Below are 247,774 nucleotides of genomic sequence, written 5' to 3'. Positions count from 1 at the left end.
CGACAGCGGGATGATGACGTTTTGCCTCGTTCTGTTTTCCGAGTCAGACGGGAAAACTCGGATCCGGGCTCGGGTAGTGAAGTTCGGTAGGGTTCGGTTCTCAGGGAACCGAACCCGCTCATCTCTAGTTACAATACCAACGTCGGGATCCAGCCTTGCTTACCATACTGCCGCCGGTGTACTGGCGGGGTAGGTGATCCCCCCTCTATGGGTGTCCACAACTCCCATAGAGGGAGAGTATAACCTGTGGCGAGCATAGCTTGTCACTGAGCCCGCAGATTTTACACATACCTGCATGTATCTTGCACTTGTGACACCTTGTACCTGATAGGTCGACAGTTAAAAGGTCGACTGTCAACAGGTCAACACTAAGGGACGGCATGCATATGGCTGACATGGTTAAAAGGTCAACAGGTTCAAATGGTCGGCATAACAGTGATCGACACACCAAATGGTTGAAATTAGTTTTTGGGCCGTTTTTTCCCATTTTTTTCAACATTTTCATAGTTTACTATGTATGTGGACTTCGAATGGGAATAGTAACCTGTGCCAAGCGCACAGGTAGGGGAGCGAGGCCCCTTGCCCATAACATGGCAAACGGTACACTAATTTGGGTTCCAGGTGCGGGAAGGAAAAATTGGACATCCAAAAGACCTGAAAAACTCATGTCGATATTTTTATGCGTCGACCATTTGACACAGTCAACCTTTGACAATGTTAACCCTGTGCATGTCGACCATTTGGTGTTGACCCATGCACTATCGACCTTTTGATTGTCGATCTATTGACCCATAACCATGCAGCTCTTGGTACCTGTGTCATTTTCCCATTGACTTCTGCAGCAACGATGAAGAGTCAGGAATTTTGAATGGGTGCAGAGTGGGCGGTGGGGGCCTGCCTGGACCCTGGGGACCATGAGAACCGCACATCATCGCCCTGAACATATCACAATAGCAATAAGGTATTGTCACGATCCAGGTAATTCCTTATTAGTATGTTCCTTCCAAATGCCTCCTGAGACTGTCCCTGTGGCCGCTGTGCGCGTCTGGGCGCATGTGATTCTGCTACTGCGGCCTTCATCGCCATTGTTACACCTTTCCTATAGTAGTTTATTCCCCTTCTGTGTGTGTTCATGGGTGCAGCCATGTTGGACTTCAGTCACATGACATTGTTTCTCCTATCCACGGTGCTGACAAGTGCTGAGCCTAATTGCCCACCAATCCCTGCTAACCTGTGGGCTTAAATAGCCTGTCCCAGCATTGAAGGATGGCAGTGCTTCAATGGTCTTCAGTGTTTCCAGTGAGCAGTTCTCCCATGGACTTTCTCTGCAGTGCAGCCTGACTCCCTGGTGATTACACTCTGCAGTGTAACCCGACTCTCCAGGGATTAACCCTCTACAGTCTACCCTGATTCACCTGTGTCTGAACTTTGGCTTTCCAGCAGCCTTCCTCCATTTACATTCTATGTATTCCTGCGCACTCCAGCTTCATTCCTCAGTTACCTACGAACCTCAGCTTCATCTTCCAGCGAACCCTAGCTTCATTTATTGTTTCCAGAACTTTCCTCCATATTCCAGGTTACTGGTCTTAATCAGTCGTGCACCTAATTGTCATTTGTGACTTTCTATTATACTTTTGCACGTTATTTGACTTCTTATTTAATAAAAGCACTTAAGGTATTTCCAATTGTCGTGGTCACGCCCTCGGGCATTCATTGCTACTGTCATTACGCATGTCCATGAGTCCCATAGCTCCTCCTAAATTCTAGTACCCGTCAGCCCCTACAACTGAGGCTCCCAGTCACGGTCACCAGCCCTCAGTTGTGACAGTAAGCACTGCCCCCAATGGATCTGGCCGGAGACCAGGCCCAAGCGTTTAACCCGATGCAACGACTTGCAGCACGCTTAGAACTCCTGGAGGCTGCACAGGGTCAAGTTATTCGCTGTCTCCAGGGCCTTTCCACCCGGCTGGATGGAATCCAAGTAACCCTTAATGGTTCAGGGGCATCCAGTGTCCTGACTCTCAGTCAACTGTTGGTTCAGTTACAAGACCTTCTTATTTCAAAGTGTCTCTGTGATACTCCTATTATCTCTGCTCCCATCTCCATGAAAGCCTTCCCACAGTTTGCTGAGAACACAGATGCAACAGCTGCCAATCTCTCTATGTCCAAGTCGTTTCCCCTTGCTCCAAGTAAAGATAAGTTCCGGAGTAAGCCACGGCCTAGACTTTCTGAAGAGGAACGCAAGCGTCGCATGCAGTTTCAACTCTGCTTCTACTGTGGGGGTTCTGATCACTTTATTAAAGACTGTTCTCTCCGTAAGCCAAGGAAGTGGGATAGATCTCCACATCACAGCATTCATAGTTACAAACCTTCCTATGTGAAATCTTCAGCTCCTTCTGAGCCGGTCAAGAAAAATATAAAAGTTGATCAAAGAAAAACCCAATTCTACAATTGGGGTCCTGTGTCCAGGAGCCCCATTTCCAATTCCGGGAAACAAAAGAGATTTAATGAGACTTTCTTCACCAAAGGAAAATCTAATTCCGCAGCCCAAGACGGGGCGTCTGTTTCTGCAGCCCAAGACGGGGCGTCTGTTTCTGCAGCCCAAGACGGGGCATCTGTTTCTACAGCTCCAGGAAAGGTATCCAATGTTCAAGCTCTACTAGGGGCATATGAGTCTTCTCAAAAAGGAGTTTCTGATCTGTCAACCCCAGGAGGGGTGCTGGAGAAAACAACCCTGAGAGAGGTGTCTGATTCGTCAACCCCAGGAGGGGTCACCGAAATTTCAGCCCCAAGGGAAGTATCCAGAGCCGAGTTCCCAGATGGAAATTTTGGTGCTACAGATGCAGTTATGAACTCCTGTTTGCCGTTTTCAGAGAGCACCACCCTGTTGGCATCCAGCATGGACCAGGTCCAGGATGGTCTAACTGAACACTTGGATACCACTCATTCCGGTTCCAACCGGATTCTGACTCCTTCGGTTCCAGCCGATTCCAGTATGCCTCCTTCGGTTCCAGCCGATTCCAGTATGCCTCCTTCGGTTCCAGTCGATTCCAGTAAGCCTCCACCGGTTCCAGCCGGTTCAAGCTTTTCCAGACCCAATCCGGTCCCATCCGTCTGTCCGGATCAACCTCCTTCGGTTCCAGCCGATTCCAGCACCTTCGAATCTAATCAAGTCCTATCCGTCAGTCCAAAGACTCCTCTGGTTCCAGCCAGTTCAAGTTCATCAGGATTCAATTCAGATTCCGAAGGTGAATTTGTTGATGACTCAAACTACATTATGGGAGGTCCTGCTCTTTCCTGTTATGCTTTCACGCATGAAGAGGTTCCAGAATTACCAAAAAGCTCTACAGGTCTCTGTATGAAAAGTCCTCGTTATAGAACAAGATTTAATTTAAGCCAAGGAAGGAACCTTCTACAGGTTATTCCTCAGTCCTTTCAGATGAAGAAGATTGGGAGGACTTCTAGCAATCCAGTTGCTTCAGGCTTTCCACGCCAGATTTCCTCTCAAGCCTAAGAAGTGTCCTGGGGCCACTCCTAAAGGGGAGGGTACTGTCACGATCCAGGTAATTCCTTATTAGTATGTTCCTTCCAAATGCCTCCTGAGACTGTCCCTGTGGCCGCTGTGCGCGTCTGGGCGCATGTGATTCTGCTACTGCGGCCTTCATCGCCATTGTTACACCTTTCCTATAGTAGTTTATTCCAGGTCACTGGTCTTAATCAGTCGTGCACCTAATTGTCATTTGTGACTTTTTATTATTCTTTTGCACGTTATTTGTCTTTTTATTTAATAAAAGCACTTAAGGTATTTCCAATTGTCGTGGTCACGCCCTCGGGCATTCATTGCTACTGTCATTACCAGGGCCGGTTCCGGGGCTTCTGGCGCCCCGGGCGGCATTAGGGGGCGTGGCTTCGTACAGGGGGCGTGGTCATTTACGCCCCCTGTACATACTGGAATGAAGAGCGGTGCGCGATAACGTCATCGCGCACCGCACATCAAAGGTCCTCTCCACGAAGGGAAACTACCGCACAGTAAAGGACCTCTCCACGAAGGGAAACTAGACGCGTACGCGTCTAGTTTCCCTTCCCAGCGGCCAGCGGCAGCAGGGGAACAGCGGGGGCCGGGGGGCACACACTGCAGCAGCGGATCTTGCCCTGGTGTGGCGCCCTCCGGAAGGCGGCGCCCCGGGCAAAAGTCCTGCTTGCCCGTGGCAAGATCCGCTACTGGTCATTACGCATGTCCAGGAGTTCCATAGCTCCTCCTAAATTCTAGTACCAGTCAGCCCCTACAACTGAGGCTCCCAGTGACGGTCACCAGCCCTCAGTTGTGACAGGTATGCTTTGCTCCTGACTAGAGTAAATATAATTATGTAAGTTAAAACACATATTATTTATAGCACATTATTTATTTATAGTATTTATATGCAAAGTATTAATTCATGGGATTATTATCAGGGATTCTTATGCACAAATGATAAAGAACACAATGCAATAATACAATGTTCATACCATACCGTCATGATGTGACGCACGTCTTGACATTCCACAATACTGTATGTAATATACACCAGTCACATGTCATAAATACTATCCTGGAATTACCCTGCTGCAGGCTGCTGGATTGTAAGTTTGGTTAGCCGGTCAATGAACTCAAGGTAACACACCGCATCATTAGATTCCCCGTCTCTAAATAGAAATGGACATTTTTACCAATTAGAATATGAGTTTCGGCTGTCCTGTTATCTCCAAGAATTGTTAAATAATTTGACTTAATAATAATATCTTACAAAATACAAGTAAAACTGTTAAGGGCCCCATACACTAGGACGATAATGCCCGATTTCATCCGATTTCGGGCATTTGGCCCAATATATTGGATGAAATCGGGCATTTTGGAGGGGTTTCCGATCCGATCCGATGCGCGTTCCCGTGAGCATCGGATCGGATCCTCCAGACTGAATGTGCTGCACATTCAATCACATCCGACCCCGCAGGCGTGGCTGGGATCGCCCAAGATAGCCCAAGATACATCGTATGCAAAAGGACAGCATACGATGTATCTTGGACGATTCTGCCCCCCCCCCCCCCCCCAGGTGGCTGCCTGGATGATCGCCTGCGACATGTCAGACGGACATGTCACAGAAGTGTATGGGGCCCTTTAGAGTTACACCTTTGTAAAACTGACACAAACTGCCCTTTGAGTCACTAGCATTAAAATAATTGCTGACTTGTTCTAACATTCACGGGCCTAATTCAGTAAGGATTGCAATTGCTCAGGCTTGCCGTTGCAGGCCGGCTTGCGAGGCCAAGGAAACTTTGCATCGTGACTCAGTCCTTGGCCTCGCCACTTTCCGTCTTGGGCAAGGTGCTGAAACCATTTGAAGTAGCCACCTGTGAAGTGAGTTCAGACACTGCCAGTCAGGTGATTCCCCTAATTAGACTTTTGGAAAAGCAGATAAAGTTAAAGCACTATGGGGCCTATTTATCAAGGTGGTTCTTCATAAAATTATCCAGAAGCTACAGTTGAAGCCCATAGTGCTGTACCATGGGGGGGTCATTCCGAGTTGATCGCTAGCAGCCGTTGTTCACTGTGTAGCGATCATTGAAAAAAATGGCTAATCTGCGCATGCGTATGCACCGCAATGCGCACGCAAGTCTTACGGGTACAAAGTCCTTTGTGGTTTTGCACTGGTTCTAGCGACGATTCCAATCGCACAGCCATTCGCAAGGAGATTGTCAGGAAGAGGGGGAAAAAAAACTGCTAGCGAGCGATAAACTTGGAATGACCCCCATGGGGCTTAAATCAGAGTTGATTGCAGCAGATTTGTTAGCAGTTGGACAAAACCATGTGCACTGCAGGGCGGGGCAGATGTAACAAGTGCAGAGAGAGTTAGATGGGTGGGGTGTGTTCAAAGTGAAATTTAAATTGCAGTGCAAAAATAAAGCAGCCAGTATTTACTTTGCACAGAAACAATATAGCCCACCCAAATCTAACTCTCTCTGTACATGTTATATCTGCCCCCCCCACCCCCCCCCCATGCAGTGCACATGGTTTTGCCCAACTGCTAACAAATTTGCTGCTGCGATCAACTCTGAATTGCCCCCATTATCCGTGTATATAATTTATTCCACTAAGGGACACCAAAATCTCTACTCACTAAGAATAAAACCTGTTATTGCAGGTGAAAATCAAAATTTGATTTTGATTTGCAGTAACATGTTTTGCACTATGAATCACTTATACAGCTCACATGGGAAGCTTCACTGGTGAAAACTGGCAAAGGGTTTTCGCCAGCAGCAGCAGCAGGTTATAGGGAAAAATCTTAAAATCAGAAGACTGTGCTTACATGCCGTCCTAAGTTCCTCCACGTCACTTCTGATTGTCTGCCAGTGGGAGCTTCAGCCGAAAAGGAGGCGGAAGTTAAGGGGTGAAGAAGGGACAAGTCATAGGCAAACCCAGGGGGGAGTTTCTGGTTGCCCAGAAATAGTGATCTGCACCGGAAATTTTTCGGGTTTTGGTTTTGGATTCGGTTCCGCGGCCATGTTTTGGATTCGGACGCGTTTTGGCAAAACCTCCCTGAAAATTTTTTGTCGGATTCGGGTGTGTTTTGGATTCGGGATTTTTTTTACAAAAACCCCTCAAAAACAGCTTAAATCATAGAATTTGGGGGTCATTTTGATCCCATAGTATTATTAACCTCAATAACCATAATTTCCACTAATTTCCAGTCTATTCTGAACACCTCACAATATTATTTTTAGTCCTAAAATTTGCACAGAGGTCGCTGGATGTCTAAGCTAAGCGACCCAAGTGGCCGACACAAACACCTGGCCCATCTAGGAGTGGCACTGCAGTGTCAGACAGGATGGCACTTCAAAAAATAGTCCCCAAACAGCACATGATGCAAAGATAAATGAAAGAAAAAAGAGGTGCAAGATGGAAGTGTCCTTGGGCCCTCCCGCTCATCCTTATGTTGTATAAACAGGACATGCACACTTTAACAAAACCATCATTTCAGCGACAGGGTCTGCCACACGACTGTGACTGAAATAACTGGTTGGTTTGGGCCCCCACCATAAAAGAAGCAATCAATCTCTCCTTGCACAAACTGGCTCTACAGAGGCAAGATGTCCACCTCCTCCTCATCCTCCGATTCCTCACCCCTTTCACTGTGTACATCCCCCTCCTCACAGATTATTAATTCGTCCCCACTGGAATGCACCATCTCAGGTCCCTGTGTACTTTCTGGAGGCAATTGCTGGTGAATGTCTCGACGGAGGAATTGATTATAATTCATTTTAATGTACATCATCTTCTGCAAGTAACCTCGTACGCCGATTGCTGACAAGATCAGCGGCTGCACTAAACACTCTTTCGGAGTACACACTGGAGGGGGGCAACTTAGGTAAAATAAAGCCAGTTTCTGCAAGGGCCTCCAAATTGCCTCTTTTTCCTGCCAGTATACGTACGGACTGTCTGAGGTGCCTACTTGGATGCGGTCACTCATATAATCCTCCACCATTCTTTCAATGGTGACAGAATCATATGCAGTGACAGTAGACGACATGTCAGTAATTGTTGGCAGTTCCTTCAGTCCGGACCAGATGTCAGCACTCGCTCCAGACTGCCCTGCATCACCACCAGCGGGTGGGATTGGAATTCTTAGCCTTTTCCTCGCAGCCCCAGTTGTGGGAGAATGTGAAGGAGGAGCTGTTAACGGGTCACGTTCCGCTTGACTTGACAAGTGTCTCACCAGCAGGTCTTTGAACCTCTGCAGACTTGTGTCTGCCGGAAAGAGAGATACAACGTAGGTTTTAAATCTAGGATCGATTACGGTGGCCAAAATGTAGTGCTCTGATTTCAACAAATTGACCAACCGTGAATCCTGGTTAAGCGAACTAAGGGATCCATCCACAAGTCCCACATGCCTAGCCGAATCACTCTGTTTTAGCTCCTCCTTCAATTTCTCCAGCTTCTTCTGCAAAAGCCTGATGAGGGGAATGACCTGACTCAGGCTGGCAGTGTCTGAACTGACTTCACGTGTGGCAAGTTCAAAGGGTTGCAGAACCTTGCACAACGTTGAAATCATTCTCCACTGCGCTTGAGTCAGGTGCATTCCCCCTCCTTTGCCTATATCGTAGGCAGATGTATAGGCTTGAATGGCCTTTTGCTGCTCCTCCATCCTCTGAAGCATATAGAGGGATGAATTCCACCTCGTTACCACCTCTTGCTTCAGATGATGGCAGGACAGGTTCAGGAGTGTTTGCTGGTGCTCCAGTCTTCGGCACGCGGTGGCTGAATGCCGAAAGTGGCCCCGCAATTCTTCGGGCCAACGACAGCATCACTTGCACGCCCCTGTCGTTTTTTAAATAATTCTGCACCACCAAATTCAATGTATGTGCAAAACATGGGACGTGCTGGAATTTGCCCACATGTTATGCACGCACAATATTGGTGACGTTGTCCAATGTCACAAATCCCCAGGAGAGTCCAATTGGGGTAAGCCATTCTGCAATGATGTTCCTCAGTTTCCGTAAGAGGTTGTCAGCTGTGTGCCTCTTATGGAAAGCGGTGATACAAAGCGTAGCCTGCCTAGGAACGAGTTGGCGTTTGCAAGATGCTGCTACTGGTGCCGCCGCTGCTGTTGTTGCTGCGGGAGGCAATACATCTACCCAGTGGGCTGTCACAGTTATATAGTCCTGAGTCTGCCCTGCTCCACTTGTCCACATGTCCGTGGTTAAGTGGACATTGGGTACAACTGCATTTTTTAGGACACTGGTGACTCTTTTTCTGAGGTATGTGTACATTCTCTGTATCTCCTGCCTAGAAAAGTGGAACCTAGATGGTATTTGGTACCGGGGACACACTAACTCAATAAATTCTCTAATTTCCTGTGAATTAACGGTGGATACCGGACACACGTTTAACACCAATAACCAAAGAAATATCAATTACCCAAGGCGCAAACACACTTGTGCAGCCACTTGCGGATGAAAAGGGCCACTTCACCCTTATACAGGAATACAATTACAAAGAAAATCCACAAGTATATAGCGCTCAGTGCTGTCTCACATAGATCAAATTGACAATTTATACTTAATGTCCAAATCAGAGTCAGATCAGTCCCATAAATGAGAAATCCCTTCTTCCAATCCTCTGCTTTCGTTCCAACAAGATAGACTTCTATTTACAGTTGTGGCTCGTGATGATATGAAATAAAGAACAATAAAGGATCATGGTGCAATATATCCCAAACTTCCCTCAGATGATATATGTCAAAGTCAAAAATATTACTTAGAGAGAACATACAAACTACACACATTTAAGTCGCTATTCTTGCAAATACGCGCAGCGAGCACAGCAATATATGGTAACACACGCATTCACATGGACATGCCACAGAGATGGATTCGATACTTATTTCATACAGTACAAAATTATAATAATATCAAGCGCCAGACATCATGATGATTTAGAATTATATATATTGAATTAATGTCATGTATGTGTATTATTTGAATGAAACCAGATACACCGGTCATATTTACAAACAACCAGCTTAATGTGTAGATTAATTTGATACTTGTTATGAAGTTGTGGGACATTGCAGCAAATAGTTATGATTACATGTATAAAAGCTAAAATCGCTCTTATTAGAACAATAGATATTCTTAGAGGTGGAGGACAGGAAACTCGTGCCAGCCCTTTCGATGTCTTCAAGGCTGAACCTGATCAGCATATGCAAAGAAACTGGTGACTCATGAGTCCCCTCCCCCAGAAAATAGATAACATATTGATTACACTGGAGCTCACTTGTTTTTTTGGTCTCAGAGGATGATGGAGGAGTTGCTAGCAGTTAAGTTCCTGTATTTATTTACAGAGAGAGGGAGACCTAAGCTACATTGGAGGGAATGGTAATTGTATCGCTGGCATGTAACTGAAATTGTATGTAATTGTATATAACTATATGTAACTATGTTCTAACTGCTTACTGTGTGAGTTGCAACCATGTAACTATAGGTATACTGTACTTTGTAATATATATTGAATCCATATCCTTTTTAATAACAAATATACATCAATGAGCTTTGGAACTCAGATAATGTGTGGGTGTATTGTTTTCTCTTATGGAATACAGTGTTTTGCGATTTACAGCGCACTTTTATCGTATATGGTAATAAGATGTGCCTGGCGTCTGCAATATATGTTAGAGCGGGCATTTTAAATGTTTGTGAGAAATCAATTTGGCATTCATATATGATATACAGATATAAATCTTCTAAGGGTCCAATGCGTACCCCACTCACAATATATATGGTATCTGTTCGCACATAAAGGTATCTTTAACTGTGATATAGATACAAAATCTCTCGTCAAAAATATGCGTACCGTACTCACTTCTCCACAGGCAATGATCCTCACATCACGGTTTCTTTATCAGATGCTCCGTAACATATCCCTCCTCATATAATGAATAATGGGAATAGGATGTATGTTAAAAAAGTGGAATTTTTATTAAAAATAAAAAGGCAATTACCATACATGGATAACCTCTACTGATTATGATGATAATCACAGGTACAGCCGTCGGCCGATAACAGCAAATCCCTGCCTGATGTTATAACATCAAATTCAGAGGGGAAAAAACAATAATGGATATGCCTAGCACTCTTCCGACGCGTTTCTACCCTCTAGGGGTCTTTGTCAAGGAACCCTTAACATTTAACACCACCCAGGCTGCCAAGGCCTGAGTTATCTTCTTTGCAGCAGGATGACTGCTGTGATATTTCATCTTCCTCGCAAAGGACTGTTGGACAGTCAATTGCTTACTGGAAGTAGTACAAGTGGTCTTCCGACTTCCCCTCTGGGATGACGATCGACTCCCAGCAGCAACAACAGCAGCGCCAGCAGCAGTAGGCGTTACACTCAAGGATGCATCGGAGGAATCCCAGGCAGGAGAGGACTCGTCAGACTTGACAGTGACATGGCCTGCAGGACTATTTGCTTTTCTGTCTAAGGAGGAAATTGACACTGAGGGAGTTGGTGGTGTGGTTTGCATGAGCTTGGTTACAAGAGGAAGGGATTTAGTTGTCAGTGGACTGCTTCCGCTGTCACCCAAAGTTTTTGAACTTGTCAATGACTTCTGATGAATGCGCTCCAGGTGACGTGTAAGGGAGGATGTTCCGAGGTGATTAACGTCCTTACCCCTACCTATTACAGCTTGACAAAGGCAACACACGGCTTGATAAATGTTGTCCGCATTTCTGTTAAAATAATTCCACACCGACGAGGTGATTTTTTTTGTAATTTGACCAGGCATGTCAATGGCCATATTCGTCCCACGGACAACAGGTGTCTCCCCGGGTGCCTGACTTAAACAAACCACCTCACCATCAGAATCCTCCTTGTCAATTTCCTCCTCAGCGCTAGCAACACCCATATCCTCATCCTGGTGTACTTCAACAGTGACATCTTCAATTTGACTATCAGGAACTGGACTGCGGGTGCTCCTTCCAGCACTTGCAGGGGGCGTGCAAATGGTGGAAGGCGCCACCTCTTCCCGTCCAGTGTTGGGAAGGTCAGGCATCGCAACCGACACAATTGGACTCTCCTTGGGGATTTGTGATTTAGAAGAACGCACAGTTCTTTGCTGTGCTTTTGCCAGCTTAAGTCTTTTCATTTTTCTAGCGAGAGGATGAGTGCTTCCATCCTCATGTGAATCTGAACCACTAGCCATGAACATAGGCCAGGGCCTCAGCCGTTCCTTGCCACTCCGTGTCGTAAATGGCATATTGGCAAGTTTACGCTTCTCATCAGACGCTTTTAATTTAGATTTGTGGGTCATTTTACTGAACTTTTGTTTTTTGAATTTGACATGCTCTCTACTATGACATTGGGCATCGGCCTTGGCAGACGACGTTGATGTCATTTCATCGTCTCGGCACTGACCAGTGGCAGCAGCTTCAGCATGAGGTGGAAGTGGATCTTGATTTTTCCCTAGGGTCCTCTCGGTATATTAGGTGTAAGAAGTATTGTCCTTACACGCAGAGACTTTTTGTAATGATTGAGTACGTATGAATGGTGAAATATCATTTCCAGTGATTGGTGGTTTTGATCCTGAGGTATTGCAGGTAGTATGTTTAACCAAAGTCATATAAGACAAGAAGGAAAACATAATAACTGTTTGAACTCGTAGCAACAATAAGTAAGTAAAAAGAGAAAGCAAGTACACCGCCATATGTGGATGTGGAAGCAGTTACAGCCAGTATGAAAACTATAGAAAATAATAAAAATATGAAAATTATGAATGTAACCTATATATGTACTAATGAATGTCAAAGTTTTATTTAGGAGGAGATGGTGACTCGACTCTGGTTTCAGCCATTTCTCATGCACTCAGAGGAGTAATATCCAACCGGTAAAAGAGGAGCCATAGCCTGCAGGGGAAGTGGCTGAGACCAGTGGAACTGGTAAGTATGGAGCCATGTGTAGGAAAAAAACTGTGTTCCCTAATGCACACCGAGTGAATAATATTTCTACATAATAATAGTCAGATAATACGGAGATCTTAGTTGCGTATATCTGCAGATATAGGGTTAAGCCCCCAGGCCAATCGACAAGGCTTCTCCGTCACTGGGGGTCCCTAATACTAGGTATGGGCCGGGGGTGCAGGACCCCACGATGTCGGCACAGGTCGGCCACCCCAGGTCAGCACACAGGTGAGAATTAATAAGGGTTAATAAGAAGCACAGAAGTGCTATGTAAGTGGTGTGATTAAAATAATATATACAAAGTGATAGGAAAAATAATAAGTGTTAATAAAGTGTTAGGGTGTGCCGACCTGAAGCAGCCCAGCCATACCGACACAGGGGCCACCGCACCCCACACCCACCCCATAAATAATTACAAATATATCTGGGTTAAATTCCCAGTGTAAGGCCACATGGTAATGGCACCTACAGCATCTGAGAGCCAGCTTACCTGGGGATACCCCTGGCTTCCCCTATGGCACTTCTGGAGTCAGCAATCCCTCCTAATGCTGACCCATTTATGCCTCTCTATATACAATACACAAAGTGGAAAGCTGCTCAATCAGATTGTAATGTCACTCAGGTGCTAAAAGGGGAGGGGTAATTCTGTGTAGGAAAAAAACTGTGTTCCCTAATGCACACCGAGTGAATAATATTTCTACATAATAATAGTCAGATAATACGGAGATCTTAGTTGCGTATATCTGCAGATATAGGGTTAAGCCCCCAGGCCAATCGACAAGGCTTCTCCGTCACTGGGGGTCCCTAATACTAGGTATGGGCCGGGGGTGCAGGACCCCACGATGTCGGCACAGGTCGGCCACCCCAGGTCAGCACACAGGTGAGAATTAATAAGGGTTAATAAGAAGCACAGAAGTGCTATGTAAGTGGTGTGATTAAAATAATATATACAAAGTGATAGGAAAAATAATAAGTGTTAATAAAGTGTTAGGGTGTGCCGACCTGAAGCAGCCCAGCCATACCGACACAGGGGCCACCGCACCCCACACCCACCCCATAAATAATTACAAATATATCTGGGTTAAATTCCCAGTGTAAGGCCACATGGTAATGGCACCTACAGCATCTGAGAGCCAGCTTACCTGGGGATACCCCTGGCTTCCCCTATGGCACTTCTGGAGTCAGCAATCCCTCCTAATGCTGACCCATTTATGCCTCTCTATATACAATACACAAAGTGGAAAGCTGCTCAATCAGATTGTAATGTCACTCAGGTGCTAAAAGGGGTATGGAGCCATTCAAGTTTATATATAGCCAAAAAAAAAACAACAAGAAAGTAATGTCATAAATGGAGAATATCCTGTCCGCACATTCGTATTTCCCAGTAGGAAAGCGGACAGAGATGGGGTAACCCTAAGGGTACTTCTTATTAACTATCACATAAGAAGTATTTATTTCTAGGAATACCCTTGTCTAGATAAGCTCGGAAATGTTTGTTGGACCATGTACAGAACCTTAATACAGGATGAGAAGGATTGAATGAATACTTCGCATGACCTAGAAGCTTGTTTTTTTATTTTGCAGTACTAGAAAATTCTCCGTCAGGATAAGATTACTGGTAAACACTAATTCGGCAAATGGGAGGAACGAGAGAAGTGCAACATTACCCTTTGACAAAACTTGCTGAAGTTACGATTGTGCCTCTATGATGCTAAACCTTTTTCTTTTCCCCTAGCAGCAGTGGCCCCTGACTAACTAAATCGACAGAGATTTTGTTGTGTAAATTGAAATGTGAAATACATATATTGTACTCCCACTCAGGAAGTACAAGGTATGTTAGATACTCCTCAAAGACTAATGTTGCATTCCACTGTTCTAGATTCATGTCCATCACAGGTAGAGGAAATTATCTCACAGATACCGGGTTCCCTATAAACTTAGGATGGACAGGACACTGGATTGAGGTAGTCCCAGTAGTGATACAGAAAGCACAAGCCTTAAGGGGGGTAGACCAAGTATTTAAGAATCAATTCCCCGTAGTGCCCAATCCAGTTGTCATTTTAATAAAATCCTCTCCAGCTCTACAAACTTTACTGTCACCAACCTCTATTATGTTTTCTTCACAGTTTTCTCTTCATATCTCAGAAAGGGGGTACAATACATGGACCTGATTCTCCCAAGGTTTCAAGTGACAGCCTGAGTATTTTCTCCCAAGCCCTACGTGACTGTTTACAGTCCTTTCAGCCTGAGAATGGTTTGGTGCTGATACAATATGTTGATGACTTGTTGTTGTGCGCTGATTCATTTGAGTCATCCCTGGCAGATACGAAGCAGTTTCTGTTTTGTCTCAGAGCCATCCCATACTCTTCCTGCAGACGGACCTTTTCAAGTAATACAAATCGACTTTGTACAGTTAACACCCTGTAGGAATTTGAAATATGTATTGGTGTGCACTGATGTTTTCTCAAACTGGGTAGAGGCATTTCCCACTGGCACAAATACTGCTGTGTTTACTGCACAGAAAATTGTGCAGAAATTTGTGTGTAGATATGGTATCCTTAGGAGTAGGAGCAAAGTGATGGCTGAAACTGGACTATTGTGGTCATAGACACTTCCACTAGTTTTATGTAGCATCGGAACCACTCCCAGATCCCCACTTAACGAATCACCCTCTTTGAAAAAAAATTTTGTGTTTTTTTATTTTTTTTGGGAAGACAACCTCATTTCATGATCGATCCGCACCATGATCAGAAATACACCAATGAGGTGACAGTACAGTACTTTATCGAGATGAGCCAGCATTTGAGAACTTAACATAAAAACTTGAAACTGTTGATTCCTGATATGCCAACTACTAACTGTCTTGATTGTGAACCAAGTGTCACAACTGAGGGCCTGAGCTGACGGGAGGCAGCCTCAGTTGTAGGGGCTGAGATGTACCGGAACCTGGGAGGTTGTATCAGACCCCTGGACATGTAAGTAACATGAAGAATAACCGCCCGAAGGCGTGACCACGACAACTTGAATAAAAGTCAATGATGTTTATTTATGACAAACTCCATGCATCACAGTAGCAGTAAATGAAACATAAAATCAGCAGAGAAATAATACAGTTCCTGGGTACTACAGGGTGGCAGGGGCCACAGAGCTCTGGTAGTATGAGACAGTTCTTATTATCTGCGAGTTGGAAAGTCCTTACCAGGCCCGACTGTAGCAATGAAGAAAGCCCAGGATCGTACCAGCTGGTGTTCCAGGGAAAGCTGGACTGCTGTAAATAAAATAGCTGCTGTGGGTTCTGGTTGGAACCAGACAGATGTTGGCACGGAGTGGATACTGGCTGGAACCAGTTAAATAATAAATGAAGCTTGAGAGCGATGCAATATGAATGAAATGTAGAGCTTGAGAGCGGAGAAATAATAATACCGGTGGAGAGTGGTAAACTGTAGAAAGGACACCGGCCCTTTAAGAGAAGCTGTACTCTGCTGGAAGCTGGGCTGGAAGCAGGTAATGTTGTGGCTGGAAACAGATGAATCCAAAATGGATCGGAGAGTCAGGCTACACCGCAGGTGGAATGCTGGTGCGGGTCTCTATGGTGGAAGTCTTGAGACAGGAGCTGGAACCTGGAAGACAATCACAGGAGAGAGACAAACAGGAACTAGGTTTGACAATCAAAGCACTGACGCCTTCCTTGCTCAGGCACAGTGTATTTATACCTGCAGCAAGGAAGGGATTGGCTAGGCAATTATGCAGATTAACAATACTGACAACAGATTGGAGGAAATGATCAGCTGACAGAATCCAAGATGGCTGCGCCCATGCAGACACTTGGAGGGAAGTTTGGTTTGTAATCCATGTGGTAATGAAAACAGTAATGGCGGCGCCGGCCACTGGAGACAGGAGACGCCAGGCAGACAAGTGCACATCCAATCACGCGGACACAGCGGAGGCCGCGGCTGACGTAATCCACTCTGACACTCTGCATGCAGAAGCTCAGGGACGGCGGCGGAGGCCGCGGGAGACGCCATGCCAGATGTATTATGGCGTTACTGTGACAGCGTCTCAGAGAGACAGGAGAGGATGCAGGAATGTGAACATTAGGATAACAGATGGGATCCGGTGCTGGAGCGCTGAGCCAGCCTTAGGAGGCATCTGATGGGTAAGAAATGGCGTCCAGATACCCGGATCGTGACACCAAGAGACTGTGTGATTATTCTTACGCTCAGGTTGCCTAATAGACAGGTGGGAAGGACCGTACCAAGTTTTGTTGACAGCATGATTTCAGTGAAAGTAACCGAGAGAGAGACTTGGGTCCACGATTCCCATCGCAGGAAAGTCGGTAGTTCGGAAGGAACTTGTAAAGGGAGTGAAATTGCAGAAATTTCACCCGAGAGTCTGTTCCGTGAAGACTGAGAGGCGGCACTGTTGAACACTACCTGAGTGTACTAAAGGATTACAGAAAGACCAGTCGCTGTAATGGATTTGCTATAAGCAAGATTTGTTTTGTTCTATCTTTCTTTTTTCCCCGTTGACAAACATTTTTTTTCAGGACATTCTATTTTTGTGAGGTTTTCATGAGGAGTTGAGTGTGGGACTAGAACTGGTTCTGGAGAAAGGAGTGATGTCTTTATAGGATCCCAAGATCAGCCTGTCACATTGTTAAAGCCAGAGAAAATCAAAGGTCTAGTAGTTACGGAGTTCTGAGGTAACGTGATAGGCTATTTGTAGTTATTGTGACCCTATAATTGAAGATGAGTGCATCCAGAGATGTCAGTCTAGCAATAAGGCAGCATTTGACAGATATCCCTTGAGTGATTACTACTCACTAGTGGGTACGGTCTTAAAACAAACGAAATGTTGGATGTGCTCACAGGTACCTCTAAGACAAAATAATGCATGATTAATGCCATATCCTTTAGAGATAGTTGAGATACTTGAATGACACGGAAGGGGGGGTGGGGGTGGAATATAATATAACTATACTCCCTAGTCTTAAAATCCACCAGTACCATAGATAATTCCCTGGTATGTTTAAATCTCACCAATTTCAGGAAAACAGGAAATTGGGAGGTAATCAGGAACAATCAGACAAAGGCTTATTCACACATAGCACATAAAGAGCTCATTAATATTTGTGGAAAAAAGGTTTATGAGTGGCTCTCTCCGAACTCCGAAGGTTTATGTTATCTAGGAAGGACACTACCTGAAATAATAACCCTTGTTCAATGATGAAACAGACCTAGCATACAATCCAGGAATGGAAACAAATGTTCAGGGAGTCATAGGAATATATACCATTAAAATTTTATGTCTCTTTCACGATTTGTTTGTGTTTTCTCCCTCTACCAAGCAAAACCTCTATCGAATCCGAACATCATTGTATAAAGATGTAGGTACATGTATGTGTGCAACGTTCATTCAAATCAGACATCGCAGGCCATAGCACTGTCCCAGCATACTCTATAGGTTGAATGTCGTCCCACACCCAACCAGTGGTCCCGTGACTGCCGAGCGCATATAGAGGATGTCCCGTCCTCTTCCCTGTCTTCCCCAAATATAGTCAATGTCTGATTTGTGAAATGAATACATACGTGTGTCTAGGTCACCGATTATTGTTTGAAATTTTTTTTGTAATTACTGTATGTTTAGTGTGACAGTTAAGACCGTTATTGTATACTGTCAAAGGGTGGACTGTCGAAGTCAAAAATATTACATACACACCACATACAAACTCCAAACAGATGTCATTCTGTTTGTGCGTTTTGCGCATATACGGTAGCATACTCATTCACACAGAGAAGCCACAAAGACATATACAACATTTTCATACAACACATAGACAAAACATGTTTAGCATTATTTTGTATTAAATGATATAATAGAGTGTAACATCAGATATATATGTATTATTGGAACAGAACAAGTTAAACATATCATGCTTACTGTCAAAATGATCAGGAGAATGTGTGTGTTAATTTGATAGCTATGGGTAGATTGTAGCACATTGCAACGATTAGTTATGTTTAAATGTATGAATATGAAGCCACATTCTAAAGTGAACAAAGGATTTCCTGAAGACCACATGTGTGCAGCAAAAACCAGTGGCTATCCCCTATAATTGCATCATCAAACTGGACATTGCTTGCATATGAACTGACCAATAACACATCATGATTGAGAGACCTCCATCCCCTGGACCAATAGTAGAAGACAGCCCCAGACACGTACCTCCCCCAATACACAATATACAGGTATTTCCCCTCACCCAGGAAGCTCTGTTAGTTGCTTGCAGAGAGAGAGAGAGATGGAGACGAGTGTGCACTGATCATGGGACAGGGTGAAGTATGCTGGCTATAAATGATTCATATGTAACTATAATTACATCTTGTGTAATTGTAACTCTGTAACTATATATATACAAGGTGCTTCATCGCGCCCTACGGGCGCTCTTCACACCGTCGCAAGGGGCTACGCCCCCTTAACCCTTGCATGCCTTTATGGGGTTCAATATTTGTATTATATGGAGTATTACCTGCATTCCTTTGTTAGTGGTTAAATATTGCACAATGAAAGGGCATGCGATGGTGAAGGAGGCGCAGCCCCTTGCGACGGCGTGAACAGCACTTGCAGGGCACGATGTACAGAATGTAGCGGGTGCGGGGGGGACTGCGGATGGTATCTGTAGATGCTGCAGGTGGAGGGGGGGCGGAAGTGAGGGTTGGGCCCAGATGGGGAAGGGTCGGGAGGTGCTACGGGTGGGGGAGGGGCAGAAGAGTGGGGGATGCAGATGGGGGAGGGGTCCGGAGGCACTGCAGGTGGGGGAGGGGCAGGGGTGCCACGGATGGGAGAGGGGCAGGTGTGGGGATGTTGTGGATGGGTGAAGGGTTCCGGAGGTGCTGTGGGATGGGAAGGGGCGGGAGTGCCGGGGGTGGGGTAGAGGTCCGTAGGCGCCATGGGTAGGGGAGGGGCAGTTACGGGTGGTGCGGCAGATGGGGAAGGAGGTCCGGAGGTGCTGCAGGTGGTGGAGGGGCAGGTGCAGGGGTGCCATTGGTGGGGGAGGGGTGGGTGAGTGGGGGACCGCGGATGGAGGAGGGTGTCTGCAGATGCTGCGGGTGGAGGGGGGCAGGTGTGGGGGGAGACATATAAGGGGGGTGGATGGTGGAGGGGACCTGGAGGTGCTGTGGGTGGTGAAGGGGCGGGGGAGTGGGAGCCGCGGGTGGTGTAGGGGGTCTGGAGGCACAGCGTGTGGGGGAGGGGTGGAGTGCCGCATGTGGTGGAGGGGAAGGTGCGGAGGTGTGGTGCATTGGGGAGAGGTCTGGAGGCGCTGCGGGTACTGTACCTACCAAAAAGGTAGTTGGAGGGTATGCAGTAACAGGGCCAGGACAGGGGTGACAGGGTCAGAACAGGGTTGACGGGGCCAGGACAGGGGTGACGGGGCCAGGACAGGGGTGACGGGGCCAGGACAGAAATGACAGGGACAGGATAGGGGTGACAGGGCCAGGGTAGGGACGGCAGGACCAGGACAGGGGTGACAGGGCAAGCACAGGGGTAACAGGGCCAGGATAGGGGTAACAGGGCCAGGATAAGGGTGAAAGGGCCAGGATAAGGGTGAAAGGGCCAGGATAAGGGTGGCAGGGCAAGGCCAGGGGTGACAGGGACATGACAGAACACAGGGCACGGGAGAGATTGGTATTAGGTACAAAACAGTGGTGACAGATGTGTCTTACCGGAGTCACTGCTGCTGGCTGCTGCTGTTCCACTCCAACCTGTTGGGATCTGCTGCTGGTGGAAACTTGGCATGGCTGACTCTCTTAGGCTGGAGTCCTGCTTCCTCTGCCTGTCAGCATCCCTCCCCCCCTCCTCAGTCACACACCGCAGACCTCGCGCAGCTGCCGGGCACTGTGGTAAGGGGAGACTGGGAGTGACTGGTTAGCCCCCAGGAGACGCTACGGCTGGAGGGAGGAGGGGGTCATAGCATGCACGCGGCACGGACCTCGCGGCTGCTGGGCACTGTGGTAAGGGGAGACTGGGAGTGACTGGTTAGCTCCCAGGAGATGCTGCGGCTGGAGGGAGGAGGGGGTCGGAGCCTGCAAGCAGCTCGGACTTCTGCAGCGCTACCCGCCGGCTAAACTGTGTGAAGGAGCTGGGCGCACCTCACTGCGTGTGGCAGCGCTGCAGCTAGCGGTGGGGTTGCTGGGGCTGGAGATAACAGAGGCAGTACGGAACCTGCACAGCGGCTGGTGCCCCACAAAACTGCAGCTAAGAAGCGTGGAGTGTGCCAGAAAGTGACGCTTCTCCGCGTCAGAGAGCCCCTGCTGAGTATGCTGATGTGGGGGGTCAAGCACACAGTGAGCCGGTGCCCGTCTGTCTGTACGGCATACCCCCTCACACACCCCCATACCTCCCAAATGTCCCGATTTTCGCGGGACAGTCCCATTTTTTTGGGTCTGTCCCGCTGTCCCACCCGTGGATCGCAGTGCCCCGCGGTGGGGGGGGCAGTTAGAAAGCTCCTGTACTTGCTGTTCTGCTTAGCAGAGCAGCGGTGAATAGTGGAGACAGAGAGAGAGGGGGCATCAGGGGGTACGGATTAAGGGGGGTTCCAGCAGCAGAGCCGGAGTAAGGGGGGGGGCAGGGGGTACATACCGTTGGCCCCACAGTTTTAGGGGGACCCCCCGGCTCGAGTAGCTCTGACCCCAGCTCAGAAGCTCCCCCGTCCTGCCAGCAACAACGGCAGCATTGTGCTACAGTCAGCACATGCTGCTGCGTATTGGCAGGTCTGTGGTGTTGCAGGGAGGCAGCAGTCTCCCTGCTTTCTTCTGCCTGTGCGGGTGTGTAGGGGGGAGCAACCACCTCCTCTGGATTTAGCCCTAGCTGAGGGGCCAAAATTCCATGAGAAAAAAAAATATCCAGGAATTTGCATAAGGGGCGTGGCCTCGAGTCCCGCGATTAGGCCACGCCCCCACCCCACACCAGGCACAGCAATGAGATAGGGCTCCCCTGTCTCAAGTGCCCTGGCCCCCCTGACTCATAATCAGCCCCTGGGGGCATGCCAGCAGCTCACTGAGCGCTGGGCAAGCCCCCTCACTGACAAAAACGGGGGCCCTCCCGTGAAGCCACGCCCCCTTTTCGCCGAGTGTGTGTCCCTCCTTCTGCCTGAAGCAAGCTCCTGAAGAAAGCTGGGAGGTATGTACCCCTGCCTGTGCCATGCCCATACTATCTGCTTCTGCTCCTAGTCTCCTATAGATTTGGTCAGATCTGTGACTCATTTGACTAACTCCGCCCAGTGTTGTTACTCCGCCCAGCGTTAGCAAATGAATCACAAAGTCACAGTTCTGGGCTATTATATAGGAGATATATATATATATATATATATATATATATGTATATATGTTATAACTGAATGATATATTGTACACATGTAATTTTGTATGCATACCCTTTTAATATCAAATATATATATCTCTGAGCGTTGTACCTCAGCTTACAATGTGTGCGACTGCTTACTTTCTCTTAAGGGATATAGTGTTGCAACGTTCAGCGCACTTTTATCGTATATGGTTATAAGTTGCGCCTTGCGTCCGCAGTATATATTAACACTGGCATTTGAAATGTTTATTTAGAAATAATTGGAACTTTACACCACCCTGTCACAAGTGTATAAGTCTCCAGCTTCCCCATCACTAGTGTGTATGTCTTCAGACCCCTGTCACTAGTGTGTATGTCTCCAGCTCCCTGTCACCTAGATGGCACCCTGCCCCTGTCACTAGTGTGTATGTCTCCAACCCACCCTTTCACAAGTGTATTAGTGTCCAGCTTCCCCGTCACTAGTGTGTATGTCTCCAGCCTCCTGTCACTAGTGTGTATGTTTCCAGCCTTCTGTCACTAGTGTATAAGTCTCCAGCTCCCCCGTCACTAGTGTGCACACTATATGTTTAGCCCCCTGTCACTAGTGTGTATGTCTCCAGCCCACCTTGTCACAAGTGTATGTCACCAGCTTCCCCGTCACTAGTGTGTATGTCTCCAGCCTCCTGTCACTAGTGTATAAGTCTCCAGCTCCACAGTCACTAGTGTGTACATTATGTCTCCTGCCCCCTGTCACTAGCGTGCATGTCTCCAGACCACCCTGTCACAAGTGTATAAGATTCCAGCTTTCCCGTCACTAGTATGTATGTCTCCAGCACCCTGTCACCAGTGTATAAGTCTCTAGCCTGCTGTCACCAGTGTGTATGTCTCCAGCCTCCCTGTCATCAGTGTATAAGTCTCTAGCCTCCTGTCACCAGTGTGTATGTCTCCAGCCTCCCTGTCACCAGTGTATAAGTCTCCAGCCACCTCTCACTAGTGTGTATGTCTCCAGCCCCCTGTCACTAGAGTGTATATCTACAGCCCCTATCACTAGTGTATAAGTCTCCAGCTCCCCCGTCACTAGTGTGTACAGTATGTCCCCAGCCCCCTGTCAATAGTGTGTATGTCTCCAGCCTCCCTGTCACAAGTGTATGTCTCCAGCCCCCTGTCACTAGTGTGTATGTATCCAGCCCCCTGTCACTAGTGTGTATGTCTCCAGCACCCTGTCACCAGTGTATAAGTTTCCAACTACCCCGTCACTAGTGTGTATGTCTCCATACCCCTGTCACTAGTGTAAATATCTGCAGCCCCCTATCACTAGTGTATGTCTCCAGCTCCCCTGTCACTAGTGTGTACAGTATGTCCCCAGCCCCCTGTCAATAGTGTGTATGTCTCCAGCCTCCCTGTCACAAGTGTATACGTCTCCAGCCCCCTGTCACTAGTGTGTATGTATCCAGCCCCCTGTCACTAGTGTGTATGTATCCAGCACCCTGTCACAAGTGTATAAGTCTCCAGCCCCCTGTCACTAGTGTGTATGTATCCAGCCCCCTGTCACTAGTGTGTATGTCTCCTGCCCCCTGTCACTAGTGTGTATGTCTCCAGCCCCCTGTCACTAGTGTGTATGTATCCAGCCCCCTGTCACTAGTGTGTATGTCTCCAGCACCCTGTCACCAGTGTATAAGTTTCCAACTACCCCGTCACTAGTGTGTATGTCTCCATACCCCTGTCACTAGTGTAAATATCTGCAGCCCCCTATCACTAGTGTATGTCTCCAGCTCCCCTGTCACTAGTGTGTACAGTATGTCCCCAGCCCCCTGTCAATAGTGTGTATGTCTCCAGCCTCCCTGTCACAAGTGTATACGTCTCCAGCCCCCTGTCACTAGTGTGTATGTATCCAGCCCCCTGTCACTAGTGTGTATGTATCCAGCACCCTGTCACAAGTGTATAAGTCTCCAGCCCCCTGTCACTAGTGTGTATGTATCCAGCCCCCTGTCACTAGTGTGTATGTCTCCAGCCCCCTGTCACCACTGTATAAGTTTCCAACTACCCCGTCACTAGTGTGTATGTCTCCAGCCCCCTGTCACTAGTGTATAAGTCTCCAGGCCCCTGTCACTAGTGTGTATGTCTCCAGACCCCTGTCACTAGTGTGTATATCTGCAGCCCTCTATCACTAGTGTGCAAGTCTCCAGCTCCCCCGTCACTAGTGTGTACACTATGTCCCCAGCCCCCTGTCAATAGTGTGTATGTCTCCAGCCTCCCTGTCACAAGTGTATACGTCTCCAGCCCCCTGTCACTAGTGTGTATGTCTCCAGACCCTGTCACTAGTGTGAATGTCTCCTGCCCCCTGTCACTAGTGTGTATGTCTCCAGCTCCCTGTCACTAGTGTGTATGTTTCCAGCCCCCTGTGACTAGTGTGTATGTCTCCTGCCCCCTGTCACTAGTGTATAAGTCTCCAGCTCCCTGTCACTAGGGTGTATGTATCCAGCCCCCTGTCACTAGTGTGTATGTCTCCAGCCCCCTGGCACTAGTGTGTATGTCTCCAGCCGCCTGTCACTAGTGTGTATGTCTCCAGCCCCATGTCACTAGTGTGTATGTCTCCAGCCCCCTGTGACTAGTGTGTATGTCTCCAGCCCCCTGTCACTAGTGTGTATGTCTCCTGCCCCCTGTCACTAGTGTGTATGTCTCCAGCCCCCTGTCACTAGTGTGTATGTCTCCAGCCCCCTGTCACTAGTGTGTATGTCTCCAGCTCCCTGTCACTAGTGTGTATGTCTCCAGCCCCCTGTCACTAGTGTGTATGTCTCCTGCCCCCTGTCACTAGTGTGTATGTCTCCTGCCCCCTGTCACTAGTGTGTATGTCTCCAGCCCCCTGTCACTAGTGTGTATATCTCCAGCCCCCTGTCACTAGTGTGTATGTCTCCAGCCCACCTTGTCACAAGTGTATGTCACCAGCTTCCCCGTCACTAGTGTGTATGTCTCCAGCCTCCTGTCACTAGTGTATAAATCTCCAGCTCCACAGTCACTAGTGTGTACATTATGTCTCCTGCCCCCTGTCACTAGCGTGCATGTCTCCAGACCACCCTGTCACAAGTGTATACGTCTCCAGCCCCCTGTCACTAGTGTGTATGTATCCAGCCCCCTGTCACTAGTGTGTATGTATCCAGCACCCTGTCACAAGTGTATAAGTCTCCAGCCCCCTGTCACTAGTGTGTATGTATCCAGCCCCCTGTCACTAGTGTGTATGTCTCCAGCCCCCTGTCACCACTGTATAAGTTTCCAACTACCCCGTCACTAGTGTATATGTCTCCAGCCCCCTGTCACTAGTGTATAAGTCTCCAGACCCCTGTCACTAGTGTGTATGTCTCCAGCCCCCTGTCACTAGTGTGTATGTCTCCAGACCCCTGTCACAAGTGTGTATATCTGCAGCCCTCTATCACTAGTGTGCAAGTCTCCAGCTCCCCCGTCACTAGTGTGTACACTATGTCCCCAGCCCCCTGTCAATAGTGTGTATGTCTCCAGCCTCCCTGTCACAATTGTATAAGTCTCCAGCCCCCTGTCACTAGTGTGTATGTCTCCTGCCCCCCTGTCACTAGTGTGTATGTCTCCAGCTCCCTGTCACTAGTGTGTGTTTCCAGCCCCCTGTGACTAGTGTGTATGTCTCCTGCCCCCTGTCACTAGTGTATAAGTCTCCAGCTCCCTGTCACTAGTGTGTATGTCTCCAGCCCCCTGTCACTAGTGTGTATGTTTCCAGCCCCCTGTGACTAGTGTGTATGTCTCCTGCCCCCTGTCACTAGTGTATAAGTCTCCAGCTCCCTGTCACTAGTGTGTATGTCTCCAGCCCCCTGTCACTAGTGTGTATGTCTCCAGCCCCCTGGCACTAGTGTGTATGTCTCCAGCCCCCTGTCACTAGTGTGTATGTCTCCAGCCCCCTGTCACTAGTGTGTATGTCTCCAGCCCCCTGTCACTAGTGTGTATGTCTCCAGCCCCCTGTCACTAGTGTGTATGTCTCCAGTCCCCTGTCACTAGTGTGTATGTCTCCAGCCCCCTGTCACTAGTGTGTATGTCTCCAGCCCCCTGTCACTAGTGTGTATGTCTCCAGCCCCCTGTCACTAGTGTGTATGTCTCCAGTCCCCTGTCACTAGTGTGTATGTCTCCAGCCCCCTGTCACTAGTGTGTATGTCTCCAGACCCCTGTCACTAGTGTGCGAATCGCGTCATCTGACCCCCAGACCGCCCACTTTGAACTGCTCTGCCAGGGGATTGCTTGGGGATGCGGGGGGATTGCGGGTGGTGGGCGCTCGGCCAGGAGACTTTCCCATTCTTCCGGGGGGCCGGGAGCGCCACACGATTTTCAGGAGTCTCCCGGCCATTCCGGGAGAGTAGGCAAGTATGACATGCATGTGCATATCAGTGAATGAGATGACACTTGCAGTGCTGCCTGAGCTGCAGCATGATTGTATCTTCAGATGCAGCAGCAGATCAGAGAAGATGGCAAGAGGCATCTACTTACACAAGGTCTCCCTCACAGGCAGTGCAAACTGCCACACATCAGAGGGGGAATGCTCCACAATCATCTCATACACCACCAGTGACTGGTAAAAAAGTGATGCCTTTGCGCCAACTGCAAAACAAACCACATGCTGTCCAAAATGGACTGAAAAGTACATTATCCAAACACTTTAGTAATGATGAGTAGGCATCACACACCTGACCAATCTGATCTGTAGATAAGGCTTGCCTGCACCCTGCACTACATAAAACCCCCTTGTGTCAGTAACAGAATGTTACATCACATGCACAGGTTTAGACAGATTATACTGGTAAAACACATCAGCACACCAAGCAGCCTGCAGTCAAACAGGCCAATTAATCACCGTCCCTGAGCTCTTAATATGCCAACGCACAAGATATAATAATAACACAGCCTAATAATAATGATTTGCTAAACCAAATCGTATTGTAGTCTAGGCCCTGAACCATCATCCTGAAGAGAGGGAAAGAAGATCTCTTTCAACTATTAAATCGGATATTCCATAGCAATCCACAATGGAGGCAAAATGCATCGGTTGGAGCAGAAAAATAATCCTAATACCCGAAGATGTAATAACAGTGAGCTACCAGGCCCTACCGTTCACCAGTCTATGGAATGAAAGCATTAGGCCCCCGATAGATCCAAAAGGACTGAATCGGTTGAATCCATAAACCAACTCCATGTATAAAGTCAATTAAAACGGATGAAAACAACGCTCCAGCAACCGCAATACTTTAATCACTCTGAAATAATTACACAGCCTCCACCCTGTGGTGTCAGCCAAAGATACACGGAAAACATAGCAGGCTTGGCAGAAAAGCAGCAAAGGTCACAATAGTGACAAACAACTTGACGGGTGTAATAAAATAAACAGAAAAAAATCGCCCAAATGTAAGCACTCACATAGTACAGTGCGCAAACTGCATTCCCCCATATCCAAAAGTAAACAAAGTATACAAACAAACAAATGCCTACTTGCCCCAGAACAAAGGCCCCATTAAGCAATCAGAAACAAGCAATTCAACGATTCTGTTTATTTCACTAATGTAACAATTCTCCAATCCCCCAATATGCAGCTATATGTTGCCAATACTTTTCAGTGATTTGCAGATCAATTTCAGCAACTACAGATCTGTCAATCTTGAAAGTCTCATCAATTTACTAGTAATGGTCGACAAATCAGCTGATCGTTAGCATACACTAACAATATACTGCCCTGATTGTTCAGTGAAATCCAACTTGTTGAACAAGCCGATTTACTGAATCTATGGGCTTCATAACTCTCCACAGGTTGGGAAGCCTCAGTCACGACCTCTTGTGTACTCCTAAATAACGTAAAATTACTTTTATGCAGATCGTTTATGTATCCTGATCGTATCACAAGGCAAGAACACATATGGGTTCATTTCCCAGCCATACTATTGATGACCCTGCTAACTCATTAAAAAAAGAAAGAGAGAGAAAAAAAGACACTAATAAAACAATTGCGTACTCCTCCAACTCAAATAACTATAACATGTCCACATGATCAACATTTCCACAATTAGCACCACACTGCTGAAATGTCGACATGAAGGAATGTTGACAAATAGCATCTGGTGGTCTAGTGGTGACTTACCTTGTCCAGTCTTCCGGGTCCTGGCGGTCACATGAGGAGCGGTTCCGGCGGAGACACGGTATAAGCGATATTCCGGTTAGTATTCTCCCCCTATCCCTAATCCCTACCCCTTACCCTCTGTCTAGTGCCTAACCCTAACTTCTACCCCCCCCCCCCATAGCCTAACCTTAACCACCCCCTAGTGCCTAACCCTAAACCTCCTGTCCTGCTGCAGCCTAACTCTAACCCTCCCCCTAGTGCCTGACCCTAACCTCCTGTCCTGCTGCAGCCTAACTCTAACTCTCCCCCTAATGCCTAATACTAACCTCCTGTCCTGCAGCCTAACTCTAACCCTCCCCTAGTGCCTAACCCTAACCCTCCTTTCCTGCTGCAGCCTAACTCTAACTCTCCCCCGAGTGCCTAATCCTAATCTCCTGTCCTGCAGCCTAACTCTAACCCTCCCCTTAGTGCCTAATCCTAACCTCCTGTCCTGCAGCCTAACTCTAACCCTCCCCCTAGTGCCTGACCCTAACCTCCTATCCTGCTGCAGCCTAACTCTAACCCTCCCCCTAGTGCCTGACCCTAACCTCCTGTCCTGCTGCAGCCTAACTCTAACCCTCCCCCTAGTGCCTGACCCTAACCTCCTGTCCTGCTGCAGCCTAACTCTAACTCTCCCCCTAATGCCTAATACTAACCTCCTGTCCTGCAGCCTAACTCTAACCCTCCCCTAGTGCCTAACCCTAACCCTCCTTTCCTGCTGCAGCCTAACTCTAACTCTCCCCCGAGTGCCTAATCCTAACCTCCTGTCCTGCAGCCTAACTCTAACCCTCCCCTAGTGCCTAATCCTAACCTCCTGTGCAGGGCCGGTGCTAGGGTATTCGGCGCCCCCCTGCAAACTATAAATTTGCGCCCTCCCATATTCGCGCCGGGAAAAGGGGTGTGGGCTCACAAGTAAGGGGCATGGCCACACAATAGTACCCCCATTTAAAATTACGCCACAATGTAGCACAATCTTATTCCTCTTATATATAATGCCCCACCCGTAGTAGTAGCGTCATATGTAATGCACCCCAGTAGTAGTAGCATCCTTATACATAATGCCCCCCAGTAGTAGTAGTATCCTTATACATAATGCCCCCCCAGTAGTAGTAGCATCCTTATATGTAGTGCGCCCCCAGTAGTAGACGCGTCCTTATACGTAATGCCCCCCAGTAGTAGTATCGTCCTTTTACGTAATGGCCCCCCCAGTAGTAGTAGCGTCATTACGCGTAATGCCCCCTGTACTAGTAGCGTCCTTATACGTAGTGCACCCCTAGTAGTAGAAGCGTCCTTATACGTAATTCCCCCCTAGTAGTAGTATCGTCCTTATACGTAATGGCCCCCTCAGTAGTAGCGTTGTTTCACAAAATGCCCCCCCAGTAGTAGTAGCGTCATTACATGTAATGCCCCCCCCCCCAGTAATAGCGTCATTATATGTATTGCCCCCCCAGTACTACCATCCATAAAGTGCGCGTACACAGACATACCTCACACACACACACACACACACACACACACACACACACACACACACACACACACACAATTCACACATATATACACACACATACACACCCACCATATACACACACACACACACACACACACACACACACACACACTTCTCTCTCACCCTCTACTTACCTAAGCCAGTCTCCCTCGGTACAGCAGCCTGGTCCGTGTAGCCCCGCCCCCTTCAGCAGACTGGTCCGTGTAGCCCCGCCCCCTTCTGGACCGTTTAGCTCCGCCCCTCCCGTCCCGTTTAGCTCCGCCCCCTTCCGTCCCGTACACAGCCGCTGCCACACAGGTGAGGGGAGGGGAGGGAGGATGCTTTTCACGCTGCAGGCTCCGCTGCCAGTGACTGTCACAGTCATACAGTGACAGACACAGCAGCAGCAGCAGCAGGGGGGCCGGCGCAGCAGGGAAGGAATGCAGAGCAGAGGGAGCGCCTCTCCGTCCCAGCGCCTCCCTGCACTGCATCCCTTCGCTGAGCGGGTAGCGCCGGGCCTGCTCCTGTACTGCAGCCTAACTCGAACCCTCCCCTTAGTGCCTAATCCTAACCTCCTGTCCTGCAGCCTAACTCTAACCCTCCCCTTAGTGCCTAATCCTAACCTCCTGTCCTGCAGCCTAACTCTAACCCTCCCCTTAGTGCCTAATCCTAACCTCCTGTCCTGCAGCCTAACTCTAACCCTCTCCCTAGTGCCTAATCCTAACCTCCTGTCCTGCAGCCTAACTCTAACCCTCCCCTTAGTGCCTAATCCTAACCTCCTGTCCTGCAGCCTAACTCTATCCCTCCCCCTAGTGCCTAAACCTAACCTCCTGTCCTGCAGCCTAACTCTAACCCTCCCCTTAGTGCCTAATCCTAACCCTCCTTTCCTGCTGCAGCCTAACTCTAACTCTCCCCCGAGTGCCTAATCCTAACCTCCTATCCTGCAGCCTAACTCTAACCCTCCCCTAGTGCCTAATCCTAACCTCCTGTCCTGCAGCCTAACTCTAACCCTCCCCTAGTGCCTAATCCTCCTAACCTCCTGTCCTGCAGCCTAACTCTAACCCTCCCCTAGTGCCTAATCCTAACCTCCTGTCCTGCAGCCTAACTCTAACCGTCCCCTTAGTGCCTAATCCTAACCTCCTGTCCTGCAGCCTAACTCTAACCCTCCCTTTAGTGCCTAATCCTAACCTCCTGTCCTGCAGCCTAACTCTAACCCTCCCCTTAGTGCCTAATCCTAACCTCCTGTCCTGCTGCAGCCTAACTCTAACCCTCCCCCTAGTGCCTAATCCTAATCTCCTGTCCGGCAGTCTAATCAGGGCCGAAACTAGGGGGGGGCTAGGGGGGCAGGCGACCTGGGCGCCAGATTGGAGGGGGCGCCGAGACCCCCTAACACCCGCCGCGGCACTTACTTTTAAAAACCCCCTTCTCCCGAGTGCCCAGCTCGGGGGGCGGGGTTTCGCGGAATGACGCGATTGCGTCGTGACGTCACGGCGCAAACGCGTCATTCCACGAAACCCCGCCGGAGGAGGGAGAAGGGGGAGCCCGGAGCCGCGCAGACGAGGAGGGAGAGGCGGCTGAAGAGCGGCGAGAACCGCTTCAAATGTAAGTCAGCCCCTCTCCCTTTCTCTCTCTCTCTCTCTCTCCCTCCACCACCTGCCGCAATGTGTAAAATGGGGACCTGTGCCTGCCGCTATGTGTAAAATGGGGACCTGTGCCTGCCGCTATGTGTAAAATGGGGACACTTGCCAGCGTACTGTGTAAAATGGGGACCTGTGCCTGCCGCAATGTGTAAAATGGGACACTTGCCAGCGTACTGTGTAAAATGGGGACACTTGCCAGCGTACTGTGTAAAATGGGGACCTGTGCCTGCCGCAATGTGTAAAATGGGGACCTGTGCCTGCCGCAATGTGTAAAATGGGGACACTTGCCAGCGTACTGTGTAAAATGGGGACACTTGCCAGCGTACTGTGTAAAATGGGGACCTGTGCCTGCCGCAATGTGTAAAATGGGGACCTGTGCCTGCCGCAATGTGTAAAATGGGGACACTTGCCAGCGTACTGTGTAAAATGGGGACCTGTGCCTGCCGCTATGTGTAAAATGGGGACACTTGCCAGCGTACTGTGTAAAATGGGGACACTTTTTCCTGCCGCAATGTGTAAAATGGGGACACTTTTTCCTGCCGCAATGTGTAAAATGGGGACACCTGTCTGCCGCAATGTGTAAAATGGGGACACTTGCCAGCGTACTGTGTAAAATGGGGACCTGTGCCTGCCGCTATGTGTAAAATGGGGACACTTGCCAGCGTACTGTGTAAAATGGGGACCTGTGCCTGCCGCAATGTGTAAAATGGGGACCTGTGCCTGCCGCAATGTGTAAAATGGGGACACTTGCCAGCGTACTGTGTAAAATGGGGACCTGTGCCTGCCGCTATGTGTAAAATGGGGACACTTGCCAGCGTACTGTGTAAAATGGGGACCTGTGCCTGCCGCAATGTGTAAAATGGGGACACTTTTTCCTGCCGCAATGTGTAAAATGGGGACACTTTTTCCTGCCGCAATGTGTAAAACGGGGACACCTGTCTGCCGCAATGTGTAAAATGGGGAATGGGGACACTTGCCTGTCGTACTGTGTAAAATGGGGACACTTTTTCCTGGATATGAAATTTATGTTAGAAAAGGCAGTTTCTCAGGTAAAAAAGTTCTGAAAGAGAGATATATATATATATATATAAATAATATTTTTATTCATTTATTTTTTATTTTTTCTATTTTATTTTATTATTTTTATTTATTTATTGTAAAATATATATATATTTTTTTTTTTTTGCGGGGGGGGGGGGGGGTGTCAAATGACTACCTTGCCCCGGGTGACAAAAATCCTAGTTTCGGCCCTGGTCTAATCCTAACCTCCTAACCCTCTCCCTAATGCCTGACCCTAACCCTCCTGTCCTGCAGTCTAATCCTAACCCTCCCCCTAGTGCCTAATCCTAACTTCCTGTCCCGTAGCCTAACCCTAATGTTGACAATGTGATAACATCGGGCTTTCACATGTTGACATTGTGAACATGCCGATATTCTGAGGATGTCATCATGATGCCTGTTGATATTTTAAAAAAATTTGTCGACATCATAATTATAAAGAATTATAGGTTAGAAAGGAAATGTAAAAGAAGGGGTAAAAGGTGGCCTGTAGCCCCTTTTTTTATATTTTCTTTATAACAAATAATCCGTTATAATTGTTACAGGCCGAGGCCCCAAAGAGAAGTGGGTGTAGGAAACCCATGCTGAAATCCAGGGCCGTAACTAGGTGTGTGCCAATGGTGCCTTGCCAACAGCGCAAATGCACTGGGGGCGCACCATTTGGCAGCACGGCCGCTAAGGCACACTTACACTTAACTCCCACTGGCCGCTGTGGCTACAAGGGAGCGCTACCGCACCCGCCAGCTTCTGCTTCCCATTGAGGTATGCCGGAGTCGGGTGGGCGCAGCCAGCATGAGAAGGGGAGGGGGGATCCTCTCATCCCTGCCCCTCTCCACCCATGGTTCCTCCTCTCTGAGACCTGCAGCAGCCGCCAGGGACAAGAGATCATGGTGTCTGATCCCCGGCGGCGAGCTGTGACGTCCCTTACAACTCCCCACAAAAACAGGTAGCTGGGCTGGCGGATTGGGGGGTGGGCTCTAACTGCTGACTCTGCTGTCTCCTGTGATTTCTACATCCCTAAAAGTGCCACCTCTGTTTGTTGGTGTGTGTCCCCCGTACTCTACTGCTGTAATGTGTAATAAGGGGACTCTGCTGCCATAATGTATAATAAGGGGACTCTGCTGCTATAATGTGTAATAAAGGGACTTTGCTGCCATAATGTGTAATAAAGGGACTCTGCTGCCGTAATGTGTAAAAAGGGGGACTGCTGCCCTAATGTGTAAAAAGGGGACTCTGTTACTGTAATGTGCAAAAAAGGGGACTCTGCTGCCATAATGTGTAAAAAAAGGGGACTCTGCTGCCCTAATGTGTAAAAATGGGACTCTGCCGCCATAATGTGTAAAAAGAGGGACTGCTGCTGTAATGTGTAAAAAAGGGGACTCTACCTGCCATAATGTATAATAAGGGTACTCTGCTGCCATAATGTATAATAAGGGGACTCTGCTGCCATAATGTATAATAAGGGGACTCTGCTGCCATAATGGGTAATAAAGGGACTTTGCTGCCATAATGTGTAATAAAGGGACTCTGCTGCCGTAATGTGTAAAAAGGGGGACTGCTGCCCTAATGTGTAAAAACGGGACTCTGTTACTGTAATGTGCAAAAAAGGGGACTCTGCTGCCGTAATGTGTAAAAAAAGGGGACTCTGCTGCCCTAATGTGTAAAAATGGGACTCTGCCGCCATAATGTGTAAAAAGAGGGACTGCTGCTGTAATGTGTAAAAAGGGGGACTCTACCTGACATAATGTATAATAAGGGGACTCTGCTGCCATAATGTATAATAAGGCGACTCTGCTGCCATAATGTGTAATAAAGGGACTTTGCTGCCATAATGTGTAATAAAGGGACTCTGCTGCCGTAATGTGTAAAAAGGGGGACTGCTGCCCTAATGTGTAAAAACGGGGCTTTGTTACTGTAATGTGCAAAAAAGGGGACTCTGCTGCCGTAATGTGTAAAAAAAGGGGACTCTGCCGCCATAATGTGTAAAAAGAGGGACTGCTGCTGTAATGTGTAAAAAGGGGGACTCTACCTGCCATATTGTGCAAAAGGGGTCTCTACCTTGCGTAATGTGTGACAGCGGCTCTACCTAGCGTAATGTGTAAAAGAGCCTCTACCTGGTATAATGTGTGTAAGTGGTGCTACACTGCGGCGTAATTTGAATAATGGAGATTACTGTGCTGTGTAATTTGAATCAGTATTATTTTGTGTCCACGTGAAGCCACGTCCCTATATTTTTGAAGCACGCCTACAGCGCACACTGGCCCTATTTTAAGTATAGGGGGGGGCGCCAATGCTGTTTCTTGTCTAGTTACTGCTGAAATCAGTAGGGCAGGGAGGGGTCTGGACAGCTGGAGTAGCCCCATGTTCCCAACAAAGCAAAGTACAGCAACCAGAAACATCTTAAAGTGAAATATGATCTATGAAATCTTCACACTGAAGATTACTTGCGGTTAAGTTAACTAGTGAAAATTCTCTAGTGGCATACATTTAACAGAAAGTTTTTTAACAGTGTAACGAAAGAGTAGCTCAGCAGGAATGACCACCAGGGGGCGCCAGCAATATGTAAGAGTCGCTTCAGTTTAGTTCAGATTTGTCCAGCTTCATCCTTGCTGCGAACGAGTCTCACATGCATATGCAGTGATAGAGTAGGACTTGCACAAAAATAGGGTCCCTTGACAAGGGCTGCAATCTCAATTTAGGAACTAAAACCCCATTATTTATTATGGTGAGTGAGTCTATTATGGTGAGTGCTGAGCTCTGTATATTTTTTATTTCTATTTTTTTTATTTTAATGCCATACAGAATTACAAAAAAAAAACAACCACTGACTGTATTCCCTATTTATGTTATTCAGTTACTCCGTTGACACGTGTGCAGAACGGATCCTGTGTCGTTGCACCCAGTTAATGCCTTTTAACGGGTGTGGTTCGTTTTATCGACAGTGTCTAGGTCGACAATGTTTAGGTCGACCACTATAGGTCGACAGTCACTAAGTCGACATGGATGGAAGGTCGACAGGGTTTCTAGGTCGACATGTGCTAGGTCGACAGGTCTAAAGGTCGACATGAGGATTTTTTTTTTTTTTGTGTCGTTTTCTTCGTAAAGTGACCGGGATCCCAAATTAGTGCACCGCGTCCCCTCGCATGGCTCGCTTCGCTCGCCATGCTTCGGGCATGGTGCCTTCGCTTCGCTCGGCACACTTTACCGTTCCAATCGTAGTCCACATGGATCGTTAAGTATGAAAAAATCCAAAAAAGACCTTTAGACCTGTCGACCTAGCACATGTCGACCTAGAAACCCTGTCGACCTTCCATCCATGTCGACCTAGTGACTGTCGACCTATAGTGGTTGACCTAAACATTGTCGACCTAGACACTGTCGATAAAACCTAGTGACTGTCAACCTATAGTGGTCGACCTAAACATTGTCGACCTAGACACTGTCGATCTTCAGACCGGATCCCCCTTTTAACATCCTTATTTTCGCTTATTTTACTGACATTACTGACTATTTATTACCAGTAATTTATATAGCGCACACATATTCCGCAGCGCTTCACAGAGAATATTTGGACATTCACATCAGTCCCTGCCCCAGTGGAGCTTACAATCTATTTTTCGCTAACACACACACACACACACACACACACACACACACACACACACACACACACACACACACACACACACACACACACACACACACACACACACACACACACACACACACACACACACACACACACTACGGTTAATTTTGTTGGGATCCAATTAACCTACCAGGGCCGAAACTAGGGTTTTCATCACACAGGGCAAGGCAATAATTTGCCCCCCCCCCCCCCCCCCCCAACAAAAAAAACAAAAAACAAACAAACAAGCCCTATCAGCCTAAAATAATCAGATTTTCACAAATTTTTTAAAAAGGGGATGCTACTGGACAATATTCCCCTATGTGCCTCAAATGCCCTATGTGTCACATGCCCCACCAGCGTTTTCAACCACATGCTCCTCTATGTGTCCCCATACATTGCACTATATCACTGCACTATATCATAACACTTCATCACTGCACTACATTCCCCTATCCACTGCACTACATCACTATACTACATCCCCTACACGTTGAACTACATCACTACACTATATGCCCCTATGCACTGCACTACATACCCTATATGCTACACTACATCACTACACTACATCCCCTTATATGCTACACCACATCGGTGCACTACATGCCCCTATATACTGCAATATATTACTACACTACATACCCTATATGGTACACTACACCACTGCACTACAACCCCCCTATAAACTACACCAATCCCCCCATCTGGGAGGCAAAGCGTAAGTTGATATTGCTAACGGGGAGCACAGTGCGCTTCTATAGCTTGTACGGTGCACCGCACGCTAGTCGCAGCACTGCATGGCAAAGAAGAGAGTTTAAGACAGTAGCCAACATAGGAGAGATCCCAGGTACTGGAGCTCACCCACGCAGCGCCGGAGCCAGCTGCGAGCAGACAGGTGTGTCAGATACATTGTCCTAGGAGCTGTCTACTGTCTCATTGGAGCAGCACAGCCGGTTTAAAAAAAAAAATCCCTGCTCCTCTGTAACTCCTTGGCGCCCCCTCAAATTCTGCACCCGGAGTGCATGCCCCCTTAGCCCCCCCTAGTTATGGCCATGAACCTACCAGTATATTTTTGGATTGTGGGAGGAAACCGGAGTACCTGGAGGAAATCCACGCAAGTACAGGGAAAATATACAAACTCCACACAGTTAGGGCCATGGTGGGAATCGAACACATGACCTCAGTACTGTGAGGCAGTAATGCTAACCACTACACCATCCGTGCTGCCTGACTATGGGCCTAATTCAGACCTGGTTGCTCCTCTGCAAATTTGCAGAGGTTTGTGATCAGATAATCGCTGTCCAGAGTGAAAATCCGCCCCGTGCAAGTGTGTGTACGCTGTGTGAAAATCTTTGCAAACTCCAGTCAGCTGCAAATCTGTTTGCAACTCACTCACCATCAAATGTTTTTTCCAGTCTGTGCATAGCCCAGGACTTACTCCTACAATGCATAAGAAACAGGCTGATCGGGGCCGGAGCTGACGTCACACACCTTCCCTGAAAACGCTTGGGCACGCCTGTGTTTATCCTGACACTCCCAGAAAACAGGCAGTTACCACCCCCAAACGCCCGTTTCCTGTTAATCAAACTGCGTTCACCTACCAAAACAGATACTGATTTTTTCACAGTTTGGCCTCGTGCGTGTGCATTACTATCCGTACACATGCGCAGATATAACATGTGCAGAGAGAGTTAGATTTGGTTGGGGTGTGTTCAAACTGAAATCTAAATTGCAGCGTAAAAATAAAGCAGCCAGTAACTATTTACCCTGCACAGAAACAATATAACCCACCCAAATCTAACTCTCTGCACATGTTATATGATATCTGCCCCCCTGCAGTGCACATGGTTTTGCCCATTAGAGAAAAATTTTGCTTTTGCCATCAGGTCTGCATTAGGCCCTATGATAGGTGCATGGTGAGACGAATGTGAAAGGAAATGTACACTGTATTTTTTACTCTGCTCTTGAATGAAATTCAGCAAATGCGAAACTGTCCCAAACTGTTATCTATCCAAATCTTGTTTTAAAACCAGTATGAGTGACACCGGTAACTAAGAAGCTGCAGATGCAGTAATGCAATGATTAACAAAAGGTATTACTTGCTTATTTGTGAAATAAATTAATTGCTTAATATCATATGCACAAAATACAACCTGTAATTAGGTGTACTGCCACAGCTATCAGATTGTGGTAACATGCTATATTTAGAAAGGAGATTAGTCATATTCTCATTGTTTACCCGCTGATAGTCAAACAGGTAATTCCGTATTCTGGTTTATGGGCACAGTACATTATGTTATTATTCACACAATTATATAATGCAGAGAAATAGTGCACTAATCACCTTAGAGAGGACAGTAGTGACTACGGGTGGTCTTCTGTATGCCGACTGACGGGATCCCGGCGCACAGTATACCGGCGCCGGGATCCCGACAGCCGGCATACCGACACTTATTCTCCCTCGTGGGGGTCCACAACCCCCCTGGAGGGAGAATAAAATAGTGTGGCGCGCGTAGCGCGCCACCGTGCCCGTAGCGTGGCGAGCGTAGCGTGGCGAGCGCAGCGAGCCCGCAAGGGGCTCATTTGCGCTCGCCACACTGTCGGTAAGCCGGCGGTCGGGCTCCAGGCGCCGGTATGCTGGTCGCCGGGAGCCCGACCGCCGGCATATCGTAGTGAACCCGTGTGTACAGACCCTCCAATATGACCCGCCCCACTAGGTACAAAATGCTCTGTTCCTGGACTTCCCTCTTAATTTATGATTTCCATCACCTGTGTTGAACTAGTTAAATGATAAGAAAGCTGTTTCTTCACAGCTGATGGCAATAATAAATTAAGAGGGAAGTCCAGAAACAGAGCATTTTGTACCTAGTGGGGCGGGTCATGTTGGAGGGTATGGTAGTGCAAAGGCTAAGGCGTACAAGGAAATTGGGTTTTAGACATTAATATTATTGTCTGCCACTTAATGGGGCAAAGAGAACAATCCGATACTGCATACTATACCTCTTAACATTTGTGTCTCTAAATGTGGGATCCTGCACACACAATGGTGGGGCCTCAATGTAAGGGAAGTAGCCTCACAACACCCTTATTCGTGGCACTGTGGCGGTGTGGCCAGCCCTCTACAAGATATTGGGCTACCCCCAGGCAGTGTCGGACTGGGGAATGTAGGGTCCACCGAGGGAATTCAGTGGTAGGGGGCCATGTTTAGGGGCGTGGCTAGTCCACAGAGGGGGGGGGAGGGGTGGCCTGCCACCTCATTGGTTTGACTAACCATTAGAGAGCGCAATGTCTGGGCCCCTTCATAAATATATACAGTAAATTCAGTTGCTGCATGCATGATAATGTACCAGATTAATAACAGATTAATAACAGCAATGCACTGTAGAAAATACACCATAGTCCAGTATAAGGTAACATATGTATGATGTATAATTCAAGTGCACAGTCTGGAACCTGATCCTTAGAGCAGGAGGTGGGCCCCCAGACAGTGGAGCCCACCGGTGGTTTCCTCTGTACCCCTGTGGGCCAGTTCAAGCCTGCCCCCAGGCATTCCCAGCACTGCCTAACTCCCCCCATCCCTCCCCATCATGGAACACTGCGGCCCGCGGGTGGGCTAACGGGGCTGTCACAGACAAATAGGAACGTCCCGCTAAATGTGAGACAGTTGGGAGGTATGAATAATGTACAGTACAGTATATTTTTCTTAAAGAATAAATATAGTTAAGTTATTAATTGTTGAAATCCACTTTTCTAGTACTAAAAATAGTATATATCGTACTGCCCAACTTTATGTTTCTTCTCTTCAGGAGAAGTCCAGAGAGTAGGTACATCTGTCCCCTTCGGAGGCGAAATCTTCACATCATAAGGCCCTGCCCTCATCACATCAAAATGCAGCAAAACGCTCTACGACACCCACAGAGTGGGAATAGATGCTGTGATGAGCGTAGCAAGCCATCAAGCCCGCAAGGGGGCTCTTATCGCTCGCTCCGCTGACGGCATTCTGGCGGGAGGGATGCCGCTATCGGGATATTGACAGCCGGCATCCCGGCAGCCGGGATTACTTATGTAACCTGTTCCCAGGCCCTGTGCCTCCTACGATATTTATGATTCATTTCAGGAGTCTACCTTATATTACTGTCTGAGATGCTGACAAGATTAGGGCTGTCATTTAAACTTTATAATATCATAATTGCCAACTGTCCCTGTCGCAATTATAGCCTAATAAGGGTTACTAGGAACATATATTAATGAAGTTACTTTTGAGGACTTGGCTTCCAGCACTCTGTGTAAGCAAACGCGGGGTTAATGGACTGTATTTTTATGAAGGGTAAAGATATCTTTCAGGGGCCTGATTTCTGTGTTTCCTTTGATGATTTACTTTGATGCTCTGTTATCAACTCTTTTTTTATTAAACATGTAATAGTCCCAAGACCATAAAAGTTGGCATAAAATTCCCTTGGCTAGAAAGAATCGTATTCGAGTCACTTCACGTTCAGTGTATTCTCCTTAGGGAATCTACCTGATCTATCATCAAGGCAATACTTTCTATACAGTAATTCAGGTTTGAGAAGACCTCTGTATAAACAGGCTTGGACTGGCCCACAGGGGTAAAGGGGAAACCACCGGTGGGCCCCACTGCCTGGGGGCCCACCTCCTGCTCTAAGGATCAGGTTCTAGACTGTGCACTTGAATTATACATTATACATATGTTACCTTTATGCTGGACTATGGTGTATTTTCTACAGTGCATTGCTGTTATTAATCTGGTACATTATCATGCATGCAGCAGCTGAATTTACTGTATATATACAGGTTGAGTATCCCTTATCCAAAATGCTTGGGACCAGAGGTATTTTGGATATCGGATTTTTCCGTATTTTGGAATAATTGCATACCATAATGAGATATCATGGTGATGGGACCTAAATCTAAGCACAGAATCATTTATGTTATATATACATCATATACACACAGCCTGAAGGTCATTTTAGCTAATATTTTTTTATAACTTTGTGCATTAAACAAAGTGTGTGTATATTCACACAATTCATTTATGTTTCATATACACCTTGCACACAAAGTCTGAGGGTCATTTAATACAATATTTTTAATATCTTTGTGTATTAAACAAAGTTTGTGTACATTGAGCCATCAAAAAACAAAAGGTTTCACTATCTCACTCTCACTCAAAAAAGTCCGTATTTCGGAATATTCCGTATTTCGGAATAGTTGGATATGGGATACTCAACCTGTATTTATGAAGGGGCCCAGACGTTGCACTCTATAATGTTTAGTCAAACCAATGAGGTGGCAGGCCACACCGCCTCAGCAGACTGGCCACACCCCTAAACATGGGCCCCTACAACTGCATCCCCCCGGTAGGCCCTACATGCCCCAGTCCGACACTGTGTATAAATGTGGATCTACTGTAGCTAGTCCAAATGGGGGCTATTCATTCACAGAATGGTACATTGTGGCTAGCAACAGTCCAAGTTTTACCATGCAACCCATAGAGGTGCACAGGAAAACTTGCAATATTCAGGGTACCGTATATTGCACAGATTGTATGAGCATAGCCAAACATTGCACATTGCACAGTATCTGTGTATGCACTATATAATGTGCTGCAGACTCCATGTGGTGCCCAGCAAAAGAATAATAATAATATTCTAATAATTATAATCTTGATTATGACGAAACATCCCCCTGAATTGAATTGGCCTCTATGTATCATTTACATATGCATTCCCTATAAGAAATATTTGGCGGTTATTTATCTCTGCAAGATTCAAAATAAAGTAGCCATGTTGCACATGTATATGTAATAAATATCATAAATGTTTAGTGGAATTAATATATATTTGGAACCAATTATTAGAACTATTCTTGGACAGAAGGCCAATACATTTCTTAAGATAAATATTGAGTAGGATTCCTGCTGCACATCTCTTTCAGTAATATTATTAAGGAGGGAGGTATTAGCAAGAAGAACAGTTTAAATATAATTAAATGGTTTAGAAATTGTCTGACAACAGATTATGCAAAACACCGCCTTGCCAGGAGTGAGCACTTTATCCTGGGGTCCAGCAATTCTGCTCTAGGTATTTTGCCATATGGACATTAAGCAGTAAGCAGGAATGAAGAATCACTGGACAGACATGCTAAGTGATATTTTGGATTAATGTTTATTTTCTGGAGTTCCACTCTAAAATTAATTTTCAGTCAGTTTGAAATAGAGATGAGCGGGTTCGGTTCCTCGGAATCCGAACCCGCCCGAACTTCAGTTTTTTTTACACGGGGCCGAGCGACTCGGATCTTCCCGCCTTTCTCGGTTAACCCGAGCGCGCCCGAACGTCATCATCCCGCTGTCGGATTCTCGCGAGGCTCGGATTCTATCGCGAGACTCGGATTCTATATAAGGAGCCGCGCGTCCGCCATTTTCACACGTGCATTGAGATTGATAGGGAGAGGACGTGGCTGGCGTCCTCTCCGTTTAGAGTGACTAGTACTAGAGAGAGACACAAATTTTGGGGAGCATATAGGAGGAGTACTACTTGCTGCTGATAGTGTGACCAGTGACCAGTGCCACCAGTTTAATTAATTCGTTCTCTGCCTGAAAAAAAAACGATACACAGTGTGACACAGTCACACATACCATATCTGTGCTCAGCCCAGTGTGCTGCATCATATACTGTATATCATTATCTGACTGTGCTGAGTGCTCACTGCTCACACAGCTTAATTGTGGGGGAGACTGGGGAGCAGTTATAGCAGGAGTACATATTTTAAGTACAGTGCACACTTTTGCTGCCAGAGTGCCACTGCCAGTGTGACTGACCAGTGACCACTGACCATCAGTATTGTGATTGTCTGCTGACCACCAGTATATTGTGATTGTCTGCCTGAAAAAGTTAAACACTCGTCGTGTGGTGTTTTTATAAACGCATTCTGCAGACAGTGTCCAGCAGGTCCGTCATTACATAATATATACCTGTCCGGCTGCAGTACTAGTGTGATATATATATATATATATTTAAATTTTATCTCATTATCATCCAGTCTATATTAGCAGCAGACACAGTACGGTAGTCCACGGCTGTAGCTACCTCTGTGTCGGCAGTCGCTCGTCCATCCATAATTGTATACCACCTACCCGTGGTTTATTTTTTTTTTCTATCTTCTTGATACTAGTAGCTTACTTTAGGAGTCTGCAGTGCTGAGTCTGACAGACAGTGTCCAGCAGGTCCGTCATTACATAATATATACCTGTCCGGCTGCAGTACTAGTGTGATATATATATATATTTTAATTTTATCTCATTATCATCCAGTCTATATTAGCAGCAGACACAGTACGGTAGTCCACGGCTGTAGATACCTCTGTGTCGGCAGTCGCTCGTCCATCCATAATTGTATACCACCTACCCGTGGTTTATTTTTTTTTTCTATCTTCTTGATACTAGTAGCTTACTTTAGGAGTCTGCAGTGCTGAGTCTGACAGACAGTGTCCAGCAGGTCCGTCATTACATAATATATACCTGTCCGGCTGCAGTACTAGTGTGATATATATAAATATTTTAATTTTATCTCATTATCATCCAGTCTATATTAGCAGCAGACACAGTACGGTAGTCCACGGCTGTAGCTACCTCTGTGTCGGCAGTCGCTCGTCCATCCATAATTGTATACCACCTACCCGTGGTTTATTTTTTTTTTCTATCTTCTTGATACTAGTAGCTTACTTTAGGAGTCTGCAGTGCTGAGTCTGACAGACAGTGTCCAGCAGGTCCGTCATTACATAATATATACCTGTCCGGCTGCAGTACTAGTGTGATATATATATATATATTTTAATTTTATCTCATTATCATCCAGTCTATATTAGCAGCAGACACAGTACGGTAGTCCACGGCTGTAGCTACCTCTGTGTCGGCAGTCGCTCGTCCATCCATAAGTATACTAGTATCCATCCATCTCCATTGTTTACCTGAGGTGCCTTTTAGTTGTGCCTATTAAAATATGGAGAACAAAAATGTTGAGTTTCCAAAATTAGGGAAAGATCAAGATCGACTTCCACCTTGTGCTGAAGCTGCTGCCACTAGTCATGGCCGAGACGATGAAATGCCAGCAACGTCGTCTGCCAAGGCCGATGCCCAATGTCATAGTACAGAGCATGTCAAATCCAAAACACCAAATATCAGTAAAAAAAGGACTCAAAAATCTAAAATAAAATTGTCGGAGGAGAAGCATAAACTTGCCAATATGCCATTTACCACACGGAGTGGCAAGGAACGGCTGAGGCCCTGGCCTATGTTCATGGCTAGTGGTTCAGCTTCACATGAGGATGGAAGCACTCAGCCTCTCGCTAGAAAAATGAAAAGACTCAAGCTGGCAAAAGCACCGCAAAGAACTGTGCGTTCTTCGAAATCCCAAATCCACAAGGAGAGTCCAATTGTGTCGGTTGCGATGCCTGACCTTCCCAACACTGGACGTGAAGAGCATGCGCCTTCCACCATTTGCACGCCCCCTGCAAGTGCTGGAAGGAGCACCCGCAGTCCAGTTCCTGATAGTCAGATTGAAGATGTCAGTGTTGAAGTACACCAGGATGAGGAGGATATGGGTGTTGCTGGCGCTGGGGAGGAAATTGACAAGGAGGATTCTGATGGTGAGGTGGTTTGTTTAAGTCAGGCACCCGGGGAGACACCTGTTGTCCGTGGGAGGAATATGGCCGTTGACATGCCTAGTGAAAATACCAAAAAAATCAGCTCTTCGGTGTGGAAGTATTTCAACAGAAATGCGGACAACATTTGTCAAGCCGTGTGTTGCCTTTGTCAAGCTGTAATAAGTAGGGGTAAGGACGTTAACCACCTCGGAACATCCTCCCTTATACGTCACCTGCAGCGCATTCATCATAAGTCAGTGACAAGTTCAAAAACTTTGGGCGACAGCGGAAGCAGTCCACTGACCAGTAAATCCCTTCCTCTTGTAACCAAGCTCACGCAAACCACCCCACCAACTCCCTCAGTGTCAATTTCCTCCTTCCCCAGGAATGCCAATAGTCCTGCAGGCCATGTCACTGGCAATTATGACGAGTCCTCTCCTGCCTGGGATTTCTCCGATGCATCCTTGCGTGTAACGCCTACTGCTGCTGGCGCTGCTGTTGTTGCTGCTGGGAGTCGATGGTCATCCCAGAGAGGAAGTCGTAAGCCCACTTTTACTACTTCCACCAAGCAATTGACTGTCCAACAGTCCTTTGCGAGGAAGATGAAATATCACAGCAGTCATCCTGTTGCAAAGCGGATAACTGAGGCCTTGACAACTATGTTGGTGTTAGACGTGCGTCCGGTATCCGCCGTTAGTTCACAGGGAACTAGACAATTTCTTGAGGTAGTGTGCCCCCGTTACCAAATACCATCTAGGTTCCACTTCTCTAGGCAGGCGATACCGAGAATGTACACGGACGTCAGAAAAAGACTCACCAGTGTCCTAAAAAATGCAGCTGTACCCAATGTCCACTTAACCACGGACATGTGGACAAGTGGAGCAGGGCAGGGTCAGGACTATATGACTGTGACAGCCCACTGGGTAGATGTATGGACTCCCGCCGCAAGAACAGCAGCGGCGGCACCAGTAGCAGCATCTCGCAAACGCCAACTCTTTCCTAGGCAGGCTACGCTTTGTATCACCGGTTTCCAGAATACGCACACAGCTGAAAACCTCTTACGGCAACTGAGGAAGATCATCGCGGAATGGCTTACCCCAATTGGACTCTCCTGTGGATTTGTGGCATCGGACAACGCCAGCAATATTGTGTGTGCATTAAATATGGGCAAATTCCAGCACGTCCCATGTTTTGCACATACCTTGAATTTGGTGGTGCAGAATTTTTTAAAAAACGACAGGGGCGTGCAAGAGATGCTGTCGGTGGCCAGAAGAATTGCGGGACACTTTCGGCGTACAGGCACCACGTACAGAAGACTGGAGCACCACCAAAAACGCCTGAACCTGCCCTGCCATCATCTGAAGCAAGAAGTGGTAACGAGGTGGAATTCAACCCTATATATGCTTCAGAGGTTGGAGGAGCAGCAAAAGGCCATTCAAGCCTATACAATTGAGCACGATATAGGAGGTGGAATGTACCTGTCTCAAGCGCAGTGGAGAATGATTTAAACATTGTGCAAGGTTCTGCAACCTTTTGAACTTGCACACGTGAAGTCAGTTCAGACACTGTCAGCCTGAGTCAGGTCATTCCCCTCATCAGGCTTTTGCAGAAGAAGCTGGAGGCATTGAAGGAGGAGTTAAAAGGGAGCGATTCCGCTAGGCATGTGGGACTTGTGGATGGAGCCCTTAATTCGCTTAACAAGGATTCACGGGTGGTCAATCTGTTGAAATCAGAGCACTACATTTTGGCCACCGTGCTCGATCCTAGATTTAAAATCTACCTTGGATCTCTCTTTTCGGCAGACACAAGTCTGCTGGGGTTCAAAGAACTGCTGGTGAGAAAATTGTCAAGTCAAGCGGAACGCGACCTGTCAACATCTCCTTCTTCACATTCTCCCGCAACTGGGGGTGCGAGGAAAAGGCTCAGAATTCCGAGCCCACCCGCTGGCGGTGATGCAGGGCAGTCTGGAGCGACTGCTGATGCTGACATCTGGTCCGGACTGAAGGACCTGACAACGATTACGGACATGTCGTCTACTGTCACTGCATATGATTCTCTCCCCATTGAAAGAATGGTGGAGGATTATATGAGTGACCGCATCCAAGTAGGCACGTCAGACAGTCCGTACTTATACTGGCAGGAAAAAGAGGCAATTTGGAGGCCCTTGCACAAACTGGCTTTATTCTACCTAAGTTGCCCTCCCACAAGTGTGTACTCCGAAAGAGTGTTTAGTGCCGCCGCTCACCTTGTCAGCAATCGGCGTACGAGGTTACTTCCAGAAAATGTGGAGAAGATGATGTTCATTAAAATGAATTATAATCAATTCCTCCGTGGAGACATTGACCAGCAGCAATTGCCTCCACAAAGTACACAGGGAGCTGAGATGGTGGATTCCAGTGGGGACAAATTGATAATCTGTGAGGAGCGGGATGTACACGGTGATATATCGGAGGATGATGATGAGGTGGACATCTTGCCTCTGTAGAGCCAGTTTGTGCAAGGAGAGATTAATTGCTTCTTTTTCGGTGGGGGTCCAAACCAACCCGTCATTTCAGTCACAGTCGTGTGGCAGACCCTGTCACTGAAATGATGGGTTGGTTAAAGTGTGCATGTCCTGTTTATACAACATAAGGGTGAGTGGGAGGGCCCAAGGACAATTCCATCTTGCACCTCTTTTTTCTTTCATTTTTCTTTGCGTCATGTGCTGTTTGGGGAGTGTTTTTTGGAAGGGCCATCCTGCGTGACACTGCAGTGCCACTCCTAGATGGGCCAGGTGTTTGTGTCGGCCACTAGGGTCGCTTAGCTTACTCACACAGCTACCTCATTGCGCCTCTTTTTTTCTTCTTTGCGTCATGTGCTGTTTGGGGAGTGTTTTTTGGAAGGGCCATCCTGCGTGACACTGCAGTGCTACTCCTAGATGGGCCAGGTGTTTGTGTCGGCCACTAGGGTCGCTTAGCTTACTCACACAGCTACCTCATTGCGCCTCTTTTTTTCTTCTTTGCGTCATGTGCTGTTTGGGGAGTGTTTTTTGGAAGGGCCATCCTGCGTGACACTGCAGTGCCACTCCTAGATGGGCCAGGTGTTTGTGTCGGCCACTAGGGTCGCTTAGCTTACTCACACAGCTACCTCATTGCGCCTCTTTTTTTCTTCTTTGCGTCATGTGCTGTTTGGGGAGTGTTTTTTGGAAGGGCCATCCTGCGTGACACTGCAGTGCCACTCCTAGATGGGCCAGGTGTTTGTGTCGGCCACTAGGGTCGCTTAGCTTACTCACACAGCTACCTCATTGCGCCTCTTTTTTTCTTCTTTGCGTCATGTGCTGTTTGGGGAGTGTTTTTTGGAAGGGCCATCCTGCGTGACACTGCAGTGCCACTCCTAGATGGGCCAGGTGTTTGTGTCGGCCACTAGGGTCGCTTAGCTTACTCACACAGCTACCTCATTGCGCCTCTTTTTTTCTTCTTTGCGTCATGTGCTGTTTGGGGAGTGTTTTTTGGAAGGGCCATCCTGCGTGACACTGCAGTGGCACTCCTAGATGGGCCAGGTGTTTGTGTCGGCCACTAGGGTCGCTTAGCTTAGTCATCCAGCGACCTCGGTGCAAATTTTAGGACTAAAAATAATATTGTGAGGTGTGAGGTGTTCAGAATAGACTGAAAATGAGTGGAAATTATGGTTATTGAGGTTAATAATACTTTGGGATCAAAATGACCCCCAAATTCTATGATTTAAGCTGTTTTTTTAGGGTTTTTTGAAAAAAACACCCGAATCCAAAACACACCCGAATCCGACAAAAAAAATTCGGTGAGGTTTTGCCAAAACGCGGTCGAACCCAAAACACGGCCGCGGAACCGAACCCAAAACCAAAACACAAAACCCGAAAAATTTCAAGTGCACATCTCTAGTTTGAAATAGCCTTCAAGCAACTTTACTCATAAATTAAATAATGACCAATTGTCATTTGTTAGACATAAAAAACTAGAAAAGTCATTTTGGATAGATGGAGAACTGTGAGTGGGGTTAGGATAGATTGAACAGTTCATCACAATCTTTCTAGATCGAGGGGTATTAAGCCTGGAGAAGTGAAGTGGAAGGTTATCATGAACCAGCCAATCAGCTCATAACTGTCATGTTACAGGCTGGGTTTGAAAAATGACAGGTGGAGCTGATTGGCTGGTGCGTTATCACCTTCTACTTTATCACTTCTCCATGCTTATTACATCTGCCCCTGGGCCAGTGTCTGAGTTTCATACACAATTGGCTGGTGCAACAGACTATAGCATGATTATTCTAGGACCTATTTTATGGGTATTATTTACTAAAGGTCACTTAGGGATTTTTGGTCGTTTATCCGTCACTATTCGAAACTGCCCATTTACTAAAGTCAAAACCAAAAATGACCAAAAATTACTTTAGAACATGAGACCCACAAACCATTTTTTAACACCCAACAAAGTTTTCTCCCAAACTCTCCTGAGGCTGGCAAGTTTGGGAGAATGCTTTATTAGGTGTAAAATCCCCCTGCAAATCCATAACCAGCCCAGACCTTTTAGCCTGGGCTAATAACTGGAAAATATGGGGAAAACGGTGGGGGTTATCCAAATTTTTATTTAACCTGCACCAGGCTGTACCAGTTGAGGGTCTCATGTTATAGCAGGGAGACACAAGTGTGGGGTTCCCCCCGCCATATCGGCTACCAGCCCCAAACTGGTCAGCCCAGTGCTGGATTTTCCCATAAAGTCAGGACCCACCAAAAAGTAGGGTGTTGCCCTCCCAAGGATCAACCAGCCAAAACCGATAGTTAGTAAATTTACCCGAGAGTCAATTTGCATCATCTATATAATAATTGTATTAGGCATGTCCCATCTCCTACATGCTAATGCCCCAAGGAGTACGTCTACCCTTTGGGGCATTAACATATAGGAGAGCTGGCAGAGGTGGAGGAATGCGCTGCCAAAAATGTGGTAAGTATTGGGGCAGGACTGAGGGGTGGCCAGATGGTGAGTGAGGGGGTAGCACGGGACTGAGCGGGGGTGGGTGTTACAGAGTGGCAAATGAGGTGGAACTGATAGGGGTGGGGTCAGAGGAACCTAGGGTGTATGTGTGTGTTTTCGGATATGCGCAGCAGCGCAGCGCAAAACGCCTTGAGTCCTCATTGAGAAAAGCGCTATATAAATGGAACTGACGGTGGAAAACCTTTTATAACTATTTATTTATTATGGATTTATTATTTCAAATTAACATCTTGTCTGACCCTCATTGTACTAGCCAATGGGTGGGTGTTTTCTATCATCAGCTGAATGTGGGGCTCTGTATAGTAATAGGGTGTGGTTCATTAGGTTGACCTGAGTTAGGTCGACATACATTGGATCTACCACGTTTGGTCGAGATGCATTATGTCGACATGGTCACTAGGTCGACATGGTCATTAGGTCGACATGGTCATTAGGTCAATTTAGAAAAAGGTCGACATGAGTTTTTTTTAAACTTTTTTTGGTGTCGTTTTATTTGAAAAGTGACTGGGATCCCCAATTAGTGCACCGTGTCCCCTCACTTCGCTCTCCATGCGTCGGGCACGGTGCCTCGCTCCACTACCGCTGTGCTGGGAGCAGGTTACTATTCCCAATAATAGTCCACGTGGATCGTTAAGCATGAAAAAGGTCAAAAAATGAAAGAAATTGTGAAAAAATCATGTCGACCTTGTGATCATGTCGACATATTGCATGTCGGCCATCCATATTAATGCAACCTTGGTGGGATACAGTAGTCATTTCTGGGTTTTGATAGAAGATGACCATGACCTGTAATGTGGTCAGCAGTGATATTAGAGGCTGATATGAAATAACCTCTGTAATGTGGTCTCCTTTGTCCTGTTTCTAAGTGATCCCCAATGTATGACCCTTGGTGTTGTAATATCCTGCCCCTAAGAGGTTCTGCAGCTGCTGCCGCTGTACTCTTTCCCTTCCCAGGGATGTGGGAAGACTGGGTGTTACAATGTTGGAGGTGTACCTATAACCAGCAGCAGCAGCAGGGTGTGGAGGACTGACGGGAAGGAGAGGCAGGCTCAGCTCACAGAACAGGGAACTGCGGCTGCAGAGTGACTGTGACTGGCTTTTCCTTTGGACCTGCCTGGGCTTGTTTCAAGGGGTCCCGGTGATCCAGGGGCCGCTCTGCCGCACAAGGAGCCCGGACAGCAGCATCAGGCTTCAGGGACAGTGCGCAGGACCTGCCGGAGCTGTTCCCTTCATCATGAACCGCCTGGGGGTCCGGGACTCCGGCTAGGGGCACAGAGACCAGAGACACGATTGCCCCTTGGACCCCATCTGTGACAGCCTCCCTACAGTGCAGACAGACAGGGGGCAGTGTGGCTCCCCCACATTAGCCCGAAAACTGTCACTGGATACTTCTTTTTATGTCCCTGTTTCTTTTTTTTTTCTTTATATTCCATTTCTCAGTTCCGATATTAACCCTCACACCCTTTTGCACCATTACTGGCAGTGCCCCTCCAGCCTGGCTGCTGGTGTATATTGTAGTCTGCTGTAATTACCCTGTCATCCACTTGTAATAAAGACCTCTGGATCTCCTGCCTGATAACTTTGCACCTGTTAGACAAGTGACAATGACACCACTGGCGTTCTGCCCCCTTCTGCTGGTACTGCTCCTACAGCATGGAACTGGCACCCATGGCAGTATCACACTGGAAACCCTCCCTAGTGATGTGAAGCAAGTCACCTGTACAGGGGTGAGTGAGGGGATATGAATGGGGTCATGGGATTGGGTGGGTGCGAGGGGGATGCTCACTGTATAGCCACCATATGAATGGGAAATCAGTGCCTTGCATGGGGATGGTTTGGGCAGCATACACATTGGGGGTGCCCAGGTACACAAGGAGCTGGTTCTTGCGTACGGGGGCAATGTTGGAACATGCGTGTATAGAGTTGTTAAACTGAAAGCCCTGTGCAGGATTCACTGGTAAGAGGAACTGAGTGTCAGTAAATTCCTCTACATTCCTGAGGCATCACTAATGCAGTGATGTGTAGATATGCAACTTTACCGTTTGTGCTAAAATGTGCACCAACCAGTCATGATGGTAAATATTTCCGGACTAATGGGATATTCGGGCTGAGTTATGGGCAAAAAACGTGGAGATGCAGCAAACGCAAGAGACGGGTATTAGCAAGATTTATTTCCGCTGTCCTTGGGATTTCCTGGCCTGCAATTTTTCTATTCCATATAATTTCCGTCTTTAGGACTCTAATACATAGCGCACGTGCGAAAATCAATTGAATTGAATGTCGATATTGTCCCAATCATTGACGAGCGCAATTGTATGCCATGCTCCAGACCCCCATAAACTTCTGCACTTATTATAATATATGTGTATAGGATTTACATTGGGCTGTATACATTTCTATTTATGTGGTTTATATATGCATTTTATAAATAAAATGTATGTATAAAACCACGTAAATAGAAATATATTCAGACTAGCTAAGCCTATGCACACATTTTAATCAATTTATGCATTTTTGGGAGGCTCGCTAAAGCTAGACATACATTTTCAAGATCCTGCAGGGACTGATGTGAAAATTTCTCTCTGTCCTGGCAGAGATGCTGATTTGTAATGATTTTCTTTATATAACGCTATTTTGAAATGGCGTTATATAAAGTAAAGATTTATCTGGAGGTTTTAACGTTTTTATTTTTGCTGAATAGCATAAAACGTTCATCCGCAGTACAGATCAATGGAGTGATCCCTACTGTGTGATATTCAACATGATGGGTTGGAACGGAGAAGATAATTGCGTTATCTTGTCCGTTAACCCTTTGCTGAATAGCGGGGTTGCGTTAAAAATGTTGAAACACTCTTGTCCACATTTTTAACAAGAGGATAAACGTCCTCAATATAGTCCTCGATCTAGATACGAGCATTGTTTAAGTGGAAATTGGAATAAGTTTGATGAAGGGTGGTTGTACATTGATGTAGTGTTGACAGTTTAGTACAGTTTTCCACCTCTCCGCACATATAGACACACTTCTAGGCACCCAAGGCGCCTCCCAAAGGAGTAGATTATGCGTGGACCTTGATAGGTGCAGGGTGCACAACGAAAGTGATTTGCGCAACACTTTGAGGGCACTTCATTAATGACTGTTAGTTATCTGTGGATGACTTCTGCACTGTTTCAGCTTGTATGTATGTTACCTAACCCTCACTGTGAATCACCTCTTCAGATGGTGGACATACTGTGGGTCATTTTACCCACCAGCACAGCATGAACATGTGACATCACTGTAACACGATTCTTCTGTTTTCCCAATATCATACTTTCCAGCATTGCTGAATTTGGAATGGGGACACAATGGTGTGGTCATGCCAGCTTTTGAGGCACAACCGCATCGTAGCGGGTTTGTCAAAACCCAGTGGGTGTGCTCAAGATGAAAAAAATGCCATTCACTGAAGGGACATACCGCCTAACCTCAATTTGTGCCAATCACGTGATTGTGGTACAGTCCCCTCAAATCGGGACAGTCCCTCCAAAATTGAGACATTGGGGTCAATTCTATTCAGTGACAGTTGAATAGCGCCGGGAGTTACCGGCGCTATTCAATTCAGCTCAAGTTAAGTCGGCGAAGGCCTGTTCTCGCCGACTTAACAGGTTGAATTGTCGGGAGAACGGGCATTCTCCGACTTAACTCCCCAGCGTGATGCTGATTCCCAACAGAGTCAGCCTCGCGCCGGCCTCGCGGCAGCACTTTTGTTGGGTTTCTTCTCTCATCCCCGGGGGTGAGAGAAGAATTCCCGACAATTGGTGTCACTTGGCGCTGTATTGCAGAGTGCCATGAGCTAACTCCCGGCGCTATTCAACTGTCGCTGAATAAAATTGACCCCCATTGGTAGGTGTGAAATATGTTTGTTCAGTAAACACAAATAGAAAAACTGAGAATTGCACCAAGCATACAGAACTAAAAAGTTGCACTTGCCCTGTCATATATACAGTATACGAACATATATTGAGAGTCGGATCTAGCATGCTAAATAAGCCAAGTGGTGCTGCACAGTTGATCAAAATTGCAAATCCAGGGAACATGTCTGTGGCCGGACTTAACATAACAAAAACTACGGCAACTAGTTATAGGCCGGCAGCTGAATAACTGCTAAATGTTATTGCAGAATTTTTGTTACTTGCTCTCACTTGATGTCTTAGTTTTATTTTATGTTGGACCGTAACCAGTAATATTTAGTTTACACTACTACAGTGTGCTGCCGTGCTCAGTGAATTCTCTGTAGGCGTTGTGAATCACAGGGAGCTATCAATAACTATCCCCCAAAATGATTTATACCTTTAAAAGGGGAATTCTTGCAATGTTGAACATACAATCGGTCCAAGTAGGACTATTGATTTTATAAATCAACTTCTACGGATTATTAAACCTCTGCTGTCCGTGAGGGGACTTTGGACCTACAGTATAAAGGTGATGTGTCTGCCTTATCATAATTGCTGTTATTGGACTAATCCATGCTGACTTTCTCTGTGTCAGTTGTCAGCCAGGTGCAGTGCAACCAACGAGACAAACTGTACTGAGCATGGACATGTTAATACATTAGCGGCAGTTATAAATGCTCATTGTAAATGTAGCACATTTATACGGCAAAGGACTGTGGCCTCCAATGTGAACGGTGAAGCACCTGTGTACGCACATACTTGAGTGACATGCCTGCGACACTTCCATAAAACGCCCATAAAACAGGCCATTTTTTGCATCTTTACAGCCTCTTCCCAGTCACCGCCCAGGGCTCCCAGCACTTTTTCCAAGACATTCCTGTTTCCATGTGTCTCAATCACAACTGCGCCTTTGTACACGCTGCATAATGCATGCCGCTGTACGAGGTTTAGGGATTTATGCTCACGTGCAGAAGCAAAATTATCACTCAACTATAAATACAGATGTGTCCACTTACATCTAGCCTCCCTGCATGTTAAACAGCCATTATTGTCACACCATACCGTGGCGTGACTCGGTAGCGCTGATAATCTTTTCATGTGATTTTTCCCATTAAAATGCATAATATTGGCAAAATTATGTGAATAGGATGCACAAGTAGTTTTGCTGATTAAAATGATATGCGGCATGCCTATATTCAGTGTGTGGCCTTGGCTGTATCTGCATTCGAAATGCTGCGCTACAGTGATTTCCTAGAAAACAGCCACTGACACTAGCATAGCATTTCGTATGCAGATACAGCTGCGGTTGCACACAGAATATAGACATGCTGCATATCATTTTAATCAGCAGAATCTTGTGTGTCTTATTCACATAGCGAAGCGAATAAGACTAATTTTTAGCAAAAAAGGATGCATGATGCAGTCGGGTTGCACAGGACCTGTCAGCTCACGCCAGGCATCTCCCGCTGCATGGCCTATTGTGGCAAGATGAATGAGGACATATTTGTATCGGAATTGCATGTAGCTCTGAATTGGGCTTTATATATACTACTACTTGCAGCTCCTAGCTCTTTGCTGTTTTGTTCATAGTATAACTCTGTATAGTGTATTCATTTTTCAATTTTGTAACTGTATCATCCTTTTATGCACAACAGTGTGGACACTTTAAGGCGCCTGAATAAATGTATTTGACATCTTTATAATTAAACATGTAGTTACAGTCTGTGTTGAAATGACAGGCTTGGGCCGCACATAGCGTTTTTCGCCGGATCCGTTTTGCAGGACCCCCGCAGAGCAGCACCCGGCCAGTGCCACGATCGGTTTTCAGTTGAACACAGCCGCACTGTGTAAGCAAATACATTGAAATGTATGTGTGCTACTTGAAATCCAGTCGTCCCATCATCCGGCTCAACTGCAGCATGCTGCAGTTGGGTCCGGTGGATGCGGCGCCGCTGCATAATGTGTGTGTGTGCGGCCGGATAGGAGCCCATGTGCTGGCTCCTTCCTGCCGAGCGTGTCTCGCTGAATGGAACCTGATAAAATGCACTGTGTGGCTCCAGCCTAAGGGGTTGGTTGGTACTTTATCTCTCTCCAATGTATCTCACTCCAAGACATTTAGGGTTCTATTTACTAAGCCTTAAGGGCCCCGTACACTACTGCGACATGTCAGACCCTCATGTCGCAGGCGATCACCCTTCAACCGCCCGGCAGCCTCCCGGGCGGCAGGATCGCATAGGATACATCATATGCGGTCCTTTTGCATACAATGTATCTTATGCGATCCCAACCAATCTAGGGGATCCGATCCGATGCTCACGGAACCGCGCTTCGGATCGGCTGTAAAACACATCTGAAATGCCCGATTTCATCAGATATATCGGCCCGAATGGTCGAAATCGGATTTAATCGGGCATTATCGTTCTAGTGTATGGCCCTTTAGATGGAGATAAAGTGGACGAAGATAAAGGACCAGCCAATCAGCTCCTAACTGTCCTTTTTCAAACCCAGCCTGTGACATGGCAGTTAGGAGCTGATTGGCTGATACTTTATCTCCGTCCAAGGCTGAGTACATAGACCCTTTAGTTCAGAGACCCCGAAAGTTTAGGATCACTCCGGCCACCCTCACCTGTGTGGTGCCAGCGTCTTGGCACACGCCCGGATCCTCCAGCCTCCTCCTAGCAACACAGCCAGCTGTCACTGGCACATCTTAAAAATGTATTTGTGGTGCAAAATCTCTCCTTAAGCCATAGCTGTAATTCATATCAATTTCTTTAACCCATCTCAGCATTTCCCGGGATTTAACACTGTCCATCAGAATTGCCAGAGCCTGTATACGCCCTAAGGGCTAAAACACACTACCCGGCTTTTGCCGGCCGGGAAAAAGCCGGACGGCTTTTCCCCGTGCCGGCATTGTAATGAACAGTGTGAGGACTAGTGTCCTTACACACTGCACGGCCTCGGCCCGGCTGCCGGGTTGCAGCCGGGTCTCACCACTGGAAGGTCCGGCTGCCGGGCGGGCGCCGGGCCATCTTTGCAGCCAATAAACCGTGTGTGTGAAGGGGAGCTTTCACACACAACGTTTTTTCCCCAAGCCGTGTCTAATGCTGCGCATGCGCACAGCATCACACACGGCTCAAAGCCGTCCTGTGTGACAGACTCTGACGGTTTCTCCCGGATGGCAAAAAGCCGGACAAAGTTTGTCCGGCTTTTTGCCATCCGGGAGAAACCGGCCAGTGTGTGTCACAGCCCTTAGCAGGTTACAGACATAATAGCAGAAGCTTCTGCCTGCCACATCTCCGCTGTACTGTCTGGTCGGGGGACATTTGCATTATTTTTTTTAAATTTTTTATTATTCATTCATTTTATGGTGACAAATTGTGTCTGTGACTGTTTCCGCGTTTCCCTTAGGGCCTGATGCTGAAATGGCAGCTAAAATACGCACTGTTAAGTGCAATTGCGCGATTGCTGCGAGTCGCACATTGCTTGTGTTACAAGTGACTCAGCACTGCATTTTAGGCGGCAGCATAGATATGCATATGAGGCAGCCATATACTGTAGCGCAGACACCAGACTTCTGAAAGGGGGAATCGGACCGGTAAATAAAAGTGCCTCCCACCTGGTAAAACATGGGCGTGGTATTACAGAGCTACAGAAATTAGATAGACAGTCACTAGGCCGACCCCATATGGTTGACATGTCTGTCTAGACGAGTTTGGGTGCCCGCCATTGCGCCCACAGCGTGGCTAGTTGCGCTCGCCCCCTTTCCCCGCCAGCCATCTCGATGCTGGGAACCCTGTGTCGGAATGCTGACCAAGACCGCTGGTCACGCAAACACAACCACCCGACACTGTCTATCTATACATGGAACCCGTAAACAGTGGCGTCCCAAGGGGGTGCGGCCTACACCCGGGTGACACACCCGCCGAGGGGTGACACCAAAATGCCAGCTCCGGCTCAGCGACAGGAGCCAAGTGATGCACTGTTACATTATATGCAGCATTCGGCTCCTGAAACTGTGTAGGGGCCGTCACTGCAGCCACGGCAGCCCCCCGGGGGGGGCATCACCACCTCCCGAACCCCCGGAGCGACAAAAAACAGGGGTCGGGACTCAAAGCTCCGCCCTTTCCCACGAAGCCTCGTCCCCTTTTTCCCAGCGCCGCGCCGGGTGTACTTATGGTAAGTGACGCCTCTGCCCATAAAACGTAGCCCTGTACTGAGAACACCGGGGCTCCTGCCAACACCTCTAGCTGCTAGGATAGGGGGTAAAATAAAATTTTGGTGCAAGAAAAAAAGAATCTTTTGCATGTAGGACTAATGGTCATAGTAATTCCCGGAAGCCATAATCCAGTTACGTTTGCTGGCGCTTAAAGAACTGTAACCCCGTGATGACACAGAATCCCCAAATCCCACGTTCCCCAATTTATTAATCACTGAAATCCTGAGAATTCTCTTTTAATCCAATCCACTATGATATGGTCACGCCCACAGCCTGCAGCAGTCACCCCCCCCCCCAGTGTACCGCAGTCCTGCCCCCAGCATACCATATCCATGTCCCCAGCATGAGTACAAACTGCCCAATACTGGGAGCTACTGTATGGCTTCTAGGTTACTTTTTTCCAAAATATATTGATTCTCAGTTGCACGCAGGTCGCATCGAATGAGACTTATGCGCCGTAGCGAACATACGCATCTTGCCATTCCTTTCGGCCGATTCTGAGTCAGATTTATTTCAGAAGTTTCTTTTTGCCAACATTCCCGGAAGCTGCGGGAGACTCTCGATTTTTCAGGTAGTCCCCTGCACCTACGGAAGAGTAGCAGGAACTCCCACATCCTGTGCACTTCATAGTGAAGTGGGCAGGATGGGGAAATAGTGCTGGGGATTGCAGGTTCGTAGAGAAGGGGTGGGGCTAAAATGACATGGAGCCAGATAACGCGAGGGACTAACCACGCCCCAAGCGAGGTACGCCTAGCATGGCGTAGGTGTAAGTGCTGATAATAAAGATGGCAGCTGCTCTCGCCTACAGAAAAAGCAGGGTTCCATTTAGGTTCAGAGTGTGGCCTCATTCAAACCTCAGTCCATTATAAGGTTTTGTATTGTGACAAAACTAATCCATTTACTTTATCCATATATCGGGTTATGAGCCCATACTACGCAGTTGATAGTGTTTGCGAATCAGTGGTTCAAGGTCTTCAGTATGGAAGTACATATTCCCATGTCAGCATCTGCTGATAACGGTTGCAGCTGGTAATTCCACTCTATACATGTATATACTGTTAAGAGATTACTGTCATAAAAAAGATAAGGATTTAGATAATCTCTGTTGTCAGATGGCCTAATTCATGTCTGTATGTAAAGCAAAAAAGCAAACCACTGAAAAAAACCATGCTGCACTGCAGGTGGGACACATGTAACATGTGCAGAGAGAGTTAGATTTTGGTGGGATGTGTTCAAACTGAAATCTAAACTGCAGTGTAAAAATACAGTTGTCTAACATTTGTGGGCTACATGCAAAAGCGGCCAGTATTTACCCTGCACAGAAACAATATAAATGTATTTGCTCCTCTTGCGTGGCAGCATGGTTTGTTACGGACACAAAGTTACTTGCTTTTTGTGCTTTACTTACAATAATGAATCAGGCCCTATGGGGGTCATTCCGAGTTGTTCGCTCGCTAGCAGTTTTTAGCAGCCGTGCAAACGCTATGCCGCCTCCCACTGGGAGTGTATTTTAGCTTAGCAGAAGTGCGAATGAAAGGATCGCAGAGCGGCTACAAAGTTTTTTTGTGCAGTTTTAGAGTAGCGTCAGACCTCCTCAGCGCTTGCGATCACTTCAGACTGTTCAGTTCCTGTTTTGACGTCACAAACACGCCCTGCGTTCGGCCAGCCACGCCTGCGATTTTCCGAACACTCCCTGAAAACGGTCAGTTGACACCCAGAAACGCCCTCTTCCTGTCAATCACTCTGCGGCCAGCAGTGCGACTGAAAAGCTACGCTAGACCTTGTGTGAAACTACTTTGTTCGTTGTAATAGTACGACAAGCGTGCGCCGCATACGCATGCGCAGAAGTGCTGATTTTTTTGCCTGATCACTGCGCAGCGAACGAAAGCAGCTAGCGATCAACTCGGAATAACCCCCTATGTGCAGATTCTAGTCATCCTAGGGATGGTCATCGGTGGGTTATCCATCGATGGTACCATTGATGGATAACCTTGATGGTGTGAAACCATCTGCAAGGCAACCATCGATGGTTTTACCCATCAATGGTCCCTCTGCTTTAGTGTGCAATGAGATGTGGGCCGGGCAGAGCTCAGGGGTGGAGCTTCAAGAGTGTAAGGGGCAGAGCTAGGCTCTGTGACCCTGATCAATTTGGTGCCAACATTTTACCTGGTGCCCCTTAAATTGCAGCCAATGTGTGCTTGGCCGTGTGGGGTAATCCCTTTTCTGTGGGAGGAATTGACATTGTCAGTTTTATTGCAGACTCTTTCACAACAGAAGTGACTTATTTCCTAAATTCAATCTCCGATGCAATGTCCTGTCTTATCTGCCCTGCGCCACTCAGTAAATATTGTCTTTAATTAAATGTGTTGATGTTGAGTCTTTGCTTTACTACGATCTACTCACATTAACAAATCTGATATCTAATAAATGTATTAGGGAGAACACAGAAGGAGTTGTCGCAAGCTGGCTGTCCAAACACGACAAAAAATGTGTCTTTCCCTAGCGATTATCATAGGGAGCATTTTATGAATATAGTAATATTACCTGGAAACATTGCAGGCAGAGTTCTAAGCATTGTTCTGTGCTAAATATCATTATCAAATGTCAACATTTATACACTACAAATGGTAAGTATGCATACAGATTGCTTATAGTAAAGAAATACCCATTAATAAAACTATAATAAATTCATAAAATCAATACAAATACGTTGTAAAATCAGGAAAACCATGTTAGAAAGATTCTACAAAATGAGCACTATATATTTATTTATTAAAATGTATTGATGTAGGGCAAGAACATCCGGCTGCATTTTATATTTAGGGACAAACTATAAATAAAAAGAGACAGGGTACTGAAGGACAGGCAGACAGACAGACAGCTCTCTCTGAAGACGTGCACTATGGGGCATATTCAATTCATGTCGGATTGACATTGTCGGAAATGGGGCTAAAACCGGTCGGGTTTGTCCGCATTTCCGACAATACACGTTAAGCCGCCGATCCGCGTGCTTTCCGACAAGTTGGGAATTCCCGACTTGTTGGAAAAAACCAGCCGACATTGAATAGGTCGGAACCCCTTCCGAGCTATTCCTATCGGAAACTGCCATCTTTCCGACAAGACGGCGGTTTCTGACAATAATTGAATACACCCCTATATTGTTAACGGAGCCCACACACTCAGCCACAAGAGGAGAGGGCAGTTAGCAATCGTATGTAGTTAATATCCCGACAAAGGGCCTAACTGAGCATTGAACGCAGGTACGATTGCGTTCGCATGCTAAAGCCCTGTGAAGTATGCGCACGCGCAGAAGCAGCACTATGTGCACTATGTGATTGACAGGCAGCAGCGTTTGTGGGGATGGAGGGGTCATCAACTGGACGTTTAAGGGGCTTTGCGGCGGCCTCGAGGGGGGCGCGGCTCAGACAACGCAGGCATGCATGGACCGTTTGTGGGGCGGGCCCCGGCTGCTGCCTGCGTCACACGCATCCGCTGAGACCCGAAACATGCCGTGTAACCGTCTGCCTTCGCAGCTACTCTGTGTAGGCAGAGGGCTACCTTAAACATGCGGAAGCATCGCCGCCGTGCCATACGTGGCAATGAAAACCAGGATGGGTTTGGGGCAGTTGCTGGATGTCATACTGCTTCGACCCAGAAAATGACCGTCCTGCGCCTGCCTTCGAAGCCTGGCTGCGGAGGCAGGGGGCATCCACAAATCAGCGATGCGATCGCAGTTACATTGCGATTGCATCACTGCCGGATATTTGCATGCTGGGAGGCCTTTCCCGGTGCTGTGCAGCCCCACTGCATTAAACTGCAGCCAGTAGCAGGTTTGATAAAGTAGCAAAACTGCACCTGAAGCTACATGAGGGCCCATAATTCCTACACCAAAGTCCCCACATCCCAAATATCGTCAAAGATACTTTTTTATTAAAACTGTAATCATTGTTTACTGGTCCCTTAAGTGCTTTCTGGCTGATAGGCTGGACTACTTGGGCAATCTGCGGTGTCCCACTATGGCATGCCAAGACAAATAATGTACAACCGCCGGCAATATCTTACAGCCTGTTCTCTTTAATGTATTTCCACAATAGATCTGTGTTGATTTTCCTGCCCTAGACCAGATTACACATTAATGCATTCCATGGTTTCCAGTTCGGAAATATTGTTAATGATGTGTACTGGCCAACAGGGCCGCCAATGGGGAGGGGGGGAGACTGGAACCTCGGGCATGGACAGAGAGGGGGGCCTATCCCTGGATCCTGCCCAAGGGTGTAGTTACAGTGGGTGAAGGGGGTGCAGTTTGTCAGTCCCGGGTCCCACAATTTCTGATGGCAACCCTGGTGATGTCCAGTAATACTCCAATCATTGTTCACCTGTGCATAGGGTCGCACCCTGGCTGCAGTAACAGGCGCCACTTATGGTGGATGTGAGACCTCTTAAGTCTGTGACCAAAACTGAGCATGGATGTTTGGCAGACCTGAACCATGGTTTGCCATCTAACCTAGTTATTATAGCTCTCTATGGGGGAGACGTAGCAAGCTTTGGAGAGGGATTAGGTTAAGAAATTGCCCAAAGCATCCAGTAATCTTCTGTCATTTATCTAGCACAGTATTTGAAATTGTGGGCACCTGTTGGTTGCTTTGGGCAACTTCCCTTTATCTCTCCTCAAAGACTTGACACATCTCCCGTTATGTGAGTTCAGGAAGAGATTGCCCTCACACATTGCATCCCTTATACCTCCCAAGTACCGTGCAGACATTATAAGGGTGACACCCTCTCCCTAGTGCCCCATCTCTGTGTTATTATACTGGTGACCCGTCCTGCTAGTACTAGTCTGGTGACAACCTCAGTTCTGCCACACTGTATTATGCAAACTGTATGTGGGTGACACTCTCCCTGTAATACAATGCACTCCTCATTCTGCAGCATCGCTCCACATGATTCACAGTGGTTTTAGGCCCCGCCCAGCATGCATAAGATGAAGCTTACTCAGGCTGGTCATCGGCTTCCGGAGACCCTGGTTCAGGAACTCTGCGTCTGACAACGCAGACCCTGGATCTATCACACCTTCAAAATGGGCATGTCTTGCATCCGTTTTAAAGAACGGTGACGGGTGCCGCCTCCTCTCTCCACAGCATGTCAAAATGGGTTTTGCGTCTGTGCAGACCCACGGCCAATGTATTTATAGGGAAACTATCGGGTTTACGTACAGATATAAATTAGGCCCACTAACCAATAATTGCTCAGATAAGCCGATCAGTATGAGTCTGAAAACTGATGAAAAACTTAGATCGTTTGGTTTGGTTAACGTTCTGTCCGCCGTTCAGTCGACTCCAGGCCGTGAATTGAGGTGATCCAATTATTGGTCGTTGCTCCTCCTCTCCCCCATGTCCCTCATTCCGAGTTGATCGCTCGCTAGCTACTTTTAGCAGCCGCGCAACTTGGAATGACCCCCCATGTCGGCTGGTCAGCTGCACTATTGTGCCGTCAGTGCCCAGGTTTACATAGCAGTGTGCCTTCTGTGTCCCAGCCAGGATCTCTACCAAGCTTAGACAGTCCCGCTATCAGCCGGACAGGTAAGATCCCTAACTGAATTACATTGTTAGGGTTCATTGGATGCCACTGTGAGATCTTCAGCTGTCCCTGCCTACCTCTCATAGACCTTGATTTTGAAAAGAGATAGTACACAGTGCTGGAACCAAACCAGAGACAGTATAAACAACTGGTCACCTGACTACAGTATATGGCTGAGCCAGTGACATTGACAGCTATAAACAACAGGTACATTGATGACAGTTGGAAGAAGTTTGCTGGGCGATATCCAGAACAAAGTTTATAAGTCAATAGCTCTCTGGAATTGTTCAGCTTCTTGCTGAAGTAGCAACCAGAATTGAAACAATGCATACCTGAGTGACTGAGCTGGTTTCCAGAAGACTTGTGCACTATTTACACAATTTAAGCAGAATGTTACCTGTTGGAACTGTTATCCCCCACTTTCCCTCCGCCTAGATTTGGACACTACCAGGCTGCCGGTGCTGAAGGTACAGTGCAGGAAGTTGCAGAAGGCAGACCAGGGCTGCACTTTAACTGGTGAATAGCTCCAGCCATCCACCAATCAGCTTCTGATAGCCATTCACTGTCTGGCTGCAGGCTGGGAGGCAGGTAGAGAATGCCGCTTGGCCGTTCTGATTGTGTGTAATTCACAATCAGGGCAACTATGCAGCATACTCGGCCTGCCTCCCAAGAAGCTCTGGAGGCATCATCCGGGGGGGGGGGGGGGGGGGGGGGGGCGCAGAGGCCTCTCGGCACAACTCAAAGGCCCCTAGAATCGTTAGGCCCTGGGCAGTGGCCCAATGTGCCTATACATTGAGATGGCCCTGAGGCAGACCGGGCATGCCCTGTCGGTGTCACTATAGAGAAACAAGCAGGCATGATACATCAGTGTGATTGGTTCAGCTCTCAGCTCTTTGTCCAGTTGAGGACAGTGGCACACATGTGATTTACAATGGCCAGGATTGGGGCTAGTTTTGAGTTGCATGCTGCTACAACGACCTGTTAGTAGAAGCCCTTCCTCCGGTGTACAGCCGTGCATCACAGTGTACAATTTTTGGGACACCCACTTTGTGCGTCTTTAGAAGCAACAGTGCCGCTGGGCGCGTCTTCAGGTGCTACCATTGGATGCACCATCGAATCTAGCACCTGCCTCATGCCAGGTGCAGATTCCCGTCAGAGTGTGGCCTCCAAGGTGAGCGATTAAGCATCTGAGTTCACAACCAGGTCAGCGACCAGCCCACGACACTCTCATAACACGCCCATAAGACAAACCATCTCTGTGCGTCTGATTAGTCACCGCCCAGGGACGCCCAATGCATTTCCAATACATGTCTGAGACCGCGCATCTCACTCGCTACTGTGCCTCTGTGCGTACACACCGCGGGACGCAGGAGCTGTGCGACTTATATACATGCGCATTTCAAAAACATCGATCCTTTGTGCAAATATCGCATTCCGTCCTACTCAGAATCAGGCCCATAGGTGGTCATTCCGAGTTGTTCGCGTGTTACCGATTTTCGCTATGTTGTGATTTTCCACTTACTGCGCATGCGCAATGTCCGCAGTGCGACTGCGCCAAGTAAATTTGCTATGAAGTTAGGTATTTTACTCACGGCATTACAAGGTTTTTTCTTCGTTCTGGCGATCGTAGTGTGATTGACAGGAAGTGGGTGTTTCTGGGCGGAAACTGTCCGTTTTATTGGTGTGTGGGAAAAAACGCTACAGTTTCTGGGAAAAACGCGGGAGTGGCTGGAGAAACGGGGGAGTGTCTGGGCGAACGCTGGGTGTGTTTGTGACGTCAAACCAGGAACGAAAACTGACTGAACTGATCGCAATGGCAGAGTAAGTCTGGAGCTACTCAGAAACTGCTAAGAGAGGTCTAATCGCAATATTGGGAATCTGTCGTTCGCCATTTTGAGGAGCTAAGATACACTCCCAGAGGGCGGCGGCTTAGCGTGTGTAATGCTGCTAAAAGCAGCTTGCGAGCGAACAACTCGGAATGAGGGCCATAGTGAGTCACTAAACTGGAACAAATAATAATGACAAAACACCGTTGTAAAAAAGGACCAATCCAGGACAGGGACTGAAATTGTCCCGTGTGCGAGAAATGGAGATCAGTATGAGTTATAATTAGACATGAGTAAAAAGTGCATCCGTTAGAGTGACCCAGAATAGACGTATTCACGCGGTTTCCGGGACATTTCTGGATAAAGTCACTGGGTGCAGAGTGATTTCATAGCCTGGAAAATTCCCACCAGTTATTTTGGCTTTATTTATTTCTGTTTCTCCATAAAATATCTGAGTCAGACGTTAATAAGCGGCGGCCTCTGGTGGGTCAGTGTTTGTCTGCTTCCGAATTCAGCACTCACTTTCTGACTACATTAACCTGGGCTCAATAAGGGAACTGATTGATTGATTGATTGATTGATTGATTGATTAATTAAATGAGGGAAGCCTTTTACCGTATTTCAGCTAAATGGGTGAATGGGGTCAGGTATGTGCCTCCGCAATGGTCTGATGTAACCATTTTACGGTTCACTGGCGACAAAGACAAGCTCTGTAATTATGGCCGCTATTTTCACACAGCAACACTTGTCACACAGAAGTAAGTAAGGAGTAAGTATACCAACGGGTTTTGCGAGAGTAGGCAGACTGTTATACCCCTTTTCCATCTGTAGCACGGGTAGCAGCTGGGAGCCTGACGCGGCTGCGACCCGTGCTACAGCCCCCTTTCCCACAGCGCTCACCAACCTGGCATACTGCCGGGTTGGTGACGCGGCTGCTGATGCTGCAGGGGCGGCGCTGGGAGATCACATGATCACCCAGCGTCGCCCTTCCATTCACTGTGAACGGGAGCGGACACGGCTCCCGTTCACACTACACAGCTTACCGGGTTGAACACGTGTAGGATTCTCTGATCACTTGATCCGGGAATTTGCGGTGGGACCCTTTTCCACTAGGAAAAAACACGGGTACATGCGCGCTCCCACGCATTTACCCATGTTTTTAAAGCTAGTGGAAATGGGGTATAAGTCTGTCTGGGGCACACTTATTATATTGCATGGTAGTGTAATTGTGAACTCAGTATTAAAACTTAACTTTTATTCTTATGAACTTAACCCTTAGTATACCAAAGGGGGTCTTCTGAGGACCCCAGAATGTTATTTTTATGTGATCCTGCCGTATCTATAACAACTATTTTACTCCTGATTTTTCTATGTGTCCCGCATCGGATTAAGATAAATACAGTGTAATTAGGCTTATAAAATGTTCTTTCAAAAAAACGTAAATAATAATAAACACTATAATACGTTACAAATGCAGAACGTTTTATATGTGAGAAACACAGGAAAACAACCACCACTGTGACATGGGATATGGGTCATTAAGTCGACCACACTTAGGTCGACAGTCAATAGGTCGACCACTATTGGTCGACATGCAGTAAGTCAACATGGTCACAGGGTCGACATGGTCAGTAGGTCGACATGTACTAGGTCAAAATGGAAAAAGGCTGAAAAGAGTTTTTTGACTGTTTTTGGTATCATTTTCTTCATAAAGTGACGTGGAACCCCAATTAGTGCACGGTGTCTGGGCAAGGTGCTTCGGGCTAGGTGTCTCGCTCCGCTACCGCTGTGCTTGGCACAGGATACCGTTCCCAATTGTGGTCCACGTGGATCGTAAAGTATGAAAAAGTAAAAAAAAATGGAAGAAACAAACTCATGTCGACCTCTTTCCATGTCGACCTAGTACATGTCGACCGATTGACCATGTCGACCTAGTGACCATGTTGACTTACTGCATGTTGACCAATAGTGGTCAACCTAATGACTGCGCTTGGCACAGGTTACCATTCCCAATTGTAGTCCACGTGGATTGAAAAGTATGAAAAAGTAAAAAAAAAAAAAAAAAAATTTTTTTTAGAAAAACTCATGTCGACCTAGTACATGTCGACCTATTGACCATGTCGACCTAATGACAATGTCAACCAATAGTAGTCGACCTAATGGCCGTATCCCGTGACATGTGCTAAGGACTGTAGCGATGGCAACACATGAATAGTGATGTATTGTTACCGTAGTAAAATGATATAACCTTTTTACAAGAATATACAGTATCCAATCGGTTGTAAAAATATACACACTGTAATGAAGAAGAATATATGGCTTTTATTGGCTAACTACTCTTGAAATAAATAAACAAAATATTTTATGCTGTCATACCCTTACTAGAACGTATCCGTTCAGAAACCCAAAAAACATAATTTTAGTAATTTACCTCATCAGTTGAGAATTTAGACAAAAAACTCTGGGGTCCTCTGAAGACCCTAGCTTGGTAAAGCACGTTGACGAGGTAGGCTTGGTATATTAAGGTTTAAAAGATCAAGACAATAGAAATTAAAGATTAAAAAGTTATGGATTACTCAAAAAGTTCACCTTGTATTGTATGTGTTTTAAGTGAGGCTGTGTCTTTTTATTGTATAAATCACACAGAGGGTATATTCTAGGATGAAGAGGAGCAGGTTTCGAGTAAGTAAATATCAATTATGCCGTTTATCAGATTGAAAATTTCTGTTGTTTCATTCTCTTATCATAAAAATATAGGGGATAGGACATATCCCAATTCAATTAGAGAGAACCGATGTTGGGCTGTGGTACTCCAAATACCTGCAAAGTGAGCCAATATTATTGAATAGCTCACTGATAATCACATTTATATATATATATATATATATATATATATATATATATAAGCCAAATAAATATTTTGGGCCTGATTATGAGTGTGCAATGTATCACCAATATTTGAAAGAATGTATAGATTTGTTAGAGAAGAGTAATAAAGACCAGCCATTTCTGCTTTTGCTCATCTGTTAGCCATCAAATGAGCAATGAGAGAGTGATATCGCCAAAATTTCTGGTATGAAGTAGAAGGAAGTATAGTAATACAATTCTGCTTTCCAAGGTAAGTATAGTAGTTTACTGCTTCATATATCTACAGTACTTGGTATTCCCAGGAGGTCTCCCTTACTGGTACTGACCAAGCCCAACACGGCTTGGCTTCCAAGATCGGGCATATCCAGTGTGGTATGGCTGTAGCTAATGGTGTGCTCCAAGTTGGGTCAGTATTTGCCAACAGTTTATTGGGCTCAAAGATAGAAAAAGATGAATGTTACACTTCTGCTTTCCAAAAAAACCCCTCTGTTGCTTGAATCGGCATTGCAGAGTGTGATCTCAAGAATGGATGAGAGAGTGTATTTGGTAAGAGAGAGCAGAAGAATAGTGATGGATGGTGATTTTTTGGGTCTTTGAATCCACCTGATAAGTAGTCACGAGTAGCTGAAAGCTTACATAAAGTCAAATTTATACCGATTTTATACCAAATACTGTGGGTTGCAGCCGGGAGCCTGACACAGGTGCTACCAGACTGCAACCTACCTCAGGCCCCTTTCCCACCACATTTACCAACCCGGCATATTGCCGGGTTGGTGACATTGCTGATGACACGGCAGGGGCTGCACTTGGAGATCACATGATCTCCAAGCGCCGACCGTATATTCTCTGTAAATGGGAAGCCGGATCGATGCGATCCGGCTCCCGTTTACACAGCACAGTTTGTTGGGTTGAACCCGTGTTCAACCCTGCAAACTTCCCGAGTTGGAATACCAGGTCACTCGATCCGGATTATTCCAACTCCACCCTTTTACACTGAGCAACACCTTGGGTTATGCACATTCATGTGCAATAACCCGTGTTATATGCTGGCGGTGTAAAAGGGGTGTTAGTGTCCCAGTGATACATATAACTTGAATCCAGCTGATAAGTAATCACAAGTAACTGAGAGCATGCATAGAGTAAGAGTATGAATCACAACAATAACATATGTAACTTAAGTCCAGCTAATATGTGATCGCGAGTAGCTGAAAGCTTGCATAGAGTCAGGTTAAGTGTCTCAGTAATACATATAACCAGTAGCGGATCTTGCCACGGGCAAGCAGGACTGTTGCCCGGGGCGCCGCCTTCCGGAGTGCGCCGCACCATGGCAAGATTCGCTACTGTGCCCCCCGCTGTGTCCCCCGCAGTGAAGGGAACTAGACGCTACGCGTCTAGTTTCCCTTCCTGGAGAGGACCTTTGCTGTGCGGTGCACGATGACGTCATCGCGCACCGTACAGCATTGTGGGACTGACAGACGCTAGGGGTCATATTTGACCTCTAGTGTCTGTGTATGCTGTACTATGGTAGAGACGTCATGACGTCTCTCCCATAGATCCGAGGAGAGGAGCGGCACCGGCGGCGGCCTGCAGCGGGGATTGTAAGTATTATTTCTCTAACGTCCTAGTGGATGCTGGGAACTCCGTAAGGACCATGGGGAATAGCGGGCTCCGAAGGAGGCTGGGCACTCTAGAAAGATCTTAGACTACCTGGTGTGCACTGGCTCCTCCCACTATGACCCTCCTCCAAGCCTCAGTTAGATTTCGTGCCCGGCCGAGGTTGGATGCACACTAGGGGCTCTCCTGAGCTCTTAGAAAGTTATAGTCTTAGAATTTGTTATTTTCAGTGAGACCTGCTGGCAACAGGCTCACTGCAGCGAGGGACTAAGGGGAGAAGAAGCGAACTCGCCTGCTTGCAGCCGGATTGGGCTTCTTAGGCTACTGGACACCATTAGCTCCAGAGGGATCGACCGCAGGCCCAGCCTTGATGTTCGGTCCCGGAGCCGCGCCGCCGTCCCCCTTACAGAGCCAGAAGCAAGAAGATGGTCCGGAAAATCGGCGGCATGAAGACTCTGTCTTCACCAAGGTAGCGCACAGCACTGCAGCTGTGCGCCATTGCTCCTCTCACACACTTCACACTCCGGTCACTGAGGGTGCAGGGCGCTGGGGGGGGCGCCCTGAGGCAGCAATAAAAACACCTTGGCTGGCTAAAATACCTCAATATATGGCCCCAGGGGCTATATATGAGGTAAATACCCCTGCCAGAATTCCATAAAAAACGGGAGAATAGGCCGCGAAAAAGGGTCGGAGCCTATCTCCTCAGCACACTGGCGCCATTTTTCCCTCACAGCTCGGCTGGAGGGAAGCTCCCTGGCTCTTCCCTGCAATTCTACAGTACAGTAAGAGGGAAAAGAGAGGGGGGGCATTAAAATTGGCACTGTATACAGTATATTATATAAAAGCTATTAGGGACATAACTCAGTTAGTCCCTGTATATATATAGCGCTCTGGTGTGTGCTGGCATACTCTTACTCTGTCCCCCCAAAGGGCTTTTGTGGGTCCTGTCCTCGTTTAGAGCATTCCCTGTGTGTCTGCGGTGTGTCGGTACGGCTGTGTCGACATGTTGAATGAGGAGGCTTATATGGTGACAGAACAGAGGCCGATATATGTGATGTCGCCCCCTGTGGGGCCGACACCAGAGTGGATGGATAGGTGAAAGGTATTAACCGACAGTGTCAACTCCTTACATAAAAGGGTGGATGACGTAACAGCTGTGGGACAGCCGGCTTCGCAGCCCGCGCTTGCCCAGGCGTCTCAAAGGCCATCAGGGGCTCAAAAACGCCCGCTCTCTCAGATGGCAGACACAGATGTCGACACGGAGTCTGACTCCAGTGTCGACAAGGTGGAGACATATACACAATCCACTAGGAACATCCGTGACGTGATCCCGGCAATAAAAAATGTGTTATACATTTCTGACTTTAACCCAAGCACCTCTAAAAATGGGTTTTAGGTTTGGGGAGAAAAAACAGGCAGTGTTTTGTTCCCCCATCAGATGAATAAATGAAGTGTGTGAAAGCGTGGGTTCCCCCGTTAAGAAACTGGTAATTTATAAAAAGTTACTGATGGCGTACCCTTTCCCGCCAGGTGGATAAGTTACGCTGGGAGATATCCCCTAGGGTGGATAAGGCGCTCACACGTTTGTCAAAAAAGGTGGCACTGCCGTCTTAGGATACGGCCACTTTAATAGGTACCTGTTGATAAAAAACAGGAGGCTATCCTGAAGTCTGTATTTACACACTCAGGTACTAGACTGAGACCTGCAGATAGTGCTGCTGCAGCGTGGTCGGTGACCCTGTCAAACAGGGATACTAGTTGGAAAACATATTAAAGACGTCGTCTTATATATGGGGGATGCACAGAGGGATATTTTGCCGGCTGGCATCCAAAATAAATGTAATGTCCATTCTGTCAGGAGGGTATTAGAGACCTGTCACTGGACAGGTGATGCTGACTTAAAAAGCGCATAGAGAGCCTTATAAGGGTGAGGAATTATTTGGGGATGGTCTCTGGGACCTCGTATCCACAGCAACTGCTGGGAAGAAATAATTTTACCTCAGGTTTCCTCACAGACAAAGGTACAGTCCTTTCGGCTTCAGAAAAGCAAGCTGGTCAAATGGCGCTTCCTTTCTGTACAGAGACAAGGGTAGAGGGAAAAAAGCTGCACCAGTCAGCCTGTTCCCAGAATCAAGATTCTTCCCCCGCCTCCTGTGAGGCCACACCATGACGCGGGTGCTCCACAGGTGTAGCCAGGTACGGTGGGGGGCCGTCTCAAAAATTTCAGCAATTAGTGGGCTCGCTCACAGGTGGATCCCTGTTTCTTTCAAGTAGTATTTCAGGGGTACAAGCTGGAATTCGAGATGTCTCCCCCCAGCCGTTTCCTAAAATATGCCTTGCTGACAACTCCCTCAGGCAGGGAGGCTGTGCTAGAGGCAATTAATAAGCGGTATTCCCAGCAGGTAATACTCAAGGTGCCCCTACTTCAACAAGAGCGGGGTTACCATTCCACACGGGTTGGGGTACCGAAACCGCATGGTTCGGTGTGACCCATTTTATATTTAAAATCCTTGAACACAAAAATTCAAGTTCAAGATGGAATCGCTCAGGGCGGTTATTCCAAGCCTGGACGAGGGGGATTACATGGTATCCTGGGACATCAAGGATGCTTACCTGCTTGTCCCCATTTACCATCCTCGCCAGGAGTACCTCAGATTTGTGGTACAGGATTACCATTACCAAGTCCAGACACTGCCGTTTGGACTGTACATGGCACCGAGGGTGTTTTATCAAGGTAATGGCCGAAATGTTGATACTCCTTCAAAAAAAAAAAAGGGAGTTGTAATTATCCCGTACTTGGACAATCTCGTTATAAGGGCGAGGTCCAAGGAGCAGTTGGTAGTCGGGGTAGCACTATTTTGGAAAGTGCTACAACAGCATGGTTGGATTCTAAACAGTCCAAAGTCACAGCTGGTTCCTATGACACGTCTACTGTTCCTGGGGATGGTTCTGGACATAAACCAGAAATAGTGTTTCTCCCGGAGGAGAAAGCCAAGGAGTTGTCATCTCTAGTCAGAGACCTCCTGAAGCCAAAATAGGTAGCGGTGCATCATTGCACGCGAGTCCTGGGAAAAATGGTAGCTTCCTACGAAGCAATCCCATTAGGCAGGTTCCATACAAGAACTTTTCAGAGGGACCTGTTGGACAAGTGGTCCGGATCGCATCTTCCGATGCATAGGCTGATAACCCTGTCTCCAAGGACCAGGGTATCTCTACGGTGGTGGCTGCAGAGTGCCCATCTTCAAGAGGGCCGCAGGTTCGGCATACAGGACTAGGTCCTAGTGACCATGGATTCCAGCCTTTGAGGCTGGGAGGCAGTCACACAGGGAAGAAATTTCCAGGGACTTTGGTCAAGTCAGGTTATTTCCCTACACATAAATATTCTGGACCTGAGGGCCATTTACAATGCCCTGAGGCCGGCAAGGCCTCTGCTTCAAAACCAGCCGGTACTGATCCAATCAGACAACATTACGGCAGTCGCCCATGTAAACCAACAGGGCGGCACAAGAAGCAGGATGGCGATGGCAGAAGCCACAAGGATTCTCCGATAGGCGGAAAATCATGTGTTAGCACTGTCAGCAGTGTTCATTCCCGGAGTGGACAACTGGGAAGCAGATCTTCTCAACAGACACGACCTCCACCCGGGAGAATGGGGACTTCCTCCAGAAGTCTTCCAATAGGATTGTACACCATTGGGAAAGGCCACAGGTGGACATGATGGCGTCCCGCCTCAACAAAAAGCTATAAAAAATATTGCACCGGGTCAAGGGACCCTCAGGCGATAGCTATGGACGCTCTGATAACACCGTGGGTGTACCAGTCGGTTTATGTGTTCTCCCCTCTGCCTCTCATACCAAAGGTACTGAGAATAATAAGAAGGCGAGGAGTAAGAACGATACTCGTGGATGGCCAAGAAGAGCTTGGTACCCAGAACTTCAAGAATTTATATCAGAGGACCCATGGCCTCTGCCACTCAGACAGGACCTGCGGCAGCAGGGGCCCTGTCTGTTCCAAGACTTACCGCGGCTGCGTTTGTCGGCATGGCGGTTGAACGCCGGATCCTGAAGGAAAAGGGCATTCCGGAGGAAGTCATTCCTACGCTTACTAAAGCCAGGAAAGAGGTTACAGCAACTCATTATCACCGCATATGGCGAAAATATGTTGCATGGTGTGAGGCCGAAAGGGCCCCAACAGAGGAATTTCAACTAGGTCGATTTCTGCATTTCCTGCAAGCATGAGTGACTATGGGCCTTAAATTGGGTTCCATTAAGGTACAGATCTCGGCTCTGTCGATTTTCTTTCAAAAAGAACTAGCTTCAGTACCTGAAGTTCAGACATTTATAAAAGGAGTGCTGCAGAGTCAGCCCCCGTTTGTGCCTCCTGTGGCACCTTGGGATCTCAACGTGGTGTTGAGTTTCTTAAAATCACATTGGTTTGAACCACTAAAAACCGTGTATCTGAAATATCTCACGTGGAAGGTGGTTATGTTATTGGCCTTGGCTTCTGCCAGGCGAGTATCAAAGTTGGCGGCTTTGTCTTGTAAAAGCCCTTATTTGATTTTCCATATGGATAGGGCAGAATTGAGGACTCGTCCCCAGTTTCTCCCAAAGGTGGTGTCAGCGTTTCACCTGAACCAGCCTATTGTGGTGCCTAGGCTACTAGGGACTTGGAGGACTCCAAGTTGCTAGACGTTGTCAGGGCACTGAAAATATATGTTTCCAGAACGGCTAGAGTCAGAAAATCTGACTCGCTGTTTATCCTATATGCACCTAACAAGCTGGGTGCTCCTGCTTCTAAGCAGACTATTGCTCGTTGGATTTGTAGTACAATTCAGCTTGCACATACTGTGGCAGGCCTGCCACAGCCAAAATCTGTCAATACCCATTCCACAAGGAAGGTGGGCTCATCTTGGGCGGCTGCCCGAGAGGTCTCGGCTTTACAATTTTGCCGAGCAGCTACTTGGTCAGGGGCAAACACGTTTGCAAAAATTCTACAAATTTGATACCCTGGCTGAGGAGGACCTGGAGTTCTCTCATTCAGTGCTGCAGAGTCATCCGCACTCTCCCGCCCGTTTGGGAGCTTTGGTATAATCCCCATGGTCCTTACGGAGTTCCCAGCATCCACTAGGACGTTAGAGAAAATAAGAATTTACTCACCGGTAATTCTATTTCTCGTAGTCCGTAGTGGATGCTGGGCGCCCATCCCAAGTGCGGTTTATCTGCAATACTTGTACATAGTTATGGTTAACTAAATCGGGTTATTGTTGAGCCATCTGTTGAGAGGCTCTATTGTTTCATACTGTTAACTGTGTTTCATATCACGAGTTGTACGGTGTGATTGGTGTGGCTGGTATGAGTCTTACCCGGGATTCAAAATCCTTCCTTATTGTGTACGCTCGTCCGGGCACAGTACCTAACTGAGGCTTGGAGGAGGGTCATAGTGGGAGGAGCCAGTGCACACCAGGTAGTCTAAGATCTTTCTAGAGTGCCCAGCCTCCTTCGGAGCCCGCTATTCCCCATGGTCCTTACGGAGTTCCCAGCATCCACTACGGACTACGAGAAATAGAATTACCGGTGAGTAAATTCTTATTTTTTTTTTGTGCATGTGTGTGCAAGCGGCGCTACGCTACAGGGGGCACAAATGTGGGCACAACTCTATAGGGGGCGTAACTGACCACGCCCCCTGTATGAAGCCACGCCCCTATTCTCTGCCCGGGGCACCAAAATACCTAGAACTGGCCCTGCATATAACTTATCTTGAAATCGGCAATCTTGAATCTAAGTCAGTTTTCCCATTTCCTGCACAGTTTTTGAAACAAAAGGGTGTACTGCGACTTTGACAAGTGTGTACTGCGACTTTGACAAGTGTGTACTGCGACTTTTGAATCACCTTGTATATACAACACTTCACTACTGTCTTAAATGAGTACCAGTATTAAGATTGGGTATACATTGCATATATACAGGAACAGACATAGGGGGTCATTCCGACCCGATTGCACACTGCGCTTTGTCGCAGCTGTGCGATTGGGTCGGAACTGCGCATACGCTGTGGCCGCATTGCGCAGGCACGCCGTTGCCCAGCGGCAACGCTAGCGAGGAAAGCGGTCGCAACGGCGACCGCAAGAAGATTAACAGGAGGGAGGCGTTCCGGGGCATCAACTGACCGTTTTCTGTGGTGCGGCGAACGCAGGCGTGTCCAGGCGTTTGGAGGGCGGATGTCTGATGTCAATTCCGGGACCTTCAACGCTGGATTCATCGCACAGGGTAAGTAACGCTTACCCTGGTCTTGTTCTGCACAAAACTTTTTTTGCATAGCAGGGCTGCACAAGCGATCGCAGCCTTGCTATGCAAAAAAAACACTCCCCCATAGGCAGCGTCTAGTTGATCGCATGGGCTCCAAAAAGTTGCAGCGTTCGATCAACTCGGAATGACCCCCATAGGTGCCTGTGACACAATATTTCACACAGTATCAGGCAGTATTCAAATATACAATCCCACAGGGTCTTGTAGGTCAGGACCGCCGTACCAGTAGTAACAGAGTATACATATGTATGGGAACAAATATAAGTGCCTGTAACACTGTATTTCACAACTACAGTAAGTACCAGTATTAAAGTAGGGTATACTAAATAAAGTGGGGACCCCTGCAGGAAGCGTAGGTGTACCGCCAGTTCACACAGCCAGATGCGCTGATGTATATCTGCAGATATATGAGCATTGGCTGTGCTGCAGGGACGATGCAGCATGACCATAAATAATGTCATAAACAGACATATCGGGTGTACAAACCCACCGACCCTCTAGCATAGGGGTGGGCAACATGCGGCATGTGGGACGGATGCGGCCCGCGGACCGATCCTGCCTGGCCCGCTGTCCCCAACCAGTGTGCAATGACAAGCGGCCCGAATGGATGAGCCGCTTGTCATTGCGCTACACAGCTCCCAGACGCGGCGCCGCTGAGGAAATCCCGGTCACGTCACAGGGTCTGCTGACCGGGATTTCCTCTGTGACGTCATGAGCGGGGCGGCACGGGGGCGGAGCCACAGCAGGAGTGGACAGCGGGCAGCAGCAGCGACTCCGTGCAGCACAGCGGGCAGCGCGGATAATCTGGCAGCAGGCAGCAGGGATCTGGCAGCGGGGATCTGGCAGCGGGCAGCAGATCTGCCACTGAAAAAAAAGGTAGAGGGATCTGTGCTTAACTTTCAAAGCTGCTATATGGGTCCAGGGGAGAGGGGGAAGGGGGTAGAGACTGCTCTATGGGTTTAGGGGAGGGGGTGGGTTGGGGAGTAGAGACTGCTATATGGTTCCGGGGGAGGGGAGGAGCTAGTAACTGTGCCCAGGGAGAGACAGGAGCGGTGAATAACAGCATTACACAGGATGCTGTTTGTTTGTTTTCAGCATTGTTTTTTTATTTATTTATTTATTTATTTTATTACTGGATTAATGTGTTTTTTTTAGACATTTGTATTTTGGCTGTAAAAAAACTACGTATGCAATGTAATGTATATTGTGGTGTGTGTTATTATAGTTATATATACTATGTTTTTATAGTTATATACATTACTATGGGCCTAATTCAGACCTGATCGCTAGCAGGTGATTTTTGCACTGCTGCGATCAGGTCGTCACCACCTACAGGGGGAGGGGGAATTCGCTGTGCAGGTGTGTGATCACAAGTGCAGAGAGCTGCACAAACAAAAGTTTGTGCAGTCTCTGTACAGCCCAGGACTTACTCTTCCAGTGCGATGATCAGAACCGGAGCTGACATCAGAAACCCTCCCTCTAAACGCCTGGTCCCTCCTGCATTTTTTCTCCTCTCAGTCGTCACCCACAAATGTCCTCTTCCTGTTAATCACCTTGCGATTGCCCGTGCGACCGCTTTGTTCGCACCATTCCGTTGCTGCCTGGTGCTCCCCGTCGCTGCGGACCGACGCACCTGTGCATTGCGGTGCATACGCATGCGCAGTTCAGACCCGATCGGTATTGTATATACAAGATATTTTGTGTGCGGCCCTCGAATATTCACTGGAAGTGTTAAGCGGCCCCCCAGCTGAAATAATTGCCCACCCCTGCTCTAGCGGTATATCGGCCGTTCGATCCGATATAAAATCCAGTGTGTACCCAGCTTTAGACCTGTGCGAGGGATGAGATATCAGGAGCCGATTATGAGGTAAGAGCTGCAGGAGGAGAGCTCTGGTCTGAGATATAAGCAATGTAAATAGAAAGCGTTGGGCTGAGAGATAAGAGACATGGTTCATGGCGGATTATTCCATGAAAGCTCGGCACATGTTTGCGTGTCTGTTAGTGCTGATTCCTTCCTCATTTTGCTTAATCACTCAAAGTTGAAGTTCCCCAAATCCTTTGGCAGGTAGGCAATAACCACTGTGCTGTTTAATCGGTAAATACACACCTGAACGTAGGGCGCAAACTGGGCTGAATTGTTAATACAAAGCACAAACAGACAGAGCATTCATGCAGTTTTCTAATCGTTACCAGGGAAACGCTTAACTGACAAAAAAAGACTGGACGCTTGTATATTAAAGAATACAACTATACAATCACTACTGTGTTTATTGTTTAGGATTTTTTAATTCCTTTTTCGGTATAATCCCTGTTCTTTTCCATCTCTCCCAACCTGTCAGTGGCATGATACTGTATGCCAGGGAGAGAAAAGGTAATTTCCCCATAAGTTAACGCCCATCTCCAAGTCGTATAACCAGCAACCAAGACATCAGTATTGGGACATTAATGAATATTAGGTAACGTCTGACCTCAGTGGGTTTTCAGATTTAGGCAAAGATTTATCAAGCCTTGGAGAGTAATAAATTGCAAAGTACCAGCCAATCAGCTTCTAACTGTCATGTTATAGGCTGTGTTTGAAAAAAATGACAGTTAGGAGCTGATTGGTTGGTACCGTGCAATGTATCACTCGCCATGGCCTAATAAGTGCCAACCAAGAGCACTGCGTTCTGCTAGGTTGGCAACATCCACTCGTTAAAAGGCCACTGAGGAACCAGTAGAGAAATTACACTCCAACAAACCTCTTTCCACTTTGGCACTGAGCACTAATCTACAGATTGCATGGGGGTAATGTGATTGGGGTCATCTGGGCATCATGCGCTGCGTGACCACTGGTCTGAAAGGCGCTTGTGTGGTTCCAGTTTATGGGCAATGCCAATTAGCTGTTTGGAATGTTTTGGTTTTCTAACCAGACACCACAGCATTCCGTAGGGATCAAGCACTGAATGGGGAACACTTACTGCAGTGTTCTGACAGCTGAGTCTCATTAGCGTGTCTGGGAATAGCATTCTCCCTTTTAATGTTGGGCTTGATTCTGAGTCGCATGCAAAGTGGCTGTAGTTGAGATGGGAGTGTTTGGAGGGAGGCCAAGTACAGTACTACACGATCATGCACGGAGCCATAGCAGGGCACTTTTGCACCATGGACGAGCTCTCGCCACTTTCTGCTCCCAGCACCTGATGTCACCCAAAAAGTGTCTGGGATGCATCCTAAGGTCTCCCTTTTTGGCACCGTATGTCCTGAAGACAGGTGCCGCTGGTGCATAGACAGATTAAGGGGGGAAGTGGAGAGCATACTGTACCCCGGGCCCCCCTTTGTCAAGGGGGCCCCCGGCCAGAGGACACTGACATCACTAGCTTTACCTCTTATGCAGCAGCAGAGCCAGGCAGCCAGAATGCGAGCAGGATAGTATGCAGTGCAAGCAGAGACACAGGAGTATCAGGTTTTATGAGCTACCTATGGAGCTTTCTTACTAGAGAAGAGATAGTAGGGTGGAGAGGGCTGTGACACAAGGATCCCCGCCTGGGTATCTTCATCCTGTGTAACCTGTTATCTAATGAGGGTCTAGAGAGAGACCTCCTGAGTCCTGTCCCAGCATGTATGAAGTACAGAGGTGCTGCTATTCTTGCATGTGACAAGAAAAATTATAGATTTTATTTTTCTATGTGCATTTCTCATACGTCCTAGAGGATGCTGGGGATGCTTCAAGAACCATGGGTTATAGACGGGATCCGCAGGAGACATGGGCACACTATAAGACTTTGAATGGGTGTGAACTGGCTCCTCCCCGTATGCCCCTCCTCCAGACTCCAGTTAGATTCTGTGCCCAGTGAGACTGGATGCACACGGAGGAGCTCTCCTGAGTTTCTCAGAAAAATACTTTATTTAGTTTTGTTATTTTCAGGGAGACCTGCTGGCTACAGGCTCCCTGCATCGTGGGAGTGAGGGGAGAGAAGTCAGACCTACTTCTTAAGAATTCAAGGGCTCTGCTTCTTAGGCTACTGGACACCATTAGCTCCAGAGGGTTCGATCACTATGGTATGCCTAGCTGTTTGTTCCCAGAGCCGCGCTGTCCCCCCTCACAAAAGCCGGAAGATAGAAGCCGGGTGAGTATGAGAAGGCAGAGGACTTCAGTGACGGCAAAAGAGGTACCGCGCAGCGGCCACGCTGCGCGCCATGCTGCCATGCTGCCACGCTTATCACAGCACTGCAGGGCACAGGGGGGGGCGCCCTGGGCAGCATGAGATCTCAGATCAGACTGGCATGTATAGTAACAGTGCTCCGGGCAACAGTTCAGGGACCCCCGCCAGTATAATCAGTATTTTGAGCAGGACTGAAACGCGCCATGTAGGGGGCGTGGCTTAGCCGCACAGCTCTGACCAGCGCCATCTTCTCTCTCCTCAGAAGCTGCAGAGACGCTGACCCTGTCCTCCGCACTGCTGTACAAGTAACAGGGTGAAAAACGGGGGGGGGCGCACAAAGCAATTTGGTGCTGATTGATTAAATTAAAAGTGCTAACAGAGCTGGGCAGTCACCTTACTGGCCTCAGTACCGGGATAGGCGCTGGGTGTGAGCTGGCAGATCTCTCTCTGTGTCCCTCTTGCATGCTTTATTGTAGGTCTGTCTCCTATAGCCCCAGTGTGCTTGTGGCTGTCGGTACGTGTGTGTCGACATGTCTGAGGCGGAATGCTCTTCCCAGGAGGAGGCTGGAGTGGGGACAGAAAATACTGTGAGAGTGGCTGTGTCGGCACCGCCGACGGATGATTGGGTGAATATGTTGAGTGTTTTAAATTAAAATGTGACAAAATTGGCTAAGAGATTTGATAAATCTGAGTTTAAGAACCAAACATGGAGAAAATCCATGGAAGATGCTTTGTCACAGATCCAGACCCCTTCGGGGTCGCAGAAACGTGCATTTGCCCAGATAGTAGATACAGATACCGACACGGACTCTAATTCCAGTGTCGGCTATAGTGATGCCAGATTACATCCAAAACTGGCTAAGAGTATTTGGTACATGATTGTGGCGATAAAGGACGTACTACATATTACTGAGGACCCTGCTGTCCCTGATACAAGGGTCTGTATGTTTAAAGGAAAGAAACCTGAGGTAACGTTTCCTCCCTCTCATGAACTGAACGCACTTTTTGAAAAGGCTTGGGAAAATCCTGACAAAAAGATACATGTTCCCAAAAGAATTCCATTGGCATATCCGTTTCCCTCTGGGGAAAGGGAAAGGTGGGAGTCAATCCCAACGGTAGACAAAGCTTTATCGCGTCTATCCAAAAAGGTGGCGCTTCCGTCCCATGACACGGCAGAACTAAAGGATCCGGTGGATCGTAAGCAGGAAAATACACTAAAATCCATTTTTGTCACTACAGGGTCGCTACTCAGGCCTGCCGTTGCTGCGGCATGGGTGAGTAGCGCTATTGAAAAGTGGGTAGATAACTTGTCATCTGAGGTAGATTCCCTAGACAGGGATAGTTACTTTTGACTCTGGGTCACATCAGGGACGCTGCAGCATATTTAAAAGAAGCTGTAAGGGATATTGGCCTCTTGGGTTCAAGGGCCAATGCCATGGCGGTCTCTGCAAGGAGAGCGTTGTGGTTACATCAATGGAATGCTGATGCTGACTCTAAGAAGGTGATTGAGGCTCTACCGTTTAACGGTAGAGTTTTGTTTGGCGACGGCCTCACTGACCTGGTGTCTACGGCTACTGCGGGTAAGTCTTCCTTTTTACCTTATGTCCCTGCACATCAGAAGAAATCGCCTCACTATCAGATGCAGTCCTTTCGGCCCAATAGATTAAAAAAAGGACGTGGGTCCTCCTTCCTTGCTGCGAGGGAGAGAGGAAGAGGAAAAAGGTCACAGGCTGTGGCAAGTTCCTAGGAGCAGAAGTCCTCTCCGGCTTCTACCAAATCCACCGCATGACGCTGGGGCTCCTCTGCGGGAGTCCGCACCAGTGGGGGCACGTCTCAAGCTCTTCAGCCACGTCTGGGTACACTCGGACCTGGATCCCTGGATAGTAGACATTGTAACCCAGGGGTACAAGTTAGAGTTTCAAGACGTGCCCCCTCACCGATTTTTCAAATCAGCCTTGCCAGCTTCTCTTCCAGAAAGAGAGATAGTAAGCACTGCGATACTAAAGTTGTGTCAAAATCAAGTGATTGTCACGGTACCCACCGTCTCAACAGGGGGAAGGTTTTTATTCGAGCCTGTTCGTGGTCCCGAAGCCGGATGGCTCAGTCAGACCGATTCTAAACCTAAAATCCCTCAATTTCTTTCTGAAAAGATTCAAGTTCAAGATGGAGTCTCTACGAGCAGTGATCTCCAGTCTGGAGGAGGGGGATTTTATGGTGTCGGTCGACATAAAAGATGCATACTTACATGTCCCCATATATCCTCCACATCAGGCTCACCTGAGATTTGCGGTGCAGGGTTGTCATTACCAATTTCAGACATTGCCGTTTGGTCTTTCCACGGCTCCGAGGATTTTCACCAAAGTAATGGCGGAAATGATGGCTCTCCTGCGCAAGCAGGGAATCACAATTATCCCGTATTGGGACGATCTCTTCATAAAGGCGAGGTCCAAGGAGCAATTGTTGAAGAATGTTGCCCTTTCACTGACGATTCTGCAATAACATGGGGGGTAATTCCAAGTTGATCGCAGCACAAATTTTTTTAGCAGTTGGGCAAAACCATGTGCACTGCAGGGGAGGCAGATATAACATGTGCAGAGAGAGTTAGATTTGGGTGGGTTATTTTATTTCTGTGCAGGGTAAATACTGGCTGCTTTATTTTTACACTGCAAATTAGATTGCAGATTGAACACACCACACCCAAATCTAACTCTCTCTGCACATGTTATCTCTGCCTCCCCTGCAGTGCACATGGTTTTGCCCAACTGCTAAAAAAATTCCTGCTGCGATCAACTTGGAATTACCCCCATGGTTGGCTCCTAAATTTGCCAAAATCACAGTTGGATCCAACGACATGGCTGTCGTTCCTGGGTATGATTCTGGATACAGAATTGCAAAGAGTTTTTCTTTCAGTTGAAAAAGCTCTGGAAATAAAGAACATGGTAAAACAGATTCTGAAACCGGCAAAGGTGTCAGTTCTTCGCTGCGCTCGGTTGCTGGGGAAGATGGTGTCAGCCTACGAGGCCATTCCGTTTGGCAGGTTCCACGCCAGGGTGTTTCAGTGGAACCTGCTGGACCAGTGGTCCGGGTCTCACATGGACATGCACCGGAAAATAATTCTATCTCCCAGGACCAGAATTTCACTTCTGTGGTGGCTGCACAGTTCTCACCTTCTGGAAGGATGCAGGTTCGGGATTCAGGACTGGATCCTGGTGACCACAGATGCAAGCCTTCGAGGCTGGGGAGCAGTCACACAGGGAAGAAATTTTCAGGGAAAGTGGTCAAGCCAGGAAGCTTGTCTACACATAAACATTCTGGAATTAAGAGCCATATACAACAGCATACTGCAAGCAGAACATCTTCTTCAAGGTCTGCCGGTCTTGATTCAGTCAGACAACGTGACAGCAGTGGCGTATATAAACCGCCAAGGCGGAACGAAGAGCAGAGCGGCGATGGCCGAGGCCACGAAAATCCTTTGCTGGGCGGAAAAGCAGGCCAGCGCTCTGTCAGCGGTCTTCATTCCAGGAGTGGACAACTGGGAAGCAGACTTCCTCAGCAGACACGATCTCCATCCAGGAGAGTGGGGTCTTCATCAAGAGGTCTTTGCAGAAGTGACAAGTCGTTGGGGAGTTCCTCAAGTTGACATGATGGCGTCCCTCCTCAACAAGAAACTTCAGAGATATTGTTCCAGGTCAAGTGACCCTCAAGCGATAGTGGTGGACGCTCTAGTGACACCGTGGGTGGTTCAGTCGGTCTATGTGTTCCCTCCACTTCCACTCATTCCAAAGGTGATAAAAATTATAATATAAATTACAAGAAGAACAAGGGTTCAGGCGATCCTCATTGTTCCGGATTGGCCAAGAAGGGCCTGGTATCCAGATCTTCAGGATTTGCTCATAGAAGATCCCTGGCCTCTTCCTCTTCGGGAGGACCTGTTACGACAGGGGCCGTGCGTGTATCAGGACTTACAGGAATAAAGGGTATTCCCAGTGAAGTTATTCCTACACTTCTTCAGGCTAGAAAAGAAGTAACAGCAATCATTACCACCGTATTTGGAGAAAATATGTGTCTTGGTGTGAATCCAAGAAGGCTCCTACGGAGCAATTTCACCTGGGGCATTTGCTCCATTTCCTACAAGCAGGTGTGGATGCGGGCCTAAAGTTAGGCTCTATTAAGGTACAGATTTCGGCCTTGTCGATCTTTTTTCAAAAGGAATTGGCCTCTCTTCCAAAGGTTCAGACCTTCGTAAAAGTCGTGCTGCACATCCAACCTCCCTTTGTGCCCCCTGTGGCACCATGGGACCTTAATGTGGTGTTGCAATTCTGGCAACCACATTGGCTTGAACCTTTGCGCAAGGTTGAGTTAAAATTCCTTACTTGGAAAGTGGTCATGTTGTTGGCCTTGGCGTCTGCAAGGCGAGTGTCTGAGTTGGCGGCTTTGTATCACAAGAGCTCCTACTTGATTTTCCATGCTGATAGAGCGGAGTTGAGAACTCGTCAGCAATTTCTACCAAAAGTGGTTTCATCTATTCATGTTAACCAGCCAATTGTGGTGCCTGTGGCTACTGACGCCCTGGCGGAGTCAAGGTCTCTCGATGTGGTTAGAGCTTTGAAGATCTATGTCGCCAGAACGGTGCAGATTAGGAAAACAGAGTCTCTGTTTGTCCTGTGGGCGCCCAACAAGATTGGGGCTCCTGCTTCTAAGCAAACTATTGCGCGTTGGATCTGTAATACGATTCAGCAGGCTCATTCTACGGCAGGATTGCGTTACCGAAATTAGTGAAGGCCCATTCTACCAGAAAAGTGGGCTCATCTTGGGCGGCTGCCCGAGGGGTCTCGGCATTACAGCTTTGCCAAGCTGCTACTTGGTCGGGATCAAACACCTTTGTGAAGTTTTACAAGTTTGATACCCTGGCTGAGGAGGACCTCTTGTTTGGTCAATCGGTGCTGCAGAGTCATCCGCACTCTCCCGCCCGTTGTAGAGCTGTGGTATAAACCCCATGGTTCTTGAAGCATCCCCAGCATCCTCTAGGACGTATGGGAAAATAGGATTTTAATACCAACCGGTAAATCCTTTTCTCTTAGTCCGTAGAGGATGCTGGGCGCCCGTCCCAGTGCGGGCTGTATCTGCAGTTATTGGTTATAGTTACAGGTTGAGTTGAGTTCAGTCAGTTTGTGACTGATGTTGATCATGCCGTTGCATGCGTTGTTGTTGAATGCCATGTTGTACAGCGTGTTAGTGGTGTGAGCTGGTATGTATCTCACCTTAGTTTCAAAATAATTAAATAAATCCTTTTCCTCGAAATGTCAGTTTCCCTGGGCACAGTTCCTATAACTGGAGTCTGGAGGAGGGGCATAGGGGGAGGAGCCAGTTCACACCCATTCAAAGTTTTATAGTGTGCCCATGTCTCCTGCGGATCCCGTCTATACCCCATGGTTCTTGAAGCATCCCCAGCATCCTCTACGGACTAAGAGAAAAGGATTTAACGGTAGGTATTAAAATCCTATTTTTAAGGTTATTTAAATTGTCTTTGTTCCACTACAAGAAAATTAGGTGGAGCTATAAACAGTACTCAGGCATATTAAACTATTAGTTTAAATCTAATATACCCCATTGGTTTAAATGTAATATACACAATCCATACATTCCAACATGACCCGTACCAGGAGGGACAAAATACTCTACCTGGACTTCCTTCTGAAGTTATGACAGCAATCACCTTTCTAATCAATTAAATAGTTCAACATAGGTGACACCAATCATAGTATAAGATGAAAAGGTAGAGAGCATCTTGTCCCTCCTGTGACGGGCAGAGCCGGCCCTAGCCAATTTGATGCCCTAGGCAAAATTTTGTCTGGTGCCCCCTAGCTCCGCCGCTAGTTCTGCATCTGTACCTGCAACGCTCAGGTAGTGGGGCCCACCGGGGGGTTACCCTGTGGGCCAGTTCAACTCTGCACAATGCCACACAGTAATTACCATAATACATATAATTCCACACAGTAAAGGAACCTTACACATATGCCCCACATTAGTAATGCCCATAATACACATAATGCCACACAGTAATGCACCTTACACATATGCCCCACATTAGTAATGCCCATAATACACATATACTGCCACAGATACTGCCACACTTGCTGGTTATACAAAAAGATCAGTATCAAACATGTAGAAACTGTCCATTCTCTTCACTATTCAGAGTGTTTGCTGGTGTCTGTTACTCCCGTTAACTGCATGCCCTTTACTTTATACTGTGGGAGCTAAATGCTCTGCCCTCCAGTCTGATGTGTCCAAAAGTCACGCTGCACTGATGTTTCATATAGAAATAGCACAACGCAACTTACTGACCACGTTACAGTACTAGATGGCAGGGGAATTTTACGGCATGGACTGACTAGGAAATAAAGTGTGGGGAGAACACTGCCCATGTAATGTCCCTGCAGACACCTGGGAATTGCACAGGGATAAGGGACACACGCAGGATGGCAGGGTCCCCCTCCCCCATGTGCACAAGCAGTATAGGTGATGTCAGGTTTCTGTGAAGCATTCTTCCAAAATACACGTGTTATCATAAGAAGCCATCCAGTAATAACCTTATATAGTCATTGAAAATGTCACAGGTCCAGGAATTGCATTTACTGGGCTTCTGCTGTCTGTCTGATCTCTCACAAGTCAGGGGCATTCAAGCATGTCGGAGGAAGTTTAAGGCACAGTGTGCATTTTTTTGACAAATGTAAACAGCAGTGTATACAAGTACTGATTGAATACATTTGGAAAGTAACAGTTAGTTTGCGGACTGTCCCTCTCAGCATGAGATACTGCAGGGACATGCTTGGATGCCCCTAGACATGCTTGAATGCCCTAGGCAAATGCCTAGCCTGCCTATAGCTAAGGCCGGCTCTGGTGACGGGTCATGTTGGAATGTATGCACAGTCTAATATACTCCCCCCCCCCCCTTCCCCCCTCCACTTCCACCGGGGCCCCCCCTGTCTTAAGTGCCCCAGGCACTCCCAGGGCTTAATCCGGCCCTGGGCTGGTGCAGTGACGGTGCAGCTCCCTCAGCCTTGCACACAGTTGCACACCTCTAGTTACGACACATGCGTATGCTGTTTGCCAGCACTCCACTAACACTGGTGGATGCTTTCTTCATTTTCCGTCCACAGAATATGTTTTTGACGGCGTGATTAAGATTTTTTTTTATTCCTTTAGTCTTTTATGTAAATTTGTATGTTGCAATACCTTCTAATAAGCCAAGACAAACAGAAATATGAACTTTGCTTTAAGTGCTACGTGCAATGGAACTGTGAAAATGGCTTTAGTGGCAGCTGTGACATCATAATACTTAAATCGCACATAACGTAGGGCGTTACTGCTGTAGCCCAATCAAGCTGTCTCTCTGAATTAGGCATGAGGGTTTAGATAGAATGATGCACTGTAAGGAAGATAATTTATGTAGATAGCAAGTTTACTGCAGTGATAACAGCTCTATTGCTTGGCACTCAGTCATTCAGGGTGGAGTGCTGTATGGTTCCAGTGAGTGATATACCAGAATTGGGCTGTCGTTTCTAAATCCAGAGGAATGTACGAGATAAAGATACTTACCTATTAATTCCTTTATCTCATACATTGTCGGACTAATGATTTATGTATCCCTTCTGATTTACTAAAAGCTGAATGCATTAGATACCCAAGGGATACACTGAGTAGAATTTAATAATTAGATGTCCCCAATGGTGTCTAGAGAGTATGAATTAGGTTAAAATATTTAGAGCTGACCGAAATTAATGTACTCTGTGATTATTGTTCATGTTGCTATCTCCATACTGTGGATTTAATATCATCGTGTGGACTTTGTGGGCGGGATGTACTAAGCGGAAAATGCGGTAAACTCCCTGTTTACCGCATTTTCCTGATGTATTAACCCCCGGCCGGCAGGACAGCGCCGCGGCAGGGTACGCCAGCTTTAGCTGGCGTACGTCCATAGAAGCCTATGGGCTTCTCTCCGCGGCGCTGTGTGAGGGATCCGATCGGATCCCTCCCAGCATGCCCTGCGGCCACCCCCGTCACCCCACGCATGCGCAGACTGACTTCTGGGGCCGAATCCCGAAAGTCAGGCTGCCGCTGCGCATCGCGGAGGACAGCTCTTATCGGAAGAGCTGTCCTCCGCAATGCTGATCGCATATGTTAGTACATATGCGATCAGCATCGTGGCGCAGGGCGGCGATGTACATTAGTACATCCCATGCCCTATATGTCAAACGAAATGGATACATGCTGTGAGACAGCAACATGAATAATTATGACTTATCAATATTTTCCAAATCTGACACAAATTTAGAAAATCAAAATCTTTTACTGTTTTTGATTGGTATATACTCCCCTTCCAAAGAAGCTAAATAAGAAGCTGTGGTGCTTTCCTGTTGAAAATAATAATCTATAACAACAAAACTAATGTGGGTTCAACTATATACATGATTCCATATTCCCGCTATATCAAGAATCTTGATTTTCGTAGGATTATAATGTTTATAACTGAGTAACGAGGAGCAACTCATTGATTGACAGTTACCATGCCAACCAGATGCTATTCACGCTGTGTCACTGATAGCGCCCACAACACGTCTTTATGACACACAAGTATTTGAGTCTCGCGCTATTTTGTGGGGAGACGGCGGTCACGTGACCGGCAGTACAGACACAGGAAGTGACTCCGCTTCCTGTGACCGCCGCGTGGAACGCAAGTGCGGTCCAAATAGCGGCGATGTCACAACCCAGAGTGACCTGGAAATTATTCCCCTAGCTGCAAATGCTTAAAAATAATTAAACAATTCGTAACTTTGGCGTTTAATGGTCATCTATGGGAGTGATAAGAGAATGATGTATATTGAATTTTTTCCGGGCCAGTGTGGAGATATGGTTTATGAGATCAAACCATGTGTCCCCTATGGCCCGGAAGCAGTACAAATAGATATCGAATTTGTTATTAAAATATAAGGTGTTATGGTTTAATAATGCACAAAATAGAATTTACCGATCTGAGTCTGTCCGAGGATTATGCCTATATTATAAATAAGGTGAAATTTTATTGTTTTAAAGGATTTTTAAGGTAATTTGAAGGATTGAGTGAACAGCTGTTGTCTGTTGAGTAATCAATAAGGGTATAAATATTTGGTCAGTGTACCCATACAAACCACCTTTGATAAAGCTGCAGTGCCTGCAGCGAAACGCGTCAGGAAGCCACCTTTGGGGTCACCAGCTATATTCATCACACTGCCGAACTGTATCCGGACCAACACTGGAGTTTGAACTTTGCAGCAAAACAAGTGAGACGTTTAACCCTTTGGGACCATCACCAATCCTTCAGATTCAAGGAGGACACCGCGCTAATTTAGGACCCTCAAAACCGGGCTGGTTTTGACTTGATGTAAGAGACTTTCTCATGGGACTTTACCTCTAGCGGTTTTTTGTTAAAATTTAAGGGTGAGACTGCGTTGTCAGTCCGTCTCTATATTCTACTATCCAGTTATATCGTTAACAGGAACGTGATACATTGATACTGGCATGAACTATTGTGACCCTATTTTTAGTAATACTTGTTAGGAATTACCATATATATGGTTTTATCTGGTTTTAATTTCATACCCTATTAAATGTGTAAAAATTATCACTCAATCCTTCTTATTATAATTTTTTAATTTATTAATACATCAGCGCTGCTATTTGTTGTTGTTTGTTTTTGCATTGTATGGTTTGGGGCGTGACTATCCCAAACGTTGTTAGCAGCAGCATTAGAGACACAGGAGCCAGTAGCGCCCGATTTTCCAGTTTTTGGTAATCCCTTTCTTGCAGATACCCGGGAGATCACTAGTGTTCAGAAAAAATAACTCGTGGTACCATAGTTCCTCTTGTAAAGCTGAGCCTTTGGGAGATCAGCCACATAGCTATCACAATCTGCAGAAGGCGTCAGCCGCTGGGAGCAGCAGAATCATTACAGCTGGATCTTCTTGTGGCCACTGATGCACTGTACAAGTAGTTCATAACCAGTGAAGGAGCTGTCAGTGCAGCAAAATAATCGCTGGAACCAGTGCCGCACTAAACCCTGCAGAGGCCCCAGGGCAGGCGAAATCTGCCCCCTCCTCACAAATTATCTCCTAATATGTTTTTAATTCTCCCAACCAACAGTCTACGATCTGGAAACTGTAATGTGAATCTGATGTCTATGGTTTTATGCACTTTAAGGCCCTCATTCCGAGTTGTTCGCTCGCTAGCTTCTTTTAGCAGCATTGCACATGCTAAGCCGCCACCCTCTGCGAGTATATCTTAGCTTAGCAGAATAGATAACGAAAGATAAGCAGAACTGCTACTAAATAATTCCTTGCAGTTTCTGAGTAGCTCCAGACCTACTCCTAGACTGCGATCATCTCAGTCCGTTTAGTTCCTGGTTTGACGTCACAAACACGCCCTGCGTTCGGCCAGCCACTCCCCCGTTTCTCCAGACACTCCCGCGTTTTTACCTGGCACGCCTGCGTTCTTTAGCACACTCCCGGAAAATGCTCAGTTACCTCTCAGAAACACCCACTTCCTGTCAATCACTCACCGATCAGCAGTGCGACTGATAAGCGCCGCACGAACACCAGCAAATCTACTAAGTTTTGTGTTAAATAACTTAGCGCATGCGTGCTGCGTACCATGCGCATGCGCATTTTCCACCTAATCGCTGCGATACGAAAAACGGCAACGAGCGAACAACTCGGAATGACCACCAAAGTTGTTAATGGGTACATTACATTAATACAGTATTTTCTCTATAGCAGGGATGTGGAACCTTTGGCCCTCCAGCTGTTGTTGAACTACATATACCAGCATGCCCTGCTACAGTTTTGCTCTTTGACCATGCTAAAACGGCTGCAGGGCATGCTGGGATGTGTAGTTCAACAACAGCTGGAGGTTCGCAGGTTCCCCTCCCCTGCTCTATAGAGTCTTTAATGTAAAATTTCTGTTTCTTTGAGTCGATCTTTTGGAAACAATATAAGAAATCTTGATTGTAGATTAAATCAGTATTATCTTGATCCGTTGTCACGGGGCTCCTAAAAGGTGCAAGGCCCATAGGCCAGTGCCTGCTCTGCCTATTTGGTAATCCGGCACTGGCTGGAACCGTCTCCTGTTGGACTCATTTAGACATCTATTAACACTGGAAAATTCCCAGTTGGATTAGCAGTTAAAGTGATTAAATTGAGGGCGAGCAGTGACTGCTTTCTTTCCCTGCCCATAGACTAACATTTGTGCTTGCAGTTGTAGCGGGATACGGTCATTAGGTCGACAAGAATTAGGTCGACAGTCATTAGGTCGATCACTATTGGTCGACATGCACTAAGTCAACATGGTCATTTGGTTGATATGTACTAGGTCGACATGGAAAAAGGTCGACATGAGTTTTTAACTTTTTCCCGTTTTTTTTTTTTTTTTTTATATATATATATTTTTTTTTTCATACTTTATGATCCACATGGACTATGATTGGGAATAGTAACCGAGCGCAGCGGTAGCGGAGTGAGGCACCTTGCCCGAAGCATGGCGAGCGAAGTGAGGGGACACGGTGCACTAATTGGGGATCCTCGTCACTTTATGAAGAAAACAACGCCAAAAAAAGTGAAAAAAATCATGTTGACCTTTTTCCATGTCGACCTAATGACCATGTCGACCTAGTGACCATGTTGACCTAATGCATGTCGACCAATAGTGGTCGACCTAAGTCTTGTCGACCTAATGACCCATACCCGTTGTAGCAATGGTAATCGTTAATGGAAAAAAAGCTTTTTTAGGTGTCATTCCATCTCCCCCCAGATATTCCAGGTAACTCTGTAGGGGAACTCTAATGCCAATGGGTGCTGCAGTGCAGTGTTTGCTTCGGAATGCGGTCAAGATCCCGCCGGACGGAATCCTGGCGGTCGGAATACCGACACCGGAATCCCGACCGGCACAATCCTGACATATTTTCCCTCTGTGGGTGTCCACGACACCCATAGAGGGAGCATAAATTAGTGTGCCGAGAGTGGTGAGCGCAGCAAACCGCAAAGGGCTGTGTTGCGCTTGCTCCCCTGTCAGGATTGTGCCGGTCGGGACTCCGACCGCCAGGATCCCACCCGGCGGGATTTCGTACTGATCCCTTTGTTTCTACTGCCACGGAACCCTTGCCCTGATCCTGCTTAAACTGCTGTAAGGATGAATGCAACGCTGAGTGAAAACTTTGTAACTGCTAGCCCAAACTGGCTTCATATATACGTGCAAAGTTATCACATGTACCTGATAGCCAGCTATTGCTGAGGGATTATAACCAGCGAGAATGGTACAGCCAGTGTTTATGTGATTCTTGACCCATGTCTGATCTAATTTACCCTGTCCACACGCAGCAAATATTTCTCCATATCTTGCACAATTATTTCATTATAACACGTAATCTCCTTCTGGGACAGTGCCACGTACCAGACAGGCATTTAGCATAAATTAACACACTGACAAACACTGTCAATGGATCAGTAATTGTCGCACATCAAATACAAGCACAAAGCCAAACCTGTCCTTATGTACCATCCTGCAGTAACTAAACATGGAAGTGACAGTTGTAAATCGTTGTGGCTCTTGACAGTTTGCATGGAATAATATTTACGGCATTTGATGCCAGCATTTGAGAACAATATCCAGGGACACTTTGTTGCTGGGCAGGGACAGTCCTAAAGTCACTCTACATCCGGCCTCACCCCTGGGTAGTATTTGAAGCTCTATCTGTTGTAGAACTACAAGCCCCATCCAAGACATGTCTTACAACAGGCATTGGTGACCTGTGACTTCTGCGTTGTTGTGGCGCTACAGTATAGAGGTTGCGTAATCATCCGTGGAATCCTACACCTCCATCCGAGCATAAACTGTAATACAACTCTCTTGTATTTTGTAAAATCAGCTTCAGGCAATCAAAGCGAACACAATAAACGCTCTTTCACACAGTTTATATAGGTTGCTTAGCACAGTATTACATTCATCTCCATGTTCAGGAGTCCTGTATTCATTCCATCGCGTGCAAACTGACCACGTCCTAGAGACATTGCCGCAATGAGCCGTATTCTGCATTCAAAATAATTAAAGGGTTCAAAAGGAAAGCGTTCACAAGCAAATCTCACATAAGGGGGGTACCCACGGAGCGATCCCATTCGATTTTAAGAATGATCTCTCCGTGTGTACCCCCCACAGCGATAGTGATGCGCAGCCCCGGGCATCGCTATCGCTGGTGTTAGATTGGCCTGCATGCAGGCTCAATCTAGCAGGTCGCTCATTTCACCCAGTGGCCCCCCATCTCATCTCGCACGCTCAGCACTCATCGTGCTGTGCTGAGCGGGTGGAGAGATGTGTGCTGAGCGGTTCGCTCAGCCACATCTCTCCCCACATCTGCCTGTGAATACGGGCCTATAGAGAGTTTGTTACCTTTTAGGGGTCTATTCATTATCACTTAAGGTGGGTACACACGGCAGCTGATACTCCCAATCATCCGTCCTGTGTGGCCTCAGCGTGACCCCCTTTCAGCTCCAGCAGACTATAGCACAGTGTACACGCTGCTCCTACAGGTTTCTATGGGATCACATGGTCGACGCTTTAAATATTAAACAGCACATAAGATTCAACCATCCAATCCCGGCCGTTGCAGGAGCGTTATAAGGTGTTTATTGGCTTAAGGCACTGCCTACACACGGATACAAGCATTTTGCCGATCCTTCAATATCAGATGTAAATCCAAGGATCGGAATAATGATTGTATCCGTGTGTACCCATCTTTATGGGCCCAATCATTGTTAACGCTCCAAAGTGGCTGCCCATGTTTTCAACAAACTTTGAAAAATGGAGTTTTCAGTGTTTGCTTGCGGGAAATGACGCTATCTTCACAGAGCGTTAGTTGCAGATGGCCCGTTCCTACCTATTGGAAGGAGATACGGAGTGCGAAGAGGGATCCAAACCAATCCCTCCACTTCCAGCAGCGCTCTTGCACCGACACTCAGATTAGAGAATCTCTCACTGCTGGTAATTAGTGGTGACAGTTATAGGAGCTGGTCTTGAGCAAAGGGAGCAATACTGTTCACCCCCGACAATTAATTATTACTATCCTTTATTTATATGGCACCACATGGGATCCGCAGCGCCCAATTCCAGAGTAAATAAATAAGCAAAACATGAAGACAGTGACTTACAATTCAATACAATATAGGACCATACCTCCCAACTTTTGATTTTGCTAAAGAGGGACACACGCGCGGCTTCGCCGTGCGCACTCCCAAAAAGGGGCGTCACCTAAGAAAAGGGCCGTGGCTTGCGATCGGGGGTCCCATTTTCGCTCTGTGAGACGCTGGCATGCCCCCTCTTCCTCTGACTCCAGTGGATAGACGCTGTGCGCATGCCACAGCGTCTATTCACCGCTGCTCTGCTAAGCAGGGCAGCGAGTGCATGAGCCTCCCAACTGCCCCCCCACCGCGGGACACTGTGGCCCGCGGGACAGTCCCCAAAAAACGGGACTGTCCCGCGAAAATCGGGACAGTTGGGAGGTATGTAGGACAAGTACAGGGTATATAAACATGGCTGCGTTAGTAACAGCACTGAAATAAGTATCAGGGCGGCAGAAACCGAAGGATTTGGTGCCATCAAAGGGAGTATGAATAGGCCCCTTAATAAGTGACTTTTCTCTATCGTCCTAAGTGGATGCTGGGGTTCCTGAAAGGACCATGGGGAATAGCGGCTCCGCAGGAGACAGGGCACAAAAAAGTAAAGCTTTTACCAGATCAGGTGGTGTGCACTGGCTCCTCCCCCTATGACCCTCCTCCAGACTCCAGTTAGATTTTGTGCCCGAACGAGAAGGGTGCAATCTAGGTGGCTCTCCTAAAGAGCTGCTTAGAGAAAGTTTAGCTTAGGTTTTTTACTTTACAGTGAGTCCTGCTGGCAACAGGATCACTGCAACGAGGGACTTAGGGGAGAAGTAGTGAACTCACCTGCGTGCAGAGTGGATTTGCTGCTTGGCTACTGGACACTAGCTCCAGAGGGACGATCACAGGTACAGCCTGGATGGTCACCGGAGCCGCGCCGCCGGCCCCCTTGCAGACGCTGAAGAGAGAAGAGGTCCAAAATCGGCGGCTGAAGACTCCTGAGTCTTCATAAAGGTAGCGCACAGCACTGCAGCTGTGCGCCATTTTCCTCTCAGCACACTTCACACAACAGTCACTGAGGGTGCAGAGCGCTGGGGGGGGCGCTCTGAGAGGCAAATAAAAACCTTATTAGAGGCAAAAAATACCTCACATATAGCCCACAGAGGCTATATGGAGATATTTAACCCCTGCCTAACTTCAAAAATAGCGGGAGACGAGGCCGCCGAAAAAGGGGCGGGGCCTATCTCCTCAGCACACAGCGCCATTTTCTCTCACAGAAAAGCTGGAGAGAAGGCTCCCAGGCTCTCCCCTGCACTGCACTACAGAAACAGGGTTAAAACAGAGAGGGGGGGCACTGATTTTGGCGATATTGTATATATATAAAAGATGCTATAAGGGAGAAACACTTATATAAGGTTGTCCCTATATAATTATAGCGTTTTTGGTGTGTGCTGGCAGACTCTCCCTCTGTCTCCCCAAAGGGCTAGTGGGTCCTGTCCTCTGTCAGAGCATTCCCGGTGTGTGTGCTGTGTGTCGGTACGTGTGTGTCGACATGTATGAGGACGATGTTGGTGAGGAGGCGGAGAAATTGCCTGTAATGGTGATGTCACTCTCTAGGGAGTCGACACCGGAATGGATGGCTTATTTAGAGAATTACGTGAGAATGTCAACACGCTGCAAGGTCGGTTGACGACATGAGACGGCCGACAATCTATTAGGACCGGTCCAGGCGTCTCAGAAACACCGTCAGGGGTTTTAAAAACGCCCATTTACCTCAGTCGGTCGACACAGACACAGACACGGACACTGAATACAGTGTCGACGGTGAATAAACAAACGTATTTCTCATTAGGGCCACACGTTAAGGGCAATGAAGGAGGTGTTACGTGTTTCTGATACTACAAGTACCACAAGAAAGGGTATTATGTGGGAGTGAAAAAACTACCTGTAGTTTTTCCTGAATCAGATAAAATAAAATGAAGTGTGTGATGATGCGTAGGGTTACCCCGATAGCAAATATTGGCGTTATACCCTTTCCCGCCAGAAATTAGGGTACGTTGGGAAACACCCCTTAGGGTGATAAGGCGCTCACACGCTTATCAAGTGGCGTTACCGTCTCCAGATACGGCCGCCCTCAAGGAGCCAGCTGATAGGAAGCTGGAAAAATATCCTAAAAAGTATATACACACATACGGTGGTTATACTGCGACCAGCGATCGCCATCAGCCTGGAGATGCAGTGCTGGGTTGGCTTGGTCGGATTCCCTGACTGAAAATATTTTATTCATGTAGAGCATTTAATAGGATGCATTCTATATATATGTATGTGAGATGCACAGAGGGATATTTGCTCTCTGGCATCAAGATAAGTGCGTTGTCCATATCTCCCAGAAGATGTCAGGGACACGACAGTGGTCAGGTGATACAGATCCCATACGGCAGATGGAAGTATTGCTGTATAAAGGGAAGGAGTTATTTGGGGGTCGGTCCATCGGACCTGGGGACCACAGCAACAGCTGGGAAATCCAACCTTTTTTACCCCAAGTTACATCTCAGCTAAAAAAGACACCGTCTTTTCAGCCTCAATCTTTCCTTTCCCATGAGGGCATGCAGGCAAAAGGCCAGTCATATCTGCCCAGACATAGAGGTAAGGGAAGTAGACTGCAGCAGGCAGCCCTTTCCCAGGAAAAGAAGCCCTCCACCGCGTCTGCCAAGTCCTCAGCATGACGCTGGGGCCGTGCAAGCGGACTCAAGGTGGGGGGGTAGTCTCAAGAGTCTCAGGGCGCAGTGGGATCACTCGCAAGTTGACCCCTAGATCGTACGAGTATTATCCCAGGGGTAAAGATTGGAGAGTCGAGACATCTTCTCCTCGCAGGTTCCTGAAGTCTGCTTTACCAACGGCTCCCTCCGACAGGGAGGCAGCATTGGAAACAATTCACAAGCTGTATATCCAGCAGGTGATAATCAAAGTACCCCTCCTACGACAAGGAAAAGGGTATTATTTTTCCACACTATATTGTGGTACTGAAGCCAGACGGCTTGGTGACACATAGTCTAAATCTAAAATGTTTTGAACACTTACATAAAAGGTTCAAATCGAGATAAAGTCACTCGGAGCAGTGATAGCGAACCGGAAAAAAGGGGACTATATGGTGTCCCTGGACATCAAGGATTACCTCCATGTCCAAATTTTGTCCTTCTCATCAAGGGTACCTCTGGTTCGTGGTACAGAACTGTCAATATCAGTTTCAGACGATGCCGTTTGAATTATCCACGGCACCCCGGGCCTTTTTACCAAGGTAATGGCCGAAAAGATGTTTCTTCAAAGAAAAAAGGCATCTAAATTATCCCTTACTTGCACGACCTAAAAAGGGCAAGTTCCAGAGAACAGTTGGAGGTCGGAAGAGCACTATCTAAAGTAGTTCTTCGACGGCACGACTGGATTCTAAATATTCCAAGAATCGCAGCTGTTTTCCGACGATACGTCTGCTGTTCCTAGGGATGATTCTGGACACGGTTCAGAAAAAGGTTTTTCTTCCCGAGGAAAAAGCCAAGGAGTTATCCGACCTGTCAGGAACCTCCTAAAACCAGGAAAGGTGTCTGTACATCAATGCACAAGAGTCCTGGGAAAAATGGTGGCTTTTTACGAAGCAATTCCATTCGGCAGATTCCATGCAAGAATTTTCCAAAGGGATCTGTTGGACAAATGGTCAGGGTCGCATCCTCAGATGCACCTGCGAATAACCCTGTCGCCAAGGACAGGGGTATATCTTCTGTGGTGGTTGCAAAAGGCTCATCTATTGGAGGGCCGCAGATTCGGCATACAGGATTTGATCCTGGTGACCACGGACGCCAGCCTGAGAGGTTGGGGAGCAGTCACACAAGGAAGAAACTTCCAGGGGGTATGGACGAACCTGGAAAAGTCTCTTCACATAAACATTCTGGTACTAAGAGCAATCTAAAATGCTCTAAGCCAGGCGGAACCACTCCTGCAAGGAAAACCGGTGTTGATTCAGTCGGACAACATCACGGCGGTCGCCCATGTAAACAGACAGGGCGGCACAAGAAGCAGGAGTGCAATGGCAGAAGCTGCCAAGATTCTTCGCTGGGCGGAGAATCACGTAATAGCACTGTCAGCAGTGTTCTTCCCGGGCGTGGACAACTGGGAAGCATACTTCCTCAGCAGACACGATATTCACCCGGGAGAGGGGGGTCTTCATCCAGAAGTCTTCCACATGCTAATAAACTGTTGGGAAAGACCAATGGTAGACATGATGGCGTCTCGCCTCAACAAGAAACTGGACAAGTATTGCGCCAGGTCAAGAGATCCACAGGCAATAGCTGTGGACGCACTGGTAACACCTTGGGTGTACAAATCAGTATATGTGTTTCCTCCTCTGCCTCTCATACCAAAGGTATTGAAGATTATACGGTGAGGAGGAGTAAGAACAATACTAGTGGCTCCGGATTGGCCAAGAAGGACTTGGTACCCGGAACTTCAAGAGTTGGTCACGGACGACCCGTGCCCTCTACTTCTGAGAAGGGACCTGCTACAACAGGGTCCCTGTCTCTTTCAAGACTTACCGCGGCTGCGTTTGACGGCATGGCGGTTGAACGCCAGATCCTAAAAGGGAAAGGCATTCCAGAAGAAGTCATTCCTACCTTGATTAAGGCAAGGAAGGAAGTCACCGCGAAACATTATCACCGCATTTGGCGAAAATATGTCGCGTGGTGCGAGGATCGGAGTGTTCCGACGGAGGAATTTCAACTGGGTCGTTTCCTACATTTCCTACAATCAGGATTGTCTATGGGTCTCAAATTGAGATCTATTAAGGTTCAAATTTCGGCCCTGTCAATATTCTTCCAAAAAGAATTGGCCTCAGTTCCTGAGGTACAGACTTTTGTTAAAGGAGTACTGCATATACAGCCTCCTGTGGTGCCTCCGGTGGCACCGTGGGATCTAAATGTAGTTTTAGATTTCCTCAAATCCCATTGGTTTGAACCATTGAAAAAGGTGGATTTTAAATATCTCACATGGAAAGTGACTATGTTACTGGCCCTGGCTTCCGCCAGGAGAGTATCTGAATTGGCGGCTTTATCTTATAAAAGCCCTTATCTAATCTTCCATTCGGATAGGGCAGAACTGAGGACTCGTCCGCATTTTCTCCCTAAGGTGGTATCAGCGTTTCACCTGAACCAACCTATTGTGGTGCCTGCGGCCACTGGCGACTTGGAGGACTCCAAGTTGTTGGACGTTGTCAGAGCCTTAAAAATATACATTTCAAGGACGGCTGAAGTCAGAAAATCTGACTCGCTGTTGATACTATATGCACCCAACAAGTTGGGTGCCCCTGCTTCTAAGCAGACGATTGCTCGTTGGATTTGTAACACAATTCAACTTGCTCATTCTGTGGCAGGCCTGCCACAGACTAAATCTGTTAAGGCCCATTCCACAAGGAAGGTGGGCTCATCTTGGGCGGCTGCCCGAGGGGTCTCGGCATTACAATTCTGCCGAGCAGCTACGTGGTCGGGGGAAAACACGTTTGTAAAATTCTACAAATTTGATACCCTGGCAAAAGAGGACTTGGAATTCTCTCATTCGGTGCTGCAGAGTCATCCGCACTCTCCCGCCCGTTTGGGAGCTTTGGTATAATCCCCATGGTCCTTTCAGGAACCCCAGCATCCACTTAGGACGATAGAGAAAATAAGAATTTACTTACCGATAATTCTATTTCTCGGAGTCCGTAGTGGATGCTGGGCGCCCATCCCAAGTGCGGATTATCTGCAATACTGTACATAGTTATTGTTAACAAATTCGGGTTATATTGTTAAGGAGCCATCTTTAAGAGGCTCTTTCTGTTATCATACTGTTAACTGGGTTTAGATCACAAGTTGTACGGTGTGATTGGTGTGGCTGGTATGAGTCTTACCCGGGATTCAAATTGCCTCCCTTATTGTGTACGCTCGTCCGGGCACAGTACCTAACTGGAGTCTGGAGGAGGGTCATAGGGGGAGGAGCCAGTGCACACCACCTGATCTGGTAAAAGCTTTACTTTTTTGTGCCCTGTCTCCTGCGGAGCCGCTATTCCCCATGGTCCTTTCAGGAACCCCAGCATCCACTACGGACTCCGAGAAATAGAATTATCGGTAAGTAAATTCTTATTTTAAGCATGATAGTACTTTATTATTATTATTATTATTATTATTATTATCATAGTTTATTTGTATGGCTGAACAAGGGTTCCAGAGTGTACATAAACAAAGTAGCAAAACAAGAAAACAGCTATTTACAGTATAAGACAATATAGGACAAGTACATGGCATATAAACATTGGTGCATCAGCGGTCGTGACACTGAAATAAGCATCAGGGTGGCAGATACCGAGGGTTAGGTGCCATTGTAGGCAGTATGGAGTAGAAGATGATAGTATAAGTAAGAGAAGGAAAAGCACATGAGAGGAGAGGGCTCTGCTCATGAGAGCTTGCATTCTACAGGGGAGGGGCAGACAGACAGGGGTGACACAGTTGGGGTAGAATTGTGCATGTAGCAGGTGGGTTAGGATGAGAGATGTGGTAGAAATGAGTATGTAACAGAGGGTTAGGATGAGAGGTGGCTGGGTTTGATGAAGAAGTGGGTCTTGAGAGCCCGTTGTAGTTTCTTTAGAGAGCGTGAGAGTCTGATAGGGAGAGGTAGAGAATTCCAGAGGGTTGGAGCATCGGGATCCGGTCTGAAGATCGACACTGTCTAGGTCGACAATGCTTAGGTCGACCACTATAGGTCGATTGTCACTAGGTCGACATGGATGGAAGGTCGACATGGTTTCTAGGTCGACATGTGCTAGGTCGACAGGTCTAAAGGTCGACATGAGTTTTTCATTTTTTTTTCTTCTTTTTTTGAATTTTTTCATACTTAACGATCCACGTGGACTACGATTGGAACGGTAATCTGTGCCGAGCGAAGCGGCAGCGGAGCGAAGGCACCATGTCGCGAGCCATGCGAGGGGACGTGGTGTACTAATTTGGGATCCCGGTCACTCTACGAAGAAAACGACACCCAAAAAAACAACAGCCTCATGACCGACCTTTAGACCTGTCGACCTAGCACATGTCGACCTAGAAACCCTGTCGACCTTACATCCATGTTGACCTAGTGACTGTCGACCTATAGTGGTCGACCTAAACATTGTCGACCTAGATACTGTCGATTTGATGAACCACACCCGGAGCACCATGGGCAAAATCTTAGAAGCAGGAGAGTCGGCGTGCATTAGCAGAGTGAAGCGGGCGGGTGGGAGTGTAGAGGCAGATGAGGTAATATATGTAAATGGGAGAGGAGTGGGTGAGGGCTTTGTAAGGGAGTGTGAGAAACTTGAATTTGATTCTGAAGGGGGAGGGGAGCCAGTGAAGGGCTTGTAGGAGAGGAGAGGTGGACGTAGTTCATTGGAAAGGCAGATGAGCCGGGCAGCAGCATTGATGATAGATTGGAGTGGAGAGAGGTGTTTGTCAGGAATGCCAGTCAGGAGATTACAGTAGTCCAGTCTGGAGATGACCAGTGAGTGGATAAGAGTCTTAGTAGCATCCTGGGTGAGAAAGGGTCTGATCCAGAAATATTTTTGAGATGAAAATGGCAGGTTTGTGAGAGGTGCTGAATGTGTGGTTTGAAGGAGAGGGAGGAGTCGAGGATTACTCCAAGACAGCGCTCTTGGGGGCTAGAGGAGATAGTAGTACCATCTATAGATAATGAGATTGTAGGAGGTGAGGTTATGCGGGAGGGAGGGAATATGATCAGCTCAGTCTTAGACATGTTAAGTTTAAGAAAGCGTTAAGAAAGCGCTGGAACATCCAAGAAGAGATAGATGAGACAGCTGGAGATATGAGTGAGGAGAGCAGGGGAGAGGTTAGCGGAGGAATTTGAGATTTGAGCATAATCAGCATAGAGATGATACTGGAAGTCATAAAAGCTAATGAGGTCACCTAAAGAGGACGTATAGAGAGAGAAAAGGAGACGTTCAAGAACAGAACCTTGGAGGACACCTACTGTAAGGAGAAGTGTGGAGGACATACGCGCACAAAGGGGGGGTTTCCGAGTACCTTGAAAACCCCCCTGCACGCGATCCATCTGCGCAATTGAACAATATTTTTTTCCAATATGTGACAGAGCTCAGAGCGGAGCACAGCACCGCAGGCATAATGAGGCAGAGACGCCTCCTTCTATTGAGAGGCTGCTGCGCTGGCGGGCTGCACGTAGGGGGAGCTGCAGCGCGCAGCTCCTCTCAGGCATTTCGAGCTGGCCTGCCATTTGGGAGAGGGGCAGCATCTATAATATGTTAGTATGTTTATGTACTTTAATTTCTGCTGCGGGGTACACTCGGCTCCACAAGGATTAACATTGGGGTGTAGAGTAGGATCTTGATCCGAGGCACCAACAGGCTCAAAGCTTTAGACTGTTCCCAAGATGCACAGCGCCGCCTCCTCTATAACCCCGCCTTCGTGCACAGGAGCTCAGTTTGTAAGTTGGTGCCATGCAGTAAGCAGGCACATAACAGGAGGGCTGCTTTTTGCAGCCTATTGATAGCTTTATTTGAAGAAATCTGAAGAAGAATACTTTTACAAGACTTCAGGGCTGCAGTGTGTAAAGTCACATGGACTTTTCTGACTGCAGCTCCATCACCCCCAGCGGCGCTGTATACTCCCGCGCCCTGGTTGCCGGGTCACTGCAGCGGAGGCTCCGGTTCTTTCCAGCAGTCAGTCACACACACCAATGTCCTCCTGGATCGCGTGGCCGCAGGTACAGGGGAGGTAAGGGGTCTCTTTGGCCACATTTTACCGCGATCCAGTGCGGCCTTGGGAGGCGGGCCGCGCGCGCGCTGGCGTGGACACTGTTACTGGGCAGCCGCTCCACTAGCCACCAGGGACATTGGGTACATGTTTGGGGGTTTCTGCTCACATTAACCCCATTTTCAAAGCCTACAGCGCCCGGTGGGGATGCCAGCAGGGGGAGAGCGCCTAGCCTGTAGCCTCTACCCCAGCCCCAGTTCGCCATTTCTGTGAATGCTCCCGCCCTGGAGCTGCATATATCTCCCTCAATCCCTGTCAGCAGCCATTGCAAATGGAGCTCAGCTGTTCCTGGGACTTTTGGGGCAAATCCTCCTCTGTAAAGCCGCCTGATCGCCAGTGCTGTGCATTTTACAGGACACTTAAGTATTCTACCTGTCACTGGGACAGTGTTAGTTAAGAAAGAGTGCATGCATTCAGGGTTGTGTGGTACAAACGCCCTGTGATATACATCCAGTATCTACTGTGCTTTGTTATATCTATTGTTGACACATATAGCTTTACTGAGTAGTACTTTGTATTGCTAGTCCAGTGCAGTTTTATGGTGCATAATTTCTGCATGGTACGTTTGTGACTATATATGTGTGTGTGTGCATGTAGCTGCTGCGTGGTTGACATATCGGGTATTTCTGCTGCGGGGTACACTGGGCTCCACAAGGATTGGACAATGGGTTGTGGAGTAGGATCTTGATCCGAGGCACCAACAGGCTCAAAGCTTTGACTGTTCCCAGAATGCACAGCGCCGCCTCCTCTATAACCCCGCCTCCCTGCACAGGAGCTCAGTTTTGTAGTTGGTGCTGCAGTAAGCAGGCACATAACAGAGGAGCTGCTCCAAGCAGCCCTCAGAAAAGCTTTTTATGAAGTAAAAAGTGAAGACTTCAAGGGCAGCAGCGGTGATAAATGTCAGGAGACATTCACTGCTACAGCTCCAGCTCTCCCCAGCGGCGCTGTACACTCCCGAGCCCTGGTTGCTGGTTAACTACAGCGGAGGCTCCGGTTTTTTTCACGTTAGACACACACGGCTGGGGCTCTCCAGGATCGCGTGGCCGCGCTTCGGGAGGTGGTAAGTGGGTCCCGCTTGCGGGACACGGTCTTTATCGCGATCCGGCGCGGTCAGGGGGAGGTGGGCCGCGCGCGCTGGCGGTGGACACTGTGGATACAGGCGATCCCACTAGATCACCAGGGCATGGGCGCAGGTCAGGTTTTCTCTCTAAACCAATTCTTATATCGCCCACAGTACCCGGTGGTTTTGCCAGCAGAGGGGATAAGGCTTAGACCTGAAGCCCCTCCCCCAGGCCCAGGGCGCCATTTCTAGCAAGTGTTCCCGCCCTGGAGCTGCATATCTGTCTTTTCCTCACTCCCAGTCAGTGTCTGCGGCGCCATTATCCCTCAGCTCACTGTTCCTGGGACTGCTTGGGCAAATCCTCCTGTGTAAAGCCGCCTGGTTGTCAGCGCTGTGACTTTACATGACTCTTAAGTATTCTACCTGCCTTTTTAGACAGTGATAGTTATGAAAGAGTGCACTTAGTCAGGGTTTTATAGTACAATTACCCTGTGATATACATCCAGTTCTTACTGTGTAGTGTTATATCTAATGTTATATAGCTGTATAAGCTAGTCCAGTGCAGTATTATTGTCAGTAATAACCTCTGCATTGTACAAACTGTGATTATTTGTGTGTGCATTTGATAGCTGAGTGGTGTCCATTTCGTGTCTTTCACTCAACCTGCTATCCGTATATTCCATAACCTGAGGGGGCTTGGTGCGTCAGGTGTTATCTAAAATAGGATTTTCACAAAGATATACTGTATTACGTATTTTTCTCTGTGATTTAGTCACCATATCTCTCCTTTATCTCTGCTAGTGCTGACTACACTGCACAGGGGTTTGGGTTCAGAGGTATAGTGCTGCTGATAATTGTACTGTGTTAACCTCATACTGCAAGTTATATCATGTCTGCTTCTGAGGGTAACGGTTCTGGGGCTGAACACACTGCCGGTGTTGCTGACGCCACGGGGCCATATGAGGAGAATATAGCAGCTGTGGGCTCTGGTTCTGGGGGCTCCTTGCCCCCCAGTGGGACTGTGGCAACGGAGGCACATACTGACTCACCGTGGGCCGCTTTTTCCACACTTCTGCATACACTAGTTCATAAACTAACTCCCCCTATGGGACCCCCAATGCCGGTACAACCGTATGTGGTCCCTGCAGCTAACCCGCCGTGGGCGGACGGTTTATCTGCTCAATTAAAGAAGTTGAACCAGTCCTTGACTACTAAAATGTCTGACCAACGCTCGCCTAAATCCAAGAGGTCCTCTAAGTGAGCGCTTATCTCCTCACAATCCACTGCTGTCACTGACACCTCGTCTGATGAAGATGGCACATTTACTGACCCCTCAGGTTCTGACTCAGATACGGCTGATGGGGAGGGTAGTTCACATGTGGATGTTCCTGACCTTTTGGAGGCTATTAAGTTAATTCTGCAGATTACGGATGATCCCGAGCCATCCGTCCCTCCTAAGAAACCAGGTTCAAGCGTCAGAAGGTGGTTAAGCAAGTTTTACCTCACCTAGTGGATATACGTCTAAAAATTGGGAAACGCCTCCTCTAGTAGACTCACATGTGGCTAGGATGGTGGTTTCCTCAGCTCTACCTGTCACTACCGTCACGTCTCTAAAAGAGCCTATGGATAAACGTGTGGAGGGTTGTCTGAAAGCGATTTACACCCTCACGGTTGCTGCACAAAGGCCCACTATTGCTTCTGATGCCGGTATCCTAGCAGCCAAGGCCTCTACTACGTCAGTCCTGGCTCGCCGGATATTGTGGCTGAGATCCTGGTCTGTGGATCTGGACTCTAGAAAAACCCTGGAGGTACTCCCTTTCAAGGGAGATATTCTGTTTGGGGAGGACTTAAATAAGATTGTGGCTGACTTGGCTACTGCCAAAACTGCCTGTCTGCCTAATACCGCTCCTTCTGTATCGAAGGCTAAAGGTACGTCCTTTCGCCCCTTTCGTCCTTCAGGTAAAGCAAAAGGTCAGGCGTACCATAAGCAGGCCCGCACTTCCAAACCTGGTAAGCCGAAGCCCAAAAGAGTATGGACTGCCCGTCAGCCAGCTGCCAAGACCGATAAGCCTGCCGCATGACGGGGTGGGCCTCCCCCTGGGGGATCCCATGGTGGGGGGCCGGCTTCTAGGGTATACCCTGGAATGGTTGAAGACCACTTCAGATGCCTGGGTAAGGGAAGTCGTAACTCGAGGTTATGCCATAGCCTTCAAATACCGAGCCCCTCATCGATTTTGCCAGACAGACGTCCCTTTGGGCCAGACAAAGGCAAAAACTCTACACTCGGTGGTACAGACCCTCCTGGATACAGGAGTCGTCGTACAGGTACCTCTTGTTTAGAGGGGCAGGGGGTACTATTCTCCGCTGTTTCTAGTCCCGAAACCGAATGGGTCCTCCCGGCCCATTCTCAACCTCAAGGCATTGAACAGGTTTGTGAAGGTTTCCAAGTTCCGTATGGAAACCCTTCGCTCTATAGTTCTGGCCTTGGAACCTGGGGACTACATGGTCTCCCTGAACATACAGGATGCTTACCTGCATATTCCTATAGCAGTGTCACATCAACAATACCTGAGGTTCGCTATTGGCAACCTACATTACCAGTTTTGGGCGTTACCTTTTGGTTTAACTACGGCTCCGCGAGTCTTCACCAAAGTTATGGCGGTGTTGACGGTGTTGACACCAGTTTCTACAAGCCCACGGGTGGCTCATCAACTGGAAGAAATCCTCCCTGGTCCCTGCTCAGAGCATGGTGCACCTGGGAGCGTTGTTGGACACTCACAACCAGAGGTTGTTCTTGTCTCAGGAGAAAGTCCTGAAGATTCAGGAGAGGATTCGTTGCTTCCTTTCTCGTCCGCAAGTGTCGATACATTCGGCAATGCAGGTGCTGAGCCTCAAGGTATCAGCATTCGACATGGTGGAGTATGCTCAATTCCATTCTTGCCCCCTCCAGAGGCTGATTCTAGCCAAGTGGGACGGCTTGCCTCACCGGATCAGATCTCAAATGATCTTCTTGAGGTCCGTCTGTCGCTACACTGGTGGCTCCGGGACCAACAATTGTGCAGGGGTCGTCCCTTTTGGATATCCAACTGGGTCCTGTTGACGACAGATGCCAGTCTAAGAGGTTGGGGCGCAGTGCTGGAGCAACACTCCCTTCAGGGTCGGTGGACCAAGGAGGAATCTCTCCTCTCGATCAACATTCTGGAATTGCGGGCGGTCTTCAATGCGTTGAACCTGGCCCAGCATTTAATTCAGAACCGTCCTGTTCAAGTACAGTCGGACAATGCCACCACAGTGGCTTACATAAATCATCAAGGCGGCACTCGAAGCCGTTTGGCAATGAAGGAAGTCTTACGGATTCTACGTTGGGCGGAACGCCATCTACCAGCCATATCGGCAATATTTATTCCGGGAGTCCTGAATTGGGAAGCGGACTTTCTCAGTCGTCAGGACGTGCATGCCGGCGAGTGGGGCCTCCATCCAGAAGTGTTTCAACTCCTAGTGGAAAGGTGGGGTCTTCCAGATGTAGATCTGATGGCGTCTCGACACAATCACAAGGTTCCGGTCTTCGGAGCAAGGACAAGGGATCCTCAAGCAGCAATCATGGATGCGCTGGCGGTGCCGTGGAGGTTTCGGCTGCCGTACGTGTTCCCTCCGGTGTCACTCCTGCCCAGGGTAATTCGGAAGTTCAAGCAAGAAAAAGGAAATCTGCTTTTCATAGCTCGGCGTGGCCCAGACGGCACTGGTTCTCAGACCTGCAAGGCCTTTTGTTGGACCGTCCACTGCTACTTCCACAACGCCCAGACCTCCTCGTTCAGGGCCCCTGTGTCTACCAGGACCTAGCCCGGCTATCTTTGACGGCGTGGCTCTTAAAGCTTCCGTCTTGAGGGCTAAGGGCTTTTCTGAAGAGGTCATTAAAACTATGTTGCGGGCCCGGAAACCGGCTTCTGCTCGGATTTATCATAGGGTCTGGCATTCCTACTTTGTTTGGTGCGCATCTAACAATTATGACGCTTCCAAGTTTAGTACAGCCAAACTTTTGTCTTTTCTGCAGCAAGGCTTAGATTTGGGCCTGGGTCTGGCCTCCCTCAAGGTTCATATTTCTGCCTTGTCGGTGTGGTTTCAGAGAAAAAATGTGACTTTACCTGATGTTCATACTTTCAGTCAGGGTGTGTTGCGTATCCAACCTCCCTATGTCCCGCCTGTGGCTCCTTGGGACTTGTCGGTTGTTTTCAAAGGCGTTGCAGGAGCCTCCATCTGAACTTCTTGGTTCAGCTGACCTTAAGTGGCTTTCCCTTAAGGTGGTGTTCTTGCTGGCTATTGCCTCTGCTAGAAGAGTGTCGGATCTGGGTGCTTTGTCTTGTAGTTCCCCATATATGATTTTTCACCGTGACCGGGCGGTTCTTAGGACTCGTCCCGGATATTTACCTAAGGTGGTTTCTTCGTTCCACCTTAATCAGGAGATTGTGGTTCCGGCCTTTGTCTCTCCTGATTTGTCTCCCAAAGAGCGGTCTTTGGATGTGGTACGGGCTCTCCCTATCTATGTGAAGAGAACTGCTTCTATCCGAAAATCTGATTCTCTTTTTGTTTTGTTTGGATTTCACAAATGGGGCTGGCCTGCTCACAAGCAGACTTTTGCCAGATGGATTAGAATTGTGATTGCACATGCTTATGTGAAGGCTGGTCTCTCAGCTCCTGATCACATTAAGGCCCATTCTACTCGGTCTGTTGGATCTTCTTGGGCGGCCCAACGTGGTGCGACCCTTGATCAGTTGTGCAAGGCGGCTACGTGGTCCTCAGGGAACACGTTCATAAGGTTCTATGCCTTCGATACTGCCGCTTCCCAGGATGCTTCCTTTGGATGCCGGGTTCTTGTGCCCGCTACAGTGCGTCCCCTCTCATATGAAACTGCTTTAGGACCTCCCCATTGTCCAATCCTTGTGGAGCCCAGTGTACCCCGCAGCAGAAAACGAGTTTTATGGTAAGAACTTACCTTTGTTAAAACTCTTTCTGCGAGGTACACTGGGCTCCACAAGGCGCCCACCCTGACGCACTTAGCTTCTTTGGGTTGGTATGGCATTAGCCGCTGACACTTCTCCTGTCGTGAGAGTGTGGTGTATGTGGCTACTAACCATTGTCGTCTCTTTTCCTGCTACTGCATTGGGCTGGTTAACTAAAAACTGAGCTCCTGTGCTGGGAGGCGGGGTGATATAGGAGGCGGCGCTGTGCATTCTGGGAACAGTCAAAGCTTTGAGCCTGTTGGCGCCTCGGATCAAGATCCTACTCTACACCCCATTGTCCAATCCTTGTGGAGCCCAGTGTACCTCGCAGAAAGAGTTTTAACAAAGGTAAGTTCTTACCATAAAACTCGTTTTCACTCAGTGTGCTACTCCTATATTCCATAACCTGAGGGGGCTAAGTGTATCAGGTTTTCTGTATAATATAGGTTTCTCTGACGTCCTAAGTGGATGCTGGGACTCCGTAAGGACCATGGGGAATAGCGGCTCCGCAGGAGACTGGGCACAACTAAAGAAAGCTTTAGGACTATCTGGTGTGCACTGGCTCCTCCCACCATGACCCTCCTCCAGACCTCAGTTAGATTCTTGTGCCCGGCTGAGCTGGATGCACACTAGGGGCTCTCCTGAGCTCCTAGAAAGAAAGTATATTTTAGGTTTTTTATTTTACAGTGAGATCTGCTGGCAACAGACTCACTGCAGCGAGGGACTAAGGGGAGAAGAAGCGAACCTACCTAACTGGTGGTAGTTTGGGCTTTTTAGGCTACTGGACACCATTAGCTCCAGAGGGATCGACCGCAGGACCCGACCTTGGTGTTCGTTCCCGGAGCCGCGCCGCCGGCCCCCTTACAGAGCCAGAAGCAAGAAGTGTTCCGGAAAATCGGCGGCAGAAGACTTCTGTCTTCAACAAGGTAGCGCACAGCACTGCAGCTGTGCGCCATTGCTCCTCATGCTCACCTCACACTCCGGTCACTGATGGGTGCAGGGCGCTGGGGGGGGGGGGGGGCGCCCTGAGGGCAATAAAATACACCCTGGCTGGCAAATCATCACAATATATAGTCCCAGGGCTATATATGTGATAAATCACCCCTGCCAGAATCCATGAAAAAAGCGGGAGAAAAGTCTGCCAAAAAAGGGGCGGGGCTATCTCCCTCAGCACACTGGCGCCATTTTTTCTTCACAGTGCAGCTGGAAGACAGCTCCCCAGGCTCTCCCCTGTAGTTTTCAGGCTCAAAGGGTTAAAAAGAGAGGGGGGGCACTAAATTTAGGCGCAATATGTGTATACAAGCAGCTATTGGGGGAAAAATCACTCAGTTATAGTGTTAATCCCTGCATTATATAGCGCTCTGGTGTGTGCTGGCATACTCTCTCTCTGTCTCCCCAAAGGACTTTGTGGGGTCCTGTCCTCAGTCAGAGCATTCCCTGTGTGTGTGCGGTGTGTCGGTACGGCTGTGTCGACATGTTGGAAGGTTACGTGGAGGCGGAGCAGAGGCCGATAAATGGGATGTCGCCCCCTGTGGGGCCGACACCAGTGTGGATGGATAGGTGGAAGGTATTAACCGATGATGTCAACTCCTTACATAAAAGGCTGGATGACGTAACCGCTGTGGGACAGCCGGCTTCTCAGCCCGCGCCTGCCCAGGCGTCTCAAAGGCCATCAGGGGCTCAAAAAACGCCCGTTACCTCAGATGGCAGACACAGATGTCGGCACGGAGTCTGACTCCAGTGTCGACGGGGTTGAGACATATACACAATCCACTAGGAACATCCGTTGCATGATCTCGGCAATAAAAAATGTGTTACACATTCTGACATGAACCCAAGTACCACATAAAAGGGTTTTTATGTTTGGGGAGAAAAAGCAGCCAGTGTTTTGTTCCCCCATCAGATGAGTGAATGAAGTGTGTAAAGAGCGTGGGTTCCCCCGATAAGAAAATGGTAATTTCTGAAAAGTTACTGCTGGCGTACCCTTTCCCGCCAGAGGATAGGTCACGTTGGGAGATATCCCCTAGGGTGGATAAGGCGCTCACACGTTTGTAAAAAATGGTGGCACTGCCGTCTTGGGATACGGCCACTTTGAAGGAGCCTGCTGATAAAAAGCAGGAGACTATCCTGAAGTCTGTATATACACACTCAGGTACTATACTGAGACCTGCATTTGCCTCAGCATAAATAGTGCTGCTGCAGCGTGGTCTGATACCCTGTCAGATAATATTAATACCCTAGACAGGAAAATATTTTGCTAACATAGAGCATTTTAAAGACGTCGTCTTATATATGAAGGATGCACAGAGGGATATTTGCCGGCTGGCATCCAGAATTAATGCAATGTCCATTCTGCCAGGAGGGTATTAGAGACCTGGCAGTGGACAGGTGATGCTGCCTTTAAAAGGCACATGGAGATTCTGCCTTATAAGGGTGAGGAATTGTTTGGGGATGGTCTCTGGGACCTCGTATCCACAGCAACAGCTGGGAAGAAATAATTTTACCTCAGGTTTCCTCACAGCCTAAGAAAGCACCGTATTTTCAGGTACAGTCCTTTCGGCTTCAGAAAAGCAAGCGGGTCAAAGGCGCTTCCTTTCTGCACAGAGACAAGGGAAGAAGGAAAAAGCTGCACAAGACAGCCAGTTCCCAGGATCAAAAATCTTCCCCCGCTTCCTCTGAGTCCACCGCATGACGCTGGGGCTCCACAGGTGGAGACAGGTGCAGTGGGGGCGCGTCTCGGGAACTTCAGGGACCAGTGGGCTTGCCCACAGGTGGATCCCTAGGTTCTGTAAGTAGTATCACAGGGATACAGGCTGGAGTTCGAGGCGACTCCCCCTCGCCGTTACCTCACATCAGCCTTGCCTGCTGCCCTCGGAGAAAGGGAGGTAGTACTGGTGGCAATTCACAAGCTGTACTTCCAGCAGGTGAAATCAAGGTACCCCTCCTTCAACAAGGCCGGGGTTACTATTCCAAATTTTGTGGTACCGAAACCAGACGGTTCGGTAAGACCCATTCTAAAATTGAAATCCTTGAACACTTTTATACGAAGGTTCAAGTTCAAAATGGAATCGCTCCGGGCGATTATTGCAAGCCTGGAGAATTTCATGGTATCACTGGACATCAAGGATGCTTACCTGCATGTCCCTATTTACCCGCTTCACCAGGAGTACCTCAAAATTGTGGTACAGGATGGTCATTACCAATTCCAGACGTTGCCGTTGGTCTGTCCCCGGCACCGAGGGTATTTACCAAGGTAATGGCTGAAATAATTATCCCGTACTTGGACGATCTCCTTATAAAGGCGAGGTCCAGGGAGCAGTTGTTCGTCGGAGTAGCACTATCTCGGGAAGTGCTACAACAGCACGGCTGGATTCTGAATATTCCAAAGTCGCAGCTGGGTCCTACGACGCGTCTACTGTTCCTGGGTATGGTTCTGGACACAGAACAGGATAAAAAGGGTATCTCCCGGAGGAGAAGTCCAAGGAGTTGTCGTCTCTAGACAGAGACCTCCTAATACAAATACAGGTGTTGGTGCATCAATGCACGCGAGCCCTGGGAAAGATGGTAGCTTCTTACGAAGAGATTCCATTCGCCAGGTCCCATGCAAGGATCTTCCAGTGGGATCTGTTGGACAAGTGGTCCGGGTCGCATCTTCAGATGCATCGGCGGATAACCCTGTCTCCAAGGGCCAGGGTGTCGCTGTTGTGGTGGCTGCAGAGTGCTCATCTTCTAGGGGGCCGCAGCTTCGGCATACAGGACTGGGTCCTGGTGACCACGGATGCCAGCCTTCGAGGCTGGGGGGCAGTCACACAGGGAAGAAACTTCCAAGGACTATGGAAAAGTCAGGAGACTTCCCTACAGATAAATATTCTGGAACTAAGGGCCATTTACAATGCTCTAAGTCAGGCTAGACCCCTGCTTCAACACTGGCCGGTGCTGATCCAGTCAGACAACATCACGGCGGTCGCTCATGTAAACCGACAGGGCGGCACAAGAAGTAGGATGGCGATGGCAGAAGCCACAAGGATTCTCCGATGGGCGGAAAATCATTTGTTAGCACTGTCAGCAGTGTTCATTCCCGGAGTGGACAACTGGGAAGCAGACTTTCTCAGCAGACACGACCTCCACCCGGGAGAGTGGGGACTTCATCCAGAAGTCTTCCAAATGATTGTACACCGTTGGGAAAGGCCACAGGTGGACATGATGGCGTCCCGCCTCAACAAAAAGCTACAAAGATATTGCGCCAGGTCAAGGGACCCTCAGGCGATAGCTGTGTACGCTCTGGTAACACCGTGAGTGTACCAGTCGGTGTATGTGTTCCCTTCTCTGCCTCTCTTACCCAGGGTAATGAGAATAATAAGAAGGAGAGGAGTAAGAACTATACTCATTGTTCCGGATTGGCCAAGAAGAGCTTGGTACCCAGAACTCCAAGAAATGATCTCAGAGGACCCATGGCCTCTGCCGCTCAGACAGGACCTGCTGCAGCAAGGTCTGTTCCAAGACGTACCGCGGCTGCGTTTGACGGCATGGCGGTTGAACACCGGATCCTGAAGCAAAAGGGCATTCCGGAGGAAGTTATCCCTACGCTAATTAAAGCTAGGAAAGAAGTGAACGCAAACCATTATCACCGCATATGGCGGAAATATGTTGCGTGCTGTGAGGCCAGGAAGGCCCCAAAGGAGGAATTTCAGCTAGGTCGATTTCTGCACTTCCTACAGTCAGGGTGACTATGGGCCTAAAATTGGGTTCCATTAAGGTCCAGATTTCGGCTCTATCGATTTTCTTCCAAAATAGAACTGGCTTCACTGCCTGAAGTTCAGACTTTTGTTAAGGGAGTGCTGCATAGTCAGCCCCCGTTTGTGCCTCCAGTGGCACCGTGGGATCTCAACGTGGTGTTGGATTTCCTGAAGTCGCATTGGGTTGAGCCACTTAAATCCGTGGAGCTACAATACCTCACGTGGAAAGTGGTCATGCTGTTGGCCTGGGCGTCGGCCAGGCGTGTATCAGAATTGGCGGCTTTGTCATGCAAAAGCCCTTATCTGATTTTTTATATGGATAAGGCGGAATTGAGGACTCGTTCCCAATTCTTTCCTAAGGTGGTATCAGTTTTTCATGTGAACCAACCTATTGTGGTGCCTGCGGCTACTTGGGACTTGGAGGATTCCAAGTTACTGGACATAGTCAGGGCCCTGAAAAGTATATGTTTCCAGGACGGCTGGAGTCAGGAAAACTGACTCGCTATTTATCCTGTATGCACCCAACAAGCTGGGTGCTCCTGCTTCTAGGCAGACTATTGCTCGCTGGATCTGTAGCACGATTCAGCTTGCACATTCTGCGGCTGGACTGCCGCATCCAAAATCAGTGAAAGCCCATTCCACGAGGAAAGTGGGCTCTTCTTGGGCGGCTGCCCGAGGGGTCTCGGCTCTACAACTTTGCCGAGCAGCTACTTGGTCGGGGTCAAATACATTTGCTAAATTCTACAAGTTTGGCACCCTGGCTGAGGAGGACCTAGAGTTTGCCCATTCGGTGCTGCAGAGTCATCCGCACTCTCCCGCCCGTTTGGGAGCTTTGGTATAATCCCCATGGTCCTTACGGAGTCCCAGCATCCACTTAGGACGTCAGAGAAAATAAGATTTTACTCACCGGTAAATCTATTTCTCGTAGTCCGTAGTGGATGCTGGGCGCCCATCCCAAGTGCGGATTGTCTGCAATACTTGTTTATAGTTATTGTTTAACTAAAGGGTTATTGTTGAGCCATCTGTTGAGAGGCTCAGTTATATTTCATACTGTTAACTGGGTATAGTATCACGAGTTGTACGGTGTGATTGGTGTGGCTGGTATGAGTCTTACCCGGGATTCAAAATCCTTCCTTATTGTGTCAGCTCTTCCGGGCACAGTATCCTAACTGAGGTCTGGAGGAGGGTCATAGTGGGAGGAGCCAGTGCACACCAGATAGTCCTAAAGCTTTCTTTAGTTGTGCCCAGTCTCCTGCGGAGCCGCTATTCCCCATGGTCCTTACGGAGTCCCAGCATCCACTACGGACTACGAGAAATAGATTTACAGGTGAGTAAAATCTTATTTTTTCACAAGTTATACATGCTGTGTATTTTTCCTTGTGATTTCACCATATATCTCTTGAATTCCCGGTTTGTGCTGGCACAGTCACACTTCACTGGGAGTTCTTGCTAGGTATATCGCTGCTAAGTATTGTACCAGGTTGCCCAATATTGGGGGTCATTCCGAGTTGTTCGCTAGCTGCTTTCGGTCGCAGCGCTGCGATTAGGTGAAAAAGCAGCATTTCTGCGCATGCGTATGGTGCGCAGTGCGCACGTGCGACGTACTTTCACACAAAACTATGCAGTTTCACACAAGGTCTAGCGACGCTTTTCAGTCGCACTGCTGATCGGCGAGTGATTGACAGGAAGTGGGTGTTTCTGGGAGGTAACTGGCCGTTTTCGGGGAGTGTGTGTAAAAACGCAGGCGTGACCGATAAAAACGCAGGATAGGTTTAAATGTAAGAAGGTGGTTAAACAAGTTTTACCTCATTCTGAACACCTGGTTGACATACGTCAGGAATCCTGGGAAAATCCGGGGACAAAATTCACACGGAATAAGAGACTGTTGGCTCGCTATCCTCTCTCTGCGGAGATATGTAAAAATTGGGAAAGTCCTCCGCCCGTAGCTTCTCATGTGGCGCGTATGGTTGTTTCCTCTGCTCTGCCAGTAACCACCGTCACCTCTCTGAAGGAACCGACGTGTAGACGTGTGGAGGGTTGTTTGAAAGCGATTTATACCCTAACGGGGGCTGTGCATAGGCCAACCATTGCAGCAACATGGGCTGCTGAAGCTGTTGAGGCGTGGGCTCAGGAGCTTGAGGCGGAACTGCCTTCCAATGCATCTGAGCATGCTCGACAATGTCTCTCGTATATTACCACGGCTTCTCTGTACCTTAAGGAGGCGGCCTCCAATGCCGGGGTGCTCGCGGCCAAGGCTGGCCAGACGTATCCTTTGGTTGAGATCCTGGTCAGTGGATATGGATTCCAAGAAAAACCTGGAGGTGCTTCCTTTCAGAGGAATCATTCTCTTTGGAGAAGACCTCAATAAGATTGTGGCTGATCTGTCTACTGCTAAAACAGCTTGCCTACCTAGTACGGCTCCTTCAACTCAGAAGGCTAAAAGTACTTTCCCTCAGCCCTTTCATCCTCCAGGAAAAGCAAAAGGTCAGGCGTACCCAAAGCAAGCTCATGCTTCCAGACCTGCCAAGCCCAGACCTAAGCGTGCCTGGACCGCCCGCCAGCCAGCTTCCAAAACTGACAAGCCTGCCGCATGACGGGGCGGACCTCCCTCTGGGGGATCCCAGGGTGGGGGCCGACTTCTAGGTTTTGCCCAGGAATGGTTGAAGACCACTTCAGATACCTGGGTGAGGGAAGTCGTCGCTCGAGGTTACGCCATACCATTCAAGAATCTTCCCCCTCATCGATTTTACCTGACAGATGTGCCTCTGGATCCAGCAAAAGCAAACACTTTGCACTCGGTGGTACATTCCCTCCTGACCACAGGAGTGGTAGTACAGGTGCCTCTGGCTCAGAGAGGCAAGGGGTACTATTCACCGCTGTTCCTAGTCCGGAAAGCGAACGGGTCCTCGCGGCCCATTCTCAATCTGAAGTCCTTGAACATTCATGTGCGGGTCTCCACGTTTCTTATGGAAACGCTGCGCTCTATTGTTCTGGCCTTGGAGCCTGGGGACTATATGGTCTCCCTGGACATACAGGATGCCTACCTGCATATTCCTATTGCGGTATCTCATCAGCAGTACCTGAGGTTTGCAGTGGGCAACCTTCATTACCAATTTCGGGCGTTACCCTTTGGTTTGACAACGGCTCCCCGAGTTTTCAGCAAAGTTATGGCGGTCATGACGGCTACACTCCGCCGTCAAAAGGTCAGGATCCTACCGTACTTGGACGATTTTTTGATCCTGGCAAATTCCCCAGAACTTCTCCTGTGTCATCTCGATCTGACGGTCCAGTGCATGAAAGCCCACGGGTGGCTGATCAACTGGAAGAAATCCTCCCTGGTTCCTGCTCGGAGCATGTTACATCTGGGAGCGATATTGGACACTCACAACCAACGGTTGTTCCTGTCTCAGGAGAAAGTCCTGAAGCTTCAGGACAGGATTCAATGCTTCCTATCTTGTCCGCAAGTGTCGATACATTCGGCAATAAAAGTGCTGGGTCTCATGGTGTCGGCTTTCGACATGGTGGAATATGCTCAATTTCACTCTCGCCCTCTGCAGAAGTTAATTCTGACCAAGTGGGACGGCCTGCCTCACCGGATCAGATCTCACATGATCTCATTGTCTCCGGAGGTCCGCCTGTCACTGAGCTGGTGGCTTCAGGACCAATAATTGAGCAGGGGCCATCCCTTCTGGATATCCAACTGGGTCCTTCTGACGACGGATGCCAGTCTGAGAGGTTGGGGCGCGGTGTTGGAACAACACTCTCTTCAGGGTCGGTGGACCAAGGAGGTGTCTCTGCTCCCGATCAATATTCTGGAACTGCGGGGAGTGTTCAATGCGTTGACAATGGCCCAGCATCTAATACAGAACAGACCTGTTCAAGTACAGTCGGACAACGCCACCATGGTGGCGTACATAAATCATCAAGGCGACACTCGTAGCCGCATGGAAGTGAGGGAAGTATCACGGATTCTTCAGTGGGCGGAGCGCCATCTGCCGGCCATATCCGCAGTGTTCATTCCGGGCGTCCTGAACTGGGAAGCGGACTATCTCAGTCGTCAGGACATACACGCCGGAGAGTGGAGCCTCCATCCGGAGGTGTTTCAACTTCTCGTGGACACATGGGGTCTTCCAGATGTGGATATGATGGCGTTTCAACACAATCACAAGGTTCCGGTCTTCAAGGCAAGGACAAGGGATCCTCAAGCTGCGTTCGTGGATGCTCTGGTAATTCCATGGAACTTTCAGCTACCGTATGTGTTCCCTCCGGTGTCACTCCTGCCCAGAGTAATACGGAAGTTCAAGCAAGAATGAGGAAACCTGCTTCTGGTCGCTCCAGCGTGGCCCAGACGGCACTGGTTCTCCGATCTACTGGGTCTCTGGTGGGATCGTCCCCTTTTACTTCCAAAACGACCAGACCTCCTCGTTCAGTGACCTTGTGTTTACCAGGATTTGGCCCGTGTGTTTACCAGGATGTGAACCTTGAGGGAGGCCTGCGTCAGGCCTCCCTCAAGGTTCACATCTCTGCCTTGTCAGTTTGGTTTCAGAGAAAAATTGCTATCCTTCCTGATGTCCATACATTCACTCAGGGTGTGTTGCGGATTCAGCCTCCTTATGTGCCACCTGTGGCCCCTTGGGACTTGTCGGTGGTTTTGGAGGCCTTGCAAGAGTCTCTGTTTGAGCCTTGATATATTAGCCAAGGGCAGTTTTGACTACCATTCCCTGATGAAGACCAGGATACAGTACCTATATTGATACGCAAAAATTATTGGTTTATCTGGTACGCATGCAATTTTGCGTGAGAATTGAATTTAACCCTACATACGGAAAATTACTACGCTATATAGCGATCTTTTGTGTCTCCTAATTACATCTAGATCTCAGCAGAGACCTTGACCAAAGAACGGGGGACTGATAGGCCTTATGTCAAGCCGTAATCCGATACGCAATATTATTCTTGCGCGTGACAAAACTGTTTGAAAAGTACTACACCATGGTGGTCATTCCGAGTTGTTCGCTCGTTGCAGTTTTTCGCAATGCAGCGATTAGGTGGAAAATGCGCATGCGCATGGTACGCAGCGCACATGCGCTAAGTAATTTAACACAAAACTTTGGAGATTTACAGAAGCTCGAGCGACGTTTTTTCATCGCTCGAGTGATCGTAGTGTGATTGACAGGAAGTGGGTGTTTCTGGGCGGAAACTGGCCGTTTTCAGGGAGTGTGCTAAAAAACGCAGGCGTGCCAGGTAAAAAAGCAGGAGTGGCTGGAGAAACGGGGGAGTGGCTGGCCAAAAGCAGGGCGTGTTTGTGACGTCAAAGCAGGAACTAAACGGACTGAGGTCATTGCAATCTAGGAGTAGGTCTGGAGCTACTCAGAAACTGCAAGGAATTATTTAGTAGCAGTTCTGCTAATCTTTCGTTCGCTATTCTGCTAAGCTAAGATACACTCCCAGAGGGCAGCGGTCTAGCGTTTGCAATGCTGCTAAAAGCAGCTAGCGAGTGAACAACTCGGAATGAGGGCCCATAGGCGCTCTGTTGTTTCTTCCTATGTTTGTATATATATATATATATATATATATATATACACAAACAGAAAATTCAGCACTCACCATAGCAATCTCACTTATCCTCACAAAATCAATAAATAAATGATGGGGTTTTAGTTAGTGAATTGGCCAATGCACGGAAGCCTGCAAACCGCTCGCCAAGGTACCCCACCTTCTTGCAGGTCCTACACTATCACAGAGTCTTAAAAATTAAAACCTGGCAACTGTATCACACATAATATAACTGCAAATATGCCAACTAGGTTTAATGTGCACCTGCCACATACTAACACTAACCTTATGGCTTTTAAAGGTACACTAGTCACCTGACACTGGCTGATAAATTACTAAGGAACAGCTGACACAGGTTTAGAACAATTGAGTTTATATAGGGGTGCATGAAAAAGCTTGTGGCCACAGTTAATAAGGGTTAACCAAAGATTAACCCTGCAATATACAAAGAAATATAAAACCACAGCACTCGCCACCCCAGAAGCGGGGTGCAATGTCTGCACTCACCACTCATGGGGTGGGGTGCATGTAGCCCATGGCCACCTACTTAAATATATAAAAACAGAACATTCAGCACTCACCATATCAAGCTCACCTATCCTCACAACATCAATAAATAAATGATGGGGATTTTAGTTAGTGTATTGGCCAATGCACGGAAGCCTGCAAACCGCTCGCCAAGGTACCCCACCTTCTTGCAGGTCCTACACTATATACCTCTGGGGGAGGTATTGTTTTCCAACAAATTTTCCCATTTCAAAAATCTCTGACAGTTAAACACATGCTCTCAGTGCATTATGTGATGGCAGAAGAGTGTGTGTGTGGGGGGGTATTTTAGAGTACACAGAGCAGACAGAGCTCAGAGGGAATTTTCAAAGCTTCTCTGCTCACTGCCTCATGTGCCATGTAACTGTGGTTGCTATGGTAGTGCAAGGCATTGTGCAATATTACAAATTATTAGCAGTCTGAACAAACCAGTCAATGATAAATGGTAAATGCTAACATTCTTCTTCTGTCACAGTGATTTATGCTAAAATATACCCCTTATTTTTTAGTTTAATATAACGTGGCAGAATCAGAACTTCTACTTTGTTACTACAATGTTGTAGCTATTCATTAATCTTTAGATCCTTTACCTGCTGGCATATGAAAATTATGTTTCATAAAAAATTTTTAACACTACTATGATCATGTAAACAGTGAGGGAATACAATATACCTGTTTGTGCTTGTGTTCCTGAGCTGCGACGACACATCAATATATTTTATCTTGCCTGCTGTATTTACATGCATTTACTGCTGGAGAACACGTGCAGATTATTGTATGTATCGGAAATGACTGGAAATTAATCCGCTTTTTTATCATCTGTTGCATGTGAATTACCGAGATGTCACCAATTACCTTTTAATCAAAAGAATCTGTTAGAAATATTTGTAGAAATAACACATAGTGAGGATACAACATTTGATATGTCAGTATTAATAAAGATATTAGGACATGAATAAAAATATGTATTTAATAATGTAGAATGAAAGTCATATACAAATAATGGCCACATTAACCACACTACTCTAATCCACATATGTATTATACGAATGAATACTTGAGGAATATAGTAATATCTATATCATACTGTATATAATACACACTTGCTGTGTGTTAGAAATGAAATCCAGACGGATCGTGGTAAGGATTTTAACCCTACCCCGAAACCTTACCCACCCTCCTGAACCGTGACGTGCGGTGAGCAAAATGGTTCAGGAGGCACTGGCTAACACCAGAGCCAGATTTACATGCAATATATGAGCCAAAGCGTACATCTGGACAGTATACACAGGTGCAGCAGTATAAACTCCTGGAAATTTGGTGAGTTTTGAACGGAGATGTGCGGAAAAGTTAGCCAGGTGAGGCACTGCCCCACCTGCCATAGACTTTTTAAGCCAGAGTTTTGGCTATAAAAATAATTAGAATAATGCAAAGAAGATATTTCAAACATATTCTTTGTATATTCTATGTATTTTTCATATACTTTATACAGTCAAAACTCGGGCACAAACACTGGTATGTCAGGAAAGTCTCTGCCTCACCCCACCGCACGTCACTGCTCCTGAAGCCTAACCCTAACCTCCCCCTCTTGCAGCCTAATCCTACCCCCCCCCAGCAGCTTAACCCTAACCTCCCCCCACAGCCTAATCCTAACCCCCCCTCCCCGCAGCCTAACCCTAACCATCCTCTCCCCCTGCAGTCTAACCCTACCCCCCCCACAGCCTAACCCTAGCCATCCCACCTCCCACAGCCTAACCCTAACCCCCCCACAGCCTAACCCTAGCCATACCACCTCCCACAGCCTAACTCTAATCCCCCCCACAGCCTAACCCTAGCCATACCACCTCCCACAGCCTAACTCTAATCCCCCCCACAGCCTAACCCTAGCCATCCCACCTCCCACAGCCTAACTCTAACCCCCCCACAGCCTAACCCTAGCTATACCACCTCCCACAGCCTAACTCTAACTCTCCCCACAGCCAAACCCTAGCCATACCACCTCCCACAGTCTAACTCTAATCCCCCCCACAGCCTAACCCTAGCCATACCACCTCCCACAGCCTAACTCTAACCCTCCCCCCCCCACAGCCTAACCCTAGCCATACCACCTCCCACAGCCTAACTCTAACCCCCCCCCCCCACAGCCTAACCCTAGCCATCCCACCTCCCACAGCCTAACTCTAACCCCCCCACAGCCTAACCCTAGCTATACCACCTCCCACAGCCTAACTCTAACTCTCCCCACAGCCTAACCCTAGCCATACCACCTCCCACAGTCTAACTCTAACTCTCCCCACAGCCTAACCCTAGCCATACCACCTCCCACAGCCTAACTCTAATCCCCCCCACAGCCTAACCCTAGCCATACCACCTCCCACAGCCTAACTCTAACCCTCCCCACAGCCTAACCCTAGCCATACCACCTCCCACAGCCTAACTCTAACCCCCCCCCCCCACAGCCTAACCCTAGCCATACCACCTCCCACAGCCTAACTCTAACCCCCCCCCCACAGCCTAACCCTAGCCATACCACCTCCCACAGCCTAACTCTAACCCTCCCCACAGCCTAACCCTAGCCATACCACCTCCCACAGCCTAACTCTAACCCTCCCCACCCACAACTTAACCCAAATCCTCGCCCTCCCACCGACTAACCATAATCCTCCACTCCCATAGCCTAACCCTCCCCTCCTGCCGCTTAACCCTAACCTCCCCCTACCGTATGCCGGCTAACGGGGGCTATTCCCACTCGTGGATGTCCACGACACCCATAGAGTGGGAATAGAACATGTGGCGTGCCTCCAAGCCTGCAAGGGACTTTGTTGTGCTCGCCTCCCTGCCGGCATTTTGGCGACCGAGATCTCTGAATCGGCATTCTGACTGTTGGGATCTCGGCCGCCGGCATCCCATACCCAACCCAAGACATGCACACAAGGTGCTCTGCTAATTGTAAAACACATAAAGCGGAACTCACAATAATTAGTAGAGTATGCTACAATAATATCGCTCCAATGTTGCTCCAATTGTCGTAATGTAGGGGACATAACTGAAAATATATGGGGTGGGATGCACGACGCATCGAATTTTCACGGCTGCAACACGGGAGGTGCTGGAAGAGATCCCTCTCAGAGGGCAATGCGGCTAGATTATTAATCATATACTGTAGTACTTTATATAAGATGTACATCACCTGTGAGCATACAGTTAAAAAATGTGGTTAAGGATATATTTTATAGCCAAAAGAAAAAAGATCTATAGATAACAGAAGGTTGAAATTAAGCCTGAAGTAGTTTAATTTAAACCCCAAGGCCATAGCAAATGGTGATCATGGTTTGTGGCAAGTTACTGGTTGGTCGTACATGGTTTATAGTTAGTTGAGGTTTGTTTGGCTGGTGGTAAAGATGCCAGATGTTACTTAAAAGAATGTTTTATTTTATTTTTGGTACATTCTCCTTTAATTGGTGGATGCTGATAACCTCTACTGGGGTCCAGCATAAGAAGCTTGCATTAAGTGCTGTCCAAACGCTGCTTTCTCTGCTGGATAGGATGTAAACAGGTCCCGGTAATGAAGTCTCTAAACTCAGGGCCTAATGCGATCAGTTTCTCAGACATGCAGGGGGCCGCCCAGCACAGGGCTAGTCCGCCCTGCATGTCTGGCTCTGACCCCCCCTGCACGGGTGCAAAAGCATCACAGGGCGGCGATGCATTTGCATCCGGCGAGTAGCTCCCTACCTGTACAGCTCCTGTGTGCTGGCAAGGAGCTGCCCACCGCGTCCCGGATCGCAGTGGCTGCATGTGACGTCACGCAGACGCAACGTTCCGGACACACCTGCATTGTCCGGACCTTGCCCCGCTGTTCTAGCGCCGTTGACACGCTCCCTCCTGCCCCGCAACCGCCTCTGCCTGTTCTTGCTTAAGAGAAACATTCCTAGGTCTGTTGTAGGTGTGTACCCAGAGTTTTACCTATTCTGAGACGTGCGCACAAAGCACGCCAATTCCCGTGGCATTACCTGCACCCAGCCATGGGGTCAGTGGTAGTGCCGCTGACAGTGATGGCAGCTGCACTCATCTGCGCAGGGCCGAGGGCAGTATAATCCCATAGGTGTTTTCGACTCAGTACACGGGCGTATACTCACACTAGATTTCTGTTTGCTGCAGGCGTCCAGAATTGCAGTAACGTTATGTGTGTCTCAGAATCGGATGCTGCTTGTGGTTCCAAAGGCAATATGTATGTTATGATAGCGTATTGATTAGGAAAAGCACCATAGTTTGTATGTACTTAGCGAATGTAGCCACAGGGCCTTGCACAGTTCCAGGCTTTTACTATGAAATCCTTGTATCAAATTATTGTCTTTACTCATACTTCTCTTTTTTCACATTACAGGATCTGCTTTGTGAATCCAAAGGTATGTCCAATTAATTATTATTATTATTATTATTATTATTTCTATTTGAAATAGCCCCTTTTAGTATTAAAAAAAAACCAATGAAGACCCATCCCCGGAGCAATAAGTATATAACAAATGCGCTCGTACAGCGTATATTGTGCAACATTCCAAAGTGGATGGCTACTACCAGGCTAGTCATTGTCACTGGGTCATGGTTGCTGTCAGGGGTATCACCGGGTGCCACATCAAAATTTGTATAGGGGCTGCTTTTGGCCACCATCTTTGCGCCTTACAGATCGGGGCCCTCTTCTGAGCATGCATCTTCCACAACGGCATCTACTGCATATGTGCTCCTCAGAAAATACCGTTTTGCTTTGTTTTTTTATCAGAGCAGATTTGGGGTCTCTAGGAGGTTGGTGCTGGGTCCCCAGAAAGGTGGATGTCCTGGCGTTGCCTCATATCTGAGTCTTGTAGCTTCTGCACCTTAGTCCCATTGGTCTCCAGAGGGATTATGGAAGGAGAACACTTTAGGACGATTGTAAAGCCATGTCCCAGAGGAAATCCCCAATACTCTCTTGCCATACTCCCCACTGTGAGTTGCTGACGTCGGGTATGCAGTTCACAACTGCCAAACCCTTCTCCTGAACCATCAATACAGGCTGCAGCAAACGAGAACTCAACAAAAGCATAAATAATATAAATGTACAGGGGTGGATATAGATTTGCTATTTAGCGGAGCAGCTTCCTAGCCACTCCCTCCGCTGCCAAAATGTATAATAAATATAAAAAAGGAAGTATTTTTGCTTATTGCTTTACAGCATTTACTCTAAATACGCCCAAACACATTGATCTGTTTTCTTTCGAAGGGGAACATGGCCAGATGTTTGAATTGAAATGAAATAATGATTAGCTGGTTCTGAGACTAATGTTATCACAGTGCTGTTTTGCCAGACGACCTATGGACGCAGATTATTACATTCTTTGGGTGTCCAGTTCTTCTAAAACGGCTGCTTGAGCTATTTGTCATAGTGATAAGTTAATCACTGTTTTGACAAGCACTAAACTGTATTCACATACATAACACACACTGCTACTCAGTTTACCCTCTTCACTTAGAAACGGTACACTTTGTGTAATTGCATCTTTACATTAATAAAGCTTGATATTTTCCGCAAATCAAAAAAGTAAAAATAGTAACAATTATAACAATTGCCTGCATGAAGTCACTGGTACTCAAGGGCCTTCTGCTGCCCACCTTGTTGTTAGGTTTGACAGGTATCCAGCCTAGGTCTTACCCTGCTTTATACAGATAGAGCCACGTCAGCCCACTTTACAACCAACGCGTTTCATAATAGAATGACTTCATCAGGGGCTGATGGTATGGAAAATGCAAGTTGATGTAATTTCATAGTTTTACATTCTAAGCAGTAGGAGAAGTGAAAGTATAGTAAGTGATAGCAGATTTGCTATCATTAATTCGCTGATTCTGGGGCTGATTCAGCATGAATCGGAGAAGTGCGGAAATCGCTTTTTGGTGATTTCTGCGCTCCTGCGCATACATGCGCGCCGCAGTGCGCATGCGCGAGGACTTAAACTGTGATTGCATTAGTTTGCAGTCTAAGGTGGGGATCGGGAGTCCCCGTAGTGTTTTAAGGGCATCTTGAGGCATTGGGGGGGCGCTTGATCCGGACAATGAAGGTGTGTCCGGACCATTTGTGGAGTGGGCCATGGTGGCTGCGTGACATCACACGCAGCCAATGCGACCCAATACATGACTGCCCAGCAACTGTGTAGGCAGAGGGCAACCCTTCGGCGGGAAGGTGGGGGGGGGGGGGGGGGGAGGAGGCCCCACATGCTAGAGAAAGGAGTTGTTGTTGTTTTGCGATTCCTGTAGCCTGATTATTTTAGTAATTTGAACAAATTTGACTAAGCGAGACCTAACTGCTGTACAAGGCTCTAGTAGAAACACATTTTCTGCTGCCCTGTGCCATTATTTCTGTTTCACCTCACAATACACCTACAATTCAGTTTCTGAAGCACTTCATGGGGCTAGACCAGTGGTTCCCAAACATTTTTGAGTCACGGTGCCCTAGAGTATCAGAATTTTTTTTCTCGGCACCCTTAGGCCAAAAGTTTCTTATAGAGAAATTTTTTTAAAAATATTATATTAAGTCAAATGTGCTTATATGTCATCCTTAGGTTCAATTATGTGGTGAGGGACAGGATCCACTTCTGGTTGTCGACATCATTTATGATTGGAAGACACCAGCACTGGTTTTGCCTATTACAGTGACCAGAAATATTTGAATTGGTTTTTGACCACCAATCCAAGGCACCCCTGCAAGTGTCCCGAGGCACCCCAGGGTGCCTAGGCACACAGTTTAGGAACCACTGTGCTGGACTCAACAATAAGCAAATAGCAAATTATGAATGAACAAAATAAAAAGTAAAAGAAATAAAACATTGTCACGGCTGGAGCCCTTATCCCTGGTTTATGTATCATTTCTGCATATGCATCCTATTTCCCTGTATGAAGGGGGTAATTCCAAGTTGGTCGCAGCAGGATTTTTGTTAGCAATTGGGCAAAACCATGTGCACTGCAGGGGGGGCAGATATAACATGTGCAGAGAGAGTTAGATTTGGGTGGGGTGTGTTCAATCTGCAATCTAATTTGCAGTGTAAAAATAAAGCAGCCAGTATTTACTCTGCACAGAAATAAAATAACCCACCCAAATCTAACTCTCTCTGCACATGTTATATCTGGCTCCCCTGCAGTGCACATGGTTTTGCCCAATTGCTATCAAAAATCCTGCTGCGATCAACTTGGAATTACCCACGTAGTGTATAGTGATACCGTGTGTTTTTGTGACTCATATAATACAGGTCTGTGGTGCATGCCTGGGGACTTACACGTAGCAAAATATCCTGTTCTGGTACCAACCAATATCAGCTCCAAAACCGTGAAGAACTGCACTGTAAAAGGTTGCTCGCTCTGTCTGCAGGTGACAATGGACATATCTGTGGCTTTTATATCAGGTAACTATATAACTGGATTGCCAGATTCACAATGCACAATATTGCTGTATTTATCAAGTACGGTGCATAGTTCCCTCACAGAACTACATCTCCCATACTCTTTCCCCCAGCTTGATGGTTTTGTATCATTACTTCTGGTTGGCAGAGCATCATGGGAGGTGTAGTTCAACTAGAGATTGAATTCTGAACATTTCTGGATTTAATGGAGCACGATGAACTCAAATCATTCTTGCCTACACTCCTGAAACACCCCCGGGAGGGGTGTAGTATGGTATGCCGGCGGTCGGGCTCCCGGCGACCAACATACCGGCGCCGGAATCCCGACCGCCGCATACTGACAGCGTGGTGAGCGCAAATGAGCGCCTTGCGGGCTCGCTGCGCTTGTCACGCTGCGGGCACAGTGGCATGCTACGCGCGCCACACTCTTTATTCTCCCTCTAGGGAGGTCGTGGGCCCCCAAGAGGGAGATAAAGTATCAGTATGCCAGCTGGCGGGATTCCGGCGCCGGTATACTGTGCGCCGGGATCCCGACAGCTGGCAAACTGAAGACCCCCCCCCCCCCCCGGAGAATCCATAATTTCTGGGGAACCATCCTGGTCTCTGGAGAGAGCAGGTGACCCTCCACATAAATAATGGTGCAGTTACCCACAATCCAGGCTGCCTTGCTGTGATGGGCAAGCTGGAACACTACAGGGTAGTGATGGACATCGGAAAGTCTGCCATGAAATAATGGCTGGACTGCCATCATCGAAACTTTGGATGCAATGGTAACTAAACATTGCATAAAAGAATTTGCTGAAAATAACATTGCAATGGTTTGCCCATGCTCAAAAAAAATGTTTGCGCAATAGCAACCTACTGCTGTTTCCCATGGTAAACAGCTGAATTTTAGCATTGAATTGCTGTCACTTCCACACCACACTTCCAGTGCCATCAGAAAGCCGCCATCGGATGGTAAGAACACTGGGGGTCATTTCGAGTTGTTCGCTCGCAAGCTGCTTTTAGCAGCTTTGCACACGCTAAGCCACCGCCTACTGGGAGTGAATCTTAGCTTATCAAAATTGCGAACGAAAGATTAGCAGAATTGCGAATAGACACTTCTTAGCAGTTTCTGAGTAGCTCCAGACTTACTCGGCATCTGCGATCAGTTCAGTGCTTGTCGTTCCTGGTTTGACGTCACAAACACACCCAGCGTTCGCCCAGACACTCCTCCGTTTCTCCTGCCACTCCCGCGTTTTTCCCAGAAACGGTAGCGTTTTTTCACACACACCCATAAAACGGCCAGTTTCCGCCCAGAAACACCCACTTCCTGTCAATCACATTACGATCACCAGAACGAAGAAAAAACCTCGTAATGCCGTGAGTAAAAAACCTAACTGCATAGCAAATTTACTTGGCGCAGTCGCACTGCGGACATTGCGCATGCGCATTAGCGACTATTCGCTCCGTTGCGAGAAAAAAATAACGAGCGAACAACTCGGAATGACCCCCACTATCACAAGAAAAACTTTGACGGTGTTAAACTATTGAAATTTGATCTCCATCCCTATTCCAGGGGCTGCGTGGGCCATCCTCTAACCATCATTCCGGCCGCACTTTAGTTTTATTCTCAGTAGTAAATTAGAATAAAACATGTAATCAATGTTTAATCACAGCAGCGATCGGGTCTAAACTGCATATGCGCCGGCGTCGCAGTGCGCCGACGCAAGGCAGGCAGCCGACGGCTGTCTTAGGCTAGCGATCGCCCCTGCCTGATTGACAGGCAAAGGTGGTCGCTGGGCGGGAGGGGGCGGGCCGGCGGTGTTTGTCCGCCATTTAGGGGGCGCGGTGCGGGCAACACAGGCATGCCTGGACTGTTGGGGGGGATGGCCGCAGCGGCTGCGTGACATCACAGGCAGCCGCTGTGTCCCGGGCAGCGACGAGTAACTCCTGCAAGTGCGCAAGAGCTGCGCTGGCTGGGAGTTACTCCTACAGTACAAAAGCATTGCCGCTGTGCGATGCTTTTGTACTTTTACGACGGGGTAGGGCCTGGCATGCGGGGTGGACTAGCCCTGTGCTGAGCGTCCCCCCACATGTCTGTGTGACTGATTGTAGATGTGCTAAATTTAGCATATCTACCATCAGGTCTGAATCAGCCCCTAAGAGCTTATCATCAGGCTTTTAAGGCAAGTGTTACAAGCTATAGCAAACAAGGCAAAATTTGAGAAAACGTAATCCGGCTGATTATGGAAGAACTGCTCATGCGCAGTATTCACATTGTGCGTGCGCACACCCGCGATTAGCAATTATTTCTGTGAACACATTGTGCTTTTAATTGACAGGAAGCCAGCGTTTAGGAAAGGAACATGGCATTTTGTGGGTGTGTTTGTAAAAACGCAGGCGTGGCAAGGCGTTTTTCGGGTAGGTCTCTGATGTCAGCGATGACCACTTCCAGCCTCTTGCTTATGCCGAATTGTAGACGACCTTGCCTGGCGCAGATGGAAAAACTCTTTGATGTACCGGTATTTGCTTATGGTTATGCGATCACATCGCGCATTGCGTTCGCAATTTCTTCAATGGGCGTTTTTTCTCTACTTGTGGACGGAAACTATTTGATCGCAGCAACTGCTTTTTAGCAAGATTAGCGATCCAACCTGAATAGGGTCCATAGAACAGTAAGGAGCTGGGGGGGGAGGGGGGGGGTTTGCCATGTAAATGATTGCCCCTTTAAAAAAAAACAGGAGAATTCTCCCAAAATTTCTCACTTTCTGATTCTCACACCCTATTACATTCCACCCCATAGGCTGCCTTACAATGAATTAGTCTTCCGTATGTAGTCAGTGTACCTAAACAGTTACTGCTGGTACCTACAGACCTTTCAAAACGTAATTCTAGTAACTCCTTTGGATTTTGTCTGGCTCCATAAACCACCTTACTTATGGGCCCTACACATTAGCGATTGGCCGCCGAGGTGCCCAACAGCCGATACGGCCGAAGGGCGACCCGGCGGCGCTGAGAGGGGGGGGGGGGGGAGTGACGGTGGGAGTGAAGTTTGTTCACTCCCCCCGTCACCCGGCCCCATAGCTATGCATGCTAATGTGGACGAGATTGTCCATATTGGCATGCAAGTATAAGCGGGGCCGCACATCGTTGGTGCCTACACACTAAACGATATGTTGTTCATTAATGTTCATTAGTTAGATCTATAAGTGTGTACGGCCTATTACTCCTAAATTTGACTAACTAACCCCTGTATTCTACATGATTTTGTCCAGCATTGATGTAGGCTATAAAATGTGATCTACTTTTTAGAGGGAGCAGAAAATTTGGGATCTGGTAGCTGCGACCACAGTGACGATTATTACTATCAATATTTCGATAGTTACGAGTTTCCTGAAAGTGAAGAAGAGGAGGAAGACGAGACAACAGCAGTTAATCTTAATTTGGTGCTTAACAATTCCAAAAACGGTAAGAATCAGAGGATGCGGCCCTGCATGTAAGACATACACCTGGGTCGTCTTGTTCAACATTTGACATTATTTTCATTTAATCTAGGGTGAGAGATCACAGTCTGTAAAATGAGGGACGATATATTTTAGATGATGTTCCTGTCATAATTCCATTACATGTCTAAGGGCCTAATTCAGACCTGCTCGCTGTTGTGCGAATTCGCAAGGCAGCCAATTATCAATCGACTGCGCATGTGTACGGATCGTAGTGCGCATGTGCGAGGCCAGACTGCAAAAGAATCCAGCGATTTTTTTCAATTGCTAGCCGTACGCAAGTTGATTGACAGAAAGTGGACATTTGGGGGGGTGGTAACTGGCCGTTTTCTGCGAGTGTCAGGAAGAACGTAGGCGTTCCCAAGCATTTTAGAGGAGGGTGTGTGACGTGAGCTCTGACCCCGAACAGCCTGATTCTATGGCACTGTAGGAGTAAGTCCTGGGCTTCGCACAGACTGCACAGACTGGAAAAATCATTAGATGGTGAGTGAGTTGCGAACGAATTTGCAGCTGACCGGCGTTCGTACAGATTTTCGCAAGGCGTACGCAGACTTGCACAGGGCTGATTTTCACTCTGTCTGGGCGGCAACTATCTGATTGCAAACCTCTGCAAATTCGCAGAGGAGAGATCAAGACTGAATTAGGCTCTATGATCCATCACTTTATGATGGTATATTTGTAGTCTTTTACAGATTTCAACACACTGTGCTAGAAAAAAAGTGCTAGTGTTACAATATAATGCCCCAAAGCAGCCAAGCTCCACCAACCCAGCACTTTACACCTAATTGCTTTTTACCAATATAATACTTTTCTCTTACGTCCTAGAGGATGCTGGGGACTCCGTAAGGACCATGGGGTATAGACGGGCTCCGCAGGAGACATGGGCACTATAAAGAACTTTAGAATGGGTGTGCACTGGCTCCTCCCTCTATGCCCCTCCTCCAGACCTCAGTTAGATCCTGTGCCCAGAGGAGATTGGGTGCACTACAGGGGAGCTCTCCTGAGTTTCTCTGGAAAAATAATTTTGTTAGGTTTTTTATTTTCAGGGAGCACTGCTGGCAACAGGCTCCCTGCATCGTGGGACTGAGGAGAGAGAAGCAGAGCTACTTAAGTGATAGGCTCTGCTTCTTAGGCTACTGGACACCATTAGCTCCAGAGGGAGTCAGAACGCAGGTCTCCCCCCGCCGTTCGTCCCAGAGCCGCTCCGCCGTCCTCCTCACAGAGCCGGAAGATTGAAGCCGGGTGAGTATAAGAAGAAAAGAAGACTTCTAAGGCGGGAGAAGACTTCAGATCTTCCATGAGGTAAGCGCGCAGCGGTAACGCTGCGCGCCATTGCACCCACACATTACACACACTACCAGGCACTGATGGGTGCAGGGCGCAGGGGGGGCGCCCTGGGCAGCAATATAAACCTTTAAGTCTGGCAATATGGATATAGGCTGCGGAGGCAGTAAGTGTATGAATCCCCCGCCAGTTTTATAAAATTGAGCGGGACCGAAGCCCGCCGCTGGAGGGGGCGGAGCTTGGTCCCTCAGCACTAACCAGCACCATATTCTCCACAGAGCACTGCAGAGAAGCTGGCTCCCCGGACTCTCCCCTGCTGAACACGGTGACACAGGGCTGAAAAGAGGGGGGGGGGGGGCACTTGTAAGGCGCAGTGAGTGTATTACACGATTTATAATATATAAAAGCGCTATTATCTGGGAATTCGGTTTCCAGTGTCAGTTGGCGCTGGGTGTGTGTGGCATACTCTCTCTCTGTCTCTCCTAATGGCCTTGGTGGGGAACGGTTTCCTTATAGATATATCCCTGTGTGTGGGGGGGTGTTGGTACGCGTGTGTCGGCATGTCTGAAGTGGAAGGCTCATCTAAGGAGGAGGTGGAGCAGATGATTGTGGTGTCTCCGTCGGCAACGCCGACTCATGATTGGGTGGACATGTGGAATGTTTTAAATGCAAATGTGAACTTATTACATAAGAGAATGGACAAAGCAGGGTCCAGGGAAAAGGCAGGGAGTCAATCCACAGATTGGACTGTGTCACAGGGCCCTTCAAGGTCTCAAAAGCGTCCCCTATCTCTAATAGCAGACACTGATACCGACACGGATTCTGACTCCAGTGTCGACTACGATGATGCGAGGTTACACCCAAGGGTGGCCAAAAGTATTCATTATATGATTATTGCAATAAAAGATGTTTTGCATATCACAGATGACCCCTCGGTCCCTGACACGAGGGTGCGCATGTATAAGGAAAAGAAACCTGAGGTAACCTTTCCCCCGTCTCATGAGCTGAATGAGTTATTTGAAAAAGCTTGGGAAACTCCAGACAAAAAACTGCAGATTCCCAAGAGGATTCTTATGGCGTATCCTTTCCCAGCACAGGACAGGGTACGCTGGGAATCCTCACCCAGGGTGGACAAGACTTTAAAGCGCCTGTCCAAGAAGACTTTAAAGCGCCGTCTCCAGACACGGCAGCCCTCAAGGATCCTGCTGATCGCAGACAGGAAACTACCTTAAAATCTATTTATACGCATACGGGTGCTTTACTCAGACCGGCAATAGCATCGGCATGGGTATGTAGCGCAGTTGCAGCTTGGACAGATACCTTGTCAGCTGACCTTGATACCCTAGACAGGGATACCATTTTATTGACCTTAGGTCACATTAAAGACGCAGTCTTATATATGAGAGACGCTCAAAGAGACGTTGGGCTGCTAGGTTCGAGAGCCAACGTCATGGCGATTTCTGCTAGGCGAGCCCTGTGGACCCGCCAATGGACGGGTGATGCCGATTCAAAGAAGCATATGGAGGTTTTACCATACAAAGGTGAAGTTTTATTTGGGGAAGGTCTCGCGGACCTGGTTGCCACAGCTACCGCGGGTAAATCTACTTTTTTGCCTTTTGTTCCCCCACAGCAAAAGAAAACTCCACAATATCAGATGCAGTCCTTTCGGTCGCATAAGTCCAGAAGAGGTCGGGGCTCATCCTTCGTCGCCAGAGGTAAGGGTAGAGGGAAGAGAACACCTGCTTCGGCTAGTTCCCAGGAGCAGAAGTCCTCCCCGGCTTCTACTAAATCCACCACATGACGCTGGGGCTCCACTGAGGGAGTCCGCACCGGTGGGGGCACGTCTTCGACTCTTCAGCCAGGTCTGGGTTCTGTCAGACGTGGATCCTTGGGCGATGGATATTGTATCCCAAGGATACAAACTGGAATTCGAAGAGGTGCCCCCTCGCCGATTTTTCAAGTCGGCCTTGCCAGCTTCTTCCCCAGAGAGGGAAGTAGTGTTAGCTGCAATTCAAAAGCTGTGTCAACAGCAAGTGATTGTCAAGGATCCCCTAGTCCAACAGGGGAAAGGGTACTATTCGACCCTGTTCGTGTTCCCGAAGCCGGATGGCTCGGTCAGACCCATTTTAAATCTAAAATCCCTAAACCTGTACTTGAAAAAGTTAAAATTCAAGATGGAATCGATCCGGGCTGTGATCTCCAGTCAGGAAGGGGGGGATTTTAGGGTGTCACTCGACATAAAGGATGCATACCTTCATGTCCCCATATATCCTCCTCATCAGGCGTACCTGAGATTCGCTGTACAGGACTGTCATTACCAGTTTCAGACGTTGCCGTTTGGGCTTTCCACGGCCCCGAGGATTTTCACCAAGATGATGGCGGAGATGATGGTGCTCCTGCGCAGGCAGGGAGTCACAATTATCCCATACTTGGACGATCTCCTGATAAAAGCAAGATCGAGAGATCAATTGCAGAAGAGCGTGTTGCTCTTCCTGAGAGTGCTACAACAGCACGGTTGGATTCTCAATCTGCCAAAGTCACAATTGATTCCAACGACTCGACTATCATTCCTAGGCATGATTCTGGACACGGAACAAAAGAGGGTTTTTCTCCCGATGGAAAAAGCCCAGGACCTCCAGAACATGGTCAGAGACTTGCTAAAACCAAAAAGAGTGTCTGTTCATCAATGCACTCGAGTTCTGGGGAAAATGGTGGCAGCCTACGAGGCCATCTCCTTCGGCAGGTTTCATGCAAGGACGTTTCAGTGAGACCTCCTGGACAAGTGGTCCGGGTCCCATCTACTAATACATCCAAAGATAAGCCTGTCCCCCAGGGCCAGGGTGTCTCTCCTGTGGTGGCTGCAAAGTGCTCACCTTCTAGAGGGTCGCAGGTTCGGCATTCAAGACTGGGTTCTGGTGACCACGGACGCGAGCCTCCGAGGATGGGGAACAGTCACACAAGGAAGAAATTTTCAAGGGCTATGGTCAAGCCAGGAGGCTTGTCTACACATCAACGTACTGGAATTGAGGGCCATATACAACGGCCTACGACAAGCAGAGAATCTTCTTCGCGACCTACCGGTTCTGATTCAATCGGACAACGTCACAGCTGTGGCTCATGTAAACCGCCAAGGCGGGACAAGGAGCAGAGTGGCAATGTCGGAAGCCACCAGGATTCTTCGCTGGGCGGAAAATCACATAAGCGCTCTGTCAGCGGTCTTCATTCTGGGAGTGGACAACTGGGAAGCAGACTTCCTCAGCAGACACGATTTCCATCCAGGAGAGTGGGGACTTCATCAAGAAGTTTTTACAGAGATAACAAGTCTTTGGGGAATTCCTCACATAGACATGATGGCGCCACGCCTCAACAAGAAGCTTCGGAGGTATTGTGCCAGGTCAAGAGACCCTCAGGCAGTAGCGGTGGACGCCCTGGTGACACCTTGGGTGTTTCAGTCGGTCTATGTGTTCCCCCCTCTTCCTCTCATCTCAAAAATATTGAGAATCATAAGACAAAAAAGAGTGCAAACAATACTCATTGTTCCAGATTGGCCTCGAAGGGCCTGGTATTCAGATCTTCAGGAGATGCTCACAGAAGATCCATGGCCTCTTCCTCTCAGGGAGGACCTGTTACAACAGGGGCCCTGCTTGTTCCAAGACTTACCACGGTTATGTTTGACGGCATGGCGGTTGAACACCGAATCCTAGCTAGGAAAGGTATTTCGGAGGATGTCATCCCTACTCTGATAAAGGCTAGGAAGGAGGTGACGGCAAAACATTATCAACGTATCTGGAGGAAGTATGTTTCTTGGTGTGAAGCCAGGAATGCTCCTACGGAAGATTTCCATCTGGCCTGTTTTCTCCACTTTCTACAGACAGGAGTGGATATGGGCCTAAAATTAGGCTCCATTAAGGTACAGATTTCGGCCCTGTCTATTTTCTTTCAGAAGGAATTGGCTTCTCTACCAGAAGTCCAGACTTTTGTAAAGGGAGTGCTGCACATCCAGCCTCCTTTTGTGCACCCAGTGGCACCTTGGGACCTTAACGTGGTGTTACGGTTCCTGAAGTCTCACTGGTTTGAACCTCTTCAAACGGTTGCATTGAAATTTCTCACTTGGAAGGTGGTGATGTTGTTGGCCTTGGCATCTGCAAGGCGGGTGTCCGAATTGGCGGCCTTGTCTCACAAGAGCCCCTATTTGACCTTCCATGTGGATAGAGCAGAGTTGAGGACTCGTCCTCAATTTTTGCCTAAGGTGGTTTCTTCATTTCATATGAACCAACCTATTGTGGTGCCTGTAGCTACGGGTGACTTGGAGGATTCCAAGTCCCTGGATGTAGTCAGGGCCTTTTAAAATCTATGTAGCCAGGACGGCTCGGGTTAGGAAAACAGAAGCACTGTTTGTCCTGTGTGCAGCCAACACAGTTGGCTGCTCCTGCTTCGTAGCAGACTATTGCTCGCTGGATCTGTAACACGATTCAGCAGGCTCATTCTACGGCAGGATTGCCGTTACCAAATTCGGTAAAGGCCCATTCCACTAGGAAGGTGGGCTCTTCTTGGGCGGATGCCCGAGGCGTCTCGGCTTTACAGCTTTGCCGAGCAGCTACCTGGTCAGGTTCAAACACTTTTGCAAAGTTCTAGAAGTTTGATACCCTGGCTGATGAGGACCTTGCGTTTGCTCAGTCGGTGCTGCAGAGTTGTCCGCACTCTCCTGCTCGGTCTGGAGCTTTGGTATAAACCCCATGGTCCTTACGGAGTCCCCAGCATCCTCTAAGACGTAAGAGAAAATAAGATTCTAAACCTACCGGTACATCTTTTTCTCCTAGTCCGTAGAGGATGCTGGGCGCCCGTCCCAGTGCGGATTAAATCTGCAAGACTTGTATATAGTTGTTGCTTACATAAGGGTTATGTTACAGTTGAGATCAGTCTTTAGCTGATACTGTTTTGTTCATACTGTTAACTGGTTGCGTATAGTCCAGGTTATACGGTGTGGATGGTGTGGGCTGGTATGAATCTTGCCCTTAGATTAACAAAATCCTTTCCTCGTATTGTCCATCTCCTCTGGGCACAGTTTCTCTAACTGAGGTCTGGAGGCGGGGCATAGAGGGAGGAGCCAGTGCACACCCATTCTAAAGTTCTTTATAGTGCCCATGTCTCCTGCGGAGCCCGTCTATACCCCATTGTCCTTACGGAGTCCCCAGCATCCTCTACGGACTAGGAGAAAAAGATTTACCGGTAGGTTTAAAATCTTATTTTTAACACTCAGGTAACACTCTCAACACATACGTAGCTGCTGCGTCTTACTAATGTAACCCTATTTAACACTTAAACCTCTCACTGGTATGATGCCTTGGGGCAGTTGGCTTGTGCTGGCCTGGCGGGTCCCGTGCCCTGGACTTGAACCTTAAAGTTAGGGACCCACCAGATGAGGTCACCTGGTCATGGTTGGTGGGTCCATATTTTTGGCCAAAATTATGCTACGCATCTCAAATTTACTCTATGTTATATTGCAGAGTTTATTATAATTATTCTGATTAGCAGTGTTTAGTATTTAGAGTATGCACCTGAATGTTCTCTTCTTTTCTCTATCGTCCTAGTGGATGCTGGGGTTCCTGAAAGGACCATGGGGAATAGCGGCTCCGCAGGAGACAGGGCACAAAAAGTAAAGCTTTTCCAGATCAGGTGGTGTGCACTGGCTCCTCCCTCTATGACCCTCCTCCAGACTCCAGTTAGATTTTTGTGCCCGGCCGAGAAGGGTGCAATCTAGGTGGCTCTCCTAAAGAGCTGCTTAGAAAAAGTTTAGCTTAGGTTTTTTATTTTACAGTGAGTCCTGCTGGCAACAGGATCACTGCAACGAGGGACTGAGGGGAGAAGAAGTGAACTCACCTGCGTGCAGGATGGATTGGCTTCTTGGCTACTGGACATCAGCTCCAGAGGGACGATCACAGGTACAGCCTGGATGGTCACCGGAGCCGCGCCGCCGGCCCCCTTGCAGATGCTGAAGTCAGAAGAGGTCCAGAATCGGCGGCTGAAGACTCCTGCAGTCTTCTAAAGGTAGCGCACAGCACTGCAGCTGTGCGCCATTTTCCTCTCAGCACACTTCACACGCAGTCACTGAGGGTGCAGGGCGCTGGGGGGGGGCGCCCTGGGAGGCAAATGTAACCTATATAAAGGCTAAAAATACCTCACATATAGCCCCCAGAGGCTATATGGAGATATTTAACCCCTGCCTGGATTCACTAAATAGCGGGAGACGAGCCCGCCGGAAAAGGGGCGGGGCCTATCTCCTCAGCACACGGCGCCATTTCCTCTCACAGCTCCGCTGGTCAGGACGGCTCCCAGGTCTCTCCCCTGCACTGCACTACAGAAACAGGGTAAAACAGAGAGGGGGGGCAAATTTATGGCGATATTTTGATATATATAAAGCAGCTATAAGGGAGCACTTATTATAAGGCTATCCCTGTTATATATAGCGCTTTTGGTGTGTGCTGGCAAACTCTCCCTCTGTCTCCCCAAAGGGCTAGTGGGTCCTGTCTTCGTTAGGAGCATTCCCTGTGTGTCTGCTGTGTGTCGGTACGTGTGTGTCGACATGTATGAGGACGATATTGGTGTGGAGGCGGAGCAATTGCCAAATATGAGGATGTCACCCCCTAGGGAGTCGACACCAGAATGGATGCCTTTATTTATGGAACTACGGGATAGTGTCAACACGCTAAAGCAGTCGTTTGACGACATGAGACGGCCGGACAATCAATTAGTGCCTGTCCAGGCGACTCAAACACCGTCAGGGGCTGTGAAACGCCCTTTGCCTCAGTCGGTCGACACAGACCCAGACACAGGCACTGACTCCAGTGGTGACGGTGACGAATCAACCGTATTTTCCAGTAGGGCCACACGTTATATGATTTTGGCAATGAAGGAGGCGTTACATTTAGCTGATACTACAGGTACCACTAAACAGGGTATTATGTGGGGTGTGAAAAAACTACCTATAGTTTTTCCTGAATCAGAAGAATTAAATGACGTGTGTAATGAAGCGTGGGTTGCCCCTGATAAAAAGCTGATAATTTCAAAGAAATTATTGGCATTATACCCTTTCCCGCCAGAGGTTAGGGAGCGCTGGGAAACACCTCCTAGGGTGGACAAGGCGCTAACACGCTTATCTAAACAAGTGGCGTTACCCTCTCCTGAGACGGCCGCACTTAAAGATCCATCAGATAGGAGGATGGAAAATATCCAAAAAAGTATATACACACATGCAGGTGTTATACTACGACCAGCTATAGCGACTGCCTGGATGTGCAGTGCTGGGGTAGTTTGGTCAGAGTCCCTGATTGAAAATATTGATACCCTGGACAGGGACAATATTTTACTGTCGTTAGAACAAATAAAGGATGCATTTCTTTATATGCGTGATGCACAGAGGGATATCTGCACACTGGCATCACGGGTAAGTGCTATGTCCATTTCGGCCAGAAGAGCTTTATGGACGCGACAGTGGACAGGCGATGCGGATTCAAAACGACATATGGAAGTTTTGCCGTATAAAGGGGAGGAGTTATTTGGAGTCGGTCTATCAGATTTGGTGGCCACGGCTACAGCCGGGAAATCCACCTTTCTACCTCAAGTCACTCCCCAACAGAAAAAGGCACCGACTTTTCAACCGCAGCCCTTTCGTTCCTTTAAAAATAAGAGAGCAAAGGGCTATTCATATCTGCCACGAGGCAGAGGTCGAGGGAAGAGACAGCAACAGGCAGCTCCTTCCCAGGAACAGAAGCCTTCCCCGGCTTCTACAAAAGCCTCAGCATGACGCTGGGGCTTCTCAAGCGGACTCGGGGACGGTGGGTGGTCGTCTCAAAAATTACAGCGCGCAGTGGGCTCACTCGCAGGTAGATCCCTGGATCCTGCAGATAATATCTCAGGGGTACAGGTTGGAATTAGAGACAGATCCACCTCGCCGTTTCCTGAAGTCTGCTTTACCAACGTCCCCCTCCGAAAGGGAGACGGTTTTGGAAGCCATTCACAAGCTGTACTCTCAGCAGGTGATAGTCAAGGTACCTCTTCTACAACAAGGGAAGGGGTATTATTCCACTCTTTTTGTGGTACCGAAGCCGGATGGCTCGGTAAGGCCTATTCTAAATCTGAAGTCCTTGAACCTGTACATAAAGAAGTTCAAGTTCAAGATGGAGTCACTCAGAGCAGTGATAGCGAACCTGGAAGAGGGGGACTTTATGGTATCCTTGGACATCAAGGATGCGTATCTCCACGTTCCAATTTACCCCTCACACCAGGGGTACCTCAGGTTCGTTGTACAAAACTGTCACTATCAGTTTCAGACGCTGCCGTTCGGATTGTCCACGGCACCTCGGGTCTTTACAAAGGTAATGGCCGAGATGATGATTCTTCTTCGAAGAAAAGGAATATTAATTATCCCATACTTGGACGATCTCCTAATAAGGGCAAGGTCCAGAGAACAGCTAGAGATGGGATTAGCACTGTCTCAAGAAGTGCTAAAACAGCACGGGTGGATTCTGAATATTCCAAAATCCCAGTTAATGCCGACAACTCGTCTGCTGTTCCTAGGGATGATTCTGGACACGGTTCAGAAAAAGGTTTTTCTCCCGGAGGAAAAAGCCAAGGAGTTATCCGAGCTTGTCAGGAACCTCCTAAAACCAGGAAAGGTGTCTGTACATCAATGCACAAGAGTCCTGGGAAAAATGGTGGCTTCTTACGAAGTAATTCCATTCGGCAGATTCCACGCAAGAATTTTCCAAAGGGATCTGTTGGACAAATGGTCAGGGTCGCATCTTCAGATGCACCTGCGGATAACCCTGTCTCCAAGGACAAGGGTGTCTCTTCTGTGGTGGTTGCAGAGTGCTCATCTATTGGAGGGCCGCAGATTCGGCATACAGGATTGGATCCTGGTGACCACGGACGCCAGCCTGAGAGGCTGGGGAGCAGTCACACAAGGAAGAAACTTCCAGGGAGTATGGACGAGCCTGGAAACGTCTCTTCACATAAACATTCTGGAACTAAGAGCAATATACAATGCTCTAAGCCAGGCAGAACCTCTGCTTCAGGGAAAACCGGTGTTGATCCAGTCGGACAACATCACGGCAGTCGCCCATGTGAACAGACAGGGCGGCACAAGAAGCAGGAGTGCAATGGCAGAAGCTGCAAGGATTCTTCGCTGGGCAGAGAATCATGTGATAGCACTGTCAGCAGTGTTCATCCCGGGAGTGGACAACTGGGAAGCAGACTTCCTCAGCAGACACGATCTTCACCCGGGAGAGTGGGGACTTCATCCAGAAGTCTTCCACTTGCTGGTAACCCGTTGGGAAAGACCAATGGTGGACATGATGGCGTCTCGCCTCAACAAAAAACTGGACAGGTATTGCGCCAGGTCAAGAGATCCGCAGGCAATAGCTGTGGACGCGCTGGTAACGCCTTGGGTGTACCAGTCGGTGTATGTGTTTCCTCCTCTGCCTCTCATACCAAAAGTATTGAGAATTATACGGCAAAGAGGCGTAAGGACGATACTAGTGGTTCCGGATTGGCCAAGAAGGACTTGGTACCCGGAACTTCAAGAGATGATCACGGAAGATCCGTGGCCTCTACCTCTAAGGAGGGACTTGCTTCAGCAGGGTCCCTGTCTGTTTCAAGACTTACCGCGGCTGCGTTTGACGGCATGGCGGTTGAACGCCGGATCCTAAAGGAAAAAGGCATGCCGGAAGAAGTCATTCCTACTTTGATTAAAGCAAGGAAGGAAGTAACCGTGCAACATTATCACCGAATTTGGCGAAAATATGTTGCGTGGTGCGAAGATCGGAGTGCTCCGACGGAGGAATTTCAACTGGGTCGATTCCTACATTTCCTGCAATCAGGATTGTCTATGGGTCTCAAATTGGGATCTATTAAGGTTCAAATTTCGGCCCTGTCGATTTTCTTTCAAAAAGAATTGGCTTCAGTCCCTGAAGTCCAGACCTTTGTTAAGGGAGTGCTACATATACAGCCTCCTGTGGTGCCTCCAGTGGCACCGTGGGATCTCAATGTGGTTTTGGACTTTCTAAAATCTCATTGGTTTGAACCACTAAAGAAGGTGGATTTGAAATATCTCACATGGAAAGTGACCATGCTTCTAGCCCTGGCTTCGGCCAGAAGAGTGTCAGAACTGGCAGCTTTATCTTACAAAAGCCCATATCTGATTTTCCATTCGGACAGGGCAGAACTGCGGACTCGTCCGCATTTTCTCCCTAAGGTGGTGTCAGCATTTCATCTGAACCAGCCTATTGTAGTGCCTGCGGCTACAAGTGACTTGGAGGACTCCAAGTTACTGGACGTTGTCAGAGCATTAAAAATATATATTGCAAGGACAGCTGGAGTCAGAAAATCTGACTCGTTGTTTATATTGTATGCACCCAACAAGATGGGTGCTCCTGCGTCTAAGCAGACGATTGCTCGTTGGATCTGTAGCACAATCCAACTTGCACATTCTGTGGCAGGCCTGCCACAGCCTAAATCTGTAAAGGCCCACTCCACAAGGAAGGTGGGCTCATCTTGGGCGGCTGCCCGAGGGGTCTCGGCATTACAACTTTGCCGAGCAGCTACGTGGTCAGGGGAGAACACGTTTGTAAAATTTTACAAATTTGATACTCTGGCTAAGGAGGACCTGGAGTTCTCTCATTCGGTGCTGCAGAGTCATCCGCACTCTCCCGCCCGTTTAGGAGCTTTGGTATAATCCCCATGGTCCTTTCAGGAACCCCAGCATCCACTAGGACGATAGAGAAAATAAGATTTTACTTACCGATAAATCTATTTCTCGGAGTCCGTAGTGGATGCTGGGCGCCCATCCCAAGTGCGGATTATCTGCAATAATTGTACATAGTTATTGTTAACTAATTCGGGTTATTGTTGAAGGAAGCCATCTTTCAGAGGCTCCGCTGTTATCATACTGTTAACTGGGTTTAGATCACAAGTTGTACGGTGTGATTGGTGTGGCTGGTATGAGTCTTACCCGGGATTCAAAATCCTCCCTTATTGTGTACGCTCGTCCGGGCACAGTACCTAACTGGAGTCTGGAGGAGGGTCATAGGGGGAGGAGCCAGTGCACACCACCTGATCTGGAAAAGCTTTACTTTTTGTGCCCTGTCTCCTGCGGAGCCGCTATTCCCCATGGTCCTTTCAGGAACCCCAGCATCCACTACGGACTCCGAGAAATAGATTTATCGGTAAGTAAAATCTTATTTTCTGTGTGGAACTACAAGTCTCAGCATGGTAGCACTTTTTATTATATTTAGAAATAGTGTTTGCAGTCCCAGGGCCCCCTCAGAAAAGTGTCTCAGTCTTACTTGTCTACTGTCTCGGACTGACCGGAAAGCTTGGGTGGAGTTCCTGGAAGAGTGGGCAAGTCCCCCAGCCAGACGCCCCACACTCGCAGTCCTTTGCAATTGTCGCTGTCCGGTGGGGGCATAATTGTGGCCCCATCCCCTCACTCACAATGCCGATAATCTCGGGCATTGTGTAGCGAGGCCACGATGATGTTATCCCGCTGTCACACCCCGTACCCATTTGGCGCTATGCCCCTTCATGCCGCACCAAGCCCCCACTTTGCTGACCTGGCTGCCTCCTCCCGGAAGGGACAGACAGAATGTCGGCATGTATGGTCTCAGTAGACAGCCCCTCAGCTGCCGCGTTAGCATAAATTTGCAGCCAGATACAAATGATGACAGCGGCAAATGTAAAAACAGCAGGCAGGACAGGCTTTCTAGATGCAGATACATTAGCATAAGGAGATCAGTAGGGCTGCTGTGGCTATAGATGCCGTGGCAACTCAGGATGAGCTGCATTTGCAGGGCAGATACTGTGCTTACTGGTTATCCCCTTCTAATGTACCTGACTGCATCTGCTAATCATTAGATGCCTCGTTATCAACTCTCATGACTGCTACATGTAGAATGTTCTTATTCCCAGATCATTTGTGTGGCCTGGTAATAGTTATTTGACCTTCCAGCCCTCATCATATAGACTCCTTAGGTGCTGATTGATCCCTACGTTTTATCTGCAGGCTCCGTCCTCTGTGCTAACCTGTATATCTCACAGTCCATGCCCAGCAGCCTTGACTGTTATGAGGTGAAGGTTTCGCTGCCCCTGTCTTCTGTCCCACAAAGATTGAACACAGACAGTGTGATAGTGGTAAGTGTCTCTATTATCCAGTTGACATGTTGAGTAAGTACTCCCTCATCAGTATGAAACATCAAAGCAGATTGTCTTTTATTGGAAATTCTAAATTCTAATGTGTGTTTGGTAACTTGACCGATTGTGACCCCCGGGCGCTATGCCTGAGATATGGGCCCTCATTCCGAGTTGATCGGTCGCAAGGCGAATTTAGCAGAGTTACACACGCTAAGCCGCCGCCTACTGGGAGTGAATCTTAGCTTCTTAAAATTGCGACCGATGTATTCGCAATATTGCGATTACTAACTACTTAGCAGTTTCAGAGTAGCTCCAGACTTACTCTGCCTGTGCGATCATTTCAGTGCTTGTCGTTCCTGGTTGACGTCACAAACACACCCAGCGTTCGCCCAGGCACTCCCACCGTTTCCCCGGCCACTCCTGCGTTTTTTCCGGAAACGGTAGCGTTTTCAGCCACACGCCCCTGAAACGCCGTGTTTCCGCCCAGTAACACCCATTTCCTGTCAATCACATTACGATCGCCGGAGCAAAGAAAAAGCCGTGAGTAAAAATACTTTCTTCATAGTAAAGTTACTTGGCGCAGTCGCAGTGCGAACATTGCGCATGCGTACTAAGCGGATTTTCACTGCGATGCGATGAAAAATACAGAGCGAACAACTCGGAATGAGGGCCATTATTTCTATTTATAAGTCAGTGATGGCTCCACCCTATTCCACTGAAGGTGACTGGTAGGTTTGCTCACTGTCAGATTAACAAATGTAAACGTACAACTTTCCATACATTGACAGAATTGGAGACTTTAGGCTTTGTGGGGCAGATGTATTAACCTGGAGAAGGCATAAGGAAGTGATAAACCAGTGATATGTGCAAGGTGATAAAGGCACCAGCCAATCAGCTCCAATATGTAAATTAACAGTTAGGATCTGATTGGCTGGTGCCTTTATCACCTTGCACATATCACTGGTTTATCACTTCCTTATGCCTTCTCCAGGATAATACATCTGCCCCAGTGTTTGTTTGGCAGCTGAGGTATTGTTCTCTGTTATCAGGAATTTCATTCTGAGATATTTCCTGTATCTGTGTCTGTCAGCGGTATCTTATGCCGCTTTCAGATCGCAAATTCCGGATCCCACCCGGTAAGAGAAACCTGTCCTTACCGGGTGGGATCCGGCATTTGTTCTGCAGTCTGCTTTGGTGGCTTTCCGACCCGGCAATATACCGGGTCAATTGCCATAGCAGCAGGGGCGGGGGTGGAGGCGGCGCTGGGAGATGAGCTCATCTCCTGCGCCGTCTCTCCTTATGCTGTGAATGGGAGCCGTGTCGCATCGAAACGGCTCCCATTCACACTGCGCCTGACCCGGTATTCATCCCGGTAATAACCCTTCTTTTTTACCGTGTTGAATTACCGGGTCAGGCTACCCGCTAATTCGGCCAAAGTGCTTTCACATCACACACTGACCCGTTTCGACGCGGCAATATGCCGTGTCGATACCGGGTTATTTGTGTGATGTGAAAGGGGTATTAGAAATAAGAAGTAAACTGTGCATTGGAAACCCCCCCCCCCCCCCCTCCCCTCCCCTCCAATTACAGCTTTACCTCAGGCATCTTCCGTTTAGAAAGACTTGTGAAACCTTTACACAGACGTGTTTCTGTCATTCTGTTGCAATATTGACGGGGCCGCTCTTAGTAATGTCTGGCCCCTCGGAATGAAATGACCGTGCCCGCACGTATGTTGCAGAATGTGGCTACATCACATTGAGAAGTTCGGGGCCCAAGTTTGGGCTCTTGATGAGGGGGATTTTGTATCCAGCCCGTTCCCTTGTGATGCCTCTGGATATTAGGCTAATAGCCCAATATCTATATATACCGATCTAATACTGGGCAACTAGGTGAATTATTTAAGGTAACCCATATTTTAGATATACGAGGGTGGTACAATAAGTAAGGTAACAAGACCTCTCACTTGTGTAATGTTCTCTAATTCATACTAATTTCCAGCCAGGCCAGAGCAGGTCGACCACTGCAACCTATCACGGCCGCTAGGCTGCGCCTTATACCAGTCATACTTTCTCTTACATCCTAGAGGATGTTAGGGTCCATATTAGTACCATGGGGTATAGACAGGTCCACCAGGAGCCATTGGCACTTTAAGAGTTTAATAGTGTGGGCTGGCTCCTCCCTCTATGCCCCTCCTACCAGACTCAGTTTAGAAAATGTGCCCGGAGGAGCCAGTCACAGCTAGGGGAGCTCTCCTGATCTTCCTTGGTAAAAGAGTTTATTTTTTAGAGTTTATTTCTTTACAGGAGGCTACTGGCGACAGCCTGCCTGCATCGAAGGACTAAGGGGGGGGGGGGCAGTGTCCACCCTGCGGGGGCTGAGTCACTGCCTCCGCTGACTGGACATTGAGCTCCAGAGGGAATGATCGTGACCCGCCATAGGGGACTGCTCGCCCCAGCAGCCAGCCGCCACCCCCTTTCAGAGCTGAAGTTGGCGTGTCAGTCACTGTCCCTCCTCACAAGCGGGGGGTCAGTGTGAAGAAGGCAGCTTGAGGGTAAGGAGCGCGGTCCAGAACGGCTCAGCGGTACTAAGGTGCGGCGCTTGGAGGGGCGTCCTGAGCCTGCTCCAGACCCTAACTGACCTGTCCAGCCTGTCGGGGTCCGCAGATCTCAGCCAGCAGCAAAAATCCTCCGGGCCAGTATAATCTAAAGAAGAGCGGGAAGCCGGCGCCATTGCGGGGCGGAGCTTCTCCTCAGAGCGGACCCAGCAGCGTTCAGCACCATTTTCCTGCCTGCAGCTCCCTGCCAGCGGATGTCCAGGTCCTTCCAGAGCACCTCCAGCGATCTGTACGGTACCAGGGGGGTGTAGAAGGGAGGGGTGTCTGTGAAGGGCTGTGTCACCTATTAAGGGACTCAGTCAGCGCTGATGTGGGGTCTCCCTTTTAATAGCGCTGCATGTGGGTTGGCTCCAATCTGTGTCTCTCTGCCATTCTTGAGGGGAAACTCTGTCTACCCAATACCCTGTGTGTTTGTGGGGTGTTTGGTGTGTTTGTGTGACAACATGTCTAGGGACAATGTTTCATATGCTGCAGAGGATTTGTCTTCCCAGGAAGACTCCATTCCATGTAATCAGGATTGCACTGTTGTAGCGCAGATCCCTGCTAGAGAGCCAGAATGGTTGGTCTCTCTGAGGGGGACTATTTCTCAGATTTCTGACAGGGTTCCTAGGACTGAGCATGCTACTCAGATCCTACAATCCTCTGTGGTTGTGTGGTCTGATACTGCTTCCTCGGGGTCCCCTGCGGTACATTCTCAAAAACGTGCGCTTGCATTGCTGACGCAGGATGACACGGACACCGACTCTGACACTGCAGACGGTGATGGGGATGTGTCGAGGGGGACAGCATCACTTGCTAAGGGGGTGCAGTTGATGATTGAAGCTGTGAGGGATATTTCTCTGACGTCCTAGTGGATGCTGGGAACTCCGTAAGGACCATGGGGAATAGACGGGCTCCGCAGGAGACTGGGCACTCTAAAAAAAAGATTAGGTACTATCTGGTGTGCACTGGCTCCTCCCTCTATGCCCCTCCTCCAGACCTCAGTTAGAATCTGTGCCCGGCCAGAGCTGGGTGCTCCTAGTGGGCTCTCCTGAGCTTGCTAGAAAGAAAGTATTTGTTAGGTTTTTTATTTTCAGTGAGATCTGCTGGCAACAGACTCACTGCTACGAGGGACTGAGGGGAGAGAAGCAAACCTACCTGCGTGCAGCTAGCTTGTGCTTCTTAGGCTACTGGACACCATTAGCTCCAGAGGGTTCGAACACAGGGCCTGAACTCGATCGTCCGTTCCCGAAGCCGCGCCGCCGTCCCCCTTGCAGAGCCAGAAGACAGAAGAGAAGGAGATGAAATCGGCGGCAGAAGACTCCGGTCTTCATTAAGGTAGCGCACAGCACTGCAGCTGTGCGCCATTGCTCCCACTGCACACCACACACTCCGGTCACTGTAGGGTGCAGGGCGCTGGGGGGGGGGGGGGCACCCTGGGCAGCAATAAGAATACCTTTTGGCACAAAACACACATAATACAGCCTGGAAAACTGTATATGTGTAAAAAACCCCGCCATTAAGTTATAAAAAACGCGGGAGAAGCCCGCCGCTGAGGGGGCGGGGCCTTCTTCCTCAGCACACCAGCGCCATTTTCTCTTCACAGCTCCGCTGGAAGGACGCTCCCCATGCTCTCCCCTGCAGTATCCTGTACGAGAAGGGTAAAAAAGAGAGGGGGGGCACATAAATTTAGGCGCAAATAAGATGATAAGCAGCTATTGGGAAAAATCACTCATTATAGTGTAAATCCCTGTGTTATATAGCGCTGTGGTGTGTGCTGGCATACTCTCTCTCTGTCTCCCCAAAGGACTTTGTGGGGTCCTGTCCTCAGTCAGAGCATTCCCTGTGTGTGTGCGGTGTGTCGGTACGGCTGTGTCGACATGTTTGATGAGGAGGGTTACGTGGAGGCGGAGCAAGGGCAGATAAGTGTGGTGTCGCCCCCGACGGGGCCGACACCTGATTGGATGGATATGTGGAAGGTCTTAACCGACAGTGTCAACTCCTTACATAAAAGGTTCGATGACGCAGCAGCCTTGGGACAGCCGGGATCTCAGCCCGCGCCTGCCCAGGCGTCTCAGAGGCCATCAGGGGCTCATAAACGCCCGCTAGCTCAGATGGTAGACACAGATGTCGACACGGAGTCTGACTCCAGTGTAGATGAGGATGAGACAAATGCACAGTCTACAAAAGCCATCCGATGCATGATTACTGCAATGAAAAATGTATTGCACATTTCTGATGTTAACCCGGTTACTACCAAGAAGGGTATTATGTTTGGGGAGAAAAAACAGCCAGTGACTTTTCCCCCATCTGATGAATTAAATGAATTGTGTGAGGAAGCGTGGAGTTCCCCCGATAAGAAACTAGTGATTTCTAAGAGGTTACTGATGGCGTACCCTTTCCCGCCAACGGACAGGTTACGTTGGGAAACATCCCCTAGGGTGGACAAGGCGCTCACACGCTTATCAAAAAAGGTGGCACTGCCGTCTCAGGATACGGCCGCCCTAAAGGAGCCTGCGGATAGAAAGCAGGAAGCTATCCTGAAGTCTGTGTATACACACTCAGGTACTATACTGAGACCTGCTATTGCTTCAGCATGGATGTGTAGTGCTGCAGCCGCATGGTCTGATTCCCTGTCAATCAACATTGATTCCCTCGACAGGGATACTATTTTGCTATCCATAGAACATATAAAAGACGTCGTCTAATATATGCGGGATGCACAGAGGGACATTTGCCTGCTGGCATCTAGAATTAATGCAATGTCCATTTCTGCCAGGAGAGTATTATGGACTCGGCAGTGGACAGGTGACGCTGATTCTAAAAGACACATGGAGGTTTTGCCTTATAAGGGTGAGGAATTGTTTGGGGACGGTCTCTCGGACCTCGTATCCACGGCAACAGCCGGGAAGTCAACTTTTTTACCTCAGGTTCCCTCACAGCCTAAGAAAGCACCATATTATCATGTACAGTCCTTTCGGCCTCAGAAAGGCAAGCGGATCAGAGGCGCATCCTTTCTGCCCAGAGGCAGGGGTAGAGGAAAGAAGCTGCACCAGGCAGCCAGTTCCCAGGAACAAAAATCCTCCCCCACTTCCTCTAAGTCCACCGCATGACGCTGGGGCTCCACAGGCGGAGCCGGGTGCGGTGGGGGCGCGTCTCCGAAACTTCAGCAACCAGTGGGTTCGCTCACAAGTGGATCTCTGGGCTGTACAAATTGTATCTCAGGGATACAAGCTGGAGTTCGAGGCGACTCCCCCTCGCCGTTACCTCAAATCAGCCTTGCCAGCTGCTCCCAGGGAAAGGGAGGTAGTACTGGCGGCAATTCACAAGCTGTACCTCAAGCAGGTGATAATCAAGGTTCCCCTCCTTCAACAGGGACGGGGTTACTATTCCACAATGTTTGTGGTACCGAAACCAGACAGTTCGGTGAGACCCATTCTGAATTTAAAATCCTTGAACACTTATATAAGGAAGTTCAAGTTCAAAATGGAATCGCTCAGGGCGGTTATTGCAAGCCTGGAAGAGGGGGATTTTATGGTGTCGCTGGACATCAAGGATGCTTACTTGCATGTCCCCATTTACCCACCTCACCAGGAGTACCTCAGGTTTGTGGTACAGGATTGTCATTACCAATTCCAGACGTTGCCGTTTGGTCTGTCCACGGCACCGAGAGTATTTACCAAGGTAATGGCCGAAATGATGATACTCCTTCGGAAGAAGGGAGTTATAATTATCCCGTACTTGGACGATCTCCTTATAAAGGCAAGGTCCAGAGAGCAGTTGTTAGTCAGCGTAGCACTCTCTCGGGAAGTGTTGCAACAGCACGGCTGGATTCTGAATATCCCAAAGTTGCAGCTGATTCCTGCGAAGCGTCTGCTTTTCCTGGGCATGATTCTGGACACAGAACAGAAGAAGGTGTTTCTCCCGGTGGAGAAGGCCCAGGAATTGTCCTCTCTGGTCAGGGACCTCCTGAAACCAAAACAGGTGTCGGTGCATCACTGCACGCGAGTCCTGGGAAAGATGGTGGCTTCTTACGAAGCAATTCCCTTCGGCAGGTTCCATGCAAGGATCTTTCAGTGGGATCTGTTAGACAAATGGTCCGGATCGCATCTTCAGATGCATCGGTTGATCACCCTGTCCCCAAGAGCCAGGGTGTCTCTGCTGTGGTGGCCTCAGAGTGCTCATCTTCTCGAGGGCCGCAGATTCGGCATACAGGACTGGGTCCTGGTGACCACGGATGCAAGCCTCCGAGGATGGGGGGCAGTCACTCAGGGAAGGAACTTCCAAGGACAGTGGTCAAGTCAGGAGACTTCACTACACATAAATATACTGGAACTAAGGGCCATTTACAACGCCCTGAATCAAGCAGAGCCCCTGCTTCAAAACCAACCAGTGCTGATTCAATCAGACAACATCACGGCAGTCGCCCATGTAAACCGCCAGGGCGGCACAAGAAGCAGGATGGCGATGGCAGAAGCCACAAGGATACTTCGATGGGCGGAGAATCACGTGTTAGCACTGTCAGCAGTGTTCATTCCGGGAGTGGACAACTGGGAAGCAGATTTCCTCAGCAGGCACGCCCCGGGAGAGTGGGGACTTCATCCAGAAGTCTTCACGCAGATTGTAAACCGTTGGGAACGGCTACAGGTGGACATGATGGCGTCCCGCCTCAACAAAAAGCTAAAAAAAATATTGCGCCAGGTCACGGGACCCTCAGGCGATAGCTGTGGACGCACTAGTGACACCGTGGGTGTACCAGTCGGTTTATGTGTTCCCTCCTCTTCCTCTCATACCCAAGGTACTGAGGATAGTAAGAAAGAGAGGAGTAAGAACTATACTCATCGTTCCGGATTGGCCAAGAAGAACTTGGTACCCAGAACTACAAGAAATTATCTCAGAGGACACATGGCCTCTGCCTCTCAGACAGGACCTGTTACAGCAGGGGCCCTGTCTGTTCCAAGACTTACCGCGGCGGCGTTTGACGGCATGGCGGTTGAACGCCGGATCCTAACGGAAAAGGGCATTCCAGATGAAGTGATTCCTACGCTGATAAAAGCTAGGAAGGATGTGACAGCAAATCATTATCACCGCATGTGGCGGAAATATGTTGCTTGGTGTGAGGCCAGGAAGGCCCCAACAGAGGAATTCCAGCTGGGGCGATTTCTGCACTTCCTACAGTCAGGAGTGACTATGGGCCTAAAATTGGGGTCCATAAAGGTCCAGATTTCGGCCCTATCTATTTTCTTTCAAAAAGAACTGGCTTCACTGCCTGAAGTTCAGACGTTTGTTAAGGGAGTGCTGCATATTCAGCCCCCGTTTGTGCCTCCAGTGGCACCTTGGGATCTTAACGTTGTGTTGGATTTCCTGAAATCCCACTGGTTTGAGCCACTTAAGACCGTGGAGCTAAAATATCTAACGTGGAAAGTGGTCATGCTATTGGCCTTAGCTTCGGCTAGGCGTGTGTCAGAATTGGCGGCTTTGTCATGTAAAAGCCCTTATCTGATTTTCTATATGGACAGGGCAGAATTGAGGACTCGTCCCCAATTTCTCCCTAAGGTGGTATCAGCGTTTCATTTGAATCAACCTATTGTGGTGCCTGCGGCTACTCGGGACTTGGAGGACTCCAAGTTACTGGATGTAGTCAGGGCTTTGAAAATCTATGTAGCCAGGACGGCTGGAGTCAGGAAAACTGACTCGCTGTTTATCCTGCATGCACCCAACAAGCTGGGTGCTCCTGCTTCAAAGCAAACTATTGCGCGCTGGATCTGTAACACGATTCAGCAAGCTCATTCTGCGGCAGGGTTGCCGCATCCTAAATCGGTAAAAGCCCATTCCACAAGGAAGGTGGGCTCTTCTTGGGCGGCTGCCCGAGGGGTCTCGGCTTTACAGCTTTGCCGAGCTGCTACTTGGTCGGGTTCAAACACATTTGCTAAGTTCTACAAGTTTGATACCCTGGCTGAGGAGGACCTTGCCTTTGCTCATTCGGTGCTGCAGAGTCATCCGCACTCTCCCGCCCGTTTGGGAGCTTTGGTATAATCCCCATGGTCCTTACGGAGTTCCCAGCATCCACTAGGACGTCAGAGAAAATAAGAATTTACTCACCGGTAATTCTATTTCTCGTAGTCCGTAGTGGATGCTGGGCGCCCGTCCCAAGTGCGGACTCTCTGCAATACTTGTATATAGTTATTGCTTAACTTAAGGGTTATTGTTATGAGCCATCTGTTACTGAGGCTCAGTTGTTATTCATACTGTTAACTGGGTATGGTTATCACAAGTTGTACAGTGTGATTGGTGTGGCTGGTATGAGTCTTACCCTGGATTCCAAATCCTTTCCTTGTTGTGTCAGCTCTTCCGGGCACAGTTTCCTTAACTGAGGTCTGGAGGAGGGGCATAGAGGGAGGAGCCAGTGCACACCAGATAGTACCTAATCTTTCTTTTAGAGTACCCAGTCTCCTGCGGAGCCCGTCTATTCCCCATGGTCCTTACGGAGTTCCCAGCATCCACTACGGACTACGAGAAATAGAATTACCAGTGAGTAAATTCTTATTTTTACATATTTCTGACACAGCTCCTGAGCAGGTGGAGGAGGCCTTTTTTTTACAGATAATAAGAAGCCCCCCTCACCTTCCCGGCATCCAAAGAATTAAACGCTATCTTTGAAAAGGCCTGGGAAACTCCGGAAAAGAAATTTCAGATCCCTAAGAGGGTCTTGGTTGCTTTTCCCTTCCCAGAGGAAGATAGGAGGAGATGGGAGTCCCCGCCGATAGTCGACGCCTCTGTCTCCAGGCTGTCTAAACAGGTGGTGTTGCCAGTCCCGGGAACTACCGCGCTGAAGGACTCGGCAGATCGCAAGGTGGATGCTACGCTTAAATCCATTTACGCGGCTTCCGGGCCTATATTACGGCCTACTATAGCCTGTGCTTGGATTGCGAAAGCTATTGCCAGGTGGTCAATTGCTCTACAGGAGGAATCGACTACGATGGATAAAGGTGACGTTGATTTGTTTTTACGCTATATTCAGGATTCTGCAGGATTCCTCTTAGATTCCATGAAGGACCTGGGTTCCCTGGCTTCGGGGATCTCCTCCATGTCCGTCTCGGCTCGCAGGGGTCTCTGGCTACGCCAATGGTCTGCGGACACGGAATCCAGGAAGAGTGTGGAGGGCCTACCCTATACAGGTCAGGCTCTCTTTGGGGAGGCGCTGGATGCGTCGATTGCCATAGCTACCGCGGGTAAGTCTACTTTACTCTCCTCAGCTGCACCGGCTACAAAGAAGCCTTTTACGCCAGCCACGTCTCAGTCCTTTCGGCCCGCAAGGTCTAGAAAGAACAAGCCTTCGAACACCTTCAGAGGTGGTCGTGCCAAAGGAAAGAAACCTGCCCCCGCAGGTTCCCAAGCCCAGAAGCCCGCTTCTGATACCCCTAAGTCCTCCGCATGACGGTGGACAGCTAGGCCTGGATGAGGGTCAGGTGGAGGCAAGACTCCGGCAGTTCAGCCATGTATGGGTGTCGTCTGGCCTGGACCCCTGGGTCCTGGATATAGTGTCCAGGGGGTACAGACTGGAGTATCAGGATCCCCCACCTCACCGTTTCTTAAAGTCAGGCTTGCCAGCTCTGCTGGCGGACAGAACAATATTTCTGGAGGCCATCAGAAAATGTATGGTGTCAGAGGTCATTGTCCCAGTTCCACCTCAGCAGTGGAACAAGGGTTATTATTCGAACCTTTTCGTGGTACTAAAACCGGATGGTTCGGTACGACCTATTCTAAACTTAAAGTCTTTGAACCCTTATCTCAGGGAGTTCAAATTCAAGATGGAATCTCTGAGAGCTGTCATCTCAGGTCAAACGGAGGGGGAGTTCCTGGTGTCGCTGGACATCAAGGATGCTTACCTCCCCATTCACATTTGGTCGCCGCATCAGGCATATCTCAGGTTTGCACTATTGGACGATCACTATCAGTTCCAGGCGCTGCCGTTTGGCCTCTCCACAGCACCAAGGTGATGGCGAAGATGATGGTTCTCCTTCGCAAGCAGGGGGTGAACATAATTCCATATCTGGACGATCTCCTGATCAAGGCGTCGTCTAGGAAGAGGTTGTTGCTTTCCATCGCGCTCACGACACAGCTGCTCAGGAAGCACGGATGGATCCTGAACCTTCCAAAGTCTCATCTGGAGCCGAGAAGGAGGCTGTCTTTCCTGGGAATGATCCTCGACACGGAAGTGCAGAGGGTTTTTCTCCCGGTGGAGAAAGCATTGGTGATTCAAACATTGGTCCGGGATGTCTTAAAGCCTACCCGGGTATCGGTTCATCAATGCATCCGCCTTCTGGGGAAGATGGTTGCCGCCTACGAGGCTCTGCAGTATGGCAGGTTTCATGCTCGACCTTTTCAGCTGGACCTATTGGACCAGTGGTCGGGCTCTCACCTACACATGCACAAGAGGATATGCCTGTCTCCGAAAGCCAGGATTTCACTTCTCTGGTGGCTACAACTTCCGCACCTTCTGGAAGGCCGGAGGTTCGGAATTCCGGACTGGATCCTTTTAACCACAGATGCAAGTCTAATAGGTTGGGGAGCAGTCGCTCTGGGGGAAACCTTTCAGGGAAGGTGGTCGGATCAAGAATCCCTTCTCCCAATAAACATCCTGGAGCTAAGGGCCGTGTACAACGCCCTTCTGCAAGCAGGACACCTTCTACAGGATCGAGCTGTTCAGGTGCAGTCGGATAACGTGACCACGGTGGCCTACATAAACCGACAAGGCGGAACAAAGAGCAGGGCTGCCATGTCAGAGGTGTCAAGAATCCTCCTCTGGGCAGAAAGACACGCGGCGTCGATGTCGGCAATCTTCATTCCGGGAGTAGACAACTGGGAAGCAGACTTCCTCAGCCGCCACAATCTCCATCCGGGAGAGTGGGGCCTCCACCCGGAGGTGTTCGAGGAGGTAACCGATTGGTGGGGGGTTCCTCACATAGACATGATGGCCTCCTGCCTCAACAAGAAGCTGGGGAGGTACTGTTCCAGGTCAAGGGACCCTCAGGCAGTGGTGGTGGACGCACTGGTAATACCGTGGGTGTTCACGTCAGTGTATGTGTTCCCTCCACTTCCTCTGATTCCAAAAGTTCTTCAACTGGTAAGAAGAACAAAGGTTCTGGCAATCCTCATTGCTCTGGAATGGCGCAGCAGGGCTTGGTAAGCGGATCTACTGGATCTTCTGCTGGAGGATCCAAGGCGTTACCTCTTCGGGAGGATCTGCTACTGCAGGAGCCGTTTGCCTATCAAGACTTACCACGGCTACGTTTCACGGCATGGCGGTTGAACGCCAGATCTTAGCTCGGAAAGGTATCCCGAGTGAGGTCATTCCTAACCTGATACAGGCTTGGAAGGGGGTAACGTCTAAACATTACCATCGCATTTGGAAAAAATATGTTTCTTGGTGTGAGTCCAAGAAGTTTCCTGCGGTGGAGTTTCAACTTAGACGTTTTCTCCTTTTTCTGCAAGCAGGGGTGGATATGGGACTGAGATTGGGCTCCATCAAGGTCCAGATCTCTGCTTTGTCCATCTTCTTCCAAAAACAATTGGCTGTCCTCCCTGAGGTTCAGACCTTTTTGAAAGGGGTTCTGCACATCCAGCCTCCCTTCGTGGCGCCAACGGCACCCTGGGATCTTGATGTGGTGTTGCAGTTCCTGAGTTCTGCTTGGTTTGAGCCTCTGCAGGAGGCTGATCTCAAGTTTCTCACGTAGAAGTCGGTCACCTGTTGACCTTGGCTTCTGTGCAACGCGTGTCGGCATTGGGGGCTTTATCTTGTAAAAGCCCCTATCTGATCTTCCATGAAGACAGGGCGGAACTTAGGACTCGTCCACAGTTCCTACCTAAGGTTGTATCGGCTTTCCATATCAACCAGCCTATTGTGGTGCCAGTGGCTACTGACTCCTCAATTGCTTCGGAGGCCTTGGATGTAGTGAGGACTTTGAAGATTAACGTGAAGAGGACGGCTCGTCATAGGAAAAGTGACTCTCTGTTTGCCCTCTATGATCCCAAGAAGATTGGGTGTCCTGCTTCTAAGCAGTCGATTTCATGCTGGATCCGTTTCACTATCCAGCATGCTTATTCCACGGCATGGTTGCCGTGTCCGAAATCTGTTAAGGCCCACTCTACTCGTAAAGTGGGCTCTTCCTGGGCGGCTGCCCGGGGTGTCTCGCTTGTTCAACTCTGCCGAGCAGCTACTTGGTCTAGGTCGAACACGTTTGCCAAGTTTTACAAGTTCGATACTTTGGCCTCTGATGACCTCAAGTTTGCAGTCTTGCAGGAGCCTCCGCACTCTCCCTCCCGTACTGGGAGCTTTGGTACATCCCCATTAGGGTGCATCAAACGGGCCAACAATCGGAATGCTTGCTGTCCCTATTCTTAATATGTACCTTTTTAGCATAGAAACACCTGTGCAAATTTTTTTTGATGTACGATTTGACTTAGGTGGCCCACCTTCACACCCAAAAATTGTCTGTATTGTATTGTATTGTATTGTACTGTACTGTATTGTATTATACAAAACAACTAACTTTAGCAAAACGAAGCCAACTATTGTATGTGTGCCATGAATGCGTGTCTTACATTGATTTAAGAACATAAGAACATAACAAAGAAAGGGAACAGCATGGAGCCTCATGGGCCTATCGTGGCTGTTCCCATCCAAATCACAAATCATTAATCAAATCATTATTTCTTTTTCCAGATAAAATAAATAGAAATGTATAGAAATAAATAGAAATAAAATAAATAGAAAAATAGAAATTAATAGAAATCTTTAATCTTCAGGGGCATGGTGGGCCACATAAATATCATCTCAGATTCTTCAAAATTGGTATGCAATATATCCTTAACAACTCAAAAAAATGTAGCATGGGGACAAATCATTTTTCTTACTTTTAAAAATTCATGGGGCGTTTGATACACCCTAATCCCCATGGTACTAATATGGACCCCAGCATCCTCTAGGACGTAAGAGAAAATAGGATTTTGGTTACTTACCGGTAAATCCTTTTTTCGTAGTCCGTAAAGGATGCTGGGCGCCCGCCCAACGCTGCGTTTTCCTGCATTGGTTTTATAGTTCAGTACTGCCTGGTTCCTAGGTAAGTTCTGCGTTATTTAATGTTTCAGCTGTTGCTGAGTTGTTCCGGCATGTTGGCCGGACTTACCTGTTGTGTGAGCTGGTATGAATCTCGCCACTATCTGTGTAATTCCTTCTCTCGAAGTATGTTGTCTCCTCGGGCACAGTTTCTAGACTGAGTCTGGTAGGAGGGGCATAGAGGGAGAAGCCAGCCCACACTATTAAACTCTTAAAGTGCCAATGGCTCCTGGTGGACCCATCTATACCCTATGGTACTAATATGGACCCCAGCATCCTCTACGGACTACGAGAAAAGGATTTACCGGTAGGTAACCAAAATCCTATTTTTGTAACATCAGGTGTAAGATGGCGGGGCTGGCGGATACATGGTCACACATTGAGGTGCATAGTGTGAGCAGATTTCTGCGTCTATGAGGCGCAGTCTAATGGCCGTGAGGGCAAGCCGTTAATAGATAATAACTAGAATATGATTGGTTGCTATGGGCAACATCTCCACTTCTAAAAACCCGCACTTTAGCAAATATACCACTCAGACTCTCAGGTAATTGTATAATTGTATTTAACACCTACTGTACTTGGTGTACATTTTCCTTGCGGAATGCCTATGTGATGTCACCAGTGAATTGATAGCTTAAGCAACATTCGTAAGAATCCAGCCTAAAAAAATGGCTGCCACTACTATGTTTAAGCAGCAGGTACAATGTAATATACTTTACTCATCCGGCCAGGGAATGAAGGATTATTTTTGTATTTCCACAGCATAGTCAACCAGACAACTTTGTATTTAAAGTTTCAGAGAATCTTAACTGTATATAGAAATTACAGGATGGAGTAAATTTACTAAGGTGGGAGTTTTTTTTTTAGAACTGGTGATGTTGCCCATAGCAACCAATCAGATTGTATTTATTATCTTCTAGAAGCAGCTAGATAAGTGTTAAGTAGAATCTGATTGGATGCTATGAGTAACATCACCAGTTCTAAAAAACTCCCACCTTAGTAAATTTACCCCTCAGTCACACACAATATACTGTACAAGTGTCATATATCGCATTAATAAGCACAGTGTCCTCGTGCGTCCTAGTCGCACTGCATTACGATTAATTCGGCAACAAAGACGCCCGAAGGTAGAACATTCTCACTGGCCTGGCGCGCCAAGAGGGGCTGTTTGGCACAACTGCTGCAAAGATGAATGAGGACGCGTCTGTACATGTGCTGGAGTGATAACACAAATACAGTATATGTACTAATAGACAACAGAAAAGTACAACCTCACTTTGCGCGTCCAAATGTTCAAATTGTCCAATGATCCTCACAGTGGAGTATGAAGATTTTTCAGATCAAACATAAAACAGAAATAGATACAAAAACACAAAATAGGAAAAGGTCCTTACATGTAAGCTTACTTGTATACAAATGATGCGAAGCTCATAAAGGTTTCTTTAAAACTCCGGCTGTGACAAAACACTGGCATAGGATTCTGCTCCTTATCAGTTATGGCGTTCAACCATTACCATCCATATATGAGAATCTGTTGGCACACTAACATCCGGATATTTATGCCAATTTACAACATCATTTCCATTTATGGTATGGCTGTTTGTCCACCACTTTGATCTGTTTACTACTCTTAAATAAATGAGCTTTTTGCTCTTAATATCGGTCCTCTTTTTGTTTTATATTTTCCATATGAGGAAAAAGTGGCCTTTATTCATATAGTGACGTATGAGCCGGAGTTTTAAAGAAACCTTTATGAGCTTCGCATCATTTGTATACAAGTAAGCATACATGTAAGGACCTTTTCCTGACACAACATTCGGGTGACCCTTTTCAGACGGAGGTGGATCTTGGATTTGGGACTATCTTGTCACCATCATCATCCTTTCTACACATTGGGAGGAATTTTAGTCATATACCCCATTTTTGGCAATACAGTGTATTACACTATTTTGTGTTTTTGTATCTCTTTCTGTTTTATGTTTGATCTGAAAAATCTTCATCCTCCACTGTGAGGATCATTGGACAATTTGAACATTTGGACGCGCAAAGTGAGGTTGTACTTTTCTGTTGTCTTTTTGCTTTAATAGGTTGGTGACCTATTTAGTACCATCTTTTGCTGCCTCCATTGCAGCGCCATAGGAGAGATATTTTCTTATTAAGTATATGTACTAATGATCAGTGTAGTTATGTAATTAATTACCAGGTTTTGATTGCAGTCAAGACACAATTCTTAATGTGTTTCTTTTTTTTAGGGTTCTCTGGTGTATAACTGTTTTCAGGCAAGTCCTGGCGGCGACATGACTATAATGTCATATACGGTCCCGAGGTACTTCGATGTGATTAACGTGACCCATGATTTTCCAGGTAAGTGACATTATTGTATTCATTTACATATGTTGAAACCATAGAAAATATTTTTTCTCTAGCATCCATAAGGGATATTGGGGACAGATTAGTACGATGGGGTATAGACGGGTCCAAAGGAGTCATTGAACTTTAAATCTCTTCAACTGGGTGTGCTGACTCCTCCCCTCTATGCCGCCTCCTACAGGTCAGTTTAGAAAAAAGTGCCCTCAGGAGAGGATGCACACTCTGCAAGCTCAATTTCTTTTCAAGTTTTATTTCTTTCGGTATGCTGTTTGGGCAACAGCATACCTGCACCGTGAGGGGAGGGGGGAAGGGCGGTCACCAGCCTCTTGAGGTGCAGAGCCGGACCACCGTCCTGAGGGGCTGTTTGTTCAGCGGGGCCTGGCGCCTTGGTTGTCAGAGCCGCAGCATGCGCACACCGCTAACGCTGCTTGAAGGTGATCATCGATGGTGATACTTGCAAGGTACTACCCCGGTTCACTGTGCGGTTGAAGCGCGGTTTAGGCCTACAGGTCCCTCCTGGGGGGGACCCGCTGTAGCCCCTGCGTGAGACTGGCTAAAATACATTGTACCAAGCATTTATGTGAGGCTACAAACATAGGGAGACATGTATAAATATAAAACAGTAGCTCCGGTGCCATGGCGGGGGGTGGAGCTAAATGAGAGCGGGCTCAGCGGCATTTTGGCGCCTTCCTTTGCATAGCAGCAGCCTCAACAGCTCCTCCTGGATCACTGATACCGGGTATAGAGGGGGAGAGCCGCTATAGTGTGCACGAGTAACATCCCTCTGAGGGATTTTCCATAATACAGTCTCACTGCTCTTTACATATATAAAATGCTGACAGCCTCACTGGGGCTGTTCAGCGTTGGGTGCGCTGGTGTCCTCTCTCCTGTGTCTCCTCTCACATGCAATAGGACAGGCTTGTATTGTATTTCAGGCTGTGTTGTATGTGTATTGTACCTGTTTTTCTTATTCAATATAGTAAAACAGAAGTTATGCAGTGTTTGTCATAATAGATTCTCCCCTAGTTCATCTGGCTCAATATCATGTGAGCAGTGTAGTCAGTCATCTCAGAATGCTGATAACAATGTGGGGGAGAGTCCAGAGCCCTCCTGTTGGGGGCTATCAAAACTATGATGTATGATATGTCATCTCAGCTCACTGCAAATAAAACTCAGGAACTGCAACAAGCAGTGGCAAGTCTAACTACTAAACATCCCCCCCTGTCTGCTACAGCGGCACAAAAACGTGCTCTACCTGCACTCCTGTCAGATACTGATGATGATATACAGGAAGATGTGGACCCCATAAGTGGGGATTCCACCTCTACACAGGTCATTGAACCCCTCATATTGGCTATTCAGGATGTGTTAAAGCTCCCCCTGGAGGATGATAATACTCAGCAGTCATTTCTCTGACGTCCTAGTGGATGCTGGGACTTCCATAAGGACCATGGGGAATAGCGGCTCCGCAGGAGACTGGGCACAAAAGTAAAAGCTTTAGACTAGCTGGTGTGCACTGGCTCCTCCCCCTATGACCCTCCTCCAAGCCTCAGTTAGATTTTTGTGCCCGAACGAGAAGGGTGCAGGCTAGGTGGCTCTCCTGAGCTGCTTAGAAGTAAAAGTTTAAATAGGTTTTTTATTTTCAGTGAGTCCTGCTGGCAACAGGCTCACTGCATCGTGGGACTAAGGGGAGAAGAAGCGAACTCACCTGCGTGCAGAGTGGATTGGGCTTCTTGGCTACTGGACATTAGCTCCAGAGGGACGATCACAGGTTCAGCCTGGATGGGTCCCGGAGCCGCGCCGCCGGCCCCCTTACAGAGCCAGAAGAGCGAAGAGGTCCGGAGAAAGCGGCGGCAGAAGACGTTCCTGTCTTCAAATAAGGTAGCGCACAGCACTGCAGCTGTGCGCCATTGCTCTCAGCACACTTCACACTCCGGTCACTGAGGGTGCAGGGCGCTGGGGGGGAGCGCCCTGAGACGCAATAAAACACTATAAAAACCTTATATGGCTAAAGAAATGCATCACATATAGCTCCTGGGCTATATGGATGCATTTAACCCCTGCCAGTTTTCCTGAAAAAAGCGGGAGAAAAGGCCGCCGTGAAGGGGGCGGAGCCTTTCTCCTCAGCACACAAGCGCCATTTTCTTTCACAGCTTCGCTGGAAGGACGGCTCCCTGACTCTCCCCTGCAGTCCTGCTACAAGAATCAGGGTAAAACAAGAGAGGGGGGGGGGCACTATTGGCAGCAAATATAAAACAGCAGCTATAAAGGGAGAAACACTTATATAAGGTTATCCCTGTATATATATAGCGCTCTGGTGTGTGCTGGCAAACTCTCCCTCTGTCTCCCCAAAGGGCTCGTGGGGTCCTGTCCTCTATCAGAGCATTCCCTGTGTGTGTGCTGTGTGTCGGTACGTTTGTGTCGACATGTATGAGGAGAAAAATGATGTGGAGACGGAGCAGAGTGTCTGTAACAGTGATGTCACCCCCTAGGGGGTCGACACCTGAGTGGATGTACTGTTGAAAATTACGTGACAGTGTCAGCTCTGTATAACAAAAACAGTGGTTGACGAGGGGCGGAGCTTGGTGCAGCATGGAGTAGGAGCATAGCTTGTAAGCTCCCGCACAAAATCCGTTTTTTACATCCGTTTCTTGCCTGATGCTGCCCACTTAAAAGCAACCCTATTCAAGCCCTATCCGTTGGTGTGTCTCTGGGTTCACTGACACCTGCCCGCAGACCCGTGCTGCCGCTGTGGAGAAGTGGACTGCTGCCTGCTGTGCCCCGGCGCTGATCTCAGCGGCCGTCTTACCCGTGTGGAGCGGGACGTCTGCCTGCCTGCCCTACACTCTCTGGCGGCTTACGTCCGACTCACGGCTGCGGTGCCTGGACGTCCTCCCGCTGCCTCCTCCTTCCTTCCTTGTTGCTGGAGCCCCGCTGAGTCCCTGTTCAGTGCGCCTCTGGGGTAGGCGCCGACCTCTGACCTCCCGCCGCGTGGTGCAGCCGGAGAAACATCCTCACCGCTGCTGGGGGACCCATCGCTGCCTGTACTCATCAGCCTGCTCCTTCTCCGTTCTGCCACTGTGGGGGAGTGCTTCCGGACCCGCTGGCCGTGCTCGGCTGCTGTGGCTTAGTGTGACTGTGGTGCATCTGCCTGCTGTGGCTGTGGCTCCGTGCTCCAAGGTAATCTGCTGCATTGTTCCACTGTGCTAATCTGCATGTTACACCTCAGCTGTTAGGATTTGTGCACCTGCCGTAGTTACTGGCAGCATTGGACATAAGCTTATACTATTATCCTGCCTGACCACCCTGCTCAATAATTGCAGAGACTGCATCGGTTTGCCTCACTGCACTGACGCTGGGTCTGTTCACCTCCGCAGACAAGTGTTATAACTGCTGCTCCTCCGTACCTCCCCCCCCCCTTTTTATTTATTTTTTATTTTATTTTATTTTATTAATTTATTTTATTTTACCTGGATCCCATTGTACCCTGCACTAGTCCTGTGCCCCGTATTGGCCACCACAATGGGGAAAACAGGAGCGGCTGCTAAACTGCAGAAATATGCAAGGGAATCCTCTTCCTCCCAATCTACTCCCTTGACTGCTCGCAACCCTCCTTCACCGCATTCTGAGTGTGATGATTTGACCCAGTCTGACTCGATGCATTCCACGCAGAAAATAATACAGGCCATTGCTGCCTCTGAACAGCGTGTTTCCGACAAAATTGAGCGTGTTCAGATAGACGTCTCCCTCCTTCGCCAAGATCTCCAAAAGATCCGTGAACGAGTGAGTGAGACAGAACATCGCATCTCAGACTTGGAGGATACTACCTCTCCGCTTAAAAGCAGGGTGGACGACCTATCCACGCAATTGTCATCAGCACATGCTAAATTGTCAGATATAGAAGGCAGGCTTCGGCGGAATAATGTTCGCCTGGTCGGGCTGCCTGAGAGGGCGGAGGGAACGTCACCGGAGAAATTCTTTGAGGACTGGCTGATTAAGGTATTCACACGTGAAGTCTTCAGCCCGCAATTCGCAGTAGAAAGGGCACATCGTCTTCCATCACGTCCTCCTCCACCTGGCGCTCCTGCTCGGACATTTATTGCCCGTCTTCTTCATTTTAAAGATAGGGACACTATACTCCGTCTGGCTCGACTCCAAGGCCCATTACTATTTGACAACCACACGATCTCAGTCTTTCCGGACTTTGCCCTCGAGGTTCAGAAGTCTCGTGCCCAGTTTTCTCTTGTCAAGCGTAAACTCCGGGACCGGAATATCCAGTACTCAATGTTGTTTCCAGCTCGTCTGAGGGTTATATTCAACGATACCACGCATTTCTTCTCCAGTCCGAAAGATGTGGAGGCTTGGCTGGAGCGGAGACCTCCGGCTCCCGAATGAACTTGTATTGGCTCAGGCGATGTTGATTAGTGTTCACTTAAATGTCTTTACTTTTAGGGCAAATATGTGATAATTATCTGTGTGCTGTGTTTTTTTTTTTTTCCCCTCTCTATTCAGCATCAGGCTGCTACTCTCGCTCTGTTCGATGTGCGGGAGCTCCTTGCTGTAGATAGCTTAGGGATTTAGTCCCATAGTTTTCTAATTGGTTCAGTTCGATCCAATTTAGTTTAGTTTCAGTTTTCGTTAGGGAACAGGTATGCCACTAGGTTGTTTGCTGGCTATACAGGGTGGGTGTGGGATGGGATGTTTAATTGTTGTTGTTTTTTTTTTTTACAACTGGTCATTCTGTCAAGCTGCTGTGGTATTGCTTGTTTTTTCAGGTGTCACATTTGAGGAGTGTTCGGCCTCGGCTCCCCGATGCTGGTCGGGTTTTCTATGTAAGAGGGTGTTGTATTGTGATCTGGTTTGCTATGCTTCATATTTCTCACACACTTTTTTTATGCTTTTTGTTTTTCTCCTTGTACCCATGCCATGTGGTCCACGATATGGGTTCTAGCGCTGAAGTTACGGAGAGAGATGTGATTAGGCTGGTGGGCTGGAATGTCCGAGGTTTAAACGACTAAATTAAGCGCTCACTTGTTTTAAAACAGCTTCAAAAATATCAAGCTGACGTAATATGTCTATCTGAAACTCACTTATGGGGAAGCAAGGTTATGGCCCTTAAGAGACCCTGGGTGGGATGGGCTTATCATTCAACTTTTTCATCCAGCGCCAGAGGGGTCTCGGTTTTGATTAAGAAGTCGGTACATTTTCACTTGGAGGATAGTAGGGTGGACCCTCATGGTCGCTATGTTTTTTTACGGGCTGTTGTACATCACACACTGTATCATATTTTGGCTATATACATCCCCCCTCCTTATAACAGTGAAGTCCTGCGTAAGGCAGCTGACTTTGTTGCTCAATCCCCCGACACACCAGTTATTAGTATGGGTGACTTCAACAATGTCATGGACCTGTCTATAGACCGCTGGAGGGAATCCCGAGACTCTATGTCTCTCCCCTCTGCACCAACCCCCTTTGCGAAGCTTGTCACTGAACTTGGCTGGATGGACATCTGGAGGCTGCGAAATCCGACCATGGCTCATTATTCTTGTCAGTCCGCTGCTCACCACACACTGTCTCGGATAGATTTATGCCTTATTTCCCCGAGTTTGTCGCCCAGCATATCCGACCTAGTATATTTGTCCAGAGTTATATCAGATCACTCTCCAATCTTATTAAAATTATCCACGACACACGATAGGGGCAATAGTCCGTGGAAATTGCATCCATTTTGGTTGAATTTAATGGGAGTAGGGTCTGACCTTATTTCGGAATGGAATGACTTCCTTGGTCACAACCCCCCTGATTCCTGCCCTGTTGTCCGACATGACGCTTTCAAAGCATATATCAGAGGCACCCTTATTAAAAGGATTGCTGGCATTAAGTTGTTTAATAGGAGAGAGGAGGCGAGGCTTGAACAGGCCTGCCGTCATTTGGAGTCTGTATATATAGAGTCACACTCCCAATCGGATCGTGCAGCATGGCTTGATGCACAGAGAGAATGGGCCACCTGTCTCTTTGATAAGTCCAAACGCAGGCTGCTGTTTTCCACTCACGGGCAGTATTTTCAGGCGGAGCTGGGGGGCAGTTACCTGGCCTTTTTGGCCAGGGACGAGTCCCACTCCCGTACTGTTCAATGCATCGTTGGTGGGGATGGCAGTCTCTGTTACTCGGGAAAGGATATAGCTGGGGTTTTTCAAAAATTTTATTCCGAGTTGTATTCTTCTGGGGTCTCCCACTCCGATGACAGGATACAGTCCTACCTCTCGCAGGTGGGCCTGCCTAGTTTGTCACGGGAGGCGCTTGAAATACTTGAGGCTCCTTTCACCCTGGAGGAGGTTGGGCGCGCTGTGTTGTCACTCCCCTCATCTAAGGCACCCGGTGGGGATGGTCTCCCAGTGGAGATATATAAAAAATTTAACTCCCTCTTCTGTCCATATTTACTAGATTTATTTAATACTCTGTCTGAGGCTGGTGAACTTCCACCATCCATGTCTGAGGCCACTATTATAGTATTGCCCAAGCCAGGGAAGAATCCCATGTTTCCCGAATCTTACCGCCCCATCTCATTGCTATCCTCTGACGTTAAAATCCTGGCTAAGATGCTTGCCATTCGTCTAAACTCTGTTATTGGTTCTGTTATTCATCTGGACCAAACGGGATTCATGCCGGGGAGGTCCACTATGCAGAACCTACGTAAATTATTTTACCATTTGCAGGGGGTTGGCTTGCTGGGTTCGGAGGCGGTGGTGGTGTCTCTCGACGCCGCTAAGGCCTTCGACTCGGTCGAATGGTCCTACCTGTGGCAGGTACTTCGCGGGTTTGGCTTTGGCCCCACGTTCATCAAATGGGTTCAGCTGTTGTATTCCTCTCCAGTGGCTCGTGTCTCTGTTAATGGATACACTTCAGCCTCGTTCTCTCTGGCCAGGGGCACGCGCCAAGGCTGTCCGCTGTCCCCAGCCCTGTTTGCGTTGGCCATAGAGCCGTTGGCTTGTATGATACGGGATAATCATAATATTCACGGACTTGTGGCCGGCTCTGCAATAGATAAGGTGGCTCTATACGCCGACGATATGTTACTGTTTCTGAAAGACTCTGATGTCTCTCTCCAGTCTATGCTCCACACAGTTAATGAATTTGGGGAATACTCTGGTTTGCGTATAAACTGGGACAAATCCTCTATTTTTCCCATTTCAGGTCAGATTCCGGAGACAGTGTGTGTGACGCATTCCTTACAATGGACCTTGAAATTTAAATACTTGGGTGTTTGGATCACTGGGCCAGCATCAGAATACGTCAGGTGGAACCTTGATCCTATCACAGCTTTTTTTAAACAAAAAATTCATACATGGAAAGCGCTACCGCTGACGGTACTGGGGCGCATTAACCTCTTCAAGATGTCTATCCAGCCTAAGTACCTGTACGTTTTGCAACACTCCCCCATTTATATACCTAAAAAAATATTTGCCAGTCTTGATAGCTTAATCTCTTCCTTTATCTGGGGTCATAAACCAGCGAGGATAGCCATAAAAACACTTTGTAAATCTAAATCCGCTGGAGGGGCGGGCTTGCCCAACCTTAGGTTGTACTATCTAGCTGCCCAGTTAGCTCACCTCTCTGAGTGGGTCATGGGAACGGGTGGTCCGACCCTACAGGGATACTTGACTGAGTGGGTGGGTCCCCTCTTCACTCCCCTCCTTTTCTTGCTTTCTGGCTCGTCTGTTTCAGGTCTTCCTCCTGTTTTGCGACAAGCTCTTTTAGTCTGGAGACAGGTGCACAGTCTCTATGACTGGTCGGATTTGGAAGTAGACTCACCTTTATGGTTCAATAGCTCCTATGTGGAACTCCAAAAGCTGTCCACAGATAATATATGGGTAAAGAGTGGGGTGGTATCCCTGGGACAATTGTATGTAGATGGCCACCTTAAATCGTTCACGCAACTACAGGCTGATTTTGGGCTCTCGAGAACAACTTTATTCCGATATTTCCAATTGAGGCATGCAATACAGACCCAATTTAAAACTGCCCCTTCCATTTCACCTTCACCGGTTAAACTTATGTTACAACGTTTGCCCTCTACGGGCAAAGTCTCATCACTATACGCATCATTAAATAATAGAGTCCTACCTGCATCTTTAGATCCGCTTAAACTAAGTTGGGAGAATGATGTGGGCCCTTTATCGGAAGAGCAATGGTTACAAATTTTGAGCTCCGCCAGGTCAACCACTCCTTGTGTCAGATATCAACAGGTGCATTTTTTTATCCTACATAGGGTTTACCGTACCCCTCAGTTCCTCCAACGAGCTGGCTTGAGGCCTGATGCTCTATGCCCTAAATGCCGGATGGCAGATACTGGGTTTTGGCATCTGTTATGGGAATGTCCGACAGTCTACAGCTTTTGGACTCGGATGTGGTCTAATACTGACCCATCTCTTCCTCAACTTAACCCCAGGACCTGTCTTTTTGGCTTGGACTTAGAGGAAACCCACTCTCTACTCACATATCAGTATGTCCTATGCCTATCCACGCTTGCCAAAGTTGTTATTGCACGATCTTGGTTTGCGGTGGCCTCTCCCAAGTTGTTGGAATGGAGGGCTCTGGTGGCCTTAGTCATAAAACATGAAAAACATATGTATTTATCCCGTAACTTACTGTCTAAATTTCATTGCAAGTGGGATAGGTGGACTCGGGTATACTCAGATGGAGAACTGATGGAGTCCATTGGCATGCAGAGTGTATAGTTTTTTTTTTGTTTTGTTTTTTGGCCGAGGCCGACGCCTTCTGAAACCTCCCGACACACTCCTATCCCTTAGGGTAATATTTTTTTTTTATACACGTTCCTGCATTTTTATATGTGACCTCTCTCTTGCTCATATCTAATACTGAATTGATGGTGCTATTGTTGGGATGATCCTACCAGGCATTATGATACTTTTTTCTCCTCTCTCACGAATGCTGTAAACTGATATTTGGACGTGTAATCTCGTATAATAACGAGTTGACCAGTATATTGTACTGTTTTGTACGTTGATTGTTCTTTGTATGTTTCTTTTTCTTTTTTTCTTTCACTTCTGTACTTAAATATAATCTTAATTAAAAAAAAACTACATGATTAAAAAAAAAAAAAAAAACAGTGGTTGACATGAGACAGCCGGCTACTCAGCTTGTGCCTGTCCAGACGTCTCATAGGCCGTCAGGGGCTCTAAAGCGCCCGTTACCTCAGATGGCAGATACAGACGCCGACACGGATACTGACTCCTGTGTCGACGGTGAAGAGACAACCGTGATTTCCAGTAAGGCCACACGTTTACATGATTGAGACAATGGAAAATGTTTTATACATTTCTGATAATACGAGTACCACCAAAAAGGGGTATTATGTTCGGTGAGGGAAAAACTACCTGTAGTTTTCCTAAATCTGAGAAATAAAATGAGGTGTGTGATGATGCGTGGGTTTCCCCCCGATAACAATTGATAATTTCTTAAAAAGTTTTGGCTGTATACCCTTTCCCGCCAGAGGTTAGGGTGCGTTGGGAAACACCCCCTAGGGGGGATAAGGCGCTCACACGCTTGTAAGAACAAGGGCTCTACCCTCTCATGAGATGGCCGCCCTTAAGGATCCTGCTGATAGAAAGCAGGAGGGTATCCAAAAATGTATTCACACACATACTGGTGTTATACTGCGACCAGCAATCGCCTCAGCCTGGAGGTGCAGTGCTGGGTTGGCATGGTCGGATTCCCTGACTGGAAATATTGATATCCTAGATAAGGATAGTATATTATTGCCTATAGAGCATTTAAAAGATGCATTTCTATATATGCATGATGCACAGCGGAATATTTGCCGACTGGCATCAAGTATAAGTGCGTTGTCCAATTCTACCAGTAAAATGGTCAGGTGATGCGGATTCCAAACGGCATTTGGAAGTATTGCCTTTGAAAGGGGACATTTGGGGTCGGTCTTTTAGACCTGGTGGCCACGGCAACAACTGGGAAATCCACGTTTGTACCCCAGGTCGCCTCTCAAAATAAGACGCCGTATTATCAGGCGCAGTCCTTTGTTGGCAAGCGGACAAAAGGTTCCTCTTTTCTGCTCGTGACAGAGGGAGAGGAAAAAGGCTGAAGAGATTAGCCAGTTCCCAGGAACAGAAACCCTTTCCCGCCTCTGCCAAGCCCTCAGTATGACGCTAGGGCCTTACAAGCTCAGGCACGGTGGGGGCCCGTCCTCAATGAATTTCAGTGCGCAGTGGGCTCACTCGCAAGTAGACCCCTGGATCCTTCAGGTAATATCTCAGGGGTACATATTGGAATTCGAGACGTCTCCCCCTCGCCGTTTCCAAAGGTCGGCTTTACCGACGTCTCCCTCTGACAGGGAGGCAGTTTTGGAAGCCATTCACAAGCTGTATTCCCAGCAGGTGATAATCAAGGTACCCCTCCTGCAACAGGGAACGGGGTATTATTCCACACTATTGTGGTACCGAAGCCAGACGGCTCGGTGAGACCGATTCTAAATCTAAATCTAAAATCAAAAATCTTTGAACACTTACATACAGAGGTTCAAATTCAAGATTGAGTCACTCAGAGCAGTGATTGCGAACCTGGAAGAAGGGGACTACATGATGTCTCGGGACATCAAGAATGCTTACCTTCATGTCAAAATTTACCCTTCTCACCAAGGGTACCTCAGGTTATGGTACAGAACTGTCACTATCAGTTCAGACGCTGCCGTAGGGATGGTCCACGGCACCCCGGGTCTTAACCAAGGTAATGGCCGAAATGATATCCCTTCGAAGGAAGGGAATTTTAGTTATCCCTTACTTGGACGATTCCCTGATAAGGGTAAGATCCAGGGAACAGTTGGAAGTCGGGGTAGCACTATCTCAGGTAGTGTTGCGGCAGCACGATTGGATTCTCAATATTCCAAAATCGCAGCTGGTTCCGACGACTTGTCTTCTGTTTCCTAGGGATGATCCTGGACACAGTCCAGAAAAAAGGTGTTTCTCCCGGAAGAGAAAGCCAGGGAGTTATCCGAGCTAGTCAGGAACCTCCTAAAACCGAACCAAGTCTCAGTGCATCAATGCACAAGGGTTCTGGGTAAAAATGGTGGCTTCCTACGAAGCAATCCCATTCGTTAGATTCCACGCAAGAACTTTCCAGTGGAACCTACTGGACAAATGATCCGGGTCGCATTTTCAGATGCATCAGCGGATAACCCTGTCACCAAGGACAAGGGTATCCATCCTGTGGTGGTTGCAGAGTGCTCATCTTCTAGAGGGCCGCAGATTCGGCATTCAGGACTGGGTCCTGGTGACCACGGATGCCAGCCTGCGAGGCTGGGGAGCAGTCACACAGGGAAGGAATATCCAGGGCTTAGGGTCAAGCCTGGATACATCACTTCACATAAATATCCTGAAACTAAGGGCCATTTACAATGCTCTAAGCTTAGCAAGACCTCTGCTTCAAGGTCAGCCGGTGTTGATCCAGTCGGACAACATCATGGCAGTCACCCACGTAAACAGACAGGGTGGCACAAGAAGCAGGAGGGCAATGGCAGAAGCTGCAGGGATTCTTCACTGGGTGGAAAATCATGTGATAGCACTGTCAACAGTATTCATTCCGGGAGTGGACAACTGGGAAGCAGACTTCCTCAGCACGACCTCCACCCGGGAGAGTGGGGACTTCACCCAGAAGTCGTCCACATGATTAAAAAACTCGACAGGTATTGCGCCAGGTCAAGAGACCCTCAGGCAATAGTTGTAGACGCTCTGGTAACACCGTGGGTGTACCAGTCAGTGTATGTGTTCCCTCCTCTGCCTCTCATACCCAAGGTACTGAGATTGATAAGATGGAGAGGAGAAAGCACTATATTCGTGGCTCCGGATTGGCCAAGAAGGACTTGGTAACCGGAACTTCAAGAGATGCTCACGGAGGATCCGTGGCCTCTACCTCTAAGAAGGGACCTGCTCCAGCAAGGACCCTGTCTGTTCCAAGATTTACCGCGGCTGCGTTTGACGGCATGCCGGTTGAACACCGGATCCTGAAGGAAAAAAGGCATTCCGGATGAAGTCATCCATATCCTGATCTAAAGCCAGGAAGGATGTAACCGCAAAAACATTATCACCGCAATTGGCGAAAATATGTTGCGTGGTGCGAGGCCAGTAAGGCCCGACGGAGGAAATTCAACTGGGTCGATTCCTACATTTCCTGCAAGCAGGATTGTCTATGGGCCTAAAATTGGGATCCATTAAGGTTCAAATTTCGGCCCTGTCGATCTTCTTCCAGAAGGAACTGGCTTCAGTTCCTGAAGTCCAGACTTTTGTAAAGGGGGTACTGCATATACAGCCTCCCTTTGTGCCTCCAGTGGCACCCTGGGATCTCAATGTGGTTTTGGGATTCCTAAAATCACATTGGTTCGAACCACTTGCCACAGTGGATTTAAAATATCTCACATGGAAAGTGGTAATGCTGTTAGCCCTGGCTTCAGCCAGGCGCGTATCAGAATTGGCGGCTTTATCCTATAAAAGCCCTTACCTGATATTTCATTCGGATAGGGCGGAATTGAGGACTCGTCCTCAATTTCTTCCTAAGGTGGTTTCAGCGTTTCACATGAACCAACCTATTGTGGTACCTGCGGCTACTAGGGACTTGGAGGACTCCAAGTTGCTGGACGTAGTCAGGGCCCTGAAAATATATGTTTCCAGGACGGCTGGAGTCAGAAAATCTGACTCGCTGTTTATACTGTATGCACCCAACAAGCTGGGTGCTCCTGCTTCTAAGCAGACGATTGCTCGTTGGATTTGTAATACAATTCAGCTTGCACATTCTGTGGCAGGCCTGCCACAGCCAAGATCTGTTAAAGCCCATTCCACAAGGAAGGTGGGCTCATCTTGGGCGGCTGCCCGAGGGGTCTCGGCTTTACAACTTTGCCGAGCAGCTACTTGGTCAGGGGCAAACACGTTTGCTAAATTCTACAAATTTGATACCCTGGCTGAGGAGGACCTGGAGTTCTCTCATTCGGTGCTGCAGAGTCATCCGCACTCTCCCGCCCGTTTGGGAGCTTTGGTATAATCCCCATGGTCCTTACGGAAGTCCCAGCATCCACTAGGACGTCAGAGAAAATAAGAATTTACTTACCGATAATTCTATTTCTCGTAGTCCGTAGTGGATGCTGGGCGCCCATCCCAAGTGCGGATTGTCTGCAATACTTGTATATAGTTATTGTTACAAAAAAATCGGGTTGTTTATTGTTGTGAGCCATCTTTTCAGAGGCTCCTACGTTTATCATACTGTTAACTGGGTTCAGATCACAGGTTGTACGGTGTGATTGGTGTGGCTGGTATGAGTCTTACCCGGGATTCAAAATCCTTCCTTATTATGTACGCTCGTCCGGGCACAGTATCCTAACTGAGGCTTGGAGGAGGGTCATAGGGGGAGGAGCCAGTGCACACCAGCTAGTCTAAAGCTTTTACTTTTGTGCCCAGTCTCCTGCGGAGCCGCTATTCCCCATGGTCCTTACGGAAGTCCCAGCATCCACTACGGACTACGAGAAATAGAATTATCGGTAAGTAAATTCTTATTTTTTCCTCCCACAAGACAAACTGATAGTCACATTTCCTGATTCCAAGTAGAGATGAGCGGGTTCAGTTCTCAGAGAACCGAACCCTACTGGACTTCACCACCCGAGCCCAGATCAGAGCCAGACTCGGGGTTTCCCGCCTGACTCGGAAACCAGAATGAGGCAAAACGTCATCATCCTGCTGTCGGATTCTCGCAGGGTTTGGATTCCATATAAACAGCTGCGCATCGCCGCCATTTTCACTCCGGCATTGGAGAGCATAGAGAGAGGACGTGTCTCCATCCTCTCAGTGTCCTCAGTGTCCATGTCTTGTGCTGCATCTGTCCAGTCACAGTGGTTGTGTTCTTCGCTGCCATATGTCCAGTGCTGCTGTATAATTCCCTTACAGTGTTGCTGTGTTGTGCTGCATCAGTTCAGTGGTGGTGTATTGTGCTGCATCAGTTCAGTGGTGGTGTATTGTGCTGCATCAGTCGAGTCACAGTGGTGGTGTCCTCTGCTGCCATATGTCCAGTGCTGCTGTATAAGTCCAGTCCAGTGCTGCTGTGTTGTGCTGCATCAGTCCAGTGGTGCTGTGTTGTTCTGCATCAGTCCAGTGGTGGTGTCCCTGTGCTGCCGTATATGTCCAGTGGTACTGTCGTATATGTCCAGTGATCCAGGCCGTATATATGTCAGTGATCCTGCCGTATATGTCCATTGATACTGCCGTATATGTCCAGCGGTACTGCCGTATAAATCCAGTGATCCTGCCATGTAATTCCAGTGATCCTGCCGTATAATTACAGTGGTACTGGCGTATAAGTCCAGTCCAGTGATACTGCCGTATACGCCCAGCGATACTGCCGTATATGTCCAGCGGTACTGCCGTATAAATCCAGTGATCCTGCCGTATAAGTCCAGTGATCCTGCCATATAATTACAGTGGTACTGGCGTATAAGTCCAGTCCAGTGATCCTGCCGTATAATTCCAGTGATCCTGCCGTATAATTCCAGTGATCCTGCCATGTAATTCCAGTGATCCTGCCGTATAATTCCAGTGGTACTGGCGTATAAATTAAGTGATCCTGCCGTATAATTCCAGTGATCCTGCTGTGTAATTCCAGTGGTACTGGCGTATAAATTCAGTCCAGTGGTACTGGCGTATAAGTCCAGTGGTACTGGCGTATAAGTCCAGTGGTACTGGCGTATAAGTCCAGTGGTACTGGCGTATAAATCCAGTGGTACTGGCGTATAATTCCATTGATCCTGCCGTATAATTCCAGTGATCCTGCCGTATAATTCCAGTGATCCTGCCGTATAAATCCAGTCCAGTGATACTGCCGTATATGTCCAGGGGTACTGCCGTATAAATCCAGTGGTACTGGCGTATAAGTCCATTGATCCTGCCGTATAATTCCAGTGATCCTGCCGTATAATTCCAGTGATCCTGCCGTATAATTCCAGTGATCCTGCTGTGTAATTCCAGTGGTACTGGCGTATAAATTCAGTCCAGTGGTACTGGTGTATAAGTCCAGTGGTACTGGCGTATAATTCCAGTGATCCTGCCGTATAATTCCAGTGATCCTGGCGTATAAGTCCAGTCCAGTGATACTGCCGTATATGTCCAGTGATACTGCCGTATATGTCCAGTGATACTGCCAGTGATCCTGCTGTGTAATTCCAGTGGTACTGGCGTATAAGTCCAGTAGTACTGGCGTATAAGTCCAGTGGTACTGGCGTATAAGTCCAGTGGTACTGGCGTATAAGTCCAGTGGTACTGGCGTATAATTCCAGTGATCCTGGCGTATAAGTCCAGTCCAGTGATACTGCCGTATATGTCCAGTGATACTGCCAGTGATCCTGCTGTGTAATTCCAGTGGTACTGGCGTATAAGTCCAGTGGTACTGGCGTATAAGTCCAGTGGTACTGGCGTATAAGTCCAGTGGTACTGGCGTATAAGTCCAGTGGTACTGGCGTATAAGTCCAGTGGTACTGCCGTATAATTCCAGTCCAGTGGTACTGGCGTATAAGTCCAGTGATCCTGCCGTATAATTCCAGTGATCCTGCTGTGTAATTCCAGTGGTACTGGCGTATAAATTCAGTCCAGTGGTACTGGTGTATAAGTCCAGTGGTACTGGCGTATAATTCCAGTGGTACTGGCGTATAATTCCAGTGATACTGGCGTATAAGTCCAGTGATACTGCCTTATATGTCCAGTGATACTGCCGAATATGTCCAGTGATACTGCCATATATGTCCAGCGGTACTGCCATATAATTCCAGTGGTACTGGCGTATAACTCCAGTGATCCTGCCATATAATTCCAGTGATACTGCCGTGTATGTCCAGTGGTACTGCCATATAATTCCAGTGATACTGCCGTATATATACCTACCGCTATGTCTGTCTTTGCCCTGTTTTGTTCTATAACTGTTGTTCTAATTGTAAAGCGCAACGGAATATGCTGCGCTATATAAGAAACTGCTAATAAATAATAAATAAATAAATATATATATATATATATATATATATATATATATATATATATACCCTGTTGCAAAGCGGATTACTGAGGCCATAACAACTATGCTGGTGCTAGACGTGCGTCCAATATCTGCCATTAGTGCAGTGGGACTGCAGTGCCAACCCTAGATGGGCCAGGTGTTTGTGCCACACACTTGTGTCGCTTAGCTTAGTCATACAGCTACCTCATTGCCCTCTTTTACTTCTTGGCATGATGTGCTGTTTGGGTACTATTTTTTTTTTAAGTGCCATCCTGTCTGACACTGCAATGCCACTCCTAGATGGGCCAATTGTTTCTGTCGCTTAGTTTAGTCATACAGTTACTGTACCTCATTGCACCTCTTTTACATCTTTGCATGATGTGCTGTTTGGGGCCATTTTTTTTAAATATCTGCCCTCCTGTCTGACACTGCAGTGCCACTCCTAGATGGGTCAGGTGTTTGTGGCGCACACTTGTGTCGCTTAGATTAGTCATACAGCCAACTCGGTGCAACCTTTTGGCCTAAAAACAATATTGTGAGGTGTTCAGAATAGACTGGAAATGAGTAGAAAATAATGTTATTGAGGTCAATAATACCGTTGGATCAAAATTACCCCCAACTTCTGTGATTTTAGCCATTTTTATGTTTTTTTTCAAATATCATCCAGAACCAAAACCAAAACACGAAAGGGTGGTTTTGATAAAACCAATCCAAAACCAAAACACGAGCGGGGAATTAGAACCAAAACACAAAACACAAAAAGTGCCCGCCGCACATCTCTAATTCCAAGGAATTGGATGACTTATTTAAAATAGCCTGGAAAAATCCAGATAAAAAATATCAGGTGTCTAAACGGATTCTGCATACATTTCCCTTTGCCCCTGAAGGCAGAAAATTCTGGGAAGAATCTCCAGCAGTGGATGTCTCAGTCTCTCGCCTTTCTAAAAAGGCGGTACTTCCTGCTCCTTTATGGTAAAGGACCCGGCAGATAGGAAAATTTGGGCCACTCTAAAATCTATCTACACTGCTGCAGGTGTAGCTCAAAGACCGGTCATTGCTGGTTGCTGGATGACACATGCAATTCATTCCTGGGCTTCTCAAATTCAGGAAGGTCTTTTGGGTGATATGACCTTAGTTACTACTGTAACTTTTCTAAAACACATTCAGGAAACGCAAGAGTCCTCTGTGACTCCCTTTAAGAGATTGGCAATATTAATGCTAGGACCTCTGCTATGGCTGTGTCTGCGCGCAGAGCCATATGGTTGCGTCAGTGGATTGCTGACACTGACTCCAAACGTAATGTGGAATTTCTTCCCTTTACAGGTAAGTGGCTCTTTAGAAGTGAATTGGACGGATCTCCAAAGCTCTTGTTGGGAAATCCAATCCACGTTTCTCTCTTCAGGAGCTCCGCCTGCTAGACGTACCTACCCGGGACCGTCTCCTCAGTCCTTTCAGTCCTCTAGATTTCGATCTAGGGCCAGGGGGGCCTCCAACGCAGCTAGAGGCACCAGAGGTAAGCCTAAGAAATCAGCCATTGCCGGATATCAGGATGATGGTGCCCACCCACCCCGAGGGGATCTCGTGGTGGGAGCTCGGTTACGTCACTACAGCCACATCTGGGACGGTTCCTGCCAAGATGCTTGAGTAAGGGACCTTATCTCTCAGGGTTACAAGCTGGAGTTCGACGGTGCTCCTCCCCAACGATTTTTCAAATCATGCTTACCAGCTTTTGAAAATATGCGAGGTACGCTGCTACTGGCCATCAACAAGTTGGTCCAGTCCCAGGTCATTGTTCCAGTACCCCTACAACAACGAGGACAGGGTTACTACTCCAGGCTGTTCGTAGTACCAAAACCAGATGGGTCTGTGAGACCCATTCTGAATCTGAAGTCCTTGAATCCTTACCTGAAGGTTTTCAAATGGAATCTTTGAGAGCGGTGATCGCAGGCCTGGAACAACAGGAATTCCTAGTTTCCCTGGATATCAAGGATGCTTACCTCCATATCCCAATTTGGCCTCCTAATCAGGCTTATCTGAAGTTCGCCCTAATGAACGATCACTACCAGTTTCAGACGTTACCCTTCGGCCTGTCTGCAGCTCCGAGGGTGTTCACGAAAGTGATGGCGCAAATGATGTTTCAGCTCAGGGTCCAGGGGGTCAACGTACTTTCATACCTGGACGATCTCCTGATAAAAGCAAGTTCCAGGGGGTTTCTGTTGCTCCATATAGATCGCACTATCCAACTTATGTCTCACAACGGGTGGATCCTCAACCTGCAGAAATCCAATCTGGAACCATCTCAGCGACTACTGTTTCTGGGGATGCTACTGAATATTGTAGCACAGAAAGTGTTCCTCCCAGAGGAAAAAGTGAGATCTCTTCAAGAAATGGTTCGCATGGTGCTCCAACCTGCTTGAGTCTCCATTCATCTTTGCATAAAATTGTTGGGAAAGATGGTGGCCTCGTACGAGGCAATTTAGTTCGGAAGGTTTCATGCCAGACCGTTACAATTGGACATCCTGAACAAATGGTCCGGTTCCCATCTTCAGATGCACCGGATGATTTGGCTGTCACCCCAGGCCAGGACTTCACTCCTGTGGTGGCTACAGTTTTCCAACCTGCTGGAAGGTCGATGCTTTGAGGTTCAGGATTGGATCCTCCTCACGACAGATGCGAGTCTGAGAGGATGGGGAACTGTCACTCAGGGGGCGCAGTTCCAGGGCAGGTAGTCTGCCCAAGAGGCCCTCCTTCCGATCAACATCCTGGAACTTTGGGCCATTTACAATGCTCTGATTCAGGCCTCCCCTCTACTCCGAGATCGGGCGAACCAGATTCAGTCGGACAACGCCACGGACGTGGCGTACATCAATCGACAAGGAGGGACAAAAAGCAGGGCCTGCATGCAAGAAGTGTCAAGAATACTCCTCTGGGCAGAAAGAAATGCAAGAGCACTGTCCGCGATCTTCATTCCAGGAGTGGCCAAATGGGAAGCAGACTTCCTGAGTCGCCACGACCTCCACCCGGGGGAGTGGGGACTACACCCTCAGGTGTTTCAACAGATCATCGACAGGTGGACATACCCACAGATCGACTTGATGGCCTCTCGCCTCAACAAGAAGCTTTGCTGCTATTGCTCACGAACCAGGGACCTTCAGGCAAGCGCAGTGGATGCGCTGACATCTCCTTGGCCTTACCAGCTGGTCTACCTGTTTCCTCCGATTCCGTTGAACCCAAGAGCGCTCAAGCGGATCATACATTAAATAGTGAGAGCAATCTTGACTGCCCCGGCTGCCCATGGAGTCTTGGCCCTACAACTATGCGGAGCTGCTACCTGGTCGGGGAAGAACACCTTTGTGAAGTTCTACAAGTTTGATACCCTGGCCAAAGAGGATACCCAGTTTGGGCAGGAGGTGTTGCAGATGTCTCAGCACATTCCCGCCCATTCTGGAAGCTTTGGGACATCCCCATCGTACTAACCTGTCCCCAATATCCCTTATGGATGCTAGAGAAAATAGGATTTTAAATACCTACTGGTAAATCCTTTTCTCATAGTCCATAAGGGATATTGGGCGCCCGCCTCTGTGCGGTGACTTTCTGTAGGTTCTCTCTTAGGTATTACCTGTTCAGCTGTTGCTGTTACTGTTGCCAGCCGTTGCTGGCCAGGTTATGTTTTGCTGTGCTGGTGTGTAATCTCACCACACTTATTGTTGTAATGTTCCTTCTCTCAAGTATACCATTCACCTTCGGGCACTGTTTTACCTATAACTGACCTGTAGGAGGAGGCATAGAGGGGAGGAGCCAGCACACCCAGTTGAAGAAATTTAAAGTGCACTGGCTCCTTTTGACCCGTCTATACCCCATCGTACTAATCTGTCCCCAATATCCCTTATGGACTATGAGAAAAGGATTTACCGGCAGGTATTTAAAATCCTATTTAAAGAATGTAAAGCTACACCCCTCCCCTCACCCACCAAAAAAACAGATATTTTTGTGTTCTGTCTTGCTTGCCCTGTCTGTCGGTCCATAATCCCCCAACAAAACTGTCCATTTGTATGACGTGATTCATATTAAAAATGCCTTCAATGAGGGAATATATGGAGAAAAGCTCCACATAAATAGGGATATCACTTCTCCAAAATGAGAGAAGCAGTAGAGGGTGGTGAGGATGTAGAGAGAGAGAGAGAAAAAAATGGGTAAGTGCCTTAAGATGTCTCCCATAATTCCCGGTGAGTTTAGGCTGCAATCTGTATAAATGTGAGCTGTGTAACTGTGCATCAGTTTGATGTGTGTCACTGTGTGTAGTTGTCCTCTGTTGTACAGCACTAATGAATATGTTCGATCAGAGGCGTCACTAGGGTTGGTGTCACCCAGTGTGGTAACTCATGGTGTCACCCCCCCATAGACTTCCTCCCATATCACACCACACACATCCTTAGTAATGTTTTTGTACTAGTTTTACTTGTAAATCAGAATTCCTGTATATCACTGAATGCGATGGCAATAGTAGTGACATAGGACCCTAATCAGGTTGGTTTGCATATTCTGCTAAAAAGCAGTATCTGCAATCGTTTCTGTAGCATGCTGGGGTCCGTCCAGCATGCTAATTGGCATCCAGCGATGCGATCGCAAAATAACTGAGATCCCATCGCTAAAGCAGAAACTAAGGATGACCCCCTGCAGACGTAGCTAGGCTGCGTATGCAGGCGATGCACCGCCAATTTTTGGGTTGCAGTGGGCGCGTGTGATGTCATGTAGCCGCCCCAAAAAAGCTCTGACCCCCTTTCGCAGCTACGCCGGCCCCCAATGCCTGCCGCCAGTGGCGTAACTAGACATTCTAGTGCTGTGTGCAAGATAGGGCATTGGCGCCAACCTGTATGCAAAATAGGGGCAGGGCGCGCTGTAGGCGCGCGCAAAAAATATAGGGGCATGGCTTCATGGGGAAGGGGTGTGGCCACAAAATAATAACGATTCATATTACGGTGCACAGTAGTCTCCATTATTCAAATTACGCCGCACAGTAGCGCCACTACACCAGGTAGAGCCCCTTTTTACACATTACGGCAGACAGCGTCCCCCTTTTTACACATTACGGCAGACAGCGTCCCCCTTTTTACACATTATGGCAGACAGCATGCCCTTTTTACACATTACGGCAGACAGCGTCCCCCTTTTCACGGCAGACAGCTTCCCCCTTTTTACACATTACGGCAGACAGCGTCCCCCTTTTTACACATTACGGCAGACAGCGTCCCCCTTTTTACACATTACGGCAGACAGCGTCCCTCTTTTCACGGCAGACAGCATCCCCCTTTTTACACATTACGGCAGACAGCGTCCCCCTTTTTACACATTACGGCAGACAGCATCCCCTTTTTACTCATCACGGCAGACAGCGTCCCCCTTTTTACACATTACGGCAGACAGCGTCCCCCTTTTTACACATTACGGCAGACAGCGTCCCCCTTTTTACACATTACGGCAGACAGCATCCCCCTTTTTACACATTACGGCAGACAGAATAGATTATACTTACCAATTCTCTGCTGGCTCAGTCAGTCAGGCTCCTCGGTGCTGGCAGCTCCAGGTGCAGGGGAGAAGGAAGAGGAGGGAGGGGGAGTAGGGAGGGAGCCGCAGCAGCGCTATGTAATTGGTGGCAGTGCCGCTGCAGCTGTCCCTGTCCTTCCGCATTGGCTGGCCGCCGCTGCTGTGTGTGCTGGGATGAGGGAAGCGCATCCCAGCATTCACAGCAGCGGCGGCCAGCCTATGTGGAATGAGAGGGACAGCTGCAATTACATAGCGCTGCTGCGGCTCCTTCCCTCCACCTCCTCTTTCTTCTCCGCTGCTCCCGCTGCTGCTCCTCTCCTCCTCCGGCACAGGCGGCTTGTAATGAGTCAATTTGACTCATTACAAGCTGCTGACTTTAGGGAATGGGGGCCATTGCGTCCTCAGGGCGACTGCGCTGTGTGCCAGACACACCTGACACACACATAGTTACGGCACTGCCCGCCGCTGTCAATGAAAGTGCATCCTTCAGGGATGCAAACGCACTTTGATTGCATGCACAGTTACCGTGGCATATTTTTGCAAAAATTGCTCGATTGCGATTATTGCTAAAATTAAATGCGACCAGAATTAGGTCCATAAACAGCTAATGGGCCCTACACAATAGGCGATATAACTGCACGATATGAACGTTCTCGTTTATTAATGAACGAGAACTAGTTCATATCATTCAGTATGTAGGCACCAGCGATGAATGATGTGCGGCCCCGCACTCGTTCATCATTGGTGCTTGGTCACTTATGCATGCAGGCCAATATGGACAATCTCATCCATATTAGCATGCACTGCTATGGAGCCGGGTGACGTTATACCACACAGTATGAGCCGAAATTCACATTATAGCACACAGTATGAGCCGAAATTCACATTATAGCACACTGAATGAGCCGAAAATCACATTGTAGCACACTGAATGAGCCGAAATTCACATTATAGCACACGGTATGACACAAAATTCAAATTATAGCACACAGAATGAGCTGAAAATCACATTATTGCACACAGAATGAGCTGAAAATCACATTATTGCACACAGAATGAGCTGAAAATCACATTATTGCACACAGAATGAGCTGAAAATCACAGTATAGCACACGGTATGAGCAGAAATTCACATTATAGCACACAGAATGAGCCGAAAATCACATTACGCAACATACAGTAGATGAAGACAAAATTCACATATGCCACACAGTATGATCCACAATTCAGGGCCAGGGAGATTGACAGCGGGGACAGTGACAGAGAGAGGGACAGGGACATAGGGAAGCAGGGTAAGAGTACCTGAGATGAGCAGTGGAAGGGGGTGTAGTTGGCGGCGGTGCGGAGTTGAAGGCCCTGGGTAGCGGAGGACGTGGGCGGCGGCAGTGTGCAGAATGTGGCTGGCGTGGGTGAGGAGAATAGCAAGCCGCAAGAGCATCCTCACACTTCTCCCTCCTAGAGTCCCGGCGGCGTGATGACGTTCAGACCCGGCCGCAGCGGAGTCCTCCTCTTCCAGCGGGGGGGGGGGAGGGGATGCGATCAAAACTGAGCCGCGGCGGAGTCTTCTTGTTGCAGGCGGGAATATATGATTTTGAGTTGGCGGGGGTGCGATCGTAAGGCAAATAGAGCAGTGCAGTTGTGATCGCACCCTCGCCGTATCAGAGACACAGATGGGGAAAATACCAAAGATATACAGACTGTACAGTATATAGGAAAGTGAGCGAGGCACTTATGGGAAAGGGGAATGAGGCATAGAAGGGTTGAGGGGCAGAGGCACAGACGGAGGGGTGACAAAAACACAGCTGATATAGGTGAAAGGTTCACTTGGGTGAGTAGGAGCAGAGGCACACATGGGGACATAGGGAAAGAGTAACACATGGGTATACAGGGGAAGGAGGCACACATGGGGATACAGGGGAAAGAGGCACACATGGGGATACAGGGGAAAGAGGCACACATGGGTATACAGGGGAAGGAGGCACACATGGGGATACAGGGGAAAGAGGCACACATGGGGATACAGGGGAAAGAGGCACACATGGGGATATAGGGGAAAGAGGCACCCTTGGGGATACAGGGGAAAGAGGCACACCTGGGGATACAGGGGGAAGAGGTACACATGGATACAGGGGAAAGAGGCACACATGGACACAGGGGAAAGAGGCACACCTGGGGATACAGGGGAAAGAGGCACACCTGGGGATACAGGGGAAAGAGGCACACCTGGGGATACAGGGGAAAGAGGCACACCTGGGGATACAGGGGAAAGAGGCACACATGGAGATACAGGGGAAAGAGGCACGCCTGGGGATACAGGGGAAAGAGGCACGCCTGGGGATATAGGGGAAAGAGGCACGCCTGGGGATACAGGGGAACACCTGGGGATTCAGGGGAAAGAGGCACACCTGGGGATATAGGGGAAAGAGGCACCCTTGGGGATACAGGAGAAAGAGGCACACATGGATACAGGGGAAAGAAGCACACATAGGGATACAGGGGAAAGAGGCACACATGTGGATAAAGGGGAAAGAGGCACACCTGGGGATATAGGGGAAAGAGGCACACCTGGGGATACAGGGGAAAGAGGCACACATGGATACAGGGGAAAGAAGCACACATAGGGATACAGGGGAAAGAGGCCCCCAGGTGTGCCTCTTTCCCCTGTATCCCTATGTGTGCTTCTTTCCCCTGTAGGGGAAAGAGGCACACCTTGGGATACAGGGGAAAGAGGCACACCTGGGGATATAGGGGAAAGAGGCACACCTGGGGATATAGGGGAAAGAGGCACACATGGATACAGGGGAAAGAAGCACACATAGGGATACAGGGGAAAGAGGCACACCTGGGGATACAGGGGAAAGAGGCACACCTGGGGATACAGGGGAAAGAGGCACACCTGGGGATATAGGGGAATGAAGCATACCTGGGAAACTTGTGGGAGCTAGAAGAAGCAGGAGAAGGAGAACAGAGGAGCAGCAGGAGACCTGGGGGCGGGGCAACATGCAGTGCAGTAAATACTGAAGAGAGGAAACTACTAAACTAGTCGGGAGAGGTTGAAGTGAATGCCCTGTGAGGCTGCTGTGACTGGAGAGCGGGGGAGGGGGGCACACAACCCCCATGCTGGTAACTACAACCTGGATGTAAAGATAAAATGCTGCCAGTGGGGGCCACTGGCACTGATGATCCCAGCCCTGGGCTGCTTCCTCCTCACAGACATCTGCCTGCAGCCGCGATCATCCGCACCAGCGTGGCCCCTGTACACAGTGACACTGTACTTCCTGTAACCCCCACACTTCTCAGCTGTACCTGCCGCCGGCCACTTCAATCAGTCCTGCCCCTCAGCAATGCCAGCATTCGCCAGCTTGTAAATAGCTGCCCTCCGCCTTGCCCCACATAGCGCTGATGGGAGTCGCGCCTCTGAGGGGAGGGGACTCGGAGTGAAGAGTCTGAAGACCCGGCCAGTGGGATCGTGCTGACAGTCAGTGCCCCGTCCTGTGCTGTCACCTAGCTTGCCGCTGCCTGTCAGCTGTTGACAGGCGCAGAAAGCAGCGGAGCGCGGGGTGAGCTCCTATTGAGCCTGGCGCCTGCAGCACTTAGTGCCGGGGAGGAGGAGGTGTGGACGTCGCTGCTGACATGTGTCTGTCAGGTCTTTGGATGGGATCAGGGTGCAGCTGGGAGTGCAGGGCTCTATTTGGTGTCACCCCATTGAAGGGTTACACCCGGGTGGTGGCCGCACCCCCCTCATGACGCCACTGTGTTCGATGCTTCGCTAACATCTGTTACCTAATAATCTCCACAGAGTGCACAGAGCTGGACCCAGACGAGAACGTGCTGGAGTGTCAAGGTAAACAACTGAGGATGCCAGAGTCTATGGGGTATATTCAATAAGAGTCAGATCCATTCCAACATGCAGTTGTCGGAATGGATCCGACAACCCTTATTCAATGGACGGCCAAATCCGACTGTCGGATTTGGCCGTGCGCAGGCTCCTGTCCGGACGCTGCTTTCAGCGGCTGCGGATGCGCTGACAGCAGCGGGCAGGGATGCAGATGGTGGCGAGCGTGAGCGGGACAGCGGCGGGGGTAAGCTGTCGGAAAGACGGCAGCTTCCGACAGAAATAGGTCGGAAGGGGTTCCGACCTATTCAATAGGAGCTGTTTTTTTCCGACAAGGAAAACACGTGGATCAGCGGAATAGCGGCCGATCCACGTACTTCTGTCAGAAATGGGGCCAAATCCGACAGGTATTGGCCCCCTTTCCGACAAACTCAATCCGACTTGAAAACAATTCGGATTGAGGTGAGGAGAGAAGCGGTGCTGCGGGCGGCCAGGAGAGCTGAGATCGACGGCCGGCGGGGGGAGCTGGCTGCGGGGAGACATGTCTGCGGCGGCAGGGGGAGGCGCTGCAGGGAGAGAGGTGCCTGGCCATTCCCCGGCCAGGCACCTCTCTCCCTGCAGCGCCTCCCCAGACATATCCCCCCGCAGTCAGTTCCTCCTGCCGGCCGCTGATCCCGCTCACGGCCGCCGCCATCTGCACCCCTGGCCGCTGCTGTTGGCGCAGCCGCTGACAGCAGCGGCAGGACAGGACCCTGTGTACAGCAAAATCCGACAGTCGGATTTGGCCGTCCATTGAATAGGGGTTCTCGGATCCATTCCGACAACTGCATGTCGGAATGGATCCGACTCTAATTGAATATACCCCTACATGTCAAATCGCTCATTAGTAAATTTACCCCTTATTCTCTTTCAGGAATCGCCTCCACAAACTACTGTAGAAGCGAAAACTGTAAGCAGACCCAGGGGTAGATTTACTAAAGCTTCTAAAAAAATTAAATAATGTGATTGAAGTCCTGGGCCAGTATTTACTAAAAATCCGAGTTTGTCCGATTTGTGTTTTTTTTCTAAGTCCCAATCCGGGAATTCACTAAGCACCAATCTCGGCAGTGTTTGGACTATTCGTAATGGTTTGAATGACAACGTTCAGAAATACGAATGAATAGACCATCGGTCAAACGCGGCTGTTATTTCATAGAATACGGGAATTCACTAGTGCTCAAGTGCGGGTCTGTTTTTTTTCGTTTCGTTAAAAAAAGCAGCAAAAAAATAGACCTGCTTTTTCCAGTCGAGTTTGGATAACCATGCACGGATCAGTGAGATCTGTGCATGGTTATCTATGGGAAAGGGTCTGTTTAGTGTAAAAACTGGTAAAAAAAATTGCGTGGGGTCCCCCCTCCTAAGCATAACCAGCCTCGGGCTCTTTGAGCCGGTCCTGGTTGAAAAAATATGGGGGGGAAAATGACAGGGGTTCCCCCATATTTAATCAACCAGCACCGGGCTCTGCACCTGGTCCTGGTTCCAAAAATACGGGGGACAAAAAGCGTAGGGGTCCCCCGTATTTTTGAAACCAGCACCGGGCTCCACTAGCCAGGTACATAATGCCACAGCCGGGGGACACTTTTATACTGGTCCCTGCGGCCCTGGCATTACATACCCAACTAGTCACCCCTGGCCGGGGTACCCTGGAGGAGTGGGAACCCCTTAAATCAAGGGTTCCCCCCCCTCCAGCCACCCAAGGGTCAGGGGTGAAGCCCGAGGCTGTCCCCCCCCATCCAAGGGCGGCGGATGGGGGGCTGATAGCCTTGTGTAAAAATGTGAATATTGTTTTTAGTAGCAGTACTACAAATCCCAGCAAGCCTCCCCGCAAGCTGGTACTTGGAGAACCACAAGTACCAGCATGTGGTGGAAAACCGGGCCCGCTGGTACCTGTAGTACTACTACTAAAAAAATACCCCCAAAAAAACAGGACACACACACACCGTGACAGTATAAGTTTATTACATACATGCACACCTCCATACACACATACTTACCTATGTTCCCACGAGGCTCGGTCCTCTTCTCCATGTAGAATCCTCGGGGTACCTGTGAAAAAAATTATACTCACATAATCCAGTGTAGAATCAGACCTTTGTATAATCCACGTACTTGGCAAAATAATAAAACGGAAACCCGACCACGCACTGAAAGGGGTCCCATGTTTACACATGGGACCCCTTTCCCCGACTGCCAGGACCCCCCCTGACTCCTGTCAAAGAGGGTCCCTTCTGCCAATCAGGGAGCGCCACGTCGTGGCACCCTCCTGATTGGCTGTGTGCTCCTGTAGTGTCTGTCAGGCAGCACACGGCAGTGATACAATGTAGCGCCTATGCGCTCCATTGTAGCCAATGGTGGGAACTTTGCGGTCAGCGGTTGACCGAAAGTAACCTCACCGCTGACCGCAAAGTTCCCACCATTGGCTACAATGGAGCGCATAGGCGCTACATTGTATCTGTGCCATGTGCTGCCTGACAGACACTACAGGAGCACACAGCCAATCAGGAGAGTGCCACGACGTGGCGCTCCCTGATTGGCTGAAGGGACCCTCTTTGATAGGAGTCAGGGGGGGTCCCGGCAGTCGGGGAAAGGGGTCCCATGTGTAAACATGGGACCCCTTTCAGTGCGTGGTCGGGTTTCCGTTTTATTATTTTGCCAAGTACGTGGATTATACAAAGGTCTGATTCTACACTGGATTATGTGAGTATAATTTTTTTCACAGGTACCCCGAGGATTCTACATGGAGAAGAGGACCGAGCCTCGTGGGAACATAGGTAAGTATGTGTGTATGGAGGTGTGCATGTATGTTATAAACTTATACTTTCACGGTGTGTGTGTCCTGTTTTTTGGGGGGTATTTTTTTAGTAGTAGTACTACAGGTACCAGCGGGCCCGGTTTTCCACCGCATGCTGGTACTTGTGGTTCTCCAAGTACCAGCTTGCGGGGGAGGCTTGCTGGGACTTGTAGTACTGCTACTAAAAACAATATTCACATTTTTTCACAAGGCTATCAGCCCCCCATCCGCCGCCCTTGGATGGGGGGGACAGCCTCGGGCTTCACCCTTGGGTGGCTGGAGGGGGGGGAACCCTTGATTTAAGGGGTTCCCACTCCTCCAGGGTACCCCGGCCAGGGGTGACTAGTTGGGTATGTAATGCCAGGGCCGCAGGGACCAGTATAAAAGTGTCCCCCGGCTGTGGCATTATGTACCTGGCTAGTGGAGCCCGGTGCTGGTTTCAAAAATACGGGGGACCCCTACGCTTTTTGTCCCCCGTATTTTTGGAACCAGGCGCAGAGCCCGGTGCTGGTTGATTAAATATGGGGGAACCCCTGTCATTTTTCCCCCATATTTTTTTTACCAGGACCGGCTCAAAGAGCCGAGGCTGGTTGTGCTTAGGAGGGGGGACCCCACGCAATTTTTTTCAGAATTTTTAAGATTTTAATCAACTTTTTAAGCTACACAATGAAGCCCTGCACGGATCTCACAGATCCGGACGGGATTCCTTGTGTTTTGTCAGGCAGTGTTTTACTCATCACTCCCGTAAAACACTGCCTGATATTACGAATCACATCGACATCGGAAAAAACGATTGAGCAAAACTCGGCAGCTTAGTGAATGACCGTATCAGGATTCAAAAAGTTGCAGTAAAATGCACCAGATACCATTCGAGTTCAAACACCCTTCAAAACGGCCAAAACACGAATCTTTGTAAATATACCCCCTGTTTTGTACTGTAAAACTAGAATCACTGGTCTGCCTATTCCATACTTCCCAACACCTCCCATCCGTACTGCCCACCACCTCCCACGGTACTGCCCAACACCTCCCATTTGTACTGCCCAATACCTCTCATCCGTACTGCCCAACACCTCCCATCTGTTCTGCCCAACGTACACACGTCCACAAATGTTACCCTTTTGCACCACCAACCCACACACTTTGATGGAAACTTAGAGGCATATGTGCATAGGCAACATCATAGAAAATTAGACACTGCAAATGAGGCCCAATAACATATAGCCTACAACAAGCAGGGAGCTGTATTATTCCTTACTATAGTATATTAAGATGTTATTTTTCTCTTCTTTCAGCTCCCACTATGAACATGGTTGTTGGTGATCCGATTTCTATAGGTATAACCAACGCTACAGACGATCTGAATGTCACATTAAGGCGATTTTATAACTCCGTATTCAACGCAAATGGTACTGCCATTATTCTAGTGAGTATTGCTTCAATGCACAGAATTATATTTAAACCTATACAGTAAGTAGCCTATATATTTATTATATAAATTGTTGGGTAAGATACATAATTATTATTTCTTTATATTTATTACAGAGTAGAAACCAGCGTTATAGTTTTCCAAAATCAGACATTGTCCCTTGTTTATGTTTTCAGGTAAGTGATTTTATTTGGGAGTCAATTTATCATATTGCAGAATCAGTTATTCTACCAATGCAGTATCTTTTATTACTATAAATAGCATATGGCATTGGGAACTGTGGGGGTGCAGGGGAAAGGGGCATAGCCATGTGTCATGGTGCATGCCTCGAGTCACAGGGGTGTGGCCTCGTGGCCGACCAGAGCACCGAGGGGTGGAGCTACTCGACCAAGCTTTCAGGTAGTTGGAACAGCCCATCAAGGCCATTGGCACTTAGGGCATGTCCCAGATGGCTGTTCTGGCCCTGCTTGTAAATATATTTTATAAATAATTTATATAATAGATTCAGAATTTTAGGATTTTATTTCCTTTTATATGCATTAAGGGGAGATGTACCAAGCCTTGGTTGGAGATAAAGTGGATAGAGATAAAGTACCAGTCAATCAGCTCCTAACTGTCATTTTTCAAACCCAGCCTGTAACATGGCAGTTAGAAGCTGATTGGCTGGTACTTTATCTTCGTCCAAGGCTTAGTAAATAGACCCCTTTAAGTCACTTGCAGTTTATTTCAATCAATTCTTTTATGTACATGTTCTAATACCATCTATATACATTTTTGTTGTATTTTCCAACACTATAAAGACTCAAGCGCCTTTATTAAACCCCTTTTACCTAAATAACATGCGGAAATAAGAGCCAAACACAGATTTCAGAGATATCTCTAGCATTAGGCTAAATAAGGGGGCAGATCGCAGTCCCCATTATTCTTGATAGGGCCTGTGGTCTCTGTTTACCAAACTTTGCCACACTGGCTGATGCCATTTTATGAATGATGTGGAATAATGATTGCTTATTGCCGCGATATGCAACGATAAGGAATAATAATGAACACATTTTTTTTTAATAAACAGGCCCCTTAGTTTGATACAAGACACCTTTATTTTTCAATGTTATTTATTTCAATATAATATTTCACAAGTCACAAAACATAATTTTGTATTTTTTTCCCCAGGCTTATTATTCTTTTTGGCATGATGCTGTCAGAACCTTACGGTGTCCGTTCACAAACTGTAAGTAGATTTGAAATTATTTTGTTGTCAGTTTCTTGTAGAATAACATGGTGCAAATGGTCCAGATGTCCACTGAGCCACCTGAACCAATCAAATATTAGATTACATCACACTAAGGGAAATAGTGTGTCCCACCCCCCTCCATAGTGAGTTCCATAGAGTTGGTTTCCTTTATAGCAAGGAGGTGCTCCATACTTGTGGTATCCCTGTTGTAGTGGGAATTGGCCTAGTACTGCTGCTGTGCAAGTCATTCAGAGAGGCTCAACAGTTCTCACTGGACATAAAGGAGAAGGGTTTTGTCTCTTTAAGAATATAAGATTAATGATCTCGGTACTGAGGGAAATAGGCTTAAGGGGGGTACACACCGAGTGATATTCTAAGCAATCTGACTAGATTGCTTAGAATTTCAGCATTATCGCTCGTGTGTACCCCCCACAGCGATAGCGATGCGCAGCCCCGCGCAACGCTATCGCTGCTGCTAGATTGGCCTGCCGTGCAGGCCAATCTGGCTGGTCGCTCACTTCACCCGCTGGGTGAAGTGAGCGGCCCCCCGTCTCCCCCCGCACGCTCAGCACAGATCGCGCTGTGCTGAGCGACGGGAGAGATGTGTGCTGAGCAGTTCGCTCAGCACACATCTCTCCTGCATCGGCCCGTCTATATGGGCCTTAAAGCTGGGTACACACCTATACAATCGTCGGCCCGCTCTACCGATATCAGGTGAACGGCCATTGAATGTATCGTTGTGTATGCAGCACCAATTCAGGAGCGTTACCCGATAAATGGCTTATAACGCTCCTGCAGCGGTCGGGACAGAGAGGTCACAATATATGTGCTGCACATGCAGCTTCCTGATCCCTATAGAGGAGCCGCCACTACCCCTCACCTCACACACAGTCTGACTGATCAGGAGCGTTTTACCCGATCAGCCGGGGATCGAACAAGTGTGTACCCAGCTTACCATTGCAGTGACTATTTATCGTATTCGATAAATAACTGCCGTTGCACAAATGTCGCTGAGATTGCTATACTATTATCTTCAATCCACACTACCTGACATAGACATAGGGGTAAATTTACTAAGGTGGGAGATTTTTAGAACTGGTGATGTTGCCCATGGCAACCAATCAGATTCTACTTACCATTTATCTAGCTGCTTCTAGCAGATAATAGATATAATCTGATTGGTTGCTATGGGCAACATCACCAGTTCTAAAAATCTCCCACCTTAGTAAATTTACCCCATAGAAGGCCTAACTCAGACCTGATCGTAGCACATCTTCGATCAGTCACACAGACATGCGGGGGGACGCCCTGCATGTCAGGCCCAACTCCCCCGCACAAGTACAAAAGCATCACACAACGATGAGCTGGAGCTACTCGGTGCTGTGAGGGTCGCACGCAGCCGCCGTGCCCCACCCCCCCAACGGTCCGGGTACGCCTGTGCCTCAGACTCCGCCCCCTAAACGGGGGCCGAATGCCAAAGGCCCGCCCCGCGACTGCCTGTCAATCAGGCAGAGGCGATCGCAGGGCTGAGACAGCCGTAGGCGCCGGCGCATGCGCAGTTCAGACCTAATCGGCAGCTGTGCAAAAACGCACAGCACCGATCAGGTCTGAATTAGGCCCAGAGAGAGAAGTCATTTGTTTCTATCGTAAGTGAGGACTGTATATATTTATTACCAATTTTTTATATAGCGCACACATATTCCGCAGCGCTTTACAGAGAATATTTGGCCATTCACATCAGTCCCTGCCCCAGTGGAGCTTACAATCTATATTCCCTATCACATGTACACACACACACATTCATACTAGGGTTAATTTTGTTGGTAGCCAATTAACCTACCAGTATATTTTTGGATTGTGGGAGGAAACCGGAGCATCCAGAGCAAATCCTTGCAAGTACGGGGAGAATATACAAACTCCACACAGTTAGGGCCATGGTGGGAATTGAACCCATGATCTCAGTGCTGTGAGGCAGTAATGCTAACCCTTACACCATCCGTACTGCCCATATATCAGAGATGGATGAAAATGCAAAGCTTGTATTATAAGGAGGGACATGCAGGAGACATCTCAGTAGAAGAGACGCCTCCTGCATGTAGCTGTGATCCCAGCACTGCGTCCGACATCACAAGCTGGGAACCAACATCGCGAACCATTAGTCACGGTGGTGGTCATTCCGAGTTGTTCGCTCGCAAGCTGCTTTTAGCAGCTTTGCACACGCTAAGCCGCCGCCTACTGGGAGTGAATCTTAGCTTATCAAAATTGTGTACGAAATATTCGCAATATTGCGAAAAGACATCTCTGTGCAGTTTCTGAGTAGCTCGAGACTTACTCTTCCAGTGCGATCAGTTCAGTGCTTGTCGTTCCTGGTTTGACGTCACAAACACACCCAGAGTTCGCCCAGACACTCCTCCGTTTCTCCAGCCACTCCCGCGTTTTTCCCAGAAACGGTAGCGTTTTTTCACACACACCCATAAAACGGCCAGTTTCCGCCCAGAAACACCCACTTCCTGTCAATCACACTCCGATCTCCAGTACGAAGAAAAAACCTCGTAATGCCGTGAGTAAAATACCAATCTTCATAGCAAATTTACTTGGCGCAGTCGCAGTGCGAACATTGCGCATGCGCAATTAGCGGAAAATCGATGCGATGCGAAGAAAATTACTGAGCGAACAACTCGGAATGACCACCGATGTTCCATGCATAGGGCCAGCTGAGGAAGCTCCAGCGTACTCAGCTGACTGACGGAAGCGGAGGCTGCGAGCCCAGGAAGTCTGCGTGGTGACATGCTTACCCCTGGCTCTCCCCTCCCAGAAAACGGGAGGCGTCACTTTTTGTCTTCATCTGGTGAAAAAACACAATAAGTATATTTTACAGGAATATAAGACTTGACCCGAACTCCTGCCCTAATGTGCATTTGTCAGCACAGGTTTACTGAAAAACAGTATGTGAATCTTGTTTTGTGTTTTTTGTATTCCATTTCACTTGCTGCTTTTTTTTTTACGTTCCAGATTCGGAAGAGCTAACGCTGCGTAGAAGTAGCCTCACAGTGACACTGGAGGATAATAAATTGTTCTACGAACTGTCTGCTCCTTGTAATGTAACGGCTGAATTTTCACTGTGCTGGAGATCCAGCGACCATTCAAAGTGCACAGAGATTCCGCACTCCAGGAAAACGTTTATGAATGAGGTAATCTCCCCAACCACGGTACATGTAATTATGAGTTCTGTGAAGCGGTGTGATTTTGTCGGTCTTGCGATAGAGGGCAGTTTGGCGGTCTTGCGATAGAGGCCAGTGGTATAGAGTGTACACCAAGAATCCAGAAAATTACCAAACCTGTTCCTCTTGGAAAGTGGTTCTGCTGCTCCTCAAACTGAAGACATGCCGGAACCACCACTCTCCACGTTTACACCCTCTGAGCGGGTGGTCTTCTGTTTGCCGGCGGTCGGGCTCCCGGCGCTCAGTATACCGGCGCCGGGAGCCCGACAGCCGGCATACCGACACTTATTTTCCCTCGTGGGGGTCCACGACCCCCATAGAGGGAGAATAAAATAGTGTGGCGCGCGTAGCGCGCCACCGTGCCCGTAGCGTGGCGAGCGCAGCGAGCCCGCAAGGGGCTCATTTGCGCTCGCCAAACTGTCGGTAAGCCAGCGGTCGGGCTCCCGGCGCCGGGATGCTGGTCGCCGGGAGCCCGACCGCCGGCCAGCCGTAGTGAACCCCTCTGAGCCCTGCTCCGGTGTGCTGGCTGTAGTTATCTGTGTTAGGGGTTTGAGGAATGAAGAAGGCACCTGATTGGGTCTCTGTGGCACATGGCCAGTTCAGTGCCAACTACACTTCAGTCTTTTCTTTATCGGACTGTATTACTTGGGAAACTTTTTTGCTCATGGTAAAGTGAGGATTGGAGAGGAGAGGAGGGTACGCCAGCTTTTCTTGCTACTATTATCTGTTGCTAGCGTACGTTGTTGATACTTGCAAGCATAATAATTTTCCGATTAGGGGGCTCGTTTAGAGTGAGAGTCGCATTACCCTATTTGTACACAATATAATAATGCGTCCTATTTCGAAGAGATAATAAAGTCTTGTAGGTTTTAGTCGTACAAATATTCAAACTTCTTTTTCAATAAACTGTAAATTTTAATTAAATACAAATACATAGTGCAAATGGAACGCAGCAATATCTGCACAGTTACTGGAGGCTGGCCACAATATAGTAGTGTTTCTGGTCTAATTCCAAATAGAACATTTCACAGAATTGTAGGGGAAGATTCAATTAGCCGCGTTCGTTAAAACCCGGACCTACAGCCGTGTGATAATCCCCACAGCTAATTGATTCTGCTCCTAAGATCCTTTGGGCAATAAATACGATACCTGCACAGTTAACATCAAGCATAATTAATATTCTGCTAAACTTGGCTAAACCCAGATTGTTGCATGCCTGATAAAGTTAGATATTGCCACATAATGCACTTATACAGTGTTTAATATTGTTACATTGCATTTTGTGTCACCTGAACGTCACTTTGTTTCTTAACAGCAAAAGGAAGCTATTGAGTTGGAGCTGGTAGACCCATCCATCTGTGTCCAGGTATGTCCGGCAGCTTGCCAGGCCAATTGTCACCACATGCAGTATTTGGATTGGAAAGAATCCTATACACTAAGTATACAGTGGTTTCTACCCAGATTATGGGTACTGTGATGATTATTCTGTGTCCACAGTGATTTGAGGCTTTAGTTTAAAGGTGTTTCAGCGGCGGCAAACCATAGCGCTGATGTTTAGTCCTACTTTGCGAAAAAACATGGCTGATATGAGCTGCATCTATGCTGTTTTTGGGGGGAATTTAAATAAAAGGGTTTGAAAAATGACTCTGCCCGGTAATATTTATGCATACAGTATATCATTTGAGATTATTGGCCCATATTTCACATTTGCCTACTGCAGGTCCTTTCTCCTTAGAAGCTTAGAATTGCCTTGGTTTACCTCAGACATGGTCACATACATGCTATGTACTGTTCCACGGTTATATACACGGTCAAGTCACATTATTATGGCCACCAGCTAATAGCCAGAGTAACCGCCGTGTGCAGCGCGGACAGCAGCTAGACGGCCTGAACTGTCATTTTAGACACACGTCTAGTAGCCCCCAGGTTTATTTTGACGGTGACCTGCTCCACTGTAGCGTGACGGTCAGCCCTCACGCACCTTCGTAGCCGGAGTTCACCACTCACATCAATGGCACGTGGTGCTCCGCAGTTTCCACGTCGGTTATTCACAATGGTGCCATTTGTCCAGTCACGATACACCTTCACCACAGCAGCACACGAATAGTTCACATACTGCGCTGTGTCAGAAATACTGCCACCCTTGGCCCGAAAGCCACGAGTGATATGTGTACAGACGGCCTGTCGCACACCTTATATACCCACCAAGCCAGCGCACGACATGTGACATACTTCATGGGCTATGCGCTCCAGATGTTAAATGTAGGAAATGGTCATAATAATGTGACTTGACCGTGTAGAAAAGGCATGGAGATAGAGTGGAGATGTGTTGTAGCTATTTGGAATACATACAGGTGACCAGATGACGGGATGACGGCTGTCACTATGACCGTCAGCAAGGCAGCAGGTTACCTCGCGGGCTCGTTGCACTCGCCACGCTTTAGGCCCGGTCTACAGGTTATATTCCCACTCGGGGGTGGCGTGGACCCACCCCACGAGTGGGAATACGGGGCTGCGGTCAGCATTCTGGCTCCGGTATTGCGAATTTTGGGATCCGATAGACGGTATATTAACCACATCCCACTACAGTATTTGGATGCAATATAATACCATAAGGAAATACTTAAGAGAGAATATACTGTAGTCTAGGGTTATTCAGGTTTGTTAGCAAACCAAAAAAGTTAGCAATTGGGCCAAACCATGTAGCACTGCAGGTGGGGCAGATATAACATGTGCAGAGAGATTTAGATTTGGGTGGGTTATATTGTTTCTGTGCAGGGTAAATACTGGCTGCTTAATTTCTGCCCTGCGATTTAGATTTCAGTTTGCACACACCCAACCCAAATCTAACTCTCTCTGCACATGTTACATCTGCCCCACCTGTAGTGCAACATGGTTTCTCTATCGTCCTAAGTGGATGCTGGGGTTCCTGAAAGGACCATGGGGAATAGCGGCTCCGCAGGAGACAGGGCACAAAAAAGTAAAGCTTTTACCAGATCAGGTGGTGTGCACTGGCTCCTCCCCCTATGACCCTCCTCCAGACTCCAGTTAGATTTTGTGCCCGAACGAGAAGGGTGCAATCTAGGTGGCTCTCCTAAAGAGCTGCTTAGAGAAAGTTTAGCTTAGGTTTTTTACTTTACAGTGAGTCCTGCTGGCAACAGGATCACTGCAACGAGGGACTTAGGGGAGAAGTAGTGAACTCACCTGCGTGCAGAGTGGATTTGCTGCTTGGCTACTGGACACTAGCTCCAGAGGGACGATCACAGGTACAGCCTGGATGGTCACCGGAGCCGCGCCGCCGGCCCCCTTGCAGACGCTGAAGAGAGAAGAGGTCCAAAATCGGCGGCTGAAGACTCCTGAGTCTTCATAAAGGTAGCGCACAGCACTGCAGCTGTGCGCCATTTTCCTCTCAGCACACTTCACACAACAGTCACTGAGGGTGCAGAGCGCTGGGGGGGGCGCTCTGAGAGGCAAATAAAAACCTTATTAGAGGCAAAAAATACCTCACATATAGCCCACAGAGGCTATATGGAGATATTTAACCCCTGCCTAACTTCAAAAATAGCGGGAGACGAGCCCGCCGAAAAAGGGGCGGGGCCTATCTCCTCAGCACACAGCGCCATTTTCTCTCACAGAAAAGCTGGAGAGAAGGCTCCCAGGCTCTCCCCTGCACTGCACTACAGAAACAGGGTTAAAACAGAGAGGGGGGGCACTGATTTTGGCGATATTGTATATATATAAAAGATGCTATAAGGGAGAAACACTTATATAAGGTTGTCCCTATATAATTATAGCGTTTTTGGTGTGTGCTGGCAGACTCTCCCTCTGTCTCCCCAAAGGGCTAGTGGGTCCTGTCCTCTGTCAGAGCATTCCCGGTGTGTGTGCTGTGTGTCGGTACGTGTGTGTCGACATGTATGAGGACGATGTTGGTGAGGAGGCGGAGAAATTGCCTGTAATGGTGATGTCACTCTCTAGGGAGTCGACACCGGAATGGATGGCTTATTTAGAGAATTACGTGAGAATGTCAACACGCTGCAAGGTCGGTTGACGACATGAGACGGCCGACAATCTATTAGGACCGGTCCAGGCGTCTCAGAAACACCGTCAGGGGTTTTAAAAACGCCCATTTACCTCAGTCGGTCGACACAGACACAGACACGGACACTGAATACAGTGTCGACGGTGAATAAACAAACGTATTTCTCATTAGGGCCACACGTTAAGGGCAATGAAGGAGGTGTTACGTGTTTCTGATACTACAAGTACCACAAGAAAGGGTATTATGTGGGAGTGAAAAAACTACCTGTAGTTTTTCCTGAATCAGATAAAATAAAATGAAGTGTGTGATGATGCGTAGGGTTACCCCGATAGCAAATATTGGCGTTATACCCTTTCCCGCCAGAAATTAGGGTACGTTGGGAAACACCCCTTAGGGTGATAAGGCGCTCACACGCTTATCAAGTGGCGTTACCGTCTCCAGATACGGCCGCCCTCAAGGAGCCAGCTGATAGGAAGCTGGAAAAATATCCTAAAAAGTATATACACACATACGGTGGTTATACTGCGACCAGCGATCGCCATCAGCCTGGAGATGCAGTGCTGGGTTGGCTTGGTCGGATTCCCTGACTGAAAATATTTTATTCATGTAGAGCATTTAATAGGATGCATTCTATATATATGTATGTGAGATGCACAGAGGGATATTTGCTCTCTGGCATCAAGATAAGTGCGTTGTCCATATCTCCCAGAAGATGTCAGGGACACGACAGTGGTCAGGTGATACAGATCCCATACGGCAGATGGAAGTATTGCTGTATAAAGGGAAGGAGTTATTTGGGGGTCGGTCCATCGGACCTGGGGACCACAGCAACAGCTGGGAAATCCAACCTTTTTTACCCCAAGTTACATCTCAGCTAAAAAAGACACCGTCTTTTCAGCCTCAATCTTTCCTTTCCCATGAGGGCATGCAGGCAAAAGGCCAGTCATATCTGCCCAGACATAGAGGTAAGGGAAGTAGACTGCAGCAGGCAGCCCTTTCCCAGGAAAAGAAGCCCTCCACCGCGTCTGCCAAGTCCTCAGCATGACGCTGGGGCCGTGCAAGCGGACTCAAGGTGGGGGGGTAGTCTCAAGAGTCTCAGGGCGCAGTGGGATCACTCGCAAGTTGACCCCTAGATCGTACGAGTATTATCCCAGGGGTAAAGATTGGAGAGTCGAGACATCTTCTCCTCGCAGGTTCCTGAAGTCTGCTTTACCAACGGCTCCCTCCGACAGGGAGGCAGCATTGGAAACAATTCACAAGCTGTATATCCAGCAGGTGATAATCAAAGTACCCCTCCTACGACAAGGAAAAGGGTATTATTTTTCCACACTATATTGTGGTACTGAAGCCAGACGGCTTGGTGACACATAGTCTAAATCTAAAATGTTTTGAACACTTACATAAAAGGTTCAAATCGAGATAAAGTCACTCAGAGCAGTGATAGCGAACCGGAAAAAAGGGGACTATATGGTGTCCCTGGACATCAAGGATTACCTCCATGTCCAAATTTTGTCCTTCTCATCAAGGGTACCTCTGGTTCGTGGTACAGAACTGTCAATATCAGTTTCAGACGATGCCGTTTGAATTATCCACGGCACCCCGGGCCTTTTTACCAAGGTAATGGCCGAAAAGATGTTTCTTCAAAAAAAAAAAGGCATCTAAATTATCCCTTACTTGCACGACCTAAAAAGGGCAAGTTCCAGAGAACAGTTGGAGGTCGGAAGAGCACTATCTAAAGTAGTTCTTCGACGGCACGACTGGATTCTAAATATTCCAAGAATCGCAGCTGTTTTCCGACGATACGTCTGCTGTTCCTAGGGATGATTCTGGACACGGTTCAGAAAAAGGTTTTTCTTCCCGAGGAAAAAGCCAAGGAGTTATCCGACCTGTCAGGAACCTCCTAAAACCAGGAAAGGTGTCTGTACATCAATGCACAAGAGTCCTGGGAAAAATGGTGGCTTTTTACGAAGCAATTCCATTCGGCAGATTCCATGCAAGAATTTTCCAAAGGGATCTGTTGGACAAATGGTCAGGGTCGCATCCTCAGATGCACCTGCGAATAACCCTGTCGCCAAGGACAAGGGTATATCTTCTGTGGTGGTTGCAAAAGGCTCATCTATTGGAGGGCCGCAGATTCGGCATACAGGATTTGATCCTGGTGACCACGGACGCCAGCCTGAGAGGTTGGGGAGCAGTCACACAAGGAAGAAACTTCCAGGGGGTATGGACGAACCTGGAAAAGTCTCTTCACATAAACATTCTGGTACTAAGAGCAATCTAAAATGCTCTAAGCCAGGCGGAACCACTCCTGCAAGGAAAACCGGTGTTGATTCAGTCGGACAACATCACGGCGGTCGCCCATGTAAACAGACAGGGCGGCACAAGAAGCAGGAGTGCAATGGCAGAAGCTGCCAACATTCTTCGCTGGGCGGAGAATCACGTAATAGCACTGTCAGCAGTGTTCTTCCCGGGCGTGGACAACTGGGAAGCAGACTTCCTCAGCAGACACGATATTCACCCGGGAGAGGGGGGTCTTCATCCAGAAGTCTTCCACATGCTAATAAACTGTTGGGAAAGACCAATGGTAGACATGATGGCGTCTCGCCTCAAGGACAAGTATTGCGCCAGGTCAAGAGATCCACAGGCAATAGCTGTGGACGCACTGGTAACACCTTGGGTGTACAAATCAGTATATGTGTTTCCTCCTCTGCCTCTCATACCAAAGGTATTGAAGATTATACGGTGAGGAGGAGTAAGAACAATACTAGTGGCTCCGGATTAGCCAAGAAGGACTTGGTACCCGGAACTTCAAGAGTTGGTCACGGACGACCCGTGCCCTCTACTTCTGAGAAGGGACCTGCTACAACAGGGTCCCTGTCTCTTTCAAGACTTACCGCGGCTGCGTTTGACGGCATGGCGGTTGAACGCCAGATCCTAAAAGGGAAAGGCATTCCAGAAGAAGTCATTCCTACCTTGATTAAGGCAAGGAAGGAAGTCACCGCGAAACATTATCACCGCATTTGGCGAAAATATGTCGCGTGGTGCGAGGATCGGAGTGTTCCGACGGAGGAATTTCAACTGGGTCGTTTCCTACATTTCCTACAATCAGGATTGTCTATGGGTCTCAAATTGAGATCTATTAAGGTTCAAATTTCGGCCCTGTCAATATTCTTCCAAAAAGAATTGGCCTCAGTTCCTGAGGTACAGACTTTTGTTAAAGGAGTACTGCATATACAGCCTCCTGTGGTGCCTCCGGTGGCACCGTGGGATCTAAATGTCGTTTTAGATTTCCTCAAATCCCATTGGTTTGAACCATTGAAAAAGGTGGATTTTAAATATCTCACATGGAAAGTGACTATGTTACTGGCCCTGGCTTCCGCCAGGAGAGTATCTGAATTGGCGGCTTTATCTTATAAAAGCCCTTATCTAATCTTCCATTCGGATAGGGCAGAACTGAGGACTCGTCCGCATTTTCTCCCTAAGGTGGTATCAGCGTTTCACCTGAACCAACCTATTGTGGTGCCTGCGGCCACTGGCGACTTGGAGGACTCCAAGTTGTTGGACGTTGTCAGAGCCTTAAAAATATACATTTCAAGCACGGCTGAAGTCAGAAAATCTGACTCGCTGTTGATACTATATGCACCCAACAAGTTGGGTGCCCCTGCTTCTAAGCAGACGATTGCTCGTTGGATTTGTAACACAATTCAACTTGCTCATTCTGTGGCAGGCCTGCCACAGCCTAAATCTGTTAAGGCCCATTCCACAAGGAAGGTGGGCTCATCTTGGGCGGCTGCCCGAGGGGTCTCGGCATTACAATTCTGCCGAGCAGCTACGTGGTCGGGGGAAAACACGTTTGTAAAATTCTACAAATTTGATACCCTGGCAAAAGAGGACTTGGAATTCTCTCATTCGGTGCTGCAGAGTCATCCGCACTCTCCCGCCCGTTTGGGAGCTTTGGTATAATCCCCATGGTCCTTTCAGGAACCCCAGCATCCACTTAGGACGATAGAGAAAATAAGAATTTACTTACCGATAATTCTATTTCTCGGAGTCCGTAGTGGATGCTGGGCGCCCATCCCAAGTGCGGATTATCTGCAATACTGTACATAGTTATTGTTAACAAATTCGGGTTATATTGTTAAGGAGCCATCTTTAAGAGGCTCTTTCTGTTATCATACTGTTAACTGGGTTTAGATCACAAGTTGTACGGTGTGATTGGTGTGGCTGGTATGAGTCTTACCCGGGATTCAAATTGCCTCCCTTATTGTGTACGCTCGTCCGGGCACAGTACCTAACTGGAGTCTGGAGGAGGGTCATAGGGGGAGGAGCCAGTGCACACCACCTGATCTGGTAAAAGCTTTACTTTTTTGTGCCCTGTCTCCTGCGGAGCCGCTATTCCCCATGGTCCTTTCAGGAACCCCAGCATCCACTACGGACTCCGAGAAATAGAATTATCGGTAAGTAAATTCTTATTTTTGCCCAACTGCTAACTTTATCAATGAATGCATAAGTCACATTTACCAGGTAAAATATAATGACACTAGATACAAATACAAAATAAAAGTACAAATTAAAGTCAACTAAATACAGACATTGGTTGTTTTCCTTTTGAAGACTGAAATGGGAATCTTGTTTTATGCTGCAGATAATTAACTAATGAGAACAGACAGTATTACAATATAGCAGCTAGACTAATGACTTTATTAAGAATTGTGTCTTGACCCCAATCAAAACCTAGTACAGGTTGAGTATCCCATATCTAAATATCCGAAATACGGAATATTCCGAAATACAGACTTTTTTGAACGAGAGTGAGATAGTGAAACCTTTGTTTTTTGATGTCTCAGTGTACACAAACTTTGTTTAATACACACAGTTATTAAAAATATTGTATTAAATGACCTTCAGGCTGTGTGTATAAGGTGTATATGAAACATACATGAATTGTGTGAATGTAGACACACTTTGTTTAATGCACAAAGTTATAAAAAATATTGGCTAAAATAACCTTCAGGCTGTGTGTATAAAGGGGGTCATTCCGAGTTGTTCGCTCGCAAGTGAATTTTAGCAGATTTGCTCATGCTAAGCCGCCGCCTACTGGGAGTGAATCTTAGCATCTTAAAATTGCGAACGATGTATTCGCAATATTGCGATTACACACCTCGTAGCAGTTTCTGAGTTGCTTCAGACTTACTCGGCATCTGCGATCATTTCACTGCTTGTCGTTCCTGGTTTGACGTCACAAACACACCCAGCGTTCGCCCAGACACTCCCCCGTTTCTCCAGCAACTCCTGCGTTTTTTCGGGAAACGGTAGCGTTTTTTCCCACACGCCCATAAAACGGCCTGTTTCCACCCAGTAACACCCATTTCCTGTCAATCACATTACGATCGCCAGAACGATGAAAATGCCGTGAGTAAAATTCCTAAGTGCATAGCAAATTTACTTGGCGCAGTCGCAGTGCGGACATTGCGCATGCGCATTAAGCGGAAAATCGCTGCGATGCGAAGATTTTTACCGAGCGAACAACTCGGAATGACCCCCAAGGTGTATATGTAACATAAATGCATTCTGTGCTTAGATTTAGGTCCCATCACCATGATATCTCATTATGGTATGCAATTATTCCAAAATACGGAAAAATCCCATATCCAAAATACCTCTGGTCCCAAGCATTTTGGATAATGGATACTCAACCTGTAATTAATTACATAACTACATTGATCATTAGTACATATACTGTATTTGTGTAATCACTCCAGCACATGTACAGACGCGTCCTCATTCATCTTTGCAGTAGTTGCGCCAAACAGCCCCTTTTGGCGCGCCAGGTCACATGAGAATGTTCTAGCTTTGGGCATTTTTTTGCCGAATTAATCGTAATGCAGTGCGATTCGGACGCACGAGGACACTGTGCTTATTGATGTGATATATGACACTTGTACAGTATATTGGGGGTAATTCTGAGTTGATTGCAGCAGCGATTTTGTTAGCAGTTGGACAAAACCATTTGCACTGCAGGTGGGACAAATATAACATGTGCAGAGAGAGTTAGATTTGGGTGGGTTATTTTGTTTCTGTGCAAGGTAAATACTGGCTGCTTTATTTTTACACTGCAATTTAGATTTCAGTTTGAACACACCCCACCCAAATCTAACTCTCTCTGCACATGTTATATCTGCCCCACCTGCAGTGCAAATGGTTTTGCCCAACTGCTAACAAATTTGCTGCTGCGATCAACTCGGAATTACCCCCATTGTGTGTGACTGAGGGGTATATTTACTAAGGTGGGAGGTTTTTTAGAACTGGTGATGTTGCTCATTGCAACCAATCAGATTCTACTTAACATTTATCTAGCTGCTTCTAGAAGATAATAGATACAATCTGATTGGTTGCTATGGGCAACATGACCATTTCTAAAAAAAAACTCCCACCTTAGTAAATTTACCCCTGAGTCTCTGAGACTGTACAACGATGAACCAGCTTTTTCCTAATACAAGTTTCTTTCTTATTATTACCAGTTATTTATATAGCACACACACAGAAAATTTGCCCATTCACATCAGTCCCTGCCCCAGTGGAGCTTACAATCTATATTCCCTACCACATACTAGGGTTAATTATTTCTTTTTTTAGTTGGGCGCCAATTAACCTACCAGTACATTTTTGGATTGTGGGAGGAAACCCACGCAGGTACTGGGAGAATATATAAACTCCACACAGGTAGCGCAGTAGTGAGAATCGAACCCATAATCTCAGTGCTGTGAGGCAGTAATGCTAACCATTACACCATCCGTACTGCTCCATGGGGGTAATTCTGAGTTGATCGCAGCAGCAAGTTTGTTAGCAATTGGGCAAAACCATGTGCACTGCAGGGGAGGCAGATATAACATGTGCAGAGAGAGTTAAGGGCCCTACACACTGGCCGATTTTTTGAAAGATATGAACGATCTCGTTCATAAATGAACGAGAACTCGTTCATATCTTTCAGTGTGGAGACTCCTGCGATGAACGATGCGCGGCCCCGCGCTCGTTCATCGCCGGTCTCCCGTCGGCTGTGCATGCAGGCCAATATGGACGATCTCGTCCATATTTGCCTGCACTTCAATGCAGCCGCGTGACGGGGGGAGTGAAGAAACTTCACTCCCCCCGTCACTGCCCCCCCGCCGCCGGGTCGCTCGTCGGCCGTATCCGCCGTCGGGCAGCTCGGCAGCGGGTCAGCCAGTGAGTAGGGCCCTTTAGATTCGGGTGGGTTATTTTGTTTCTGTGCAGGGTAAATACTGGCTGCTTTATTTTTACACTGCAAATTAGATTGCAGATTGAACACACCCCACCCAAATCTAACTCTCTCTGCACATGTTACATCTGCCCCCCTGCAGTGCACTGCTAACTAATTTGCTGCTGCGATCAACTCTGAATTAGGCCCCTTGTGCGGATGGTAAGAACTGGTTCATCCCTGCTGGTTGCTGTAAATCAGGATTAAAAAATAACTTGTAGCTATTCATTGTTTCACAGGTGTCGGTCAAAGGGAAAGTCTTGCACGCTAACTGCTCACTGTATGAGGGTAAGTGGAGTTGTACAGTAAGTTCCAGTCACTTTGCACTGTGAAAATGAGGCTTACAGGGAAAATGTGCAATTTACGAAAGGTTTATTGGTCACCTACCCAGTTGGTTCTTTGAAAGAGCAGATAAGAATACTTACTATTTAACTTATATTATTCCTGCGTAATGGATCTGGTTATTAGGAACACACCTTCCAATATCACCTATTTCACCGGGTGCAGCAATTTTTTTGTCCCATTTAATGTTTTGCTTGTCAGGTGAGGTTACTTCAAATGGAAGTTGGAAAAGCAGAAGAAGATTATTGCCTAGCCCTAAAATAGTGGAAGTTGCTAAGGAGTGCTTAGACAGGGATGTATTGAAAACCTACACTGCATAAGAAGAGCATAATTTGTTTTTCCAAATTCAGAATGATTTATTGCAGAACATGGAACAGTAATAATATATATATATATATATATATATATATATATATATATATTATTTTTTTTAAATTGCAACTATCATAATGTAGATAATATCTAATATTTTATATAGATTTATACAAAAAACTGTGAATATTTTTAATATGCTCATTATTTATAAATTATAATATATATATATATATATTACCCTATGCTATAATCTCCTATGCTCAACAAATACAGTCAGCCTACAGTATGTTTAGGTTTAAGGGGCCAAAGATAAGAAGCTATGTATTATATTATAGCAATTTCTGATTTTTAGCTTTCATTTTTAAGACTAGAGGGGGATTTTATATAATTGTCTCTATCCCTGTTGTGCACTCAAACAGCAGATCTCTGTCTTACATCACAGGGACCCGACAGAAGAGTAAGGAAGAGGCCATTGTACATGTCTCACATCACAAAAGTACCATTTCTCTCTGCCTAGTTCAGGAGAACGGCTGCACAATTTTGTACAACACAACGCATCAGGTAGGTACCGCATCTGACAGCCGCAACACCATTGACTTTGCTCATATGCCCAAATGCTACAGCGCCCCTAGCGGCCACATTCTTCAGAAGCATAAAAGCATTTTCAATTAGACAGCAAAAAACAAAGGATGTGGATTATTAAACAGTTAAAAGGTAGACATTCAATAGGTAGACACCATAGAGTAGACAGCCAAAAGATCGACAGGATCAAATGGTCAACAGGGTCAGTCGACATTAGAAAGGTCGACACACACAAAAAAGTCTACTTTTTTATGGTGTTACTTTTTGTGTTTTTAAACATATTTCACCCAACTTTTTTTAAATGCATCCCCTCGGGGGCTCGCGGCTTCAGCCGTGGTGGCTCGCTCTACTTTGCTTTCCACTAGGTTACTAAAGGTAATAGTATGTGACATGGATAGTAAATGTAGCAAATATTGTAAAACCTTGAAAAAAAACTAAAAAAAATATGTGTCGTCCATATGTGTGTTGATATTTTGACCCTGTCGACATTTTGACTGTTGACCCTATGGTGTTGACCTATTGACTGTCAACCTTGTCTAACAGCCATACAAATATGGCTGCCTCCTTGGCGATTACCGTCTGGGGTGAGTCTGATGTGTGACTAGAGTTTGTCCACTGTCTGGGAAATAACTATGTCCTGATCAATTATAGGAGAAAGAACAGCTTAGACCAGAGCCTCTAGTTCCATTTTATCCTGTGGTAAAGGCAGGTTAGCTGGTTGGCTGCTTGTAGACTTGGAAGACATCGCTATAACCTGGGAGTGTGAGCAGGAACATTGGAAGGCATGGAAGAGGTTCAGGCTTCTCTAATGTGCGGCTGACTATAGTCACAAGTCAAATCTATTTTGCTGCCCATAATATATCAACGCGATGCAGAGATTATACAGAGAAGATAGGAAGATAAGGCTGGCGCAATCCAAAGAAACGTGAAAAGAATGAAGTAAAACTTAAGTGTTGTATCCATGCACGCCCTGGACTGACTCATCTGTCTTTATTATATTAACTGGTATTAACACAAAGATTAGATCAGTACAGTAGGGAGAGGCAAAAGGAAGGGCTGATGCTAGTGTGTTCGGTGCTCCCATGCAAACTGTACATTTGTGCAGTGTTAGGGAGGTAAGGGTACAGTAGTGTGTGCAGGGTTAGGAGGGTAAGGGTACAGTAGTGTGTGGAGGGTTAGGGGTGTAAGGGTTCAGTAGTGTGCAGGGTTAGGTGGGTAAGTGTACAGTAGTGTGTGTAGGGTTAGGAGGGTAAGGGTACAGTGGTGTGTGCAGGGTTAGTGGAGTAAGGGTACAGTAGTGTGTGGAGGGTTAGGGGTGTAAGGGTTCAGTAGTGTGCAGGGTTAGGTGGGTAAGTGTACAGTAGTGTGTGTAGGGTTAGGAGGGTAAGTGTACAGTAGTGTGTGCAGGGTTAGTGGAGTAAGGGTACAGTAGTGTGTGGAGGGTTAGTGGGGTAAGAGTACAGTAGTGTGTGGAGGGTTAGGGGGTTAATGGTCCAGTAGTGTGTGCTGGGTTACGGGGGTAAGGGTACAGCAGTGTGTGCAGGGTTCGGGGGGGGAGAGTAAGGGTACAGTAGTACGTACAGGGTTAAGTGGATAAGGGTACAGTAGTGTGTGCAGGGTTAGGGGGGTAAGGGTACAATAGTGTGCAGAGTTAGTGGGGTAAGGATACAGTAGTGTGTGGAGGGTTAGGGCGGTAAGGGTACAGTAGTGTGCAGGGTTAGTGGGGTAAGGGTACAGTAGTGTGTGCAGGGTTAGGAGGGTAAGGGTACAGTAGTGTGTGCAGGGTTAGGAGGGTAAGGGTACAGTAGTGTGTGGAGGGTTAGGGGTGTAAGGGTTCAGTAGTGTGCAGGGTTAGGTGGGTAAGTGTACAGTAGTGTGTGTGGGGTTAGGAGGGTAAGGGTACAGTGGTGTGTGTAGGGTTAGTGGAGTAAGGGTACAGTAGTGTGTGGAGGGTTAGTGGGGTAAGAGTACAGTAGTGTGTGGAGGGTTAGGGGGGTAATGGTCCAGTAGTGTGTGCTGGGTTACGGGGGTAAGGGTACAGCAGTGTGTGCAGGGTTCGGGGGGGGAGAGTAAGGGTACAGTAGTACGTACAGGGTTAAGTGGATAAGGGTACAGTAGTGTGTGCAGGGTTAGTGGGGTAAGGATACGTAGTGTGTGGAGGGTTAGAGCGGTAAGGGTACAGTAGTGTGCAGGGTTAGTTGGGTAAGGGTACAGTAGTGTGTGGAGGGTTACGGGGTAAGGGTACAGTAGTATGCAGGGTTATTGGGGTAAGGGTACAGTAGTGTGTGCAGGGTTGGGGGGGTAAAGGTACAGTAGTATGTACAGGGTTAAGTGGATAAGGGTACAGTAGTGTGTGCAGGGTTAGGGAGGTAAGGGTACAGTAGTGTGCAGGGTTGGTGGGGTAAGGGTACAGTAGTATGTGGAGGGTTAGGGGGTAAGGGTACAGTAGTGTGCAGGGTTAGTGGGGTAAGGGTACAGTAGTGTGTGCAGGGTTGGGGGGGAGTAAGGGTACAATAGTATGTACAGGGTTAAGTGGATAAGAGTACAGTAGTGTATGGAGGGTTAGGGGGTAAGGGTACAGTAGTGTGCAAGGTTAGTGGGGTAAGGGTACAGTAGTGTGCAGGGATAGGGGGGTTATGGTACATGTGTCTGTGCAGGGTTAGGGGGGTAAGGGTACAGAAGTGTGTGCCGGGTTAGGGGGATAAGGGTACAGTAGTGTGTGCAGGGTTATGGGGGTGTAAGTGTACAGTAATGTGTGCAGGGTTAGAGAGGTAAGGGTACAGTAGTGTGCAGGGTTGGGGGGGAGTAAGGGTACAATAGTATGTACAGGGTTAAGTGGATAAGGGTACAGTAGTGTATGGAGGGTTAGGGTACAGTAGTGTGCAGGGTTGGGGGTAAGAGTACAATAGTGTGTGCAGGGTTAGGGTGTAAGGGTACAGTAGTGTGTGCAGGGTTATGGGGGGGTAAGTGTACAGTAATGTGTGCAGGGTTAGAGAGGTAAGAGTACAGTAGTGTGCAGGGTTGGGGGTAAGAGTACAATAGTGTGTGCAGGGTTAGGGTGTAAGGGTACAGTAGTGTGCAGGGTTGGGGGTAAGAGTACAATAGTGTGTGCAGGGTTAGGGTGTAAGGGTACAGTAGTGTGTGCAGGGTTATGGGGGGGTAAGTGTACAGTAATGTGTGCAGGGTTAGAGAGGTAAGAGTACAGTAGTGTGCAGGGTTGGGGGTAAGAGTACAATAGTGTGTGCAGGGTTAGGGTGTAAGGGTACAGTAGTGTGCAGGGTTGGGGGTAAGAGTACAATAGTGTGTGCAGGGTTAGGGTGTAAGGGTACAGTAGTGTGCAGGGTTGGGGGTAAGAGTACAATAGTGTGTGCAGGGTTAGGGTGTAAGGGTACAGTAGTGTGCAGGGTTGGGGGTAAGAGTACAATAGTGTGTGCAGGGTTAGGGTGTAAGGGTACAGTAGTGTGTGCAGGGTTATGGGGGGGTAAGTGTACAGTAATGTGTGCAGGGTTAGAGAGGTAAGAGTACAGTAGTGTGCAGGGTTGGGGGTAAGAGTACAATAGTGTGTGCAGGGTTAGGGTGTAAGGGTACAGTAGTGTGCAGGGTTGGGGGTAAGAGTACAATAGTGTGTGCAGGGTTAGGGTGTAAGGGTACAGTAGTGTGCAGGGTTGGGGGTAAGAGTACAATAGTGTGTGCAGGGTTAGGGTGTAAGGGTACAGTAGTGTGTGCAGGGTTATGGGGGGGTAAGTGTACAGTAATGTGTGCAGGGTTAGAGAGGTAAGAGTACAGTAGTGTGCAGGGTTGGGGGTAAGAGTACAATAGTGTGTGCAGGGTTAGGGTGTAAGGGTACAGTAGTGTGCAGGGTTGGGGGTAAGAGTACAATAGTGTGTGCAGGGTTAGGGTGTAAGGGTACAGTAGTGTGCAGGGTTGGGGGTAAGAGTACAATAGTGTGTGCAGGGTTAGGGTGTAAGGGTACAGTAGTGTGTGCAGGGTTATGGGGGGGTAAGTACAGTAATGTGTGCAGGGTTAGAGAGGTAAGAGTACAGTAGTGTGCAGGGTTGGGGGTAAGAGTACAATAGTGTGTGCAGGGTTAGGGTGTAAGGGTACAGTAGTGTGCAGGGTTGGGGGTAAGAGTACAATAGTGTGTGCAGGGTTAGGGTGTAAGGGTACAGTAGTGTGCAGGGTTGGGGTTAAGAGTACAATAGTGTGTGCAGGGTTAGGGTGTAAGGGTACAGTAGTGTGCAGGGTTGGGGGTAAGAGCACAATAGTGTGTGCAGGGTTAGGGTGTAAGGGTACAGTAGTGTGCAGTGTTGGGGGTAAGAGTACAATAGTGTGTGCAGGGTTAGGGTGTAAGGGTACAGTAGTGTGCAGGGTTGGGGGTAAGAGTACAATAGTGTGTGCAGGGTTAGGGTGTAAGGGTACAGTAGTGTGCAGGGTTGGGGGTAAGAGTACAATAGTGTGTGCAGGATTAGGGTGTAAGTGTACAGTAGTGTTTGAATACTGTAGAAGAAAAAAAAATGTATAAAGGGAAAAAGTGACACACCAAATAACTTTATTGAATAAAAAATAATAATAAATAAATACATTTAAAAATACAGCATAATTGTGTGCCCTGCTGAGGATTTAACCAGAGGGAGCCCGTATTGTAAGCTACTCATTGTATCCACTAGGGCACAGCCGTCTGTGACAGGAGTAGGCACCAGTGGTGTGTATGTGATGTGACCTGTGTGTGGAGTGCAGTATCTTCCAAGGCCTGTGTACTACAGTATACAGCGTAATGTGAATGGCAGCACAACAATGGAGACCATCTGGAAGTCATGTTAATGAGATAAGAACCGAGTGGTACATGTTTTTGTACATGTCATCAATTTTATAGGAACGAAACCTGGAATGTTGAGATAATAAATCTGTTTATGCGAAGAAAATCCAAAACTTAGTACACTATGTAACGAAAAATGAATAGCGTGAACAGGGCGGCAGCGTGACATTGTATTTTGTAGACGAGAATTATTTTTTATAAAGGGAAGTGAATAATGGTTCTTTACTGTCACAATAAATGTCAGCCAATCAGCAGGCGGCTCTAGGAAGGGTCTTTTGGCTATTTGAGGCATGCGCTGTACAGTTTAAGAAAAGCAACATCTGGTGGACAGAAAGTAGTATTGGACGTTACAATTATAACGTGACGTTACATTTATAACGCAACTTATAATGGGACTTATAACGCAAGGAGCTGGCGCGAGTTGCATGGCGTCCGCTACACGGTACGCAGCAACGATGTATGAGGACACGTCTGTGTGTATATATATATATATATATATATATAATGAGGGGTCCAGCTAACTGTGTGTGTATATATATATATATATATATATATATATATATAATATACAGTGAATCCGGAAAGTATTCACAGTGCTTCACTTTTTCCACATTTTGTTATGTCACAGCCTTATTCCAAAATGGGATAAATAATTTTTTCTCTCAAAATTCTACACACCCCCATAATAACAATGTGAAGAAAGTTTTTTGGAGATTTTTGCAAATTTGTTAAAAATTAAAAACTAAGAAATCACATGTACATAAGTATTCACAGCCTTGCCATGAAGCTCAAAATTGAGCTCAGGTGCATCCTGTTTCCACTGATCATCCTTGAGATGCTCCTACAGCTTAATTGGAGTCCACCTGTGGTACATTCAGTTGATTGGACATGATTTGGAAAGGCGCACACCTGTCTATATAAGGTCCCACACTTCACAATGGATGTCTGTGCACAAACCAAGCATGGAACTGTCTGTAGACCTCTGAGATAGGATTTTCTTGAGGCACAAATCTGGGGAAGGGTACAGAAAAATATCTGCTGCTTTGAAGGTCCCAATGAGCACAGTGGCCTCCATCATCCGTAATTGGAAGATGTTCGGAGCCACCAGGACTCTTTCTAAAGCTGGTCGGCCGTCTAAACTGAGCGATCGGGGGAGAAGGGCCCTAGTCAGGGAGGTGACCAAGAACCCGATGGTCACCCTGTCAGAGCTACAGCATTCCTCTATGGAGAGAGAAGAACCTTCCAAAAGGACAACCATCTCTGCAGCAATCCACCAATTAGGCCTGTATGGTAGAGTGGCCAGACGGAAGCCTCGCCTTAGTAAAAAAAAAACACATGGCAGCCCGCCTGGAGTTTGCCAAAATGCACCTGAAGGACTCCCAGACCATGAGAAACAAAATTCTCTGGTCTGATGAGACAAAGATTGAACTCTTTGGCGTGAATGCCAGGCGTCATGTTTGGAGGAAACCAGGCACCACTCATCACCAGACCAATCCCCTCCCTACAGTGAAGCATGGTGGTGGCAGCATCATGCTGTGGGCATGTTTTTCAGTGGCAGGAACTGGGAAACTGGACAGGATAGAGGGAAAGATGAATGCAGCAATGTAAAGAGACATCCTGGATGAAAACCTGCTCTAGAGCGCTCTTGACCTCAGACTGGGGCGATGGTTCATCTTTCAGCGGGACAACGACCCTAAGCACACAGCCAAGATATAAAAGGAGTGGCTTCAGGACAACTCTGTGAATGTCCTTGAGTGGCCCAGCCAGAACCCAGACTTGAATCCGAGTTAACATCTCTGGAGAGATCTGAAAATGGCTGTGTACCGACGCTTCCCACCCAAACTGATGGAGCTTGAGAGGTGCTGCAAAGAGGAATGGGTGAAAATGCCCAAAGATAGGTGTGCCAAGCTTGTGGCATCATATTCAAAAAGACTTGAGGCTGTAATTGCTGCCAAAGGTGCATCAACAAAGTATTGAGCAAAGGCTGTGAATACTTATGTACATGTGATTTCTTTAGTTTTTTTAATTTTTTATAAATTTGCAGAAATCTCAAAAAAACTTTTTTCACATTGTCACTATGAGGGAAAAAATGAATTTATTCCACTGTGTATAAAATAAATAAATAAAGCTGTAACATAACAAAATGTAGAAAAAGTGAAGCGCTGTGAATACTTTCCGGATGCACTGTGTGTATATATATATATATATATATATATATATATATATAAAAAAAACTGTCAATTGGACCGACACTCCCACAATAGCAAACAGCTGCCAGGGTGCCCTCTGAGATAAATTCAGTAACGTAAGCGTAGTAAATAAACAGTGGCACTCAGGGTCTCTTCAGTGATCGAACAATGTATTGAAAAATCACTGCACTGCATTACTGTATATATATATATATATATATATATATATATGAAATTATGAAATTTTATTAAACACTTGCTGGTTTGATTCACCTCAATTCTTAAGCCTTCGAGAGCCGCCTTTTTTCCTGGACATATTGGGACAGCAAATACCCCTAAGGAGGGCACCGGAGCCAGTATCCAGATGGGAGAGGTGAGTGCCGGACTGCATTGAGGACTGTATATATATATATATATATATATATATATACAGATACAGTTAGCTGACACCCTCATTATGTAATATATCAGCCGCGATATATATATATTTCAATAACAATTAGACCATAATGTGAAACGGTTTCAGGTTCATTACCCATCGTCAGGCAACATAAATATGAAAGAAAGACCAAAGAAGCCAGTACCCATTTATATCATTACAAGATGTCAGCAACCTTGTATGATCACACACATCCATAATCTGAAACAGATAAAAAAAACAAGGGTTTAGTGCAATAGTGTGACCTACTGTTATAATAAATAAGCCCTATTTATTATTGTGACTATTATTTATTAAAATGGGTTTTATGCTGTTACCACGGAACAAAATATGTGCATAAACGCTGTATGTGGACACAGACCCTGACTATCTTCTCTCTGCCTCCAGATGAGAAGAGGCTCTGGATTCCTAGAGAAGATGATAGTGGAGGACGTTATGTCTGAGAAGTGTAGGAAGGTAAGCTGGGGGCTTTCAACATAGGTGTTAACATGCTCCGTCTGCATAAAGGGATATTACAATCATACAGTACTTGTATACAGCAGATCCCAGAGCGGGGAAATGTCATCACAGCCCTACACCTGCTGCGTAGTGGAACTTCTCAGTTCATCATTCAGCAAGGGCAGGACATATTTTTTTGTTACTTTGTTCTAAATATTGAACAAACTTAGTGCTCAGTAAGGATGGGTACACACCGGACAGAAATGTCAGTGGACCCGCCGTTGTGCTGACAGAGCGGCCGATCCAGGTAAGTATACACACTTACTGATTGGCCACTTGATGTGTCGGCTCTCTCATCCAGCTTTCAGTTCAAATGCCCGCCCAGCTGTGATGTCGGTCCATGCGGCAAGTATATGGTCGGTAGGTGGACCACCCGTACACACAGCAAGATGCACCGATATGTCTTTAGATATAGCAGCCATCGGCTGTGCCGCACAGCCGGTGCGATGTAACTGTGAATGATGTTGTTTCCAGACATATGGGGGGTACACCCTTGCCGACGGGCTTGCAATATATCGGCCGTTCACTCAAATGGCCGATATACTGCCTATTGTGTACCCAACTTAGCTCATATAAATTACTGTTTTCAATAAATACGCAGTTGCTGTACTCAACCGTATACACTGTAGTCACTGGCCTGATGACCTCTGTAATTCATAAGCTTTAATATACAGTTAAACAATGAAAGCACAATTCCACATTTTGGGTTGGAAATTATACCAGCTAACCCTACTACCCACTCGCTACCAGCTGCCATAATGTTGTGGTTCCTTCCTCTAGATTCCCATCCTCTGCCACAATGTCTTAGCCGCTAGTTAAACTTCAGTAAATCATGCAAAGATTATTGTATACATAGCCCTGGCCACGGGACTGCAGGTCGTGTGCTGGGGATGGATATATATTGTTGTGAAAATATTCCTGAATTTTGGCAACACTCTTATTTGAAAAATGTAATCTTTAAACACCACAATTGATTCCGTTAAGATATATAATTAGTACATTTGATGCATTTATATTTTTTTAGATCTGGAAGTCTGGTCAAGATGGTTATGTCTACGTCTGCTCTCTGGATAAGTGTAAGTGCATTTGTAGTCAGATGTGCCAGGTCACTAATGCAGCACCATGCAGAAGCCTCCTGGCTTCGGAGAATGGCGCCCTCTGCAGGGTGGATTATTTGGCAGTGCTGCTGTAACTGAGGTTTAAATATCTTCCATAGCACTGATTAAATAGTGGGCAAATTATGATGGTAGATTCCTTTCACTTCCTGTTTGTAAAATATCAAATATCAAGAAACCAAATACTTTCCACTTTAGAAAACGTGTGAACACATAGGGCCAAAAGTAATAGCCCGGTGGGTTGTGGAGTTTTCCAGTATTTTGGCAATTTAGCTGCCGGATTTACAGACAATTGCCGCTTTAAATCTTGTGGTTAAATTGCCGAAATATTGGCCAATTCCGCACACCCGCAGGTTATCACATTTCCCCCATCATGACCTACTTGGATGCCACAGAATCATTTTCCTCCCCAACTGTCATTACTTAATTGACTCTTGGAACCACACATCCACCTGTTTATAATGTGTCTGGGTCACAGTTTTGCCGGTTCGTAATTGACCTTTCGGAACTTTTGAATAAAGCATGCTGCAACATAAAAAAAAAATGTGACTTTTTATATTATACAGTAAATGTCCCTTTCTGATCAGAAAGGAAAAACAACTGGTACACTGCAGGGGATAAGAGGTCGACCTTCCAACTACCCTATAACATGAAATAAAAATATCTATCACTTCTCAGGCAATTGCCCAGATTACTAGGCACCTCTTTAGTGCGTTGTATTGTTGGAATTGTATCTTCATGTAATAACTTCTTTCTCTTTCGTTTTTGCTGCCGGGCTCTTGACGCCACAATGTCTTGAAAGTCCCAGCTGAAAAAATAACAAACACCCTTACTTAGCATAGGACCCCGGCCAAGTATAACAGCTCTCTCAAGGACTTTCACACAATAAAAGGGGAAAAAAGTTGTTGCGACTTAATAATAATCTTTCGCCAAACATCCTATTTGTGTTGTCAGTACATTAGTTCCGCTTATTTGGGATCAAAGTAACATTGGTAAAACAGAAATGAGACATCAGAGCTTAGGAGCTGGGTGTGGAGCAGGCACTGGGGATGGTCTGGTTGAGCTTCCTCATCATTAACATACCACATACCTTAGGTGAGTGCAGTTTTGGGGCATGGTTGTGGCCTAACACAGGGCATGTTTACAGTATGTCTTCTCTGCTCTCCTGGGCCCTTACTGAGGCACGGGTCATTTGTACCTGCTCCCCTAGACCTCTCTGAGTATTGAACCATTGTGAATGTTTACGGGCTGGAGTTTATCCGCTGCCTTAAGCAATTGACTTAAAGTAAACTTTATATATTACCTTAGTTTTATGTGATAATTGCTGATGTTTTTACGTCAAGTGGCTGCAATTTGAACAAGTGCTGTTATGGTTAGTAACATGTAGAAAGCGACAGAGAGCCTTAGTGACTCTGAATACAGCGAGGCACAATTGTGGTTATGTGCATTATGAAAAGAACCTATATTATCACAAAGCGCAAGAGTTTATGGGGCTTGGTGGCGGCATTTACAGAGGAGATGATGTTTGCTGACAGCTGGAGTTGGGCATAGCCAATGTGATACAACTGGGCACTTTTACAGATCCGGGACCTGGTAAACTGCAGATGACACTAGGTGCTGCATGTTACCTAAGACATCAAAGGACTCATTGTCATTCTGAGCTGTCACCTCTACGTACCAGGAATACAAATGCATCCTGTTTGGCAGCCGTAAAGTTCTACAAAGTCCCTCACACATCTCCCTTTATCTGCTGTAAATACCATAGACACACATTGAAATTGGCCGCCTAAGAGTCTTAATGAACAAACATGACTTCTTTTCTCAGATATGAGATCGCGATGGAATTGGTCCCGGGTGCTGAGCCTGATAGCCATAGCCTGCGTGTTGCTGATTCTGCTCCTGAATAACCGGCATCTGAAAAGTGAGTTCTCTTTCGTGATTCCGCTTAGTGTTGCGGTGCCGCTGCCTTATACACCCGCAGGGCAAATGGTAAATCGTCCCATAAATGACAGTAAAACAGCATTATTTAATAGAATAAATAACTAATTCGCACGGAACCCACATGGGGCTATTGTGAGAGTTAAATTAAAAAAAAAAAATATTCACCACAACAACAAAAAAATTGATAATAAAATGCGCAGACCCGATGGAATAAGGATTTTTTTTCACCCATCAAATGCTGTGTTATGTTTGTTCCTTACAGTGTCGGACTGGGACATGAAGGGCCCGCCAGGGCAATGCAGTTATAGGGGCCCATATTTAGGGGTGTGGCCAGCCTACAAAGGGGGGTGTGGCCAGCTTCCACAGAGGCTTGAAATACACAATAGTTTAGTGCAGTGTAATGCAACATATCTACCATGTATAATACAAGTGCTTAGTCTGGAACCTGATCCCTAGAGAAAGGATTGGGCCCTCAGGCAGTGGGGCCTACCGGTGGTTTCCCTGGTACCCCTGTGGGCCAGTCCGACCCTGGTTCCTTATGTCAGAGTTGTCCGTCTCTCACAGGTGTATTGTTCTTGCTGTGGATAGGCCATGATTAGTGTCACCAGTCAGTATTAGCATATGTGACTACATGCATTTATGCTTCAGCATATAATATCCAGTGACATTCTGCTTTTACTGTAAAGATGGAAGGCCAAGTCATACCAAGCAGTCCTTACCAGTCTTTCCCAAGATTAGGGGGCCTCAGATTTAGACTTTAGGATTGCTTTGTGACTGGCACGGTGACTGACTCCTTCTATAACCAGTTCCACTATCAGTTTGCTTCAAAATAGCTTCAGATTGGAAAATCTTAATCTCTCATCAGATAACCTTGTCCCGTACTCTGGGATTTATTCATGATTGTAAGGAGTTGCACAAGGAAGCTGCTTTGCAATTCCGTGTGACTAAGATTCACATGCAGCAGGAGGTATCTGTAGGGGATGTAGTTGGAATCCCGGTGGTCGGAATCCCGGCGGTCAAAATACTGACGCTGAAATCCCGACCACCAGAATACCGGCAGCGCCACCACAGCTATTCCCATTCCTGGGTGTCCACGACACCCATGAAGTGGTAATAGAACATGTGGCGAGCAAAGTGAGCCGCCGAGCCCGCAAGGGGCTTCGTTCCACTCGGTCTCCCTGCCGGCATTCTGACAGTCGGGATTCCGGCGTCGGGATTTTGACCGCTGGGATTCCTTATCCAACCTGTCTGCAGGAGACTGACGCCTTCTGTATGCACTCGTGAGATCAGAGTGCTGATTCCCAAAAGTTATAGGCACCAGTCAGAAAAAGTCCTGCTTGCCCGTGGCAAGATCCGCTACTGAGCAAGACCTATTCTTATGCCTGTGCAGCCCCACAACCATTGGATTTGCACATAACCCATTGGGCTACGGGTTACTCAGAGTGTACGCAGAGATCCGGCTGATTTCGGTTGGACCTTTTGCAGAAACGATAGGGCTGCTGCAAATGCACACTGATAAAGATGACTGATATGGCTGTATAGGGGAGGTGATGTCACATAGATGTGGCCAACACTGAATACAGGTGGAGAGCCACATTCATTTTCCAAGCCACAGAGTGCAGCCACAGAAGCAGTTACTTTGCCCGTGACTGTACCAGACCCGCAGTGTTTTACTCACTATGGGGTCAATTCTATTCGGCAACTAAAGAATAGCGCCGGGAATTAGCTCCCGACGCTATTCAATTCAGCTAAAGTTAAGTCGGCGATGTCCCGTTCTCGCCGACTTAACAGTTAGTTTTGTCGGGAGAACGGGCATTCTCCGACTTAACTACCCGGCGCGAGGCTGATTCCCGACAGAATCAGCCTCGCGCCGGCCGCGAGGCAGCACTTTTGTCGGGTTTATTCTCTCATCCCCCGGGGATGAGAGAAGAATTCCCGACAATTGCCGGCAACTAGTAGCAGAATTGAATAGCGTCGGGAGCTAATTCCCGGCGCTATTCTTTAGTTGCCGAATAGAATTGACCCCAATGAGAGCAGTCTGTATTATAAAGTGTTATACATATAAAATGTGTTATTTTTATTGTTTCTTCCTCTACAGAATGGATAAAGTCAATGACTGAGGAAAAATCCCTTGGTAAGCACTAGTAAAAATGCAACATGTACAATTATTGTTAAGAATTGAACTCATAACTAAATGCTGTGAGACAGCAGTGCTAACCACTTTGCTACCCACACTGCCCAATAAATCATCACATTGCTTGTCTGTGATAAGAAATTCATGTAACAGTCTAGGACAGGGGTGGCCAACCAGCCCGAGACAAAGAGCCAAAAAAAATGTGTTATGTACGTCAAAGAGCCGACATCGAGCCAAAGGCGCACATGCAAAAATGGGGTGTGGCCTTGTGCCTTCTAAGCCACGCCCCTGGTATAAAATACATTGAAAAAGCCAGATCCAACATAAAATAATTGTAAAAGCCAGATCCACATAAAATATATTGAAAAATCCAGATTCACATAATACACTTCAGCTCCCCCATGTGTCACTCTAACCAGCACCCTCTTATCACTCCAACAAGCACCTTCTTGTCACTCCAGCCAGCACCCTCCTGTGTCACTTCAGCCAGCACCCTCATATGTCACTTCAGCCAGCACCCTCATGTCACTTCAGCCAGCACCCTCCTGTCACTTCAGCCAGCACCCTCCTGTCACTTCAGCCAGCACCCTCTTATCACTCCAACCAGCACCTTCTTGTCACTCCAGCCAGCACCCTCCTGTCACTTCAGCCAGCACCCTCCTGTCACTCTAACCAGCACCCTCTTATCACTCCAACCAGCACCTTCTTGTCACTCCAGCCAGCACCCTCCTGTCACTCCAGCCAGCACCCTCCTGTCACTTCAGCCAGCACCCTCCTGTCACTTCAGCCAGCACCCTCCTGTCACTCCAGCCAGCACCCTCCTGTCACTCCAGCCAGCACCCTCCTGTCACTTCAGCCAGCACCCTCCTGTCACTCCAGCCAGCACCCTCCTGTCACTCCAGCCAGCACCCTCCTGTCACTTCAGCCAGCACCCTCCTGTGTCACTTCAGCCAGCACCCTCATGTGTCACTTCAGCTTCCCCCAATTCATGCCACTGCAGCAGCCCCTTATGTGTCCTCTGTTTGCTGGTGGGTGTCTCATCTCTAGTATCTTTCTCCCTCAGTTCTAAAGATCCATACACACTGAGCGTTTTTGCCCAGCGTGTGTGAATAGCGATCATCGCTGGGCTGAAAAGCGCTCAGTGCATACACATTGAGCGATTTTCCCCGCTGCCCAGTGATGTCAGCGGGGGTGAGCGGCTTTCCATAGCAGAACGCTATGGAAAGCCGCTCACCCTGCCGTTCATCTACTGGTAATACCAGTAGATGAACGGCGGCCACCAGCGGTGAAGCGGGAGCGCACATCAGCGCTCATCGTTTGGCCATACACACTGGGCGTATTTGAGCTGAAAGCAGCTCAAAACACCAAAAGTAAGCTGCTTTCAGCTCAAAATCGCCCAGGGTGTATGGGCCTTAAGTCCCTGTGGTCCTGCTGCTTGTTTTTCTGGAGAGCAGTGGTTACCGGATCTGTTGTGGTCATGTGACTTTGTGTGTTAGGAGCCACATTTGAACAAGAAAAGAGCCGCATGTGGCTCACGAGCCACAAGTTGGCCACCGCTGGTCTAGGAGCTCGATGGCATGGTAAACATTATGGCCCAACCCACACGGCAAAATTAAAACGACATCATTGTAGGGTAGGGGGCACAGGGACAGATGTCAGGGATGACAGATGTAGTTCAAATAGTCCTGCCAGATCCCAAAAACGAACTCATATATCAGGCACATATAACGTGGACTCAGATGGTATTTAAGCCACTAGGAACTATTAATAACACTGATGCTTGCTGCAGTGCCCGGAAAGACATTTCTGATACACAGTTTAGCTACTGTATATAGATGTGTGAATTGCTATCACAGGGAGAGCGTGAAAGGAGACAGAGGTGTGTGTAAGGGGGGGGCGGTTTTGGTCATGACTGAAATACGTGAAGTTTTGGTCATGACTGCTGAATACATTTTAAAAGTGTATTTGACCAGGGTCTGAGTGTCCCAAGGTATTAAATCTTCACTTCCTGCTTGTATGGATATCCCATGTTAGGCTATTAGATATTATGGGGGAGATTCAAATGTAGAAAAGTCAGTTGGGAGTCTGTTTTTTCCTATCTAATAGACAGGAAAAAACAGACACCCAACCGACTTTTGAAACATTTGAGTCTCCCCCATTGAATGAGTATATCAGGTGATGAGTGATATGTCAGTGAGCAGAACCGGCCCTAACCAATATGATGCCCTAGGCAAGATTTTGGCTGGTGCATTTCGTATGCAGATACAGCCACAGTCACACACACAGAATATAGGCATGCTGCATATCATTTTAATCAGCAGAAGCTGCTTGTGTCGCTAGGCATTTGCCTAGTTTGCCTATGCCTAGGGCCGGCTCTGTCAGTGCGCACAGGGCTGCATGTGACAGGGGCAGTGACAAGATGTGAGGAGGGAAATGGAGGCAGCAGGAAGAGGGACTGAGAATTATATAGTGGAAGGAGCAGGGTACCCCGGCAGCACAGAGTATATCAGAAAAATTGTGGGACAGGGGCATTGATATGGTGAGAGTAGGGGAATGGAGGCAGCATGAAGCCACAGACTGAGAGTTATGTAGTGGGAGGAACAGGGTTCCCCGGCAGCACAGAGTATATAAGGATATGAGTGATGTGTCAGTGAAGACAAGGCTGCATGTGTAAGGAACAGTGACAGGATGTGAGGAAGGCAATGGAGGCAGCAGGAAGAGAAACTGAGTTATATAGTGGAAGGAGCAGGGTACCCCGGCAGCACAGACTATATCAGGAGATGAGTGATGTGTTAGTGAGGACAGGGCTGCATGTGACAGGGGCAGTGACAGGATGCGAGGAAGGCAATGGAGGCAGCAGGAAGAGAGACTGAGAGTTATATAGTGGAATGAGCAGGGTACCCCGGCAGCACAGACTATATCAGGAGATGAGTGATGTGTTAGTGAGGACAGGGCTGCATGTGACAAGATGTGAGGAGGGAAATGGAGGCAGCAGGAAGCCAGACACTTTTAGTTATATAGTGGAAGGAACAGGACAAATCTAAGGAGTAAGGAAGTAAACAACATATCTAACTTTTGGTAGTTTTTTTGTATTCAAGTCAATGGATGCCCATTTTCCCTGGCTTGTTAAAAAATGTATTCTGAATCTTATACAAACTGACTCCTGTATCCTACAACATAATTTTTCCTACACCTGAAGTAGGGATCCCCAACAGCACCCCACGTGTACTGATGTGAGGCTCCTGTTGATGTCAAACACTCTGTATTAAAGCTGTATCTTACTTGATGTTTTTGCAGGTGACATTTTTGGAGATCGAAGGGTGCTGATTCTCTACTCACCAGACAGCCCAGCCTACGTGGACCTAGTCCAGGCGTTTGCCTCCTCCCTGAGAGAGCTTAAGTTGGACGTGGTATTGGATCTGTGGCACCACGTCGAAATGAGTAAAATGAACCCTCTGCCGTGGTACCACCGGCAAAAATCTCTTGTTTCTGAGAAGAAAGGGTTAATAATCCTGCTGTTTTCCACAGGAGCCCAGGAGAGATATAGAGCCTGGGAGGAAGAGAAACGACATCAGGTTAACGATTGGGATCCCTATAGTTCATTTGGAGCTGTGCTGAATTGTGTACATTCTGACTTTGATGTTGGGGCTGCCAAAGGACTCTACGTGGTGGCCTACTTTGATGTCTTCAGCCAAAACGTTATCCCTCAGCCGTTTACGTCTGTCCCTGCTTATACACTGCCTTTATACCTTGTAAAATTATTACGTGAGCTTGCGGGGGACTCCGTAAAAAAGCTTGGCAGGAAACAAGTTAAGCGACTGTCTGCTGAAATCAGTGACAGACTGCAGACACCAATGAAGGTGTTCCAGCACTCCATGTTTAGGCAGACAGACATAAGTCAGACTAGCAGTGACACTTCAGAATCTGTGGCTTCTGATGGGACAGTGGCGGTGGAGTTACGACCCCTCATGAATATATGACTGGAAAGGCATTTGGACTGTGCTGTGTGCATTCACCAGACTGGAAGGCGCTGTAGCAGAGAACTCGAGGGCAAACCTTATGTCGAAGTGGGCAACAGTGTTTACTAATGATACCGAAGAAATTAACCTATGATTCGGAAATGGGCATTATGTGTCTTGAGTAATCAAGTACAGCACATTTAAACCTCCAGTCCTACAGAGACTTATTTTTGGTTTACTGTCATTTAAACAGCAAGTTTTGTATCTCTGTAATATGCAGCTGATCTTCGTGTTGGTCTTGGTCATTTTCCTAGGATGTCCTCCTATAGTTCAGTGTTCCCCTTGCACAATCGCCCCGTAGGAAGGCTATGGATATGGTTGCCATTGCAAAAAAAGTAGTGTCTTTTGGCTAGAAGTATTTGGTTTCTTCTCTCTGCCTCTTTTCATGAGGAGAGTGTTACCGAATCACTCAGTCAGAGTCAGTCAGACACCGAGTCCCTCAATGGTCACCTGATGGCAGATGAAGGAGGGGGGGGAGGGATTATACATAATGAGAAAAAAGGCATTCTGTCAATACATATTACAATATGATGTGACAGTGGTTGCCATGGTAATAACAGCTGGGAAACTGTAAACCATTAACAGCTGCTTGATGGAAAAAATGTAAAAAGTAATTTACAGTATGCTAAAAAAAATCAGACGACACATTGATGTAACTTACATTTATTAACGTGTACATTGTACACTTAACTTGCAGAGTTAGTTTAGAATTACATAAACATTTACCCTGTTTAAAAATAGAACTTCTTATTAGAATTTAATTGGTGTGGGGCTTCCTGTATTCCATAGATATCATCATGCTGCTTGTCTCAGTGACCTACTGGCCTTGCATACCAAAGATGGGTAACGTGATGGAGGATGAATGGATTGGTGGGAACTGACTTGAATATTTCTCCTAGCTTGGGAAGCTGGGCAGGCCAAAATGACTTTATTCATCAATAAAACTGTCGGGTTCAGCTGTTCAGTCGTCGTTCACCACTAGGACCTCTATGGTCACCCTCTTTTTCCGGCAGGCTTGGCCGCTGAGTGAAAGGCAGTAGGGATTACCAGATTCCAGCACACTGTAGTAAACTTCACACCTCTTGAATTCTCAGAGGTTCAAGAAAAGCAGAAATTCCATTGTACTAAGAGACACCAGCAACTTCAGATTTGCCACTTTGTCCATTTGTCACTTAAATAAGCACCTCCTTTCACTTCGCTCAAATTAAACGCACCTGTATTTGTAATCCCTAATGTAAAAGCTCCACTTGGCGGCTCTATCATATCATCCATGTGCCACTTATTCCTTTTACTGCATGGGAAGCAGATATACTGTAGGAACTCCTCTTGATGTGGAACTGTGGGCTAACTGGGGGCTTGACCTCTGGCATACCAGAGTTTCTTAGTGTTCAATAAGTGTATCTGTAAAATAAGCTCATGTGGCAGATTTTACTATCCTGCAGCTCCCCTTCACCCAAAGTAAAATCCGCTACACTGTGACTGTCAGTGACTTCCTATTGGAAGTCCTACCTGTCAGTCATAGACTCCACAGGCAGTCACATTGGGAGGTGTTTCCTCCTCTGGGACTACCAGACCGGGCAGCGATAAGCAGAGAGCTGGCTTCCTGTAGGAAGCCACTCCCTGCCTTTTGCGCAGCCCAATACGGCTTCTGTGGGCTGCAGCCGATGCAGTCCATAGAAGCTGGGGGTTTGCACAGCACAAGGGGCACAGGCATGCCTCTGATGGACCAGGCCATGCCACATTTGGGCATTTTTTTAAAGACAAATCCCAATTTTTATGGCACTGCAACAACTTTCTTCATCCCTTCCTACGCAGCCGCTCCTTATTTCCTCTCTTGATCGTTATATGTCTATTTCCCCTGCACACATGCAATACATGTTATACCATGTTGCCACGGACATGTCGCCCGTAGATTGTTGTAAGCTATCCTGTTAAGTAAATTGTACGTATGGTTACTTCATTGAAGGGTCTATGTACTAAGCCTTGGAGAGAAATAAAGTGCCAGCCAATCAGCTCCTATCTGTCATGTTACAGGCTGTGTTTGAAAGGTTTGGTACATTTCCCACTTAGCATTCTATGTACTAAGCCCTGGAGAGTGATAAAGTGAAGAGAGATAAAGTACCAGCCAATCAGCTCATAACTGTCATTTTTCAAATACAGCCTGTAAAATGGCAGTTAGGAGCTGATTGGTTGGTACTTTAACTCCATCCAAATAGACCCCTTAATTGCTTATATTTTATTCATAATGTCTTTTGCACAATTCATGTTTTCTCAGATCTGCATTTTACTATTTTATTTTGACTGCTGTTTCATACAAATTTAAAAGATATTTAAATGAGAGAAAAAGGGGGCGTTTACATAGAAAAGGGGCAGCCACATTGTGGGCTGAAGAAATACTCAATTACTAGTTTCTGAACATCTTTGAGGCATCAGGCATAACAAGCCTCATGCCTCAGTGATTTCACAAGTCTGTTATAATTGTATTTGCTTCTTGCTGATGAGTATTGATTCTGCCCACAAAATGGCCGCCCCACTGTATATTGATAAGGGCCACAGCTTAGGACTTATTTATGCGCTGATATTCAGCGCTATTCTCATTTATCTAGTTATGTCAGTTTCTGTGAAACGATCTGCATATTATTTGCTTGAATTTTCACACATCTGTGAATGGAATTACTATGACTACAAGTCTTTTTTGCGTTTCTTATGTGGCATGAATATAGTTAAACATGTTTGATTGTTATTCAAGGCTAACTGGGCATCTGTAACTCCATTTTGTGACACATGAAATTTGTAACTTAATTTGTTTGGATGATGAAGAATTAGAAAATATTTTAGATGTGTTTCAAAGCAAATGAAGGAAATAAAATATTTTTGTCTTATTTTTGTGGTCATGCATTGCCCAGAATTATTGAAATTGAGAGGAAAGGGATTTTTGGGTCTATGTTATTCACAGAGCCCAGATACTAAAACTGTTATTAATTACTGCAATGTTGTCTATATAATTATGCAGTGGGCAGTCCTGGCAGGTGTCTCTCCATAAGAGAGTGTCTTGTAAACCTGAGGTTCTAAATGACCTCTCTTAGTTATCAATGTGTGGAGAAATTGGATTTTCTATAGCAGCAAGTGAAAGCCAGGTATTTCATATTGTTTGGGCATAGAGTACTACGTACATCTACAATAGGGGTGGCCAACCAGTCAGTGGCAAAGAGCCAGAAAAGATCTGTAGTCAAGGCTATATCATGCGCGCGCCTGAGGCGTGCAAGCAAAATTGGGGGCGTGGCATAGTTGTCACAAAGCCACACACCATTTTTATGCGCACTCCTTTCGGTTTGACGTTTGTAGGAGTATGACTCTGTGTCATAACCACATTTCTCTGACGTCCTAGTGGATGCTGGGGACTCCGTAAGGACCATGGGGAATAGACAGGCTCCGCAGGAGACTGGGCACTCTAAAAGAAAGATTAGGTACCATCTGGTGTGCACTGGCTCCTCCCTCTATGCCCCTCCTCCAGACCTCAGTTAGAATCTGTGCCCGGCCAGAGCTGGATGCACCTGGTGGGCTCTCCTGAGCCTGCTAGTAAAGAAAGTAATGTTAGGTTTTTTATTTTCAGTGAGATCTGCTGGCAACAGACTCACTGCTACGTGGGACCGAGGGGAGAGAAGCAAACGTACCTGTTCACAGCTAGGTTGCGCTTCTTAGGCTACTGGACACCATTAGCTCCAGAGGGTTCGAACACAGGCAAAGGTCCTCGGTCGTCCGTTCCCGAAGCCGCGCCGCCGTCCCCCTTGCAGAGCCAGAAGATCAGAAGTTGGTGATGAAATCGGCGGCTGAAGACTCCTGTCTTCATTAAGGTAGCGCACAGCACCGCAGCTGTGCGCCATTGCTCCCACTGCACACCACACACTCCGGTCACTGTAGGGTGCAGGGCGCTGGGGGGGGGGGGGGGGCCCTGGGCAGCAATAAGAATACCTTTGGCATAAAAAAGACACATAATACAGTCTGTGACTGTATATGTGTAAACCCCCGCCATTTTTTAGTCAGAAACAGCGGGACAGAAGCCCGCCGCTGAGGGGGCGGGGCCTTCTTCCTCAGCACACCACGCCATTTCTCTTCACAGCTCCGCTGGAAGGACGCTCCCCAGGCTCTCCCCTGCAGTCTCCTGGCACTAAGAGGGTAAAAAGAGAGGGGGGGGCACATAAATTTAGGCAAAAGGTGTATTGATACAGCAGCTATTGGGAAAAATTCACTTCTGGTAGTGTGTATCCCTGTGTATATAGCGCTGTGGTGTGTGCTGGCATACTCTTTCTCTGTCTCCCCATAGACCTTGTGGGGTCCTGTCCTCAGTCAGAGCATTCCCTGTGTGTGTGCTGTGTGTCGGTACGGCTGTGTCGACATGTTTGATGAGGGTTACGTGGAGGCGGAGCAAGTGCAGATAAATGTGGTGTCGCCCCCGTCGGTGCCGACACCTGATTGGATGGATATGTGGAAGGTCTTAAATGACAATGTAAACTCATTACATAAGAGATTTAATTATGTTGCTGCCGGGGGACAGCCGGGCTCTTAACCCGGGCCTGCCCAGGCGCCTCAGAGGCCGTCAGCGTCTCAAAAACGCCCACTATCTCAGTTGGTTGACACAGATGTCGACACGGAGTCCGACTCCAGCGTCGTCGAGGATGAGGCACTATTACAGCCCAAAATGACTAAGGCCATCCGATACATGATTATTGCAATGAAAAATGTATTACACATTTCAGAGGCTGACCCTGTCCCTGACAAGAGGGTAAATATGTTTGGGGAGAAAAAGCAGCCAGTGACTTTTCCCCCGTCACATGAATTAAATGAGTTATGTGAAGAAGCGTGGTCTTCCCCTGATAAGAAAGTGGTGATTCCCAAGAGAATACTAATGGCGTACCCTTTCCCGCCAACGGATAGGTTATGCTGGGAATCCTCCCCTAGGGTTGACAAGGCCCTGACGCGCTTATCTAAAAGAGTGGCCCTGCCGTCTCAGGATACGGCCGCCCTAAAGGAACCTGCGGATAGGAAGCAAGAAGGTATCTTGAAGTCTGTGTATACACACTCTGGTACTCTACTGAGACCGGCTATTGCTTCAGCTTGGATGTGCAGTGCTGTTGCAGCATGGACAGATACTCTGTCAGAGGGGTTGGATACCCTGGACAGGGATACCGTATTGCTAACACTTAGCCATATTAAAGACGTTGTCTTATATATGCGGGATGCCCAGAGGGACATTTGCCTGCTGGTCTCTCGAATAAATGCAATGTCCATTTCTGCCAGGAGGGTCTTATGGACTCGGCAATGGAAAGGGGATGCCGACTCTAAAAAACACATGGAGGTTTTGCCTTATAAGGGTGAGGAATTGTTTGGGGACGGTCTCTCGGACCTCGTATCCACAGCGACAGCTGGAAAGTCGACTTTCTTGCCACAGGTTTCCTCACAGCCTAAGAAAGCACCATATTACCAAATGCAGTCCTTTCGTTCTCAAAAAAGCAAGAGAGTCAGAGGTGCATCCTTTCTTGCCAGAGGCAGGGGTAGAGGAAAGAAGCTGCACCATGCAGCCAGTTCTCAGGAACAAAAGTCCTCCCCTGCTTCCACTAAGTCCACCGCATGATGCTGGGGCTCCACAGGCGGAGCCAGGAGCGGTGGGGGCGCGTCTCCGAAATTTCTGCAACCAGTGGGTTCGCTCACAAGTGGATCCTTGGGCTATACAAATTGTATCTCAGGGATACAAGCTGGAATTCGAAGTGACGCCCCCTCACCGTTACCTAAAATCCGCCTTGCCAGCTTCTCCCACGAGGAGGGAGATAGTCCTGACGGCTATTCACAAGCTGTACCTCCAGCAAGTGATAATAATGGTACCCCCCCCTTCAGCAGGGAAGGGGTTACTATTCCACACTGTTTGTGGTACCGAAACCGGACGGTTCGGTAAGACCCATTCTAAATTTAAAATCCTTGAACATTTACATAAAAAAGTTCAGGTTCAAAATGGAATCGCTCAGAGCGGTCATTGCCAGCCTGGAAGAGGGGGATTTTATGGTATCTCTGGACATCAAGGATGCGTACTTGCATGTCCCCATTTATCCGCCTCACCAGGAGTACCTCAGGTTTGTGGTACAGGACTGTCATTACCAATTCCAGACGTTGCCGTTTGGTCTATCCACGGCACCGAGAGTCTTTACCAAGGTAATGGCAGAGATGATGGTACTTCTCCGGAAGCAAGGAGTTACAGTTATCCCGTACTTGGACGATCTCCTCATAAAGGCGAGGTCCAGAGAGCAGTTGTTGGTCAGCGTAGCGCACTCTCAGGAAGTGTTGCTACGGCACGGCTGGATTCTGAATATTCCAAAGTCGCAGCTGATTCCTACGATGCGTCTGCCCTTCCTGGGCATGATTCTGGACACAGAACAGAAGAAGGTTTTTCTCCCGGAGAAGAAGGCTCAGGAGTTAGTGACCATGGTCAGGGATCTCCTGAAACCAAAGCATTTGTCGGTGCATCACTGCACGCGAGTCCTGGGAAAGATGCCATTCCTTTCGGCAGGTTCCATGCCAGGATCTTTCAGTGGGATCTGTTGGACAAGTGGTCCGGATCGCATCTTCAGATGCATTGGCTGATCGCCCTGTCCCAGAGGGCCAGGGTGTCTCTTCTGTGGTGGCTGCAGAGTGCTCATTTTCTCGAGGGCCGCAGGTTCGGCATACAGGACTGGGTCCTGGTGACCACGGATGCAAGCCTCCGCGGATGGGGGGCAGTCACTCAGGGAAGAAACTTCCAGGGGCTGTGGTCAAGTCAGGAGACTCGTCTGCACATAAACATACTTGAATTAAGGGCCATATACAACGCCCTGAGTCAAGCGGAGCCCCTGCTTCGAGACCAACCAGTGCTGATTCAGTCAGACAACATCACGGCAGTCGCCCATGTAAACCGACATGGCGGCACAAGAAGCAGGGTGGCGATGGCGGAAGCCACAAGGATTCTTCGTTGGGCAGAGAATCACGTACAAGCACTGTCAGCAGTGTTCATTCCGGGAGTGGACAACTGGGAAGCAGACTTCCTCAGCAGGCACGACCTCCACCCGGGAGAGTGGGGACTTCATCAAGAAGTATTCGAGCAGATTGCAAATCGGTGGGAACGGCCACAGGTGGACATGATGGCGTCCCGCCTAAACAAAAAGCTAAAAAAATATTGCGCCAGGTCAAGGGACCCTCAGGCGATAGCTGTGCACGCACTGGTAACTCCGTGGGTGTTCCAGTCGGTATATGTGTCTCCTCCTCTTCCTCTCATACACAAGGTACTGAGAATAGTAAGAAAAAGAGGAGTGAGAACAATACTCATTGTTCCGGATTGGCCAAGAAGGACTTGGTACCCAGAACTTCAAGAGATGGTCACAGAGGACCCATGGCCTCTGCCTCTCAGACAGGACCTGTTGCAGCAGGGGCCCTGTCTGTTCCAAGACTTACCGCGGCTGCGTTTGACGGCATGGCGGTTGAACGCCGGATCCTAGCGGAAAAGGGCATACCGGATGAAGTAATTCCTACGCTGACAAGAGCTAGGAAGGATGTGACAGCAAAGCATTATCACCGCATATGGCGGAAATATGTTGCTTGGTATGAGGCCAGGAAGGCCCCTACAGAGGACTTCCAGTTGGGTCGTTTTCTGCATTTCCTACAGTCAGGTGTGACTATGGGCCTCAAATTAGGGTCCATAAAGGTTCAGATCTCGGCCCTATCCATTTTCTTTCAAAAAGAACTGGCTTCACTGCCTGAGGTTCAGACGTTTGTAAAGGGAGTGCTGCATATTCAGCCTCCTTTTGTGCCACCAGTGGCACCTTGGGATCTTAACGTTGTGTTGGATTTCCTGAAATCCCACTGGTTTGAGCCACTTAAGACCGTGGAGCTAAAATATCTCACGTGGAAAGTGGTCATGCTATTGGCCTTAGCTTCGGCTAGGCGTGTGTCAGAATTGGCGGCTTTGTCATGTAAAAGCCCCTATCTGATCTTCCATATGGACAGGGCAGAATTGAGGACTCGTCCCCAATTTCTCCCTAAGGTGGTATCATCGTTTCATTTGAACCAACCTATTGTGGTGCCTGCGGCTACTAGGGACTTGGAGGATTCCAATTTGCTGGACGTAGTCCGGGCTTTGAAAATTTATGTTTCCAGAACGGCGGGAGTCAGAAAGTCTGACTCGCTGTTTATTCTGTATGCAGCCAACAAGGTTGGCGCTCCTGCTTCGAAGCAGACTATTGCTCGCTGGATCTGTAGCACGATTCAGCTGGCTCACTCTGCGGCTGGATTGCCGCATCCTAAATCAGTAAAAGCCCATTCCACAAGGAAGGTGGGCTCTTCTTGGGCGGCTGCCCGAGGGGTCTCGGCTTTACAGCTTTGCCGAGCTGCTACTTGGTCGGGTTCAAACACATTTGCTAAGTTCTACAAGTTTGATACCCTGGCTGAGGAGGACCTTGAGTTTGCTCATTCGGTGCTGTAGAGTCGTCCGCACTCTCCCGCCCGTTTGGGAGCTTTGGTATAATCCCCATGGTCCTTACGGAGTCCCCAGCATCCACTAGGACGTCAGAGAAAATAAGAATTTACTCACCGGTAATTCTATTTCTCGTAGTCCGTAGTGGATGCTGGGCGCCCGTCCCAAGTGAGGACTTCTTCTGCAATACGTGTATATAGTTATTGCTTACTAAAGGGTTATTGTTATGAGCCATCTGTTGATTGAGGCTTAGTTGTTGTTCATACTGTTAACTGGGTATGGTTATCACAAGTTATACGGTGTGATTGGTGTGGCTGGTATTAGTCTTACCCTGGATTCTAAATCCTTTCCTTGTAGTGTCAGCTCTTCCGGGCACAGTTTCCCTAACTGAGGTCTGGAAGAGGGGCATAGAGGGAGGAGCCAGTGCACACCAGATAGTACCTAATCTTTCTTTTAGTGTGCCCAGTCTCCTGCGGAGCCCGTCTATTCCCCATGGTCCTTACGGAGTCCCCAGCATCCACTACGGACTACGAGAAATAGAATTACCGGTGAGTAAATTCTTATTTCTCTGACGTCCTAGTGGATGCTGGGACTCCGTCAGGACCATGGGGAATAGCGGCTTCGCAGGAGACAGGGCACAAAATTTAAAAGTTTGACCACTAGGTGGTGTGTACTGGCTCCTCCCCCTATGACCCTCCTCCAAGCCTCAGTTAGGTTTTTGTGCCCGTCCGAGCAGGGTGCAATCTAGGTGGCTCTCCTAAAGAGCTGCTTAGAAAAAGTTTGTTAGGTTTTTTATTTTCAGTGAGTCCTGCTGGCAACAGGCTCACTGCAACGAGGGACTTAGGGGAGAAGAAGTGAACTCACCTGCGTGCAGGATGGATTTGCTTCTTAGGCTACTGGACACTAGCTCCAGAGGGACGATCACAGGTACAGCCTGGATGGGTCACCGGAGCCGCGCCGCCGACCCCCTTGCAGATGCCGAATAGAGAAGAGGTCCAGAAACCGGCGGCAGAAGACGTCTCAGTCTTCATGAGGTAGCGCACAGCACTGCAGCTGTGCGCCATTGCTCTCCGCACACTTCACACCAGCGGTCACTGAGGGTGCAGGGCGCTGGGGGGGGCGCCCTGGGCAGCAATGTAATATACCTATTCTGGCTAAAATATATCACATATAGCCCCTGGGGCTATATGGATGTATTTAACCCCTGCCAGGTTCCAAAAAAAACGGGAGAAGAAGCCCGCCGAAAAGGGGGCGGGGCCTATTCTCCTCAGCACACAGCGCCATTTTCCTGCCCAGCTCCGCTGCGAGGAAGGCTCCCAGGACTCTCCCCTGCACTGCACTACAGAAACAGGGTAAAAACAGAGAGGGGGGGCACTTATTGGCGATATTTATAATATTTGAGCTGCTATAAAGGGAACACACTTATTAAGGTTGTCCCTATATATATTTATAGCGCTTGGGTGTGTGCTGGCAAACTCTCCCTCTGTCTCCCCAAAGGGCTAGTGGGGTCCTGTCTTCTATCAGAGCATTCCCTGTGTGTCTGCTGTGTGTCGGTACGTGTGTGTCGACATGTATGAGGACGATGTTGGCGTGGAGGCGGAGCAATTGCCTGTAATGGTGATGTCACCCCCTAGGGAGTCGACACCAGAATGGATGGCTTTGTTTATGGAATTACGGGATAGTGTCAGCACCCTACAAAAGTCGGTTGACGACATGAGACAGCCGGCAAACCAGTTAGTACCTGTCCAGGCGTCTCAGACACCGTCAGGGGCTGTAAAACGCCCTTTACCTCAGTCGGTCGACACAGACACTGACACTGAATCCAGTGTCGACGGTGAAGAAACAAACGTATTTTCCAGTAGGGCCACACGTTATATGATCACGGCAATGAAGGAGGCTTTGCATATCTCTGATACTGCAAGTACCACAAAAAGGGGTATTATGTGGGGTGTGAAAAAACTACCGATAGTTTTTCCTGAATCAGAGGAACTGAATGAAGTGTGTGATGAAGCGTGGGTTACCCCAGATAGAAAACTGCTAATTTCAAAGAAGTTATTGGCATTATACCCTTTCCCGCCAGAGGTTAGGGCGCGCTGGGAAACACCTCCTAGGGTGGATAAGGCGCTCACACGCTTATCAAAGCAAGTGGCGTTACCGTCTCCTGATACGGCCGCCCTCAAGGATCCAGCTGATAGGAGGCTGGAGAATACATTAAAAAGTATATACACACATACGGGTGTTATACTGAGACCAGCAATTGCCTCAGCCTGGATGTGCAGTGCTGGCGTGGCTTGGTCGGAGTCACTGTCTGAAAATATTGATACCCTGGATAGGGACAGTATTTTACTGACTATAGAGCAGTTAAAGGATGCATTTCTTTATATGCGAGATGCACAGAGAGATATTTGCACTCTGGCATCAAGAGTAAGTGCGATGTCCATATCTGCCAGAAGAAGTTTATGGACGCGCCAGTGGTCAGGTGATGCGGATTCCAAACGACATATGGAAGTATTGCCGTATAAGGGGGAGGAATTATTTGGGGTCGGTCTATCGGATCTGGTGGCCACGGCAACGGCCGGAAAATCCACCTTTTTACCCCAGGTCACCTCCCAGCAGAAAAAGCCGCAGGCTTTTCAGCCGCAGTCCTTTCGTTCCTATAAGAACAAACGAGCAAAAGGACATTCCTATTTGCCCCGAGGCAAAGGAAAGGGTAAGAGACTGCAACAAGCAGCTCCTTCCCAGGAGCAGAAGCCCTCCCCGGCTTCTACAAAGGCGTCAGCATGACGCTGGGACCTTACAAGCAGACTCAGGGGCGGTGGGGGGTCGCCTCAAACATTTCAGCGCACAGTGGGCTCACTCGCAGGTGGACCCCTGGATCCTGCAGGTAGTATCTCAGGGTTACAGGTTGGAATTCGAGAAGTCCCCTCCTCGCCGTTTCCTAAAGTCTGCTTTGCCAACGTCTCCCTCCGACAGGGCGACGGTATTGGAGGCCATTCACAAGCTGTATTCTCAGCAGGTGATAGTCAAGGTACCCCTCCTACAACAGGGACAGGGGTATTACTCCACGCTATTTGTGGTACCGAAGCCGGACGGCTCGGTAAGACCGATTCTAAATCTAAAATCTCTGAACCTGTACATACAAAAATTCAAGTTCAAGATGGAGTCACTCAGAGCAGTGATAGCGAATCTGGAAGAAGGGGATTTTATGGTGTCCTTGGACATCAAGGATGCTTACCTTCATGTTCCAATTTGTCCTTCACACCAAGGGTACCTCAGGTTCGTGGTCCAAAACTGTCATTATCAGTTTCAGACGCTGCCGTTTGGATTGTCCACGGCACCCCGGGTCTTTACCAAGGTAATGGCCGAAATGATGATCCTTCTTCGAAGAGAAGGCGTCTTAATTATCCCTTACTTGGACGATCTCCTGATAAGGGCAAGATCCAGAGAACAGCTGGAGGTCGGAGTAGCACTAACCCAAGTAGTGCTCCAACAACACGGGTGGATTCTGAATTTTCCAAAATCCCAACTGATCCCGACGACACGTCTGTTGTTCCTAGGGATGATTCTGGACACTGTTCAGAAAAAGGTATTTCTTCCGGAGGAGAAAGCCAGGGAGTTATCCGATCTAGTCAGGAACCTCCTAAAACCAGGAAAAGTATCTGTGCATCAATGCACAAGAGTCCTGGGAAAAATGGTAGCTTCTTACGAAGCGATTCCATTCGGCAGATTCCATGCACGAACTTTTCAGTGGGATCTGCTGGACAAATGGTCCGGATCGCATCTGCAGATGCATCAGCGGATAAAATTGTCCACAAGGACAAGAGTGTCTCTGCTATGGTGGTTGCAGAGTGCTCATCTGTTAGAGGGCCGCAGATTCGGCATACAGAACTGGGTCCTAGTGACCACGGATGCCAGCCTGAGAGGCTGGGGAGCGGTCACACAGGGAAGAAACTTCCAGGGCGTGTGGTCAAGCCTGGAGACGTCTCTTCACATAAATATACTGGAGCTAAGAGCAATCTACAATGCTCTAAGCCTGGCAAAACCTCTGCTTCAGGGTCAGCCGGTGTTGATTCAGTCGGACAACATCACGGCAGTCGCCCACGTAAACAGACAGGGCGGCACAAGAAGCAGGAGGGCAATGGCAGAAGCTGCAAGGATTCTCCGCTGGGCAGAAAATCATGTGTTAGCACTGTCAGCTGTGTTCATCCCGGGAGTGGACAACTGGGAAGCAGACTTCCTCAGCAGACACGATCTGCACCCGGGAGAGTGGGGACTTCATCCAGAAGTCTTCCACATGATTGTGGTCCATTGGGAAAGACCAATGGTGGACATGATGGCGTCCCGCCTCAACAAAAAACTGGACAGGTATTGCGCCAGGTCAAGAGACCCTCAGGCAATAGCTGTAGACGCTCTGGTAACACCATGGGTGTACCAGTCAGTGTATGTGTTTCCTCCTCTGCCTCTCATACCAAAAGTACTGAGAATTATACGGCAAAGGGGAGTAAGAACGATACTCGTGGCTCCGGATTGGCCAAGAAGAACTTGGTACCCGGAACTTCAGGAGATGCTCACGGAAGATCCGTGGCCTCTACCTCTAAGACGGGACCTGCTTCAGCAGGGACCGTGTCTATTCCAAGACTTACCGCGGCTGCGTTTGACGGCATGGCGGTTGAACGCCGAATCCTAAGGGAAAAAGGCATTCCGGAAGAGGTCATCCCTACCCTGGTAAAAGCCAGGAAGGAGGTGACTGCACAACATTATCACCGCATTTGGAGAAAATATGTTGCGTGGTGTGAGGCCAGGAAGGCCCCGACGGAGGAATTTCAACTGGGTCGATTCCTACATTTCCTGCAAACAGGATTGTCTATGGGCCTCAAATTAGGGTCCATTAAGGTTCAAATTTCGTCCCTGTCGATTTTCTTCCAGAAAGAATTGGCTTCAGTTCCTGAAGTCCAGACTTTTGTAAAAGGAGTACTACATATACAGCCCCCGGTTGTGCCCCCAGTGGCACCGTGGGATCTTAATGTAGTTTTGGATTTTCTCAAATCCCAGTGGTTTGAGCCACTCAAATCGGTGGATTTGAAATATCTTACATGGAAAGTAACCATGCTACTGGCCCTGGCTTCAGCCAGGAGAGTGTCAGAATTGGCGGCTTTATCGTATAAAAGCCCATATCTGATTTTCCATTCGGACAGGGCAGAACTGCGGACGCGTCCTCACTTTCTGCCTAAGGTGGTTTCAGCGTTTCACCTGAACCAGCCTATTGTGGTGCCTGCGGCTACTAGCGATTTGGAGGATTCCAAGTTGCTGGACGTTGTCAGAGCATTGAAAATATATATTTCAAGGACGGCTGGAGTCAGAAAATCTGACTCGCTGTTTATACTGTATGCACCCAACAAGCTGGGTGCTCCTGCTTCTAAGCAGACGATTGCTCGTTGGATTTGTAGCACAATTCAACTTGCACATTCTGTGGCAGGCCTGCCACAGCCTAAATCTGTCAAGGCCCATTCCACAAGGAAGGTGGGCTCATCTTGGGCGGCTGCCCGAGGGGTCTCGGCATTACAACTCTGCCGAGCAGCTACGTGGTCAGGGGAGAACACGTTTGTAAAATTCTACAAATTTGATACCCTGGCTAAGGAGGACCTGGAGTTCTCTCATTCGGTGCTGCAGAGTCATCCGCACTCTCCCGCCCGTTTGGGAGCTTTGGTATAATCCCCATGGTCCTGACGGAGTCCCAGCATCCACTAGGACGTCAGAGAAAATAAGATTTTACTTACCGATAAATCTATTTCTCGTAGTCCATAGTGGATGCTGGGCGCCCATCCCAAGTGCGGATTGTCTGCAATACTTGTACATAGTTATTGTTACAAAAAAATCGGGTTGTTATTGTTGTGAGCCGTCTGTTCAGAGGCTCCTACGTTTGTCATACTGTTAACTGGGTTCAGATCACAAGTTGTACGGTGTGATTGGTGTGGCTGGTATGAGTCTTACCCGGGATTCAAAATCCTTCCTTATTGTGTACGCTCGTCCGGGCACAGTATCCTAACTGAGGCTTGGAGGAGGGTCATAGGGGGAGGAGCCAGTACACACCACCTAGTGGTCAAACTTTTAAATTTTGTGCCCTGTCTCCTGCGGAGCTGCTATTCCCCATGGTCCTGACGGAGTCCCAGCATCCACTACGGACTACGAGAAATAGATTTATCGGTAAGTAAAATCTTATTTTTTTAGTCATGTTGTACAGTGCCACATACATATAAAGCCCCTGTACAGTGCCACATACATATATAAACACCAAAAATGGGTGCCTCCACAGTGCCAAATACATATCTGCCTCCACAGTGCCAGATACATATATGTCCCCCCAGTGCCAGATACAAATATTCCTCCACAGTGCCAGGTACATATATTCCTCCACAGTGCCAGATACATATATGTCCCCCCAGTGCCAGATACACATCTCCCCAGTGCCAGATGTGCCCCCTCTGCCAGATACACATCTCCCCTATGCCAGATATGCCCCCAGTGTAAGATACACATGTCCCCCCAGTGCCAGATATGCCCCCAGTGCCAGATACACATGTCCCCCCAGTGCCAAATATGCCCCCAGTGCCAGATATGCCCCCAGTGCCAGATACACATGTCCCCCCAGTGCCAAATATGCCCCCAGTGCCAGATATGCCCACCACTGCTAGCTACACATCTCCCCAGTGCCAGATATGCCCCCGGTGCCAAATATGCCCCCACTGCCAGATACACATCTCCCCTGTGCCAGATATGCCCCCAGTGTAAGATACACATGTCTCCCCAGTGCCAGATATGCCCACAGTGCCAGATACACATGTCCTCCCAGTGCCAGATATGCCCCCACTGCTAGCTACACATCTCCCCAGTGCCAGATATGCCCCCGGTGCCAAATATGCCCCCACTGTCAGCTACACGTCTCCCCAGTGCCAGATAAGGCCCCAGTGCCTGATATGCCCACAGTCTGAGATACACATGTCCCCCCAGTGCCAGATATGCCCCCAGTGCCAAATATGCCCCCACTGCCAGATACACGTCCCCCCAGTGCCAGATATGCCCCCATTGTCAGCTACACATCTCTCCAGTGGCAGATATGCCCCCACTGCCAGATACATGTCTCCCCAGTGCCAGATATGCCCCCACTGCCAGCTACATGTCTCCCCAGTGCCAGATATGGCCCCAGTGCCAGATACACGTCTGTCCCCCCAGTGCCAGATATGCCCCTAGTGCCAGAAATATCTGTCCCCCCAGTGCCAGATATGCCCCCAGTGCCAGATACACGTCCCTCAGTGCGATATGCCCCCAGTGCCAGATATGCCCCCAGTGCCAGATATACATCCTCCCAGTGCCAGATATGCCAACAGTGTAAGATACACATGTCCCCACACCGTGCCCCCCCAAGTGCTGCTCACCACCGCGCTGCTGCTTGTGAGGGGAGGAGAGCGCAGCGCGCGCCTCTCCCGCCCCTCAGTCTCCACTCTCTGGCGGCGTTGATTCTTTCTAATTAGGCACCGGTCCGTGAGCCAATCAGAGTTCGCAGACCGGCAGCTAAGACTCCTGATTGGCTGCTGGTCTGTGAGCTCTGATTGGCTCACGGGCCGGCACCGGGCACTGCAGACTAGGGCAGCGGGAGGCGCCGCGGGAGCTTATGAGCCACATGCAGAGATAGAAAGAGCTGCATGCGGCTCGAGAGCCGCGGGTTGGCCACCGCTGATCTACAGTGTTAGGCAATCTGCATATGTGCAGAAGCTGTACTGCCAGGGATGGATTAAGGCTAGTGGTGGCCCTGGGGCAATGAAGGTGTGGGGGCCCCCCACTAATACAGTAAAAGCGAGAGAGGATGTAAGAGAGAGAGAGAGAGAGGGGGTATCAGGGAGAGGGAGAGGAGCAAGAGGCAGGGGGAAGCGACCACATGCTATTGGCATCTGGGGTTAAGAAGGGTCAGTGACAGGCAGGGGTTATAGTTGGCATCCAAACAAACGGGATGCGGGGGGTCAGAGGACCGGCGCTGGAATCCCTGCACCCGCCAGAAACCCTACGCCGGAATCCCGACAGTCGACATGCCAAACATAAGTATGCTGGGAAGGGTTAGGCTGTGGGGAGAGGGTTAGGCACTAGGGCGAGGATTAGGTTTGTGCAGCAGGAAGAGCAGTTAGGGTTAGGCTGCGGGAAGGGGGGGTTAGGGTTATTCTGCGGGAAGGGGGGGTTAGGGTTAGGCTGCGGGAAGGGGGGTTAGGGTTAGGCTGCGGGAAGGGAAGGTTAGGGTGTGGAGTGGGCTAGTATACTTACCTTCCAGGTGCCGGGATTCTTAGCGTCGGGGGGGGTGGTGTCGGTCATGTGACCGATGGCATCCTAAGCGCCAGGATCCCATAACCAACTCACAGTACGCAGCTTCACTGGCCTCTACAGTGTGATTACACTGGTCATCCTGAGTAGCCTGAGGGTGACTTAGGTGATGATGTTTATGCAACGGATCTGATGCTGCATCTTTGGATGCAGCAGCGGATCACAGTAGCCGGCAGGAGGCGTCTATTTACACCATATGCCGCTTGCGGTATTAGCATATTATTACACAGCCGCTGTGCACAAAGTTGCAGCGTCTGTGCAGTAGCCTCAATCTCTGAATCAACCCAATATCTTCCTTTCTTTTAAGATGGAATACACACTAAGGGCCTAATTCAAGGTTGATTGCAAAACAACATTTTTCTCTAATGGACAAAACCATGTGCACTACAGGTGGGGCAGATGTAACATGTGCAGAGAGAGTTAGATTTGGGTGGGTTATATTGTTTCTGTGCAGGGTAAATACTGGCTGCTTTATTTTTACACTGCAGTTTAGATTTCAGTTTGAACACACCACACCAAAATCTAACTCTCTCTGCACATGTTACATCTGCTCCCCTGCAGTGCAACATGGTTTTGGCCCTAAGTACAACAATAACATTTTAGCAGTTAGTTAGAAATCCGAGAACTTTACAGAATATTCCCCTTGATTCTCCTGTAGAGTTTAAGGATACTTGAAAAGTAATTTATGTCATTAAGGTCTCCAGGGTATGCTCTAAGGGGGTCATTCTGACCCGTTCGCTCGCTGCGTTTTAACGCAGCAGAGCGAACGGGTACCTGCTGCGCATGCGCCGGCGCCGTAGTGCGCCGGCGCAAGCCAGACGGCCGAAGGCCGTAGCAGGGATGCGATCGCCTCTGCCTGATTGACAGGCAGAGGCAATCGCTGGGCGGGAGGGGGCGGAACGGCGGCGTTTGGCCGCCGTTTTGTGGGTTTGGTCCGGCCAATGCATGCGTGGCCGGACCGAACGGGGGGCGGGCCGCAGCGGCTGCGTGACATCACACGAAGCCGCTGCAGGCCGGGGAGCGATGAGTAGCTCCTGGCCAGTATGCTAAAGCTGCGCTGGCCGGGAGCTACTCTTGAAGTGCAAAGGCATCGCCGCTGTGCGGTGCCTTTGCACTTCTGCGAGGGGGGGCCGGAATGACATGCGGGGCGGACTAGCAGTAGCAGATCTTGCCACAGGCAAGCAAGACTTTTGCCAGGGGCGCCGCCTTCCGGAGGGCGCCGCACCAGGGTAAGATCCGCTGCTGCTGTGTCCCCCGCTGCCTGCTGCCGCTGGCCGCTGTGAAGGGAAACTAGAGTTCCCTTCGTGGAGAGGTCCTTTACTGTGCGGTGCGCGATGACGTCATCGCGCACCGCACAGCAAAGGTCCTCTCCACGAAGGGAACTAGACGCTACGCGTCTAGTTCCCTTCGTGGAGAGGACCTTTGCTGTGCGGTGCGCGATGACGTCATCGCGCACCGCACATTAAAGGACGTCTCCACGAAACAGCTAACAGCGGCAGCGGGGGGCACATTTCAGAGCGCTACAGTAGTCTGTACAGGGGGCGCAAATGACCACGCCCCCTTACGAAGCCACGCCCCCCATTGCTGCCCGGGGCGCGCAAAGCCCCAGAACCGGCCCTGCGGACTAGCCCTGTGCTGGGCGTCCCCCCGCATATCAGTGTGAATGATCGCAGCTGTGCTAAATTTAATCAACTCGGAATGACCCCCTAAGATAAGTAAGGCTCCCCTAATCTCCATGTAGGTGGTGTTTCAGCATTACTTAAAGCTTAATCGACCTTAAGGATGAGAGGAAGCAAATGATTTGCAATTATAATGCTAACACGTTAGTAGTTATTCTCTAATCTCTTATGCACTACTGATTGTCCAAAAGATCACAAATTTAGGTTACAGCTGATGACATGATGTTTTTTTAAGCAATTATTCATACATACGTGTGTAATAGGTACAGTGTGGAGGCTCAATTTATTTATCATAGGGGAGGGGTCACTGCGAGTCCCGAGGGTAAGCGCTACCCTGCACTCGAGGGGGGGTGTATTGGGGGGGTGCTCATGTAATTTTTTTGGCACACCCCCAACCTCAAACCTGTTAGACAGTGGATCACTCTGTGGTCTGTCTTCGTTCCCAGCACTAGAGGCAGGTTCCCTGCTCTAGTGTTTTCCCTCCTAGTGTCAGCTCAGTGCAGGAGGAGGTGCTTGTGCACAGTCTGAGAGAGTTCTTCCTGGGAGAGACATCTCCACCGACGTGCAGCTTCTGCTCTCCTGAGTGTGTGACCTTGTCTACCCTGCAGCCGCACCCTGTGTGTATACAGCCGAATCCTTTGTGCTAAGACGCTGTGTGACCGCTGTACTGCTTCACATGTATAAAGTGAGTTCCTGCTGCTGCAGAACATCTTCTAAATACTACAAGCTGTTATCTGAATAAACCAATCATCCTGGTTAAGTGCCATTGTGTGGACTAACATCCCTATCCGACACCGCAACACTCCTGCTTCCCCCCGACTACTACCTGCAGCGGGTGGGCTGCTGCCTGCTGAACTGCAGCCACATCTGCTGCTCTCCTGGGCAGCTCCGTCTAGTCTCTCCTCCTCACAGAGGATGGGACTCGGAGTGGCCATGGTCTGGACAGGCGGAGCCAACCGGGTGAGCTGGTGTGGCTGCGGTGCAGCAGCACACTTCTAAGGTAATAGCTGCCAGCAGGGCTACGCAACTAGGTGCAGGGGAAGGGTGCGGGGCCCCAGAGACGGCTCGGTGCTCCATAGCAACTGCATCCGGTATCCGGACTCCAGGTTCGACAACAAAAAGGTCGACACACCTTAGGTCGACGCCAATTGGTCGACACACCTTAGGTCGGCATGGACACAAGGTCGACATGGAAAAAGGTCGACATGAGTATTTCAGAAAAAAAATCTTTTTTGGAACCTTTTCATACTTAACGATCCACGTGGACTACGATTGGAACGGTAATCTGTGCCGAGCGAAGCGGAGCGAAGGCACCATGCCCGAAGCATGGCGAGCGAAGCGAGCGGACGCGGTGCACTAATTGGGGTTCCCGGTCACTCTACGAAGAAAACGACACCAAAAAAACATACAAAACTCATGTCGACCTTTTTCCACGTCGACCTTTTGTTCATGTCGACCTAAGGTGTGTCGACCAGTTGGCGTCGACCTAAGGTGTGTCGAATTTTTTGTTGTCGACCTGGAGTCCCAGACCCACTGCATCCCCTGCACATATGGTAGCTACGCCCTTGCCCGCTGACTAGAATGTTCAGTTACTAAGGACAAAAAGCATAAAAATGCACTTTTCCATGGCAAGCACTTACTGTGTACCCCTTCACCTCAGAAGTGGTGCTCTCTATATGGATGGTGTAATGGTTAGCATTACTGCCTCACAGCGGTCATGGATTCGATTTCCACCATGGTCCTAACTATGTGGAGTTTGTATATTCTCTCCATGCTTATGTGAGTTTTCTCCACGTACTCCGGTTTCCTCCAACAATCCAAAAAGATACTGGTAGGTTAATTGGTTCCCAACAAAAATTTGCGTGTGTGTGTGTGGGCAGACTAGATGGGCCAAGTAGTTCTTATCTGCCATCAAATTCTATGTCTATATTATATTCAACACGCTTTAATTGGTAGAGCAGGTATTTAATAGACAGAGAGATGATTGGATCCAATTTTGCAAATGTGATGATTACTAAGTAGTTTTGTTGTGACATTTAAGATGGTGATTTTATTCAAGAAAAAAAACATACTCTGTTTTTTTAATAAAAATCCTGTTAAAATTACTGTGAAAAATCTGTTGCAAATTGAACCCCATTACTCCCCATTCCCCCTTAGATTTATACGTGAGAGCAAGTGACACATGATGCATATCGGGCCAGCCAGGTGTAGTATGATTGGCCGGCTGTTGTGATCCTGGCTCCCAGCATACCGGTGCCTTGCCACGCTGCGTGCACGGTGACGCACATGTTATTTATTCTCCCTCCAGGAGTGTCGTGGACACCCTACCAGTTATTTATATTCCGCAGCGCTTTACAGAGAATATTTGCCCATTCACATCAGTCCCTGCCCCAGTGGAGCTTACACTCTATATTCCCTACCACATGTACACACATTCAGGATTCATTTTGTTGAGAGCAGATTAACCTATTAGTAAATGTTTGGATTGTGGGAGGAAACCAGAGCACCTAGAGTCAACCCACACAGGCATGGGGAGAATATACAAACTCCACACCGTTTGGTGGGAATCGAATCCATAACCTCAGTGCTGTGAGGCAGTAATGCTAACCACTACACCATCCGTGCTGCCCTAATATATGATTCGGTCACTCAGCAATGTTGGGGCTCAGAGGTTTATTTGATTATTCAAAAATGTCTAACTTTTATTTATGTACTTATTTATTTATTAACAGTTTCTTAAATAGCGCAGCATATTCCGTTTTACAATTAGAACAACAGTAATAGAACAAAACTGGGTAAAAACAGAGAGACATAGAGGTAGGAAGGCCCTGCTCGCAAGCTTACAATCTATAAGGAAATAGGCATTTATACACAAGGATAGATGCTACCTATTGCATAATGGTCCACCAGATTACTAGGTTCTTAATGGGTTGTATGATGTCACCCAGCAATGTTGGCCAAGTGTCAGGAGGGTGTGAGAGTAAAGAAAGACAAGATATGTGATGTTATGTGTACTGTACAGAGAGGCTGTAACTGGATAGGGAAGCACTGAAGGTTATGTGGGTGGGTCTGGAATTTAGGCTTGTCTGAAGAGGTGAGTTTTGAGGTAACGATTAAAGGTTTGGAGACTAGAGGAGAGTCTTATTGTGTGTGGGAGGGCATTCCACAGAGTGGGTGAAGCGTGGATAAAGTCCTGTAGTTTTGAGTGGGAACAAGTAATACGTGTGGCCGGGAGACACAGATCTTGTGCAGAGCGGAGAGGTCGGGTAGGGAGATATTTTTAGATGTATGTTGATGCAGTTTAGTTAATAGCCTTGTATGTAAGTAAAAGTATTTTATATTTAATACGGTCAGGGCCGGCCCTACCATTAGGCAGCTTTAGGGGCCTAGGGGCGCCGGCCACTGGAGGGCACCACTGAATTCATCCAGCAAAAAACTGAAGGATGTTTCTGAATGCTGGTAATTTCATTTTAAATGTGGGTATTATGGTTGTCTGGATGTCGCTGTTGGTATTATGACTGTTGGCATCCCATCCCCAACCCCACTTCCCCACTTAAATATTCCCACCAGACCCCATATACAGTATTATACAGTATATAAAGAATAGATAGCACTCAAGGACTTTTAAAGTGAAAGTATATGGTGAACAAAGTGGGAAAAAAGGGACTTTGTCTACAATATAGTTTATCACTTTAAAAGTCCTTGACTGTTGTCCCATTTCTTTGTATATGTATAATCATGCAATTCACCCCGGGCCTCATGCAGTTCCCCTCTGGGAGGGGGGGTGGGGTGGGGGGAATACAGGCTAGGGGGAGCTAGGCTATCGCTTTGCCTAGGGTGCAGAGAGACCTTGCACCGCCCCTGAATATCAGTAACCAATAGAGGGACTGACAGAGCAAACGGGCAGACGATGAATGTCTAGCAAGGAAAGTAAGTTCTGAGTGAACTGTGTTGACGTGGTGGTGGGTAACTAGGCACAATGGCTAAGGCAGGGGGTTAAGAGGGCGTATTTAGGCTAATGATAAGGTCACCTGAATAGGAAAGATTTCAGGGAACGCTTGAAGGTAGAGGAAACTTTCCCAATACGTAATACATTTATTTTTTTCAATAGGAAAACTGCTCTTTATGATCCCAGGACAATGGCGCACATACCATTGGCTACTAGCTAAAAAGTATTTAAGCATCAACGCACTTAAGCATTGGTGGTGTCCTGCTGGCACTGTAGTCTGGATTGCCAGGGACTGGTCACTGCAGAGCTGAATGCCAAGGAATGATCACGTCAACACAGAAAATGCATCATCAATTCTTGGAAACCTTAGCCTTAATTATATGTATAACTTACTGATAACACCAGTGAAGACGTGACTGAGAGCTAATGTGGGAATACTGCAGGCAGATTCTGACACCAGCAATACATGAGGGCAGCCAAGAGATAAGATCTGCTGTGTGCACAGATATCCAGGGTGAGCTGAATCATTACTCGTGCTGCACGCAGAACCCTGTCACCACATTGTGATCCTGTAACGCGTTTCTAACAGTCACCTTGCTACAAATGCAGCCTCTTGTAGTTTGTGTCGGAGCGGGAATTACAGAACTAATCCAGCTGAGTACCGCCAGAGAACACTGATCACACTCTGAAGCAGTGTGTCCCAAGCTCAGTCCTCAAAGCCCCCTTACACTCTAAGGATATACATTCCTGAGCACAGATGGTTTATAGTAAAATGGCTGAGTCACCTGTGAAGTCACCATGGATTTCCAGAAAACCAGGACTGTTAAGGGATGGAGTTTGGGAAATTTTAGCTTTCATGTAGTAAGCCTGTAAATAAAATGTAATGATTAGTGTAATGTAATGATCTAGTGTAGGGCAAAAAGCTGAACTTTCAGTCAGTTAAACTTTGCAGCACCATGGAACTCGAGCAACCCGATGCTGTGTCAGACCGAGCGGCTCTCCTAAGAAGCCGGGGCTCTTAGGAGTTACCTGGACACATACAGCCTGATTCATAGATGTACTCTAATGCCTTCTCAGGTGCGAATGCTGCTGCCTGGCTTGGTACTGAGATGCCC

General features: G+C 47.9%; 1 protein-coding gene across 4 annotated transcripts; it reads left to right on the top strand.

The window, feature by feature from the left end:
• Positions 1–50,518: 50,518 nt before the first annotated feature.
• Positions 50,519–227,028, top strand: IL17RC (interleukin 17 receptor C). Of its 4 annotated transcripts, none has more exons than XM_063940949.1 (20): positions 50,519–51,204; positions 124,249–124,270; positions 127,136–127,288; positions 130,580–130,735; positions 144,113–144,240; positions 160,205–160,316; positions 185,719–185,763; positions 189,880–190,010; positions 190,130–190,189; positions 191,184–191,241; positions 194,257–194,435; positions 195,781–195,831; positions 206,020–206,068; positions 206,880–206,998; positions 214,311–214,397; positions 214,851–214,919; positions 215,986–216,037; positions 217,902–217,997; positions 220,116–220,151; positions 223,449–227,028. In XM_063940949.1, exons 1-20 carry the CDS (start codon positions 51,082–51,084, stop codon positions 224,129–224,131), a joined length of 2,409 nt encoding a protein of 802 aa, XP_063797019.1. In that variant the 5' UTR covers positions 50,519–51,081; the 3' UTR covers positions 224,132–227,028. The 4 variants fall into 4 exon arrangements, with proteins under 4 accessions (XP_063797019.1, XP_063797020.1, XP_063797021.1 ...); XM_063940952.1 differs by lacking the exon at positions 50,519–51,204 and adding an exon at positions 77,244–77,680; XM_063940950.1 differs by lacking the exon at positions 185,719–185,763.
• The last annotated feature ends 20,746 nt before the right edge of the window (positions 227,029–247,774 follow it).

Source organism: Pseudophryne corroboree, chromosome 9, assembly GCF_028390025.1.
Source record: "Pseudophryne corroboree isolate aPseCor3 chromosome 9, aPseCor3.hap2, whole genome shotgun sequence".
Lineage (NCBI taxonomy): Eukaryota > Metazoa > Chordata > Amphibia > Anura > Myobatrachidae > Pseudophryne > Pseudophryne corroboree.
This window is presented reverse-complemented; position numbering and strand designations above follow the sequence as displayed.

Excerpts from the sequence above, each read along its gene's own strand:
- IL17RC (XM_063940949.1), top strand. The coding sequence starts at position 51,082 with ATGACACCACTGGCGTTCTGCCCCCTTCTGCTGGTACTGCTCCTACAG. Across the intron at positions 191,242-194,256 it reads ACGGTGTCCGTTCACAAACT|ATTCGGAAGAGCTAACGCTG; the intron begins GTAAGTAGATTT and ends TTTACGTTCCAG. Across the intron at positions 216,038-217,901 it reads CGTCTGCTCTCTGGATAAGT|ATATGAGATCGCGATGGAAT; the intron begins GTAAGTGCATTT and ends TTCTTTTCTCAG.